Source organism: Thunnus albacares, chromosome 20 (genome assembly GCF_914725855.1).
Source record: "Thunnus albacares chromosome 20, fThuAlb1.1, whole genome shotgun sequence".
NCBI lineage: Eukaryota > Metazoa > Chordata > Actinopteri > Scombriformes > Scombridae > Thunnus > Thunnus albacares.
The window spans coordinates 17047841-17320840 of NC_058125.1; the positions used below are offsets into that span (position 1 = coordinate 17047841).

General features: G+C 38.7%; 16 protein-coding genes and 1 pseudogene across 23 annotated transcripts; 11 read left to right on the plus strand and 6 right to left on the minus strand.

Moving 5' to 3' along the window:
- The first annotated feature begins 1045 nt into the window (after positions 1-1045).
- Positions 1046-107102, plus strand: LOC122970702 (cadherin-related family member 1). 2 transcript variants are annotated; one of them, XM_044336862.1, is made up of 23 exons: positions 1046-1311; positions 1453-1497; positions 1584-1693; positions 11355-11487; positions 53625-53719; positions 92627-92890; positions 93130-93132; positions 93303-93398; positions 93791-93936; positions 94035-94085; positions 94451-94540; positions 94634-94720; positions 95940-96056; positions 97173-97316; positions 97408-97486; positions 97572-97672; positions 97776-97979; positions 98469-98621; positions 99510-99674; positions 100212-100279; positions 101800-102028; positions 103587-103841; positions 105276-107102. In XM_044336862.1, the coding sequence occupies exons 6-23, from the start codon at positions 92830-92832 to the stop codon at positions 105819-105821; spliced, it is 2595 nt and encodes an 864-aa protein (XP_044192797.1). In that variant the 5' UTR covers positions 1046-1311; positions 1453-1497; positions 1584-1693; positions 11355-11487; positions 53625-53719; positions 92627-92829; the 3' UTR covers positions 105822-107102. The 2 variants fall into 2 exon arrangements, with proteins under 2 accessions (XP_044192797.1, XP_044192798.1); XM_044336863.1 differs by lacking the exon at positions 93130-93132.
- On the minus strand, positions 73706-82299 carry LOC122970705 (carbohydrate sulfotransferase 3-like). Of its 3 annotated transcripts, none has more exons than XM_044336867.1 (3): positions 81419-82299; positions 76191-76406; positions 73706-75984 (listed from the first exon to the last, which is right to left on the minus strand). In XM_044336867.1, the coding sequence occupies exons 2-3, from the start codon at positions 76268-76270 to the stop codon at positions 74757-74759; spliced, it is 1308 nt and encodes a 435-aa protein (XP_044192802.1). In that variant the 5' UTR covers positions 76271-76406; positions 81419-82299; the 3' UTR covers positions 73706-74756. The 3 variants fall into 3 exon arrangements, with proteins under 3 accessions (XP_044192802.1, XP_044192803.1, XP_044192801.1); XM_044336868.1 differs by lacking the exon at positions 81419-82299 and adding an exon at positions 76617-80496; XM_044336866.1 differs by lacking the exon at positions 81419-82299 and having other exon boundaries at positions 76191-80496.
- Positions 82592-89281, plus strand: ghitm (growth hormone inducible transmembrane protein). Its single transcript, XM_044336869.1, has 9 exons — positions 82592-82700; positions 83069-83226; positions 84372-84474; positions 84729-84840; positions 86024-86165; positions 86360-86468; positions 86707-86895; positions 88277-88448; positions 88586-89281. Exons 2-9 carry the CDS (start codon positions 83095-83097, stop codon positions 88671-88673), a joined length of 1047 nt encoding a protein of 348 aa, XP_044192804.1. The 5' UTR covers positions 82592-82700; positions 83069-83094; the 3' UTR covers positions 88674-89281.
- Positions 107103-108937: 1835 nt separating the features above from the next.
- Positions 108938-111521, minus strand: LOC122970704 (leucine-rich repeat, immunoglobulin-like domain and transmembrane domain-containing protein 2). Its single transcript, XM_044336865.1, has 3 exons — positions 111397-111521; positions 110372-111153; positions 108938-110196 (listed from the first exon to the last, which is right to left on the minus strand). Exons 1-3 carry the CDS (start codon positions 111504-111506, stop codon positions 109409-109411), a joined length of 1680 nt encoding a protein of 559 aa, XP_044192800.1. The 5' UTR covers positions 111507-111521; the 3' UTR covers positions 108938-109408.
- Positions 111522-112738: 1217 nt separating this feature from the next.
- lrit1b (leucine-rich repeat, immunoglobulin-like and transmembrane domains 1b) lies at positions 112739-116443 on the minus strand. Its single transcript, XM_044336864.1, has 4 exons — positions 116024-116443; positions 115216-115673; positions 114575-114880; positions 112739-114433 (listed from the first exon to the last, which is right to left on the minus strand). The coding sequence occupies exons 1-4, from the start codon at positions 116143-116145 to the stop codon at positions 113370-113372; spliced, it is 1950 nt and encodes a 649-aa protein (XP_044192799.1). The 5' UTR covers positions 116146-116443; the 3' UTR covers positions 112739-113369.
- A 3940-nt stretch (positions 116444-120383) lies between these two features.
- Positions 120384-125239, plus strand: rgrb (retinal G protein coupled receptor b). Its single transcript, XM_044337696.1, has 7 exons — positions 120384-120836; positions 121518-121674; positions 122474-122595; positions 123112-123265; positions 123485-123602; positions 124453-124566; positions 124768-125239. Exons 1-7 carry the CDS (start codon positions 120761-120763, stop codon positions 124906-124908), a joined length of 882 nt encoding a protein of 293 aa, XP_044193631.1. The 5' UTR covers positions 120384-120760; the 3' UTR covers positions 124909-125239.
- Positions 125240-130739: 5500 nt separating this feature from the next.
- slc18a3b (solute carrier family 18 member 3b) lies at positions 130740-133726 on the plus strand. Its single transcript, XM_044336880.1, has one exon. It carries the CDS (start codon positions 131350-131352, stop codon positions 132916-132918), a length of 1569 nt encoding a protein of 522 aa, XP_044192815.1. The 5' UTR covers positions 130740-131349; the 3' UTR covers positions 132919-133726.
- A 606-nt stretch (positions 133727-134332) lies between these two features.
- Positions 134333-147389, plus strand: LOC122971302 (choline O-acetyltransferase-like). The gene is made up of 15 exons (XM_044337886.1): positions 134333-134487; positions 135086-135197; positions 136114-136305; positions 137129-137247; positions 138935-138988; positions 139187-139367; positions 140726-140903; positions 141008-141177; positions 141254-141354; positions 141465-141593; positions 141696-141818; positions 141929-142070; positions 142317-142379; positions 142941-143078; positions 145031-147389. Exons 2-15 carry the CDS (start codon positions 135153-135155, stop codon positions 145295-145297), a joined length of 1902 nt encoding a protein of 633 aa, XP_044193821.1. The 5' UTR covers positions 134333-134487; positions 135086-135152; the 3' UTR covers positions 145298-147389.
- A 15337-nt stretch (positions 147390-162726) lies between these two features.
- Positions 162727-187768, minus strand: LOC122971107 (poly(ADP-ribose) glycohydrolase). Of its 2 annotated transcripts, none has more exons than XM_044337601.1 (18): positions 187697-187768; positions 187133-187260; positions 186972-187060; positions 186132-186889; positions 185567-185689; positions 185115-185201; positions 184758-184832; positions 180115-180207; positions 178846-179000; positions 175734-175813; positions 175555-175615; positions 173437-173512; positions 171969-172116; positions 167868-167946; positions 167263-167371; positions 165207-165312; positions 163978-164106; positions 162727-163763 (listed from the first exon to the last, which is right to left on the minus strand). In XM_044337601.1, exons 2-18 carry the CDS (start codon positions 187246-187248, stop codon positions 163588-163590), a joined length of 2460 nt encoding a protein of 819 aa, XP_044193536.1. In that variant the 5' UTR covers positions 187249-187260; positions 187697-187768; the 3' UTR covers positions 162727-163587. The 2 variants fall into 2 exon arrangements, with proteins under 2 accessions (XP_044193536.1, XP_044193535.1); XM_044337600.1 differs by having other exon boundaries at positions 187354-187738.
- On the plus strand, positions 173519-175548 carry LOC122971108 (annotated as a pseudogene).
- Positions 187769-190424: 2656 nt separating the features above from the next.
- zgc:174164 (uncharacterized protein LOC570656 homolog) lies at positions 190425-200146 on the plus strand. Of its 2 annotated transcripts, none has more exons than XM_044337598.1 (22): positions 190425-190643; positions 190997-191103; positions 191192-191268; positions 191349-191418; positions 191502-191578; positions 191972-192164; positions 192284-192346; positions 192590-192661; positions 192764-192933; positions 193069-193159; positions 193800-193930; positions 194940-195111; positions 195758-195847; positions 195958-196153; positions 196436-196547; positions 197234-197414; positions 197582-197668; positions 198081-198186; positions 198924-199056; positions 199179-199278; positions 199498-199562; positions 199657-200146. In XM_044337598.1, exons 1-22 carry the CDS (start codon positions 190577-190579, stop codon positions 199778-199780), a joined length of 2484 nt encoding a protein of 827 aa, XP_044193533.1. In that variant the 5' UTR covers positions 190425-190576; the 3' UTR covers positions 199781-200146. The 2 variants fall into 2 exon arrangements, with proteins under 2 accessions (XP_044193533.1, XP_044193534.1); XM_044337599.1 differs by having other exon boundaries at positions 190428-190643; positions 199498-199535.
- An 832-nt stretch (positions 200147-200978) lies between these two features.
- On the plus strand, positions 200979-203980 carry LOC122970985 (L-seryl-tRNA(Sec) kinase). The gene is made up of 6 exons (XM_044337406.1): positions 200979-201284; positions 202088-202343; positions 202793-202994; positions 203093-203168; positions 203269-203362; positions 203457-203980. The coding sequence occupies exons 1-6, from the start codon at positions 201066-201068 to the stop codon at positions 203672-203674; spliced, it is 1065 nt and encodes a 354-aa protein (XP_044193341.1). The 5' UTR covers positions 200979-201065; the 3' UTR covers positions 203675-203980.
- A 1247-nt stretch (positions 203981-205227) lies between these two features.
- Positions 205228-208233, minus strand: LOC122970987 (zinc finger protein Pegasus-like). 2 transcript variants are annotated; one of them, XM_044337409.1, is made up of 4 exons: positions 208007-208233; positions 207617-207773; positions 207339-207527; positions 205228-206478 (listed from the first exon to the last, which is right to left on the minus strand). In XM_044337409.1, the coding sequence occupies exons 2-4, from the start codon at positions 207750-207752 to the stop codon at positions 205547-205549; spliced, it is 1257 nt and encodes a 418-aa protein (XP_044193344.1). In that variant the 5' UTR covers positions 207753-207773; positions 208007-208233; the 3' UTR covers positions 205228-205546. The 2 variants fall into 2 exon arrangements, with proteins under 2 accessions (XP_044193344.1, XP_044193343.1); XM_044337408.1 differs by having other exon boundaries at positions 208012-208229.
- Positions 208234-208375: 142 nt separating this feature from the next.
- Positions 208376-213157, plus strand: acadsb (acyl-CoA dehydrogenase short/branched chain). Its single transcript, XM_044337407.1, has 11 exons — positions 208376-208506; positions 208864-209026; positions 209119-209219; positions 209325-209531; positions 209761-209931; positions 210223-210348; positions 210436-210528; positions 211192-211281; positions 211403-211540; positions 211714-211813; positions 212321-213157. Exons 1-11 carry the CDS (start codon positions 208474-208476, stop codon positions 212395-212397), a joined length of 1299 nt encoding a protein of 432 aa, XP_044193342.1. The 5' UTR covers positions 208376-208473; the 3' UTR covers positions 212398-213157.
- A 2767-nt stretch (positions 213158-215924) lies between these two features.
- hmx3b (H6 family homeobox 3b) lies at positions 215925-218285 on the plus strand. Its single transcript, XM_044337999.1, has 2 exons — positions 215925-216557; positions 216895-218285. Exons 1-2 carry the CDS (start codon positions 216278-216280, stop codon positions 217485-217487), a joined length of 873 nt encoding a protein of 290 aa, XP_044193934.1. The 5' UTR covers positions 215925-216277; the 3' UTR covers positions 217488-218285.
- Positions 218286-219262: 977 nt separating this feature from the next.
- On the plus strand, positions 219263-226015 carry bub3 (BUB3 mitotic checkpoint protein). Of its 2 annotated transcripts, XM_044338290.1 has the most exons (8): positions 219264-219434; positions 220604-220798; positions 220894-220963; positions 221117-221268; positions 221926-222084; positions 222293-222470; positions 223219-223435; positions 225757-226015. In XM_044338290.1, exons 2-8 carry the CDS (start codon positions 220604-220606, stop codon positions 225764-225766), a joined length of 981 nt encoding a protein of 326 aa, XP_044194225.1. In that variant the 5' UTR covers positions 219264-219434; the 3' UTR covers positions 225767-226015. The 2 variants fall into 2 exon arrangements, with proteins under 2 accessions (XP_044194226.1, XP_044194225.1); XM_044338291.1 differs by having other exon boundaries at positions 219263-219434; positions 223219-226015.
- Positions 226016-236788: 10773 nt separating this feature from the next.
- On the minus strand, positions 236789-253748 carry si:zfos-911d5.4. The gene is made up of 7 exons (XM_044338401.1): positions 253523-253748; positions 252968-253095; positions 252232-252332; positions 251730-251878; positions 250521-250749; positions 249428-249648; positions 236789-238382 (listed from the first exon to the last, which is right to left on the minus strand). Exons 2-7 carry the CDS (start codon positions 253081-253083, stop codon positions 238215-238217), a joined length of 984 nt encoding a protein of 327 aa, XP_044194336.1. The 5' UTR covers positions 253084-253095; positions 253523-253748; the 3' UTR covers positions 236789-238214.
- Positions 253749-273000: the final 19252 nt, after the last annotated feature.

Below are 273000 nucleotides of genomic sequence, written 5' to 3' on the forward strand. Positions count from 1 at the left end.
TGAGTTTGTCCCCAAATGATGCATTGTCACAAAGAATAAGTCTAAAATGTTACTACACTCACTGGTGATCATGTCTTTGTGATGTGTGTACTATATATTGTGATATACATATGATGAAGATTATGTTAGATGAATATATGCAGGTCTGTTGTGGACAGAAGCCTAGCTCCACCACCTCTCCATTGAAGAACTAACACACTGAAAACTCAAAATTACAGTGGTTACAGAAACATGGGAACACAAAACATGATGCCAAATGCCATGGTTCTGACAATGACATGACAGTGTAGCACTTCATATGTTTCAGTATTTAATAGAGCCTACCATTTTTTAATGGCATTAAAAATATGGTTCACTTATGTAATGTTGCACATCCATTTACTATGTGAATAATTATATACTGAACAGTCATGTAAACAACCTGGAAGTGTGGGATCCCATACTTAGGTGGCTATCATTTATAAATCTTGGAAACATCTCAGTGTGCTAGCTTTTATTTTGAGCTGCATTGCAAACAGATTTGGGCCAAGCATGTATTTATTTATTTGTCTGTTACTTTTATCTGAAACTAAAAGTTAATAAAAGTTGGAGTTAGTGCAACCCCACAGTAGAAGTATGACTGGCCTAAGGCAGGTTTCAGCTGCAAAATGATCATGGAGGTCCTTATTCTTTTCCTGTCCTAACAGCATTTTAACTTGAGACATTACTTATTCACAAAATACAGATGTGTAAATATTGGAAGCTGTAGATCCATCTGAGAGATGAACTAAACACTCCTTATACATAATGTCTGAAATAGTCCATGTAAGCGCATCACAGTAGATTACTCTAACAAGCATCCAGAGAAGGAGAACCCACAAAGCTATTACCAGAACTGAACTAAATGACTGGACTAGAATAACAAATACATAAATACATAATATTAAAAGCAAATAGAAACAAACAAAATGTGTCAGAAAGTGTCTGTGTCACTAAAGTATAAACAGGACATGTGACTTAACACGTGGTACAACAGCAAAAAGATACATATAGGACACATGTTGGATTTTGTGTAAAAATATTCCCCTCCTATTCTCCTAAATTATCGCCATCAATAATGATTGTGAGGATGTGATTGGCTATGACAGACAGGTGTGGGATGCCAGATGTCCCGCCTACAAAGCACCTGATTGGCTAACGGTCTGTCTGTATTTTGATGGCAGTCACAAAACAGTAGCTCCAAAATGCTAGCTTAAGTTGGACGAAAACAGAACCGTTTACACAGAAAAGGCACAAAAAGCACCAACTTTATAACCACCACAAAAATATGGAGTGAGTATTTTTTTTTTTTTTTTTTTATAGCTAATGTTAACTAAGCTTACGTTACCCCCAAAACGTTAGCGTTAGCTATAATGTTAAGCCAACATAACTGCAAAACGTTAGCTCTAGCATTAACTTAATCTGTTTTTGCAGTCTCAGCAGGTGGATGAATGTGATGCTAACAGGATTAGGCAAGATGTGAGGACATTTACATTAATATATAATGATGTCAAACTTTGCAATTCAAAACTAGGTTGAGTAATCTAAAATGTCTATCTGTTTAGGTTATGGCAAGCGTCCCTTTTGACACCTGCAAAGACAAATCCATGCACACCGCAGGGACTGGTAGAAATGAATGACCTCTGTCTGGTCAGTGCAACCCCACAACAGAAATGTAAGTACAGGGAGGTTTAAGCTGCTCTGCAAAATGATCATGGAGGATCTTTCCCTGTCCTAACAACATTTTCCAAGCTTCACGTGTGTAGATGATTTATAGTGTTTGTGCATTCACTCTTTCATTTTTATTACAGTACACAAAAGGCAGCAACACATTAGAAACATGAAATTTTTCTCATATGACAACATTTTTGATGTTGATATGATGCAAAGATAATAATCACTCTCTCAATCTGAAGAACAATAGAAACCCTGTACAGTGTAATGTAATCTGGTACAGCAGCCCTGCTATAAAGCCTACCTTTGTGAAGCTTAAAATACTCAATTTTTGTGGAGACAGAGTTGCTGATTCAACTTTGTAGTCATTTTGAAGACCATCAGTCTATTAACCCTACACTCAGGTTCATGTTACCTGGTTTGTCAATATTTCCACTGCATGAGCCGAAACAATGTCACAAACGTCAATATAAACATGTCTCAACATTAATTTGAGACATTATTTATTCATCCTCAAAATGTAGATGTGTAAATATAGGAAGTTGTGGCTCCACCCGAGAGATGAACCAAACATTCCTTATAAATAATGTCTGAATGGCTAAGAAGCAATAAATGTATTGTATCCATTCATTAATCCAACACGTTGATTATTTTTCGTCTGCAGATTTTCCATGAAACCTTTCACCTTACACGTTATTAATTTTCCATCAAATTTGTAAAGTTTGGATGCATGTAATTAAAAAGTCAGGCAATGTAAATGAAACGTTTCAGTAAGTTTTCGTGACAGTGATATATACTACATAGATCATCTTCACTTATTTTGACTTGCTAATTAATCAACATTATTTATTCAGGGGAAAAAAGCAAACTTTGTAATTAGCAAATGGCTTTATCTATTGCAGCAGACTCAGCAAGAATTAGGAACTTTGAATTTGATCAGGAAGTCTAAAGAACTCATTAGCATTATGATTCAGTAAATGTTACATGAACTCAGGCAAAAACAGTGCTGATTGCTTGACATGTGGATGAGTAAATTAGTAAATTAACAGACAAATTAATCTCTGGGAAATAATTCTATAATATGGTGTGAATAAATGAGAGAAATGTTTACATTCTGTCATTTCTGATACACTAGTAGACTCACCGTATGCTGCTAGACAGAGTTGTGTGTTTTGTTGACATTCTATTTAATGATTAACGATTAAATTTTATTCACAGTCATTGGTTACTTTCTATTTCACAATTTTACCAACCACTGTTCATGTGGGCACAATAAATATTATTTAAGCCTTTTCCTAGCAAAAATACATTTCCTTTGTGGATGAGGCTTAAAAGATGGAAACATAGTCTTGTTTTCAAGCTGGAATGGAGCTTTGTAGCAGGCAGTGAGTGAGCACATTAATCTAATGCATCAGCAGGTCCACATTTGTTTTAATGCAAACTGAAGAGAAGAAACGCACTGCATCTCAAGGGAGAAGAAGCTTAAAATTTCAGTCTAATGATAATAGATGATAATGTTAATGAGTTGTCCAAACATAACAAATGGAATGAATTACTGCCTTAGAACCAAGTCTGTTTCATTAAAATACAATAAAAAGGAAAGATTAGTTTTATATGGGAAATAACTTGCCTCTTTTGCGTTATTGATGAGACTAAGGGGAACATATCAAGGTTGGCTTGAGCCTCTGGTCAGTATTGATAAAATATTTCTACTGTATGGTGTAGCCATTTTTCTTGGATGCACATGTGACATTAAGCTAAATCAAATTATTATCTTTACTCTACTTTAGACCCTTCAGTAGGCAACATGAGTCAACACTGGTCAAAGTATTAAGCTGAGTTTCAATGACAGTTGTCTCTTTTTGGGAGGAAAGATGATCTAAAGTGAAAACCAATGCCCATTTGAACGGATAAGGGGACTGAAATACTGTAGATCATTTCTTGGCCAAAACCATACACTTCAATCCGTCTTGATGATCTTATTCCCCAAGTAATGTTCTTCCACCTTAATCAATTTTGTGGCGGGCCTGTGTTCATAGTAGTCAGGAACACTGGGATTATGTGCTGAGCCTACTCTCTCTCTGAGACGACCTTGTCTGTGTAACAGTACTGTTAGCCCTCGGCCTCGGGCAGTCAAACACGCACTCAATCACCCCTGTAACCCTTGCAGTCAACAGCAGACTGTCGCAGCCCGTTGCTACAATCTCAATTTGTATTTCGTCTCAGACTGTGATGACTTGACAGAGAAAAATAAGAGGATTTGTCTTGATCTTCAACTCTCCCTTGAGGAAGTAAGTCTTCACCTTGAAGTTTAGCAACTGCATGGCAGGCCACTCGCAGCGACACACGTCCCCCAGTTTGTTTTATTTTACAGACATAATTCATTGATATCAGATGACTATAATTATTCACTATCATCTATGTCTCATGCATTCTGCTTTGTTTTTTAAAGGGTGAAACATTTGTACAACAGTATTTGCTGTATTTAACAGGGTAAACTGAAAGTGTTCATACTAATTTTAAAGTCGAGACGAAATGAAAAATGCTTTTTTAACCCTTTTAGATCACATCCCCAGTCATATTGTTGACCTATTTAACAATATATGCCAAAAAAAAATCAGTTTCTTTGTATTCTTATATCAAAATCCAATCAAGTTTTCTTCCTGTAAAACAAAATATGATGTGTGTTTACATATGCTTGAACCAACCAATGTCAACCAATAATATCATGACGTCCACCCATCAGTCAGTCTTCAACTTTTTGTGGCACAGAGCTAAGATTCATTATGACGCACCCAATTTTAAATGTTCAAATCAAAATCCTCCCAATGTTATGTCCCGCCTGTCTATCCTGTTTCACTTGGAAATACGTCACGATATGGAAGTTAGATACTCTCGAAATGCTGTTTCATCCGGACTTGTTATTAGGATTGTAACTTTCCTAAGTATTTTACCCTCCATGCAGTACACATTGCAGTACATCTGATTGTATACTCATTAATAGTGTCTGTGATGGTTGATGCATGTCCTCACGCAGTCTGGCATCTGTTCACCTGTTTAGGGTTTAGTGAAGGACATTGTTTTTTGTCTGGAGCTTAAAAATAGTATTCACATAATTGAAAATTCCTACTTATATAGCAAAACACAAATAAAAACTGTACAACATGAAATAGGCCTAAAACATTCAAATTAGGGCTGCAACTAACAATAATGTTTGTTATCAATTAATTTTCTTGATTAATCTTTCATCGGTCTATGAAATGGTCATTACAATTTCCCAGAGGCCAAGATGACATCTTCACTTAACTTGTTTAGTTGAGCCAATCCTCACCTTTAAGGAAGCTGGAACAAGGGAATGTTTGACATTTTTGCATGAAAAATGACCGAAACGCTTATTTGATTAACAAAATATTTGCCAAAGTATTTTCTGTCCATCCACTAATTAATTCACCTCTAATTTAAATATGTTAAAATAAACTGAATCTCTGTTTTGTTTTGTTTTTTAGTTTAGTCGAATTGGTGTTCACTTTACAAGTGGACTGCACTTAGTTTGGTTTACAGTGTACCAAAATCATAGCAGTAGAGCTAAATGGTCGAGCAGTTCCCTGCCAAGCTTGGATCAGTAAACACTGCAAGCCTCTAACGGTGATGCACTGTAATGGCTCAGTCTTGAGCCTGGCCAGAACATCGCATGAGGTGCTAAACAGCGACTGGCTGTAAATATAAGTGGTGAACACTGCCAGTTGCACTCTTGCGGCTGAAATGAGCCTGATGATGGGAGCTTGAGAAAGAAAGGGGATATCAGTGGTCACTAAATCATTCTGTAATCAGCTCTCTATGCAGGATCATCCATGCATGTTCAACGCCCCATTCTGGAAGGCTCCAGCAACAGAACGCTCCAGCTGACCCCATCTGTACCCCATCTCGTTTTGCATTATCCCTAACCCATAAAAGTCCCATGCAGCACAAAAGAGTTAATGATTCCCTTTGTTTTGTTGCGGGGAACAGAACCAAAGCAAATGACAACAACAAATCCATCAAACTTAGCAGCAGTGAGCACATCAGCAGTTTTTGCCAGCCCACCAGAGGCCTAAAATGCACATATTGCATGCTGGCCCCCCAAGCAGCAGGCGGCCCTGGGACTCGCCAGCCCCTCGGTGGCCAGAAAGGACTTGATAAATGACTGGAGCAAACTTCTCTGTCACCAGTGAGGGAGGAGTCCCCCACAGTAAGCTACATCATCCTAACAGCATTATTCTTTTCATGCCTGTTGTCGATACAGCGTCCTGTGATTGGCGTCACGCTTTGCACAGGTTAATTGGAATCCTGAACTGGAAAACAGCGGGGGAAAAGTGCAAATATTGTCGCCCGGAGAATTACCATAAGAAGACCATGAATATGTGTGTCGATTCCAATTGATGGCATAGACATGTAATGTTAACAATGTTGAAGTACAGTTTTTTCAAATGGTTAATAATGACTCCCAACAAACATTTTACCAAAACCAAGTGGCATTTTCTCATATTTTAATAACTGAACTAAAGAGCTCTTAGTTGACAAGAACTCTTATTGTGACAAGATAGAAGAATTACAAAAAACATCACTGAGCTCCTAGAGATGCTACATTCTGAGGTGTTTTTTATGGGTTTATAGAGATAAAAGGTCTTGTTTAATATGAAAGCAACATTTATTATAGTATAGTACTATAGGGGATGTTGTGGAGCTCACTTTCCATGATGCAGTGTACTATTCAGGTCCATTACTGGATTGGAAAAAGGTAACTTAATCACTGCATGTCTCTGGCCACATAAAAAGCATATACTCAGACCAGAGGGCACCCATATGTTCAGTGACCTACGGCATAAACACAAGAGCAACACCTTGATAAATTAGCTTAACCTGATGGCAAACCACTGTGAGATCACCTTATATGCGGCTTGTAACTTTAATCAGGATGTAAATGAGGGTAAAAGCTAATGCACTTTGAAAACGTAAAAGTGAAGCATGTTTTCAAGGTGATCTCTGTCTTCAGGACTTCAGCCACATGTCAACATGTGGGGCAAACGCAGAGCCATTACACTGGAATGGACAGCCTTCCTCATCAGGGCAAATAGAAGACAATGTCAAATGGCCTTATTGATAAGTTAATGAGGCACAAAACACTTCCTAGAAGACCCATCCACCACCCACCCCACAACCATCTCCTCAAATCATTGATTTACACATTATTCACATTGCAGTGTTTACATTGCAGAAATAGACTAGGTAATTAAACGTTGCGTCCTCGTGAACAAGCAACTTAACCATTTCCTTTACTCTTGATCCACAATTATCCAACGTTGGGCTTGCTGACATACAGTTATGTTTGCTGTATTTTGTCGTTTGATTTTGTCGACATACGAGCAGCAAGGAAATCCCTAATGAGACCCGAAATACTTGTTTCATGTTTGAGCAGTAATGGAAATTACTTTTCTTTTGGAACAGGCGCACAAGAATCACAGAGACAGCAGATCAAGAGTAAAATGAAGTATGCAAATGTAATCATATTTATCAGAGAATGCTTATGGCAGAAAGCTATTAATTTCTCCTCTGCTTCTTGACACTTTAACATATGCATCACCTGCTTCTCGCAAATGATTATTTTTGTGTTTTCCATCTCTGTTGACGGAGCATTATTTTCTTTTCCATTGCGTCTTGTTATTTTTCTAAACTTTCTCTGTCTGAAGAGTGTAATGGCCTCTGATTGAAATTTCATTCAGAAAAACTAAGTGAAATACATGTTGTGTATTTAATGGAAAAAATAATTGCACGTCAGATGAAACAAAGCATGACGCATAGTAACCAGGAAGAGTGACTGAAAACACAAGTCAGCAAAGAGGTCAGGCTGTTCACGCTCTCATTTGCTGCAATTACTCGCTACACCCATTCATTTACTGATTCCATCACTCTCTCACCTGACTGATCTATTGCTCACTTGCACACTCACTCTCTGATTTAGCTTTTCAAAAGACAATTTGACAATTATCGCCAAAAAACAGTTGAATGACATGTATGGTGATTCACATATTAACATATGGCTTTTCCAGTGTATCAAAGTAAATGGCAATAGTATGTCTATTAGCATTCATCTGATAATTTAGCTGCATTCTACCTACAGTATATAGTACTTATATATGTATATATAATATACCTATATATATTTATGTACTTATATATATGTATGTATGTATGTGTATATGTATATATATATGTATGTATATATATATACACATACATGATACAGTGACTTCACTTTAACTAACTAACCAATGGATGCAGACTTGTTTAGTTGTCATTTAGTTAAGTTGCTCGTAAACATCTCGCAACATGTGACTTGACCTTGTTTCCCAAACTTTGTTTGCACAAACTTCACTTTCTTTAAACTATTACAAAACACAATGATCTTGGCACAACAGTTATCTCAACCAAACAACAGTAACTATTAGTTGTTCAAAATGTCAATTACATAATATTTAAATGTATATAGCATAAAATATCTCAGAGCTGTTGCGTACATTATAAGCCTTGCCAGTTTGCCACTAAATATGTTTATGTTCCCGTATTTGTGACTAGTTATTAAAAAAAACTAACTAAATGTAGTGACCCGGGCTCCATGTTACTGTGCTTATTTCACCAAATAGTATTCTGTTATACATACAGTAAATGTACCCGATCCCTTACAAAACATAACCGTGGTAAAACTTTTAAAAATGTAATTTGGTCAAAGCTATGATGATACAGTTCCATGATACAGGATAAAACATCAAAAAAGTGTCTCTTTTGCTCTGTCACTCATCAGGACAGGTGCACAAAACACACAATCATTTATTTGTAGGAAGTTATTCTATTATTACATTTTTTAGAAGACTATCATGCCTGTACTTTCAAAAAACCCGACTAACAAGCGGGGTTATTTTTATTTATTGTCATGTAGGTGACCTCTGCAGAACTGTGAAACCCAAACACATATACACAGAGCTCTTTTGCTCTCTTGAGAAGCACAGTCGCTGCATTTGGATGAATAAAAAAGCAACATTTCCTGTAAAGACTGTCTGCGAGACTGCTGTACAGGAGTGCTATTTCAATTCATCCCTGGAGCAGCCCTCAGGAATTGAGCCCATATTGAGCTCACTCCTGGGCTATGAGAGTGGTCAGGAAGATTGATTCCAGGGCTAGATCACCGCTCACTGAAGACTGAAGTGCATTTTGGTTTGAGCTTGTGCATCACATGACCTTGTCGGTTTCATAAGTAAACAAAACTATAAATATTATACTAAAAAAAAAAAGAAAATATATGAAGAAGGATGAATTTCAGTTGTCATAATAGTCATAATAGAGCAGCAGGCCATCCTCTTATATCTTTACTATGTATAGTGTAATGACCTGTGGGTTATTGGGTGATCATTACATCTGCCAAAGAGCTGCTAACCTTTTGAGTATCACTTGTAATTAGCGGGGAGAAGACATGCAAAAAATACCAGATGGTAACATTATTTGATAGTCTCCCAAAATGACGTCCATGGTCTTTTAATTCTTGTGTGATAGTTTTAATTAAAATGGCTTGTCAAAACGACAATTTACACTAAATTGATGCTATGTATGATGCTATTAATACAATGTCACTGACATTCCTATTAATTACCCCAACTAGTTGATATCACACACATCTTCATTATCGACATAAAGATTAAGATTGCCTTAACTGCTAGAAGAACGGAGAGCCTAACTGATGTGTTCATCTAATATCCATTCAATATGAATATTAGCTCATTTTCAGGCTGACTCCAATCATAAATGATCTACCTTGACTGTCAAATCTGATGTTTGTTTTTTCTTGTTCTTTTTTTTTTTTTTTTTTTTTTTTGCTTCTCTTGCTCTCCGTGACCTGAAATGTGACACAAACAACGACAGGCTTGACAGGGAAAATTGTGGACAAAACAAGCCTCTATTTGGCTAACCAACCAGCAAATATGTCTGATGATGCAGTTTATTCACTTCACGCCAGGGCATGTTGTACAAAGATCCGGCTGAGAAAATTATTGGGATCTACTATTGGAAATTCCTCATATATTGTCAGCACTACAGTAGCAATATACAGAATAATTTACCATCATGCTAACTATACTGAGGGACAAATGCATGGAAAAAATACTATAGCAGTACCATTAAGCTGTAATTTTAGCTGTGATGCTCGAAGGACACTAAAACTAGGATTACTAATCCTGAATTGCCTTAAATATGACATAGAATCTGTGTAAAAAACATATTTTAAGGGTCTATAACACAATATCTATAACCTACAAAAGCCCAAAAACCCTGAATATATTTTTGACATACTTTGTAAGCAGAGATAAGTCATGGCTGAACATATTCAACTGGAAAGGCTGTTGATCAAAAACTATATTTTAAAAAATGTTTTGTTAGTTAGGTTGCAGTGTGTTGTGTGATGCCCAGGCTGCGGTAAGTGAACAGTTCAGTCAGGTCTGTCTGGTTCATCTGTTTTTCCCTGTGACAGGGTAGTCATCTTCATTCCCTTTGTCCTTACTTTGGAGCAAGAGGTAATATATAAAGGGCTCACATGAGGTGTCTCCCTCACCTCTCCACTTGTCCTCCTGGACTGAATAATGTCTGAAGCTTCAGTCTTGGCTTGATATGATGAGTTATATCCTGATTTCAGAGGAGTGGACATTTCATTTTTTTTGTAATGTAGACGTTTTATGATGCGGTCACGTATGATTCCATCCCATTGGCTTTGAGGTTTTTATCATTGCGTAATAACTGTGTCCTGCTCACATTGTTAGCTCCAAAAACCTCATAGGTGTATATACACTATATTCTGTCCCACTTTTGTTTTTTAATTTAGTGTTTGTTCGGTAGACAGCGCTAAAATGGCCGTGCATTGTGAAGTGTTGGGGCTTCTGAATAACTGATGGCTACTCTCACAAAATAAATAAAAGTAAGACAGTTGAAAATGATGGGTTATTCATAAATTGAGGAGTTCATGTTAAATTTTAGAATATTGTATATATATTTTAAATTTAAACAACACGTTCAAATATCAGTTGATGTATGAAAGCGTTTACCAGCAGTCGATTTGCTCAGTATCCATATTTCCTTAACATAATTAGGCAAACCACATGCTTTATTTGGTAGTGTATGTATATTAATTGTCCATAGTTTATGATTGTTTGTCCACATTGTTATCCTTTGTTTTATGGTACCCACCACAGAGAGCTCAAAGTCAAACTCAATATGATGAGGTATTAGCCTCCGCTACCATTTCACTCAGACATGTCAAGGTCAGGTCACTGTGGGATTGTCTCCAACCCCCAGCGGCCGCAGCCACACATCTTCCTTCTGTAGGGGACGCACATTATTTGTGTTCACCTCATCACTGCTCAGATGGGCTGTGCAGAGATAATAATAGCCCCTTTAACCTTCTAAACGATTACAATTGTAAGAAAACAACTGCTTTTGTTGCCAGTGTCACTGCTTGGATTTTGATATCTAGCTTAGATGTTCATTTTAGTCTGTCACAAGTTGCAGCAGTTTGTTGTACTGTTTACATCATAGATATGTGAACAACATGGGTATTAATACAAACATGGACCATGTTTTTATAGGGGCCCCAATGATGAACCTACCCACCTGCCTGATGAACTTGTACTTCAGAGCAATGAGACCTCCAGTTTTCTGCCATGGTGTTTACTCTGAGGCTGCCAAAGGAGGAAAGAGAGGGGATCCATTTGTCCCAAGGTGAGACACACTCTCCAACACCCCGATGTTAAATAAACACTCCCAGACCTCTGGCCAGCTCACTCCAGCTACTAGAATACCATTGGTGTGTCTAGATGATGGAGGGCTATTGTTATCTATCGCCTCTGCACTCTGCTGAGAGGCCAAGAAGAAGGTTGGCCACACCGGCGTGTTTCATATAGATTCGCCCACTCACATTAAGCTATATTTGTTGGCCCTAAATAAAAATAGAAAAGTAGATTTGCCAACACTTTCTTAGAATAACATCTGATTGAAGAGGGAAAGAGGGAGAGAGGGAAAAAAAATTAGAGCGCAGCTCAGCGTGTGTTTCATCACCTGCAAAGCCAATGAGGGGGAGCGTCTCCACGTCAACAACTGTAAAGCGTATCCCAGCTTCTGCTGCTGCTGCCATCTCCGCTGCACGCTACACTAACCAAGAATGTGTATTTCTGCAGATGATTAAATCAATACCATTTTGACAAGACTTGTTGGAACATGCCTCTTTATTTTACGCAATTCCTTCCCTTTCGTCAGGGAGCATTTATCAACCTGCCGGGGCGCTGTCACCTAATGGAGATTGTTCTTTAGTCTGCACTTGATAGAAGGGAACGATTATGATGCATGTCGATAGTTTACAGAGATATTGACACAGGAACAAAGAGCAGACCCTTTCGGCTGATAGCCTTTTCCCTCACACTGCCTCAAAGTGTGGTGATCCTGCTTCAAATGTGACTTTCTCCCTTGATGTACCTCTTCCATGATATTTCCTTTGTTTTAGTGGTCAATTAAGGTCTTGAGGCCCCATAATGCTGCAGCTGGTGACAGGAATTTAGTGTTCCCTTGTATTTACTTAACGACACAAGCCAGGCACTCCTCCCTCTGTTATTTCTTTTGGCCTCAGCTCTTCCCCCAAACCGAAGAGCCGTCACCTTAAAAACGCCTTCACACGTACAGTAGTCTTTGGTTTGGCACACAAGGAGTTAATGATAAAACCAGCCCAGGGTGTGACAACAGGCCCTGAATATAATAAGCTTGAAGGAGACAGGAATGAGAAAAGGTGGGATGCATATAAAAAGAGGGAGGAGAGTGGGAAAACAAATGATGAGCTCTACCTATAAATTCTTCATCTGCATTGGCTGATTGGAATGGCTTGGCTGTGCGCTCAGCTGTGACTTAACAACTAATCCGGTTTGTAAGTTATTATTTATCTTCAGGAAAGTTTGTCAAACTTGGGCTTTGATTTTCTACCCTGATTTCCCTCTTGTGGCTCGCTCTCACACATGCTCCCCACATAATTTATGACTGCCTCTGGTCTTGATGACAGATTATTAAAAGTAGAATTAGTTTTTTGCGCAGGATTTCTCCACTGGGAATTGGGAAGGCAGTGCTCTCCGCGGAAGGTCTCTTACGAGGTCTCCATTACTAATAGAAGTTTTTTTCTCTGATGGGGGGCAAGGAGACTAATGATTTGAATTTACTGTGGCAGCCGTCACGTGGTCTGGAAGGCATCAGTCGAACAGACAAGAGGTTAACTTCCTCCCTGTGGAGAGGTTTATTGGATTGTTTAGCAGCAGAAGGATAATGTTTTTGTCATAGACTGCTGCGGCAAAACAGCGGTGTGGCAGAGGGAAGGGGAGAAGAGAAATGAAGGGAGAAAGGACACAGACAGAAGGGGTCCAGGGATGGATAGAGGGGCAGAGAGGAGAAGGGGATGAAAGAGAGAAAACAGCATGATCGGAGCACAGTGAGGAAGGCGAGAGCAAGTTATTTCTAATATAGGTGGACAGATAAAGCAAGGCGATAGTGTACCATTCCTCTACAGCTCTTACATGTGCGCAAGAAGAAACACACTCCCATTCAGTGGTGTGCACAAAAACATAAGTACACACACATTCAGTCTCACTCACACACAGACAAAAAGAGAGATGTTAGTTCCTTTCACCTGATGGCCGTTTGGAGCTTGTACTCCCAGCATGCCTCGGCAGTATGGGTACCAGAGGGGAGTCACAGCGCAGCTGAGAGCCTCGGCTTAATCTTATGCATCATTAAGCACTCAGCGGCAAGCCAGCGCTGTTCATATACATCATCCACGCTTAATAAACATAATGATGACATAAGATGTAATTCTAGATGAATTTTCATTTTATAGGGAAATGGAGAATTCCTGTAGAAAGGAAAGAAAAAAAAGTAAATTATCTGGGAAGTACAAAATAAATTATGTTTTTTTTCCCACTTAGATGAATGTAGGTGTTTGGTGCATCTGAATTGGGGATAGTGTGTTAGGCTGCATGGGGATGTGGTGTTGATGGTGGCGATGAGGCTTTGGTTATGACAGTGGTGGTGATGGTGTGGCAGGTGTGGTTGGATGAGAGGCGGGGTTGTGGCGGAGTGCGGGGAGGGTGGCGGGGGGGTATGGAGAAAAATGGGGGTGGCTATTGTGAAACGTTTGCAATTTTTAATTCCTAATCGCAGGGCATGATGGACAGGCTGAGACACCCCAGAGTGGAGCTCATCCATCATGGGAGGAGGAAACCAGCGAGAGAGAGAGAGAGAGAGAGAGAGTGTGTGTGTGAGAGAGAGAGAGAGAGAGAGAGAGGGGAGATGGGAGATGTAAAATTTCAGATGGAGTTACCTTACAGGGGGGAAGAGGGAAAATAGATTCCCGATAAAAGCGAAGGATGTGGGAGTGAAAGGGCAGCGGGTACTGTGGGAGGGCATCACGGGCCTGACATTGCTTCATGTCTCCCTGCTGGGACTGTGGGATAGCTTGGCCTGGAAATGAGTTTCACTTTCAGGGACTGCACAGACATTGAATCATCCTGAGAGGTATCTTCGCTGCACTTGTCTTCAGCAGATATCAGACGTGAAGTGGTGGTGACCTGGCAGTGGTAAAGTGAATACCAATGGGATATAATCAACCAAGGATACTCAACAAGAGGGGATGTACACTGTAAATGCAAAAGTCTCCAGGATCCTCCACCATATATACTTTATTTAATCTCTGTTTGCTTTTGCTTTTTGAAGCTGGATGCCATCATTTGTAAATCAACAAAAAAAATAACAAAAGTAAATCCTTGAGCATAAGCTGAGATCGCTTTCACATTGTTTGACATGACAATTTTATCTACTAAATGAGTCTTGTCATTACCGTCTGATTGTTGTCTTTTTGTCAGAGCAGATTTTTGCACACTGTTTGTGTGTCCTGATAGCAGAGAGCACCCTGAGAGTATGTGAACTGTACATCAAACATGATAATGTCTTATTATGTCTGAGAATTAATTAGCTTCAGTGTTTTGAGGTCCTGGTTGCCTGCCTTTTTTTGAGGCGTAATGTGAGTTTCAGACCTCAGCAAGTTTGGAGCCAGTGGGCCATATGAGCCAGTATACCAGTGGGTGAGCCAAGTCTCTCAATGCAGGGATCATTACCACCTCTCTTTCTCTCTGTCTCTCTTATTCCCTCACTCTATTTGCTTTCTCCTCTGCTTTTTATGTTCTTTCTTTCCTTCTTAAATGTATATAAAGCCTATCTTTTTAAATTTTTTAATAGTTTTTTACTGACATTTTTAATCCAGTTTGCCCAAATATACCTCACAATGTGGAAATTAAATAAAATACACAGTTTATTGGACATATTATCTAGTAGCCACAAGTCACTAGTATGGTTGAGTCTACTGTGATGTTGGTAATTAGTTACCCATAATCCTCCTCACCCGCCTTTCTAAAAAAAAAAAAAAAGAAAAAAAGAACAGTAATAGGCAGAGAACAGTGACAGTATCAGAGAAATGGGCTTTTAACTAACATGCAAAGTGATGAATGGATTGACCACCATGTAGACTAATGGAGCCATGGAACTAATTAGGCCAAGCAGAGCAGAGCTGTGCTTAAATGTAAATGGATTGAGCTGGATGAAACGTAGGAACAGCTGAGAGAATGATGAGGTCCTTCACATGGGGTCAATCAATGGCTAAGCAAACACAATATATGGGCCTCTGTGAGGTCGTAGCCGAGGGGTATTTTATCTGTTTGCATTCAGGTGTTGTTGCATGTATGCTGTGCGGCTGTATTTACACTCGGTTGTCTCCAACATAGGTCCTGTGTGTCACTGATACATATGGCCGACTGCATGACTTTGCAGAAAAGCTGTAATAAATCTCTAATCATTCCTGTCCCTATTGCCCAGCTCTCAGACCCTGCAGCTTGGCACCTACCACATGTTTGCTGGCGTGCCCTCTGACTTTGCGGTCCGTGTAGACCACTTCTGTTGGCCGCGCCTCAAATCTGCTGCCTTCACCTCAAGAATAGCCGCAAAGATAATTAATGCGCTCTGCTACAACACCTAAGCCGGGGATCTGCTCCTCACATTGAGCTGTGTTTCCTGCACTCATTCATTCTTTATGGCCATGCTGTGACCTTGTAAACATCTGTGGAGAGAAGTAAGTGACAGCAGTGTACAGACTTGGCACATGTATCTCTCTCTGTGTTTGTCTTTGCCTGCTATGCTTCCTAGTGTGTCTTGTACAGCATTTAATTTGTGAAAAGAGCTTACTAGCTAGAAGACTACAGGGTGAGAGGAGCAATAATATACACTGTGAAGCCTACCGTTGCTGGGAAGCAGTTCCTGTCCTCTGTTTGGCTCTGTAGGCGCTGCACATCCCAGAATTAATGTGTGCAGAAATGCAAATAACCCACCCCAGTAAAAGTTGACATTGCCTCCTCTGATAAATTTTTCTGCTGAGGTAAGAGACAATTTAATGCAGAATTAGAAGTCACTCTCCGCCACCATTTACATCCTTAATTAGCTGTAATTTCTGTGCACCCATTAGAGAGAGAGAGGGAGAGAGAGAGAGAGAGAGAGAGGACACAATAGAGAAAGAGGTTAAGATGAAAGCAGTGTTGTTCTCCTCTGGTGTCAGGCTGGTGTGTGTCTGTTTCAGTGTGTGTGTGTGTGTTAGAGTTTGTGTATCGTCCTCCCAAGCTAGGTTGCCTTTGGTGATTGATACACGTCTTGCTCAGTCACCAGCCATTGGCACTGGGGTGGATGTAAACACTGATTAGAGGGAGGAAATGAGGCCCTCACTTTGTCCTCTGTGTCAGGGAGCACTGCGGTGGCTGTCTCTGTTTGTCTAGTTCTTTCCACCTGAGCACGTTTCAGAGGACACCGTTAGCTACGCTTTATAGCCATTATTTAGATAGCGACAAAACGGGATGCTCCTTTTGCTCTTTGACTGACATGCCCAACCATGTGCTCAGCAATTCAACTCCCTGCAACGGACAAAGTGCCTACAAGTTTGTGAGCGCACAAAAATGATGATGTGTCAGTTCTTATGAAGGAGAGGTTAATGTTGATTTGATAAGAATACACAAACAACAAGCAGTAATTTTACTTTCTGTCAGTTTAACGTAGAAGGCAAAGTTTCCTAAGTGTTTTACTGCTGTTACACCACTCTGTCTTTTGCTATGTGTGGTATTTGCAATTTATTAAATTCACAATTTACTTACTGTTGTTTATATCTGAGTAAAAACCAGACAGTATGTTGATTCTTGATATTGTTTTTCCAATATCATAAAATGCGTATAGTGTTCTGTGTGTTTGTGTCACTGGTTATATTTCGGGATATTTATCATACTGTTTACCTGTAATGTTAGAATACATACAAATCATGAAACCAGATACTTTCCCCTTATGAAATTACGACAAACCATTCAATTTGGACAACAAATCGGCTTCAGCTACTTTGGTGGCGCCTTATCAGGAAAAGAACAGCACAGAAAGAGTGCTGCACCGAAAACATTTTTCTTTCTTTGCCAAGAAAAATGAACTGTCAACATTTAATGATAGATATTTGCATTGTGATACAAATCGTGTCCTTGGTCTAAACATAAGATATAGATCCATTTATAATGAATTCAGATAAAGTGTCCTTTTTGCATTCTCGCTCTAATGGATTTGTAGAGCCAGCATCAGTGACCCTGGTGCAATCGACAAAAACCTGTGCCGGTGGATGATCAAGACAGACATCTATCATTTTCTCTCACACCTTCTAAGACGTGTGGCTGATACGTAGGTGCAACTATATTTTTTCCAACTAAATGTATGTATGTGTAACTTCTGTAAGCTGGCTGACTTTTTTTCATGGTGTTGTGAGAATGTGTGGAAGAAAGGGGGCAAAAAGACATTAGATTTTTTTTCCATCATTAAGCTGTGTCTGGGAGATGATGTGCTAGCCGTATGTGGTCCAGGGGAAGTATTTATAGCCCTGCTGGAATCTTGCTGTGCTGCGTTGATAGCAGAGATAATGGGAGAGAATGGGACGCAGCGAACTGTTCTAATGACACCAACAAGACAAGAGAACAGCGAGGATAAATAAATGTTAGCCATTTTCTCTCGCACATCATTTGCATTTTTTCTTGTTAAGGTCACTTATAGACTCAGACAATAACAATGAGGGGAAAAAAGCACTCGGCGAATATAAAATCAGAAATAACAAAAAAAGGACTATTTAGTATGCAAGTAATTGATTTTATTTTCTAATGTGTGGCATTCAGTTAAAGATAGTGCCGGTTTTTAATTTTTAGCCGCTTTAATTCCTGTGTAGCTGCTTGACTGGGTTTCCTTGTGAAATAGGGGGAATACAAACAAGATTTCACTTCATTACACAGGAACAAACTGTACAGAAATTGCACTTACTTATGGAAATGACTGTTAAACATGCACAGCATTACGTGCTCTGCCTGTGCTGAAATGCTGGAAACATTAAACAATGAGCATATGAGTACAGACAGTGAGCCAGTAAGGAGGACCAATTACCAAGGACTGAGTTTGAGGAGCACTGTTCCTAGGGATGATCAAAAGGGACAACTGATTAAAGAAATACATTGACCTTAAAATGGGCCTAATTTAATCAGCCACTTTTTCTGATGGCAGAAACACACCCTTAATGATAAACTGACTTTCCTTCTTTTCAAAGGCTCGTACCAACCAACTCAAACATTAGTCAAACTGCTGATGGATCTAGCTGAGTGGCTGGGCTTGTATAGAAAGGAACTTAATTGTTTAATATCATACTTCCATTTGACAACAGCAGAGTAGTTGCAGTAACTTTTGGAAAGAGTGGGTCATTAGTGTAACCTCTGGGTCCTGTTTTGCTGCCGGACGGTAATGAGAGACAAACAGCACGGTCAGCAGTAGGCATAAGTGCTAGGGTTTATGGGCAGTGTTGTGTCCCAGGTTAACACTGATGCCACCATTTAGAGCTCTGTGTTTTAGCACCCGCCTGCTAATTGAGATGACAAAGGCCATAACAATGACATTGTTGGCCAAACGGCCCTCTCTAGACCTGCGTCTGGCTCCAGTCAAGGACGTCCAGGAGGCTGTAAGTGCAACCTTGGAATTTAAGATGGTGCCTGAGACCTTATGTGTATCTCGAAAACAATTAGCAAGGCTCAGGTGGGCCAGCGCACATTCTCAGACCCTTTTAAGTGCCAGAACTGCGTCACTTATTTTGTTTGTTTTACTTAAAGTCACATAAACCACATCCTCCACTCACAACAATAGCACATAAATTGCTCTGGAAAAGCATCTGGAATGGATAATGTGTTGTTGTTTTCAAAAATCAAGTTAGATTACCTTATTTGTCATTTATTCTTCTCATTAAACACACAGAGGCATCCTTGTAAATAGACTGCTGCTGTAATATGAAACAACATCAATTGACACCCCATAAAACATATATAACGTGTTAACAAGAGATATAAACACAGCCAGCTGTTGAATTATCTTCGACTATCCTAAAACTGTGTTTGTGATCAATTAAGGCTCAGTCTCACAATTTCACATTAAAAACAGGATGTCTTCTGTTACCAATCTAATAATAGTAATGCATATGGCGAGTGTTTTGATTAACATAATGGAAAAATAGCCCACATAATTTATCTTCTAAGTCCGAGGGAGAGAGAGCCAGATTGGAGCCTGAGGACTCAATCCACCTCAACATATGCTGCCATTGTAAGTCTCTGAATGTGGAGTATCTCGAGCCTCGTTCCCATGATATTTATTGAAAAACATTTGACTTTATGAGCTGCATACTTAATGAATGCCTATCGATGCCGCGGCTCTGTAGATGAGGCTATAATTCTACATATAAGTATCACGACTGCACGTTGGACTGTAATGTTGTTTCTAATTGTGATCTATTTTAATTTCTCTTTGTCAAGCGTGGACTGAGGCTGAGTTAAAATGCTGGGCTGTAAGACTGTTAATTTGCAACCTGCTTTAGAAAGTTGTATTAGTGTAGATGTTAAAATTGACGTGTCATTTTTTTTTTGCTGCTTCATTTTAGCCAAGTCCTATCCAGATTTTATTTATGCGCAGTGAAAAAATATCCCACAAATCCTTATCTTTATGGTTGACAGCTGGTCATCTTTATAACATATTCTACTCCAAAACAAGCTATTTAGATTTAGCTTCTTAATATCAGTCAGCTTTGTCAATCCACCTGGCACCTGACATAAACAGAAACTGCCTCTGCTGGTTATGAATACATTTTTACATACAGCTCCAGCCCGATATGTGCTATGACCAAACAAAAACACAGATCAAATCCTTTGTTGCTACACCTTGCTGTAAGGGAGATGTTGATGTCATGTCCAGCTCCAGTTTTATACCCAGCAAAAGACAAACATAATTCAAATGCATTGTCTGGCTTATCGTATCTTGTAAGATGGAAAACAAAACCTTGGAACTAAATCTCATTCATATATTTTGCTGAAACCAGATCTGCAGTTGCTACTTAACGCTAGTCCATTGGTTTTGTCTGAGTGATTCACCTATCGGAGGAAAGTTAGATGTATTCCACTGATTGTCTAGCTGCAAGGAAAAATCCATCTCAGAGCATCCTGCGGCTGCTGGGCCTTTATTGACATATCAGATGGGACATTGGAGGAGAAATTGGCCTCATTTGTTTCTCATGTCACCTTAATGGCAGATCTCTTTCAAGGGGCAAAGAATTGACAGGCCCCTGGTCTCAGTGAGCAAACAGCCAAACCTAGTGTATTGGTTTCCTCTTGCAAACACTCTGCCTAATGTGGCTGGCTGGATCAGCCTCCAAAGTTGAAAAGATCCCCCAGAAAATATTAATCAAGTCCTCTGACTGATTGTCTTTGCGTGATAAATTATCTGGAAAGGGACAGTGTTGCTATAGCCCGGGGACATTTATCACACACATAGGCTGACTTGGGATTCCAGGAGAGAAACGACTGTGTTGACAGAGTGAAAGGGTCAATTAGACATTTTCAGTGGGGATGTACTGTACACAGCATCTCAAAAGCAGTGATAAGCCTTTTTAGATTATATTCTGTTGAAGCTAGCAATGAATTACTTGATGTTTTACCCTAAGGTTTCTTATGTGGCCCAGCCAGCTTCAGGTATGACAGCTATCGCTTCTACAGTTAGTTATCCACCACCCATCATTTCTGTCGATACTTTTACCAATCATTTCCCTTTTCAGCAGTGTTAGAGTCTTGTTTCCCGGCTTGATTGAAGTTTCTGTACATCACTTGGAAGTGAACAGGTGTCAACCTAGCACAGGCACCTCGCAGATGGCAGCATAATTAGCATTGATTCTGGCAGGCTTTCACAGGCCAGGGTCTAGATGGCCGTGACGACCAACTAACCTCCCCACCTCTTGATGGGCTACCTCTGGGACAGATCGAAGCTCATTTTACTCCTAGAGTGGTGCACACTAAAGGACTCCTTGGTAACACACACCATCTGAGGCACGCAAATCCTGCTGTATAGCTGCTGAGAGAAAACAACTGACAGTGTAAAAATGCTCTTTAGTCGACTAAAATAAACTACAATTTGTGCTTTAGCTTATCTGAAACAAAACAAAAATTTTTTGTTGTCTGCAATTCCACAATTTCTTAATTAGGGCTGCAACTAATCGTAAATTATCATATAATCTACAGATTATTTTCATAATAAATTGATTAATTGCATGGAAAATTGTGAAAAATGCTCATCACATTTTCCCAAAGCCCAAGTTGATATCTTCACAGTGCTTGTTTTGTCCAACCAACAGTTCAAAACCCAAAGATGTTTGATTTTTGATGGCATTTGTGCTTAAAAAATTGCTTATGCCATTAGTTAAGCTATTATATGGTTGCCAATCATTTTTTCTGACAATCAAATAATAAAATATCTATCTATCTATCTATCTATCTATCTATCTATCTATCTATCTATCTATCTATCTATCTATCTATCTATCTATCTATCTATCTATCTATCTATCTATCTATCTATCTATCTATCTATCTATCTATCTATCTATCATTTTGTTGAGGGACTCAGATGTAGTAAGAGTGAATGTCAGTGGCCTTCTTTAAAAAATTTAAGCAATGCGGTAACTAATTGCATAAATATTGTATTATACAATGCTTGTTTTCAATTGATACAATGATAGACATGAAAAATGCGGCAGTGTCCTTCAAAAGCAGACAGCAGGATAATTCTGTAAGTGTGTCACTGTTCATGCCTCAGTACGTCTCCTCTGCTTGGTATTTGTATATTGCAGATTGTATGCTGGAATAGGCCAGCCACTGCACTTCCTGCACTTTGAAATGGATCTCATCTAATCTTATTTCACCGTGTCAAATGGCAGCATGACATGCTGTTTTACTCCGTAACATTTGGTTGTAGTGAACCAGCTGACTGCATCTGATGCGAGGAGTCCCCTTGTTATTATCAACCACTTGTAACGGTGTGTCTGTGGGGTTGTTGTCAGAGTCGGTGGGTCATGCAGACATGTTGGTCACTAATACAATACAGAGAAAATTGCCTCTGCGGCAGACATTTGTCGTTTGTTTTCCTTCTTGTATTTCAGGGTGTTCAATCCATTACAGAAACATTTTCTGAATCGCTAGACAAATTTACACAAAGACCTTTTAATAACACCCATTGTAGCTTGAATATGGAATCATAGCAATCTAAATGTATTTACAACCGAATGACGAACGCACAACAGAAAAACACATCAGTGACTCATAATTGTCTGTAGAAATAATATAAGTGATGATCTGCAAAGCATGTTTCCCCTTTCACCTCAGTCTTTCTCCTCTTCCTGATAACCCTGAATACTGTCAGCAGTTAGACCCGTACAATGAGAACCACCTATGCTGTATACTGCACTGGTCAGGTGTCAGGATTCATTATATTTAGCTGAGATTTGCATAATGCAAGAGGCATCAAATTAAATTTGCATAATTCCTTTGATTACACTTGTTATTAAATGTGAGTGACATTGATTTACAGAATGGCCTGATATAAGGTTAATGGCTGATGTCACCTTCTTGCACCTCTGTCTTTTCTCAATTATCATGACGCTTTGTTCAGAGTGTCATTTATGTTTCTATATGCTTAAGTAACATGGCCTTATACTGTATGCATCTCTGCCTTAACCTCTATACATTACACCGCCTCTGTGCTTGAACTACCTTCTTATACCAGGTTTCTGTAATTATGTAAGGCAGAAAGTAATTTAAATAGGATGAACAGCCATAACATTGGTGTGCCCTGGCCCATTTAAGCACATTTACGTGGGCCATTATTGACAGACGGCTAAGTGTCATTTGTCAAGGAAGGAAGAATTGACAGGGCTAAGAAACCGAGTGAAATAACGGTCAATCAAACCTACTTTACAGTCATGAGGGGGGAAAAAAAAGCGGACATCTCCAGTGTTTCATTTTCTTTTAGGAGAAAGGCTAAGATCATAATACCTATTTTCATAATAATACAAACAGCCTGTAGGCTACAAAATAAGAAAAAGGCCATACTCTGTGTGTCTGTGCAATGCCTGTCAGAGACAGAAGGGTTTCAATCTCTTTTTCATTTCATCCTGATAGCTCTGCCTTTTATTACTGAGGGACAGGAACGTTTCCTGAGGTAAAAAGGAGTGCACATTCCCAAGATAAAGTTGGAGGTTTACAGCTATTTCCAGCTGTAATGTATTATTCCGTTAAAGCAATGATCAGGTAGTGTTGGATGAATGGGAGATGTTCAGCACCATTACTGCCTGGCACATCAGTGAGGCATTATTACATTATCGCTGCTCTTTAGTAGGAGATTGGGTGTGTGACCGGGTTCTGAATACACTCATCCCGCTCTCCACGACGTAAATTGCAGATTGGCTCATTGACTTCAATGATAAAATGTAAAAATTGCCAGTAAAGAGAACATAGACTCAGGTTACTCCTTAGCTGTTTGTCAACGGCAGATGTGACTCAGTTGGTGCAGAGCATGTTAAAGAGTTCCATCTCCCAGAAGTCAATGTCATTTATGCCTGAAACTGCTAAAGCAATAGCTCATCTTGTCTCTGGTGTGTCATACTACACTGCCTTTGTCTGAGATTAAAATTTGCTCCTATGGTGGGCTAAAATCCTAAAATGTCACATACAGCATTGAACAAAGATTTACTAAGAGACAATCAGAATATTTTGATAGATATACTATAGAGCTGCTTCTGTTAAGACATAAAAAAACAGCGGTGATCTCTTCACACAAATAATGAACAATTACAATATTTGTCACTAACATCTTTTGGATAATTTATGTTTGATAATTGACAGTTAATTAATTAATTAATGCATCAACCATCCGTCCTGCAGACCATGTGTTCAGTGTGAGCTTTAGTTCCACATCAAAGAAAAACCTGGAAGCGTTATTATTCTGCTTATTAGGTCTGGGCAGGTTATTCTGGAAATGGATACCGCTAATGTTATTTCGCACGACACTCCAGAAAAGCATTAATCCATGATAATTACCTTGGAAGGAAGCAAATAAAGACAAACTAATGGTGGGGTTGATCATCAATTTCAAACATTCGACTCAAATGCCCTACATTTTTATGCAGGAAGCGTCCAGTTGCCGTGCTTCTGCTTGGAATGCCTTTTTAAGTGTATATTATCCTGTCCTTGACTGGGGAAGTGCTAGGAGAAATCATTAAAGCAAATTAGACTATTAACATCCTAAAGAGCATTTATCTTGTGGATCAATAGGCTCTCATCTTCTTTAGAGGACCCTTTGGTGTCCTAAAGCCATTATGAGCCAGATTATGAGGATGCTCAATTCATTACATGCAGATAGGCCAATAATTATTGACACCATAGGTACCAATAATAATTTCAAGTGCATATCTTTTGGAACTTTTAAATTATTTTTAAACGCCAAAAGACAAGCACATTCACTTTTTTGAATAAATGAAAATGCCAATGTGTCTTCAGCTGAATTCATTAAAGTTTTTATACAATCTCAAGAGAATCCAGCCGTTCACTGAAGAAGATATTTAAAGCGTCCTCTCAGAAAAAAAAAGAAAAAAAGAGTCTCTTGGCATTGATGCACTTGTCGTAGATCAAGCAACACTTCACCATATGATTTTTCCTGCTTTGCTGACTGTGTGTGAAGATGCCATACACTGGGAATGGATTGGATCTGCAGTCTACCATCACAAGATCCGCGATGCTCCAATCAACACACAAGATGTTCAGACATTTATAATTGCATCATTCTGCAGCGCCCTGCATGTGACGTCACAGCCGCCTCGTTTGTGTTTGCACATGCTTGTGTCTCTTGGATTTGCCAACAAGATCAATTGACAAATACATGTGTTTTGTTAACTGGATTATCATTTTAGGTGTCAGTTTTATGTTAAATAAAAAAGCAGAAAGAAAGGAATAATCAGACATCATGTGGTCCAGGAGTCAACATACACAAATCAACAGAGCAGCCGTCTTTGACATGATGTTGATTTGATGAACATGATGTGGCACCATTATCTCTCCCCGAGCCTTCGTCAGTATTGTTGACCAAGAAGAGCATTGTTCAACCCCCATAAATCTCACCCCCTTATGTCGTGCCAATAATAGCCCTAAATGGGAATAAAATGACGTTCCCTTTTTCATCAGTTGTTATGCTAAAAACTGTAACCTTAAAGTGACCGCTGCTGCGCATAATATGCTACACCGTTTGTTGTGTGTTGAAAAGGCGAGCGGGAGATCCTTCTGTTCCCCATATGGCCCCATTGTCTTGGTAATGCCGTACAATGCGCCCCCCTCCAGAGCATGCTCCTGGCCCTGCTGGTAGAGAATAAACTGTTGGTTTCACAGAGGCGAGCAGGAGGCCCGTGGACACAGAAGTGTGTAAGATGTGGGGCTCCCATGCGCGTGGCCGGTCGATTTCACCCCACGGCCAGCAGCGAGCCAGCTGAAGAAATAAAAAGCATTCCCTGAGCAATGGAGGAGGACCTCTATCCACAGCAGGGTGCGTTTGAAAAGTTCGTCAGAGGTATTCTCTCAGCTTGTAATTAGAAACAGGGAAAGTGCACCAGAACTAAATGTGTTGACTTCCCAGTTAACAGCTTATTGTAAAGTTTATCACTGTATCCAGATTATATTGGTCATCTGTCATATCGTCACTTGTGTTTGAAGCATCATTTAATGACACACTCCCTGTCACAAAAATTACAGATCCAATTTTGAAATTCAATATGTCAATCAATTAAGGCCGTCATGAATTATGCACTGATAACGATGTAAAAATAAAATGCAGCAACATGTCATCGCTGCCTCTATTTAGATTAATTTAAAACATCATTTTTGATTTGCGCGTTTAGACACACTCCATCAACAAATAATTACAGCAACCTCCATCAACAAATAATTGTAAATATTTTAATTCACTGATTCATTAGCTATTGGCACAGCAGTAGAGCATTACTGGAGTTGTATCCTTTGTGTGGGCTGTGTGAATATTTCCTCCGCAGCGTCCATTGTCTGGCCCCTGGTAGCACTGAAGCTAAACTTATCAGTCAAGGAGTTGCTGAGTAGACAACAACTGCCACGTGCTAAAAACAAAAACAGACCATTACAACACTAACTGACCTAAACAGCGTACTGTCACATTTTAAGTGCTTTTTCAATATACACCTGTAAAGTGCATATTTGTGCATTTGCGGCATGCAGTACATGAATTTGTGAATGAAAGTGCATGATTTCATGTTTATTTATTTATTTATTTTTTTTACTACAAGTCTACTTCCTTTTTTATTTGGTCTATTTTTTCTTCCTGTCCTTCTTCCTTTGTGTCTTAATAAACAGTTGGCCAAGACATTAGTGACAGCACTTTGGAGACATGGACCAGGGAGTCTGTGTGGATGGAACTGGAGGCTTTGGGAATGTAAGGGTCACCTGGTCAATGAATATGAAGGCCCCTCTTATTATAACTTTGTCAATGACAAATAACAAACTGTTGGTATATAAAATGCTCCGTTGTATCATTTTGTGGAGGACAAGGGACATTTTCAGCTTGGCTGCCTGTACACTAGCCTTTGAGCTGGCCCTGGAAAAGCTGTTTGTTTGACCCTAAGGAGTGAGAATTGACAAAGCAAGCCGGGAGCATTTGTTTCATCTGCTAAGCCATAGATTGAAAATGATTTCCCAATGCCCCGTTTGAGATCCCTGTGAAAGGGGTCATCAATTATTTCCTGATACGTGACACAATATGGTACCTATTTTACTGACCACTGCTTTCTGGTTGGTCAGATAGCATCTCTTTTATCAGCCCATTATTGATGGTGAATGGAAGCACAGTAAACAGACCTGTGGGTTTATTTCTACTTTCTCTCTGCCAGAGTGCTGCAGTTCTACAGTGTAAGGAGGGAGGTCAGCAACACTCAGGATGAGCAAGACACCAAAAATCATAATGACAATATTATTATCATCTATATACATTTAACAATTTATTAAATGTGTTCTCTTGCACAAATACATTATCATAAAATATCTTTTATTTTTAAGAAAAATGCCACCAATTTAGCGATAACAAAATAATGCCTGTTTATTCAACCCATTTATACAAACATACATCACACAAAAGGAGAAAAAAAAAACAACTAGAACAATTGCAAGACATTCATATACAATAAAACTCTTTTAGGCAATGCTGTTTAATCTTCATTTCACTGGGAGAAGTGTGAGTCTGCTGAAAGCACACTGTTTTTGAGCAAATGGAGTTCTAAATTGCTTTTTTTAAGTACCATGCGCCAGGGTAATGTCTAGAGGTACCGACACAGCATTCCGGTGGCAATGATTTATGGTGTGGGGCAGCCACAAATTGACTTGTATGCAAGAAATGTAAATGGAAGTGGGACATTTGATGGAGAAGCTCATTTCCAGCCTTAAATGTTTTAAATTAACCACACAAACTCACAAGGCAAAATGTTAATGGGCATTTTTCACTTTTTTTCCCTTCATCTCCCCCCCCTCCCACCCCCCACATCCCCCTTAACTTAATCTACATTACAGGTCAATTTATTATACAAACAGTGATATTGCTCTAGATTTGCAAGGATCAATGGATTTGACAATGAGGATTCATTTCAGGAAATAAACCTTTGAAATTAGTCAGGGAATTAGGTAAATATTTGAAATGATGTATGCTTAGCACAGGACAGTGTAAATTACATAAAGGTGCAACCAGAACAAAGGAAGCCAGAGACAGACTAACAAAGACAGCAGCACAAATCCACTGTCATTCCTCAACTAGGTTGTTTAGCATATATTAGACTGCAGTGCTCCTCTTATACTTAAAATAGTGCTTAAAATGGCACTTATGTCACTGTTTTACTGTACTGTCAGTCATACTGGAGTTGGGGTTCCTGCAATACAAAGGAACCATTTTACTGATCCTGATTCATTGATTATTACTGGTTCAACCTGTGAAAAATGTGTATTTAATTTTTCATTAGAACTGAGAATCGGTTTTCAATCAAGGTTTTTTTTGCATCATTTATTTATCGTACAAGACAAGACTGTAGCTGGATAACAGGATGGAGGAGTGAAACGTGGAATCAGTGTGCCCTCAGGCTGAAGAAGAAGTGGCCTAGAGGGAGAAATTGTTTTCTAATAACAAGAGCTTCTGTTCCCCCGAGGGACAATTACAACGTTAGCTCCCTTGTCAGAGTAAAAGCCGCTTTCAAGCTGCTCCTTTCATAATGCTATCATGTTTGCCCCTGAGATATGCCCATGGTCTTCATGTCTCTCTCTTTATTTCTCTCTATCACTATTGATTGAGGGGCCATTTATATTCACAGTAGGGGGTCTTAATTATGAGTGTGAGTGAGGCCAGCCAAATAGGGCTAAGTGGTAACAGGGGGCCAATGCCTCTGCCACGGGGCTCTTTACCTATTTAACATTCAGTGCCTCACTCCATGATCATTGGCAGTACACTTATAAAATCAACATTGCACAGTGGAATAATAACAGTTTTGAAGTGGCGTCAGTAAAGCTTGTAAGCACAACAAAAATTATGATTGTACGACTGGACAGTATGTACATTTTAACAGCAATTGTTATTTACTCCCATGTGAGTCCAAGAGCAGACACTGATGCATTTACTGTTATTAAACTTTTCTGTTTGAAGACTTGTCCTATTCAAGAAAAAATTCTACAATAAGTTCCATGATTGTGTGGTCTTAATAATGTGCCTATGCTGGACTATCTACTGTTAAGTGAAAATAGGACAAAATTCAAATTCATTTGCTCTTTTTTCGATATGGCGGTCCCCATGAGAATATCAGCGTTGAGACTTTGCCTCCTCTTTAATTTAAAATCCCCTTATGCAGTTTGGCAAACTGAGACCATCCAGCCAGTAAATGTTCTGGGTGACTGTTGAGTCTCTACATTTCAGTCAGTCGTGGAAATGAGCTCAAGCACAGCTCCTAGTGTTGTGGTAGCTTCACTCTGCCCATCACACATACAAAATAAGCCCTTCATTTTACCTTTTCAGGCTTCTCGCAGTACAAATTCTTTCCCAAATGACAACTGGCAGGCAGAACCGCTGAATACTTATTATTACTCAGTGTTTGGATGACATTTACTTGGTCAGTTCATTCTCTGGACTCTTAAATATGTGGTAATAGCTTTGATTAAGAAACAGCTTTCACTTGCAGTGAAGTTGCAGTTTGAAATAACCAGACTCCTTCTTTTTGACATCTGACCTTATAGAAGACTGAGAGCGTTTAGGTTCAAGGCCTCTCGCTGTGTGGCAGTGCTCAGTGGTTTGGCCACCATGGTTGAGGCGGTGGTCGAAGGGTCACGTGGTGCCTGGCTCATGGGCCTCTGTATCTGCAGCCACTGACAGGAGGACATTGTGTTCCTCTTTTTTTTCGCTTTAACCAGTCAGCCATGGCTTACATGGTTTGTTGTGGCCCCAAGATCAGAAGGAGGAAGCTGAATAATGTCTTCCTATTCTTTAAGGGGAGGGCCACGGTTGGTTGATTATAGAATAGCTTTGACAGACCAGAGGGAACTATGGCTTTTGTCCAATTCCCCACACAAAGAAAGGTAAGTTCAGAAAGAGCTTGGGTTGGCTTTTTTAAGCAGATGCTGGCTGGCCTACTCCTCATCATGCCATCATAAACTTATAATGCCTTTAGGGACTCCCACCTACGCAGGCTGTCAAAGGACAAGCAGCAGCATTCACACTCTTAAAATGAGGCATGAGTAATTTTAATCCAAGGCCAGCATGAAGTGAATGAATGAATCTAAAGTTCACTTCTTTGTTTTGTGTGAGACAAAGAAATCTTAATTATTTCTTGCATTAAATGTTGCTACAGATATCACCTTAAGACAAAATTCTGTTTTAGATTTAAATAGCTTTTAATTGTAATTAATGACTTTTTTTCTCTTTTATTTGTGATAGATTGCGATTTTTATATAATTGAGCAATTTCTATTAATTCTACTCTTCTTATGCACATAGACAAACACGTGCAGACATGTGCAACGTGTGTGACCACACACACACACACACACAGGCACACAAAGACCCACATCCAGACAGTCTGTGAGAATTAGCATTTCATTCAATGTAACAAGGCCAATATGTTTCCAGAAGTGCTGCCATACTGAAACAAGTCCTTTACAAAACAGAGCCTGAGGGTTCGGGGCTGACTCCTGGGACCCCGGCAGCCTCCACGGCCTATTTGTTCAGCAGAATCTGTTATTCTGTCACAGCAGGCCTGTCACAAGTGAAATCATTTAAATGTCCAATCCTGTATTTAAGCAGACTGTCTCACCAGGAACAGATGAGCGGCACTCAGAATTTATAGCCAGACATATCAGAGGGTAAGCAGAGCAGTGTACGACCTGGTGGAGCAGTCGTCCTATGGGAGCTGATTTAGTTTCTCTTTCCCTAATGCAACAATAACAAACAGTCTTTCATAATGAATGTCCTGGGTATTCCTCATTGTAAATTCAAATTCAGCACTTATACTTTACAGTACATGTGATGAAGGGCTCTTAACACCACTCATTATTACTGAATAAGTAATTCAGAAAAGTTGCTTCTACCTTTATTCCATTGTGGTTATTATTATTTATAGCTGCCACCAACAGAAATTCAAACAACTGTGTTTGTTACAGACAAATTGTTCTCTGTAATATTTAAAGTTGCTTGTAATACCTCAAGTGAGACATAGTGGACAAAAGGGTTCAGACCACCAAAAGCAGTTTGATGTTGGAGTGTAATGGACCTGTCAACTCTGATGGATTTTCAACTCTGCCGTATTGTTTGTCCCACTACAGACAATAGAAAGCTAAAGAGAGAGCCACGCAGGTCTGTCTGTGTGTGCAGCACACCTTGATCAATAGTAAATTTTTATCCACAATTGGACCCGAATATATAATTGCATGAAGCAGATAGGGGAAATACGATGCAGACTGCTCTTAGGGTGATTTCTCATAAACATAAAAGCTGTTTGGAAGATTATAATCAATGATGCAACACGACCTACCACGCTGATGATAGACTATCATTACAGATTGTTCTCTGTGAGTAATGGGACTGAGGCAAAAACAGATAATGTGATTCAATAATATATTTACTGAATTTGTAAGGAGAAAAAAAGGGAAGATCTGGGAGTATCCTAGAGGCTAAGGCCTTAATTAGAACTTGCCAGAAAGGCTAGGGTGCTAGGGTGTCACAAGATCACAACAGAGACAGTAACTCAGAGCAGGTCTTTGTCTACTGTACGTCTAGTTTTGTCAGATCTGAAACAGAGGTGGCTCTCGGCCCCCCTGATGTTTGGTGTAGACTCACATTAAGATAGATGATTTGTTTATTAGATTTCCAATCAGAATATAATGGCCTTGAAGCATTAGCTGCTGTAGGGTAGATGTGGTCGAGCATGTCTGCTGAAGAGCCCCCCTCCCTCCTTATTTCTCAGCTCTTCTTCTGTAAACAGACCAGAAAGAGAATTAAAAGAGATCGTATCGTTGTGTGCCATGTGCAATTCCCGAGAGATAAACATTAAGCAAAAGGCAGAATGGCTGTTTTTTTTTTTCTTACAGTCATAAAAGACCCCACCCTCTGAGATTGTTATTAGCCAGGATCCCGTGGAATGTCATATTAACAATGAATGTCTGGTAGTGAGGGAGATTGTCCTAAGTATGAGCCCGGCAGGGAGCTCTCTTTAACTCTAATTCACATCGGAATCAGATCGCCCTGCTAAGATCTCATCAGCTTTATTACTCCTTTGCCCAGCCACCTCTTTCTCCACTGTCCATGTGTGTCCTACTGAGCAAGGCAGGCCTCCACCATCACATTCTGTCATTATCACTGCTCTTTTCATTTTGTATGACCCAAGCTAATGTTGATCAGTTTGGGGGTAGGGGGTGGCATAAAAGAACTCTTATCTGTTATTTTGTTACTCTACTATAGACCGATAAAACACAAAAGGTGATTAATTTCAAGGCATTCATTTTTTAAAAGTCTCATATTTGTTGTTGATAACAGCTGGTGTGCAGGTCCACCAAGGATGTGATGTGTTTTCTGTTTCCAGTGGTTTGTTTGGATTAAATAGCAGTGGGTAGTTAGCATGGGCAGTGATATCCACTGTGGCAAGAAAAGAAAAGAGCACACCAAGAGAGTGAATTGAACTTGAAACAACCACAGAAGAAGACATCAAAGTACTGGACAGCAATGACTGCAAAACTCAGCTAATGAGCACTGAGAAAGCACATATAGTTCATCCACTAAGGGTGCACAATGCTCTTAATTAGTTATTTAAATAACCAAAGATTTTTTTTTTATCTACAACTGTATCTAAATCTGCTCAAAATACAGATGGACAGTCATGCTGACAGTCTGATGGTGCACATGAATTTTGGGAATATTAGGGCTTCATACAAGAAATGATTGTGTAAAATCTCTAGAGTCACATTGCTCTAGCGCCAACTATAGGCACAATGGCATAAAGATTGACACAATTATTCAGACTTGAAAGTGGAGCTAATGACAGCTGCTTTCGATAAACAATTAATTGTCATTTTTCAAGCCAAAGAAATAAACAAAAACAAATATTTGCTAGTTTCAACTTCTCAAATATTAGGATTTGTTGCTTAATCGATAATGAAAATAATTGTTGGTTGCAACCCTAGAGCTAGTTAAAAGTAGCCAAAAGAAAGAAAGAATCTTGCAAAATATCACTTTAATACAACATATCTCTGTGGGGTTGCAGCTAATGCATCGTGGTATCGAAAATGTGGTGATGTGAGGATTGTGCGATGTAGCACATAACATTGAAATAAGTAGTTCATACACATTTGAAATGTAATGCCTGCTAAATGGAAGGAAAATCTTACTCCAACTTCCATCTTTAAATCAATTTACAGTTTACAGCAACTTTATGCAAAGCAGCTGTATCTTGTACCGGAAACCATATGGAGAGGCTTCTCTGTAGAAACCAGGAGGACTCTGGTTGAGCGTAATGTGTTTGGTATTGGCTGAGAGACTGCGGGGGTCGAAGATTTCACTTGTTTTACTCAGATGAATTGGACAGGCTACTAGAAGCGCCAAGGCTTCAGCATCTTGATAGCAAACTTGATAGAGCAGTGGGCCGTGGTGGCACTGAACATAGGCTTACATCGATAAAATGCTGCGTCCTGTGTATACAGTATATATCCAACGAGATGTGTATTCAGTTGAAACCATTAAAATGCTGAGAGAACCCTATAGCATAAATGAAATTGTTGTACATACTCACTGGGCCCTGACCGACAAAATGGAGTGCAAATGTTAAGTACTGCGAGATGTAAAGTACAAACACATTATGGGCAGGTATTAGCTTATAAAACACCACAAACCAGAGAATGTGAACAATCCTTGCATTGCTGTAGCTTATCCCATTAAAACAAAAAAAGGTCTATTATTGTTTCATATAAAAAAAAGTAGAAAATGTTGATATCATGTCATGACATTTAAGAGTGGGCTGAGAGTTATGCTTCATACATTTTATTTTTTGTTATTTATATTTGAACATTGTTGAATATTTTAAGCCCCTAAGGACGGAGTTCGTTCAAAATGATCAGCTTTCACGACTATATGGAAACATAATCTGCATATTAAGTAAGAAATGTGTAACATATGTAACTTACTGATAAACAGTTTATAATTGAAGATATTAACAACCATACTTTTCACAGTTGTTGCCAGTCAATTAGTAATTAGTCAGTGTCTGAAGAAATATAATCTAATTTTTCCTCATCCTTTGCATCCTATATAGTTTGTCATTCAAGCATGTATGATGACTGTAAACAACATTTGAGGTATGTTTTTGCTTTAACAAGTGGAATTACGGTCTGTTTGACAACCGTGTTTGACAACCTCGATGGCATTAAACCGAGCCCTATGATGGCATTTAAAAATGTACCTCGAACTTTGCCACACTTTTTAGTCTGTAGTCTTGAAGGGGAAATGCTCACTGATTTGTTACCACTCAGCAGTACTTTTCTTCTTAATGAATTTTTAATATCCTTAATGACAGCAGAAGAATGATGTCATTAGGAGTGGATGTTTGGAAAACGCTGACTTGAACTCTTTTGGACGACCATTTTTATAATGATTTAATATAGATTAACGCCCCATAGTAATGAGCAGTTTGGCTATGAGGGGGGCAACCATTTAAAGAAAGACCCCACTATTCATTTAGCTGTGCACTTCAGAGTTTTTATGATCAATAAGTCATTCACTCAAGTTTTTTGTTTAATGACAGTGAAACATCCTGTTGGTTAGACATCAATCTCGTCTGAGAGTAAACAAAAGACAAAAGATTATGATTTAACCATGTTGTCACTCAAATTGTGAAGCATACATTACATTTTGTGAAATAATTTCCCCTCTCAGAGATGTAGTCAGACACATTCTCAGAATATCCATGGCTAACGTCTTCCTACAACTATCTACATCCACTAATGTCGTGATCAGCTCCGGACAGAGCAGTAATGCCATGGAGGCAGAGAATTAAGATTGTGTCCTCCTGGTAATTTACCTACTGGACCTTGTGCGCTGGTGAAGTGTGAATCAATTTGTAAAGGATAGTTAAATTTCTATAACAACCTCCCCCTTCTTCACACTTGACTATCCCACATCAGCTATTAAAAATGAAAGGAAAAAAAAATCACGTGGCGTCTTGTGAAGATGATCAAGGGGAAGGCCACTCGCTGGGAATGATAAAACGACTGGCTGCACTTTCACCCCTTTTTTTGCTGAATGGACCGACCTCTCCCTCTGTGTACTGTATGTGTGTATGACAAGCACATGCATTAGGCCAAGAGATAAATAAACAAGCCTGAAATATAAAATGAATAAAACAAGAAGGAGGAAGCAGTGCTGGCTAGGACACTTTGCTCCCTTGGCAAAATGTTTTATCATATTCAGCAAAGGAAGAGCCTTTATTTTATTGATTTAAAAAAAAAATCCCAGAGGCACTAAAAGGAACAGGCAATGATTAATGTCCCTCTCAGAAAAAGAAATTATATGGAATAAATTAAACTACTGCGGCAGCAAATTGAAAAATAAGGATGTAAATGAGGTTTGAATACTTAATATCTTATAAAGAAAAATAGTCAATGAGGCCCAAAAATGATGAGGGATTGCCAAAGAAACATAATATTAACTCTAATGACTGAGGCTAGATTTTCTGTACTGTCAGAATTTACCTGTCACATATGATTTTCTGGCACAGACATGAAAAATGAGGGACAGAATTTGAAGCAATTGAAGGAAGTCACCCTGCTCTCAATGTGAGAAATAAGAAATAAGAGAAACAGATGAAAGTGGCATTAAGGATGTAAAATGTCTTTAGCTTTAGTACTTGCTTGCATTACATTATAGATAAAGCGGAAGCCTGAAATACTTTGAGCAGAGGCTGAATGCTACATCTGTTGTAATGCCAGCAAATGCTTCATTGTAATCACACATCAGCCTATTACTATAGCATGCAGGTTAGTATGTGCATCATTGGAGTGCATTATGTTCATATAAGGAGCTCATGTTTATCACAGACTTTATCTCCAGGCTCCATCAAACCTAAGCGCACGTCTTTATGTTAATGCAAATGATCTGCGCTTGATTTATCCAGCATTATGACGTTTATTTTTCTTTCACTATCATCGGAAAAGGTCAAGCTGCTGAAAGACAGCTCCTGCGATATTTGTCATTTGGACTTTTTACATCGTCCTCATCATATTCACATGCTCTCAATTAAGTCGCGGCACAATCTGGAATCAGTCATTCCTCCAGCTATCGTTCACATTGTAATACTGGCTGCAACAATGCCAGCTAAATGAGAAGAAAAGCCAAAAGCGAGAAAGAGATCTGCGGTGTGCTATCAGTCGAAGTCGTTGTAGAGTTGGCCCCCGGTCCTCCCCATCCATCAGAGGTGGGGTAAAGATGAGAGAGTGAAACGGGGCCTGGGGAGTGGCAGTCGGGTGCTTGCATTGCACCCCATTACTTCAGATGGATAGCAGAGGGGTGCTCCACATTAAACACTGTTCCCTCAGTCGGAACCTTTAATTATAACTCCTCAGTATCACTTACAGCAGCCCAGCGCAGATGTTAAAAACCTTTCGCGGCTTGGTTACCCCACCTTACTTAATCTCAAGGAGGGGTGAAGATACAGATGGCATATCAAGAGTCTGAGGATATGCTTGATCTCTGACAGCAGAAGTGGTTTTCCTGTTGGGGAGGGCGAAGGTCTGTGTTTGTGTGTGTGTGTGGGTTAAAAAAAAATTTGGCATATTTTGCAGTGAAATCGCATTGTGTCAGAAGTTGCAAAGTTGCCATAAAAACTGGTGAGGGGTAAAATGCATCGGAGCTCATACTGTCACTAAAGCGGCGCAACCAATTCAGCAGGGAGCAAGACTTGTGCTCCTAGGTAGGGAGGGAGCACTGTAAATCAGCGTGCCTATGAGCAGCTTTGTTTACATATTACACTCTTTACTCTAGTCTGAAGGGTTCAGCAGCCCTTACATCCCCCTGCCTCTGTATATGGCTCATAAAACTAAAGAAGGAATATAACGCTGGTGCAGTTTGCTGGTTCAACAGTGTGTTGTGACACCATTGTCAGTACACATGGCAACATCTTAGGACATGTTGAATTATATCTCAGTATAACATCCAAGCAAAGAAACAAAGTAAACGACCAAAAATTATAATTTTATAACAGATTGAGGAGAGTGTCCTGCTACAACAGATATGTAGTGTTCAATAGAAAGTTGTTGCTTCTCTTTAAGGAGAAATGTTACCCTGAGAGACCTGAAGAAAAAAGATCCACCACTTCACATTTTATTTAGAAAGGTTAATATACACTATTTCTTTTTATTGAACTTTGGTGTGTGCTGTTGTACACCAACACACTCATTAAAAAAGATCCTACAAGAATTACTTCTCACAGTCACCTGTATTAAACCAAGCAGGTAGAGAGCAGCAGTACATTCTACCTTTGCACTCAGATCACTGTGTTTGAATTACCTTATACCACAGAGCACTACTGTATCTCAATGGGTAACCATTAAAACGCTGTTACTGGTGTGCAATTTAAAGCAATGCCTTGGCAAATTACCACGCTCAGTTGTGAAATGGTGCTGCATAAAAATACAAATCAGGCTTTGTTTGTTGCTTACTACTTCATCCACTCATCAAGAGGTCGCTGTGCACCTGCTTCTCGCATTTACGATAGCCTCCGCATTTCCAAATGCAATAAATTACATCTGTTTAATCTTGTAAAATATTACTTATTGCTGTCACCTTCAAGTTTCCAATCACAAAAACTTTGCAGTGTTTCCCACTCCTTTAACAACAGCCAAAGCAAAACACTTTGAAGGTTTTACTTAATTGCACATTCCTACTTAATTGTATTTACACTACCAATGTGCAGTTATATTGGATCAGTATCAAGGTCATAAAACTTGGTTGTTAACTTAGATTTCCAGACATGTTGCTCACGGCTCTCTCATCCAGCTGATTTTATTACGCAGGATCTAATTAATTGACCTCTCTTATGCTCTTTTGTTGTCACGGGTCGTCTGTAAAACACTGTCTGTTGAGGTGATTTTATATGGGCCAGAGAGTATTTGTGTCAATGTCAAGTCAGGCCTGGATACAAGGTGCCACACACTAAAGTGTGATATCCTGACATGGAATCCATTTGCCTGAATCTATAAGCCTTGCCTGAGTGACTATGTATTGTGTGAACAGATAACTCCCTCTCTCCCACCCCCCTCTCTCTCCTCTCTACAAACATTCATTGCTGATGGTGCATGCATGGTACCTGAGCAAACACACCAACAATGTGTTACAACAACTACATTTCAGTTTTGCCACATTGCCGCTGTGATGCAGATGAACTGTCAAAACGTTTCACAATTTGTTCTTTTACATTAAAGAATTACGTTATCACTCATGTAAACCCATGCAAGCCTTTTGTGTTAAACTGCCGGTGATTTCTGGTCTGACTTTTTGCTTCAACACACAAAAATACCGTACCTATATAAAATGATAATAAAACCATGGTGAATCGTCTCTATCAAACAAGGCAGTTGAAGAAGGGTAACATTACGCTACCTCAATCAAGGACCAGTGCAATAAAAAAAAAGTTAGAGCCATATCTTGTAGGATTAGGGTCTGCATAACTCTAATCCTATTCTAAAGATAGGTACAATTCTAATAAAAAGGGGTTTTAAAGCAACTGAAAAGGTTATTTTTAAAAAAAATATGTAAGCAAGTTAAACTTGATTTACAATTTTTCTATCATTTTGTATTTCATATATTTGGCTTTGACATATTGTTATTTTGTTTAGTACAGTGGTGATATTGTTAATATATTATTTATACAGTGGTGGAGTGTATCTGTGGTGGAAGAAGTATTAATCTTTTACTGAAGTAAATGTAGCAATACAATGTAAAAATGTAAAATTACTCTACTTCAAGTTAAAGTCCTGCATTCAATTCTTTACTTAGTAAAAGTATCAAAAGTTAAAGTCCTCATTTGGCGGATTACATTTATCACATATATTGTATTTTTTTTTTTTACTGGTGCATTATTGTGTAAGCAACATTTTATGTTATATATTATATTATATGTAGTGTTGGGTAGTTAATCTATAGCAATGCATCATGTTTTATAAACTGTTAAAACCCATGTTTTACTGTCAAAATGTTAATTTGCAAGTTACTATAGCTGTCAAATAAATGTAATAGAGTGAAAAGTAGAATATTAGCATCTGTAATGTAGTGAAATAGAGGTATAAAGTAGCATAAAATTAATATACTCAAGTAATTCTAAATTTTACTCACAGTAAGTACAATACTTGAGTAAATGTACTCACAGTAGTTATTTTCCACCACTGCGTAGTATGTAGTGTAGTGTAGTGTGGTGTGTTTACTATACCACTTTTTTTTAATGGAATCGTTGTTGCCAAGATGGCAACTAATGGGAAACCAAATAAACAATATCAACAAACAATGTCAGTAAAAGATACCAAGAATCTATAAGTATATAGTATTCTATGACTGCAACTAACAATGATTTCCATTATTGATTCATTTGCTGAATACTTTGTCAATGAATATTTCATCATTTGCTCAGATGTCAGAAATGAGTGAAAAGTGCTCATCAAAAGTTCCCACAACTCAAGCTGTATTCTTCAAATGACTTGTGTCTGACCAACAGTCCGGTGATCTGGTTGGTTTACATTGGTCTACAATGATTTAAAAAAACAAAGAAAAGCAGAAAATCTAGAGGCTAGAAACAACAATTCTTTAGGCATTTTTATTTGAAAAGTTGCATCTCTATTATACTTAAAATTGTAGTCTGTAATCTAGGTCATGCTGTAATTTAATGGATTTCAAGTATTTTTTCTATTTTTTCTATTTTTTTCACAGACGATATGCATTGTTACACAAAAATACTAGAAAAGAAAGATAAAACACATTTTGAATAATTTTATTGTAACTCCAAATAACATAAAACAACTGCATCCTAATTATTATCATACTTCCTGTTAAAGGTGTATCTTGTGAATCCTCCATCAGCTCAGACATCCCAGTAATCTGTATTATTTGGTGGATATTTAAAACATAAAAAATACATAATTTACAAGAAAAAAAAAACACCCATGCAGATATTGACTGATGTATTCTTGTTGTGGCACTGGTAGTATTGTACACTATAGAGGTGACTCCACTGCACAGCCCTAGAATAGAAAACTTAACTTAACAGACCTATGCATTAAACATATTGTAGAATACAGTGTAACATTCATCACTGTCAAGGAGAGAGTTTGTATAAATTTAAATGCACTGAAGCGTTCAGAGCATTTTTTTTTCTCCTCTTCCTTTGTCTATGTGTGGGAGTGTATCACTATCAAGCTGCCTTATTTTTTTGTAACACCATTATATAAATATGAAGACTCCAATAACATGATCTTGTATTTAGCATGGGTCAAATTCAAATTATTTAAAATAAGCTTAACTATCAGGGCAGGAATACTTTGTTTCAGTGTGTTGTGAGGTCAATTCAATAAAAACCCAAGAAAAAAGAATTGCATTGAGATTTGTGGGAATAGCTTGTTCAAAGATGTAGCCTAGTTTAAAACCAATCATGGCCCCAAGTGCAGAATGTATTGGGAACCAAGACATGGCTGTGTAAGTGCCTGACAGTTTTAACATTAAAATAAATTGCCTAACCTTTCCAACATCCAGTGACAAAAACAGGAAAAATGAAAGATAATGGGTTATTATTCACTGAGGGATCCTATACATAATAATGATATCATCAATAATGGTACACATGGGCTCGTACACCGGGACTCCTGTGGCTTGAAAAAAAAAAACATTTAATGGAATTACTTATTTCAAATCATCAGTACTAGTCCGGTCTTTAGCTATTCGAATGAAAAAGGGAGAAAGAAGTGTATAAAAAGAGAGGGAAAATATTTGTTGGGATGAAAAAAAAGGATAAAGTGTGTGAAACAGAGACGGAGAGGGACAAAGAGGCAGGAGAATGTAACACGTTAAAATTCTTTGAGGTCTGTTTCCAACCTTCAGCCATGAGTCAATTTGCCAAATAACACAAGCAGAACCACACAAAAGAGGCACATCAGTACCGGCTTAAAGTACATGGCAGTAAGTGGGCAATAGACTTACAAAGTATTGCAGCGCTCGCCTGACAAATGCAATAAACAGCATTATCCTTCAGAGGCGATGCTGGTGGTGGCGGCTGTGCTCCACGGCCCTGTGCCCACCTCCTCCACACTGTGGAGGCCAGGGACAACACACAACACTTGGGAGAGTCAAGGAGCAGTGGGGGTAGTGGCGCGTGGGGTGGAAGTGAGGGGGGGTGGGGTGGAGGGGGGTGTCTTATGGGTGGGGGGAGAAATAGGAGTTACTGGTAGACCGAGACTGGCACCGACATGTGGGGAGGTGTGTGTGAGGCAATCTACAGAACAAATGAGGGCACTATCGCCTGTCATATTTCACATTTTCTTCGTTCTAAATAAGACAAAGACCATGTGAGTCGGGTGAGCAGAAAGCTCTTAGGAGGCATAAACAGCTGGAGAATGCTGCACCTCCACTGCACTGTGACCCACACTGCAATAAATCTGTATGAAAGTGATTATGATGAGGCAAAGTGATCAAGCAAATGAAATATCTGGGCTTTAGCATATAACTCAGTGAGGTGAGATGAGCTTTATAGCCCTTGCTCTAGGAGAGCCATACCTTGCATGTCCTGGGCAATTTGATTCTGCTATTGCATGTTCTGCCTTTACTCTGAGAGGGTTTAGCAGTATCAGCGTTGCATGTTTGATAGCTTGCTTATGTTGTAGTTTGAATACTTGAAGACACTAGAAATAAAGTCTGGATTAATGTGTGTATCAGTGCTGGTTACATTCCTTACTTCTCGGGTAAAATGTCTCATATTTTGTCTACATCCAACTGCATGATTTCAGAGTGACAAGTTAGTTACACAGCTCTAATTCACTGTTTCTTTTCCTGGATCTGGGCTGGCCCGAGTCATAAGCAGACTAAGCTGATAGGCCCTTTAGCCTATAAGCCCCCCGAAATTCAAAATGCAAACCCCCTGTGGGTTCCTCATTAAGTTTTTGGTTGTAATATAAGTACTTAAAGATATATTCTCTGATTTAGCTACATTGCAATTGAAAGCAGAATTGAGGATTAAGGGCAAATACAAAATTTTGGGGATGCTAAAATGAATTTAAGGATTATAGTTAAAGGATTGTAACAAATTTATGTCTTATAACAAATAGCATATATTGTAGGTGCTAAATCAGATTTCAGAGGGGGGTCTATAAAAATATTTGATTTTAGTTGCAAATTTTGGGAAGCTAAGATATATCAAATGTGTTGAATGCTAAATCAAATTTTGGAATTTGGGATATTTTCCCACTTAATTTAGTATTATAAGATACACCAAATTGTTGGGGTGCTATACCGAATTGCCATTTTTTTTCAGTCATGACAAATTGAATCAAATAGTAGTTTTCTGTTGCTGAGTACAGTTGCACATTAGAGGATGAGGATGGGGGCCCCTTAAAAGTCTGGGACCAGCCCTGGCCTGGATGCCGCTCTTGTTTGTCCAGAACGCAGCGCAGCATCTTGGCTTTTTCCTCCAGGCAGTCACTCAGTCAGTCAGTGTCCCAGCTCTCTGTGCTGAGTCTATATAGTGATGATCTAGCAATGATAACTGGATCAATACATCCAGCCATGTGGACAGCCGGCTGGGAGCTGCATCAGTACTCTCACACAGGCGACCAAGTTGCAAACACCTCAGCCCCACACCAACCTCACCCCCACCTCCTCCCGTCAAGCATGTGAGCTTCACAACTCCTCTGACACACTTCATCTTATAATTTGATCAAGAAAATTGTCACATTAAGCAGATCTTATGGTCATAAATGAGAAATATGTGGATTTTATGAACTGTAAATGAGTGCCCCTTCATGGATGGCTATTTTAGTGTCAAAATATATTAAATACATAGGAAGGAAAGGCTGTACCTGATCACTGACTCTATATAGTCAGCACTCTAGTTGGTTGTTTGTCTTGTTACAGTTTAATTTACTTTGAAAAATCATATCAGATCTATATCTTCTTGACATGATATTTTAGAGTGACCAGCCAAGGAATAAACAAACATACAGTACATGAAAATTATTTTTTAACAAAATTCATAAAAATATGATCCTATATGTGTGTGCTGGGAATAAGTGTGAGGCGACAGCATGGGTAAAACCAATGAGATGTTACTTGTAGAGGAATGAAATTGGTTAATACAAAGGCATGTCGGTAATAACAATGTCCTTTCTCCGGTGACAAAGACAAAGTGCCTGCTTTTGGAGCGTACAAGCGCAAGAGACAAGTGATGGCTGAAGGTAGACTTTGGGAGAGCATTTGAATTTCATGTCCAAGAAGAGGCAGCCCATCATTAAAAAACCCTAATTTCTGTGTCAGGTAGAGTTACAGGTAATCGATCATCTTGTCACACCGATTTATTTTTTTCTGCCCGTTCAAAGTGAATTCTACTTCTTTCCAATTAAACTTGTTGCTGAAAAAAGAAAATGTCTCTGGCTATTAAAGGCACATTTTGCCATGTTAGGTCTTTTTCCACCAAAGGTAATTTCTGAACATTTGGAAGAAAGGAGCCCATGGGAGACTGTGGCTTCCAGGCAATTCTTCATGTAGAGCTGATCTGAACAAAGCAAATCTCTTGAGGTTAGCGTTGGACATCTATTAATGTCTGTGCATAGTCTTAAATCATTTATTTAGATCTATTTAACTTGATCTTGAACAACATAAGAATACCACTATTGATTTATCATTTCATTTGCTAGTTGCACTGATGTCACTTGCATGTCACAGTCTAGGTGTTACGTTTGTAGTTATGTGCAGCACATAAGATGTTACAATGAATTCTCATGTTTAAATGTCTATACTGTATTTGAAAAGGTGAAAATAATAAACAAATACAGCATTTAATTGATTATGATTAATTATTAGTTATTAGCTCACAACAGTAGGAAACTAAGAAGACTTCTCCTTTGTTAAATGATGCAGCTGCTGCAAGGGCATAAATACATAAAGTGTTTAAATACATTTTATGCAATTCCAGTTTATTAGTCTACACAGGACAGGGCAGCAGCAGGTTTTCACCAACGGACTGATAGATGCTTTGGGTCTTAAGAGGGGCTTATTTTGGGGAGGGTTCCCCTACTCTGACAGCTTCACTCAACCTGACACTCCTGAATGGCAGCTGTGGGTCTGACGGTGTATGCCACAAAGGCATTGGGATATGTCTGCATAAAAGCCATTTATTGGTACATTTCTAAATGTTAACGGTTGTCAGCTTCAATTTCTTTAAAGACCCTCGGCTCACCTGGGGGATAAAATGCCTATGTAGTTCTAGGGGAATACTCCTCTGTCCCTGACAGACAATGACAAAAATGCCACCGCTTGTGGCCTCTGCCACTAGCAGTGAGGTTTCACATGGGAGCGAGTGCTCCTTTGTCCCTGGGTCTAATTTATTTATGTGGCTAATCTTCAAGGGGTGGAGCGGCCATGCTCAGAGGTGTGTCATTTTACAGGGGGGACCCACTGGAAGGATCAGTGACCTTGCCGAGACATTGCCATAAACGCGTGATTCATTTCAATTAGCACATATGTATGCAACAGCAATGTGAAAAAGTTCATGTTGCGCTATCAAACACTTAATTCAACTACTACCCATCATTTACAATTGTACTCAGGAGATTCTTAGCGGAGAAGTTAATCAAATGTCTTGAAATAGTTTATAAAAATACGAGGGGTCACTAAACAGATTTAAAGTTGAGTCTTTCTTTGAAAGTTGTAGTCTGGTTTAACATGGCATGAGAGCTGCATCGCAGGGTTCACATAAGATTCAGTGTCAGAGCCGAGACTGCATTCATCCTTACCCAACAGCATTTATTTGGACAGAGGTGCTATGGCAGCAGAAAAAGAGTGGAGGAGATGGAGCCTTGATTAGCAGCAGCCTTCCCAGCATGCTCTACTATGACAAATGACTGACTTCGAACAATATCTAAGGCGATCAGGATAAAGTACCAACCATTTCAAGGCTCAGCAAAATTCTAATTCTAATTAGACTTTGCACCACACACCAAATAAAAATTGTTCCCATGGCATTTTGGCCTATCAACTGTTTCTCCGATCGCTGAAACAAAACGAATAAAGAAATGATTAAAGTGATAACAAAGGCATAAAATTTAAATTATTGAGGCACCACATCTGGGATCTGTATGTCACTGCGCTGCCATTTTTACCCTCTCGTTCAGCACTCCATTCTTTCTGCATGAGAGAAACTGCAAAACAGAGGGAAGCAAGGAAAAGGAGAGAAAGAGCAGGAAGAAATTGTAACATTAAAAGGTAGAAAGCGAGAACGCAAATAGGCCTTCAGTTTTAGCGTTATTAATGACTCTTCAAAAATCTCCGACTTTTCCAATCTCTCAGAGAAGCGCATGAAGGAGTCTGCAGATGAAGCTGACCTTCAAAATGTTCTTTGGTCTTTAGTTAAGAAATTCACTCGCCATTATGGCATCATTAAGGAAACAAGGATAAAATTACTCCATGGTTAATGGCCTATAGGATCCCCCACCAAAATTTGTTTCAGATCTAATAAAACTGTGCTTAACACACTCGAATGAATTATGAGGACTGTTATGCAGGGTATTAAAATGTGGAAAATAGATTTTCGAGAGCTTGGAGGACTGGACCTTTGAAATCAGATAGTAGAATGGGATTTTCTGGGCAATAAATTCCACCATGTCTCAATTTAATTTCTTTCAGCTCTTAAGTCTGAAGGTATGATTTATTGCATGATTTTGATCATCTTTAAAATACACTGTTCTTCAGAGTAGCCAACTCTGCTTTCCCCCAAGATGAACAAACACAAGTCAGATACATGATGTACTCCACATACATGAACACATAAAATAGCTTGTTTTTACACATTGTTTTGCTTACAGAACTACATTAGGAAAAAGGGTGTGTAATTAACAAGATGTGCTATTTGAGGTAATAACTTAATATTAAGACCTTTATTAAATTGAGGTATGCATTTACATTTGCTTAACATGCTGTTTAGAGAAAGGATGCCGAGTTGGTTATTAGCATATCGCATCAGAGGGTAGAGAAAACAGGCAGAGAGCTGTTATGGAGAAAAATGAAGCTGCAGGCTATTGAGGCTCTTCATTGTCTCATATACAACGGCATCGCAAACCTGCAGAACTGTCTCATTTCCACCACTTATTACCTGCTATTGTAATCCAGACCTTGATGCCGTCCAGAAATACAGACTTATTATAAAGAGGGGGAAAAGTTAGCCCAAGATGGTGCCACAGAGAGGTGGTTTGTGTGGTAATGGCATTTGCTCTCTTTAAACTTTAATCTTTCCTATTAATTCCCTGCAACTGGAGAATGTACGAGAGTTAATGTTCCATGAACGTGTTTCTCACTCCGCAATCTCTTCAAGCTAATTACCTTCAGGTGCTAAATGGTGGGAAATTGCCATCCATTTGGATGAGAAAAATTTCACCTCCTGCTCCCTAGTGAAACATTTTTTTGCCGGGCACATTAAGGAAAAAAAGGGGAAAAGAGGCTGGCCTCCACCAAGGTAAACAGTGGTCATAAAAGTACCTCTTCCTGTTTTTTTTTCTGCCCTCCTACATGAAACAGGAAACCATACTCCCTCTCTCCCACCACATTGCTTACCGGCGGAGGTCAGGTAGAGGTCAACAGGTGCTCCTCTTGACAAGGGGAATGCAGAACAGATGTTTGATTGGCATGAATCATCTAAACTGCCCATTAGAAACTTATGATGTGAAAGGATAGGACTCTGGGTGCTAGGACACTTTTTAATTATACGTCCAAACAGAAAGGAGATCTTGAAGTTGCAGCATTTTCGATTAGACTCCAATGGTGGGATCCACTGCAGCCATTCAGGCAAGAATTGTACTACTTCACCTGTAAAATCTCTTAGGAGTTTTTTTTTGTTTTTATTTTACTTTAACATACATTTATAGGCAATTTCCTGGGCCTTAATTTACATAGTTTCGCTATCATTCCTATCTTTTATTACACCATTTTACTGTCCTGAACAGCTTAATTATTAAGGTGCAGGTATATGGTAACATGGACTTAACTCTGCAACTAAGTACAGAGGGCAGCCACACAAGCACTTAAACATGTTACTGATTGTAAAGCCACTAATTAGAAAGTGAAAACAAGGTGACTGTACCTGAAATGTGTGTTACACAGTAACTCTCCCTTGCATTTTAAACCTTTGTGCAACTATTGTACTAACTACCTTCTGTCAAAGTTGAACACAGAAGTATGTTAGCAATTAAACTGACATTAAAAACACATAGTTTGGACAATAATTTTAACATTGCAACTTGGTTTGCACTTGAAAACAAGTTTTTTATACAATATAATTAAATTTGGTGCCATATTGTGTGTGCATTTACCCTGTGTACACTGCTATAAAGATTAGTGTTTTGTAGTGTTTCCATCATACAAGAAAAAAGTTGGTTAGCACCAATACAAATAGTAGCTAAAACTATGACAGTAGTTTTTGGCTGTTAAAAAAATGTTAAAAGGTATTTTTAAAAAATAGACTTTTCCTTTTACTATAACCATATATTTAGATATATATTACAGTATAGTAGTAATAGTATATTACAAGTTCTAGTTAATTGTTTCCATGCTGCTAATGATGAATCTAACCACTTTGGGAGCCTTAAACAGTGAGTCCATCCAACTGTATTCAGCCCCCTGTGAACTCCATATGAAACCCTCACAGTGCAGTTCAGCGGGTTCTCAGAAAGAGTCAGGAAGATGCATCATATGAGGGGAGTAAAAAGGCCAGCTGGGATGGGTGGGCCACATTGTGATCACTCACCTTCATCCCTGATTTGTAGTCATTATCCCTACCAGCGTTTGAAGATCAAAAACAAGGACAGGGAGAGTGATGGGGGACAGAGAGAGGCAGCCGGAGAAAGAGAATGGGGGAAATGAGTGAAGGAGGGAGGGACAAAGAGACGGCTGGATGTGTGTGTGTGTGCGTCTGTCCCAGTGACTGCCATTTGCCCCTGTTTGGTGGATATTGCAGTGTAGATGGCAGCGATGTTGGGGTGAGTGGGTGGGGTTGGGAGGAGGGTGGATAAGGGTGATAGCACCTTAAAACCAACCAAGCTGCAAAAGCAATGAATATTAAATTCACGCCTAAATAGCTGGGTCTATGTGAAGCATTACTGTATTATAATTTTAGATTTGTCACCGATGGGATGCAGGTTTGACTTGGAACAACAAGGCACGTCAGAGCAATCTTTACTCCTCTGATAACAGCAGAGCTGCAAATTGATAATCTTATCATAAATTATTATGAATTTGGCTTTTGGTGGTTGTGCAATAAGACAAATGCAAATAAAAATGTGTTGTAGTTGTGCTGGGAAGTGTGATAAGGTAAGACAGTAAAAATAGGAACATATAACAATTAGAGGGACGTATAATATTCTCTTTACCCATCCATGTCTCAGGCAGTGCGTACATGTTGAAGGACTCCCATCAGGCCATTGTATAAATTAGCCAAACCCTTACTGTGCTGAAATCTATCCCCAACTGTTTGAGTGAGAAAGCAGAGATTTTTCCCTCCTTTTTTAGATTTAATTATCTTTTGTTGTTCTTTTTATCTACCTTCAAGGATTGTCCTCAGTGGGGGGTTAAAAGAATGGGAAGTGAAAAAGACGAGGGGGGTGTCTGATAGCGAGCGCTGGGTATGTAGGGCTAGTTTGTCCTCTGTTTGATCTGATTCCTTACAATGACACAGCAGGAAATTAAATATGAAACCGAATTTAAACCACTGCTTAATGAACAACAGGGAAACTAAGTTGGCTACATTCCCAATTAAGTGAAAGTCTTTAACTTCAACTCAGAGCGTTATCTCTTTAGTTCGGCTTAGTCTGATGTAATTTTTGCTCCATTTAGACACAACATTTAGGGAAGTGTTTGATGATTTGTAATAAAATCCTAATTTCAAACCATTTATCTTGCAAATATATCCTGAATCAGTGCACAGAACATAAAATCTACTTTGACTTTTGCAGGTTTGAAGTGTAAATTCCAGCAGTTTAATTACTCACTTCATTTTTTGTGTGATGTATTGGAGGTGAGTTATCCACAGTGGCAAGCCTTCCCACATATTGATTTAATAGACCTTCTGAAAGAGCTTAGCTTTTCTCCTCTGAGAGAAACAACACATGTAGAACATTAGCTGAATTGATGTTGTTAAATAATTTAGTATCAACCTATACTGTATGTGCAGTCATTCAAGTGAAGGCTGAGGTACAGTACAGAAATAAAGGATTGTTATTGGCTATTCGGTTTGTTTCTTTTCTCTGGTTTGTTGTTCTGTGCTTCTGCTATTTCAGCTATTTAGAAAATATTGCAACCACCCAAAATATTTAGCCATACTTGAGTATTTAATAGCTTTTTTACATCATTAACATTTACAAAAAATATATGTGAAAGACATTAGGAATGCACAGGGTTAAATGACATGAAGGGAAAAGCCAAATTATAACAAAAACTAATCATATGAACAGTCAAACACTGCAAAGTTGCATATATCATTTTTCTTCCCCTTTCTATCAGCAACAACGTCACTCTACCTGTAAACAAATCAGCAGATTGTTTTACTTCTGACAGGTGGAAATAAGGGGAATCATTTCAAACTGAAAGAATACTGAACGCAACAAAAACACTGTGGAATGATGCCTTTGGCAGGTGGAACTGCTCCCCTGCCAAACTGTCACCATTTAGGCCCCGATAACGCAGGTAATTGCATTTCCAGAAGAGCAGGAGCAGATGAAACATGCTGTGGACAGATACTGCTGGCACACTGGCCCCTTCTGTTGGAAAATTTCATTTTTCCACAAGGAAGCCATGAATGCTAAGGCTGAATCCAAATCCGTTTTTCCGCACTTTATCAGTGTGTGGCCCACCAAGTGGGGAGATGGAGGTAATTCATTCAGCTGAGACTCACCACCCTAATCCAATTTCCAGCCTCCCCCAGCAAGAGATAATTACAAGTATTAAAGCTGTTAGGACAGGGGGGAAAGGGCCCTCTCTCTGAAACTCTGCTGCAGGCCCTGGAAATATCGACTGAGCAGGGGGATTTCTGCTGGGAGAACTCAAGCTAAGGTATTGTTCAAAACTAAGAAAGTGTGTTAACTAATGAGGCAAAGGGAATCTCAAGGTATAAAAGGACACCCATAGCCACATGTCATAACAGACCCCAGGACTTTTTTTCCTCTTTTTCCTCATGCATCACTTAAGCCTGCACGAACAATTGGTCATTTCATGTGTAAAGACAAGTAGGGGTTCCTGCACAATCAGTATGCATATAATAGTCCTTGGAATGTCCCATCGCTTTTAACTCCATATGAACTTAAGGATCTGATGTACAGCACTTCAGTATCACTGTTCTTATGAAATACTCAAACATGTGACACTTAAGTAGTCATTTAAATCCCAACAATGCTTCTAAAACTACCAATATACTCTGCATACCCCGTAGTTTATCATAATATCCTCTTTGTTGGGGTGAAAAAATCTTACTTTTCACTGTTTATCCTTGTGTCACCCACTCCAACATTGCCGCCGCCTACACCTCAACTAGTGGTAAAGTATACCTTTTAATGTCTTTGAAGCCACAATAGAGGACTGACGTTGGAGCAGCACAGAGGGTTTCTTTTTTTCCACTGCTTAAACTCTAACTCCTCAAGGAGCGGAAGCTGCAAAAAGCTCTAATTAACGGAAGCAGAGACGCTCCTGCGATCTCCCATTCAGCGCTCCACAATAGACAAACCCGTGAAGCAGAACCAGGAATGGAATATTGAAGGAATGAATGGGAATGCACCCAAATAAGAGACCCAACATCACCCCTGTCCACTCTTAGTCCCTGCTCTTTATTGTGCATCTTTGTTGAAGAGGGTCTGCCACAGGAGTCCCATTCTCTATCAATTACTGAAGATCAAAGAGGCACAGAATAGAATAGAAATGCATTATTGAGTTTTTACATATAATCAGAGATTACTTCTCTATGAAAATATGTTTAGTCACAAACAAATAATACTACCTAGTTCCACCTAGAGCTTTTTTAAAAGTGATGGCTATTAAAGTGATTAATAAAACCCAATACTGTCAAAGAAATCACTCAATGGCCAAAGCTGCACAATCTTCAAAATGTGTTATTTTGCCATTAGAAGATGTTTAGAGATTTTTATTCTGCATCTTGATCCATATCTACATCAAAATACATAGTGATGAAAAACAATAGACTTCATCTGCAACATTTTATTCAATCAATTAGGTGCAGTAGAACATTAGAAAATAGCCAAAATGTTCAAAATGTTACATTTCATGGTCTTGAAAAATACTTTAATCACTGCCTAGATCTGCACTTTGTCTGTACTTTTGTCTTTTGTGAAGATGTGAAGGTGTATTATCTTATATTCCATATAACTGAAATGTTTTTACTTTACTTTAATGTACAACATTGTTCCATAATTTTAGGTGTGATAATGTAACTGATTCCAATTACATTTGGTAAAACAAATCAACTATTTAGTAACTCACATGTTTGAGACTTCCCACAGCACCATGCATATTCATACCAGCCATTTTAGAGAAGTGCTAATCCAATTAATGAGACTCAAACTGCTCCTTTGCTATTACTATTTAGGTGTGTTCAGGCTTCAAGATGAGTCCATTATCCCTGTTTGATTGTTGTGGTAATTCAAAGGAAAGAGATCAAAGTGTTTCTGCAACAGGTTCCATCAAAATATATGAAAGGAAATAAATGTTCCCTTCAAAATGGTTTAATTCTGCTCTGACCTGGTTTTAATCGAAGAAATAACCTTCCTCTGCATTCCAGAGTTTTAACTCATTTTCCCCCCCAAGAATAAACAATAAATGCTTCACAGTCATTGACAAATGTTGTTTCAAAAAGTTAATAACAAGTAAGTCAGGGAGCTGCAATAAACTGTATGTGAGATAAATGGTTGCATATTATGTTCAGGTGTAATTCAGTTGAAGGATGATCCTGCAGAAAACAGTGCTTGCCATTTGAATAAATTGCGTATTGCTAATTAGCCCTTTTATTTAAAGTAAACCTGAAGAGGGTCTAAATATGGTAAATGTATGTTGTCGCTTAAATAGCCACACTGCTCATTTCATTTGAAATACTGACATTCCTATTCTTTACCCAGAATGTTTACTGTACTATTGTTTGCAGGCTTTATTTCCTTGAAATATTACATATCCTTGGTGCAGGAGGGAAACTGCACAGAGTCTTGTGTGAAGTTTTTAATATGTCACAGGCATAGTGCTGTTTGGAAATGCAGTGTATTTTACTCAGCCCCCAATAATCTATTCTGTTCAGCCAGGCGCATACATTGACAAATGTTTCCAGCATTAGGTATTTACCTAGTGGAATGTAATGGATGTAAAGAGTTTGAAAATGCCTGGCGCACTAACAGCATGGGCAGTAGCAAGACTATCTAGACTGAGGAGAAAATACACTATTCAAAACAGAATCAATGGTTCTGAAGGATGGTACATTTGGAGTGTGTGTTTGTGTGTGTGGGTGTGGATGGTCATGAGCGTGCATGCATGTGTTTGTGTTTAGCTCTGTCTGTATGTATGTGTGTATATCTGTTTGTGCTCTAAAGCGCTGACTGCAAACTTACCATAAGTCACTCTAGACACAGTAATAGTTTCAGCAAAATCCATGCAATGGAAATGTAAATATTTCTCCTTATGCAAAGACAATATAGAGGCATTAAGTGTCACAAAGTGTTCTGTCTGAAAGAATGAATGTGTACCGCTACCCAAGAGTTTAGTGGTGAGAAGTTGAGGATAGAATAGTAGTCTGCAGGGCGACAGCCATGATTTTTTAAAGGTACTGAGGTTATACAAAAACCCACAATTTTAATAGTAATATTTAAACATACTGTTAAAACATATTTAAAATATATTTAAGAAGAAAAATACCATGTTTGATCTCCAGTAAAAGCCTGTGTCTCTAATTTAAATGATTTTCATGTTTTCAGATACATTGATGGATTATATGAACCTCTGTGGGTTGAGAAAAAAATTCCTACCTCCTAGCCTTTTAAAATCATTTTAAAATGCACCAGATTTCTCAGAAATGTATTGTCTTCAAGCTTTGTTTTATAATCTTCAAGGCTTTCATTCAAAGACATGCATCTTCAGATTGTCAAAATTGAGAGTAAAAATACTAAAGACTTAAATTTATTATACTAAGGACTGAATTTTTCAATACCAGAGCAAACAAATGAAACACTTCCGATACTAAAACGATATATTTTTAAAATAAAATTAGACCAATTATAACTGGGAAATATCAGATCAAAGAATATGTAAACAAGACTAAAGTCTGACAATATGATGTCAACTTTCGTTACATTGCGGTTTTCAATTCTCAGTGCTACATTTGGGTTGGTACTCAAAAAGCATTGATGTTCAGTCTTTATCCTGAAGTCGGAGAGGTGAGAGTTTCTGCTGGGACAGAAGTCTGTTTCGGGACAGTTTGAAGGGGCCGATCCCCAGTTCAGCTTGGATTCTCTTCTCCTCATCTGTTGGCTGATCTTTTTCTCCCTCTCTACTTTTCAGCCCTATAGAGGCCCAAACCAGCCATCTCATTCATTACATGCACCATGCATCCTGTCAGACGTACAGGCGGGCAGGACACTTTCACACAAAAAGGGGTAAGCTAATTTAAAGTACAAACATTTTCTATGTGTACTCGAAGTAATACTAACACTGTACTTACCTAAATAGAATTAATGTGCTTTGCTTTAAATGGAAAAACTTGGTATTACTGTACATATAAAGTACTTTTCAGTGACTTTAGACCAGTCTGTAAAGTTCACTTTTAAATTGTTTTGGGAATAATAGATTGTAAATTAAAAAAAAAAAAAAATCAAATGAAGAAACAACTCAACCCCATCAAATTTATGCTGGTGCTGGTAGCCTTGGAACTCTTAACTAGTTGAAGGAGGAGGACCGCTCAAGTCTGTGTGCGGTCTTTCAACTAATGAAAAAAAATCAAACATGTGGTTAGGTTGAAGAAAAGGCAGGTCTGACACATCAAAAGTCCCATATATCTTTTAGAAATGGGATTTATAATCCAGCCTACAACAGGAGGGCTTCTGTGATGTGCAGTCAATATATGGGTGGCACTCCCCATAAAGGCCTTGGCCTTCTTTCTGTGTTTGATTTATTGTCACAGCAGCTCAGCAGACGGCCTCATGAAACCTTTGTCAGTCCACTAATGACACTGTTTTTGTTATTTGAATCATCAATTTTTTTCTTTTTTGCTTATATACCGTTCTTCAACTCTTTTGCTCTATATTACTTCACCAAAGAAGTCATTATTTCTACTTCAAGAAACAGCAATATAATATTTTTTAAACTGGAGATAGTAGATTACAAGGCACAGCCATTTATTCAGTGTGCAAATAGTATCTTTTATTCCATATTTTATGATTATATAAATCACAAATTGAGTTGTTCTGTTGTGGGAGGTCTTGGCTCTCTGAATAGAAAGGAATTACTAAGGAATTAATTAGTGGTTTTTGAAGACATTAAGCAATCACCTCTTTGAAACTGTAAATTAAGTTCAATGTACAAGATGAAATTGTCGGTTTGACATGCTGCCGGATATAATTTATCCCAGAATCTTGAGGAAATAGACAGCAATATTTCCATTTAACAATTATACAACTATTCTATTGTAGGTAGTGCAGGTCTAAGGTTGTGGTTTACTTTATGTACATTTTTATTTTACAGAGACAAATCCTACACATCCTTTGTGCTGTCTTAAACATCTGCTCTTTGTACTTTTTGTTTCATTACAGTACAATAAGCCCGTGTTTGTCTGTTCAGAATAATGGGTTGAAGTTTGTTTTGCATATGTCAATTGAATTACATTACATTTTCAGTATTTATTTACTTACTTTTTACTATTTGTGTATTTCTTTATTTTTAGGGGCATAATTGGCTGTTATATGAAACTGAGCTTTTCCAAAATCCCCTTGTAATTTGAGCTCAGTGTTGCTCCAGACGAATTAAGTGCAAGTTAATGATTAAGCTATGAATCTATCAGACTCGCGGTATGGGAAAGTTTTAGGGAGGAACAGCTTGTCCCGGCTCAACAGTCATTAAAACGTGCTGACAGCGATGGGAGAACAAGTTCCCGCTTTGATCCGATGACAGACCTGAGCTCAGCCTAACGTCATCCTCCCGCTCTGCCTCTGCTCTCTCACCTTTATTAACTCTGAGGTTGAGCCAACAACACCCTCCACTCAAAATCTGGCAAAAACACACTTATGATACTCATAATCCACCAAGAGTGCACTTAAGAGCTGTGTTTCTTTGTTTTTCCTTCCTATACAATTTAGTTTGGGTCACAGATTAGCAAAATAGAAAGTAAAAATTTATAGATTCGATTTTCTCTCTACATATGTCTTAATTTTAATAGTATCCATTAAGATGTTTTTATTTAGTGTTTGACATCCAACAATAATGCTCATGAATGTCTTTCTGTGCTGATATTCTTGGTAATCTCACAGTGATCTCTTCTTATATTCTTATTATCTAATATAGCATGTTTTAACATTTGCATTAATATTCAAACTGCAGTTGATTCATTAATCTTATTTTGATTATAAATCAAATATCTACATGAAACAGGCTTTTACCAGTATTTAAATCTACGTTTGTAGCTATCAAGTCTGACAAAGACAGAGGCAGAAAAAGAAAGAAAGAAGTTTTTACGTAAATGTTTGTTTGTTTTCTTTGTAAGAGCAAACTTTATTTATTTCTTTTGGAAGGATTTATCAGCAGCCTGAGTCCTGTCCTGACTTGAGCCTCAGCTGTAGTTGTCAGTGGTCTAAGTTAGCCATAAGCAGCTGCACTGGACTAGAAATGAAGGTCTTCTGCTGCCCCCCAGGGGTTTATGGAGGAGATCACAGACAGCTCTCTGCTTCATACAAGATTCATTTGAGGTGATACAGCTTAAATACTGTATATGTACAGTATACAGTCATGCTTGGGGAACAGATCTCACGACAGTTTGGTGTAAATTGTGAGCTTTTATATGAACATCATGCTCAAAACAAGGTAAAAGTAATTGCAAGTACTGTACTTCATTTTTTTCTTGCATTATCTGTGAAAATACACATTACATTTAATTCCACTGTAGTTATCATGGCTGCACAGTTAGTATGCTATGTTTACACTTTTACATCTATATTTTTTATTCCTACTGATTGTTACAATGTAAATAATGCACATAATGCAGTGGTATCTTGGTGTTTTCTTGAGGCTGCTATGAAGGAGAGGTATTTAAATCACAATTAGAACCTCTGTGTAATACCATAAAAACGATCATGGCCTCTATTAGTGTATAAATATTTACCGCGGCAGCAGAAAATGAGGCCTTAACAACAAACCATTTGTAACGACGTCTTATTGAATCACAGTATGGAGCTTCAATTCAGTGTAAAAAGACGAAACGCTGAAGTGCATTAGGACACACAAATGCTCACAACATCTGTTTCCTTTGTGTTACAGAGGATATCGCTTTGTAGCAAGCAATATGTGCCATCAGTGACTGGTGGAATAATATTTGTGTTCACCCCTCAAACAGACACACTGTCACAGAAGCACTTGTCTACATTTTGTAGTTGCTCGAGGAAAATAATTGCCTTATCTGCAACTGTCAAAATGATGAATGCCCTGGAGAGCACCGAGAATTGACTGATGGAATTGGGGGAAAATCTAATCCCTGATCTGAACACTTTGTATAATACATTAACCCCTCTGGTACAATAGGCTGCACAGAAACAGATTTGTATAGACTTGTAGAAATAAATTCAACAGAGGCTGAAGGATCGATAAACATCAGGAGTTATGGCCTCGTCTGTACTGAGTCAAACAGAGAGGCATGAAAACATTTATTGAGATGTATGCAGGAGTCGCCAGGAGTTAAGTGAAAGAACAGCTGCAAAAAATATGATATAATGCAAAAATACTGTATATGCATTATCTGCCATATATGCATCTATAATTGATATAAATAAAAAATAGAGCATTTTTTTAATCCCTAAGGGAAATTGTGATGTCACATAAATTACGAAAACAAATGAGGTAAACAGGCAAAATACAACTGGAAAGCCAGATAATAAAAAACAATGACTAAAACAGAATAAAATGGAATGAATAAAGAAAGTTGAGAAAACTGAGGCGCATACATTGACAAAATGTTTCCAGCATCAGGTATTTATCTAGTGTGGAAGGTAATGGATGTAAAGAAAATGCCTGGTGCAATAACAGCATGGACAGCAGCAAGACTATCTAGACGACTAGAGGAGAAAATACACTGTTCAAAACCATTTTAAGCAGCTAGGTCACATAAATTATGAAAACAAATGAGCTATACAGGTGAAATACAACTGAAAAGCCAAATAATATACAATAACTAAAATAGAATAAAACAGAATGAATAAAAAAAGTTGAGAAAACTGAGAAATAAATGAATTTTCTCACAATTCTTTGCTATCAGCAGCAAAGATACACGCTTAAGTAATACATGTAGGGCTGATCAATATGGTTATATCATATATATGCATAATCTGCTGTGGCAATTATATGCAAAATTGTATATAAAATCTATTTAATGTGCTCCACTATGATCTACTACATCGGACAAAATTATTATTATTATTATTGTTATTGTTATTATTATTATTTCATTAATATGAAACAAAGCTTCAATAATTCAGTTTTTTTTTTTAAATTTTTAAGTACATTTTGCTTGGAATTAATAGAACTCTTTCAAACAGTATGCTCAAATCCTCCTGCTACCCTGCTCCTGCTGATTCCCATCAAAGTTGGGAACCGTCAAAACAATAATCACCCCGGCATGAATATGTGTATTGTAGAAATGAGGCAACTGTTACTAATAAGCAACAAAAAGTTTATATTTTACCCCACATTGAAGAACTACAGATCTTCATTCTTTCTTACCAATGTGCTTAAATGCAGTCTTATCTTTAGGAGAATATTTGAGTGACAATGGTTAGGGTGAGAATTCAGAGCTATAAATGAACAAACTGTAATATGCACAGGAGGATGGGAAATGATCTTATACTCTTCCTCAATCGGTCTACAAGCAGCAGAGTGGAAATCTCCCCCAGATATGAAGGGATATCTCTACTAATTACAAACGACATTAACTTTTCATAACCTAATATTCTAAAATGAAGTTTTCTAAAATGAATCGCCGGCACCTACCTGTGAATGAGTTCTCCCTCTTTTTTGTCACACTTGGGTGGAATACATTATCCCCAATATTAGGAGAGAACATACCTGTAACAGGTTAATGACCTCACACTTTCCACACCATTTCACTTAGCGGGCCATAGCCAGGAAGAGCTAAATGCTTCACTCCCAGTTCACTAAATTATGAATTAGCCAAAAGGTGAGGCGATTAAAGATTCAACAATTTTTGGTTCAACCAATAGACGGTCTCGTTGCTGAGCTCAGGTTGGATATGTTCGGCCATTAGCTTAAAACTGTCTTGATGTCCATTACGGAGAGCATAAATATTGGAAGAGGAGAACAAATAATCCAGAAATTACCAATCAAAGTGTTTGCAACCTCAGAGAGGAACTACTATCTGTAGTATAAATAAAATCAATTACACCATCTTCATCTGTATACATTAATGAATAAATAACATATTGGAAAACATTGAATCATGGGGATGTTAAATTATTTGTCATGACATTGTGATTTCTATCACATTACCCGAGACTGACTTTAACGTTACTTTCAAACCACAAACATAAATGGCGCTAAAGGAATGTTCTTCAAACACTGTCTGAACACATTTTATTTTAAATATGCACAAAACTAGTTTTAAACACTTGCGTTCTCAAACTGTCCAAACGCCAGCAGTGGCCTTGGCGTGTCAGACCTCTTTAGCCTTATCCGTTCTGTAACAAGCGCTGACAGGTCACATGGCACAAACTGTGATGTCTGAATAATTTGAACAAATGCTAAATCATTGCAAAGCAGCCAGAGAGATCAGCGACGTGAAAGTGAAGTGTTTGCGCTTCCCCAAGGCTCAGTGGCATCTGTTCTACATGTGTGCAGCAACAACATCCATGTTTCATTATATTAATCCCAATTAATTGTGCTTGTATTAGAGTAAATATTTGACTTTGAAGCGCCAAACACTAATTGGGACCCTCTCTGTAAATCTATACGCGCAAAATTTCCCACAGAAAATTATTTAACAGGAAATCCTTTTAATGATCTATGCACAATTTCTACTAACTATCAGTGATTTTGAATGTGTTGCCACAGCCTACATTTCAGATCATACACTATAACAATTTTCCTTTTTGTCCACCCCAGCCTTGGAGTATTTTTAGAGAGTGTTTGTCTTGAGCACAAATCAGCAGAATAAGACAGGCTGATGTCTCTCCTTAATTCTGTAAATTGGAGGGTTGTGAGTCAAATTACGGTCTGCTGGTTCAGCCTGAGGCCACCAGGGAGAGCTGTGCCTGTTTTTCTCAGAGTCACTGGGACAAACCACTCCAGCAGCCTCAGTCTTGCCGTAAGGAAAGCTATCACTAATTACTATTTTATTGGCTTTGTTGACATAAAGACACAGTAAAGGAGGTCTATTTTAACAATTATCCTGTCTGAGTAAGATGCTGTTTTCAAGATATCCTTTTTTTTTCAAGCAAGGTTCAAGCAAGGCACATTTGACCCTGAACTTTATATAATTTAATCGCAAGGGGAGGATAAAGATCCTGGTCCTTATGTATTTTTCTTCCTGTAATCATGGTTGCTTGTGTATTTTCACAAATTGGGACTTTTTAACCTGGCAAAGGAATTATGTACACGAAACCTCTGCAGGATGTGAGGTTGTTGGGGTCTGTTGCTTCTACTGGCCATTAACTAGGGATTAGTGCTGGTGGGGCACACATCCCTTTGAAGAGGTAATTCCTCACACTTCCTTGCTATAGAAAATCAGGAAGCAATCATAGAAGAAACCATGCAGATGGTCCAGACAGGGAAGCCCGTGACCATTTTTTCTTCGCTCACAATTAAGACCTGGAGTAGCCGCTGCCATTGTGCAAACTTAGCACATCAGAAAATTTAAGGGGACATAAGAATTAGCAGGAAATGCTCCGGGCCTGTCATGCAATCATGCTGAAAACTTAAGGGTAACAGTATGATCAAATGTCTCTTCCAAACAAACAAACAAAAAAAAATAAGGGTAACAGTGTTTACAAGCTTGTGGAGTCACTGTAACTCAGCACAGTCACTTCACAGCTTCCCATATATCTGTCAGCACAGCATATCTGAGCATGTGGAAGGCTGTAAATTATACTATAAAAGTTGTTGGAGGGGAGATCATCATGATGTCACAGTGCTTTTTAACACTGCATGGAGATGCTCAGAGAATTTAAGAATATATGTTAGTGAGATTGATGACTTGGCATGAATCATAGTGCTGCTGCTGCTGCTGCTGGAAAAAAAGGAGAGAGCTATTAGTGCTCTATGTTAGAGCACACTGACCTCTACAGGGACAGAAGGTTAATGGACAGCTTTCTCCTAGTCGAGTCCGGGATCCTGATCTGTATAGTATATTTCAACATCCACTTTTTCAAACACCTTTCAAATAATATGTGTGTAGTTTACATTTTGCGTTTTTATTTTTAACAAGAGAAACAGTGGAGCAATGTAAAGTTTTGACATGTTTCTCTTTGGTTTCCTCTGGTGGTCTCTCTGGTAAGTTGTTAGCATGTCGTCTAAGTCGACCATACAGTGTTGTATATAGCACTGAGGGTTTGTTCACTCTTTCAGAGCTGTATCTGTATTTTTGTTCTTAAATCACTGACTTTGTAAAACCAGGGGCCACTTGGTTTTTACTCACAAAGCTAAATTGAAGGTTGGATATAACACTTGTATTTAAAGTTTGCACATAAACTGAGAGTTTTGAGGCCGTTTTAAGGGCTGCAGATGTGCTGTTGGGCTCACAGTGGGTGTTTACTCGTTTTAGTTTGACGTGCAAGTCAAAACACAAACGTAGGAATTATCTCTTTAGTGAGGTGCAATTCTGCCTTTACAGAGTTGCAGCTTTGGTTCCTCCCTGCAAGAAGTCTATAAAGACTGTCACTCGCCCCATATTATTTGTTTCATCTTTGTTCTGTTAATGCCATTAAAAAGAAATCAAATTAAGTCAAATAACCTGTAAACAGTCTCATCAGTTTTCTGTTTCTCAGCACTGTGATACCTCAAAACTAAATGCTGACACCTAACTTTAAAACAGATGTATCCAAGACAACAAAATAACAAAACGTACATGAGAGAAAATGTAAAAATGTTTATGAATCAGACAAACTCACAGGTTTATTAATAGTTTATTTGGAACCCTTTTTGCCTGCAGAAACCAGCACAAATGTTATTTTGCACAGTCCATATACATATATCATAAATATATATTATAGTAAATTATTTTATATACAATCTGAAGGCAAGTAAATCAGATTGAAAGTGAAATTAAAATAAAGTAATAATTTAGGTAATAACACACAATAGATATTTTTACAGGTCTGTAGACTCATGCAACAACCAAAAAATGCAACATTTTGGTTCTCCTCTTTGATTTGGCAGCAGAAACAGTCTTATATTACAAGTTCTGATTATATTGTAGTTATGTGATTATATTGTATAAACCTCACCTTGTTGAATATAATTTTTTGATGTCGCTATAATTCTCAGATGGGCATCACCGTTTCATCTCATTTCATACTACTAACTTTGTTCATGGTGCTTGTAATTAACATGTCCGCCTCTTTCACATGAATGTGCTCGTAGCTGGATAGGAAATGAACTGATCTAGTTGATAAGACTATACCGGTCATCCAGGATCACCAGTGTTAGGCTCAGTGAAGCCAGGTAACCCAAACAGAGCCAGACTTGAGTTGAACTTACCTCCTGGTATCAGCCCCTGTTCTCCATACACACCTAGTTATACCAATTTTGTATGTGTGAACAATTGTAAAAATTCAAAACTTGATCACCACATTAATTAGAGTGCATAAAACATTTGTGGCTTTGCATATGGGTAACCACAACAACAGTTTGGGGTCGGTAAATAATTGACCAAGTGTTTGCATGGAAATCAAACGAACATTGCTTTAATCACTTCAGTCACATGTTACTTTATGTTGTCTTTCCCTTAGCACTCACTGCTCCCTCTGCTTCAGGCTGCTACCATCGGATTATTGGCCGCAGAGGTTACACGTCACTCTGCCAGAAATTTGATTAGCGGTATCTGTGAAAGAAAAGGCTGAGCATGGGAACTGACTTATCTGCCTGTGAACAACTGGTCATTTACAAGCTATGTGAGAGGCCCATGTGGCTTTTGGATACTGACACTGACACTTTGTTTGAATTCTGCACTGTGTCATTCAACCACAATTTTCCCAGTTTATTGTATGAATTACATGTACTAATGTCTCAGCAAATTTAATTTAAATTTTAAAAGAGTAGAATATTGTTTGATGAAAATGGACTTGAAAAATCTGACATGTTGTGATGCTACAGTGTATTTCAAATTAATCTTGATTGTAAAACCTAAAGCCTAAACCTAAACCTAAAGGTGACATTAAATAAATGTTTTTACCTTCACAGATCAACACATTCCCAAATACTTAATACAAGAAACTAGGTGTTTCTGCCATCTTCAAAGTTCAGCTCCTGCCCATGGAAAAGTAAAGAGAGGTGTGTCTACTCCCCCAGAGGGGCCTCTTTCCTGTGCACACTAACAAAGTACCAAGGTGGTTGAAAGAGGGTAAAGAGGGGGAGGGGAAGGGGCTTTCAAACTTGCTCTGGCCAAGGACCAAAGATAAGAACATAGGGACAACTGTAGCTCAGGTGTTAGAGTGATTCATTAATCGCGTTTGATCCCTGCTCATCAGTCCATATGTTGAACCTCAAATTACTCCTGATTAGTGTGTGGGGATGCTTACAAGGAGATGTAATCAAAAATCATTTCTATTATTCTCATTTTTGAGAAAATGAACCTGGAAACTCATGAATTCAAAGTGTATATTTCGTTAACTGTAGCACAAAACCAAACACTGCCAGTAAAGATAAGAGAAGCGCTTTCAATCCAATCAGCTGGTGCTCATCTGTCATCAAGCATTAATGAAGGGTCCCGGCCTCGCCACCTGTTCTGTACATTCTAATGCCACACAGATGTTCGTGTAGCTGGAGGGGACGTCGCTCTGCAGCCAGCGGTGGTTGTCCTGTACGGTATGTGCAGCATCCGTCCAGTTTGCCCTGTCTCAATATAAGTCTTCTCTGTTCTTTGTTTGAAAGTATGCACACCTGAATCTGTCTTCACCAGGGTACATGCAGGTGCTTGATGACAAAAAACAGCTTTTTACTGTAGCAGATTTATAACAGCAGTTGTTGCTTTGCAATGTGAGGAATGCTCAAAAGGCATCTTTGTCTCTTATTTTCATATTTTTGTCTCTAATTGTATCAGAAGTTCTAAACATATTATTACTGTGAACCAGCTTTATTTACACATAGTGAAAGACAGGACTGGTTCTTGGGATAGGAACAATCTTGGTACATATTAAAGGTGCCCTTTTCAGTGAGGACCTCATTTTTCTGATAGGAATCTTGCAATAAGAGAAGGTAAATGTTAGCTTGTTAGCTTGTTTGAGGCTTTGGACTCTTTCTATACCATGTTTTCCTCCAGGGGGAATTTTAGCCATACTTTATCTGCACCCACCAACCATATAAGGCCTCAACCTTGTGCACTAGAAATAGAGCAGCTTTGTGCAAGTGAAATGGCCAGGGTAAAGGTATGAAAATGGTCCTTTCCTGCTGCCCCAATCATGAAATGAGTGGCCACTGCGGAAAGGGCTGGCTTGTTTCCTGTCGTGTTAACTCCTCTCACAGTCGTATACAGTGTGTATTCAGAGAGAAATAGTGCAGGAAGAAAGGACAAGAGGGGAGGAAAAGGTTTTATTGTCTGTCTATTGTAATGTATTTGACTTTTTATAGATTCTTTGTTAGGATTGAATTTGATTAGATGCTGTGGAAATACTTGCTCAGACTTTCTTTTCATCTTCACTCTCTACAACCTTGTGAATAGCATTTCAAGTGCTTGTTAGTGACATGTTCTTATTCAAAAAAATAAATGTTAGTAACATTACTCTTTACAAATGACCATATGATCCTCTTTCTGTTCTTTTAGGACATAGGAGTTACATGCTGGCCTGCTGTGGTGCGGGACACAGAACAGGGGTGCGTTCAGTTATTTTAGCACTGTGGGTTGTGGACATAAGCATATCATTAATACAAAACATAGCTCTATTTTTGCTACAGGTCCATATTAAAATGATCACAGTATAATAAATATAAAAATGATCTATTTAATGTTTGCTATGACAACTCCAAATTCTGAATCCCACAACAGGGCACCACAGTCTGTAATTATTGTTCGACTTATACTCAAAATAAACTGCCTCCATTCCTCGGTCATGCAGGTTAGACTATGAGTAACACAAATGCTTGTTACTGTAGCGTCTCCTTTAAGAAGAGAAGCCAAACATCAATGCGAGGAGAAAGGTGGGAATGAAAGCCCACAATTTAGATTTTTTGGAAGGGTTGTGGTTCAGTTCCTCCACCACCATTTCCGCCATGTAAATATGGACACTCGCTGTCTGCTTCTGTTGGTCATTTTGGTCGACTGTAGAAATATTTTTCAGCATCTTTATTTAATCTTTTTATCTGTGGTAACCATGCAGTGGCATCACATGGTTGGTGCTCACATGGCTTCTGTTCTCTCTAAAAAGGAAAAGGCCTGTCATTTCCCTCTGTTGAGGCTGGAGATTAATCTATAATTGGCAAATACATCAGCACCACATCTTATGGGAAATGATGAGAGTCCCTGTTGATGCTTAATGTTTCTCATCAGCCACCCCTGCTCCTCTTGCTCCTTTAAGTCCTAAACTGTAATGGCTGTTTTATTGTGAGTAGTAGTGGCAGTAGAGAGGCACTTGCTCTGTATTTGGAGCAAAGCCAGCAGAGTGGGACAAATGGAGCGATCCATTCAGTAGTTCTAAATTTTTTTTAAAGACCTCCTCACTCTAGCTTGGTGCTGACACAAAAGGAGGTATTGATGTAAGGAAAGACTGAAGCTTTGTGTTATACCCACCAGAACTGGCTGAGGAAACGGTCCTTTCACAATCCTTAATTCAAATTGCAAATGGTGGCACATCTTGTACTCAAGAAATCTACAGTAGGCCTTTTTATTTAAACTATGCAATACTTCACTACCACAACACAGAAATTTAAGATTTTATGCTGTATGTGATACCAATTGAGGCTAACTTTGAAGTACAGAAATATGAATTTTGCATCTTTTTCTTCTTTTTCTCAGTTTTTTTTTTATTCTGGTTATTTCAGCATTTATAATTGTTTTTGTATATACAGTATGCTGTAATTTAAATGTTTCTACGCACTGCCTAAACAAACAGGAGGAGTACATTGTTCAGAGCCCTGATCTAATTTTGACTAGTGACAGAGGTCTAAACATAGAAACAAAAATACAAGAACAAAAAAAGATACCAAAAACATATAAATCGTAAACTTCCTGTGTTTCTCTGGCATAGCAGAAATTAATTTTGTGGCTTTAAATTCTGTCACAAAGGAATGTGAGTGTGGGTTTGACATACAGGCATGATGACTATTTCCACAGAGAAGAAAACAGAATAGTAAATATGAGGATGACACCTTTTCACTGAGAATCAGAGCAGCGCTTTGTCATCTTGTTTTCTTTGTACCACCTGCTGACCTAACCCCAAGTATTTACTTAAAATCTCCCCTCATTGACAAAACCATTGCTTATTTTAGAGGGGGCTGACCCAGACTAAATGCCATGCTAGTTTGCTAAACCCAGGAAGTTTCCGTGTTATTTCAAACTAGAATAGATATCTAAATTTAGAGTAATGCTTCATGTTTTCTTTTGAGACTGGGTAGAGGGCTTGGCGGTACTGTGCTTAGACAATGAGCTCATAATCAAAATGATAGAGGGTGTTCCAGTTAAGCATGCCAACTAAAAGAAAACCAAGTAGGGCAGTGAAAGATTTTGCTGTATTTTTTAGATAGTCCCTGCTATTCATCATGTTTCATGACCTCTAGCACTAATACGCCTTTTTTGGGATGAGGGGTCATTCAACGCATGGGAATCTCTTACAAAATTCAAACACGAAATACTCAAAACATAACTGCTTCTCACAAGTTGATATTTTTTTAAGAATTACGGTTTCAGATTATTTTTAATAGTACATTTTGAGTACAACACCTCACAGAGTTTGTTTGCCCAGACTTTATTGTGAAGATGAAAACTGGTTACTGCTTCTTTTGTTTTAAATGACCACAGTCATCACAGTTATTGTTTTTTGGGTTTTTTATACATTTTGGTGGCTGTAATGGTGAGACAGTTTGAGCCTCTAGCCCACATCCTAGAGGCACATTTCACATGTTCACAGAAAGTCCAGAGAAAATGGGCATCCATTTCCGTTCTGTCAATGGCTTTTCTGTTGTGGTCAGCCACAATGCAATGCTCAAAGAAATGTTGAGTTATGTGTCATATCACAATGTAATTTGAAAATGTTACTCAATATATCAAGTAATTATAATATTAATGTATTGACTCAGCGCAGAGTTGCCCAATTGTGAAAAGTCTACTATGCCACAGCATGACACAGTGGCTGACTTCTTCTTTGTGGGAGAAAAACTGATGTTCCTGCTGATTTCTACACTACTTTGAGAAACTGTGTTGATAGCAGACACGTTGGTGCAGCTGTGGCATGGAAACCAAACATCGTCAGATCTTTGATGTCTGTCTATGGTTTTATTTGAAGAAAAAAAAAATAACAGGGCTCATAAATCGCCAGGTTACTATTTCCTGTTTAAGCGCAAAATTAGAAAAATGTCTGGCTTTAATAACAACGAGACAGTTCATGTGACATCTGATCCAGTGTCAATAAATGCCAATGAAAAACAGGTTTTATTGCCAGCATTTTATTTGAAACAGCATGATGTAGGCCAAGAAATGCTTCCTATGCAAAGTTTGCTACTGAGCTTAATGCAACTTTAAAAATCATGTCTGCTGATACACTGGAAAACTGCCCATATGGATTTTATGTACAGCGTGGTTATGAAAATGAGTGAAAACTCAATAAGACCGACATTTCTAATATGTCAATTTTATTGGACAGATGAAAACTGCTGCATTTTTCTCCTCATCATTCATTTGCACACAGCAATTTTTGTGCATTGAGATTCTGTTCACTTCCTCACACATAGTCATTATCACATGCAACAACCTGAGTTTTATGAATTGCATTCCTCAGTATGAGATAATTTACTGTGTATTTAGATTTATGTCTCCTCCTCAACCATCATTATCACCTGCAACAGCACAAGTTTTATGTTTAGCTCAAAGACACGTATGAATTATCTCAATTTCGTGTCTGTTTATCACAGATCTTACAGCACAGTATCATTCTGATCTGCTGCTCAGGCTGTTTTGCATATTTCTAACCCCACATGGTTGATGTGGCAGGGCACCATATAACAGAGCAGGAGGGTGGGGTTACCTAAATACCCTCATTTTACTGCAGAGGGGGGGTGAGAAGGCTTTAATTCAGTGGAAAGTGGTTATTCTATATTTGCTCCAACCATACAGTGACTCCACCCTCCACACGACCCACATAAAGCCACTCTAATATAAGAGTTTATGAATGCCGAACTCTCCTCATTAGGTTTAGACTCAGACTCTACAGACCTGGCAACACTTTTTACTAAAATAGAACAACCAGCCCAAACTAACCAGATAATGATCTCTTGGTATAAGTGAAGATACTTGAAGTGCACTGGGGTGGCTTGGCCTAGCAGTGTGAGAGCATGGATGAGTGAAAGAATAAAAGTTAAAACAAAAAAGTCACTTCTAATGTAAAAGAGAATAACTATGGCAGAAAGAAAGAGACAGTGCAAACAACAGCTTCCCTGAATTGCTGTAAGCGGGTGGGGTCAGGTGGCCGAAAATGACTTGAACCACATTATATGTAAAGTTTGGTAATTACTAGGTTTTGAGACTTAAATAGCCGGTCCCACAGTGGTAAACATACTGGAAGTCAAGGCAGCTGCCTCCACAGTATCCTGCTTCTTGCCTCCTCAGAGACAAACCAGTCAGTATGCAAAGACAACAAGAAAACATTTGGTCTGTATAGGACAAAAAAGGTCAGAGACACTTCTATTAACCACACAAAGGGTAAAGAGGCTTTGAAATCAATAATGAATGACGAAACGAAATGAACTGCAAATGTTTTTATGTATAGATGTCTTCTTTTTCTTTCTTTTTTCTGCTTTTTAGCCATGTGCTAGCAGCGTAGGGTTAGTAATGTCGGTCTGGCGGTCTGTCCACTACTTTGGTCTGCGCATGTGTTGGCGCTGTGTTTTTTCATCAGAAGCTCTGTCAAAAATTGACATTTTTATCACATTTGTATGCTACACTTTTAGATCCTGGTTGTTTTATCTGTATGTTTTGACAGTAAAAGATTTTAGTTATCAGACATTTGGATCTGAAGTTTTAAGTCTCCCAGTAAGGATAGCCTGCCACAACAAACCAGATAACCCAGCTTGTTCTTAGCATGGCAGCAGATAATATCACCGCTGTTTTACACTATCACCACCAACACCACAAACCAGGAGGAAATCACAGCTATTTAAAGGTATAGTGAGCAAATCTAATCCAATTTAATTTTTGTCAAATTCAGTGAATATCTCCTCATGGTCCTCCAGCTGTCCCTTCTTTGTGTGCGCTGAAAAAAAATATGGCGTTCATACATAGCACTGGCTCTGTAAATGGGCATGTAAACACAGTGGCTCGGAGCGAGCCACAAAACACTACTCCGGTCAGTCAGCAGCAGGGGGCGTTCGTGCTCGTGCACAGGACAGGGGAAAGTCATCAGAGCAGCTGTCTGTGTGAGGGCATGACAGTCTCCGGCACCTGTTGAATGGTGGGGGAGGGCTGGCGAACTGGAGAGAGAGGCCATGGCCAATTCCCATAGACAGTGTTTTCTCACAGAACAGATACACTTCCATTTAATTAGATGTACCAATCCACACTAAATCCGAGACAGTATCACCGAGACCCCCGGCGTTATTTTACACTCCGAGTCTGTTTTTGTCGCATCTAGCAAAGCGTAATCTGAGCAGGCAGCATGCAAACTATTTTGGTTCAGTAAGTTTCTGCTGTCAGTCAGCCTGGTGAAGGCAGTTTGGCCGGCCGCTGTCCTCTCAGCTCCCCAGGAGCTGCAGCTGACAGACGGCTGCTTCTGGACAGAGACGCTGAACGCAGGTCGAGTGAGAAGTGGGGAGGCCGCAGAGGGGCGAAGAGCGTGGATGGACTGTTGTGCTCGCGAGATTTTTTTTTTTTCCGCTTGTCATAAATTGTGAGAGGAACAGAAGTGACTCAACAGTTAACGCATCGCTTTGAATTCCACCATATTTCTCTTTTGGTCGTTGCCTTGGAAATGCAAGTGTGTGCGGTGTTTTTGGCTCGGTGTTAAGTTCAAATATCAACAATCTTTCTGGATATTGCAGAACAACTCCCCAAGCTCCTTGATAAATATCCATATGTCTGCAACATAACAATTCACATCGGCACAAACAATACAGCACCACAACAGTCGGAACAGCTTAAACATGATGTAGCTGACCTTCCTAATTTTCTTCAAGACAGTGGCAAAAATGTATATATCTCTGGCCCAATCCAAAGTCTAGGACGAGCAGTTGAGCAGCTCAGTAGGATCCTCAGCCTCCAAACGTGGCTACAGTTTGCATGCCAGACACGTAACATTGTTTTGATCGACAATTTTAATCTGTTCTGGCAGCGTGCGTCCTTCTTTGGAAAAGATGGTATTCATCCAAATGCCGTGGGAGACTGTGTTTTAGCCTCAATTATTTCATACTCACTACATACAGCCCCTCATAAATGACAGCTGAAATCCACCACATACTTCATGACCACAGGCCAAAAACAACTGTTGTGTTGACACTCATGCCAAATGCATTACCTCTCCCTCTAGCAAGCTCTACCTGTATAGTCTCGCTTACCAGCGTTCTGAGCTGCATTCCTACCACCTGAATCATGCGCCCATTCTGCTTGCTTCAAAACCTCTACTGAATACAGTTTCTGCTATCCCTGTGATATGGGGACACAGACTTAATAACTCAAGGGTCAAGAAGAATGTAAATAGCTTGTTTAACATAAGTATTGTTGCTAGCCATTCCATCAATCCCCATAGTACCTCAGTAAAACTAGGTCTTTTCAATGCAAGATCAGTTTCAAACAAGACTTCAATTGATTTCATTACTTCAAATAACATCGATTTTATGTTTTTAACATAAACATGGCAGCAACTTAGTGATTGATGCCAGATACAGGAGTTATGCCCTCCCTCTTGTTTTTTAAATGTGAAACCCCTACTCTCTGTGTGGTCATCTATCATCCTCCTAGACTTAACCCACAATTTTTATCTAAATTCTGTGAGTTTATATCTTCCATTATGCTTAGTTGTGACAGAATCATTGTAGCTGGTGATTTTAATATTCATATAGACAATCCATCAGATCCTTTTGCCACTGAATTTACAAATATAACAAGTCCTTTTAATGTAATAATGATCTTCAATCTTACATCTTACAAGCCCTACGCATTATCGTGGCCATATTTTGGATCTGGTTTGTACTCAGGGTAGTAGTATTGGTACATTTAATTTTATTGACCTTTATGTATCTGACCACTTATGTATTGATAGTGTCCTCCAAAGTAAGTCAGTAAATCAACTATGGATGGTGAATTCTCACATTTTTAAAGAAGACACACCGTCTACGTATTATATTATTATGTAATATTATAACCAATGCATTAGATGATCAAGTAAAAAATACAAGAGCCATGTATTTTTCTGTTTTAATACAGTCAAATAAGCACAGACTCAGAGTTCTTTTTAATACTACTGATCATCTTATAAACCCTGTCAGTTTTAATCAGTGTGGACCCTCTCCTGATAGTCCTGCTGAAAGTTCCCGCTTCTTTAATTGATGCCCCTTGTCCCAATCATACCCCTCTATATCATTTTACACCATCTCCCAAAACAAACTTATAGACATTATGTCTCACCAACACACCACCAACACCACAGATGCTCATCCAGTCCAGTGGATATTATGTCCCCTAAATTCATCCACAGTGTATTAGATGCCATCGCCCCATGGTTGCTCACTATAATTAATCTGTCACTATCCTCTGGTTGTTTCCCTGACTATTTGAAAACTGACAGTGACTCTACAACTCATGGAGGCTCTGAAAGATAACGACATATGGGAAAAATTTCAGTCAGGTTTCAAAAAATGCCATAGCACTGAGACTGTGCTTGTTAGAGTAGCAAAGGACTGCTGATTCAGGTGATTGTTCAGTTCTCATTTTACTAGCCTTGTCCACAGACTTTGATACAATTGATCACAACATTCTCATCAGTAGACTGCAAAACTGGGTTCGTTTATCTGGGACAGTCTTAGAGTGGTTCACCTCCTATTTGTCAAACCTCAAATGTGTCGTTTCTATTGGCGACCATGTTTCACCCCCTTCCCATACATTTTGGGGTGCCCCAGGGCTCCATTTTGAGACTAATTTTTTTTTCATTATGTATGCTCCGCTAGGTGATATAATTCAGGCATGGCATTGACTACCACTTTTATGCAGATGATATGCAGCTATATATCCCAGTGAAGCCTGAAAACTCCACCAGCTTATCCACCATAAAAGAGTGTCTAATTAACATTAAAAACTGGATGTCTGCTAACTATCTTAACTTAAATCCAGATAAAAATAAGATCTTTATCATTGGCCCTGATTATATGCATATAGATTTAAAATCCTCACTTGGCCCCTTTTCCAACAACACTAAGTCTTCTGTCAGAAATCTAGGTGTCTTATTTGATTCCAACCTGAATTTTGAAATTCATGTCGGTAAGATTGTCCAATCCTGCTTTTATCATCTAAGACACATTGCTAAAATCCTTTCATGTCTGAGCTTCAGAAACAGAAACCATCATACATGCTACATTGGTTACCAGTTAATTACAGAATCGATTTTAAGATTCTACTTATGACTTTTACAGCACTTCATGGACTTGCTCCAGACTATATTTCTGAACTACTTGCCCCTTATCAACCTGCACATAGTCTGAGGTCCTCAGACAGGAATCTGTTGGCAGTTCCCATGTCAAGATGTAAGACTAAAGAGGACAGAGCTTTTGCTGTTAGGGCAGCACCACTATTAACAACCTGCCCGATGAACTCAGACTTGCAGTGTCTTCTTTTAAATCGCTTCTTAAAACACATTTCTTTCAAAAGGCTTTTAAATTATATTTTTTACATTTCCTATTCTTATTTTTATTGTTTTGCTTCTGAAGATGTATTTTCTTTACCCTATTCCCTTAATTTTGTGGAATTTGCCTGCATATGTTTGATTTTTGGTTTGTCATTTTTGTCCTTGTGAGGCACTTTGTAATTTCTGGTTTTGATAAATGCTTGATAAATAAACTTTATCATTATTATTATTATTGATCGAGACTGAAATATCTAAACAAATATTGGATGGATTGCAAAGAAAGTCTGTGCAGATATTTGTGGTCCCCAGAGAACTAAGGATTTTAGTAGAATATTTAAACAACTATTGGATAGTTTGCTATGAAATTTGGTACAGACATTCATGTCCCCCTCTGGATTTAACTTTCCAGTTAGTGCCATTATCAGGTCAAAATTGAAATTTTTGCAATACTTTGTTTTATGACCAAATACCTACTCACTAATTACATTCCCATCAGCCACAGCTGTACTGTCTAGTATTAATTGCTGGCATGCTAACGTGCTAAACTAAGATGGTCCACATGATAAACATTATACCACTAACCATGTTGTGTGGTTGTAGACATCTTGTTTGAAACTGTGTCTAGAGAGGCACTGATTCAACTTTGGTAATTTTTGAGGCTGTACTTTGTGAAGGGTCTTTCAGTGTTGACGAGTATACTAGTATACTTGTGCCCACTGTTCCTCTTTGCTAATGTAGTGTCTATGTGTTTAGGGTAACTGCATTGGCAAAGACAGGCTTTAGTCATTAGGAGACCCTCACTTACACTGAGTGAAGTGGGATATTCCTCTAGAAGCTTTACAGAGGTACTATTTATTGCGGGGTAGCTTTTTACTGTGCATTTGTGCATTATATTTAAAGATGCTTCTGTTTTTTGTGTTTCTGGTTTGTGTGTGTGTGTGTGTATGTATCTTTTTCATTGCATTTACTTCCTTTCACGTTATCTTTGCTAAAAGGCTGTATGACCGTTAAAAAGATAACTGACAAAGATGACAAAATGGAGAAGTTGTGCTCATGTCATTTAAATGTGAAAGTCTTTCACACAAGTTAGGACAATGACAGCTATAACAGTGTGTAACAGCTTGCTACAGTTGCAAAATTGTCAAAATTGTGTCCTCACTAAAATGAGACGTTTTACAGTCAATGTAAAAGCAGGTTTATTGTAACAAGCAAATTGCAAAAGAAACAGCCTGGATCATCAGCACCTAGCCTGTCAGACCAGAGTATCAGGGCCTCTTTTTATCACTAGCCAAGAGACTTGTGTCAACAGACAGAGACTTGCTGACAAACCTCGCACAATCCTGCAAACCAGCTGCAGTTGGAATGTTTGCATACAGTAGCAGTGTAAACATCTGTTTTTACAAAATAGGTCCTTACAGTCCTGAGGACAACTTCAAACAACTTTTGGCCAATTACAAACATGCATGTACAGCAACCTACAGTGTACAGTACGTGTGCAAGGAAGGTACCCCTGCAGGGAAGAAAAAAACCTGTGGAGTACATTCAGAGCTGGAGTTAAAGGACCTTTTAGCAAAGTATAAATAAATTAGCATGGAACATTACTTCTTAATCTCTTACGTAGAAATTACCTGGCAAAACATTGGTATTTCCTCTTCCTACCATGAGCATTTATATACAAAGCAGTTCATTCTTTTGGACATTACATTTCAAGTTTCTTTGGTCTAAAAGCAGCTTATGTTGCTAACTTAGGAGTGGCTGAATGAAAATAACTAATGGAGGTTCTTGAAAGTATTTGAAACAGCTCATTATTGTTCACAAACCCATAGCTATCTCCCCCAGGACTTTCCTATATTTGCTAAGAAATTAAATTTGAGACAGACTTGCAGGACAAGCAAACAATATAATTTGGGGTGGACAGAGAAAATAGTTAAGAGTGCAAAAACAAAGATAGCTTCCTATTTTCCCCATGTTATACCCATATGTAAGGTTTCAACATTATTTCAAACATCCTTGCTTCAATAGTTAAAAGCTTTTATGTATTTTGTGCTCAACAATACATTTTCTTCATCAAACTATTTTAAATAGTAAAAAAACTTTAAATAGTACGCTATCAGAAAATATATAGTTCTCTGTATCAGGATAAAAGACCCTAATAAATATCAGTCATTCCAGAGTTTTCCGAAGGATGGTTTTTCATGCATCAGGGTTCAGAGTTCATGTTGGTCAAAGTCTATAAAAAGTTGAACACTTTATCCTCAATCAAACTAACTGATTTATCTGTTAGCATTTCTTCACTGCTCACAAATTTGTATCCAAAAAGCTTAAGCGTCGGCCCGCACACTTTTTGTACAACCTGGGCTATTTTGAATGGTATATTGAACCTCCATTTCTCTACTTGTTCTGAGGAGTTTTTCTGTGTAGAGTAAACACCACTTGTCTCTTTGGAGGCCTGCGTATTCTTCAGGATCCAGGATTTCACTTGTGGAGTGAATGGGATTCCAGTAAACTTGTACATCTCGGTTGCCTTCTTCATTGGGAACCTGGCAATGTCCTCGTACCGCACCAGCATGTATCGCCTGCGCAGCCATGGTGGCTGTCTGAGGCCAACCTCTGCAGACATCCTGATGTTGTCGCAGTTCCCCTTCAGCTTTCTCACCTCGTCATCATCAATAGGCACATCTCCATCCATGGCCCACTGTTTCCAGTTCTTGTACTTGGCAGCAAAGGCCACCATGCGTGAGGCTAGTACAGCCCGAGGATCCCGAACAAGCTGAATGAATTTCACGTCTAGACGTGGGTCCTCAACCAAAGGACGGAGGGTCTCCAACTGGCGCACCCTCACCGACTTGATGGCCCTGTGCTCCTTCTGGAGGCAGGACTCAGACGCCAAAGTCAGATTCAGGGGCCCACAGCGCCTGGTCTTGCAGCGATACCGCTCAAAGACCCCTTTGATGACCGGGCTGCAGACTGACTCTTCACACAGGGAGCTGCTTGACTCCCTGCGGAAGAGGGCGGTGGTGATGTGATCCACAGGGAGGGGGTCGAGGAAGCTCTCCAGCAGGGAGAAGTCACACAGAAAGAGCTGCTGGAGCACGTCACGGTATGCCTTGGCTGCTGCTGTAGCATTGGTGCCGCCAGTCTCCAACGTTAACATCTTCTCCACGTGCCACAATGGCTCAAACAGGTAAAACATGTTGTCGCCCTGTTGGTTGAAGAACTCGCCCACAAACGAGGAACCTGTCCTGGTGGTGGCTAAGAGGAGGATATGTTTCCTTCCCTTTGTCATCACCTCCTGGTGCTCGCTGTAGTTCTCCAGGCGCCGCTTCATCAGTGTGAAGGCAGAGTTCATCTTGCTGAATGAGGTGAAGGAAGCATTGTGTTTCTGCAGTAAGTGGGAAAAACCACTAGGCTGTAGAGGGGTCTGGGGGGTCTGCTTTAAGGTAAGCTTATCTGACACCCTGAAAGTGTGAGAGGAATCACAGTTATGTTATTTTCAAAGTTAAGAGAAAGAAGTCATAACCTCAATATCAAACTTGACATTTGCAGCAATTTTGTGTTGCTGAAGGAGGTTTTGGTAAAATATGTTTCAAGCTTGGAGGAGATAAACTTACATAAACCTGCTGGAAATCACAAAGCGCTCCATTGATCACTGAAATGGACTTACCTTGAGATAATGTTGTTTTCCTTCTCAATGATAACGAGTGCCACAAAAAAGACGATGGATATTGTGTATTTGATCCTCATTCTTAGATGTAGCTGTGCCTGGATGTGCTTTTACAGACTGCTTCTTAATAGGTTCTGCCAATCTCACAAGTCTCCAGTCGCCTTCTTAAAGAGCCTTCCAGTTATTTGTATTCCCTGTTGTAGTCGATGTTTCATCCTGTAAATGAAATGAACATCAACCTGTCATTTACACATTTTGCACAGTTGAGCGTGCCTGAGAGCAGCTACTTGGGTCTCAATTCTTTCTGTCGGAACACTGAAAGATATTTGTTTTAAGTAGTCATCATATGGGGAAGTTGACAGTCTATTGTTGCATATGTAAAACTGCACTGTGATGCCTAGTCAGAGTAGTGGTTAGACAAAGTACCTTTCCTTCCCGTGTGTCTTATCTTCCTCTATTTGTAGGCATCCACATCATCACTGTACTGTATTCTAAAATGGAGTGAATTTACTCAGAGACAAAAATATAACATAACAAGGTAAGAATAGAAAATAGCTGAGTGTGTATTTCTGCAATCTAATCCAGTCATTCCCACGAGGAAGTCCTTGTTATCTTTAAGTGCACCAGTGCATTTCAGGAACATGCCCACCCACCAAGCAAGACTGAAGGTTGGTGCACACAGAGAAACTATTTATGAGTCTGTCTGAGTATAAGTTATTTAAAAATGAGCTGAAAAACAACTGTGAAGGCACAAATGAAAAACAAGTGACAGACCACAATCAAGCAAAGTTTTGTAATTAACTGTAATTCCAAAAATGCAAAGCAGTTTGCTCAAAAACTCAGAGCTGTCTGGTTTAGAATGATAATCCTTCTTCCCAATGGTGAAGGTTTAGAGCAGCCTGTGGTCCAAACTGCCAGCTGCTCTTCCATGTCAACACTGGGAGGAGATCTTTTCAACACTAACATGGGCTATTGGTAAGGTAGACCATCTGGTGATGGGCCAATGGCTCACAGTTTCCTCATAATATGCCTTTGTTCCTCTGAAATACTGACAGACACTGAGGAGGACACATGTCCAAATGCTAAGAGGTATAACTGTACAGTACAGAAATGAAGGGGAAAAGCTTGTCTGTCATGGAGTCATACACTGAAGTGCTCTGAGCCTGCAGGCCTTTTAGTTCTTCTGTAAGTCTGTAGAGGGAAGACAGCAGGTAGTCAAATGAAGATAAGGGTGGATTTAATGATGCATATTTGGGAATATCTTGCACATTCCTGAAAGATTAGTAAGATTAGTTCACTTTTGAGATAATGGTAGCTTGGCTCAGATCCCTTACTAATCTTCAGATTTTACCATAATCCTCCCTACCTCATGTGCCAGTGAAAGAGGTCAATAACACAACAAGAGTAAATGAGACAGTCTCCACCCTTAGGGAAATTGGCAAAGTGTGATTTTGATGTGTGCCCACAAAAATGCTTGAGTTAGAAATTTTAAAGAGATGCTTGTGAAGAGCTGAAAAAGTACACAAGTAAGCAAACAAATGTCTACAGTAGGTCTTTTTAAAATCCTGAATCAGACGTCTGGGTTTGTGAAAACATTTGTTTATTGGATCTGTCAGGTGCCACAAACTGAATCCTGAGTGTGTCTGCGATTTCTTATGGATCATTGTTAAATGTTTGAAGGTCTAGCCTCAAGGGCAACACATTAGTGAAACTGCTGCTATTAATCAGCAGAGCCACTACCAACAGACCAACCTTTTCACTCACTTCAGCAAGGTAGTCATGTGTTTGACACAAAACAAGTAGCACTGTGTAGGAAATGAAAGCTTGCCAGTGCTTGCAAATACATGGCCATCATTTTCTGAATTCTGATGAGCCTGAATCTCTTTGAGTTTCTGTGTAATGCATCTGGAGATCCAGTTCTCACATCCTGTCGCAACATCTGTCCCAAGCCAGTTTTGAGCATAGAAGCCAGTCCAAATGACTGCAGTCTAAACACAGGGCATGGTTGGACAGTGCCTGTGAAATTCTCTAAGAGGGAATGGGAAGATTACAGCTCAAATAGAGCACTGTTGACGTGGACCAGTGTGTAATGAAAAGGTGAACAGCCTGTGTACTGAGACACGTTTTCACCAGGAGGAAAAATCAGCTCCGTCTTGCACCACCCTGCCGCATGCCACAACCACAAAGGTCTCTTTACACAGGAGTGACTCTAAACCCCCCTTGGGCTGAGATCGCGGAACATAAACTCCCAGGTCATTCACACGTCACAGGGTCAGTGACTAAGCCCCTGGATATTACAAGTCATGTAGAACTGGTCAGATAGTTGGCTGCACCAGGGGAAATTACTGAGTCTTTAAGCCCTCGGTGATAATTTATCATTGTACAAATATAGCCACGGTTTGTCTAAAACCAACAGATTACAATTATAGTACAGCATATTTATTCTGCAGTTTATTTTCTAGTGCAACTGTACCTGAACAAATTAAGACGAGCTCAAAAAATGATTTGGCCTGATGAATAAGACATGAGTGAAAGATTACTGTTCTCTCAGTGAAAAAGTTTATTTGACATAAATTTACAGTACTTTTTCTATATCAGAGTGGTTGTGTGGGACGTAGTATGTATTTAAGCAGTTTTAGTTCTCTCCATATACTGTATGATTAAAAAAAATCTACATCAAGAATTTATCAAGAAAATAAGTGGTCTGAGGTTTTGTCATTTATATGGTAAATTAGATCTACACCAATTATCTCAGCTTATTGCATCTGCTGTGTAAAGTAATAAAAAAACACACACACGAGCTGACATTTTTGAATATTCATAAACCGCTGAGGCATATGACACGTTTGATCATCTGCTCATAACAAAACCGCCACTACACCATTTATCATTTTGTTACAAATGCTTTTAATAGCTGCTTCTTATTTAATGTAAATCTTATGTGAAGACAAATTAAACACCAGTCAGCCACTATAGTATTACAGATGTACACTAAATACCAATGAATATTCCATTCAAATCATATTGTTGTTAGAAAGCAATGTTGTCAGATGTCAGAAGTGCTGTCTGAAACACAGTGTTCAGGCTAAGTTACCATTACAGGACGAGGTGTGTCAATACAGGAAAAATACTATAGTGCTGTTAGGCGATATGATGATATATACCGTGAGATGAAAGAAAGTTTGTCAACCATCAGAGGTTTTTCTGTATGATTTTTTATGACCTATATTTTTGGTTGTTGAAGATTATTTTGGACATGTTGTACCTTGATTTTTCAAGTAAGCTATTTAATTAACTGGATTAGCCAAAAACAAACATTCTCACCTGGTAATTTTATGTAAACTCAGCAGTGGAAGAAGTACTGAGATATTTTACTGAAGTAAAAGTAGCAATTCTACAATGACAAAAAAAATACTTCATTACAAGTAAAAGTCCTGTATTCAAAATCCTACTTAAGTAAAAGTACATTTATTACAAGTATTGATGGCAAAATCTACTTAAAGTATTAAAAAGTACATTTAAAGTGTTATATTTACACATATATATATACATATTATTGGGGTATCAATACTGATTCTTTGAGAGATACTCATAAGCACAATTTTAATGTTGTCAAGGTAGAAATAATTTACTGTTGGGTAGTGCAATCTATGACTGTTCATATTTTATAAATGATCATTTTACATATATATACACAAAGTACAAGTACCTCAAAACTGTACTTAAGTACAGTACTTGAGTAAATGCACTTTATTATATTCCACCACTATCTAAACTGTTTCTCAATTGACTTTCCAGAAAATATAAACAATAATTTGCCATTTAAACTCTATCATTATATACAGTAGGCCCATATCACAATACAAAATTATAATACTGTGACAGAGTGCATTAGTTTCTATATCAGGACACCTACAGTATATTAGGAGTAGGCCTATATTATCTCATGCACTACATGTTATGGCCACTTACCAAAGGTAAGCAAAGTGGGCTGTATTCAAATCTCTTCAAAGTTTATTTGTTGTCAGTAAAACTAATACTTAGGCCTATTTCAGTGAGTGTTACAAGCTATCTGGTAATTGTTGCTATTAGGGTTGGGCAATATATTGATATTATATCGATATCATGATAGGAGGTGAGATATCATCCTAGAGTTTGGATATTGTAATATCGTGATATGGCATAAGTGTTATCTTTTCCTGGTTTTAAAGTCTGCATTACAGTAAGGTAATGAACTTACCAGACTGTTCTGTTTTATTATTTGTCTTTACCCACTTAGTTATTATATCCACATTACTGGTGATTATTCATCAAAAATCTCATTGTGTAAATATTTTGTGAAAGCACCAATTGTCATCCCTACAATATTGTCACAACATCGATATTGAGGTATTTGGACAAAAATATCACAATATTTGATCTTGTCCATATCACCCAGCCCTAGTTGCTATGGTTACTGGCAGTGTAATATCCCTTGTGCACACACAGTATCAGTTAACCTGTAACAAACTGGTCCAAAATACTTCTAAGTAAGAATCTCATCTTTAATTCTATAAATCAATGTGACTGTATCAACATGGTATATGATTACAATTAACTATTTCATTAATGCAGTGTTGGGGATTATTTCTTGGCAGCTTATGTCTTTTTTTATCAAAAGAAGCACTTCAGCTAAATCAGTAAGGGTGGGGATGCGGGGGAGTATGGCATGCAGGCAACAGGTTTAATCAAGATTGTAGTGTAGGAGAGATTCATGCTCTTGTTGATAAAATATCTCTTGGACAATGTGGTGATTTTGCACTTGAATTTGTAGATGTGATGGTCATGCAGAACACTTGTAAGTCAAAAAACATGCATGGATGTTACTTTAAAAGTAAATTTGCTGTCAGTTTCTAAACAGACAGATTTAACAGAAAGTTAAATGGGGGAAAAGTCAGACTTTTCTTTTACAACTGTGGTTTGGGTCTCTGGAGAACATGCGTTGCATTTAAAGGTCAAAAGGACAAGTCAGCCAAACTGAAGTCATGCCTTGTTAATAAAAAGACTATTAATGAAAGGTCACCCTCCCTCAAGTGACTTCTATAAGGAACTGTGGAGTGACTTTATAGTGTATTTTTTTCTGTAAAGCTTAATAATCCACCCATGTGATATTATTAATTTATGTTGTTTAAGTTTCAAAAAGGGTATATAATAATATGAGGAACAGCGTGTCCGCTTCCCATACCCACCATTGTGATGAGCTGCGGTGTCTGAATGCGTCCCGCTTCGTTTAATCCCTGAAGTTGATCAGCCTTTCCTCAAAGAGCGACTTCGGGTAGAAATTAATCCCATTACTTCCCAAGACTAGTTCACTCGTGTGACGAAAAACAGTCCAATCCAAGACAAGCAGCAGGACTACTTTTAGTGCGTAAAACCTGTGGATCAGATGGAAACATGATGAAGGAGGCTGCGGGTCAGGCTGCCCGGTGAACTGAATGACAAGTCAATCCAACAGTTGCGAACCAGTGGATCACATGGCAAAGTTTGGACCAAAGGAGCGGAGCTTCAGGCACGAGGCGCACTGCCAGGACCCTTCACAGACCCTCTGCTTCTAATAACAGATAACAAAATTAACTTTACACCTATAAACCACATGATAAACAATGTTAGGGTTGACAATGAGATGTTGGCCTAATATTGTGGTAATTTTGTCTTTATGTGTTACTGTTATTTAGGCCTATTTTATATTAGATATTGATGTAGCCACAACAAAAGACGAAGCACTCCATCTAGTGGAGAAAACCACAAACTGCATCTCAACTTTTACAGAAACCTGTACATACAGATAGGCCTGTCTATTATATTATATTATATTATATTATATTATATTATATTATATTATATTATATTATATTATCTGCAGTGGAAAGTAACTTACTAAACTGCTGAACTATACAAAAAGTGTTACTTTGCAGATTAAAATTTAACATGAAGTCAGTTTATGAAATATGATTTATATATTTATTTCATAGATTTAAACTCCCAACATTGTGTAAAATGGTTAAAATGTCTCTAACTTTTCCAGTTGTTACAACATTAACACATTATCATTATTATTATTATTATTATTATTATTATACATTTAATTTGTACCGCACTTTTCATTCACAGTGAAACTCAAAGTGCTACAGTATTAATAACAGACCACACAACAAAAAGAAAATAATTTATTAGAGTTAAGATGAAAAAGACTTCCTGAATAGAAAGAGTTTTTTTTTCTTATTACGCAAACAGCAATAATAATATATAGTAATACATCACTCAGGGGTAAGTAAAGTATCTGAACCACTGATTATGCTACAGTATTATAGGATTACGAAGGGCTGACTGATTTAGAACTACAACTCCCATGAAACCTGTCGCTTAATGATGACGCACATATTGAGAATCTTCAGGAAGGTTGCAAAACAATTGCGTCAGGAACTTGCGCACTTGTATCTAGAAAGGTGAACGACAAAGTCTGCTCTCTCGGTATGTAACCTTAACTTTAAGCTAAGTATCTTAAAAAACAACAAGATTACAGCAGGAAACTCATTTTTAAGTGAACAGTTAATGCATTTAGTTAGACTTAAACACAGCAATACTGGTATTTAAAATGCTTGTAGTTACTGGAGTCTACGCAGTTATGTTATTCAAGCTAACGTTAGCTAGCTTACTTAACGCACGTTCAGTGTGATGATACAGAGGTTTATCTTCCTCACTAACTGGTTTGTGTCATTGCTAGAACACTTAAACCTTGTTGCCTAACTGGTTTGGGACACAAACATGAACAAATAGAAATGTATCACGCCTGTCTGTCTTGTCTCATTTAGCTGACGCTCTGTTTATCTTTCTGACAGATAGAGGATAATAAATCGTCGTAACTATGCTGGTGGCGAGGCTGACGTGCCTGAGGAGCCTCCCGCTCGCCGGGCTCCGTCCTGTGCTGACCCAGGGCTCCCCAGCCCTGAGAGTACCCACCCTGAAGGCCTGTCCACCCCTGCTCAGGCCCCAGCAGGTAGAGTTAATTCTCAGGATGGCATACATGGCTCCCTAACATGGTGTTTGAGTGGTGCATGCACTGTAACATTATTATTGTGTCAGCTCACACATGCTACTACAATATTCTACTCTCACTAAGATCTTTCTTTTTATGTGTCTTGGTTCACAACAATAGACATGATTGCATCAAATAGTGGATGTAATGTACTGAAACAAACCCCTAAAATATTGCATGTAATACAACAACCTTCAAATCAGAGATTTCTTGACTTGTCCTATTAGCAGTTTCTCTCATTCTTGGCAGATAAGGTCTAGAAACTAAGTCTACACAGACTAGAATTAGATAAAATGCCAGAGAATGTGGCCTCTAAATTTTGTCATGTAAACTGGATATTGTTTGAAACACATTTGATGTCTAAGATTTGACCATTTCCCTTGCTCTGGGTTCTGATCAAAGTAATTAGTAGAAAGCTGGCGCTGAGGGTAGACAACTGCAGCATGATATTCAGACTGAATGGCAGCATCATTACAAAATTAAATATGTTGGCAGCGATTCAGCGGTATGAGGGCTAAGAAGAAAATCTAATTGGCAAATTTGAGCCAGTCTTGTCCCATCAGTTCTCATGGAAAGGTCCTCTTAAATGAGAGCTCTACTGATTTAGCATTGCACTCCTATTACATTTCATTATGGACAGTGAAATTAAAAGGATCAAATATCAATACGGCATTTCCCCTTGAGCCGCTAGCCTCAAGTATAGATGAGCTGCAGGCTACAAGAGGTCTAGTAACCTCACTTCTTTCTAACTCTACACACCTTTTTTTTCCATTTTCAGACTTGTAGTCTTCAGCCCCAACCAATGCTGCCTCGAGTGACATCAACTAATCAGATTTTGTGCAGCTCCCTCTGGAGGCACAAAAGGCTTTGTGGACCTTTTTTCATGTATGCAGTTGTAAATAGATTTAATGCGTAAAATCAGTTGTTCCCCCTTAACAAGATTGCCAACTAAATATTTTAAATGCGAAATGTTAGAAGCTCAATCCTAACTAATATTGGCCAGATGCATGTTGACCACTCCCAGATGGTTTTCAGGCTAAGCGTGAAATCCTAGCCATTAAATCAACATTTGCAGTTTTGTGTAATACTTGTTGTTCTTTCACCAGGGATTTTCCTCCAAAGCCAGATTTGGTTTCCGCCGTGCAAGGACAAGTAGAGACCAGCTCAAGGAAGCAGCTTTTGAGCCAGCAACAGATACCGCAATTAAAAGTAAATACTATTAGTTCTATATTACACAGGTCAGAAACCATAGTTGTGCCAGTACTTATTAAGGTCATAGTTTCAAGCTTTCTTTAATGGAAAATTAAATAACTATGATGCCACAATTTCTTACAATGCAAAAATTGCAAACCTTTTACCTCTTACAGGCACAGTGGTTGTCTGAAACACTTTTTAAGTGATATGATTTATTTCATAGCGCACATTTTAAAACGCGACTAAAATAATTGTTGTTGTGTTCCTAGTTGACAGCATGGGAAGAATGATTCTGGCTGGAGGTGCAGCAGTTGGCCTTGGAGCTCTGTGTTACTATGGACTCGGCATGTCCAATGAAATCGGCGCCATTGAGAAAGCAGTGTGAGTAACAGCAGCTCTTAAGTTTTATCTTCAAGCCAGACCTGCCAACCTGTATGCATTGTGCGTAGCAAGTTCACATTTTTACATCGGAGTGTGCTGGTACAATTTGTCACTCTAAACTACACAAAAAGCCGTTGACGTCTGTGAGTTCAACTGTGCAGTATTCAAGTCTAATAGCAAGAGGCAGCAGCCTGCCAAAAAGCAAAAGGAGAGTTCAACTAATCATGGTGCTAGATTCATTCCTCCTGATCATGATTGATAAATGCGTAATGTCATTTCAAGAGACTGCAAATCAACAGAAACACGACACAGATTTTATCCCTCTCGTTCCCCTCTCACTACGGCTGGCTGGTTCCTCAAGTGAGGACAGTTCTTTTGACTCCTTTGTGATGGCAAACAGTCTGGGATGGATGTGGACAGGTTGAAATTGTGAATTGAGTTAATATAAGTTAACGCAGACCCTTGGGAAAATGTTTTAATGTTAATAATGTTAGCCTAACGTTATGTAACTTGCAAGCTAGTTTGCTTGTTCACAAGGCATTTAAGTTGGCAAAGCAACATTAAGTTATATTGTCCATGTGTTGTAGATTGTTAAATGTGACTTTTCAGTGTGTGTTCATAATTATTATTGCAGCCAAACCCATAACCGTAATGAGAGGAGCAGATCACAGCACGATTTAAAAAAAAAAAAAAAAAAAAGCAAGTGCATGTGCTGCTGAAATAACATTACCAGGAGGGGTGTGTGTAAAAGGCAGAATGGGCTTGTGGCCTGCAAGGTGTGTGTGTGTGTGTGTGTGTGTTGGGGGGGGGGGGGGGGGGGCACTGCAGTCTATAACTTTGCTTTCTTCAGGAAAATTTCAAGAAAAGGAAACACCCCCAAATTAAGTACAATATGTAAGGAGGGATGTGATTGCTTCTATAGATCGAGCAGCCATGTTCATATTCAGCCTGTATTTTTATAATGACAGCAGTTGTATTAACCAGCTCTAAAATATTTATTTGACCATAGCCATAAGACTGTTTAGGCTGGTTGGGGTTTTACAGCCACATTGTCGTCATAAATTAGCTGAAAATCATATTTTTCCAGGGTTGGCCAGTCTGTCCAGCTTGGATCAGTAGAAAGTGTTTGTGTTGTACCTTTTTAAAAGCTCCACCTTCATGTGGCTCTTTCCTCTCTGTGCAGGATCTGGCCTCAGTATGTGAAAGACAGGATCCACTCCACCTACATGTACTTTGCAGGTAGTGTTGGACTGACAGCTCTGTCAGCTGTAGCAGTGAGCAGGACCCCGGCACTTATGGGACTAATGATGAGAGGATCCTGGCTGGTAAGCGTCATAACTCAAAGCGGACCCACCATGGACAGACGACTGAATTGCAACATTTATTTTCAAATTAAAATTGAATGCTAATACACTATGGAGCTGGTTTAGTAATATCTGTATATTTCAATAGTAGCTCAGAGGTAAATGGAGAATTTGTAGATTGTTAATATGAACACTGACTGTTTATTCCAACCCAGGCTATTGGAGCAACGTTTGCAGCCATGATTGGTGCTGGCATGCTGGTCAGGTCCATTTCATATGAGCACAGCCCAATGCCCAAACACCTCGCTTGGATGCTCCATGCAGGTTTGTAAGATCATGTCTAGTGAAAAGTTATTATTCTGTTGTGTTGTCTCACTCAAACCTGGCGTTTTTCGTTGTAGTTTCCTCAATTAAACACTAGAGGGCAGTGATGTAAAGCCCCAGAGAGAAATAGCTGCTATCATATTAAAAACCTCTACATTGCATGTGAACATGTGACACAGACCTGTGTTGTTGTTGTTTTTAAATATAGTATTGTCTTTTTGTTTTATTTATTGATAAGGTGTGATGGGTGCTGTCATCGCGCCCCTTACTCTCCTGGGGGGCCCTCTGATGATGAGGGCCGCCTGGTACACAGCAGGCATTGTGGGAGGTCTGTCTACTGTGGCCATGTGTGCCCCAAGTGAGAAGTTCCTCAACATGGGTGGTCCATTGGCTGTCGGGTTTGGGGTCGTCTTCGCCTCCTCTATTGGTTAGTACAATACAGTTTCAGCCCACAAACCCCTTTCAGTTGCACTACAGACAGTAGTGAACGCTACAAGTTATTGAGCGTTCAGACTGAAAATGGCACTGTGTTAAAGAAATGCTGCATTAGCAAGTTGCTTCAAATTTTACACCTCTGGTAAGTTACCACGGTTACAATCATTTTATCCCCCATCTCGAGGGTTGCAAGGTAAACAGTATAAACGCTCTACATAATTTAGTAGGATTGAGCTTTTGTATCTATTACATTTTTTAAGAAGGCTGCATTTTTTTCATGCATTGCTGTTGTCAGTCTGAACTTGACTTCATGTCTACACCATATACAGTATATATGTATATATAGCCATATCTCTAGTGTACAGTATCTAAAATGAAGTGTTACATTTGCATTAATGTAGTTCTGTGTCTTTACACAAATTGAAGTGTGAACATCTTCACCACCAAACTGTCACTAAGTCAAATGACATGATACATGAATGATGTACTCGCTGAATAGAGATTATTCCATCAAGGGCTAAATTAAATACTACAGCTAAGTATTAAATGCCAAATATTCAGTGTTTTTGTCATGATTATGTCCCTGCAGTGCCATGTGAGAAACTTCACTTCTTCATAAGTTCAAAATCTATAACCAACAAATCTCGATGAATAAATCACACCCTACGTGTAATTTTTCACACAAACAGGCCACTTGATTTATGCAAATTCATTTGCTTGATGTCACACAATAGGAAAATATCTGGGTTCAGTATGAATTACTTAGCATGCACTACAGCAATCAACTCGTTTAAAGGGAGATGTCATGGCAAATGCATGGCACATCAGTTAGGCATTCCCATTTTCAGGTGGTGTAATGGCACTTTCTCTACACAGCTTAATTTACTTTGGCATTATATAATGGTCTCATGATAAAATCTTAGCAAAGAAGCCTTTAGTCCTCACATCCAACCTTAGTTGGATCCAGGTGCAGAACAAAAACAAACAGCTTGCTAAATAAAAACTTATCTTATCACGTTCAGTCAGTGTATAAGAAGTCACATTTGGTGGCAGTTATGGACAGAAGTCCAGTGGTCTCTTCTATGACCAGTTCTTACTTGAAAACATAAGGAGTATCAAAGTTTGCATATCTACCAATTATGATGCTTTTCAGACAAATTAGAACAATATGTAACTGTTCAGATTTAACACATTTACACATACGTTTGATATCAATTCAGTCGCCAAAACATACATAATAAGAATAATAAATAATAACTTATGGTAGATTATTGTAATTAGATAATCACCTAATTAATCAGTTAGGTTTGTATGCTGTCAACCTGACTGTATAGACTCTGTATTTGCCTTAACACGAGTGTTTCTGTGTCCAGGATCAATGTTCCTGCCGCCTACCTCGCCGTTTGGAGCGGGCCTGTACTCTGTGGCCATCTATGGAGGCCTGGTCCTGTTCAGCATGTTCCTCCTCTATGATACACAGAAGGTCATCAAGAAGGCAGAGACATACCCACTCTATGGTGTACAGAAATATGACCCCATTAATGCGTAAGTCACTCCAGAAAATTTCTTTAAAATCAGCTGGAAAATGGAATAAAAATATGTTTATGCCGTTATGAGTACTGTTAGTCATGCACTTGCATTTGCACCGAGATATGGATCTGGTATTCTTGTTAATCTTACAGGTGTATGGGGATTTACATGGACACACTGAACATCTTCATGAGGATGGTGATGATTCTGGCTGGCGGCGGCGGTGGAAAAAGGAAGTAAACGGCAGGATTCTGACTTCAGCTTGAGTTTCATCTTCCACAGAGCTGAACAAAGTCACATTACCTTACTAGCAGCATACACAAGGTGTTATCTTTTAGTGACAAGTCTTATCTTACTTGTAAATAACATGAAAAACATGAATGCTTTGCGAATCTGCAAGGACTGCACTCTGCCGCACGTTGGCAGTCCAAGTAAAGAAGACAAATTGTTCTACCTTGATAACACACTGAGACAGAGCTCTTTGGTTGTGGAAGTATGTGGTTTATCCTGGAAGTACAGATGGGTTAAATAGGCCTACCAGCATCATTTTGCCTGTCTCAAAGATCATTTGTATTGTTCATTATGTTTTCTATTTATTTCCACTTTGGTGTCTGTTCTGTCTCTGATAAGGATGCAAGTACAAGAGGAACCTGATAACAGAAATGCTACATGTTAACCATAGACCGGTCTAGACTCCCAATACAATACACAATACAATAAATTAACTGTTTCATGCTGCAGTATACGCTGATTTGCACTTCTGTGATTGGTTAGTTCATATATTTCTGAGAAAAATATACAATAATTTCAACAGTTGAATCTCTCAATAAACATGTTTTCAGTTTGAAGTCTCAGTTTCTGAATAATTTGTAGACATGATCCTTGTGGAGAGCTTTTTCACAGAAGACATTTTAACATTGCATTAGGAGAAGCACAGGTATGAATATTAAGTTATTAAATATTAAGATTAATTATGGCTGAAATCCATTTAGCCACTTCAGCTTCAGGGCCCTGATATTATTATATATAATACCAAAGTTACCAAAGAAATACCAAAGTTTGAACACACTTCCTCATTCCAGTGAATGGGGAGGTGAGTCAAACCTTTGACTGGTACCGTACATTGATAAATTATATTACGGCCCTGTGGTTTAATAAATTCAAATCCATAATAGAGGAATTTTGGTTCTTATGATAGGCAATTAATTATCTTCTTGGAAAGAAACATGATAAACATTTAGAATATCACTTAATATTCATAAATTTGCATTGATCCTGGTTGAACACAAAATATAAAATTATCGTCTACCTGCTTGCTGTCAATTGTAACATGATGTTTGGAATGAGAGGACTTTTCCAACAAGGGAATAATCCTTTGAATCTGTTTGAAACATTTTAACAATAAATAATTCATTAAAATAAATAAATAATAATTAAACAATTAAAAAATAATTGAGTTCAGGTATTTACATTATTATAAGAAATGTATTGGCTTGACCTTGTATGAACATTACAAACAAGCTCTGTGACCTACAAAACTAACCACCAACACTCAAACAGCTCGAGGAGCTGCTGATTAACTGTCAGCAGTGTGATCAGTGTGAGGAAATGTTCTTAACCTGTCATTGCTGCTACTAAATCATCTAAAACTTGCATTAGTTTGCATTTTTTTTCATTAGTCATCCACATGCTCAGTGGTTCTGACTAGACTATGAGGGACCAGTGGGGGTCCACCTTGTATTTCCCTATAAACAGTCAGTGTGTAGAAGCAGATGACAAAGGCTTAGCGTCGTAATCCTCTTGTCCACCATCTGGCTGCTCCTCTAAAATTAAACCTCCAAACCAGGGCCCTTGCAACAGATGCTAACATCTGTAAATATGCAGGTGCTTCATTAAAGCATGTACACGTGGAACACACAGCTGCCAGACAGTGTTTCAATCTCAGATCATACTCACGTTTAGGATGCATATGATTCATATACTGTATACTGTGAATTGAAAAATCCTGCAGATGGAAGGGATAAAAAGGGCAATAATGGATGAGATTGGGGAAAGCTTCAGCATGTGGAGATCTGCCATTACTGGGGATAAAAATTGCCCTCTGTCAGTCATTTTCAGATTGATGACCAATATAGGGCTGTAGTCCAAGGTTTTTACTGCTTATGGGTTTGACATTCTGTGTGCGGGAAAGAGAGAGAGAGAGACTTTAAATAAGTTCAGAGGACAATGAGTCATAGTTACGGTTGTGGTTATATTATACCCCCAACACTTTAACCTACAGTACCTTACTGTAAGGACTCTGACCTCACAAACACTTTCTCTTGCATAATAATAATGTTTTTATATTAGCCTACACCTCTTAATGTAAAATTCAATTCATTTCTGTTTTGCGCTTCCTCAGCAAGTCGGCAACTAATATTTAGATTTTTATTGACATCTTATTTATTGAAATTATCTGTGATGTACAGTAATTTCTACATAAGCTCACTTCATGAATGTAAGTACAATTTACGTACTTGCTACTCTATACTTACTAATAAGTATACTAGTTTACAAATTATGCAACTTAACACATTTCATTAAGAAATTATACTTTTTATTCCACTACATTTATATGACTTTTAGTTAATATTTGCAGATTCTTATTTTCTGTAGAAGCCTTATGACCAGTTTATAAAATGTGATGCATTGTTATAAACTGATATAAAAATTGATAAAAATTAGCTCCACTTCAACCAGCTACAACATTAAAATGTTTCTCACATGTTAACAAATCAGTTATAATAATCCAATAATAAAATATATATTACAATAAAACACATTTAATATGTAAAATGTATGTTTACTTTTAATGCATACATTTGCTGATAATACTTCTATACTTTTACTTAAGTAATAATATGAATGCAGGATGTTTACTTGTAATGGAGTATCTTTATACTCCAGTATTCCTACTTTTACTAAAGTAAAAAAATCTTTCAGCATTATTTTCTACCTTACAAGGAAAAATTGTTACGTGACGTGTTCATGAAGCAGTTTAAAAACAGTCTAATTCTTGTGTTTTCACTGTCACCTTCCACTATAAACACTTGGCAGCCCATGGATTCTGCATTTATTTTAGTGAACAGAGCAGATTTATCATTGGCTGGCCACCAGAAAGATGCACACGTGTGTCATCGAACGTCAGACGCTATTTTTATACCTGTGAATACGGGAAGTGCACAAGTCCGCACCTCTAATTGAGTAAGTCAATACAGTTAACACACCCTGCTGTTGAAACTGCAGGCTAACGTGCACTCACATGACACCTACTTATAAGTCATGGTGATGTTTTTTTGGTTTTTTTTAAAGGGGGCAAAACTCTCTCAAGGTCGCAGTGGAAATTGTGTTCAAAAATAAAATGTATGACTGTAATCAGATATGATGAAGGTTGCTCAATTTTTCCACTTTGACAGCCAGAGAGTGTCACATGTTTTTCCTTTTTTTTTCAATCAGATCAGCTGTTTATTTTTGGGTTGCACCCTTCCCAATTTGAGAGCAGTGTTTTGGTTTTTACCTGCTTAAAGTGCAAGTGATTCATAGCGGGACAATTTCTTACAATTTTAGACATTTTTTGTAGCATGACATGCTTCTATTAAGGCAAATTAAAAATGTAAATTGGGTATGATGCTCAAAACTATAAAATCAAACATTGTTGACTGACTATGCTGACTATTTTTAAAAGCCACGTTTTGTTTCTTGAGGCAAGTGATTAACAGGTCACTGGGTTTCCCGGGGAAAGTAGACTGCAAAATCCAAAGAAAGCCTCTCAGTTGTAAGTGCATCAGAGATCCACAAGTGCAGTAGAGGCATGTTTTTGTCAGAGAGCTGCGACGGAAAGCTTAGACCACTGGGGCTCACAATGAGTTTTTTTAAACTCTTTAAAACACCAGCAAGAGGAGCCAAATGTGCCATGTGTCCCTACAAATAAACAGATAACATGCAGAGACAAGGACGTTTGTTTGAGGTTCCCATTGTGTAAGCTTGAGTAAATTTATTATATCAACTGAGAGCATCACTGTTTTCAAACATGTTATTGTAAGATAGAAGTCATATAATATGTCAGTGACTCGTGTACATTGTCACATGTGTGCAGAGGTGTGATGATCACACCGCACTGTGTGAAACCTGAACTCTCCTCCCTCCATGTGTAGTTTTAAGGAGAAATGGAAGTGAGAGCAGTGTGGTAGAAGATGTCTGCGGAGGGAAGGGATGCGTCACTGGATTAGTGCCTGAGAATCTGTCCTAGCCTCTTCCTCCTGAGCTGCTGAGACGCCTCCAGAAGGGCACGACGCCGCTCGCTTTCCCTCCACCAAGCCTTCCACATGAGCCAGCCAAGCCTTACCTCCCCACCAGGATGAAGAAAGAAAAGAAAATGCATGCTTTAATATTTCTCCTCCTGCTTCACATCACCTTGGGTAGGGTCTGCTTCTTTTTTTTTTGTCTTTGTGCGTGGTTAAGACTTCTTGCCGTCCTCTTATCTGGTTAATCCTCTAACACACAGAGGGCATGTACATCTTAGCGTAGACTGCTCATGCTGCTTGTACTCCGTATTCAAATGTGTGTTTGTGTTGTGATAGTGGAAACTTAAATCCAAATATATTTATAATTAATATCCATCCTCCTTCACCCTGCTTTCGGTTCCTGCCCTTTTTAGCAAGTGAGTGCAACAGTTGATTACATTTTCCATTAGAAACAGATAAATCTGTAAGATTTCTATGACATTTTCCTGGTTCATAGAGTAAACGGAGTACCTTCCTAATGTCATCATTGTATTATTTCTGCTCTGCTCCAATAACTTGGAGCATGTTTATCTGTTTTCTCATAAAGGGCAATCAGACTATGCTCCGTATTTTTATGATAATGGACCCAGCAGTACAAATGGGAATATGGCCTTGTTCAGCATTTCTGAGGATACGCCAGTTGGTAAGTCTCACATGCAGTGTGATGATTATTTTAACTGTTGCAGATCTGGTTAATTTCAGTGTGTAATTGAAGTGTAGTGTAGGTGTTTGTTTTAGGTGCGTGGTCTAACGATGAAATGATCACGCTGGTATTGAGACTCCAGCTAATCACTGTAATAGCTTTTGGATTGTGACGTACATCAAGACTTACGAGAACAAAACAATATGGGTGGTGGCTCATCTGACCTGCATACGAAACGTGCTGTTTACACTGTACACTAAGCACAGAGATACAAATATAGGGCATTTGCACCTTCTCTGCTTTACCACAACCAACTCTAAAATGAAATGTTTTCCCTTTCTGTTACAATTTGACTTTTTTTTTCCTCTTTTGTTTTCACTTTTTCCATGTAGGAACACAGATATACATCCTTAATGGAACAGATCCAGAGTTGGATCCGGTACGATATGGTCTGACTTTTGAAAAGGGCTCAAAAGAATATTTTAGGGTGGACCCCAAGTCAGGAAATGTGACTCTCATTCTGGAGCTTGACAGAGAGGTGAGCCTGTTCATGAGACTCCTGTTTTGAAGAGACTGCTGCTGTAAATGTGTCACTGCTGTGGCTCAAAGTGACAATTTAAATCTTTCTTTTTGTAGAAACAAGCTGAGATCTCAGTACTCGTGAGCATAACAGATGGTCGCAATAAAGTAAGTTTTTACTGTTCATGTAATATTTTTTTTTGTTTATGCTTTATTGCCATCATTTTACTGCGTTAATCAAACCACTGCTAGTTTAATAACTTCTAATCCATTATGTTTTTACAGTTGTGGCAAGAGTACAATCTCTAATCATTGTTTTAATAAAATGAGTTAAAAATAATACGAAGGGAAAAAAAAATAGAAAAAAATAATGTTTACATATTTAGATATTTAGAATGATCTTTTTCTGATCAAGTAAGTACATAAATTAAGTAAATAATTTCTTTCTCATTAGAAAGGATGTAGCCTTGAAATAATTTCTTTGTGTAGTTGTTTTTAGTTGTGGTTTAGATTTTCTTGTTTCTTGCTCTCAGGTAGTTGAGACAGTAAGAGTGTTTGTCACTGACGCCAACGATGAGCCTCCTGAATTTCAAAACCTGCCTTTCATCATTGATATCCCAGAGGTACAGATTAAATAAATACCAATAAATTCACTTCAGTTCAAGACTTTCAGTATTGAAAAATCCCTCTGACAGTCATCTTTGTCTCTTCTCCAGGACACTGCTCCAGGGAGCAGCATCTACAGAGTCCAAGCAGTGGATAAAGATATGGGCTCAGGAGGCAGCGTCTCATATTTCCTACAGGTGACCCTACAGCTTCATTGTTATGCAGATGATGCATAGTTGTAACCCTGCCATGTAAAATCTTTTTGCCACAGATTTTTAAGCACAAAATCTTATTTATTGTGACTCTAAATTAGTTTTTGAAGCTCAAGTGAGAGAGATGTGTGTGCTTCAATTTTGAAATATATCCAGAATCAACTATTTTGTATCCTTAGCGGGTCTAGAAAACGTGTTGCCTCACTCAGCTTTTCCTCATCTTTACTTAGGCATTAGGCGGGAAAATCTCTCCAATATGCAGCAGCAAAGCTTTAATCGTAACACATGCCCGGAAAAGAGATCTAAAGTAACCTCGGCTAAAAAAGTTAAAGCTATTTTAACCTCCTTGCGGATGGCCTCCATTTGAATTTGGACATGACTGTAAGATTTTACTAATCACACATAGAGCTGTAAATAGCTTGGCTCCAGCTTACATCTCTGGACCTCTTAACACCCTGGCATACACCCTGAAATCTGCCAACAAGTTTATCCTCTCAGCTCCCAAAACCTGCCTTATTTGAAATCCAAGCAAGCATTTACAGTAAACGTTAGTCAGCAAATTTTTTCCTTGTAAAAGTAGTCATTGATATCTCTTTATTTCACTCAGTCTTACCACAATTTATCACTATTTTTACCTTTCTCTTGGTTCTCCTCTGTTGTTTGGCTTCATCTGCACTTTGTAAACCATTGTAGAAAAGCATTATTGGGCTTATTACAACTGCACCGTCATCATCCAGCACAGTAGCACTGTTAACTGGCTTTGTTTTGGCCGTTAACGCTGGGGGTAAGACCAGAGGTCGAGCTGACATCATGAGAGCTCTGCTGCCATGTGGAGGGAGGAAAAGGGCATTCGAGTGATGGAACAGTGCGTGGAGGGAAAGATTAATCTCATACCAGAGAGCAGTCTGGAAATGGTGTTACTTGAGTGGATTAAATTTCAATTACATTTGAGCAAGGCATTGACAGCTTAATAGGGGCTTAGGTATTTGTCCGGGCCAACAGCTGACAACACAGTAGTTACTGTTCATGTGTCAACTGTGAGACAAAACTATCCTGATGGAGAAGAATCTAAGTGAGGCAGGTTGAGAGTAAAATATTGATTGCACTTTTAGCTTCACACTTGATTGCTGAATTTAACTAGAAATTAAACTGTGTTCACTGTTTTCTTAAATGTTGCTGACCGTGTGACCCTTCACATTATCAGACCTCACCGTTTGCCAAGTTCACCATTGATGGGCATAGCGGGATCCTCAGGGTCAAACCTGGTGAGACTTTGGACTATGAGACCACGCCCACGCACTTTGTGACAGTGGTTGCAAAGGTGAGAGGTTGCTGTTATCCTTTACATTTGGATTTGTCCCTTGGTTTATCTTCTCAAGCCCTCTAAACATACATAGGACCGTCCTGACTAAGTGTTACAGGTTTCCAATCCATCCATGTTGTGGTCTTGTAGCTTTCTACATTCAAGTCGAGTCATTCAAGACCTAAATTAGAAGCATTAATCAATTCTCAGAAGAGAATATTTAAACAGTCTTGACAATGGATGCATCTTTCTCCAAGCATTGCTTCTGAGATTTTTATTCTGATGGTCTTCCAAATAAAATCTGTCAGGAAATGGGAAGTTTTTAATGGGCTGGGATCAGAAACAAAAGTGGATTGGCAGAAAAACAAGGAAGTACAGGAACCTTTCTGTTGGCAGCCAAAGGCCATGAAAAGTTTAGTCATGACTTTCTGAACGCAACATTTTGAGTTTCCACAGTCTCTGTCTGTGAATTAAATGGAAGTGTGGTGAAATATTGAAAATGTTGCTCCCAGTGTGAGTAACCTGAAGTGTAATCCTTCAATTGTGAGCAGTATTATGCTGGAGAAGGCTAATTTCTTTTTCCAGTCTCAGCTCTGTGTGTCTGTGGAATAACATACAGTATAATACATATGGCCCCTGTTTTAATTAATAACAAATAAAATACAGAGAAGTTGAATTCCAACCATGTAATCAATTAGTTTAACTCACTAATGGCCAAACTGAGGGAAAGCTTCACCTGCTCTAAGCATGTGCAACTTTGCCTGAAGCATTTTATTATATTATTTGATTTTTTTTTATTTCAAAATATTATTTAGCTAGTTAACAGCAACCAAACTCATCAAGCCATTTGAAGCTTGACATCTGGTTGCTGTTAGCCAGTGAAAGCTTTTAATCTTAGCAGTAAGTACTCTCTAATAACATTTAGTTAAACTTTTGCTCAGGGAATTAAAAGTGCCTTCTAGCAGCAGATATTGAGTGATGAAGGGAAGCAGCCTACATGACTATCACATGGTTGTTCACTTCTAAATGTAAAATCAAAATGTAAACTATCAACCAAAGTCTAGATGAAAATGAATGACTATAAAGATTATAAAATGTACTAACTCTCCCTTCCCTTACCATTTGTTTTCTCAGGATGGAGGAGGAAAGTACAAGGGTAAACACCAGGTGTTGACCTCAACAGCCACCATAACGATCAATGTCATTGATGCCCAAGACATGCCTCCAACCTTCGTAGGAACCCCTTACTTTGGCTACATCTACGAAGTCTCAGTCCCTGTAAGTCCTTCTCCTCTTCTCCACACATCAGCTGCTTTTGAGAACATACAGCACTGCAAATATGTAAATATTTAAATATTCTTACTTCCAGGGCTCTGAAATATTCAGCGTGTATGCTAAAGATGGAGATCAAGGCAATCCTAACCCTATACATTACTCCATTATTAATGGTAAGAACACTAAGTCAAGAAATGAGAGATAAGATGATAATCCGTCTCCAAACACATTGCCAACATTTCTGTCATCACCTTTCAGGTAGTGACGGTGTCTTTGACATAAATAGCACCAGTGGATGCATCACCCTGACAACTTATCCATCCATGCTGAAAAATGAGTTATATGAAATTAAAGTCAAGGTAAAACTTTTTTGGAATTGCACCTCCATGTCTTATAAATTAATCTATAGATCGATTACTATGTGTACGGTATGTGTTGACCGGTGTGATTTTTTTAACGCAGGCATCTGAGGTGGGATTAAACAATCAGCTGCTGGACTATGACATTACCATGGTGACTGTTCGGGTGGTGGATCTCAACAACCATCCTCCGACCTTTTACGGAGAGAACGGACCACAGAGCAAGTTTGAGGTCACCATGTATGAGCATCCTCCTGCAGGGGAGATCCTGCGGGGCTTTAAGATCACCGTCAATGACTCTGATCAGGTAGATTCTCATCTCACTGACCTCTGCGCATCCTTTTGTCAGTATGTTCCAGCTGTATGTCAACTAACATTTATTCAGAAAAACATTCACTTTAGACATAATATGTTTTTATTTTCAATAATTCTCACAGAACCTGGTGCTCTAATATAAAAAAATGTGAGCATTTTCAAAATGGATGTTGTCTCTTCATGTTGAGTTTGTTGAGTCTGGGTGTTGTGTTGCATAAATATCTGCCAACCAGCCTCAAAGTACATCCAGTTATGTAACACCATTTAAAAATATTCATAAAATCTGTTCATTAATTCAAGTTAAAATGTTACTCATTATGCCATCTTGTCTATTCTCTCCAACTTGCCTCAGTGACTCATCTGTAACATTATCTGCCAGATTTTCCCTTTTTTTTTAAATTAATTATTGTTTTTTTGGCAGCTACACTCTCATTTACTTTATTTGTGTTTTCTACATTTTGCTGTTCATTTTTCTTTGCAGGGAGCAAATGCTAAATTCAAACTGAGACTAGTGGGGCCGAGCCGAGTGCTGCGAGTGGTTCCCCAGACGGTCCTCAATGAAGCGCAGGTGACCATCATCGTGGAAGACACATCTGGCATCGACTATGAAAAGGGATCAACTCTTTCTTTCAAGGTTAGAATTTATATATCACTAAATTATTAATGAGCAATATTGAATCGACATCCTTATTTAGTCTTGTCTTGTAATCAATTATTATTTGAAGTTCTTCACCTCTTAGTTATATGTGTTTTTTCCTTTGATCAACTGAGAGAGTTTTATAAGTAGCAAATCTTCACATGAGATGCTGACCCAGAACATTTGGCACATTTCCTTAATAAATTAGAAGCAATTTATAAATTATCAAAAGTGTTGCCTCTAAATTAAGACTAAAATATCTCAATAACTTTTGAATGGATTGCCTTGAAACATTCATGGTCTCCAGAGGATGAATGCTACTGACTTCAGTGATCCCCTGATGTTTTCTGTAGCGCCACCAGCGGGTCGACATTTGTGATTCAGAGTGAAATGTCTCAACAACTGTTGGAAGGATTAATGTAAAATATGGTGATGTTCATGGTCTTTGTTAACCCTTAACTGCCTTGTTGACAAATGTTAACATGCTAAACTAAAATTTTTAATTAAATGATAAATAATCTGTGATCAATACTATTGATAGCGAAGAACCGTATTTTGAGGTAATGAAAAAGGTATATTTTTGAAGACTTATTAATCACATGACCTGAACAATTTCTATTGGCAGCAAATCCTCTGCCATTATTTGCGAATAATTTTTTAATAATTATTCTGACACCTCCCTCTGGCCAATTCTTGTATTTGTTTCACAAGAGGTACTAAATATATATTTAATAAACCTAATCTTTTATCTAACAGTTCAGTTTTCTTTACATCACAGCCTCACAGAGCTGCTAGTGTGGTTCTTAGTCTTGTCAATAAACAAATCGATAAATGGACTCATTTTCAGCACCAATTTAATCACACTCTGCATGTGTCTTTCTGCAGCTGCTGGCAGTGGAGATCGACACTCCCGAGAGGTTCAGTGCAACAGCTGACATAGTGATTAACCTCCTGGACACAAATGACAACATCCCCAAATTCACGTCTGAGTATTACATCGCCAGGGTCCCTGAGAACTCTCCTGGAGGCTCCAGCGTTGTGTCTGTAACAGTGAGTCAATCACGATTAAACTCCGCTTTAACCCGACCAAAGTGATTATATAATCCATCAATCCTCCAATGAATGCATATTACTCGGTGCAGTTCATTAGATGAAAGCAGGTTGTTGCCAGACAAAAAAAAAATCTCAGCGTTCCCAGCCTTTGTTTTTGTTGTTCCTAGTCATGAAACTCTTGTCTCCATGTGACATTCTGGCATATGTTCTGTGTTACAGCTCAATAATTAATATAAATATTGGCACATTTGTCTCGTCCATTCCTTTATACTGGCCAGGCAATTTGACTAAGCTAGGCTGTGTGGAGTAAAAAGCTTAATTTCGCTTCAAGGTTAATCATATTGACCTATGCCTTCATCCCCACCCAAAGTACATGAGCTTAAGACCCTAGCAGGCTATCCTCAACGAGCTCCAGTAAACAAATCTATGTGGACCACCTTCAGTCACCTTGGTTTAGTTTTTAGCCCCCTCACCCCCCTATTGAACTATAATTCCATTTAAATTCTAATCTTTGTCCTGCTTTTTTTCCTCTAGGCAAATGATCCAGATTCAGGGCCTTGGGGTGAAGTCAAATACATGATTTATGGATCAGGATCAGATTTGTAAGTAAAATCCCTTCACTCCTGCCAATATAGGTTCAGTCTAATCAGTCTTGCACTCCCACAAAACACATTTCATGGACTAGAAAACTTATTTTCACATGGATATCATCCAATACTGCTCAGAGGCTCAGGGTGTTTTTGGTAAACTCAGTCAACAGGACACCAGTCTTGATTCATCTTTGTCTCTTTGATGGGAGAGGTAAGCAGGAAACCAGTTTGATTGGCCCCTCTGCTGCACTAACAACTCACTCTAAAATGGCTGCAAGATGCTGGCTAATCTCCTAATTGGATTGGAGGTTTAAAAATAGACAGCCTGGCCCGTCTCACATAGGGAGAGCCAATTAACATGCAATGTGACAGCTGGAGCCACAGAGACGGCAGCTTTGAAAAGCAAGGCAGTATGCAGCGAAGGAAAAGTGTGAATTTATGCTCAGGCAGTAACCTGAGTTAATTGTGCGAAAGTTATCAGTTTCATGACAACTTGTGAATTTTCACAGTGGAAAACAAGACAGAAAAGAATAAAATGCAGAAAGCTTGATGTTTGACTAGAGAGCACTCAGAAAACACAAAACTCCACTAATGTAGTATAATCATTTACATTCATCACTCTAAAGTAATGTGTAAAATACACATAAATATAAAGATCTTGGTGAAAATTTGTGTAGTGTATCACATGGCAGGGGGTGTGTCTATATGCATTGCTGTCTATTATTAGCCACTTAAAAGTCATAAAATATTTAATTCTACACATATGATCTAAAATAAAGGAAAATTATATAATATATTTAATAAAAAGCTTTTTCAAGCTGGACCAAATCTGGTGAAAACTTCCAAAGTTGTCATAAAACCTGTTGAGGTAGAAATAAGCATGGCTTGTGCAGGATCATTTGTCTTGAAGAAAGGAATTCAACACGATTTTTGCCTCTACACCCAACAATACTATACAATACAATAATACTCCAAGAGTGTAATTACCCAGAAAAATCAATAATCAAACTGATTAGTCAAATAAACAAATAAATATTCAAATAAATATTGATCTCCAGGGAGAAATTCACATGTTATAGCAGCAGCACAAGAAACAGGCTACGGCGTTAGGACACATAAAAAAAAAAAAAAAAACTAATTTAAATGAAATAAATAAAATTAAGGGATGAAATTAAAGCAGCTATATAGATTACATACATTATAATAGCTTAGAATAACTAGAAGACATACTCATTTGTGTTAACATGAACTAAAAACTTTCTTCTTCCATACTTTTAAATCATCAGGTTAACTGGATTCATTGTCAGTTCATTTTTACAACATGTTGCTTGTAAAAAAGAAAAAAAAGGATGGAAATCTGTTTTTTAGAGTGAACTACAGTATGTGAGTCATCACAAGATCTGACGTTAATGTCATTTGTGCTGTAAACTGGGGAGCTTATATTAGAAACACCTCATTCGTTGGAACAGGGTGTTTGTAATAGACAACTGTGGTTATGACTCATACACTGTCTGAACTGTTGTGAACTGCAGGTTTGCCATCCACCCAACATCAGGCCTCATCTCCACGCAGCCTTGGACCAGCCTGGATGCAGAGGTCAGGTCTAAATACAACTTCTACGTCAAGGCTGAGGATTCGGAGGGAAAGTACGGCTTGGCTGAAGTCTTTGTCACCGTCCTCGACATGAATGACCATTCTCCAGAATTTGATGAAGAACTCCTGGAGAAGACCATGATTATTGGCATACCTGTCAGAGTAGAGGTACATTACGTCACATAATTTTCCACTTGTACAGAAAATCTATTTTTAAATCACTAGACAGTAACAATAGCTCTTTGCAATGACATTGATATCTGGAGAATATTGTATGGAAGTTCAGGACTGCCAGTATTAAAATGAAATCATCCAAATAATTAAAATTTCATTTGTGTGCACATCATATATGATAAATATTTTAATTTTTATGTTTTGTAACTAGTAATTACTGCCAAAACCAAAGGATTAGGGTTGTGATATTTTATATTTTTATTATATTATTATCTTATAATTCTGTGTGATAGAGCTCAACTGTTCTTCAAAAACTATTGAAAACAAATCAGTGCGCCATGTCGTCGCACTGGATGACATGTTCCTTCATTACAATGACTACTGGCACTGTGGTTTATTTTGATTCAATCCGCCCTAAGTACTCACTAGGGCACCAAATGTGTATCAAATCCGCAGCTGAAAATAGTCCCAAGCCAATGCGCTATTTACTCCAGGTTGAGTAACATTTGCTAAAAACTACAGTGCCCTGCTGTTGTAGGATTTTTTTTTTTTTAATTTTTCTTCTTAATGAAGCTTTATGAACTCTTCTTAAAGATTTACATCTTCCTTAGGAACAAATGTTCTCTGGGCTTAGTGCCATAGACAGGCTTTCAGGTCCTGTTTTATTGTGTAAGTAATGACACCTATTTTATGCTATTTTGGCCAGATCTGTCTTGTAAAAGAAATGTTTCAAGAAACATCCTGGTTAAATAAAGGTTAAACAAAAGAAATAGTGTGACAGACAAGAAGAAGATGCCTCAAAGTCCTGAGATGAACTAACTCAATGCTGGTTTTTGTCTTTTCATGGGATACGTTGACATTAATAAAAATGTACTATAAGGCCAGGTCAATCCCTTAAAGTGTTAGGTGAAATATAGACAATGCAGGCAATACACTACCTGAAATTCATTTGAATTGGAATGAAGTCATAATCTTAGCAAATATCAAATGAAAAAAAATTAATCAAATGGCAGTTTATCTTTTCATTTTAATTATGTCAGCCTTCCACCAGGTTTATTTTCTGAAATCTGTCATTCAAAATGAGTCATTCACGAAAACTAGTGGGTTGAATATAACAACTAGTTGGTTGAAATGCACCAATCAGTGGACACCATTCTACTGCTTGCCAGTGTTTTTGGCCAAGGTTGCTATGAACAGTATGCTTAGCATAAGTGAATTTGGGGGTTGTTGTACTATAGACTCTCTTAAGGTACTGTAGTGTGGTTGCAGGTTTGGCTTCCTGTTGACCTGTTTGTACTTTCTTTGGGGTTTTTTTTGCCTGAAAACTGGTTAACACAGCGAAACATCACAGATAAAATATACATCATCAGTCATCCCCTTTTACTATCTAATTTACCATACATAATCTCACGGCCACATGTTTCTGGGTTTGTTTTGTTATTTACAAATACAACAAATATTATGCTTCTGATTGAATAAATTGATATTTTCCGAAGTCATTGAAATGATCAAAATATGCAATCGTTCTGTGTTATTCTACCACTTGTTACAGGCCGTGGATGATGATGCGGAGTCTCCAAACAATGTCATTGAGTACTCCATCATGACTGCCGATCCTGACAATGCATTTGACATAAACGCTGCTACGGGGGAGATCAAGCTGAAGCCGTACATCAAGTCCATGGAGATTGTGCAGAACATCACCAAGCTGAAGGACTGCAAGTGGTCTCTGGTGGTCCAGGCCAGGGACAGGGGCTCCCCGTCCTTCAGCACAACAGCCGTGGTCAATATTGATATCACAGAGGCGGTAAGACCTGATTTGACTCGCATGTGCTCGCAGCGCTTTCTATTCCAAGCCTTAGCTGTAGACAGCACAAGCTGTAGATTGAAGCATTTTAATATTTGAGAGGCACTGTTTTCATGCTATGCAGCTGCTAATTCAGCATCTGTGTCTCAGCAGTCACATTTCATTGACCTCATCATCTTTAAAGGATAACACTGGTCATTTTTTATGATTTATAAGACCAAAACTAACAATTAATGAATTTATTCTACTAACAAGTGATGTCTGTTTTTCGGGGCTACTTGTTAAAAATTCATACTAGTTTTGGTCTGTTCAAGAGATTTGTAGTATGAATATAAATTATAAAATAACAACACTGTTATCCTTTAACGTTTTCAGTCATTTACATTAATCCATATTTTTTTAATACTATATGTTTTCACCGTGTATTCATTCCTTCACTCTGCATGATGAAATGACTCTGTGTTTTTGGTTTTGTTTCTGTGTTGTGTATCGTGCTTTTCAGATCAAAGGTCGAATTATTACATACTTCAAGGGACTCAGCAAGCGTCCGCTGACTGTTTTCGGAATTTGTTTCAGCATTGTCGTCTCCCTCATTTTACTAACAATCTGCATATCCACAATCCTGTACTGTAACTCAGTGAAAAAGTCCAGAATCAACCCCGAGAGTAACTATATTAAAGTGATCCGCAGAGTCAAATGAGACATATTTGACACCTTTACTTCATCATGCATTCATTACGTTTAAAAAGATGTTTATTTTTCTACTCTTTGGCTATTGTCTGTAAAAGAGTACCGGAGCACATTTGAAGAAATTATATGTATAACAAATGACATGGTTTTTTGTATTTTCATTTTTTTTTTTTATTGTTTTAGTTTTTGATTGGAAAATATTCTAAATGAAATATTTTTCTAATAATGTAGTTTCCATATACCCAGTTTTTACACTACCAAAACACCATATTTTTTCTAGAGCATGACTCAGACTATTTGGCTGTCAAATTGACTAAGATAGAGCCTATTACTTGGGATTTAAACCTGGATTTGCTCACTTAATATCCATTTTTCTCACATAAACATATACTTCACTCTGTTTTGGTCTCATGAGCTGTCACCATTTTTGTTCAGCCCTCATCAGTTACATGCCAAAGAGAAATCCTAATGCACCGCACTGCCAGACGCATTCCCAACAACTAGTGTTGTGCATAGTTCTTAGCTTTGCATGAGCAGTCCCATGATGTAGGACAGAGGATGACAGGTGACTGAGTGTGAGTGTGGAAGCAATACAATGTTGGTAGACATGTTGTTTGGGCCTCCTCTGTCAGTGCTTTGCTCATACATCTCTCATGCTTGCATGCTTTGAACAAATGCTGCGTTAACGCTTGGATTCAGTCCCTTGGACTTGATTTAAACTTTTTTATTTGTGCTCTTTTACAGACTCCTCTCAAGGGGCCTATGGCGGCCTTTTTAATGAAAAGTAGGGACAATCCTATGAGAGCTCTAGGCATGGTCACTGTTATCATAAGTTTGTTGGTAGGAGTGACTGTCTTGATCTCTACCGCTATGTACATGCGCAACTCAAAGTCAAACAGGATCATGCCAGCACGTCGCATCATTAAGAGGCGACCGAGGGACGAGCAGCCCTGGAATTTCAAGATGCCCATTTTCAAAAATCCAAACGACCCAGCAGATAAGTTCCTTATCGGCGACCCTGAAAGCAACACCCAGCGGAACACCAGTAGCCCTCGACCAAAACCTCCTCCACCCAGTGCGCCATGCCTGCCTCCTCCACCTCCGTCCAACACACGGCTCAGTGAGAGGCCCCGAGCAGTCCCAACAATCTCTGGTGCATTGGCCTACAAAGGCTCAAAGAAAGCTAAATCTAGCCGCCGCAAAGAGGGAAATCACAGCTCTGCTTTAGTGTCAGAGCTTAAAATGAAGCTGGAGCAGAAAATCATTGAGAACAACCAAGGTTATTATTAACTCTGTCAAACAAATGTCTTGTTTAAGGTTTCCTTGTCTATTCTTTGACGACTCACTCTACTGCTCCTAGCTCATGTGTTGTTGGAGAGTTCTCAGCTGAACCTCACATGATGATAAGGTAGGGTTGGCCTACCTTTAAATTATTCAGGATTTAAGGCTATAAGGGGTATCACAGGAAGCTTTACAGATATTGATGTCTTAAGATGGGATATTAAACAAGTGGGCTGCGGTGCATTCTCCGTTGACCCTGCTTAAGTAAAGAGAGGAGAGAGCTCGAGTATGTCGGTGATGCAGTTGAAGATTATTCACCACACTGCCATCTTGAGGAAGATTATATCATCTTAACAACAGTATGAAGCACTACTGTAAATTGCCCGTGGAGAGGATTAGTAAGACTTACAGTGTATACATAAGTTGAATAACTTCCTGAAAAGTGTTGTATTCAAGACCCTGTAATGTTTTCAACACAGAACTACTGTAGGAATTCAACCAGTACATCCTAAAAATAAAATAATTTCTCCTTGCTCATGTGGAGCATGCAGCTGAATGACACGGTCATGAAAAACAACAACGCTTATTATGAAGTGCTAAAGGACCTATGTGTTGATATTTTTACTGTGTTACATCAGCCGCTCGAAAGCTGAAAAGTTGCTCTTTTGTATGATTACAATGTGCCACTGTAGGTTTTCACAGTAACACAAGCTAACAGAGTTGCTTTTATTTATTTTAGTGTGTGCAATTCTAGAAAAATGCTTTTATATCAATTTACATGGGTCCATTTTAAATGTACATAATTGTATTGTTTTCATTATATGAGGATACATGTGACCAGATATGAACATTTCACAGCTGTATCTTGTAGCAGTAAATTACACAAAGTACACATGAAACCATCTAACTCCACTACATTGGACATTGTTGGTATAAAGTAGATGTATGCTTGAAAGTTTCGAGCTCAGATTGCTTTGTATATAACTGCTTGGACATTTCCTTTATAGATATAGATATTGAAATATAGTCTGTGTCAAACATTTAGGGTTCACGCACAATTACTTTCCATATTACTCTTCAATGCCTTCAAATCTAGGCAAATAAGATTAGAGTAATTTCAGCGCTGTTATACATATCTTGTATCTAACCATATCTTAACTTATAACTATCTTATATAAGTTGAGGTAAACTATATATCTGAACTATAAATTACACTTGCCTGGTCCTTTGAAGTATCATATTTGTACCGTCTTTGTACTGTCTTGATTTTGAATAAATATGTGAAAATAAGTTGGGTTTTGCTCAATTTTGTGCAGACGCTAGATATCAGATAATATCAGAGAATTTAATCAATGTAAAGTTTCAGTGAAGAGAAAAATAACCTATTTCAAAGACATTAACACATTAAATGTATCAGAGATTTTTTTGTAACACGTTTTTTTTTTTTTTTTTTTACAGGTCCCTTCATTTTATACTAATTTCCTGAACATTTTTCCATTTGCAGGTATTAAGAGATATTACAGAAAGGGTGGTGAAATTTGGTACAAGTCATAAGAAAAAACTGAAAAAATGTCAAGTAGCTGCTGTGCAACTGTTCATTCTAAGGACATTTCTTTGAAAGGGTTAGCTAGTATAAAAATAATTAGTAGATAAAATAATCTGATATGCTATATCACACAAAACTACACAGGGAACACTAAGTAGTTTATTTCAGTCCAAATGAATTTTGGCACATGAACAACTACATATGAACCCAAATATAATGAGTGGGCACTAACCAACCAAACCAATTTAAAACTTGTTTTTGTACCAAATTGCACCACCCTTCCTGTATAGTTAAATACCTACAAATTACATAAGAAATTTCCAGGAAATTGGTATAAAATTAAAGGACCTGTACTATTTTTTTCATTGATGTAAAATGGTAAATCCATGGCAGCAAACATGAATTATTATAGTATTAGTGTGTAATATTAAAATGACAATGTGCTACACTAATGCAGTGCAAATATCTAGAATAACTGTAAGATTGAGAATCTACATCCAGCTAGTAGCTCTGTGAGACTATACTAAGGCACAGTGGTGATGCTAACACCAGCATGCTCATTGTGACCATGTGTTAACATTTTAACATTTGTTAATTAGCATAAAACAGCTGAGGCTGATGGGAATGTCTTTTGTTTTGCAGGTATTTGGTCATCAACTAAAGTACTAGACAAATTAAAACTGACTTGATTATAGTGCTAGAGGAACGTTCACGGGATTGCTGAAGTTATTACAATTCATCTTGAAGGGAACATGAATGTCTGTACCTAATGTCATGGCAAGATTTCACTCAAAACCACTAAAGGAAAGATCATCTGAGAATCATGAATATCCGTACCAAATTTTGTGCCAATTTATCCAGTAGATGTTTCTATATATTTTACCAAATTAGCCAAAATTGTGACCTGCTGGTGGCACTAGAGGAACATTCAGAGGACTGCCAAAGTCAAAGGGATTCATTGTGCGGGAACTATGAATATCTCTACAAAATTTCATGGCAATCCATCCTATAATTGCTAGGATAGTTTAGACAAAAGAAGTGGGCCCACCAATCAACAGGCTGACATTGCCATCCCTGGAGGCACACCACTAGCAGGGCAAGAATCATTTAATACATTTTTACTACATTTTTGTTTGGCCATTTGAAAAATTAAATGAACTGTAAAATTGAATATATGATGCAAGGTGGGTGTGCCATCATTGAATATGTGATCATAATTTATATAGGCTAACAAAAATTATATTCAATAATAATTATTTGCACTATATTCTAATATATCTACTAGTTTTACTAAGCTCCAAGTAATGAATGCTTCTAATAATGGATGCAAAAGAACCAACATTGAAGTAACTAATTGCAAATGTCACGTTTTTCATGTATTTGCCTTCACAATTGACGTAAAGACTCAGTGAGCTCGGAGCTGTCATTAAATGGAAATATCATGTCCTGCTGACTAGGATTCAGATAGAAAATCACTTTAATCTGCTTACCAGTGTATGTATAAATGCACGGGGAAAACACTGCTTATGCAACAAATCCTCTGAGTGATTGTGCTAAAAAATCAGAGTATGTCTCAGCATTTGTCTTTGACTTCCCTTTAATCCACATCATACATCATTTCATTCCATTACAAGACAACAAATCTGGAATCTGTAAAAAGAAAGAACATTAAAAAAGCATATTTTATAGCTTCAGTCTCCTGACCAATGAACCACAGAATACACTCCATTTTAATTTACTTTGGTGAAATGAACAATAAAGGGATATACAATGGTATGTAAACTTAAATGTTTACATATTTTAAATTTAGGAGTGCATGACTTTGCATTCAGTATCAAAACATTAAGAAAAAGTGACAAGAAATATCAAATGCATTTTACAACAAACTTCCTTCTGTACATGTATAATAACAAACTCTCCTCATAATAAGGAATAAAGGCATCTCCATTTTGAGCTGATAGCTTGAAATGTATATTTACATGTATATTTACTATACTTGACATTACTGACATTATTTACATATACACATGTGCAATTCTTGAATTTAATGCTAGTAAAGATGAGCTGCGCTTCCTCCTTTGCCCTTTTCCTCAGGCTTCTGCCTCTTTTTGGGCTTTTCCTCCGAGTCCCTGCACAGGCCTTCATCACTGGTCGCTTGCAGGCTGTCAAAAGTGCCCTGTCTCTCCGTCCCCTGCAGATTCTCTCCTCGCAGACTGCGCTTCTTCCACAGATTCACACAGTGCTCCACGCAGCTGAATTTGGCCTCCGTAGTGCAGGCGTACATGCCGGCTGGCACGGAAAGCACCATGGCACACACAATGACTATAATGTGGATGAGCCTCTCCCTCTGCTCCAGCTCGCTGATGTCACTTCCCGTCACAAACACGATGCACTGGCCTTCCCTCGGTGGCTGATTCTTCAAGGTCACACACACCTCATACTTTGTAACAGGAAGCAAGTCAGTGACTGAGTAGCTGTTGATGCCAGGGCCGATGTATATCATCTCCTTTTTGGGGGAATCATATTTGCCGAAGTGTATGGTAAACCAGGTTTCTCCCGGGTTATCTGTAGCTGCGTACCACTCGAGGGTGATACCGTAAACTGTCTGCTTGGCAATACGGATATCAATGTAGGCATTCTCATCGGATGACAACATAGGGATAGGTGGAGGGAGAGGAGCGGAGATATTGGAGGAGCTGATGTTCACCGTGATGCTGACAGAGGAGTTGCCGATGAAGTTGTTGGCCATGCAAGTGTAGAGTCCTCGGTCTGCCAGGGCAAGAGAGGGGATCACCAGCTTGGAGGTGATGGTCTCCTCGTCTATGCGAGTCTCAGTTGCTGCATGGAGAAAACAGAGCGTTCCGCATTTAAATGACACTTGTTTACCTCTGCCTAAACAGCCTTTTGTTAGTACATAAAGCAGATGCAGCCTGAACAACATATACCTCACTAAGTGCTCCCACAGGAGGTTCACAACAGTTTAATGGATGATAGTAATAAAAAAAAATCTTACCAGCAAATCCTCTTATAATCTTCAGACTGTACATCCACTGGATGGTCGGGCCTGGCCTGGCCTTGACTAAGCATGTGAGTGTTGCATTTGCTCCGAGAGGTAAAGTGATGTTAGTCGCTGGGGCAGAGGCCACTGGCTTCATGCATGTTTTTAACTGGATCTCATGGAAAAACTTGTTGGCTTTGGAGGCGGGGCCTGAGCACATCAAATAAGAGTTCATCAGAATGATGGGAGGGCTGACTGCCCTGATGAATTCAACAAAGCCTTTGAGGCGGCAATCACACAACCAAGGGTTGTCGTGAAGCGCCAAAACCACATTGGAAACCACCCCTTCTTTCCCCCACGCTTTCTCCGCTGTTTGGTAAAGAGGCCAATTAATGAAGACATCTTTTGATATGACACTAAGCTGATTGAAGGATAAATCTAAGTAGGTCAGTGTAGGTAAGTGTCTCAGAGCATGTTCTGGCAGGACATCCAACCGATTGTGCTTCAGGTCCAGAATCTTGAGTTTCGGTGTGTCTTGAAATGCAGTCCACGGTACTGAAGTCAGCTTGTTCCCTTGTAGCCTCAGCTCTGTCAGGTTTGCCAGCCCCTCCAAGCTTTTGATGTTCATCAGGGTGATCTCATTGAAATTCAGCCAGAGAAACTCCAAGGCACTAACTTTGGAGAAAGATCCTCGAGGTAACTCAGTCAGGTGGCAGTTTTCAATACGGATTTTTGTGAAATCGTGTGGGATATCCTCTGGGATTTGTCCCATGGAGGTTTCCATACATAGTAAAGACCTAGAATGGTAAGACGAGATATGTTTAGACAAGAGAAGCAAATGACAAGTGCACATTTTGTCTTTATACCTTCTCAATGTACGTGCAGAGTTGTACAAATGTAAAATGTATGCATAGTGTTTGTAGATTTTAGAACAATTTGATCAGTAAGTTACATTTAAGACATCCTTTATTTTTTAAAAGGGGGTTATGGCTATACGTAACCTACATTTAGGAGTCTATATAAGCGCAGTGGTCACTCACCTTCCCAAGTTATCATCTGTGCAGGAGCAACCGATCAGACAAGTTGATGATCCAGGAGTGATGAGATAAAATACAAGAACAATACGTGATATGACATACACGGCGTCCATATTCCTGGAGGAGCATGTGAAATAGGCCTGTGAGGGGCAGGACATGCCATGGGCTGCATGGAAGAAAGCCTATTACCTTAATGCCTTGACGTAACACTTAAGACACCAAATGACATGTGAGACAAACAGGAAAGGTGTATTATTAGCAATGGTCCACTTTGTCTTGAGAATATTGTTGGATCTGCTCTCTCTCCCCAAATCAAGATTCAATGAGTTATGTTTGATTTTGTTCTATTTTCAGGTATGACCCTCAAACCGCTTTGGATCAGTCTAATTTAATTTATTTGTCCCCTACCAAAGCACAGGCATTGGCATGACAGGAGGCCCATCTGTATTAAGTGGGCTGGAGCCCGTCAGGCTTAGCGGCACACAGAGGGAGGGTTGCATAGAGACGGAGAGACAGATGTCTGGAGAGGACTGTAATCTGACCTCAATAATCTGAACACTGGTCGTCTCTCAGGTTGTTATAGGCCGAATAAGCACGTAAAGCAAGTGTGAAAACAGATGACATCAACAGCATTGTAGTTGCAATCTTGAACAGACATTTTTCCTTTTATATGTAAGCTTTTTTAGAGGTGTACATCTTAGTTTGACAGAGAAAGAGATTTATTTAATGCAATGTAATAAAGGCAATGTCCCAGATATTGAATTGTTGATTCCTTAATTATAGTCGCTTGCGTAGCAATACATATAAACTGGAGATATTTGCCAAATCTATATGTTTTTAAGTATTTTTTGTTATTTTAGTTTAGTCTACCTGTAGATACCAAACGCATACTGTAGCTTTCCTTAAAAGACAAAACAACTGTGTCTGTATGAGAATTATTATTTATAGAAATCTGTTCACACACCTGTTTGTCTTCTAGGTTCTCAGAACTGTCATTGAATCTTAAATCTTTATCAGATCACGCTGGTGTTATTGGTGCTTCAATTTGTGTTAAAAATGATATTGTGAAAAAAAAAAAAAAACTGACATCATGTGATTTCTCTCTTCTGATCCAGCTCAGCCATCCACTACTTGAATCAGGTTTAAAATCATTAATAATTAGTTGTTAATTCTACATATACAGGCTGAGTTCAGCTGTATGTTTCACTATCGCAGATGTCATTTTTCAGCAAATTAGCAGTCAAAATCTTTTGCTTACATTTGTGAAAAGCTACTTTTTAATGAACGTAACTAATTCCTGCTAAATCAATATTCTGAGCAGTAAGAAACAAACTTGTAAGCTGTATCAATATAAAAAATATTTATTTTTATACATACATACATACACAGATATTTCAGGTCACAAATATTTACACATTATAAAATATACTGTATCTTAGGTTTTTGACCCAACAGTAAACCTGGCACGTTAACATCATACTGACATACAAAATAGACTAATAATTGCTGGTTTACCATTTCTATAAATACATTATGTTTTAGGTAAATATCTTAATACAATGCAGAGGTTACATCTTGGAAAAAAGAAAAATAAATCGATTGGGTTTTAGAGTTTAGGGCAACATTTCAAAACATTTTCCTCTGCAAAACATCACCTTTCAAAGTGCATAATGAATTTCAAAAAATACATTTTTACAACATTTACAACACATGTAAATATTGAAACTGTGTCATTGTGTGTATTTTCCCTTTTTTGCTGTTCACCAAATCTATGGTGGTTATTATTCCCACAAGGCTGTAAAATAATGTCATACTTCCAATGCTGACAGAGCTATCAGTGTCCCCTGAAGACCCTTTTAAGAGGTTTGAGTCTTTTTCACTACACCAGTCTCTGAGCACTGAAACTAATAAGTTCACATCGTCAGGCCGTTAAAAAACAAAGTGCATCCTCTGGAGGTTGAGGCATATGTTTGGTTTTAGCAGAAGTACTCATTAGGTGGCCCCTCAGTCCTGGCTGTGGCCTCTGAGTCAACGCTGGACCTCGCTGAGAGCAGCCTGTTGGATTCGTCAGGATTTAGCCTGGTCAGATACTCGCCTTCCATCCCTTTAGCTTTGGCCCCAGGGCCGAGGGTCTCAAACGTAACGTACGAGTCCTGTATTTCTTTCGACTGCCTACCCAAGAGTTTCTGGCAGCGCTTCTTCAGGGCCCCGCAGCACACAATCAGTGTCAGAGGGACAGCAATCACACATGCCACTGTTATCACCACCACATTAATGAGTTTCTGAGTGCCACTGGCACTGGCCGCCTCGTCTGTTGAGAAGATTACACACTGCTCCTTTTTCGGAATCAGGCCTTTGACGCAAACGCAAGCAATATACTTGGTCTTTGGCACAAGGCCGTCAATTGTGATCCTGTTCTTTCCAGCGCCTACATTGATCCGACGCATGTCCCTCTCACCAAATATAGCATAAAGGACACTGAATTCTGTGGTGTTTGTGGCTGTAGGGGCTCGCCAGTTCAGAGAGACAGTATGGTCGGTGTCTCCAATCACCTTCACCGAACGCACTATCCTTTTCTCCGGAGCTTGCTGTAAGGATGAGGCATTGGCCGCCAAGTTACTCAGAGCATCCACCTCTACCGACTTCTGAGGGTCTGACGCTTGGCCTCGTCCCTGAGAAGTATCATCCGAGATGCTGTAGCTCTCGATCTCATACTTCCCAGTGACGGCTTTGCCATTGAGAGGCTCGATGATGGGCTGAGCAGCCGTGGTGGTTGGTGGAGGAACATATCTGGCAATAAGTTTCTCCTGGTATGCTGCCCTGCCAATGCCGCCAGGTTTCTTCCCTCTGTTTCTTTTAGAAACACCACCTCCTGCTTCTTCTGACCGAATGGAATCTGTGATCACCAAAGAGATGATGGCATCTGCAGTGCCCACAAAGTTGGTTGCTTTGCACACATACTTTCCAGAATCACGGTAGGAGACTGCTGGCACGCTCAGAATCGACCAAATGATGCCCTCCTTTGAAATCTCTTCCTGAACTGAGAAATAAAAAGGCACAATTCCACAGAGTTAATTAGATTGGCACAAAAGGAAAACTGTAATCTCATTGACACTGACTTACACAGAAATAGATGCCATTCTAATCTTGGCACATTTGGAACTGGTTCAGCAGAACTCACCAGTGCCGTTCATTTTCTTGCCATCAGCGCGGCTCCAGGACAGCTCGGGGATAGGGACTCCAACAGTGCCACAGCGCAACAGAACATTGTTGCCCAGTGAGCTCCGAACACGAGCCACGGCTGTGTGCACTCGAGGGCCCTGGCACCTCTGCAGCTCCGCTTCGGTGAAAAGCACCCCAGACAGGCTCTCCGGATCAGCGCATCTCAGCCTGGTGTCTATCAGAGCCACGGATGATGATGGGGACTTCTGAAACTGGACCAGGTCATGAAGCCGGCAGTCGCACAGCCATGGGTTGTCATGGAGACCTACAAAACAAACCAAGTGTGATAAAGTGCTGTCAGTGAAAAGAAAAACAGATTTTTGTCATTTCAGTATCCTCATATGAATCACTGTTACTACATCTATCCTTTACACATTCACCACAATTGAAAACCAACAGTAATGAGCCATTTTAAGACCAAGAACATCTAAGTTAAAATAAACAGAATTAGCCTTGACAACTTGACACACTGTACACAATAACTATAATTAGACTCAGCTTAAATGCTGCTGGTGTCAGAGACACAGAAGTGGTTGTCATGTAAGGCAGCTTAAAAAGAAAACGTTCCAGTATCCTTATATGTCACAGCTTGATCCTCACCAAGAATTAGTTTGGAATCTGTGTCCTGGGATGGCTTCACACTCAGCCACATTGAGAGAACATCAGCAGGAACAGTTGTCAGACTGTTGCTGGATAAATCCAGATAGGTGATATTCTTTATGTACATAGTTGATTCAGCAGGGATGGAGGAGATCTTGTTGTTGTGTAAGTCGAGGAGCCTCAGGTTTGGCATATCGGTCAGAGCCTCCCAGGGGAAGGAGGTGAGGGTGTTTCCGTCCAACCTGAGCTCATCCAGGTTGTAGAGACCCCGGAAACTGTCAACATTCAGTGAATTTAGTGAATTGAAAGACATCCACAGAAACTCCAGGCTGTTGAGGTAGTGGAAGTTGTCACTAGAAATCCTTGAGATTGCTGTCTTCTCAATGCGCAGCTTGGATGTGTCGGTGGGGAAATTTGGAGGGACCACAGTAATCTCTGGATCATTGCAAAGTACACTCCTGCAGGAAAGAAATGACAAAAATATTATTAATATTATTGCATGATATTTAAGAGGAACAATGTCAAAGCAATATTTAAAATCTATGAGCATGTAGAAGCAGATTTAACAATTAACAAAGATTTTTTGCCTCCATTTAACATAAAAAGAATATAGTTCAGCATATTAGAGAAAAACGTAGTAGTCCATTGTTCAGTAACAAGCAAAGGAGATTAAAGAGCAACTCCAAGTTAATCCTCCACTATACATAGTGACTGAACTGAAGAAAGCTGCAGGGAAAATCAATTTTGCACGCATGAAAAAGCAAAAGACTTGTACTACAGAATAAAAAACAATAATTATCATATTTACCTTGCTTTTGATCCATCGCTTAATTTGTGGAAAAAGCAGCTACATTGTCCAGGACATGAACTGCTCATCAAAGGAAGAAAAACTAAAGCCAAACAAAAAGCAGAAGCAAAATGTCGACTCATTTTTTCCTCCTGTAAGATACTAAGTGCTAGGCAACTAAACTACTAATTAAATAAATACACACTACAGCTCAGTTTAACAGGACATCGGATGCATCGTGGTGTTGTGCAGGCTCACAGCTCCATACTGCTCCGACTGGTCTGAATCCAGAGATAAAAAGGATAGGCAGGGATTAGTGAGGGACTTGGGTTATTTTCATTCACACGATTAGGCTATTGCTTCCTGGAAGCTGATAGGCTGCATAGTTTTCACTTTCATTCTCAGGCAAATACTTTTCAATAGTTGATTGGTTGGTTAATTATGGACACAACAAACTGTACAGCAACTAAATGAAGAGGAGGCTGCAGGGAGACACAACAGACGCCAAAATATATATACATGTACTCATAAATGTTTGAAACAGATTGTATTTGTAGGAAGATTTTAAAATGATGCTTTTGAAAAATGTTTTGTTTTGAATGCTTTTATGTGCCTTAACATTTTTCCAGCATTTTCTTTTAACTCATATCCTGCTAAATTATGAAGTAGACCAATGCTAACCACTGTGTTGTTACTATATTACATGTACAAGTCACCAAATTCAACAAATTACAGCTGATGTGAAAAAATAAAGTTGTCCTACAGTTTCAGATGGTTTTCATTAAGTTCTGCTCTTGTTGCAACCTTTGCCTGTCTTCGAATTATGGTCATTTTTTGACATAGTCTATGTTGAATAAATAGACAAACTGTAGTCAGTGTTTCATTGTTATGCATTGTTTGCTTCAACTTTGTACCAAAGTGACCACTAGATGGGAGCAGAGAGTTACAAAGGGTATAGTGTTACTTTTTGTTTTGAGACTCAAACTACAGACCACGGAAATGATTCCCATCCTGATCATTGGGTTTAAATACAAAATAAATCATCTCTCTGTTGCATTTTTCCCATCTTTTATGATTATGACTTTTGACTTTGACTGAAAAGTAGTTAAAGGAGTAAAGACATTAACCTCAGTTTGAACTTTTGCACATCATTTAAACACTGAGTCATTGCTTTCTCCTTCTCAAATGCAAAGCCCAAGAGTATTCTCCAATTTTAAGCTTACATTTATCCTATTACTATTATATTGTGTAGTAATGATTTACAGTAGTATCCTGCAGAACATGTTCATATTTTATTTGTAAGTGTGTGTCTGTGTGTGACACATTTTGTGAAGGACAGACATGCTGTCACAGTTTCTGAGGGTTTTTTCGCAGGTGCAGAGGTTTAAAAGCACGGCTGTCCGTTCGGCAGGATTTCAAATCCTTTAATCCTGTCATCTCCCTGTCTCTTATTAATACATCTTTGTTCTATTTCTCTCAGGAGGGATGTCCTCAAAACCTGAGAAAAAACCTCCAAACCCCCACGTCCACCACCTCCTTCTCCACGTCTGACCTCTAGTGGGGCACATCTTGATCTCAGGGAGGAGGGAGGACCTGCTGTTATGTCTGCACTCAAAGGTTTAGTTAAAGTAAAAGTAATTAACACAGTATTTTAGTGACAGTAAAAACTATAAAAGTAGAAGCTTAGTCCTCTTCACAGTGTTTAATTATTGAAAATCCCCAAAATTGGAGAATATGAGATAATGAACCTCCTAATGTCTTTATCTCCAGAGTCTCTTAATTATGTCAACAATGTTAAGTGAGGTTTTTTTTAAGGAATTCCTGATTTACCACATTGTTTTACTTGCCATGAGGCATTTTATCTCATATTGAATGTAAAATATGAATCTGCAAATTCAGCCATCTGATAAAGTGAAGACAATGTTTTCCTCTAAAATATATATGAGGAAAGAATGGAAAGTCTCCCAAAGTACTCGAGGAAACTAGAAGTACCTCCAAATTGTATTTACGTGTGGTACATGATGACTGCTCACTTCTGATTTCACCACTTGAGACTTTCACAGAAATATTGTAGTTTCCGTTGTTTGTTTGTTTTTTTTTTTGTTGCTCCTGTTCCTCAGAATCTGTCTGTTGCTAGAAATGCAGTTTCAACAGTGAAGCCTTTGTGTCATTGCAAAACCAGCAGATTATGATGCTGTAATTGACTGTTTGCCAAAGTGTTAATATGCAACCACTACAAAGGTGCAAGCACTTTGGAAAAGATTTTGCAGACAGTATATTCAGGACAATTACAGCTGTGGGTTTCATTCCCAAATTTGTAGCTTAAGAAGATAAAGAGCCTCCCACTGAGATGATATCAATCAATCCTGATTTCTTTTAACTCAACGCTGTATTGTACTGACTTTTCCAAAAGGTAAACTTTATGTATAGCTTTTTGAAGCTAAAAGTTCTTCAAATTAAAGACAATCTTTAAGTCTTTTTGTTACTATTTCAGCACTCATTGCACTATTTCACATTTTATTAAAATTGCAACTTTGGCATATTGATAAAGCAGATTGTGAGTTCATAAAAACAGAAAACAAACATATTCAGTGTGTGTGAGTTCAGTTTATAATTTACATCCGTTGATCAATCCACTGCATTCATGTTTTTTGTTGTGTTGGTTAAGTCTGGTTCTTATTTCAACACACTCAGCTGTGGTAGATTATCAGATTGTTTAATTGAAACTTTCTGCATTGTGAAAGTAACAATCTGCTGCTTTACGTTCTTGCGTGGCCTCACACTGCTCACTCAGCCTCTTGTTGGGATTTGGGGCAGCAGACAAACATGCTGACATACAAATCAGACGCTCTAAATTTATTTGTAAGACGTCGATATCAGCACTGCCACACATTTGAGTCAGGAACTGAGTCACATGTGTCGGAGCGGCAGAGCAGCAGCAGCAGCAGCAGCAGCGAGAGGCATCAACACTGCAGCTCTCTTTATGCTGAGTGTGAGAAAGTCTGTAACATGATTGGATGCTGAGCTTTCAGTCGGGACAATATGGGCAGTTTGAGAAAAGGGTATTATAAGTCCATTGGGACAAATCGTTACTTCATAGTTAATGAGTTTGTGGTAATCTGCGGACAGATTAGTGGTGCAATCAGACTCTGCCCAAATGTTACATTTTAAAAGGTTCAGACTGCTGCAAGAGCCAAAGGTCACTATTGTAATGTCCTCATTTTTGGGGGGTTATATAGTTATTTTTGTGTAAAACAGCTATATGAATAAATAAGTAAGATCCTGATCCTTTCACTGACTTTTAAATTGATCTTCTACACTCAATGTGATTGGATATCATTTCACATTTTGAGAAAATGCACTTCGTTTTACCCTTGAATGTGCAACTTTAACTCACAAGTTTCTATGAATAAATAAAAAAATTCACCAAAATTTTCTTCATTAAAATCATCTTTTGTCTTCATCTAAAGATGTTACTTTTGCACAGATGTTACAATGTTATAATTACTTTCTTTACCCCAGCTGAGCTCATTTAACCCACAAACTTCAGATTGAGAAAAAATGGAAATTTGTCTTTGGCATGTGTCACAAGTAGAGCAGGTGTTAGAATGCAAAGTCCTCATCTGCTTCTTCATCATGTTGATGGTAGTTTGAATAAGTTAGAAATCTGATTCAAACTACCATTTTACTTGCATGGTTGATGATCTGAGAAAGTTTTGGATTGTTTTTAAACAGAGACGTAATGTTGCAATGCCAACTCTGTAGACAGACAAAATGTTTTAATGCTGTCCTTTCAGTCCTGATCTTTAACCCTATCATGTTTACTGCACATCAAACATACAACTGAATTTTTATTTTGTACTGTATATATACAGTATCTACACATTACACAGTGTATGTGTGCAATCTAATGATAACAATGCTGGCTGCACAATTTCCCAAATTGCAAATGTTAATTGCACTAAATATTGTGGAAGCATTCAGGAAAAAAACATTCAGAGTCACATTTGCAGCTTCTCTGTATATTTTAATGGACAAAGTCCATAAAAGCCAGTCCAATATGTTGTGGTGGAAGGATTACGTGAATTTGAGCAGCCTTAAAAATAAAGAAGCCACACAGTCAGTCCATGATTTGAGTACATGTTTAAAGGACATCCTGTCTGTGAAAATTAGATATTAAATAAAAATGAAATGACCTAAAGCTAAATAACTACAGAACAGAGTGATGATACCTTGTTTGTATATTTAAAGGATTACATTGTAATCTGCTTTGATCAAAGTAAGAGTTCACTACTCCAAATGATCACATCTAAAATTCAGCCTATCCAGTAACTTTGCCTGTAGACAACATTTCCCATGATCCCATTCTCTTTCCTTATCTCACACAATAGCTGGATTAAGTGAATTTGTGGAGGGAGAAGTTGGACTCTCCACAAGAGGTTTCTTGCAGTAAAGTTTCTCCAAACGACAAAAATCACAGCTGATTGCTGAATCCGCAAATTCTCCCTGCTTTTAGATCAAAGAATTGCGCAGCAAATGCGCAAACTTTCTGCAACCACAAACTTGCAGAAAGTTTGAAGGAGGTCTGCTCGTTAAGGCATTCTTCGGGGGATTGCAAAAGGGGTTTACTAAGATTAGTCTCTTCATGCTTTTTCACGTGAAAGAGCCTTTATAAAGCGTCATTTTGTTGGAGACGGTGGTGCGCTAAACAACGAGAAAAGGACTTTTTTGCAGATAGTTGAATTTGTGTATTTCAACATGGCAGCGTATACATTACCGGAGGGATTCGCAGAGTTTGATATGTTTACTTTTGGCACAGCGCTTCTCGTTGGGGGTAAGTGGACTGAGACACAGGAAGACATTATTTATACAAGACTTAAAGGGACAATTCACTCTGTAAAGATTTGTTCAGATGACAAAAGCGGCTCAAGTTCTAAGATCCCAATCATACGCTAATGTATTTAGTTTTCTCACCATGAAGTTTGAAATTCAGCAGTTCTTTTGCGAAATTATTTTGACAACCTGTGTGGACAACTTTACAGGCCCCAGGCCAAACCACTCAAAGTAAGACCCAACACTGGTTAAGCCTAGTCTAACTTCCACCTGCTGACTGTTCATAGCCTCAAGTAACGTTTTCACATTACCAACAGTCTAAAACCCAAAACACCCAGTTTTCTATCATATATGGCAAAGAAAAGAATGAAATCTGTTTTCTTGAAAAACTGGGATCAGAGAATATTTGGCAAATTTGTTGGAAAAATAAGTCAAATGACTAATTGATCATGAAAATAGCTACTAACAGTTAATTTTCTTTTGATTGACTAATCACGTAATTGTCTAATAACTTCTACTCTTACAGCTACATTTTAAAAAAATCAATTTTAAATCTATTTCGGGGCCTTGATGTTTACTTTGAGGTGTCAAGTTTTAGCGTGATAAGACTGTGTTACAGTAGTGGTAAAAGTGGTTAAATATCATATCAGAGATCAAAATCTAACTTTCTTTACGTTTTCAGGAATGCTTGGATTCTTCCTCAATGCCATCAGCATCGTGTCTTTCCTCAGGGTGAAGGAGATGCGGACTCCCAGTAACTTCTTTGTCTTCAATCTTGCTCTGGCTGACATCAGTTTGAATATTAATGGACTCACAGCTGCTTACGCCAGCTATCTCAGGTATTAGATACAGATACAGACATGCTGACTTTTTGAAAGTTATCTTCCTTCCACAATAACTATTTAACACGGTGTGTGTACAAATTTTGAAGCTTTAGTCAATAAAAAAGGCTTAGCATTTGGAATTAACCACTGGGTGACCTTTGGGTGTCATAATGCAATCCACTTTATTCAGGGTGTTAATTTCACATTTTGCAACACAACTGGTAGGACATTACTGAAGAGAAAACGCAAAGTGAAGAAAAATAAAGCAATATTTAAAATAAGTTTTTGTTTCTTGTTTCAATTTCCTTTTTACTGTAGTTTATTCAGTAGTTCTCAACCTGAGCGTCAGCAGCAAAATGTTTTTTTGTGTATGTTTCATCATGTATGCAGTAAGCACTAATTAATTTAGTAAAGTGCACCATGTAGGCACAATATAAACTAAGTAAACGCTTGATTTTAACTGACGGGCCTCAACAAAAATGGCTCCTCAACATCAGGTAGCTACATGTAAATGTTGCCTCAGGGATCCTTTTATTTCACTTCATAATGTGCTTTAGTGGTGAATACAGAATTAACAAACACATCTGCAGTTCACTCAGTAATGACAAGCTAGTTGCCTCATTGTGAAACTGGAAGTGGACTCAAACAATCTGAGAAGGGAAAAGAAATGAGAGTTACTCTGAATCAACTGTGTAAAATTCATACTGTTATTTTGGGACCACCATGTTTTAAAAAATGAAATCAATCTGCAGCCTGACATAGTCTTATAATAACACAGTTTATGTTATATAGAGTATTTCTTTGTCGTCTCCAGATATTGGCCATTTGGTCAAGAAGGATGTGCCTATCATGGCTTCCAAGGGATGATAGCGGTCCTGGCGTCCATCAGTTTCATGGCTGCCATTGCTTGGGACAGATATCACCAGTACTGCACCAGTGAGTACAGTGAGGTCCAACCCACTGACCAGAAGTGTGGAAATACACCAAAATATATTTTGTTTGAAGTCTCCCAAAAAAAATCTACCAAAAAAAAAAAGAGATAATTTGTAAACGTGGTAATAAAATCTGCACTTATACCATAAATTTTATGTTATAGATGCTTATTTGAAATTCGTTAATTGAAAATTTATGGTCAAACCACAGTGAACCCATATATTACTCAAAAATTTAAAACCAAAAGATAGATACTGTAATGAATGTATGAGAGCAATTTGGAAAAAGTGTCAGAAAATGTTGAGTTTTTATAAATAAAGCAGCAGAGATTCTGTCACACCTGCTCTTATTTCTGGTGAAAAGCATAAAAGTTCAGCAGAAATATCAATATGTCAACATGTGTCATTACCTACATCTAAACCAACAAATTAAACATTTCTTCTCTTCAGAAACAACTTTAAATCATAATCAAATGTCTGCTTACATCCAAATGACATGACGCATGTTTTTAATCTGTAGGACAGAAGCTCTTCTGGAGCACGACCCTGACAATGTGCAGCATCATCTGGATTCTTTCCATCTTCTGGGCTGCTGTTCCTCTCATGGGATGGGGCGTCTATGACTTTGAGCCAATGAGGACTTGCTGCACACTGGACTACACCAGAGGAGACAGGTAGAGAATACAACCAAAACTGGAATGTTGGCACAGACGAAATGGCCAGTTTTCTTTTGTTTTCATCGCAATCAATTCATACTACAATGTCTATAGTTAGCAAAAATGATTATTTGTGACAAAACTCATCCACAACATTTTTAGTAAGTTTAACAAATGGTATCAGTGGCTACATTTATTTACCTATTACATATTTTTCTTTTTGTCTCTTTTCAACAGGGACTATATAACCTACATGTTAACTCTGGTGCTGCTTTACCTGATGTTCCCAGCTTTCACCATGTGGTCGTGTTATGATGCCACCAACAAACACTTCAAGAAGATCCATCACCACAGGGTAAATGTGCTGCAGTGATCTCAAAATTCATGTAAAGGAATTTTGTCATGTTTTGTGTTATGGATGTTAAAACTAGATTTGGTTGAGAAAATGCACTTTTATGAATGAACTTTGTTTTCTAGCACAACTGTGGCTGCTATTGTCACATGCTAATGTTTCTGTGGGGATTGACTCATACCTTGCCTGACAAATGTGCAAACTTAGCCAGAAAGCAACTTAAATATTAAGAAAATCCTAAATTGGCATAAAATCAACACAGGAATCATGTTTCTGTCCATTTGATGAATGTAAATTCCAATATTCACTCTGTCTTAGCTCTGTTTTTTAGCCTCTACCAACTCCTGAGGAGCTGCTAAATGCTCCACTATGTTCCCCAGCTTATTTGCTACTGTGTCTGTTTGCTGTCGGGTGCTGGTGTCGGGAGCAGGAAGTGTAAAGTGGCTTTTTAGACCTTTGTCTCCAAAAACAGCTGCCTGCTGTGGCCAAAAATGACACTATGAGAGCGCTGAGAGTGAACCAAAACAATAAAGTTGCAGTCAGAGAACTAAACAATGAGCTGAAACCTGCTATAAAACTCCATAAAGCTGCAGAGTCAGGTGATAATCCGCTGTAGGTTCATCACTACAAGTGACACCTCACCAATGTTATTATAAAAAATATTGATTATAGCTGCTGTAAAAGGCAGATTTTTTAAAACCACACCCACAGATAATATATGATATTAGATTCTAATCCTAACTTTGTTTCCTTATTTGCAGTTATATATTGTTGACACTCTGTCATCAAACCTGTAAATCTACTTCATGCTAGGTGTAATATCAACAGTAACATAATTAACTTTGTTTTCCAGTTTAACACCAGTGTGCCGTTGAGGGTAATGCTGATGTGTTGGGGTCCCTACGTCCTCATGTGTATCTACGCCTGCTTCGAGAACGTGAAGGTTGTATCTCCAAAGCTAAGAATGGTGAGCACTTACTTTGTTTTAATTGAATTGAAACAGTTTGTGGGGAAAATACAAGGGATAAAGGATTTTTTTTAGTTTCTACAATGTTATGATAAAAATAATTTAATTATTATAGCCAAACTGCAAAAATAAGACCCGAGTTGTAATAAACCGGAATTATCCTTTCAATCAGGCTCTTAAAAAACATGTTTCTGCTTGCAGTTGCTTCCAGTCATTGCAAAGACAAACCCCATCTTCAATGCCCTGCTCTACACTTTTGGAAATGAGTTCTACCGAGGCGGCGTGTGGCACTTCCTCACCGGACAGAAGATTGTTGATCCGGTTATTAAGAAGTCAAAATAAAAGGAGACTATGTTCTGGCAAAGCAATCCCAAAACATCATTTGTTCTTACGATAGGTTCCTCATACTTTTGATGAGATGTCACCATTTAGTTCTGTGTAGATATATTTTCATAACATTTGGACAGTAGATCAAACTCAGGAGGAGCTCTATGTTTGGAGTCGCCACCGTAGCCTCTTGCTGGACCTGTGTAAATCTACAAAATGTGTTGCAGGTAATTTATTAATTTTCAAATGTTGCATTCTCTCCCCAGGAATTTGTCTTTAACCTGCACTGCTCCTCCACCCGTGTTATACTGCTTACAATAAATGCATTGTGTTGCTATTCTTCTTATATGCTCCAACTACTTTAAAATGGGGTTTTAACCTGAATAACTGAGCTGCTGTGTTAAGAAACCTAAATTCTACAGTTGACCAGCATCGAGAGACGTCCGTTCATGGCACAGCAGTCTCAAGCATTTACTAAGGAGATTAATTGATTGGGTTTTTGTAAGGAAGACAGTTCAATGTGATGTAACTTCTATATATAGTAAAAGCATTCACTGTGTTAAGACAGTGTTACGCAATTATAGTCAACACCTGATCCAAAGTGAACGTAATCACATTTTAGGTAGTTGCTTATTGATCTGCAACAGATAATTAATTAGGTAAACAGTTTGGAAGATATTTTCAAAAATCTCATATCATCATATGTTGGAGCTACTTATAACTTCAAATTCTTCTAATGGAACTTAATTAGCAGGGTTTACACACTACACATTGTTCCGAGATAAAAGAACGAATGCACATGATTATAGGGATCAAATATCAAACGTGGAAGGTTTCAATTAAGATCAATCTTTGAAAAGTAGGTAGATAGGTTGAACAATAGATTAAGTGTTTGAGGAAGTTTGAGGAATTTGAATAATTCAATCCCTACTGGCACAGACCAGTCATTGCGGCCACTTTAATTGTAATAATAATACCTCATGAAGCTTGTCATACTTGTTTTCCTGGATTATATGCATGCTTTTCTATCTATACTAAATGTGAGCCCCCATTTACAACAAGCGTTACAGTCGCATGTCAGTGATGGCACTGAGCAGAAAAGACTACAGCACTCTGATCTTTGAGCTGCTAAATACATGCACTCCAGAAATAAGCCACAGTGAGACAAAGTCTCTGTCACACTAACCTCAGAGGCGACTGACGTTCTCACCAGGCAGTCGTCAGCAGGTGAAATCCTCTCACTGTCAGTGGTGCTGGAGGAGGAGTCGGCCCTAATGAGCAGCAGTTATGGAGGTTCAGAGGGTCCTGAAATAGTGCTGTTGTCGGCTTGGAATAGAATAATAGCACTTTGTGGTTAACTCTGGGATTGTGGTGTCCAAATATCAGCATGTAACAGCCATGATACATCCTCTAATGATGGTATCACTTAACACGATCAGTGCACTATTTTATCAGAGGATTACACGAAGAAGGGAGTTGAAAGGAAAGTAGGTGTGTGTATGAAATGGAGGGTTTTTTGTGTTTTTTTGGCATTAACTAAGATGGAGACTGAAATCCTCAATTCAGAACCAGTACTTCAACATAAACACAATTTAGATAATTAATGGCTTTGGAAAATATATAAACACTGACAAAACTGTTAGATCAATTGAGTAATTCACTTTAAATCAAAGTAACAGTGACACGTTATTAACTAACCCTTCTCTTAATGCAGAAAAGAGTTCTACTTTACAAAGGAGCCCTGTACATTTAGTAGAAATCTTGGGATTTTATAGACTATTTTTACATGTTTTATTTAGTCTTTTTAAAAATGTGTGTCAAAAAGCAGCTCAAAATGAGAATGTGTGAGAGTGAGTGTTGAAAGACCTCTCTTGCCAGACTTTGGCTTCTGAAAACAATACTGTTGTGCAAGCGACAGATGTCAGAACACACAGACAGGTTTTGCTCATTAGCAGGTATTGAATATTGGACATAATCATGTACTTCCTCATAAACTCTGCTGCTCCTCACTCACCTGGATTGACTAAGACTTTTTCTCAGGAAAGGCTGAGGAATCCAAAAGATTAGCATCAGTTTCTTGGAAACAGTTGTGACAGAGGATGAGACTGTGTGTGTGAACTAGTGATCTAATTCGGTCAGAGCTGTAGATAGAACAAGCAGTAATAGCAACAAGCTGACAGGAAGAAAGCTGAACAACTTGTCAGAGACAGATATAGCCTCAATGAGCTCTTCTCCCACCACACTGTACAAATAACTAAATCTAAATCTGACTATAACCCTTTTTATTCAGAGGGATCAGGACTCAGATCACCATCCACCCACACAGTGAGGTGAAGATGTTCTTGGCATGTCCGTATAGTAAAGATACGTGTGTCAAATCTGTCAGAGTTGCACACAGATGGTGTAAAAAAAAAAAAAACATCTGTCATGAAAAACCTGACGCAGCACAAACAGCAGCACACATGCGTGCACACATGTGACATATTCTGACAGATTTAGTTAATCAGTCTGATTTTGAACAAAGGACAACAGCCAGGATTTTAGATATACTGAGGTCATGAGCGCACACCGACCCCAAACAACCAAACTCAGTATAATTTTATGATCATTTTACTTTTTTCATTTCTGCAAATTTTATCCAGCCTACATGATGGTCCAATTACTGGTAGAGATATTAAAATAAAAATGATTTTAATAAAATGAATAAATCCCTCAATTTACTTTATTTTTTTACCTAATAATACTCACATTTAAAGACATCAAAATGAGCCTCAAAAACCCCATCATGTGTAATTTGAGTATTTATCAAGAGGCATGACCTCCTCAATGGTAGCTACAGCTCTGACAAACATATTATGATTTAAACTTGTCCAAAACAAGTACAGAATAACAGAAAAACTCAGCTGCTACATCTTATGTATTCTGACATCTTATCATTCTGACATTGTAGATTTTTATAGTACATGTACATTATAAATCCTATTTTTTGCAGCTGGATTAGACTTCTACAAAAATCAAAATGCATGCACTTTTAAAATGAGGATTACGGTTGAAAAGCACTTTATATTTCACCAGCTGATGGTCTGTTTAAATGGACGAGATGAGCTGCTGAGTTACAGTTAGGGAAAGTTAAAAAAAAACAACAAACTGCACATGATACACTTTACTGAACAAAACCTTTTTTTTTTTTTTTTTTTTTTAAAGTTGGAGCACAGAGGTCAACTTATAGAAACATTGTTTGCATAAACTCCCACGTTAATGATCAACCTCGTATTGGCCCAGTAAGCACTATGGTTGATATTTAAATTCAGCAGTAACGATGAGCGTGTCTTCTGAACCTAATGTAAAGTAAAAGCCAGGTCAAAGGTGAGAGCTACTTATCAGAAAAGAACAAAGGTCAGTAAATCCTACATAGAACGTCACATATTACTCCACAGGTCAGACCAGCTGACATAGTGGAAGGAGACATGTCACATGACAGAAACGAAGACCTTATGTAATACCGTTAATGTCTGTTCATAAGCCTTCATGATTTCTTGTACACAAATGTTACTCATATTTTGAACTATATCATGAATGTGACATACTCTATCCCCGCTCTATCGTTTTTAAATTATTAGTGTGTAATCTGGATTAGATGTAATTTGCGTCACTAGTCTTTAGGCAGCATTTCTTCTGGTGTCATTCTCTCATATCGTCTTCACATCACAGGCAAAGTCACCATCAAATATCTCATCCCAGACGACAAAGTTGACACTCTGGATTACATCTCTGCGTCCTGCAGACACTGGCAAATTACTGGAGTGAGTTAGCAGAGATTATCCATGTAGTCACATTTCTGCCTGTATTGGAAAAAAAGACTGTAGCATGACTGTGGTATAATATGAAAAATGTTCATGTGCCAATCCTTTCTCATTAGTGAAATTGGGCAGTTATTTCCTGTGGTGTGTTAATCCTCCTGTTGGTGATTAATGTTGTTTATTTGAATTGCCTTTTCTGCATCAAATCATCCACTGAACACACTGGAAAACACACATCCACTGCACTGAGACAATTATCCGATATTCTGTTTTATAACAGTAATCATCATAAATGTTGATATCAACAACAAGAAAACAAAACATGCTCTCTTGGCTGCAGTTACCACACACGCCAACACCTGTTATAGCTGAACTGCAACACAAATCATTTTTGGTGGGAAACATATACAGTATAAGACATTTTGTTACATGCACTAAGGCCACATTCAGTATGAAAATTGTGCACATAGCAAGTGGGACATAATGTGCCTGTTTTTATCTTGAATACTGTAGTAGTGTAGTTGTAGCAGGTATTACTGGACCTATTTGAACAGAAACCTAAAGGCCAAAACAGCTTTTTTATTTAATTTATTCATTCATTTATTTTGTTTGTTTGTTGTTAAATAATGCTATAATATATTCTGCATATATATTATAGTATATTCTCTAAATGATCACAAAATCAATTGATTCAAACAAACATTTTAACAACATTTGATTTACACGTTGTCTAGTGTGCATTAAAAGACAACGTCAATGTATCCAGGAAAAATCAGAGGGTCCAGCAATGAGGAAACTTTTTGGTTTACATCTAGTTTACATGCATTGTGCCTTAGGAACATTTTGCAAGTCTTTGCTGCCCTCTACTGGCAAATAATAATATATTTAGTTGAGAAATTAAAACCTAGAAACACGCCTTTACTCATCACATCACACTGGAAATAAATTTTAAAAAAGTGTCGTTTTTACACAATAAAGAAATAGGATTGTAACTGTAGCAGATAGAAAAAGAAAAAAACATATTAAAATTTTAAAAAATTAAAAAAACAAAGCAAATATAAAGAGAATAGGGGGCAACCAATCCGATTACACTGATTGTTATGGCAAATTATGAACTTATTTTACAACCTCATTGGCCATATAAGCAGCGAAGTTCATAGAGCGGTTTTAATGCATATTGTGTGTATTTGTGGATTTTTACCACAAGGTGTCGCCGGTGACTTGTGCTAAATTTTAAAAAAGGCTCTCTACATTAACTACACTGTGTTCAGCACGATTCTATCTCAGGATGATTTTAGAGCCTGCAATAGTCTTTGTTGTTTTATTGATGTTGTTATTGTTATAATCATATGTTGGCTCCTCGGTTACATTGAAAGTGTCTGTGAAGCTGCTGTCCCTGTCTGTCTCTGGTGACGGGAGCTGTCCACAGCAACTTGGTGCTGAAACCTCATCAGCTGCAGCAGTGGATCATTTCTGAGATCAGGCTGGCACACGGCTTTTTTTGCAAATTCAAATTTTGAAAAGCTTCATTCGTAAACTACAACATTTTCCTTAAGCCCTCATTTAATTGATTCACATGAATATTTTATTTCGTTACAACGCCATGGCACTGATATTTTAGTTCCCCCCCCAAAAAAATCTATATTTCCAGAGATTGAATGGCAAGTAGTGAGTTTATAGTTATACTACTGAAGTTTGTGGAGTTTTTAGTCTGTAGATTTGTAGTCCTACAGGAGACTTGCACCCACTGTGTGTGTGTGTGTTTGGTGTAAATGTGTATGGATTTGGTATTTGTATCTTATCTTGAGATTAATATCAGATTGATTTTCTTTAGGAAAAAATATCACGGCAGCTGTTTCAATTCTGCATGCGCGTATATGCTTGCACATGAGTGTGATAGGTTATATTTTTCCACCTAACATCAAAGTCCAGAGTCTCACACTAGACATTAGGAACAAGAAAGCTTTTTTTTTCTTCCTCGCTCTTGTGGACGGGTCGTGATGTGGTGCTCACTGGCTGACTGGTTCTTATTGGTTGAAGTGTTTGCTGCCATGGTTGGAAATTAACATAAAGGAGGCAAGTGGCGAAGGGATCCACTCGGGGGCAAGCTGGTGATGCGTCACAGCTCTCGGTGAAAAGGGGAGACAAAAAAAGGGACTAAAATAGCGCCGAACCTGAGGGTTAATGTGCACCAATGGCCACGAAGTCACTTGTGGTCTCAGAGCGGAGCGCAAAAGTGCCACAGGTGACGAGGAGTATGAGCACAGAGATGGGAGCCTCTGAGTGCCCTAGGTGTTGCAAATAAGTAACAAAAATCGCTCAAAACAAACTTTGCCATGTAAGATTAGCGGTCGAAACCTCTGCACGGTGCAGAAATTCTACGATTTCACCACGTCACGTCTTGGGAGATCATGAAACAACATCGGATGTGGCTGAGGCGAGGACAAGTTGACGAAGCTGAGGAAAGCCATCTTCACCGATGAAGCAGCCAAGTTCCTCTGCGCCTCTCCCTTTACGCACAGGCGAGGTGAGGACGGAGAGCATCACTTCAAGGTAGAGAAAACACCAATGAGTCATCCGAGGTGCTGAAAGCTCGGGAGAAGACGGAAGAAGCACAACTTCTATTTCGAATCGGAAATCATTAAAAAAGCACATCATGAATGCCGAAGGGGGATCATCCGGGCTGGCCAAATCAGCCGCTGTAAAACTGTCCGAGATGGGCGAAAGAACCAAGAAGTTAGGCACCGCGATGAAAGATCCTCACCAGCAAAGAAGGATCATATTAGTGATTGTTTGCGTTGCTCTCCTGCTGGACAATATGCTCTACATGGTAATCGTGCCAATTATTCCAGACTATCTTGCTGAGCTGGAGAATGAGCAGTCAGAGCACGTCCACGAAGTGATGCATCCCAACAGTTCAACCAACAGCACAAGCCAAGACAAAAGCAACAAGGACAATTTAGATGTCCAGATAGGAGTACTTTTTGCGTCTAAAGCCATCCTGCAGCTGTTAGTAAACCCGCTGTCGGGAACTTTCATAGATCGGGTTGGATATGACATACCACTTTTAATTGGACTGACTGTCATGTTCGTTTCCACTTGCATATTTGCTTTTGGGGAGAACTATGCGACGCTCTTTGCTGCCAGAAGTTTGCAGGGTCTGGGGTCTGCTTTCGCTGACACCTCTGGAATTGCCATGATAGCCGACAAATACACCGAGGAGGCAGAGAGAAGCAAGGCGCTTGGCATCGCTCTGGCGTTTATCTCTTTCGGGAGTCTGGTGGCGCCTCCCTTCGGGGGTGTCCTGTACGAGTTTGTGGGCAAGAGAGTGCCCTTCATCGTGCTCGCCTGCATTTGCCTGGCTGACGGCTTTCTGTTGCTCACCGTGATCAAGCCGTTCTCCAACAGGACTAGAGAGAACATGCCAGTCGGCACCCCTATATACAGACTCATGATTGATCCGTACATAGCTGTGGTAGCCGGGGCGCTGACAGTGTGCAACATCCCCTTGGCTTTTCTTGAGCCCACCATAGCCAACTGGATGGAGACCACCATGCACTCCTCACAGTGGGAAATGGGACTCACGTGGCTCCCTGCCTTCTTTCCTCACGTCCTCGGTGTGTACATAACAGTTAAATTGGCAGCACAGCATCCACATTTGCAGTGGTTCTACGGAGCTTTGGGTATGGTTATCATAGGGGCAAGCTCCTGCACAGTTCCGGCATGCAAAACTTTTGGGCAGCTCATCGCGCCGTTGTGCGGCATTTGTTTTGGCATCGCACTTGTAGACACTGCCCTGTTGCCGACACTCGCTTTTCTGGTTGACGTGCGTCATGTTTCAGTGTATGGTAGTGTTTATGCTATAGCGGATATTTCCTATTCTGTCGCATATGCCATGGGTCCTATAGTAGCCGGCCAGATAGTGCACAATCTCGGGTTTGTACAACTTAATCTGGGTATGGGTCTCGTCAATGTGCTTTACGCACCAGCCCTGCTGCTGCTGCGCAACGTGTGCCAAATGAAACCGTCCTACTCAGAGAGAGATAACCTGTTAGAAGAAGCTCCGCAGGGGCTGTACGATACTATCAAAATGGAGGAGAGGAGAGGTAAAAAGAAGAGTTACAGTTCGGCAGGGAATTGCCTTCCAGTAGATGAAAATGGGTTTGACCCCTTTAGAGCACAACGGTCCGTGTCAGAGGAGTCGTCCGGTCCCGAGTATACTTAAACCGGCCACACTCTGACCGCCTCCTTCCCCCTTAAACATTCCCCTGGAGAGATTTGGATATGAGTTAGGCAGGTTATAGGCTAGTGATTAAGTACCAATGTGCAATATAAACACCCAATCACCAAATCATGATTGCGTGACCCGTTTATCCAAAGTCTTTTTTTTTCTGTTGACTGTGATTTCATTGTGTCGAACAAGTCTATGTAGCGTTTGTTATGGACGTATAACTGGAGTTTTGTGAGAGATCTATCAGCTAATGTTGACTTTGTGTGTATAACTGAGTATTGTAAAAAGGTATAAATAGATAACTGTGCGTACATGATTATATGGGACCAACTATAAGCAGCACATCCCCCCCCCCCCTTCCACAAACATACACACAAAAATAGCCTATATTTTTAGTCTCTGAAGAAACTTTTTTTACTTGCACATCAAAGGCCTGATTTTCTTTTTTTGCTCTTCGAAATTTCGTGATTTTTAATTTTGTAACACGTGGGCCTGTTTGGTATCATTTTATTTTAGATGTTTTTGTTGTTTGAAATTAAATGTATCATAATAAATGGATTTTGTACATATGTGGATATAAAGTATGCACAATGTAAATTGTTCAAACATACGTGGACCTCTGCAAAGTGTGTGTGTGTGTGTGTGTGTGTGTGTGTGTATGCGTGTTTTTGTGTGTGCGCGCGAGCGTGTATGTGTGAAACATTTTGTCAAGACGTAGCTAATGAAGTCAGTCTCCTTAAGATGAACAAATATGTATTCATTTATCAATTGTCGTTTTAATAAATCTCTGTTTGGATCAGTGTGACGGTGGTGATTTCCTTTTTATTTCGAGGTTGAAAAGAATAAAGAAGTGCGAGTGGATGAATGTAACGAATTTAGATTATAAAAGTTATTCAAAATGCCACATTGCTCTTCAAGAGGCATTCAAATACCATGGTTGGAAACAATATAATCTTAGTTCCATTATATTATATATGAAAAATAATTAAACTTCCTCTGATCAATGAAAAATAATGAGTCTCCAGAAGTCTTGTTTCAACAAGCTACACAGTCACAGAGCGAACACACACAGGGAGGGGAGATGGAGCGCACATTAGCAACACAATGGAAACCAAAAAATATATTGATGACCGGATCCAAGAGCGCAACAGTTTGGGGAATCAGGCACCAGCTCCGCAATTGTGACACATCTCAGGCTGGCAGAAACTGCAGAAAGCGCGCAGGACTTAGGGGGTGGTTGGGTAGGGAGGTGGTGGGTGGATGTGGGGGGGAAGGGTGGGGTGGGGTGGGGTGGGGGGCTGTGAGATAATATGTTCCGCGAATAGATTTCGATGGGAGGAGTTTTTTGCCTCAAGGGGGAAGGTAGACGCAAACACCTTCAGCATCTTTTTCCAAGGCGCGCTTTAATGTGGAGTCACAGCCGTATGGCGAGACGCGGGGACGGGGGACCAGTCCAGCGCCCGAACGGAGCTTTACTCTAATATGGGATATCACATCGTGGACGTGGGAGGCAATGTGATCTTCCACACACTTCTCTGACCACTTGAGTGCTACACTGATCAGGTAAGGTAACTTTTTTCTCTCTTTCAATTAACGAAAAAGGAGATTTTGTGTTTATTAAAAACTTATCATCCTACTGGATGAGCCTCTTTGGCACACAGCGAGGAAGAATATACATCCATAAAAGCTCATTTAGTCTACTTAAAAGTCCGCTTTGTTCTGAAAACACACTGAAAAGTTTGCAAGTCCTTAATCATTTCACTTGTTTTAAAGTTTAATACATTTCAGTGATTTGTAATTTTTAGTTAATCGTTTGTTTCAAGATATTGGATTTTTTTATTGAAATGTTTTACAAATTATTTTACTTTATTGGCATCATTTTTCTTTCGCATGAGGAAAACTAACCTTTTAAGACTGAAATAGAGATAAAAATGAGCTTTTAAGATGCAGATCTCTTTGCAGTGGTGAGCAATGCAGCGCAGCAGGAATTCAAGGACATGCAGCAAATTACATTAGGCTGCGAAATGATGAAGAATGGAAGCCTGCTGGTTCACTTTCAGACAGCACTAACTGCAAAGCTCAGTGGGCCCTAATTTTATTTACTGTATTTTTTTTTACTTTGCTGTTTTCTCTCTTAAATGTCTTAACGTGCTTCGTGCAGGGAAGGCTGAACTCAAGCCATCTCTAGAGGGTTTCCACATTTCCCTTGACTGGACTGGAATGCAAAGATGCCTATTTTGGAGCAACAGACAGCCAGAGACCGAGACGGCCAAGTATGATCACATGTCATTGTTTTCTTAGTGAAAGTGTTTATCTTTATATTAGCACAAATACTAAACACCTTCACTTTTTTTTCAATAATTTTTTAATAATGAGCGCTTCTGCTGTCCATGGTGCTGAAGTTGGCAAAAGTTCAGCACCACGGACAGCTCCTGGTCCACTAACATTAACTGACCGCTAGGGGCGAACATTTGATGGAAGGCCTTTCATCCCTCTGGAGCAAAACCACCCATATTTTAACTATTTTATTTCAAAAAATAGACATACTTCACCTCTGTATTTCTCTAGTCATCTAATGAAATTTGAGCTATAGATAGATTATATTTTATGGGAATTTAACCAGTTGTTTACTGCAGTTTGGTTGGCTAAAGATAGATTATATTGTAAGGGAATTGTTTACTGTGGTATAGTTGCCACTTGGTCTTCCTGTCTTCAATTTTTGTTTGTTTGTTTTCCAGAGCAACATTTTATACATCTTTGCGCAAAAAATTAAAATACATTAAAAAAAAAAATACTTCTCCCATTTTCAAGAATCCACAGCAAGAAATTATTTCACCATTCCAACACACAGGTCAACATCAACAGCTGCGGTTACTAACAGTAACAGTATGCAAATGACCGAACATCAGACACAAAAGATAATCAATTTGTATCTCCCTTCCTTAAAAAAAAAAACAACAGTATTTCCAAGTCCCACAAGACTATGGGATTTATTTGCAAATAGGCCTTGAAGCATTAAAGATGAATTATTAACTCTGGTTCTAATAATAAAAGCATAAAAAAAAGATCTTACCCCTTTGGCCCTCTCACTAATTAACAATAACTGAAACATTAAAATGCTGAACAGCTGCTGTCCTTTCATTACTTATTATCACTATTTATACCAATCTGTTGTTTTTGTGACATCAGGTGCTGCCAAAGGTCCCTGTGCCCCCACTGAAGCAAACCCTCGACACGTACCTGAAGTGTGTCCAGCACCTAGTGAAGGAGGAGCAGTTTAAAAAAACAAAGGCCATCGTGGAGAAGTTTGGGGCTCCTGGAGGTGCTGGAGAGGTTCTCCAGAAGAAGCTTCTAGAGAGGAGGGACAAGACAACCAACTGGGTAAACTTTCACATCATGCAAGATAAAAAACACTGCTGCCTCATTTTATCAAGGTGCATAAACTGGGAAAAAGACAGAAAAAAGAAAAAACACATCCAACTATGCAACATTTTTCTATCCCCTGTATCAATAAAGACATTTTGGTTTATTGTAATTTAAGAGTAACTGGGTATGTTTCTCCTCTCCGCCTTTTTTCTAATTAATTGAATATTCATTTGGAAAACTCATTAAAGTCATTACCTAATGTTCATCATTCAATATCTTTAGTATTATAAAATGTCTGTTTTTCTTCATTTAATACAAAGTATGTACATTTATTATAGAGGATCTGATATAATGAATTTGAGGTTTATTAATGCAGTATTTTTAATCAGCATCATCTTTTTTGTGCTTTTTTTGTAATAATCATGTTTGAACCTTTGCATCTGTGCTATTTTAAAAAGAAAATGCCCTCTGATTTTGTCTCCAAGATGGCGAAGTTCCTGAAATAATATAATATATAACCCATTCATAAGAGTTGAAAACAGTGAAACACCCGGCGATGAAGATTTATCGGAGTCTCTGTTTGTCCTTTGTTGCTTCAGTCTCTCTCTCTCGGAGTCTGGGTGATCGGTCAGTCCACAACTCATCCAGCTCTGTGAAATCTATCACGCTCCCACTCTCACATTGGCTCTCACCCACTCTCCTTTTCATCTGGCAGTGATACACTGTAATAGGTTTTTTACTCCATTGCTCACAGGTCTCAACTCTGAAGATAATAACTTGAGTCCAAATCGCTTAACGAAGCAACATTTCTCAAAAAGCGTCTATGTGTGTTTCTCAGGTCTATGACTACTGGCTGGAAGACATGTACTTGAACAACAGGTTGGCCCTACCGGTCAACTCCAGTCCTGTCATGGTGTTTCCTAAGCAGACGTTCAGAGATCATAAGGATGCTCTCAGGTATGTGCTGGGAGTTTTTTTGGCTCTGCTTTTGTTCAGACTATATAATGTTTACATGTGCTGAGTTTTAAAAATGTATCCACCCTCTCTGTGATGTACCAGAGACAGTGATAAAAGTTACACAAACATGACTCTACTGCGCAACAACAGAATCATGTGAGGGTCAGTGAGAGGAGCAGTTAAAAAGAAAATCTTATCCTAAATCACTTTACACTGGGAAGAAACATTACTGTGAATATATATATACAATATATATAATACTTTCTTACAGTAAATAATGCAACAGAACATCAAGATTTTCATCAACTGAGTTTGAAAGCTGAAAATATTTCAGCCATGTAAACGTCTGGTAAAAGTCAGATTTCAGATTGAGTCACTTGATTGAGGTGAAATGTCTTTTTTGTAAACTGAATGGTGATAAAAAGAAAGGAAAACATTTTAGCAGCCTCAATACAACAGAATTACAAAGAATACGATTATTTTCAGTTGCTTCTTTTGTCCAACCAACGGTCCAACTCCCACAGATACTGAGTTTACTTTCACTTACAGGATAGACAAGAAAAAGAGGCAATTGAGGAAAACTGGAACATTATTCATTTTTGCTTAAAATTTTACCAAAAAGATGAATCCTTTATCAAAATGGTTGCAGATTAATTTTATGTCAATTGATTATTAGATTAATCGTTTCAACTCTTATGGAAACCCTCTGTCTTCCCTGTCTCTGTGCAAACCTGCATTTAATACCCTCAAGTTGAACACGTACACCACATTCTCTCACAAAATTCAAGTCATTGAGAAAAAGGTAGTAAATCAATGTCACCTAATAACTCCCAGAATGTACTGAACAACACAGATTGTAACTTGCAGAATGCTTGAAGACCAATTTAATGTGTCCAGAGGTTTAGATGTCAATTAAGTGAGAACAGCAACGGTTGGATATTGCTCATTTTACTTTTCTGTAAAGAAAAGTAACAATATTAACAATACAAAACATACTGTACATTATATCATTCAGTTCTGTGGCTGCTGAGAGGTTTATGTTCTTCTCAGCAGACATGGACACAGATTAAGATCAGAGCAGACATGGAAAGAATCACTGGCATCATCTCTTGGACAAATCTCTGCCCATTATTAAATGAGCTGTGGTCCACCAGACATTACACCAGTCCGCCCGGACCTGTAACTCACCATTAGCTTTTGTCAGCTTGCGCCGCACTAACTGAATATTTCCAGAGCACCCCAAGCAGCTGGTAATCTACTGACACGACCACTTATTAGATTGGGAGTGACAGGGCCAAACTCTCCACAGAGACTGCTAGTCAGGCCTCATTTAGGGGTGTGGTGCACTGTGGCCGCCTTCTTTGTATTGATCTGGCTTTGAACGTAATAACACCAAAGACAAATGACATACAACATAAGACTTGACAGGGCTCTGTGTTTTCCCTATTTGCCCCCACCGCCTACTCACACATACAGGCTGGCTCTCTCTCTCACACACAGACACAGATAAACACACATGCTCACCCACTGTATCCTAGTAATTTACCATAATGTGATTACTGTTAGTCCTTTGAGAGATGGGAGTACATCTAATTATAATCACTTGCCAGTCCACTGTATGTGTGTGTTTGGTGTTTATACAGCAAACCCTGCGCCTTTTTAATTTCATCCTTTTCACTCTTTTAAGATTTGCTGCTCGTCTCATCAGAGGAGTGTTGGAGTATAAGGCTCTCGTTGATGAGTAAGTTTAACTTGTAATGGATTACCTGCCACCTTGCACCCTAAGCTTCCACCTGCATGTCTCTGCACGCACCACACCTCATCTATGTTACCCCCACAGCCCCAGTGTGCAGTCAGTCAATTTAAAACCAAACTATACTAATAAGTCACCAAGTAAGAGAGTCAGAGGTAATATGATGTGTGTAATAATGTCTCTCAGGCGAGCGCTCCCTGTGGAGTTTGCCCGAGGCCAGCTGGCTGGGACCCCTCTGTGCATGGAGCAGTACTACCGCCTCTTCAGCTCCTACCGCTACCCGGGGCTAAAGACAGACACGCTGAAGGTCCAGATGAACGCGGCCTCCTCAGCGCCGGAGCACATCATCGTGGCGTGCAAGAACCAGGTCAGGACACTGGCCTCTGAGGAGACTTTTCATACTCCATCAGACATCTAAGTGAAGACACTGTCCAGTCCATGTGAGAGAAAATATAAGTGAATGTAAGGATGTTTTAACATTATATTAAGTTTATCTGCAGATGCAGCTGAATATTTTTTTCACCAAAGTGCTCCAGAGATGTGAAGAATTTACCACTGCATGCAGCAATACTGGCCTCTAGTGCAGATAAACTCTTCCTTCATCAGAATTCAAAGTATAGGACTTTCCTGGACATCTAATTTGGCTGTGGAAGATATTTTGTTATCTATTCTGTTGGTGCCACCTTTGAATGTAATGTATTACAGATATCACAGGGGCATCTAACTGAAAAAGCCAAGATCCTCTCCACTCTGTTGAACCTCAGTACTTAATACAAGTGGTTTTCTTTTCCAAGTAACATGTACTTGGAATAGTCATCATCTGTATATACATCATTCTGCACAGTGAAGCTCAAACATCCAACTGAAAGACAAAAACAGATATTTGACTGGAGTGGGGACTTTAAATTCAGGCATTAGACTAAATATCCTATTTTAGTGAAAAATACTAGTACCTATCAGTCAGTTTTCATCATATATGTACTGTATTTAAAATGTATCCCCTTCTTTTTTATAGAGCTGCATTTTGTAAGTTTCCCAACTGATCATAATTCAAAAGTGAAGTCTTTTTTTCTGGTGTTTACAAGCACAACTGATGTAAACAACTTCGATTTAATGGTGGTCTAGTTAACTTTTGTGAGTTTGTTCCACAATCTGTAGTCTGTGCCAGTTACCATCTCATTCCCTCATATTGTTTTTGAGTCCTGACTGATAGTCCTTTATAGAGATTCCCATCGATGCATAAAACCTGTGCCGCCATCATCTGCAGGTCCAAGGCTACTACCATTTTGATTTCATTTAGCTTTGCCTTTAAATTAACATGGAGAAAAAGGCTGAGAGACAGCACAAGAGGAGCTCTCACCTGGAAATGGTTCTGGGAACTATCAATCTATGGCACATAAGGGCCTGTCCCTATGGAGATACAGGCAGTTAACTAAATTACAGTTGATTAAATCTGTCTGAGAGCTTCCTTGAGTCGCATTTTTAACTGATCACAGCGGAGGAGCCATGTTTTATGTTGCAGTTGGCCATTTTTAGTCCCTGTCATTATTACTAGTGCCCTTGTTATCTCAGCGGTTCAAATACTGTACCACAGTAACAATAAAGCTCTGACATAAAGGAGACATCTCAGCATAAATATTCCCTACTAAAGTTGCATCCTGTGATACAGTACATGATGGAATAGTTAAGAACTGTATGGTTTCTGTAATCTATTTTTCTCACTAGTTTTTCGTGTTGGATGTAGTCGCAAACAGCAAGCAGCTCAACGAGACAGAAATCTTATCCCAACTGGAGAAAATCATGAAAATGGCAGGAAACGCAGAAGAGAGACTCCCTCCTTTTGGCATCCTGACATCTGATGGAAGGACAGAATGGGCACAAGCGAGAGATGCACTAACGAAAGGTCTCAGCTCTTATGTCTTCACTTTCAGAAGTTTTAACCAACTGTAAACAGTTTTCAGAGAAATAAACCAAGACATATCTGATCTCCCAACCTCTTCTATCCAGATCAAACCAACAGGGACTCTTTGGCCCTGATAGAAAGCTGTCTCTGTGTGGTGTGTCTGGATGAGCCCAATGGCTTGGACCCCAATGATACGAACAGGGCCCTGCTGATGCTGCATGGTGGCGGCCGTGAGAGGAATGGGGCAAACCGCTGGTATGACAAGTCAATGCAGGTAAGACCATGCTGATGGCACTTTAATCCTGCATGGACGGAGACTTTGGCCTGTTAGTTAATCTGTCTTCTCTCAGTTTGTTATAGGAATGGATGGCGTATGTGGAGTGGTGTGCGAGCACTCACCTTTTGAGGGTATAGTTCTGGTGCAGTGCTCGGAATACCTGATGAAATATATGTAAGTCAGCCCACTGCAGCAGGATATAACTGTACATCAGATATTGTTTTCTCAATGAATGCTGCTGAGGTCAACAGTGAAGGAGATCTAAATGTTGTTGTTCTCAACAGAACTGGGACCCCATCAAAGATAGTGACATCTTCCAGCATCAGAGAGCTTCCCCCTCCAAGGAAACTTCTCTGGAAATGTAACCCACACATCCAAGGACTCTTAGCGGCATCTGGAGACCGACTCCAGAGGCAAGACACACACAAACAAAAAAACACATAATCATATCTACAAACAATTCCAAGTATTTCCAAAGACACTAGGTCTCATATTGTCTTTGCTTTCTCCTCCAGGCTGGTGAATAATCTCGACATGGATGTTTTCAAGTTTAAAGTTTATGGAAAAGAATTCATCAAAAAGCAGAAGATGAGTCCAGACGCATTCATACAAGTTGCCTTACAACTCGCATTTTACAAGTAAAGCACATCCCAGATCTAGAGCTTCAAATCTTAATTTACAAAAAATTACTTACTATTCCCTTTCAAATATGTTGATGTTTCAATGATTGCTTTTGTCGTGATCTCAGATGCAATGGAAGGCTCGTTTCCACCTATGAGAGTGCGTCGATCCGGCGTTTCCAAGAGGGTCGGGTAGATAATATTCGCTCAGCCACTGCTGAGGCCCTGGCCTTTGTGAAGTCCATGACAGATGAGAGGGGCACTTTCACCGTGAGTCATTTTTCTCACTTTGACAGACTAACTCCCATATTACTTCTCATCAAGCCCGCTCAGACGAAACAGGTGCGACCAGCTACCTCAGCATGCCAAACCCAGTCTCCCTATTGAAGCAGATGATCTCCCCGCAGATTTAACAGCTCTATGAAAAATGGATTTACTAGCAGTATTGTATTACTTTTGTGAAAACTGCCCCATGTTTCCATTTTTTCACTAAATTATTTTTCACTTTTCTTGCAGGATTCAGAAAAAATTAAACGATTGAGGGATGCAATTAATGCCCAGACAAATTATACAATTGCAGTAAGTATTTCATACCAGCTTTTGATCAGTGTCATAGACAAAGTTTAAATGTGTAAGCATTAAAACATTATGTTGAACTGATTCTAAACCCAAAATGTATCTTTTGAGTGTCAAAAACTCACCACCTATAGACTTCAAAAGTGAAATTTTGTTTGATCATTCTTCACAGAGGGCAGCAGCTGCGGTAAGCTTGAAAAACATATTGGTTACAATGGATAACAATAGTTTTAATGCCAGGAAAAAAGAAATCAATTAATACATTTTGGTTGGAGTATCACAATAAGGAGCTGGTGGATACACAGTGGGGCTATTGTTCAAAATCTTTAAAGGCACAGGTCACAACTGGTGTGCAGTACCCTTTCAATCCAAAACATATCTACATGGTTTGTGGTCCAACTGCAGCCCAGGAAGTTCAGCAAACATCTGAATTCTGTTGTGACAGTCAAGGTGGAGGGTATATTTTACACAAAGCAGGACTGGGCCTGTAAATCCCATCTCTGTTCATACTGAGACTCTTGCTGAAAAGGCTGCATTAGCACTGAGGGAAAACATGTTTTTCAGGCTATTACAGGAATGGCAATAGACAATCATCTCCTTGGACTTCTGAGGATCGCAAAGGAGCTCAACATGGAGAAGCCAGAGATCTTCTGCGATGAGACATATCTGGCCAGTAACCAATTCATCCTTTCTACCAGTCAGGTAACATGTGATCTGAAACTATTCTAACATTTTCTCTCTTCAAATTATTACTTTAAGGTCTCTCTGGCTAAGGAACCCAAACGCAGTTTTATAAGAATTTGACTTAATCAGTGATGCTTAAAATTTCCGCTCATGATTGATAAAGGACAGGTAGTACCATATATACATATACTTCCCTAGAACCCTGACTCATCAAGTTCAACATGTGTCTTTATACACACAGAGATAAAAACAGAAATAAGAATTGGCTTTAGAGTTCTCATTTCACAAAGAATACAGAGGAGCTGCTGTTGAGGGAATATTGGTGAATCTTCTGCTGCTTTGCTTATAATCTGTCTGAACTTCCTCCTCTTGTGAACAGAGGTACAGTTATGGAAAACACTTCCAGTCACTGTGAAAGAAATGTTTTTGCTTTGGCTTTTTTCAAATGTGAAAAGAGATACAGTTCTTGGACCCTATGAATATCAAGTTCCTCTGTGTCTTCACTACCATGACCATGAATTACAAGAAGACGGAGATCAGCCAACACCACCTAGAGCAGCAACAGCACCAGGAATTTTGAGCAAGAGGAGCATTTGATTTATTTTTATGCCCTGCACCCTGATAAGCAGACAGTTCTGTCTGTGGTGTGTTAAAGAACTTTGAAAACATGACTGCATTTAGCACTAAGCTGTATAGACAATAAAGAGAACCAATTACAAAAGGCTGAAGAAATCTCTAAAAAAAGATTACTAAGACTGCAAAAAAGAAATGCACTTACAACACAACAAAACTTTACAAAACGCATAAGACTAATTAGAAAGTTTTGAAAACAGCCAGGTGGCTGCTGGTGTTTGGGAGCATCACTGAGGGCTCTGTGCTTGCTCCTAAAGTCTTTTTAATTGGAGACCCTGTCAGATTCATCTGCTATCCTCTGCACTGAGTTTTTTTCCTCCAGATGATCTCTGTATTTAGCTTTAGCACTTGAATCCCACACTTGAAAATGTTTTTTTTCTACTAACACAAGTTGTTAAGACAGCCATACACATAAACTATATATACAAAGACTCACTACACAACAGCACACATTCACAAGAGCTGACAGTTGCATTGTTATTTGACCGACTGAGGGGTGGTTAATGCTACAACAGCATGTAATGATTATGGGATGACTCTTTAGCTTTGATACACTTTTCCATTTCTGACAGCAAAGCAAAGAGCATCTGCAGTTTACATTGAGCAGTGACTAAACAAAGTCACATTTATAATGTGCAGTCACTGGTAGTCATCCATGACATTTCCAACAAAATTCATGGGCGTTTTGCTCCTCACTTTTGCTTATTAATAAAGTAAAATGATTCAACCCACATCCTGTTCTCCATAACTTTGCTATTTTAACATCCTGTGTCAGTGAGCTCTTTCCTGATGCATTTTGCATTAGTGAAAGATGCAGTGCCTATAGAAACATTGACTTCATCTATGGAAAATATGAGAAAATATGATATTACACAGTTCTTCCAGTGGTGCATCAACGCATCAAATATGTCTGGGGAAAAACTCCCAGAGTGTTAACACCACTTAGACCAGGTGAAAGCTTTTATCCTGCATATAAAGTTGATGAAAAGAAAGTGAATTGACAACTATTTTGATATTCTGTTAATCATTGAGGTAATTTATCATGCAAAAATACCAAGCAATTGTTAGTTTCAGATTGTCAAATGTTAAATGTAAGGATTTTCTGCTTTTCTCTGTTTTAGGAGTGTAAACTGAATATTTAGACTGTTGGTTGGACAAAACAAGAAATCTAAGGATGTCGTCCTGGGCATTTTTCTCTATTTTCCAATAATGAAAATAAGTTGTATTTGCAGCCCTGATCTGATTCATCATCTCTCACAAATGCAAAACTAACAGCTCTTTGTCACGACTAGCTACAGTAAAGTGGTCTAACCTAGGTTGTGTCCTCCTGTCTCCAGGTCCCTACCACAGTGGAGATGTTCTGTTGCTACGGCCCAGTGGTGCCAAATGGCTATGGTGCCTGTTACAACCCACAATCAGACCACATCATCTTCTGTGTGTCCAGTTTTTGGGAGAGCACGCAGACGAGCTCGGCTGTTTTCGTCAAAGCCCTGAACGAGGGCCTGCTGGAAATCAGGGACCTGTGCAATAGTAGCGGCACTGCAGCTACCAAACCGGCTGATAGCAGCCAGGGAGCTGGTCAGCCTCGCAAATCAGGGAAGTAAGCCATACTGAAAGAGCACTCCCACTCAGCTGCTCCTCTCAACACTTTTAGACTTAGACTTTAGCTTTAGTCTCACTAGTGTCTTTGTTGTCTGTGCAATAGTGCTCCTTTCACCACAAAATGAAAAGCCTTAAAATCCTCATGTAACTGTAAGTAGTATATAAATATCAAAAAATGTGAATGGAAAACTTTTTCTTTTTTTTTTGGATGTGTAGACATCAGAATGATTTTGGGTCCATCATTGACACCCACTTGATTCAGTAGACTTAGATTAACTGGTCTGCTGCCTTTAGGAAACTGAAGCCATGTCCGCTTTGAAGCACTGATGTGAGGGGCAACTCCTCAATCAGAGAGTGATTTTACTGAATGATCTCAATGTATATCTTACACACACATATAGAGTAGTTAACGTAATATACTGTACATGGCAGGAATCTGTAAAAATTAAAAAAAATACATACAGTATACTTAAGTGACTTATAACAATCATGACGTCCTGTAAATGTGATTCTGCCAACCTGTTTGTGTGTGCCATTATGTAAAAAAAAACAAACAAACTGGATTAATAATATAAATATAATATTTTAATGAGATAAAGTTATTTTTACTGTTGTCATGTTTGAGTAGTTATGTACATGTTTTTGATGCCATTAATACTAAAGTTGCCAAAGAGATCATATGTAAGTGAAATCAGTTTGATGAGGCACATTATAAAAAATATATGAATGAATAACTGTAAAAATAGAGGACAGGTTAAAGACAATAGAGATGTGTGAAGGGAAAAACTGGTTTCAGTGGTACATTTGAAGTCATCTGTGAACTTGTGCCGTGTGTATGTGTTCCACATTATAGCAATAGTTAATAGTGTAAAGTTAAATGAGCAGTACCTTAAAAGCAAGATCTAGTCCAGTGGTGACTGAGGCAAACCACTGTGTTTATGTGTACAGTAAAAAAAAAAAAAAGTGCTTTTATTTGCACTTAGAGGTAGAATGAGGGTAGTCATGTGTTGTTATATTGTAGGTACATTGTGCAATAACAAAATAGCAAGTGCAGTGAGGGTATATGTGCAATTTACCAAATCAATTCATTAGATGCATGGAGCTTATGTAATATTAAATAAACTATGGTTGCTATTTTTGATATTAAGAGATACTGGACTGACATTAGAATGAATTTTGGCAATGTACACGGTGCATGATGTTTTGGTCAAAAATGTCCATTGAAGGTGTAATGTGACGTAGGATTCCTCTACAAATGTACTGTATATTGTGGGTCTTGTTTCAATCTGTGGTGGTTCGTGTCATAGCAAATCAAATCAGTGGTCTTTAGCAGTGAAAATGTGAGGATATTTGTTGTCCTGTGTCCAGATGACACTTACTGTATGTTTGTCATCTGTGTATCATCAGCCAAAGTGAATGTGAACCATGAAGATCGTTTTTTTTTTTAAAAAGTCCATATCAAGAAAAGGCTACACACATGCATGTTTATTCTTACATACTAACTGTATTTTTATATGTTCAAAACTTATATGATGAAAATTATTCTTAGAGTACATAGAAATAATAAAACTGCCTTAAAATAAAGTGATGCAAACTATTTTCCACAGTTCCTCCCAGATATTATATTCTATAAGTGTTAAATGTTGTTTCACCTCTGATAATTAATTTGTGTTTCTACCTGTGCTGTTGTTTCCTGTCTGTTACTGAGTGACAAATGCAAAAGAATGTATTGTTTGTCATGTATTATTCAGTGAGGTTTTCCCTTTTCCCTGTGGTTAAATTATGTTATTATATTAATTGTCCTACGGCAAAGCATTAATGTAGTAATTTTTGCACTCATCCATGATGCTTTTTGTCAATGGTCATTTGTAACATGTCACTGACAGGGAGAATATATTTATCAGGTCATTAATGAATGTTCAGTGAAAAGTCATATGTTTCTCATTGTAAAAAAGAAAACAAAAATCTCATTTATTTTTTTGGCTATGACACTATCTTGTTGATTGAAAACATCAAATTAAGCTGTATTAAAACTGTTGTGCAGTGAAAAACTATATACTCAATTCCAGAAATAAAATGAACTTCAAACTATTGCATGTCAGTGTTTTCTGATATTAATTTGATGTTCTGACTAAATATTTTCTCTTTAAATATGATTCTCAAATTAGCTTGGTGGCACAAAATGAGGTCACCAAAGTGAAAATTAAATACTTGTGTTATTGTCTGGGTGTTTATTCATTTGTGCACTTTAGTAGGTCACAACACATAGAGCCTTGAGTAAAACAGAGCAAAGTTGAAATGCTCTACTTATGCTGGAAATATATCCAAAGACCAGTCTTAATGCAGTATGGCCTGACAGACATTCAGTATTAATTGAACTCCACATCATTCAGGATTACCACTTTGAACAGACTGAATTAATTTAGCCCAGTTTACCATTTCATTGCAACTGCACTTCAAACCACTTTATCACAATTTGGGTACCAAAAGTACAATTCTTTCGCCATTAACTCCTTAACTTGACTCAAACATCTCAATTAAAAATATATATGAATATGAACAGTCAAATTTATACAAGATACACAAGATGTGACAATTTCACTCTGTTTAATTAGTGATCCAAATGCCTGGTGTTTCTCTAAAATTGGTTTATCAATCTTAAATAAATATAAGGACCAACACTGAACAATAACTACTGCTAGAAGATTACTGATGTTTTCTGATGCTGTGAAAGGTTTGTTTACATCAGTAATGGTTGTTAACACTGGAGTAAAACAGTGTTTAATTGTAACAATGTGGCATCTTCAATTAAAATATCATGCACACAAGCACAAATATATGTTTATTTATCCCTTCCAAAAATAATGCTGAGCTAACATAACTGAAAAGTAAACTCTAACCAGTTCAAAAGCAGAAGGGTGCTGATCAGTCTCAAGTGCAACTGTAATTGGAGGAACAACTGGACTCATTTGCATGGGGTTGTCTGTTTACAGCTTGGCTACTTTACTGACACAGTCCCAACAGATGGCCTTGTTTCACTGGAATCTGATAAGGTCTTCAGGGAGAGACCCAAATTTAATTCACCATTGGCTAAACCACTGAACCAGGTCGACCAAGTACCCAAAAACATTAGTCAAGCCTCCATGAACTGGTCACGCAAACTCTTGTGCTTTAAACAAACAGTTCAGTGTGTTAATGGTAACAAGCACAAAACTATCTAGTTCTATAATATTGCATATCATCATCTCTGCATTTGGTGGTTGTATGTCATATATAATATCATTGCTCAGCTAAAAGAGGTTAGTTGAACTTCATTTGTATAAACCTGATTTGCATAAAAGCAGGCGATTAGACAATACACTACCACCATTCACCAAATAGATTTGCAAGCTAATATTAAAAAGACAATGCCAGTATGAACATATTCAACATATTCAGTGCCTGGTTGCAGGGCAGCAGGTTAAGAAAAGTAGACCAGATGTAGACTCACATCCTCCAGCTCCTACTGGGGGATCCAAGAAGGCCTTCTTAGACTGAGTGGGTTATGTAATCAGTCTTAATCAAGGTAGTCTCGTACAATCCCTGCACCTATGGTGATGGTACACTGAGCTGTCTGTTGATCTCACATCTTATCCTCACTTATGAAAAAGACCCTGAGATACTTGAAGTCCTTCAGTGGGGCAGTGACTTGCTCCAAACTCAAAGAATTTTCCATATTCCACATATTTCAGCCACGTACTATGGCCTATGATTTGGAGGTGCTGACTCATTTCAATGATCAAACGAAGCCAACAGAACTATATAATTAGTAAAAAGCATAGAAGTAACCCTGAGGTCACCAAACAGATTACCCTAGACTCTAGAGACTGTCTATGAAAATCCCAAACACATAAGCCTTACACTTAATAATTAGAGCACACGGCCAGGTCCCCTTTTTTAAAAATGGGAACCACCATCACTGTGCTTGAGTGACAATGAAGCAAGGCTTCTCCTGAGTCTTTCCTCCAAAGAGGGAATTTCAGTTGGGTTCAGAAGTTCCTTAAAATGGCACTACCAGACAATGGCCCCAGTTGTGTTCAGCGATTCTCCTCCCCTTCCAAGATCAGCATGGGAAAGGCCCAGGTTCCCCTGACAGTTTGCATTTTTGAGGTCAACCAAAAGTCCCTATCCATGGTCTTCTCAACAGGCTGAATTTAGGTATTGAACCTACAACCAATTTTTTCACTTCCGCAGAAGTTGCAGTCCTTCTGTTTTCCCAAGACCTGTCTGTTGAATCCAGAGTCCCATGGGCCAATCCAGCCAATGGCTTCCTTCTCCAACTTGATGGCTTTCTTCAATTCCGCATAAATTTAGAAACATATTAAACAGTTCTTATCCACTGTTGATCAAGAGCTGTAGACCTCCAATATAGCTACTAAACAGTGTATTACATAACGCAGGCTTTGGAGTTAAAATCTTCTTTTATCTTTTAATGTACAGCAAAAAGAAGCTGTTCATTACCTTTTTTTTTTTTAGAGAATAAGCACTGATTTTATACAGTCCAAGATTTTTGTGTAACTATATCTAAATATGTATTGACTTTAATGTAGCCTCAGATACAAGGATTTGTAGTATCACTTTGTAGGTATCAGCTGCTTCTCTTCTTGGGAGAATACAACATCAGGACACTTATCTTGATAAGGCACACCATCGCCCTTATTTTATATAATCTTACATAGGTACTGCTCATACAGAATGCTATATAAAGTAATTGTGTTAGAATCACAAATGTTTAACCCATTTCACTGTGTAACAAGAGTCCAACTAACTAAAAGGCAATACAGATGTAAATTCTCCAACTGAGTGATGTCATCTGAATTCATTGCCATACAAATAGGATTAAAGGAGATTCATATCTCACATTTCAGAAATCTACAGTAGGTGCTTCATCCTGTTTGTTCAGGCTGAATTTAGGTATTGAAGAACACTGTGGGGAAAACCTCTCACACTGCTGTGCAAGTAACCTAACCATTCTAATGCCAGCTGTTCAGCCACAAGTTTATTGACAGAACATTGAGCTGGGTCATCTAAAGCAAGTGCTGGCAGCGACCAGTGCTTTCACTGCGTGCAGAGCAGCTAGTGACAAGCCTTGGCGTTGAGATCAATGGTGGAAGCCCACCTGGAGATGGATGATGGGAGAACATTACCACTAATAAGTGTCTGCCACGGTGCAGACGGAGACGGAGCCTTACCTGCTGGCTGCTATCGACTGGAGAGGGGAGCAGAGGAGAGCAGAGCTGTCCATCCAGTTTCCCTCCTCCCTGCTTTGGGGCCTGCCAGAGTCCAAGAGAAATGAGGGCCACTGAGGATGGGTTTCAACTCCAGCTTGACAAAACAAAGTAGGGGTTGTGCGTATGCAAGTTAAGACCTTCATACATGAAAACTTTCCCTTGAATAGGCAGGATATGTATGGTGAGTTACCAATAGATCCACCATTGTACAAATGTGACACTGAAGAAGATCTCAGCAGGAATGGGTAGGAAATTAATAGTTGCAAGGCCATAATTTGAGTTTGCATATACTCATTCAGAGGTTAAATTTAGTTCTAAAAATCTTGAAATACGGAAATAGCAAACATTTCAAAACAGTGACAGTAGCTCTTAAAAGAGTGCACAGGGCATCTATAAATAAAAAGCTTCCAGTCCTTACAGCAGACCAGCAGGGGATGAGGGGGAAGCCACCCCCCTTTTTAGCAAAATGACCAAAATAAATCCCCCTTGTTAACCTGCCATCCCCCTTCTCCATCCGCTAGTAGCAGAGAGACTGCAGGAGCAGAGGGGCTGTTTAGTTGAATATGTTGGTCAAGTCTGCTTGACTCATTGATCCTTTATCTGACTGAGGTTTGTGCAAGTTAGAATCTATTACTCCAACCATGGCTCTGAAATATCAGTAGCTTAACTGTGCTGTGTATTGATAAATCCATGACACTGTCCATGGTGCTGAAGTAGCAGATGGATTTGTAATTGTGCCTTTTTCTCTCAGTCCCACCCTTCGGTCAGTTTCGTCTTGGATCTATAATATTCCCTAAACTATATACTATAAATATTCAATTCTATACCATATTGTAGCCTATATACTTTATAGAGTAGTGTCATCTTCATGATCAAAGTGACAAGTAGCAATGTGTAGATGTGGAAGAGCGAGAGGATCATGGAGACACACTGCTGCCTGTAGTATTCCTATAATATTTCTATGATCATTCAGTAGCGTCTGTGCTGCTGAAAATACATCCCCAAATCCAAGCCACCTCTGTAACAAAATATTTTAGGGGACACATGATTACAGATATCATTTTTACTATACAGAAGTTTGGTGTAACCTGGGAGTGGAGCAGGTAATGTGACCGAGGAAATTAATCTGCACTGACCACACTGTGCTCAGCTGCTGCAGTTACATTATTCTAGGTAAAGTTTAACCATCAAAACTACAATGTGTTTGGAAAAATAAGCATGATTAAAATGCTTAATGTCCACATCCAGTAAAAGAATAGGCCTACACAAAATATATATTTGGCCTAATAGCAGTTCTATTAAATCGAAATTACAATTGCAATTATAATATCAAGAATTAGGCTAGGCCTGTATGATAATCCTGCAGGCCCTAAACGTCCCATTGGGCCATTCCCCCATTACAAATTAACAAATCACCTATAGCATGTCAGTACCCACAAATCTTGTCATGTGCTGCAATCACTAATCACCTTGTAGTCATAATGAGCCTCTATAAATGAACGTGTGCACATGAATCAAAACTAACTACAATAGCTACAAACATTACAATCTGACTCCATTCAACACCCAATTAGTTATACTGAACCTGTCATCCAACTGTGCTCCCCACACTACTAATATATTGGGTAATAAAAAGGCCATGAGCAATGATGTAGCCATCTTTGAAAATGAAACTGAGCTTGACTTGACATTTTCCCTCCAAAATGGAACAGGAAAAATGTCCCATTGTCTTGTGTTTCAGATACTGACATTTAAGAAGAAGTTCAAAGACAGCACCACTGCCATTCTTACAATCTTTCAATTAAGACTGACTCTATATTATAGCTGTCTGTTTTCACTCACAAAGGAATTCTGATAATGGCCATTCTGGCATTTATGAGGAAACTGCTCCCAGGGCAGAAGCTACATTTACACACCATCTTGAAGCCTAATTGGGCAAGAAGTGAAGCCCCATTAAATAATACGCCACAATATAGTACATGCCAAGAGCTGAAATGAGGTACTTCCATGGAACCAGCTCCATTTAAGTTGGATATAGATAAAAGCACTGATTTGGCTGTGACAGAATCCCTCACGGTAAAATCCAAATATTTCAGCTTCATGTAGTGACTGAGGGGCTTCTATTGTGGCTTTTTAAAGAAGGAATGAGTAAGAATTAAGAGCTATGTGAAGAGTTTGATTCCATCACTTTTAAAGAGGAATTACAAAAATACAGCATGCACTGTTTATACTTTCAAAAAGACTGGAGGATAATAATGTCATAGACACTGCAATTATTCTCTGAATATCTTTGAATGAAAATATTTAAATGACTGCAGTCTTAATCATATATTGTTGCATATCAGCACAAAAGAATGGCTAACTTCAAGCTCTTCACTTCAACAACTGTCAACAGTTTCTTCAGCTGTTTTGATATGTTATAATGAGGCTCTGCTGGATGACAACATAACACCTATTCATCTCAAGGTAGACTGCTTCTAATTTCTTTTCCTATTTACTCCCTTGTTCAGCCCAGGTACTTGTTTTTTCATGGTCTCTAAACAATGATCCATCCCTTGGCTGCATATCAGCTGTAACACAAGCCACGCTACTGTAAACGTAGTACCTAAACAGTGTTGGCAACATATGATTCATTTTGTGATTGGAGGATCAATAACCAATTTGAAGATTACCTGGTGGAGAGGATCCAGATTGTGGGGCTGTGCTTCGATGTGCAGCGTAAATCTCGGGTGGTGGATGTGCGTCTAGGCCTGCCACAGTTCCTGCTCTAGGGAATGATTTATGCCTTGGTCCTGCGACATGTCCTGTAGCGGTTGGGCTCTCATCGAACGGCTGCGGCTAATTTGAGTGGCCTCAGTGAAAGAGGTTGCTGAGTGAATAGTGGGGATGGTAAGCGAAAGGGTCAGGGTGTTACAGTTAGAGAAAGTGGAGAAAGTCGTGATTGGTGTGGAATAAAAAAAACCCTCAACAATCATTAATCATTAGCTTTATCATCATAATCATTATCATAAGCGTATCGTACAGCTCTCAGCAGTATAAATGCTTCTACTTCTCTCAAGCACTCACATTCACTTGCAAGAGCTGAGCAGAGATCAACAGACAAATAGGGAGAGTGAGAGTTCATGACAAGATGCGAGTTAAGATCCTGGAAAGTAAATCGTTGTGCCAGGCCATCATCCTAAGACCAGAGTCAATCATCCACAAAAGCACTACAAAGAGACAATCGCATAAATGTTCTCCTAACATCAGAATAACAACCGTTAGCTCGCCTGCATGGCCTCCCAGTTCAGCATGAGAGCAGCTCTGAAAGTCGGTTGCATAAGTGCCAAATATGAATGGATCCAAAGCGACAGGAGAGAGAAAAGTTAGATGGAAGGAACTCATTAGGAGCGCTGCACTCTCCTCACAAACCCCATCTCAGTAATGCAGAGAAATTTGTGAGCTGGCCATGAGTTCTGAAGGATATCTCATAACGTTTGACAAGTGAAAACCACCACCAGGCAGCTAATAGCTATACTGTCATGGGGGGCAAATAAAAAGGCATGAGTTTGCATGCATGTAGGCTTTGTGGCTCTGGTCATGTGAGACACACAAAGCAAAAGGCAATTCCCTCACTCCCTAAGTTCCCCAGCAGATCTATTCTGCTGCCAGGCCAGATGTGAGATGGACGGATTGTTGGTGGAATAGGGGTTGACTGAGGAAAAGCGGAGTAAAAAAAGGTGTGCTTCATTAAGTGCTCATCTCCCAGGTGGCCATTTGTCCCAGTAGCATCGTCCCTGAGGAGCAGAGCCGTGTGGGGTGGAGAGGAGATGAACAGAGGCCCGCAGTGAGCAGCAGCATCCTCCAGCCCACAGCTGCCAATGGCTCAATCACTCTCAGAACTCCAGTAACTAAACCACACACCATGGAGCAGTGCCTGCTTCCTGACTCCTCCAATTACAGTGACCCATTAAGAAGAGGGAACGCAGCTCCAACAGATGGGAGAACGGAGACGTGCTCATTCACTGGTTTGGTGAAAGAAGAGACAAAGCTTAGTTTGGTGCTGATGTGCTTCCTGCTTTTTGTCTAAAGAGACCAAAACAGAGTTTCCCTAATGGATCGTTCTATTTTTATGAGACATCTATATGGTTATTTCGCCATAGTGTGGTTTAAGGATCACGTAATACTCTGACATAGTAGACATAATTAGACTATTGCCACAGAGCATGTATTGTTTAATAAAAGAAACATAAAAGATGACATTATGTTTACACATTGGTTTTTGTATTACTTATGCTGTTATATTGCAACCTACAGTGTGTACAGGAAAGTGTGTTACACATTCTACCCAGTGTGCTGCAAAGCCTTCAACAGCACTGTCCAAAAGTTTTAGGCACTTTAGATGTTTAGATTCTTACTCATTACACAATATTATCAGTGAGGCGTCTGATCAGCCAGGGTCATAAAGAATCTTCAGCGACGAGGAGAACAAGGAGTCCCACAACAGATGGTACAGTCTCCACAGAGCCCTGATCTCAACATCATCAAGTCAGTCTGGGATTACATGAAGAGACAGACGCAATTGAGACACCTAAATCCACAGAACAACTGTGGCAACTTCTCCAAGATCCTTGGAACAACCTACCAGCAAAATACCTTGAAAAACTGTGTGCAAGTGTACCGAGAATTGATGTGGTTTTAAAAGGCAATGCATGGTCACACCAAATATTGATTTCACAGTTTACTGAAAAATAAGTTAATTGATAAATAAAAACTATTTATGGCATTATTTTTGAAAGCATCCTCACTTTTCCTAAAACTACACAGTACTGTATCTTCACTAAAACAACCTAAACTAGCAGAAATAAACAAAGTAGTTGTCATGTGATTGTCCTACCTCTACTAGTAAAGTAAATAACACAGTTGAAATTCAAACACCACGGGGAAATGCACACACCATGATCAGTAAACACATTATGCTGCATAGTTCACAGGGGAGTTTTCTCTGAAATAAAGTTAATATTCCTACTAAGAGATGTTATGAGAAATATGATACGAGGCATTGAGAACTTAATGGGCCACACAGCTGTGAAGTTATACTGTATGGACACCTTTCACAGGTTTGCCTCATGTGCTTTCTGTACACTCTTGAGTTCATTTGTGTTTATTAACTTCCAGGGGGCTATGAAGGTAGATGAAAGAAGAGCAGAGAGAAGCGAGCCGGAGCTGTAAAGTAATGGTTCTATCTTTAATGAGCGGCCAGGGACCGCAATATCTGGTGACAGAGAGGGTCCCTCGGCTGAGTCTCTGTCACAGTGGAAGGGCTCATCCTAAATCTCGCTCTTATTGCAACGAGCGCAGCACGACAATATCTCACTCTGGAGACACAACTTCAGGTTTTTATGGGTGCTTGGGTAATTGAACAGCTGGAAGTAAAAAGGTCTAATCCACTTATCCGTAAAGGAAATGTATCCAAACTAAACAACTGGTGAATTGATATTGGTATTCTCTATTTAACCCCTCTCTGTTGCCTTCCACTGGTAGTAGTTTGTCACTGAGATACTGTATGTTGGTGAAGAAGCGTTGTTTGGTGCTGGAGCGATGGCATTATCTAGGCTACATGTGTCCTGGTGTAAACAAGCCTGTCAGATTAGACATTAGTTCATATGTAATAGAGGACAAGATTGAGGAATAGCTGTAGTGTCGTTTTATGGCCTCTCAAACCACACTTGTCAGGGAAACTGGCCCTCAAGACAGCTCAGATAGGCACAACAAATAGGTTTTGCCTCTGTAGTTTACAATTACCCAACAGAGAGACAGACTATATAGCATTTGGCTATATAGTACAGCACGGGATCACTGTTGCTTTTTCCAGTGCAAAGGCAAACATTACTGCAAACTGCAAAGTCAGACTTCTACCTTCCACAGTCTAACAAATTTTGTTTAAAGCAACAAAAATAAATTCAAAGTGTGACATAGATCCCAATCTGCTCTTCTCAGACAGTGCCTTCAGTGCTGTTGCTCTTATGCTCTTGAAGCTTTTTGTTATCATAGTTTTATCACAGAACAATGTGATACTACTGCATATCTTGCTCAGCACTCACTAGTGCAATTACACAGCAGAATATTATAACAGAATTTTCATTTGACTACAGAAAATATCTAAATGCTTCCACAAGGAGGTGCAAAAATCAGTTATACTGTAAATGCGAATATTTTCAATTTGGAATTATCAATGTGCATGTTCACACAGCCCCTGGCACCACTCTTTTTTAGTAATAAGATGTTAAGCAGAGAGCAAAGATAAAAGAATCTATCTATACACATCTCATCTCAGTAAGAAGTCATAAATCCCCCAGAGTTACGATCATTTTAGCATGTTTTCATTTATGTTTTGATTAAAATGGATGTCTTTGTAAGAACTGGAGGGCTTTCTAAGATGAAATCCAATTAACATTCAGTAAAAAGGCCCAGCAGGGAATCACTTTCTAACCAGGAAATCCTCAACCCCCCGTGCAGCCTTGCTGGTGAATTAACGGCCTGCTTTCAAAACATTGTGATTACAGCTTTGTCATGGAAAAACAAAAAAAATACTAATAGTTTGTCTCCTTATTTCATCTGTGAATAACAGTCAAGGAAGTGCACACAGAGGTCTGAACAGAACTCATTTGTTTGCGCCCTTTGCCTTTCTTTTATACTCCAAATACATCCTGTCCAACATCCAGCAAAGGGGCCATTGCATTGTGTGCTGCCACCCTAACAGTGACAGCTCCATAACAAGCTCAGTGCACGGCAGAGCCTAGGGGTCCACTCTGCCAACGCTACTCTAAAAAAGCACTGAAGGCAAACACAGACAGCTCCCTCCTCTCTACGGACAAACACTCACATGCACACATTAAGTCAACCTGCGACACGTGACAGGGCCTTGCCACAGACACTCATGCTCTGCTATTCCCTACAGCTCGCTGTCATGGACTCCTCACATTCGTGCAGTGAACAACACATCTAGTACTTAAAGACAGTAGGAAAAGTTGCAGTTGAGGTTTGCATTCTCAAAGTAATAACCACAAAATCTAAATGTCCAAATAATTTTTAAAAAATCCCAGAGCTTAAGGTGACATTTTCAGATTGTTTCCTTGTCCAACCGACAGTGCAAAACCCATAGGGTATATAATTAAAGCAGATATTAAACACCAGCAAATTCTCACATTTGAGAAGCTGGAACCTGCGACTGTTTCTGCCTCATAAATGACTTAAGCGACTCATCAATCATCAAAATAGTCCAATTAATCAACTAATTCTTCCAGCACTACACCAAAGAAAGTAAAAATACACTCAAACTTATTCACCTCACTTTGTTTTTCCCCCAATTAACGACTGTTGCCATGTGTTGGAGTCTCATCACATCCTAAAAATGATCAAGGCCAAAAGCCAGATAAATGTCTCCTTTGAAATGCGTGGGAAACATCTGTCTCTGGCAGCCTTGAATCCCAGAAAGAGACATCTGTCTAGTGTGGTAACATGTCAAAAATCCCCCAAGATCAACATGTATGCCTTCATCTATACATCTCATTTTTACTTGCAAGTAATGTTATAATTTAAAATGTTTTTAAAATGAAAATAAAATGCGAATGTCATATTCCCTAATAAGCTTCCTGTAGCACTTTGAAATCTTTGCCAGGGAACAGAATATATTTTTCTCTTTTTGAAATTATGATTGGTCTTGTGCGGACAAGGAACAGATGGTGTTATCTACCTCATGGGTGGAAGGAGCAACAAGTGTGCAATTAAGGGTCTGAGAAGATGCCGTCAGTTCAAAACAGATAAACTCTGAAGAGTAAACCAATTCAGGCATATACTGCAAAAATGAATAGTTCATACCTTGTGCATATGGCGGGCAAAATTTTACATCTTGAACCCTAATATATGGTAAAATGAAATCAGCAAGCATGCATGAAAGCTAATGATCAGTTCATGCAATTTTAAGTGGTCAGCAATATGTGGACTGTCCCTGTATTAACAGCCTTTTAATATACTGTTAGTGGTAATCATCTCCCAACAACTGCCTATCCAGCAGTTTTTTTTTTCACGCTGAGGTTGAAGAATAACGTCGTCACTGGATTTCAAATGAGTTTAAGTGACAAATGACACAACACAAGAAGTTAGTGGTTAGCTAGTAAATTTTTTCCATTGCACATCCTTATAAGGGCTCCTTTTACACCTGAAGTAGAGTTGTGTTGCCGTGGCGATCAGGCTACACCTTACTATTGTGTGCGAGCACCAACGGCCTTGCTCCATCTTTCATTCAAGCTGAGTCGGTATCAATCACATGACACACCAGTGATAGATAGGCAATCTAATAACACTAGGAGCAAAAATAACTTCACTCCCTCAATCCTTGACCTTATGGAGCGAGCAGTCAGTTTGGTTAAAAGCTACGGCTATCACATAAAAATGGATTTTTCTTTTGGATCAATTGCAGTGGAAACATTTGAACTAAAATGGCCATAGAAAGCTGTCACTAATAAATAATTGCTGTTATCATGGATTTATACCCTCTCCGCCTCCTCTACAGCAGCCATTATTGAAGAGTGTTTTTGAAAGCAGACTATTTACGCCAAATAAAAGACAATGCAAGCAAGTTTTTGTCGCCAGCGAAGGAACTGCCTATGGACAAGGAACCATCTCAGCATGTGCAGAGCCAGAGGAGAGACACAATTACCATCAAACGTTAGTGGCTGTGCCACTGCTGCGGCGCCACACAGGACACAGAGGAAGTGGTGAAACATTTAGGTCATGCCGAGTTCAAACATGCTCTCAGCTACAGCAGTGTGAGTTGAGGACATCACAGATGATGCAGAATTTCTTAATTGTGAGGGCACAAAACTGATTTAACAATTTGAATTTAAAGAATGACAAGGCAAACATCCTGTCTGCAATATAATATTACTGGTTCATTGTCTGTTTATTAAATTTGCCGATGGTTTAAGATATGGAATTGGGAAGTGATTGGTAGAAAACATTGATGGGTGTGCGACAGAATCTTGCATTTTCTCTCAGCAGCTGTTGTGTGCTTAACTTTGGCTTTATTACAAGATAACAAGATCAAACTTATTGCAGTTTGGACGCTGCCTAGCATCTGGTTTTTGTCACCACACCTTTACAACCACATTTTGGTTTTATGTCTCTTGTGGGTAACTGCAAATTAAAGTTTCAGAACCACTGTTTAGCTCGGTTATAACAAGAAGTACTTATGCTGAGGGTCTTTCCAAAAAAGAACGTTTTGATAAATCCCTGAGAAAAGTCTAGTGCACTGATTATTAAAGTAGGTGAGTACTATAACCACCTTAGAGTGAGATATTTGATGTCTAAAATAAAATTTTAAACTCTGAACAGATGACTTCTGTAATAGTGTGGTCATACTGCAAAGGAAATAAAATAAACATTGAAGCTAGCCCAAAATACACATATGGAAGGAAAGTAAGCAGGAAAAATGCTAACAGGGGACATACTGATCGTCCACTTTCGAGAAAAAGTTGATGTGATGTTTACTTGAAGAAACCAATCTTTTGCCATCTTTTTTTTTTTTTTTTGTCTCTTTTGGTGTTAGTAGTAATGACTTTAACATATAAACCATATCTGCAACTAATAGAGTGTAAAATTGTAAAAAACAGAATTTGTGACTAGATGTTCCTAGATTAGGAGCAATTGCAAATTAGCTGCATCCCACAAGAACTCTGATGCCCCAGGTGTATGTGTAGCATCCATCTTTTTTTCATAAAATAAGAATTTTATCATGGAAAGGGCAAAATATGAATAATAAGTGAACGAGAGCTCATGACAACGAATCCTATTTTTGTCTTGCGTCTTCAGTCCAAACAAACATAAGCCGCAGCTCCCAGGGTTTCATCCAACATATCAATATTCAGCTGATAATGCCTTTAATCTGTGGCCAAGAGAGCCTTGCATAACTCCTCCAAACACTACAGGGAATATCCACTAATGATCAAAAATGATCTGGAAATAAGAAGTAAATAGCTTATAATGAATTCAAATAGGCCTCCCCATTTATAATACAGAACCCTGCATTATCAGAGCTGACCTTTTTGGATGGCAACAATGCAAAAGTGGAAAAATTATATGGCAATGCTGCTCTGGCTTCAAAAAGAAACTACTGATGAGCTGTTTGATGCATTTTATTTTCCTCTGGGGTTCATTGATAATTCATACAACACACTAAAGAAATGCTTGCATTACTGTAGTGCTGTATGATTACTCTATTTAAATGTATGAGCGCACTGTACCTTGCTTGATCCCCTGATTCTCCACATCAAACCCCAACTCAAACTCATATTTGTCACTTCTGCAGCCGACATTCAAGCTTTAAATAAAAAAAAAATCACGAATTCAATCTGTGGATGGAGAAACAGTATTTGACAACTGAATTAACTCAGTTGTCAAATACTGTTTCTCCATCCAAGGAGATTGAATTCCTGAATTATTAAAGCTTGAATGATGAAGTGAATGATGAAGTCTTTGTGCAATAGAGAGAAATCATGTTTTGGAGAATAATTTACCAATCGAGTTAAGCTTCTTTACACCTCACCAATGGCTTCTGTTGTTAGTAAAGGAGTAAAATCACAGTTTCATGGGTACTGTGAAAGGATGCCCTGCCTCTTCCTCCCTATTTGACATTTTCAACTAAACCATTTATATATTATTTATCATGGAAAGGACAAAATATGAATAATTAGTAAACGAAAGCTCATGACAACAAATCACAAAGTTTCACTCTGCACAGGGATAATATCCAAGGATGTCCTGTCTCTCCCTATTTGAAATTTTTGATCAAAGAAACGTCAAATAAATCATCTAAGAAACAGTATTAAAGCTTTATGTGCATGTATTTAATTGGCGGCAAGTTACTCTGGAAAAACAACAGGAATTTAGTTTATGAATTAATGATTGGCAGGATTGAGCTTTCTGTATAAAAACAGAATACATACAGAAGGAGATTCTCAAAAGTAAAAAGTGGTTTGATTTGTAAATCAAAACAATAGAAAATAAAGAAGCATTGTTGTGATTATTATTGCAACCACTCCTCTGTGCTGAGCTTATAAAGTTTGAAGCCTTACCTTTAAATTTGACGAACTTTTCTGTCAACAAACTGCAGTGCAGTTGTGTCAAAGTGTGATCACGTTTAAAAGACTGTTCGTGTTCATGACTTCATGACAGATGGTAGACAAAAGGTCAAAGACACACATGAGGCTTACTGCAGAGGGATCAGTCCGGTAGGATACCCCCTGTGTGTCTGTGGTGGATCCCCTTGGGAGAGACGCCACCAAAGGCTTTTTTTTGAACTCGGCAAGCTACAAAGAGAGACCCCCTACTTCAGGTCCTAATTCCATGAAGGCAAACAGCACACCAAGCTTAGAGACGCCTACACCTCATTCATTCACCTACAGGCTCCCGGGAGTCCATTCAGCACTGTGCACTCTGGGGATAAAGCTAATTTAACCTTCAACAAAAAAATATTTAGTCAATAAGCTCCTGCTGATTGGGTAATCTGTAAATTGACAGATAACAGCTCATTTGGCATGTAACTAGATAATCACAACATGAATCTGTGAAATACTAAGTAATATGTCAATAATCAGCTATGATTATACTATATTACACTATATGTGGCTAAAAAAATGTAATCAATGTCAAACAGTGTTAAAATTTTTACTCCCCTTTCATTAAATACATATCTTAAATGTGCTTTCCTTTGTTATATGTTTTTCTGAACTAAGTACATACATTATATGTCAAATTGTGTGAGGTGTCATTTTACATGTTTACAAATACCACAAAATATCTGTCAATTAACCTGAATGTGTCAAAGGTCTAACCTCGCTCTAACGTGCGCCATGCAGCTTCTTCTCGATGCAAATGAAGCTGTGTTTTGTCCGACAGACAGAGAGAAATCACACAGGAGCCCCTCTGCCTGACTCTCGTCTCTGACTGGATGTACTATGATCTACTCTTTACTTAATGAGGTGTCATGTACAGTTTATATAAAAGGTATGACCTTATTAAACTGTGAGAGAAAGGGTGAAGCAATAGCTGGGCAAAGATAAATGGCAAGGCTGTATAGAAACTCATTTTGCCTGTAACATCAATGGGACAAGAAGCCTTCATAGTGGTTGTTCAGAGATGTATTCCTTACATTTGTGGCTCCATTCAAACGACACTTCAGGATGAAATATAAGCAATACTGAAACTCTGAATATTACATTTACATAAAACTGTTTTTTTTTTTATTGATTTTATTATTTTATTCAGGCTGTTTGAAAAACAAAATCTGTCAGAAGATTCCTTCATTTTCATTCATGTGTAGCTATACAACAGTAAGGCTGTAACTGTAAAATACAGAAACAAACAAATCAAATCAATATTTTAAGTGGAACTGGATTCATTGGAATACCCACCACATACAGCAAGAACCCCCAAAAAAATGTATTCATGGACTCAAGATTATTTCCTAAAGATCCAGGCTGCTCTTTAAATCAAACCCTTTTCCTGAGAGCGCTCCAAGCTTTCTAAACCCTGTTCTTGTTATTCTTTTCCTTTAACTTGATTTCTGGCAGCCAATTCAATTAAGCTGGATATGTGTGGGTGTAAAAAAAGGCAACAATGACAAACCCAGAAGATGGATGGCAACCTTTGCTTCACCATTAAAATCACAATTGCATCGTATTGAAGCTCAGTCCATCGGCATATTACCAGCAGCGGCAAAATGAACACAGTTTGGACTGCAGCGCCAGACAAGGTCATAACTAATCACCCCCTGCAGTTCAGTTGCTTTCGAAAGGATCTGCATGCCAGATTGTCATTTTTGGCTGCCAGACGTTATTTGTTAGATCCACCACTATTAATTAAAAGTCTGTCCAAAAAAAAAAGATAAAAATAAAGCTATAAAGGCAGACTGAGAATGTTTTAATTCGGTAAGTGTTTCGCTTTCCGAAGGCGAGGCACAGTGACTCATCGGCCACCTGACCTTAATGGCAGTCTGTGGGGACGGTCTGTCCGGCTGAGCCCCCGTCGGAGTCATTGGGCGATAGGGAGGAGCTGACCTGTTGGTAGATGAAGGAGTATAGGCTGACGTCAGGGCGCCGACTGAGGCAGCTCTTGCATACTGAGCTATAGTACTGCCCCAGGAGATCATACACCTCCCCTGTGACAGAGACAATAAGATTGTGCATGTTGGCTAGTGTGGAAAATGTGAAGTTTTCAGAAACAATAATTATACAAAAAATCCTGAGATATTATTCTAAAACATTATTAATCATATCATTATTCAATGGGATCACATCCTTAGCAGTGCAATCCCGAGACAGAAAATAAAAAGGCAGAAGCGCAGTCGCTCATAAACAAGGAGCTTGCCTCACCAACACTGATGTTCCTCTGAGTGAGGAAAGAGTGCATGTTGTGGACATCTGTCATGAGCTGGCTGTCACCAAAGGTGAAATAGGCCACGTCTCGGCCCGCCTCGGCAGCTGCCAGCATCTGGAGCAGAGCTGGAGGGAAAGAAGCCTGTGTTAAATCTCAACAGTGAGAGTGACATAAAATTTGTTTCAATGTAGTATATAGATTGGCAATTTAAGGCTTTTTATGAAAGGAAGTTAAAGAGTGAAAAAAACTACATAATGTGTGAACAATTTGAATGTCTCTTGTTCTCACTTGTAAAAAAGGTTAAATATACAGATGTCTGACTAATCATATAGCAGCTGATGTTACCATTAAAAGTGAGCGGCACCAGCCGCTGCCTCTCTCTGCTTGTACAGTAAAAGGTAAGTAATCGGGGGAATAGGTCTCCCCCCCACTGAGAACTGTGGATTAGTTGCAAAGAGAGGCCAGGTCTGACCCCAGAGAGCTGTGAATATTTTAAGAGACTGGAAATATGTCTGCTGATTAATGAAGGTTGGGACAGTGGCAAGTTAACGAGCAAAACTGAATCAACATTTTCAGAGGAAGGCTAAGCTGAAAATTCAGCAGTTTCTCTCCCCTCCTGTTTCAACTGCTTTCTTCAAAAATTATCTGACAATTAAAAACAGGTGGATATAAGAGGCCACAGAAGGTAAACCCGGGAGGAGAACAGTGTTGGAACTACAAAGCTCTTTCCAGGAGGCATGTCATTAAGCAGACAGTAGGTGATTGTGCCTATGGAGGGCATTGCTACAGCTAATTAACAAATATGCATGTATGTGTGTGTATAGTTTTCAGGCACAGGGTAGAAACTGAGAAGCAGAAGCAACTACTGCAATCTGTTAGCATAAACTCTCTTGAAGCTCCCTGCTCAGTGACAGTGATACAAGGCTCAGGCAGAGTGCTCTAACAGATTGATGGACTAAAGCAGGCGATCAATTTCACTATTAATGAAACATATTAACTTTGTCATTTAATCGATAGGGGGAAGGCGACGAATAGGCTTTAAGTAAATGAACGTATATTCCCAGAAGACAAATGGATGCCCACACTGATCTGCTGGAGCCTTTCAATCTGAAATTTATTCTGTTACATCAGGAGGAGAGTCCGCTTAGACTGCCAAGTGTGCGGCAATGATCTGAGTTAATTTTTCCACAAGCCCTACTGACGGTAGTGTTACGTCAGCACTTACCTTTCAGACGTGTGTCACCCCCAAAAACCCCACAGCCCCAGTTCCCTGTCGCCACCGCCGCAAGGTTTTGGCTTTGTTCATCAGGGCGAGCAAAACCACAGTAGGCCTAAATAAAGATGAAGAGCAGAGAGTTTAATGTCAACAGGAAGCAAAACACAATTTGATAAGATAAGTATTCTGTTCAAACAATACTCATAATACCAAGGAGATACATAAGTACTCTACTAGTAAGAGATAAGTCTGAAATCATTCAGTATTCCCTACATAGTAAATATATAATAGTTTACTCTATAATGAGTACATAGAGAGAGAAGCAGTACATTGACATTTTGGCCACTTATGAAGTGTTGCATTACTGTAATTCAAAGAAAAAAACAAAGCAATATGGGATTTTTAGCAGTATTGAACTATTTTTTATTCATTTGTGGTAATTTTTGAGAGAATAAGCTTGACATTTAGAATTTGGACACAGGTGGAAAATAAATAAAATGCACCAGTTAGCATATAGGAGTGATTTCAGACACCGCTATCTCCTCACAATAAGAAAAATCCTTTTGTCATCAAAAACGTGTATGAATCTGGTTTTCCTGGGGTTGACTTTACATCAAGTTGTCAGCAAAATGAGGCCAAGCCATTCACCAGTAAATGGGGAATGATATGTCAGTTGGTACATAAAGCTGGAATCAGCTCTGATGAGCCTCAGGTCTTGGGATCACCTTACTGTTCCAGATCACTGGTATGCTTCATGAGAACCAGACCTGCGTCTCCATACTATCAAATGTAAATTGAATATAGAAAGCGACAAAGTAATTCCATTCACCTGCAGGCCTGTGCTTGACACATTGTTTCAATGCATGAACACATACATGTTAGTAAGATGTGGTTGGCCTGGCTGAAAATACATTTTTAACTTTGTGTCATCTGGCAACTTCGTACCCTTTCCCTCAGTTTCATTGCTCGACATGACAACGTGTCAGGTGGGTTGTATGTCACATGAGAAATGATTTCTAAAAGCAGGAGATGTTAAATGAAACATCTGAAGGGGCTCTGCACATTCATTTTCACACTGAGAAATTAAGTGAATACTGAAAATAAATTGTAAGTGCCCATCCTCCCCCTGACCAGTCATAAATTCTTCCTGTGAAAGGGCAGATGTGACAGTTAGCTGAACAATATTCGAAACAGGATTGATCTTCATGTTGATGCATTCTTCACATCCTTGTAAGAGCTGTCAAACTCCTCCAAGCTTTCTGACGGCGGACTTGACAACATCAACATCTTGATTTTCTATTACAAATGGATAGCTCTGCCTGGGAGGAGAATTGTATTTACCGAAGGATTCACATTAAAAAAAAACAACTGTGATGTAGAATTAATAATTGAGATTAATCGCCCTGAGGTCAGTAATGTTCATTAAAATTCATTCTGGGCCTAACGGACAGTGTAATGAATGAAATTAAGCTTATTCTCTACAAACATGACAATCCATCAGTCTCCATTACAGGCAAATGATACTTGTCTATAACTCAAATATTTCATCTGAAAAGAATAAACTTGAGTCAATGTCATCTTAGCTGACATTTGTGATGAGATTGTTTTTCAATCATCAACCAAATGGATTGACGGTGAAGCCATTAAATATCTGCAAACCAAACATGAGGTGAAATGATAAATAAAGTTAAAACATAACATTATTGCAGCCATATACTCTTAAATAGACATGATTATATGTGAGATCAAAGCGTAACATCAAAGAGCAGTGGTAGATTGCCCCCACACTTCCACTGCCATAAATTATACAAACTTCATTTGTCTACAAAACACTTTTAAAAATTTCCCTTAAAGCAGCATTCGCTTAACAGTTTCTAAACCCTGCTTTGCAATGAGCTGACATTGTTTTTATTCACAAGTGGTTTCTTCTAAACTGATGACAGATCCACACCAATGCCGAGCACAAGAACTAAAAGGCACAACCCAGCACTCATGTTTTAGGATGTGCAGAGTGAAGAAACCAGACAGACAGACAAGAGAAAGAAGAAAAAACATTCAAGGTAACCTTGTTGAGTTCCCGGTTGATTCTCTCTGGACGAAACTGTTCAAGAAAGTTCCTGAACTGCAGGGCGTCGATGGCCACGATCTCTGTGCATCTCCTCTGCCAGTCATCTCTGGAACAAATAAAAGAGATGCTTTTGCACAATTTCTCTTGACTACATCCGTGTTAGTGCACAAAATAAAGTCGATAAAACCTGACACAAAGCTTTGTGATACTCAATTTTGCTAATTAGCGCTAAACACAAAGTATAGCCGAAGCTGTTCGGGATGTCAGTTTTGCAGGTATGTGGTCATAAATCAAAGTAAATCAATAGTTGTTGACACATTTCACTCAAAGCCACAAATGTCAACCTCATTGTGGCACTAGAGGAAAAGTCACAAGATCACCAAAGTCATTATTAGGATTAACCCTCTGGGGACCATGAATCTCATGACAGATGTCCATCCTACAGTTGTTGATACTTTAGTCTGGATTTAAGATCATGGACCAACTGACTGAAATTGCCTTCCCTTGAGCCACATCACTAGCATGGCAAGAAGGGATTACTATGAAGGAGTTAAACATTTAGTTATTTTAATGTGTTTAAAGGATCTAGGTGCAGTAAATACCTTGGAGTTGTGTCCTGATGGCTGCCGTCCCATTGGTAGGTCTGTGCATAGCCCGTGTATTTACTGTACTGCTGTGTACCTGGTAATTACAAACAGCGACAGTCACACACCACTGTGAATATTAAACATAATAAACTTGACAGAGATTTTATAAACTGTGACGTGACTGCCATTAGGTTTTTATTAAGTGGTGGACAGATTGTGCTAAAATAATTGTGTGGCAAATACCATACTGTACAACTAATAACACACATCCACATTAAATGTACTTCTAAATATCTGAATATTTACACAAATAAACACATAAACAAAAAAACAGCAAAAAAAGAAAGAAAGAATTATCTGAAATGAAAATCTTGCATCGACTTCCAGCAATACAAATAGAAAGATTCACTGTAAAACAGAAGGTTTTCAGGGGGAGGTGGTAGTGATTCTGCCTTATGTTGTCAGATGAAACAGAAGCAGCTGTCTCTTGACAAGAGGAAGGTCAAGTTATTATCCCACCCTGACCACCACACCTGACCATCAACCCACAGGGGAACACTCAACACCTGTAAAAGGGGGAATGGAGGTTGGGGAAGCAACAGCACAGTCAAACAAATGAGGCCACAAATTAACTTCCCATTCATTAGTGCTCATTAGTACCTGGCTGTCGAGAGCACTCGCTGAGATGCTTCAAGCTGCAAAGTGAATAAACCAAGTGATTAGTAGCAGGGGCTTGGTCAGCAGGTATTAAGAGGTGTGCACGGGGGGAGGGAATCTCTAGAGTGCACTCCACTTGACAGACATTTCACTAATAATCAGCCTGCCTTTTTTTTAAAGTGATGCAAAATCACTGCCTGAGTAAGACACTCAAGTACATAATCTAATTCACCAGTATGCCATTAACAAAAAGAGATAAGCAAAACATATCTTTAGTCGAGTATGGATGAATCAGAAATTTCTTCATTTTACTGCTGGAGAGCTACAGTCCCATTGAAGCTTCTGGATTTTGAGGTGTAGACATTCTCGTGGGTAAAAAAGCAATATAACTCTATGATTGGCCAAGTCACAGTCGATGCCCCAGCAGCATGGCAGAGAAAAACACCATGTGAGGTTAAATTAAATGCTTTTAATCACAGAACAGAACCTCCTTTTTGTTTGAGCTTTTCAATACCTCCATGGTATCTGTGGCAATCCTGATGTAAGTATATTATTAGTATTCTGCTGACACCTTTAATGTTTGACTAAGGCATTACAACAGCCAACAGGCAAACAATCTCTACCCCTTTTTGGAGAATGTCTGATAAGATGCACAGACTGAGTTGGCAGAATTAACACAAAACAGTTTCTAAAATATTAAACTGGTGCACTCAGAACAATACAATAAACACATTGAAGACAGAATGTATGTTGGCAACGTGTTAAATAATTACAAAGTTGATTAAAATCTTATCAATACAACAATGAATGATAAAGACATATGAGTTTAAAATATTCTAGTGATGTTGCAAATTAGATATAAAAATGTAAAGCATGTTAAGTTCAGTACAAGGTACCAAAGATAGCCTAGAAGGACTTGTTGAAACTATGCATACACCAGACCTTTACTGGTCCTCTAAAAATATCAAACTATGATCAACAATATTTGCATATGAAAGGAACAACCTTCAGGAACAATATGAATTATGCTTTAGATTTTTCATGCAACCCATTTGCCATTTTAAATTATTTGCAGTGGGAGGCAGATCAATCTTGGCCTGTGAAAGATGTGTCTGGATATCAGAAATTATTCCTAAATAACAAATCGGTTGCATAAAAATCCGCAGGTATAATTCACAATGTTCCTGAGGGTTATTCCTTTCATGTGTAAATACATCAAAACAAAGAGTCAAATATTTGTAGCGGCCCAGAGTCTTGAAAAGGTCAGAAGCGCATCTCATAAACTGGGTAGCTGAAGAAGCTTTACAATTGTATTATTGTCACAGTTTGCATCAGAACAAATGAGGCTAACAGTTCCTCACCTTTAAGAAATTAAAAATGCATAGTGTCTGCAACAGGAATAACATAAAAATACAATAAAATGTTGTTAAAAAGGTTTCAAATTATAAATATCACTGTGTAACGCCACCACTAGTTTCTCAACTATTATCCACACTGATATATAAATAGGACAAAACAAGATTTTGTGCAGAGTCAAAAAACATCTTCCTGTGTCACTACATCCCGTTTGCGTCAAGCTTGCACCGCATTTTCTGGTCAGTACTACCATCAATAAATCATATGACTTCCCCTTGATACTATTTATACTTTTGACCGCCCCGATGGCAGCCAGAGATCTAGCAATCATGGAAAATTCAATTAAGCCTGGGCACTTTTGCAAATTTCAGTGCAGAGGTAAGATCCATTAGCTTTCCTACTGTATGCCAAAATGCATCACAGGGTAATATGATTTACCACACGGCCTCAATGTAGCTAAGGCTTGGACTTTTTTAACAGGAGGGGGGGTGGGACACGAGATACGGGCAGGGTTTAATAAAGATGATGGAATGGAAGAGTCCATTAGCGGAGCAGGTCTTGGGCAGGTCTTCCAGCTATAATTAATTCTGGGCCCCTGTAATAACGTTAAGTGGTGTAAGTAGAGAGAGAGGAGAGAGCAAGATGGCTGGCCAGAAGTCTGAAGGTGACTTGGCCAAAGTGAGAAGCTCTGATGCAGCGGTATGATTGGTGATTGGGAGGGCGGAGCCTCTGGTGCCTCACTTCCTGTTCTAATCCAACCCACTTGTTATGCAATGTCAGGGACGATTGCATCGTAACCATGGTTCACGTCATGGACTTGTGTTTATTAGAATATAAAATACTGATATTATCTATAATAGGAGAATCAATATTTAAAACTAAACTGAACACTGGAAGTTGTACAACATTAATACAGCACTCTAACGTAACCATAGCATAATATAACATAGCATAACATAACCAAAGAAAACCTTTAGGGCCATCTGACCACATTGAGATGGTTATGTCAAGTCATGTGTTTTTATAAAGCGCCGCCTAAATGACAAGTTTGATGGTTTTACTACATGCAAAAAGGCAATGCAACATGGGGAAAGATGGAAAGAGCGGTCATTTTCTCTCGCACACATTAATGCGCCATAAATTGTTCAGACATGGCGTACTTATAAAGGGCTCACTAGATATATTCAATTACCAGATGTCAGGATTTTTAGTAACCGACCTGAAAATCCACACGTTAATGATTTGATATATTTATTGTTGCAGAATGACAACTGGGTTTGTGTCGCCTCCTTCCATTTTGACGGGCTGTTTGTTGTTCAAAGTTAACTTTTGAGGTCAAACATAATGCATGTTAAAGGGGTAGGCATTATAAGCTGCACCTTCAGCCTACATCTTTCTTCAGACTGCAGAAATCTTTAAGTTGGGTTATTGTGCTGTATTTAAGTATCTGTCTATTTTGTTTTTTTGTGCGTTTATGTGTGTATAAATATGAGACAGAAAATAAATTTAAAATAAAATAGCTATTACTATTTTACGTAACACTCGTTTTCTTAAGTCTTCATCAAATGCAATCAAGCAGCTACAACAGTCTAGACAAACAGGTGAAAAAAAAAGAAGAGAAAACAGACAGATGCCATCAGCCTCCTGCTGGGATTCTTGTTACTGGTGCTACTGGCCTGTCCCAACCTTGTTTGTTGCCACCACTCAATACTCAGGTACAGTCAGTGGGAATTACTCAACACAAAGACCCAACAGAGCAATCAGGACAGCCCAGCTCCCGACTGATGCGCCTCCCCTCTGCAGCCAATCAAAAGGAAACGTGCGACAAGGACAGATCCAAGAAAACAAGGCAATTGCCAGAAACATCCTTTGGCCTCTTGCTGAGCCAGGATGGGGTAAATTGAAGGTCTGCAATGTGTACTCCATGCTGTGTGTGACTAGTAATGCTCACTATGTTTCTTCTGTCAAGTTATAGGTCAAGCATGAGAAAAGTGAACCCAGGGCACCATTGATCCGATCTGCATCAACGGACTAAATCATGAATAATTGCGGATTAGGATTCCTTCAGTGTATATTATTGGAGGAAACTTTTGGATCACTGACCTGTGATGATCAGACATTCATTATGATCCAGGGCTTCAGTGAAGAGGCGAGAAACGATAAGCTCCGGGTTGATCAGAAAACGGATTTCCTCTTGAACCAGACCTGAACTGGTGACTCCTCCTCCCACAAACCGATTGGCAAAATCCACCTGCAAATCAAAACAGAAAAAAATCACCATGAAACCTTTAACATGCACACCCTTGCAGACAGTATCTTTCATTTTGAACTGCACATACGTCGATAATAAGCATTAACTAAATTTTTCACATGCACATATTCTTATAAAACAAAACAGCTAGATGAAAGTAAATGGACATTTTCTTAAGTTGTGTAAATTTATAGTTCCCAAACTTGGAAAACAGGATGAAAACACCTCATGAAAAGGTCTGAGCCCTTTTTCTTTTATTTGTGACAGATTCCCTGACAAGCTGATTGGGAAGGTGGCCTGAGGTGATCGCATTACTCTGACATCTGTCCCCCATGCCAAAATGAGCTCTCCCCAGGAGCAACACTTGAGTGCGCTGCTGCTAGTAGCAAATATCACAACAAGACAGCAGTCCTATGGTCCAAAGTAAACATCTCCCTCCAGCCATAACATGCTGGTAAAATTGACTGCTGACTGATGCCTGTGATATCTTTTGCTACTTGTATTCTTTTAAGTCTGTGAGTAGATCTATGAGTCACACTGATTTACTTGTTTATTTGCTGTTTAAAATTCAAAAGAAAATTTGCATCTCATTGTTTCAGCTCAGACACAGACTTATTGTTTTAGTCAGAAAGCAACCATGTGGAACGTATAATCCTCCAATTTCAGGATTGACAGTTGTTGCTCATTGGCCTGTCGACAGCCCAGACCAACCCCATCACAACCCCGGGAAGATGCTGCAAAAGGGGTGAGCAGCAGTCTGAGAGCAGATCTCCCCAAACTGGTCACTCAACTCTGGGACAGCAAGCCAGCCTCCAAAGTCTACTTTGACAGGCTGTCAGCACCCACCCCCCTCCACCCCTGCAGAGCATCCATCAATCCGGGCCACAGCGTGCCCCGGAGCTGGTCATGTGTGCACATCAACTGTCAGCTTGTGGCAACTGGAGGCAAACAAAAGGTGAAAGGCAGAGCGGGCCATTCTGACAGTGTACAGGAAGCATGGCCTACACAGAGAGCAGAGGAGGCTCAGAGGCCTCGACCCCAGTCCCAGCACACACTCCCTCCGACATGTCACAGACTCCCTCAAAGGCCTTTTCAGCAGCAGTAAGCATTCTGGGTGAAAGACTCCAGAATGTGGTGGCTCAGTGACTGACTACAACAGAGGGAAAAGAGGACGGGACAAGGCAGAATATCTCTTAAAGCAAGAGCCCCTTCAAGCAAAAGAATAGGATTCTGAAAGGTTAAGTCCCTCTAAACCACACTATCATGTCGTCTTTCTGCAAATGAACACTACTGGTGCACTTCCCCACCTCCGTGTCTTACCTGAAGCATTCCATGTCCATCATCTTCAATGGTCCCTTCGCATGTAATGTGGAGTTTTGTGAGCAGAGTCTCTGAGCTGAAACAAAGAGCAAATTGTTCTTATGTTATCAAGAGACAATGGATCAAATCCAAACCATGGCTCTCCTCCCTGCCAGAGGGTGATGATAGCCCTGGCGAAGAAGAACCTGCAGGGCTACAACCAAAAAACAGATCTCTTTTGAGAATATGGAGCACAAATCCCAGGAAGTGATAGATATGAATCCCATGGGACAATATTGTGAATGAATCCTCTGCAGCCTGTTTTTACCTAGAGAGTCAATTTAAGTTCCAAGGGAACAAACTGCTCCCAGACAGCTTAGCAGAACGCGCCCTGATGCACCAACACATGTTTGAGGGTCTCACATTCTATGAGACATTCATTGCGGTCACCAACTATAACTTGTCCCTGAAGGAGAGAAGCATGACTCAGCTCTGAAGAGAAACTCTGGCTACTTAACTCAAACTTTGGGAGGGTTACCTGCAGAAGCTGGGCTCGGGCTCTCATCTGGAAGGACCCCCCTTCTCACTGGCAGATGTGACAGTTCTTCCAACTGTTGCTACTCTTGTTACCCTAAACTGGCTGAGTATTACTCTCTGTTGAAGGCCCAGCATCAAAGCCAGCTGGCCTCCTCACTGGCTGGAAAACCCACAGGGACAAGACACACTCAAAGAGATCTGAGATGCACACGCACTCTACAGTCACATCTAAAAAGTGTTTGTTACTGTTTAATATAGCGCTTCAGTATGTTCTCAATATATTGATGTTACAATGGCATTTATGTTTTATTTCTTGTGAAACTAAGTTTTTTTTTTATTTAATTTAGAGATATCTTTTTGTCAATTCATTGAAACAGACAGGTCATTTAAGGCAACAGGCATATATAGCGGACAAAATGTCACATGTGGCTTTGTTTGTATAGCAGCTTTTTGTTGCCCAAATACATGGTGTAGTTTTCAGTGCATTCTTACCTCGTTAAGTCTATCAATAAAGTCAGTTATTTCACTTATATAGGTTTCAAGTTAAATAGGTTTCAGTGTCTTTATTTGATACAAAGCCCCTCTATTACAGAGAACATGATATGTAGGCTCCGAACACGTTTCACTGTACAACTCTACAGTGTATTGGTTCTGCGCTTTTAGCCTCGGCCTTATAAAACCAAGATGTCACTGCCTGAATTAAAGTTTAGACGTTATTATTGCTATTGTTGAGCTCATGTTATTAGACGGCCATATAAAAAGGTGAACACAATATTGCATAAACCCTATATTCATTTCAAGTGAACCGTAGATTTTCAATCTCACATCTAGAAAATGTAGGTGGTGTCTTTGAGGACATGACCTGATAGTTTTATTGTCTGAATGGCTGCATCTGAACAGATTTGCTCTGCAGAAAGGTAACTGTGATATCATGATTTTACATAAATGAGCTCTATATTGCGTCGCACACATGATTTTGCATTTATGTAGAATGCACAGCTTCTCTGAGACATTCATAGCAGCTGTTCTGTATATTGGTCTATATCACAAAAATAAAAAAAATAGTTGTGCATATCAGCTGTGTAGAAGAACTTAATATGCCTATGAGCTTCAATTCAGATCTTTCACACTCTACCAAAGGTACAGAAGCTTCCAAGTCTTATGTTGTAGATGCTCGTCTGGGTCCATGCTTAGTTCTGGCACTGTGGACTTTTGGCTGCCCCTCTTTTCCCCCCATCAGCTGAATGTTTAGACTCAAACACATCAATAAACCAGTATATGCTGGAAAGGTTTTGCAGAGGCAAATCCAGACAGTGGGGAAGCAGATCAAGATATGACTTTACTTTGGAAACACCAGACCTGAACAAAAGGCCTCATGTGTATTTAGGGTTTGAAACATATCAACATGTACTGTACATGTATCAGAGAACATCATCCTTGCTTCAGAGCCTTTACAATAAAAAGAAAAAACTACAAAAAAAGACAATGGATTTTTGCTTGCCTCCAAACTACCTACTGGATTTAGCACACTGCAGGGATTTTTGGAAGATCATTTAACATAGTACTACTAATAGCAATAATATTGTTTTCAATATACGTCACCTTTTCCAATTTAGAGGTTTATCCAAGCTTTTTCTTGTGAATGTTACAAGACCAGTAGGCTCTGAAAAGCAAAAGAAGAAAAGAGGAAATGTCAATACTGTGTATTACTTCACACCAATAAGACTATACTGCTACAAAAAATTTGAAGTTACTCAAGAAATTAAAATATAAACACCTACTTTGCTCAGTGATACTTTTAAAATAGCACATAAGAGTTTTCAGCTTCTCAATCTTCTTTGAGGAGGACCCCTCGAACAGCCTGTAGGCAAAGAGAGATTATTATTTTAATTCAATTCTTGTTGATATCAGACGACATATTATGTTCATCTTATAAAAATTAAAGACATACTTTTTAAACATGGCATCACAGCCAACTACCAACTCTTTTCCATGAAAATGCTAAAGCCAAGACCAGGAAAAATGACACTCAATATAACCAGTGCCGTAGAGACACAAGACCTCCACTTTGGCCATGTGAGTTCAGTCATGCTTTAAGTTTTGATATGAATTAGTTCATCTCTCACTCAGCTTCCCTTTCAGCCACTAGCCGATTATGTAGGAGCTCCTTCGCTGTTACGACAATGGAGTTGCCTCGGGCTTGCCATCACAGAGTCACACTCATGTGCCACTTCACAGCACTCACACAAAAAAAAGCAATAGAGAGGGAACCAGCGCCCCCTCCTTGGGGATACATTAAGAAGTCCTGTGTCCCTTTTAAACAACAGTGTCCTCAGGAAGCAAAAGGTCAATTCCCCCTGAAAAATAATACACACACACACACACAAAGCTGCTAGTAGTGAGGTGCAGTGGGCGGGTTTGAATGCACAGCATTAAGCCCACCATCTCCCTCTCCAGCAAACTCTATAAAGAACTCCACTACCCACCCCACATGCCATCATGAAGAGAAAGAAATTTCATGTGAGGGAAATGAAATAATGACAAAAGCTTGATGCACTGAAAGCCCTTCAGGGGCAGAGAAACTCATTCATCAAAGTCAACTCTTGCCTTCATTTCTCTTTTTTTTCCAGTGTGGCCAGTAGAAACAATTGTGCGTCATGTAGTCTTCAGGGCAAACTGTCTTTAACTTAGGCTAGACACTGGTGAGAGCAGGCTTTTAGTAACAGACCGCAATGTGGCCTTTGGGGAAGGAAGAATTAATACACAATTATATAATATCAATACACCCCCCATAGATGTGCAAAAAGCTATGATGTAACTCAGGAAAAGGGTATAAGTGACTACAGTATGTATGATAGCAGAGTTTCTGCATCATCAGCACAAGAAAACATTTTTTAAAAAACTGGAAAATTCAGCTTGCAAATGGTTTCTGTTAAATGCACTTCATGGTAAATGAATAAGTTGCTGTAGAATACTTCAAATGATAGAGGCGACTATCAAACAAGCCAAAAAAAAGACGAAAACAGTCTGTTTCATCTCAATGCAAATAATTATTCTGCAGAGATAAAAGAATGTCTACAGCTTTGTTTTATTTCCTTTACTTATCCTGTGAAATAATGCGGGGAGGAAAAAAATGGATTTCACATATATTTAAAACAAATATAAAAAATAAGGACAACATTTAATGAAAAAGAGAAAAGACAGCAGCAGTTTTCCTTTCAAATCACAGCAAAACCTTTATGTGAATGAAATACTGATGCAATTGAACGCTGTTACAACCATCTGCAAAAAGCCAATGGCCTTCTCCATTGTCAAAGCAGTCATCTGAGTCAATGTTAATCTAATTCCCTCCTCCATTTAGGTAATTACACTGTGATGCCAACAGAGATGGGGGACATGACTGAGCAGTGATCTGCAGACTGATTTTGCATTACACCACCCAAACAATCTCCACAGTGAAAGCTTGCAGAGACTACAAAAAAAATAGATCCTCCTATTTGTCATATTTGATGTTTTGGAAGTTAAAGGTTTGGAAGAAAGGATATTTATTGATCTGGTAAAACTGACAAGTCCCATAGACCAACTAACTGTTGAGTTGTTGTTGGGCTGCTTGATTATGGCAAAAATCATAATCACAATTATTTTGGTCAATATTGAGATCATGATTATTTAACACGATTACTCATTGATTCACGGAACAGAAACATTTCCATTGTATTAAATTTATTAATCCACACTGACTCCGAGGGTCTCATGGAGATCCCCTGCATTTTTTTTTTTTGTTTTTTTTTTTACCCTCCCTGTTTGTTTCTGTCTGTATATGCGTTTTGAACTTATTAACTGCATCTACATTGATTGATCAAGGCTCCCAGTCTGTCTGTGAGCTTGATTCCCCTCCCTCGCTACGTTGGGCGAGGAAATAATATCAATGAATCAATAGATACAAACACTGTCCATTTCTTCCCATGAAGCCAACATGAAAATTATTCTGGTTCAGTACATTTCTACTGTCAGTCAGCCTGTGAAGGCAAGTTGTTCAGGCTTTTAGAGAGGGGCAAAAGTGCACTGCTGTAAAGGAAAGGGGTGCTCTGGATTTATAACACAAGACAAAACAAGAGCATCATTGCCGAACAGAATGCAGCACAATAATTGTTTTATCTCGATTATCTAGTTTTCATAATCGTTGGAAGTCAAGATCGTAATTGAAAATTCGATTGATTGCCCAGCCCTAAACCAGAGGTCAATGAATCAATGTAAATATATATCCAGAAGTATGAAATGTGAACAGATAGGACTGTATAACAGATCTTTGTTAAAGCCTGTATATTACAAAGAAAATCTATTAAGTTTTGATAAAAGGTACCCTTACTGACATTCAGACTTAATCAGTGAAAAGTTGAAATCGCAGCACCCTGTCATAAAATAATGGAATGTATCTAAGCATTTCCTCAATAAGTACAAACAAGTACCTGCCTTATGAGACAGGATGCACAAGACTGATTAACAACTTATTTTGTAAACAATAGTGTGGGGGCCCTACAGATAAAATTGAAACAGGTGGTTCTGGAGGGCAGAGCAGGCTAAATGAAAGATCTGCTCTGCACTAAGTGTAATGAGCAGTAAAATCAGTTTTCAAATGACTCAGACTGATTCCTCTCATCAATATACTCTTGTTATAAGGTAATGTTTGCTCATGTGTAATGAGTCAACCGTTTAAATGTTGATTGCTCTAATATGCAGCCAGAAGATAAAATTATTAGTGACGAAAGCATATACAGTAGTGCCCCCTCATGGAATTGAAGCTAGTTGTCACGACACCGTCCTCTCACCATTAACAACCGGATTATGTAACTTAAGATATCACGTGTGAAACTACCCACGTTCCTACATTACCTGAAGAAGTTGATGTCTGGGTAGTTGCAGTACTCAGTCTTTCTGGAGTTGCGTCGGGGGAAGGTGCAAAAGAAGGCGTTGGCGAGCAGACATGCCACCTGCTCCTGAGACATGGTGATGGAGTGGTTCATGCCTTCCTTGAGGAGGGGTATCGGCTAGAGGAGGAACAGAGGTACAATTGAGGAAGGTCAAAATCATTTGTTTTGTCAATTTGCCAAATGAGACGTTGAAGTATGTTGCATAAATGTACTTATTTGGCACCACTCTGCCCTTCTTGAATCAGCCATCATAATTACAATCAAGGTCCATCCATGTTCTTAAGTGATCCATACTCCCAATAAAGGCTATGGATTTATAAATAAACAACACATGTGTATAAGTAATTCTGTACTGACCATGGGGAGAGCATGTTGAATGAAGACAACAGACAACAGGAAAATTCCTTATTTGTTTGGATACAAGTTGCATGGCCAAAATGTTCAAATGTATGAACAACACAGCAATAATGATGTGTTATTCTTACTTAAAGTTCTCCAATACTATTCAACAAACTGTATTCAATTACCAAGCTGTTGAACATGTTTTATGTTGTAGTAAATCAGCAATGAGAGAACCCATTCGGTTTCCAACACAATCAATAGAAGTTGATTTCAGGCCAGCTACTCAATTTTCTATCCATTAAATAATAGATGCTATTCTATTAGCCAATCAACTACATCAATGATTATATTAATTTTCTAGTGGTACCAAATTAATTGTGACAAGAGGGAAAAAAAAACTATTCTTACACTTCAACATACATCATTTTCTATCCCACTCATGTGTATAGTCATATTTAATGTTGATGGCCTATGACACTGAGTTTCATGCATCCATGCATAGTTTAAGCAAAAATCTGCTTGCTTTGGTAATTTTTTAACTTGTGCGATCCACTTTGAGTGTTGAAATAACCAAGGTAGGAATACATTTATGTAAAATTAATTAAAAGTTTACCGACTGCTCAGCAAAATTAATACACAAAAACCTTCTTAATGAGACCGCTAACACACAATGCTCTTCATCATCCACACGCCAAAGAACCAAATGACCAAAAAGCCTATAAAACATCCAACAAATGACCATCAATAGCTACGTGCCTTGACCTCACCATTTTACTACCATTTCACAAGATTATTTGTCATGTTGTGACCTTTGGGATCAACCTGCTGCGGTGATCTACTGTGTCACAGACCAGTGAGTCAGTGTCCATTGGTTAGTGATGGCTGTTACCTTGGTACAGAGCTCAGATGCTCTCAGTGCTAATTGCACCATGTCTGGCAGCAGGGAGCTAAACAGATGTTCAGCAGCATCAGGCTCCAGGACCTTGGAGAGAGGAAGAAGATCTGTTTATGTTTGTTGTTTTTGCCACAAAACTCAGCTGTGACATTATTAGCTGTTTGGACTGATTAGTTTGAGACAGAGAGATAAAAATGAACAGTGCTGATAAATATCAAAATGTTAGAATATATATACAATTTTCGGGACAAGGCAGCATTCACTATACTCTGAATAACTAAAATTACACTGCTAAAGCTAAAATACCATGCATGAAAGATTTAAATGAATGTGACAGATACTGTATGGCTTCATATTACATAATACATCTACCTTTAGTTGGATAATTCATTTATAATATCACCAGAACCAAATATTAAAATAACACACCAACCATCAATTAATCCACACCAGTGCCTAAGTGGACTAACATAAAATATATACTACCCATATTTACACCCAGATTGGCTACCAAATGTCAGAATGATCAATCACAGAACAATTTCATCAAGGTTATACGGCCATGCCAGCTGATTAAACAGTCTTCCTGGAAGAAATGCAAATGACCAAGCATTTGAAACAGAAGGGACAGTGTGTTCCCAGGACAAGGAGCCTTGACTGGTGATTTAGCCTAGGACATTTATATTATGGCAAAGGAAGCCTGACTAAACACTGTCATAAGTAATGACCTGGTTGACATCATAAACTGCTCCTATGGGCGTAATAAATGAAGGCACTTGACAGGGCGAGGCGGTGGATATAGCTGAGGTAGTATAAGCCAAGCTCTTTAAATCAGCACAAGCAGTGCATCAAATCAACCGGACTAACTCTCTGTATGACTTGATACAGGTCTGTACATCACAACAAACTGACAAAGTAATCAAGCAAGACGCGGGGGTGTGGGCAGTGAGAAACAAGAGCTCCCGTACAGATTTAACACAACACCTCACGCTCCTGTTCCTATTCCCCACAGGTCCGAGCAATAAAGCAATCTGCTTGACTGCATCTGTAGACGTGTGACCATGTAAAAATAAAACACTTGGCGTGCTCGTAACCATAAATACGGCACTGGTTGGACTGGTGAAAGAAAACTGAACAAAACTGATGCTGTCCATCAACAGCTTTTCTGTTATTCATAAGGTGTGCGTGCTGAGATGAATATTCAATGAAGGTGCCTGGCCCGTCACTCTATGCCATTCATACTCTACTTTTCTCTGACACTCAAAATCCTCCTATTACATTGTCTCCAATCTGGCATCTTCATGGGAAAAGTAACAAAATTAAAAATGTACATTACATTGCATTGTTTACCCATTCCCATTTTACTTGTGTAGCATTAGATCCTCTGTGATTGGTGCTTAAAAATTTAATGTGTTAACAAACACCAACACAATATTCTGTGGGTTATACGAGCAGCTTTCCATCAATGTATTGCAGATAAATACAGCCCAATTGCAACTGCATTTATACAGCATACCAGACTATTAAAATACAGATTCATTACTTAGTCAAGCTCTGAATAAATCTAGAAGGGGTACAAGCATAAAACAGTCTTCGTTATGAGGAATGGTGTGTGTCAACTCTGTAATAACAGAGTATAAATGAAGCAAGTGCATTTTGTGTGAGATACAATCACATGTATTAAACTTGTTAAAAGTTACCTGCAACTGCCCAACATGAAAACTAATTTGCATATTTTCTTTTTTACTACTTCATGGTCAAAAAGGCACCCATACATTCACAAGTTTTACAGTTTCATGTGAAATCATTAATGATACTGACTTATCTTCACTTCAATCAACAAAACAGTTGGTGATCAAATATCATATGATGTAATCAGCTATAAATCATGTGGCACACAAATAAAATAAAATCTAACTCAATTTTAGTACATGGATGTTTTGCAGTCTGACATAAATTAATGTTTCCATTTTAGTAGACTTGACAACAATAAAATTTGGCCTATGGCTAAAGCCTCTCAACATGTTCAGATTTTATCTAATAAATTTCCCATTCTAACATGATTTATGACATACATACGGCACACAATTGATTCAACAGTATAAGGGTGGAGTAAAGCATTCTCTAATGTCAGCCATTTTCATTTCTGACAAGTTACTAAATGTGACCTTTTGGCAAAAGATTAAATTATTTTTCTAGACTCCCACTTTGCCTCTGAAGGGCTGCAACATTCTCCCGTGTGAAATCCAATTTCTGTTTTTGTTCAAAATGACAGAAACACATTTGACATACTGGCATCCATGGGAAAAAAAAAAGGTTCCATGTATTTTTTTTTTTCCTGAGATGTGGGATATCATAAAAACGTGTAGCTGATGTATTCTAGATGATGCCATGCAGCACAGAGCGGGTGAGGGGTCCCTTACCATAAGGAAAATAAAGCCTATTATTTGTCTCTTCTTACAAGCTCAGGAAAGATTTTTTATATCAACATTCATGTCACAGCACAGCCCATTCTCTCCAAATGGAATATTCCCAGCGCTTCATGAGACAGACAGTGCAGCCCTCCCTGATTCTCTACACAGGATGACGCAGAGTGCATCAAGACCACAGATGATGGATGGCCTTTAAACAGGGCTGGAGAAGACACTGACAACTCTGAGCAACGACCAATGAACCAACCGTGTTCTGGCCATCATGATGTAACTCAGGCCTATTTTCCCCTTGATCTGTAAAGAAAATGACTTAGCTGAGGACAGTAAAAAAAAAAAAAAAAAAAAAAAAAAAAAAAAAATCACATAAACACATTTAAAATACAAACTTAATCTGAACGCCAGATGGCCAGATGTCCGGTCTACACAAGAAGATAAAATATATACAAATTTATTGCATTCAGTCAACTGTGAGCAAGATTTATGACATAAATTATAATAATACAGAACACACTGGCCTCAGTACTGTGCTGCTCTAACTAATGGTTCAGATGACTTGGGTGTCTACTGTCAGGCAGGAGATGAGAGGACATCAGAGGGAGAACCAAACAGACTATCATGTCTACAATGATCATATAACAACTGAAGAAGAGCCACAGCCCCTCAACAAGGGTATTTTTAACTCCAACAGTTGTTTCAGTGTGTTTTAAGATTTCTTTCTTTATTTTAATTTCTCAGCAGCCACATACATTGAAACAAAATTTGTCCTCTGCATTTAACCCAGCTTATACACCAGGACAATGGGCAGCTACAGTGCAGCGCTCAGAAACCAACTACAGCTCTATTTGCCAGTGCCAGTGGTCAGGGGCACTGACAGGAGTATTAACCCTAACATACATGTCTTTGATGGTGGGAGGAAACTGGAGCATCTGGCGCGAACCCACGCAAACACGAGAAGAACTTGCAAACTCCACAAAGACCTGGGACGGCCGGGGTTCAAACCCGGGTCTTTCTTGCTGTGAGGCACTGTGCCGCCCGGTTTAAACATAGCTTCTCATTCATGTAAAGCCCATGCTTTAAGGGGGAATTTAAGGTCAACTCTGTCTTTTTCAAAAGGGAAGATTTTCTTAGCTTTAGGGTGAAAATCAATAATAAAAATATTATATTAATAAATCATAAAGAATAGTGCTAAAGTGCACATGTTCATATACTGTGATGTACTACAAAGTAAGAAAATGGAAATAAAACAGGAAATGTAAATAAGATATAGGTAGCACACTCATTATATGGAGAAAAACAATTGCATATATACTTGCTAATTTCATTTAAGATGTCACAAGGTTTGAGTTATTATTTTTTACCTCTAGTCCTATTTGTCACATAAATCATGTCTTCCATCCCACATTTTTTTCATTTTGTTAAATCATTAACAAACAGTTAACATTTATATCACATTTAGTATTTTGTTTAATTCCATAAAAATCTAAATGGCCGGAGCTAAAACAGGAGTTTAGAGCTATGTGAATTTGTCTTTGACTCAAGACACACTACAAGACAGGCTTATTATACTGTATATGTAAAGGAAATTCATTGCTATATTTAGTTGCAGTAGCAAAATGAAAATACTAGAAAATTTAAGCCACGATGAAAGTGAAACATAGAGTACATGCTACCAGAGTCTAATCAAAAATCTAAGGACAATCCTTGTCTTGCAGAAATATTACACCACTAATTATCAAACATGTTGCAGTTGTCACTCATGGTGCCTGAAAGTATGAAGATATTAGACCTACAATCCATCTATACTGATTTCCAATACCACTAAAATACTGTACATGCCAAGTCACATATAATCTGGTGTCAAATGAGACATCTGCTTAACTGTGTCTTCCATTCTACTAATGAGCCTCATGCACTTTCTTTGACCTCTGAGCTCTGTGAGCGGCAGCAACATTGATTTACGATGCCTTCTGTTGGGCAATCAAGTGTCATGATTGGACAGTTAATGTTTCATTAGCCAACAGCTAATCCTTTAACATCTTCAACTTGAGTGTCCATCTGTGTTTACATGTCCACATGGCACTATTAATTCAATGACTCCTCTATAGAAGTACTTTTTGGGAACAAAAGAAACTCAATTCACTACTTCTGGATTTATTCATATTCATAAAAGAAACAGTAATCATAATAGACATGTGTGTTGTTTACCTTAGTGCAGTACAAATGTAATGCTGTGAAGTCCCATTTCTTGGCATGTGAAGCACAATATTTCAATACTGCATTCTGTAAAAAAACAAAATCAATAATCATGTTACTTAAGTGACAATCAAAATCAATCAGAATTTTAAGTCATAAATTATATATATGTGTATTAAAACAACAAGCAAATTGTCAAAAGATCAAAATTGTGACTAAAGCAGAGAGACTGTGTCCCTCTCAGTTCCTAGGCTCATGACGCCATCTTATGGCAAAGTATGGAAACAGCAATTACACTGCACTGTGCCCCTTGTTCTATGAGGTGAAATACATTGTCTTGTCAATGAAGAACAGAGATTTGAAACTTGCCTTCAACTCATGTGGACTCATAAATTTCTTGGACAAAGTTTCAGTGATCAGCTCCCACCGACTCTTATTCTGCAGCTCTCTTGTTTCCTGTGGAAGCAAAAATTTAGTCAGCTCTCTGCAGGGTGAATTCTGTTCAGCTTGTTGTATGCAAAGAATAATAATGCTGTGTTGGTGTTCCTCTTTTCGTGCAGTGATTTCATGCAATAATTTAATATGTGCCTCTTCTCTGATGCCAATCATTTTCATACTGTGGCATTTCATTTGTACACACACAGATTTGAGGCATGAAAAGTGGATGTAGACAGCTTCTGTGATTGCACTGTTTAGATGACCAATATTAAATCACTGAGCCGCCTGGTGTGCAATCTGTGCAATGAAAAACAGTCATCATGTATTTTAATAATCATGACTACAATTGTTACTGATAGGTCTGTAAACACATGGATCATTACCTCATCTTGTACAGGAAACAGGTTACTATTAGAACAGGGCAATTTGACATGGACATCATCCCAAGTATCCATAAACTTAGCAGGATATGGAACAGGAACTTTAACACGCTGAAGAAGGTCTGTCTGTCAATAGAAGTGAATGAAAACAGATGGTATTAGTTAATGCAATACCAGTGTGCGAACCAAATGGTCTTATTGACAATAAAACATAGATCTGTCAGAAACTCAAGAATAATCATCACATTAAAGACCTGTTGCCGTACCATGGCATGCTTACAAATCATCCGTAAAGTCATAAAAATATCCTCCCATTGTACAAACTACTGACCTAAACTACAAAAAAAATTTTATGATATAAGTGTAGTTGTTTAATCTATATAACATTCAGAATTGTTGACTGGAAACGTAATTTGCCACTTTCACCATGAAGATGACAAAAATCTCTTCCTAGTCTTTGCAGAAACCTTCAAAGACATCAGGTTGGCCTATGATATTACTGTACATTTCAATGGCTTAATCACTTGAAGTACTGTTAATAGTACAGAAAAGAAAGATTTTTTCAAACCCTTATCATCACAGTATGCAGGCCAGGGACATCCTTCAGTGGAGGAAATGGTCTGCCACATTCAGGCATTCTTTTCAGCTCACTGATTGGCGTCCCTAACCAGGTGACTTCAGGCTCGTCATCAGCGGAGGTAGTTTCCTTCTTTGCATCTCCTTTCTCTGGAGACTTATTTGGCCTGCCCTGTCTCAAAGGTAAGCGTAGTGATGAGGTCCCTGAGAAGAAGTCTGTTATTTTGGTATTTTGTTTGACAGAGCCCTCTGAACTTGCTGAGCACGACTCCATTTCTTGTTCTTCTAAACCACCATCACGGCAGGTCAGTGTCTGCGTAAGCCCACTTTCTGCAGAATCCTTCAAAGCTGGTGACACAAAATTGTCTTCCTCCAGGTCTTGTGGTGTTAAGGGTTGGGTTTCTTCATCTGAGTCAGAGACTGCAGGTTTTTCAGCATTTTGGTAGTCCAGAGATTGAGATGAGGAGCTTTGAAAGCCACCACCATCAATCATTTCTACATCCTCTTCAGTTTGGAAGACTTCAGCTGTACTTGGGGTATTTTTGGGCTTCACCAACCATTTTTCCAGAGTATTTCTAAACTTCTGTTGCTGTCTGGGGCCGATTTTGTGATGGGAACCTTTTGTCTTTACACCTCGCAAACCAGCTGCTCCAGTCTTTGGCCGTATATCCATTTTTGTCTCTGAGTTGTTTTGTCTCCTTTCTTGATCTACTGTCTCATTATCTCTGTTCTGAATGCATATAGATGGGCCTGAAGAACAAGAAAAAACATTTGTTTTACATGCAAGGAGGTTACTGAAAAGAAGCCAATAGTTTGTATATATCCAAATTACCTTGGAGAGAAGATGAAGTGGACGTTGGGGCACTGGTTTCAACCCTGAGTCTCTTTGCTAAAGGTTCAAAGTCTGTCAGTGCAGTCATTCTACAAAAGAAGGCAACACATGAGACATGCCCTTTTGAGACAGTTTAAACATGACAAACCGTGTATACTCACAATACAACCTGCGCTGACACCACAAGGGAGGTGTTATTTCGTCTTGTCCCGATTTGTTTCTGGGGCAGTCCTTTCTTCAACAGGTGAGCAAATCTCAATATATGGTATACAGCCATACATAACACAATCTATTGCAAGAAAGCACACACCGGTGCTTTAGTTAGGAACATAACTACCCGTGTTGCTATGTGACTAAATTAAGTAATTATTTAACTAAATACCTAATGATGTATGAGAATGTTTTGTATTTTATTATTCAGACTTTTGACTTATGTCGTAATGTACGCTAGTTGTTGTCCAACAGTAGGTTGACAGACCCTCTAGAAAATACTGTCAGCCAAACGTAGCTAACCTAGTTAGCTTATATGCTAACCAGCTTTGGGCATCACCGTGCTGTGAAACCGACCAAAAAAGAACCTGGTTTGTCAAACAACTATTGTATGTCACAGTTGTCTAATAGAAAGAGCTTCAAATTACAATTTGAGAACATCAGTTGTACTTTTATGAAGCTTAATACGCAAAGTGCAACTTTAAACGAGCTACTTCTGGCTAAAATGTAAATACCGCTGTTTGGTTCAACGTCAAATCACTTCCTCGCGGGAGTCACGTAACGACGACAAGATAACGCGATATTTCCACGTCTCGAGCACCTTTGATCCTGAAAAGCAACAAAGACCCAAACAATTTTTGTATGGATTGAGATTTGTTCCACAATTATTTGTGTGAACAGATCGACAATCTATGTATAAATGTGTAATCTTTAATACAAACACCTTCCACAAAAAAAGATTTGTAAACGCACAAAAATATTTTGCGAATATAAAACGGATCTGCAAATACACAAACAAATTCCACAAATAATATATATATATATATGAATACATTAAATTAATCTACAAATAAAATGAAAAGCATTTGTGAATATCTTCCTAACATTTACAACTTTCCAACAGGCATTTGTGAACTCAGTTTTTATTTGTGAATCGAAAAAACATTTGTGGATCTCAGTTCTACGCGTGTGGATTTGCTTTTTACACACAAGGAGTTTTGAAACAAACTTTCCACCAGTCCGATATGGATGTATCATAAACTCTTATCATACATCCATGCAGTCCGAGTATCACTCTAGGTCATTTTCGGATAGCAAGTGATGGCCTGCTGATGGTGTCATTTCCGCTTTCAAAGTAAGAGCACGCAGTCTTTCTATGAGCTGTTTTTTTGTTTGTTTTTTGTTTTGTTTTTTAAATAATCAGCGATAAGTAACGTGTATTCGTTGTTTTGTGTTAATGTCATACAGTGAGATAGTGTGTGTTTATTTGTTCTATGTATATTATGTAGCTCACACTTTCGTATTCTGTTTGAGTATGAAAGGCACGATGATGCTTGTGGGCGACGTTCAGTTCTCTAAAGCGGTGGCTTGTATTTTCACTTACTCTTTATTTATTGTTCATTGTTAATATGTAGATCACGCTAAGCTAACGTTAGCTACCGAACCAGCATTGACATGGCAACAGCAAACATTCATGCTGTGGGCTCATGGGTCGATGTGTGGGTTGGGGAAACGAAAGTTCCATGTTTAAACTGAACTCAAAACCACATCCTCATACTACTTATGCTGTCAGAGACTACAAGCCCTGACTACACGAAAAACTGACTGACCAACGTACTTTCTTTGAGGTGAAGGCGCAGCTGGGAACTCCCTACATCAGACTTTCACACCAAAATCAGACTTTGAAAATAGCATGTGTGTAAGGGGAAAAGGTCACATTGTGTTGGTCATGACACAATTTCATATCTCCCAATTCCTCGAACTGCAGATATACGAAATTTCTTTTAAAAAAGACATGTTACAAAAAACAGGCAAGGAGAGGGAGAGAAGGAAGATGGAGGAGACCGACAGGGCTGATGGAGGTTGTTTAAGCTTGCAGTTAAAATTATCAGTCATCTAAATGATTTTATGGCATTTTTAGTTTTAGGGGTTCACACATCAAACATCAGTCTGTGTATGAATAATATACTTAGGATCTGCAACTTATCTAAGAGAGAGGAGATAGTATTCCTTGTTTTCAATACCTTGGCTTTATCTTGCTTTCCCTTTTGTAAGTGGATAGCATTTAAGTCATATTAGACTCATGCCTGATACAAACTATGAAGAGATAGATCTACTTTGCCAACTTGACCAAATAGACATATTTTTGATTGATTTTACACCTATTGCTACTAGGGGTGTGCCTGAATACAAATATGTTATTTGGCAAAGCACAAATAATGGATTTTTTAAGAATATTTGTTTCATACAAATATTTTTAAAATTTTTGGGAAGAAAAAAAAACATGTCAAATACCAGCACTCAGGTCAATTACATCGCTATCTCCTCTGCTCAGCTGTTACGTCTATCAGCAGGTCTCAACAAGGGGAGTCACATCCACCTGCTGCATGACACACATTTCCTAATGTGGACATCACTCCTGGAGTTGGGGCTGTTCCTTAGAGATAAAACTTAGCTACTGACACATGCAAAGTGCTTCCAAGGGACTGTCCTTAACCTGTTGTTCACCTTCTCCTTTCCAGAAAGTTAAGTTGTAAAAAAATAGGCAATAAACGAAAAGTGCAAAGCAATAATCGCACACTGTGCTGTCTCTGTGTTATTGGTGTATAAATAGGTAGAGGTCTGTCTGCAATGAGGCAAAGAGTGAAGTTTTAGTTCAGTAGTCAGCGCAGTCATCTGTGATCTGGGAGACTCCAGTTCGAGACCCGGTGTGGGGACCTCCTTCGTAAGATAGTTTATTCATGAACACTAATTGTAACACTTTAATTTTCTAAAATGAAGTGTGATAAAAACACTTTTATTTGAATACAAATACAAATAAATTTGCTGCCTCAACAAATGCAGATACGAATACAAATACTGGCCCCTCTGCACATCCCTAATTGCACAATTCATTACAAACACACATTTTGGGGCCATTTAAAAAGTAAAGGCTTAGCCCCCCTATCCATAAATCTCTAGTGACGCCCCTGTCAATAAAGCAAAAAGCCAAAACTTCTTAATTCACAAAAAAATATAATTTTTTGCTGTTGTTTCACAGAATATTTTATTTAGGCACCAAAACCAAATCATTTTGTTGTAGACTTTTGTGTTTCTTTACAATTATAATGCCAATGAACTGAAGAATATCATGATACAGAAACTCAGTTGAGACAGAAAGTGAAGCTCGCACCGTTACATGAGTTAAGGATCTGGGGATATCCACTCACTTTAGTTTTGTTAGTGTACCGTTGCATTTTGTTTGTGTTGCGAAGCCACATAGCTCACCTGTCGTTAGCCACACCCCTGACGCACATGACTAGCAGAGAGAAGGAAGGAAAGAAGCCCTGAAATAATTCATCACTGACCTACCGAAGGCTCAATGGGGACATAAGCAAGACACCTTAACTAGCATCATGGTCAGAAAATACATCTTTTTCGCGTGTTTCTTGCTCTATTACGTCTCTGGGATTGACAACAAAGGTGAGGAACATTGTTTTCGGTTACTTCTTCGATGAAGAAGAGCTCGTTTTTCTTTCAATATACACGCCGACAACTGTGGACATTTAGACAGGATTTATGCATCATTGCTTGTGGCTTACAATAGTTTCGTTTTGTTTTTGTTATCTAAACAGCTGCAGCTAAACCCAAAAAATATTATTACCCCCGAAGAAAGAGACCTAAATGTCACTTTTCTTTTTTATTATGTGTGTGTCTGTGTGTGTGTGTGTGTGTGTGTGTGGATGGATGATTTGTGGGTGCTTGTGTCTTGAGAGGAAACCACAGAATAACTTCACATTATTTAAAGTTTCTCTTCGTGTTCACTTTTCTTCCAGACATTTTCAATGAGCTTACATTAAAACTTTCCAAGTACTCCATTGTAAAACCTCAGGTGATTCATAGATGGGCACGGAGCATCAACAAACAACCACAGTCAAAAGAAGTAGGTAACAACTCTGTTTAAATGATCTTTTTAACTGACATTTTAATATGACAACATTAAGAATGATTTCTTGTTTTAACTATTTCAGATATATGATGAGGAGAAGATCTCATATGCTCTCACCATAAAAAACAGAAAACACCTCCTTCATCTAAAGAAGAACAGGTATGCTACCCTTACTGACCATATAAATGTCCAAATAAATTTTTCAGATGAAATAACATCTAATTTTCTCTTCTTCTCAGAGATTTTTTACACCCGAACTTTGTTCAGTATTCACACGGTAATCACAAGCCAACATATCCGAAACAACATGTAAGTCAACTCTTCCTCGTTCTGGTTTAATAGGCTGTTTTTGAACATCAACCCTTGAACCTTATTTTCTTTTCTTTTTCCAGGTGCATTGCTATTACCACGGTGAAGTCGAAGGTTATGAGGACTCACTGGTAGCGCTCAGCACATGCTCTGGCCTAAGGTTTGAATATGAATATATTCCTCCTTTGAAGGGAGATATAGAGCTAGAGCTGGGCTCGGAGTCAGTATTTACATTAATCGACTGTCAGTGGAGCGATAAAATGATGAGATGATTATATTCTTTTATAAAAAGTAATTTTTGTTTAACAGCTGTGAAGAGATGTGTCTGATGTATATTATATGATAGTGCTATAGATATCAGGAGTGTATTTTTGTTAACATCATTATAATGATTTGTATATTAAAGTAAGTAGAGTATCAGTTTCATTATTTCAAAGGTTCTTATCAGGAAAACTCTCTGTTGTTCAGGAAGTATGTTTTATTGCCAAGTGGCATTGCAACACAACCTACCTTTGGAATGATGATGTAAATGTTATGCCCTAATTCTCTGTAGGGGTGTGATCCTCGTTGGAAACGAGACTTATGCACTTGAGCCTGTACCACAGTCTACCACCAACGAGCACCTTTTGTATCTACTGAAGGACATTGAGTCAGAGCCCGTCACCTGTGGGGTTGTCAATGAGGCTGCACCAACGCCAAGTCATGAGCCCTTTGAGCCAGGCCAATCACTGACGTCACTCCTGCGAGTAAGGAGTACTCACTGTGTTAATCTGAACTCATATTTACAGTGTGAACAGGTTTTAAATCAGGAAGTGGGAGAGGTTTTAAATGACTAATTTTCCTCCTTTCCTGTTCGTTATTACAGAGGAAGCGTAATTTACCTCAAACCAGTTATGTGGAGTTGGTGTTTGTTGTTGATAATCTCAGGGTGAGTGTGTGTATCTTTTTATGAATTCACATGTGTTGTATATGAGTATGAATTGGCCGCAGAAGGTTTATTTAAATAAATGTAAGTAGATGAGCAATATTGTCCTTCTCATGTCTTTCTGCCTACAAATACTTTGTTTTTCCTCTGCTATTTAATATGGTACTAAAAGTCATGCCACTTTTTCATAAATGTAAGGTCGTCAATATGGGTTTCTCGTATTATTATGTGTAATTTCATTCACAGTACAAATTTAAGAAACAAAATGAGACAGCAGTACGAGAGGAGATGGTGCAAATGGCCAATCTGCTGGATGGGGTGAGATTTTAAGTTGTTGAAAAAGAAAGAATGCTATTATCACAGTTCTGTATATGCTATAATTAAATTTAATTACTAAATTTAATTTCTTTTCTATTCTAGTATTACAAGCAGTTGAATATCCGCATTGTGCTTGTGGGCCTGGAGATTTTTAAGGATAGTAATCCCTTTAGCGTGGACGGTTCTGCGGGACAGGTGTTGGGGAGATTTGTCAAATGGAGGAAGTCTACTCTGCTACCAAAGATCAAGCATGACATCGGTCAACTCATTGTGTAAGTAACAGCTTTTTTCTCTTATAAGAAGATGCCACTAGTTTTAATGCATGCCACATGGTCTGAACTCTTTCTGAAAAGTAAAGTAAGGATTATGATGGTTTACTTGTCCTTCCTTGTTATTGTGTTTCTCAGTGGTCAGCCCAGGGCATACCCTGGAGGTGTGTTGGGTATGGCCTTCGTGGGCACGGTCTGTTCCGTGGCGAGCTCCGGAGGAATCAACGTGGTTAGTTTAACTCCCTTTTAACTTCTAACACCAGCTGACAGCATGATCTTTTGTGTAGAAACTGATACACACTGCATTATTCATGGAAAGCTAAGTCTCACAGGCTCTGAATAGCACAGGAGTCAAACAGGTTAGACTTGAATACAATCTCATTATGCCTCTTGACGAGGCAGCTTTATGTGAGTCATTGGGATCTTTAGATACTTTTGTATTGTGACATTGTTTGCAGTACAAACATTTGCATTACAGTGTCTTACTAGCTTTTAAGGTCACATTGGATGAACAATTTTAAAGAATTTAATTGAACCATACATTAGTTTGAGAATTAATGTAAAGAATGACATTAATTTTCTGACATTTATTATTGCTACTACCATCAAATGTTTCATCTCCAAACTCCAATATCCTGATTCAACAGGAGAAAATTAAATATATCAAGTGAAGTTCTCTCAAAATGAAATTTCACTATGACTTAAATATATTCGTGTTTAATGGAAGTTTCATATATAGCCAAAGTTATTTTTAGTTGTTTGATAATATTGATTAATAACTTAAATTCTAATTCAGGATAATATATTTAGCTATAGTATATAAATGATTGATAATGTTTGCACTGAATGTACTGAATTTGTATTCACAGTTCCAAGACAATGGTCTGGCTTATGTCTCCACTGTGGTGGCCCATGAGATGGGCCATAACCTGGGCATGAATCATGACAGTGGCCGCTGCACCTGTAATGGAAGAAGTTGCATCATGGCAGCCACTGCTGGGTAAAATATCTTTCACAAAATATTTTCTTAATCCTTTGACATGAAATTTAAAAGCTGTAGTTAAAGTCCTACAGTGTGTATATACATGTTTTTATTCTCCCTGAAGTTAAAAATGGTCTTTGCCATGAGAAAAGCAGCTGATAGCAGTTTTATTATTTTTACGTTTTCATTTAAGTTGAGTGTCCATGGTTGATATACTTATTGTACTACTGAATATCGCCCTTGCTGGGATGAGAAAATTCTCTAACCCCCTTCTTGGGTTTATGAAACTCCTACAGAACAAATAATTTAAAAAAAGCATTAAGGTTTTTTCCTTGTTCATTAAAATTTGGTGTTTTTAGATACAAGGATTTAAGCTGTCGAGCACAAGATGCTTCTATATAATGTAGCATATTTTGAAGTCAGTTCATATTATACTGAAAACTACAGTTGTATATATACAGTATTTAATCCACTTATTAAGGGATTATAATACACAGATTAATGCAATCCAGTACAACAGCTCTGCCATCAATTCTACTTTTATAAAGCTTATGTATTTTTAGTTTTTATTCACATTGTCAGAAAGGTGATAATTCTACTTTATAATTCTGTTTATTATTGAGGTCGTAGAGGGTGTTGTAGTGGTGTGTTATATTGAAAAGTGTTCCTAATATTATGCCCCCCCAATGTATGTTCATGGGCTGGACAGAATATTATATTGTTAAACAGCATTCAGATTCTGAGCTGATATTGTTTGATAAGAATCTCCAAATGTCCTAAAAGTTTTTTGTTCGTTGTTTGGTTTTTTTTTTACATCTTGTGCACACAAGATAAAAAAAAAATGTTTAAATTATCTTTCGGGACTTTGGTGGCTCCCTAGTTTGTTAATGTAATTGTGTAGTTGTCAATATTTTTGTATAGGTTCCCAAAATGCTACGTGTCACATAAAAAACTACTAATTATCGTTAATTAACTAAAGTATCCACTGTTCATGTATTTAACAATGGTTTATTCTGTTACCCTGTAGTGGTTCCACCACTTTCAGCACTTGCAGTGCAAGCGACTTTGAGACGCTGATCGTCCGTGGAGGAGGCGTGTGTCTGAGAAACCAGCCCTCCCTGTCAGATGTTGTTGGTGTTGCTAAATGTGGCAACGGCTTGCTGGAAGGAGACGAGCAGTGTGACTGTGGCACACCGGAGGTAGAGTGCTGTCTGTTAGACACATGCAGAGGAAGTTTACACCACTGAACAATTAGTGTAGCTATGTAGTTTATAAGTCTAGTCAATATGTTTGAAGTCTTTTTCTTGTAAAGTAACTAATGTGTTATTTTCAATAGGAATTTAAAAGACTTTTAAGGCGTGTTACACTTTTATGCAAGTATTTCAGGTCTGACGGCCATTAAACAGTAATGTCTATCAGATACTTACACAGATGCATAATAAATTCAGTAGAAGTGTAGATGTTGAGTTGTAGACAATATATTTTAATTTTCTTTTTGGTTTAGAAATGTGTAGGCCATGAAGCTGAAAAGCAAAATGTTGGTGATGCAATGCAAATCTGTATTTTGAAAATGCAGACATTTGCAAATTAATGATGCTTAAAGTTACACATTAATATTTTTTTGTGAAGAAGAACATTTTGCTGTAACACACATGCACAAATATTTCACAGAGTTAGACACATTTTGCTTTCAGCTTTATAGACTACAGCACACACACATCATGTGACAACCTGGTTGATTTTACAATTAAAATCCAACTTAATCTGACAATATTCAATTCCTGTACTTTTTCTTGCTTTTTAGTGTGGTATTAAGCCCCTTTTCTCTCTTTCCATTTCATACAGGAATGCACCAATGAATGCTGTGATGCTGCTACTTGCAAACTGACACGTGGATCTGCCTGTGCCCAGGGGAGCTGCTGCGACAACTGTCAGGTCAGCATTATGTTAGACTTAAGCCTTGAGTTATGTAGCTTATGACTGCGCTGAAAAGAGGCAATAATAATAGTGCGTAATCATGATATGTTGTGTTTTTTGTGCTTTAGATCAGAGTTGCTGGGACACCATGCAGAGAGTCTGTCAACACCTGTGATCTTCCTGAATACTGTGATGGAACGAGTGGGTTCTGTCCCCGTGACTTCTATGTCATGGATGGCTTGCCCTGCCAAAATAATGCTGCGTACTGCTACGAGGGCCGTTGCCAGACATATGATTTCCAGTGCAAACATCTCTTTGCGCCAGGTACATTTAATAATGGTTGATATTTGAAGATTTCTGCAGCTAATTAAACTCCAGAAACTGCTAGGATTGTGTACTTTTAGTATACACCATTTCTAGGTGCGAGTGACACCCTGTCAAACAAACAAGACATTTAATTTGTGTCTCTTTGTGTAACATCCCAGCTATAGATGATCCAAGAAGTCAAGAATGCATCAGACCACTGTCTACCAGGAGGCAGTGGATATTAACTCACTTCTCTTGTCATTAATATTTTATCTTGGATATTATTTCTCTCTTGGGCAGATCCAGCAACAAAGGCAGCAGACACTTGTTTTGTGCATGCAAATACTAAAGGAAACTTGTTTGGAAACTGTGGAATCACCAGCAGAGGAGACTATATCAAATGCAAAGTAGCGTAAGTACAGGTTTTTAATCACTGAATCATGCATTGCAACCCACTTGTTGAAATTCTTTGGGGCAAATTTAAGGGTTTCAAGATAGTTTTTCTTATGATCAGCTGACGAAAAAATCCAATCATCTATCCTCTCAGTAGAATTGGCTTTAGCGTAACCATGCTGAGATTTTTCTTAAGATACATAGATCCTTTGTTTGTTTAGGTGAGAATGTTTGTTTAATCACACTTGTAGAAAGACATTCAATTTAATATACTCAGGATGGTAATTTTGAACAAGATGATATGATGCAACTTTAATGTGTCAGTTAAAGGATAGATGACCTGTTTACTTCCAGCATTGACACTGAGTCTAGTTTACATTATGAGTCTAGTTTACATTATTAATTTCCAATTGACATTGTGGGTGTATGTGATGTGCTGTTGTGTGTAGCTTTGTTTTTTGTATTTTGTATGGTTTGTTCTGTGTGTTTTTTATTTTGTTTTGTTTTTTGGGGGCGTTTTTTGTTGGGGTTTTTTTTTGCTTTGTACTGTTTGTTGTTGTGCTGTTGTATGTTTTGATTGTGGGGGACTACGGATGCAAATTAGCTTCTAGCTAACTCCAGTGCAGTGCATCTTTAATGTTTAAAACTGCACACTGTCCCAATCAATAAATCAAATCAAAATGTTCTCTTGAATCTGCACTACAGAGACGCTATGTGTGGAAAGGTGCAATGTACTAATGTGGACGTCAACAACCCCCCTAATGGTGCTCAAGTCAGTATCCAAATAATTGATGGGGCAACTTGTGTTAATGCAGACTTCAACCTTGGCACAGATGTGCTAGATCCTGCTTACGTTAACCCTGGCAGCCCTTGTGGTAAAGGAAAGGTAAGCAGACCATGAAGTCTGTAAACTATTTTAAGAAGTGACACACTAAAGAGAAGGAACCAGGAACTAATTTGATTTTGATTGCTCCAAGACAGCACTATCATTGTGACAGTGGAAGAGATGACTCATTTTGATTGCATCAATCAGTAATAAGTCTTCTCTTTCAGACCTGCCTGGACTTTAAGTGTGTGAATGCCTCTGCTCTGCTGCCCAACTTGGACTGTCATGCTGAGACCACATGCAACAGCCGGGGGGTAAAACGACATTTTCTTTAGAGCTGCAACAATTAATCAGTGGACAAAAAAATAATCTGCAACTATTTTGATAACTGATTAATCATTTTGGTAATTTTTCAAGCAAAAATACAAAACATTCCCTCGTTACAGCTTCTCAAATGTGAGGGTTTGCAACTTTCCTTTGTCATATGTGATAGTACATCTTGAAGGTGTCAACTTTGCCTTTAGAAAATTGTACAGGTATTTCTTACTATGTTATTACATTTTATTGATAAAATAATTCATCAGTGTATCTAGAAAATAATCATCAGATTAATCAGTCATGAAAATAAATAATTGTCAGTTGCAGCCCTAATTTTCTTTACTTTCTTTACTCATTAACCAGCCAATAGTAACCAGTGTGACATTGCTGTTGTAATGTTTCCTTCAGACATGTAATGACCAAGGACACTGCCATTGTGAAAACGGGTGGGCACCACCCAACTGTGACAGATCTGGATTTGGTGGCAGCATAGACAGTGGTCCTGCTCAGATAGGTGAGTTTGGATTGTTAAAGGCACTCTGCTACATACAGAACGCTTATCTCTGTGGCACTTAATGCCACATTCATGAGCTCTAATCGGAGAAACATGAAAATGAGCAGTGAAGCTCTCCAAATGCATCACTAGATACACCGTCATCTATGACTAAGACTGTGTAGCCTATTGTAGTCCTTTATCAGGGCTTCATGTTACTCATATATAAATCATTCTGTCCTCTGCTGGCATGCGTATGGTAGCATTAGTACCAACAACTGGTCAAGTAATCAATTAGTTGATCGACAGAAATTTGATCAGCAACTACTTTGATAATCAAATTGTTGTTTTGTTTTTGGAAAATTTATAATTTATAATTTTCACCATTTTATGAACAATCTGATTAATTGATGTATCAAGAAAATAATCAGCAGTTTAATCAATAATGAAAATAATCGTTAGCCTCAGCACTAGTTGAGTGTCCAGATGCATATGTGTTCTAGTCTTAGATCATTTTAATATTGTTCAAAATATATCATTTCAATTTTCCCATTTCCTCAGTTGTATGTCTTCTGGATCAGAAATGGAAAAAAAATGTTAACCACAAAAAAAAAACTACATAGAAAGTCTACAAATCACTGATATAATTGTAGGTAATCTGCTAGAAATACATGCCGGTTGTTATGTGACTTTGCAGCTCCGTATACTGTAATGTTCTTGTAATGTTTGTTATTCACATTCTACCTTTTGTACCTCAGACTACTCCCTGAGGAATGGCCTGCTGATCTTCTTCCTGCTTGTGCTTCCTCTTCTGGTTGCTCTCGTTCTGGTGCTGCTCTACGTCTTCAGGAGAGACACCCTGGACCCCTGTCTTAAACGACGCCGTGTCAGGTAAACATCAACTCACATTAAAAATATACTTATAGATATTTTAAAGGTTGCAGTTGCAGTGATTTTTTTTAAAATAGCATTGATGAAAGGATTATGTCCTTGTTGCATTTTTGCGTTTACAGGTCACGTAATGCTCAATATGGAAATACAAACAGACAGTTAAACACCAATGGTCAGACAAGTGCCACAACTCAGCCCCCGGCACAGGTTCCACCTGAAAGGGTAAATATTTTTGTTTGTTTTGTTTGTCACTGCAGGGAATGTAGCCAAATGTTTAGTTTGCAGTAGGTAAAACAGGTTTTCATTACCTGAAATGCAGTCACACAAAAGGGAACAGGTAGTTTAATCAGTAAAAGCACATGCATGTTTTTTTCAGTATATGTTTAAAAACCGACTATATGTTGACCTCAAATTGTTTTTTTAAATTTCTTCTCATTTCAGCCTGGACATCCACCAGCCACCTCAGTTCCAATTTCTGGGTATCAACTCGTTAAACATTGTTATTCGTACGATCCATACTGTTTACACACTTTTTTTTAAAACTTTCAGTACACAAGTTAACATAGCAGGATCTAACTGAATTTTCATACAACCTATCAGTTTCAGGTATGGAGAACTGGATTATTGGAATACAGAAACGAGCACCGCCCCTGCACGACCACCACCTCCCATGCAGGGACCCGGAGTACCCAAACCAATCCCACCCCGGGAGCCGCCATCATGATTCTCTTTTTATACTAAATATTGTCAGTTGTATTGTGAATGTATGGAGTTAACTAATTGAAGAGATGATTTTAAAATACTGTGATAGACTCACTGTAAATTGTCGCCAGACCTATATGTGGTCAACTGCATTAACCAGGTGGTTGACGAGGCTGGTACACGTGTAAATATTTATTGGAATGTATGTTTTTATAAATGAAATTCCTGTTTGTAACTCATTGGAAATACATGCACATCAAATGTAAAAAAATATCACCAAATCTTTTGTATTTTATGTTGTTTAGGGTTTTTTGTTTTCAAAATATTTTAATGATTTTGTGAATATTTCATGAATGTTAATTGTAATAAAAAACTATCAGACAATTACTTTCAAGTTTTTTTTATATAAAAGTTTCATTTGGAACTGTAGTAATAATTGTACATGAGACTCACACACTAGAATTATGTAGGTGTCAGAAATTAACATGAAGCGAGGAGTTGTTCAAAGAATTATGGACATGACCCTGAAGTGAAATACTCTTGCCTTGCTTCTGCTCCTTTTTCCTTATATTTTGGAAGTTTAGACACTTGAATGGTTTATTACTGCCCTCCACATAATAAAAATTAAATTATCATTCATACTTTCAGACATAACCATGTATCGTGGGGAATGAGTAATTGCCTTTTCAGTCAGATGATAGTTTTCATATGGTATAGTAGGAAAACAAAAAACCCTGAGAGCCAGTGGTTCCCAACCTTTTTGGCCTGTCTGTGTCTACTTTTAACCCCTAATCACAGATCTAGTGCAGCCATGAGTTGTGACCATTTCAGCCAAAGAGTGATTTTCCTTCCTGGATTTTTTAAATGAAAATAGATGAGAAACATACATCAATAATAATTGTATAATAAGAGCACCAGGTGAACAATTATTTTTCTATTCTGTTATTGGACTACATAGGCGCCATTTTCGGTCCTTTATCCAGCTCTTCTAATACATCCATGTCCAAACCTAAATTAGATTAACTCCATCACTACATGGCCTGAGTTTCAATAGAGAAGAAATTTCTCTTCTGGCCTGCTATTTGCATTTCTCCTGTCACTACATTTGTAGGTGTGAGGAGGAGGTTCGCCTAAAACCTCCTGAGTTTTATTGTTTCTGCACTTTGCTCGCCATGATTCACCGGGTGGTCTTTTACTTAGAAAGGATTTGGCCGGAAGTAGCTTTTTTTCCCGTTGTGACGCGGAAGTCAGCTGTAAGCTACAACAACATGTGAAAAGCAGATCGGGGCTGTCTGGTTGTAACCTACATGGCAGCGGAGCGGGCTGGGAGTGTCGGCCGGGCTCCGGCCTGTCTGTGTGTCCTCTGCGGGCTGCCTGCAGCTGGGAAGTCCACGCTGTCCCGCACGGTCTGCAGCACCGCTGCTCAGCAAGGGTGGAGGTCCACTGTGGTGTCCTATGATGACCTGATCCCCGAGCATGCGTTTCATGCCACAGTGTCAGGGGAAGATGCCAAACTGCAAGAAATGGTAAAGACGGATGGGTTGACTTACTAGATATACAGTACTATCGACAAAAGCGCAGTCTTGTACCAGAGCAAATTAGCATAATAGCACAATAAAATGTATAATATTGTGTGGACTGAGCACTTCTCTGACCAGTAATAGAGTTGTAGTGTATGTCCAATGATTGTAATATAGATAACACTAATTTCTTTCGTGTATAGACCAGAATGTTCCAATTTAATTTAACCAGTCTATTTCATTTAACTATTAAAGACTAATATTAATAAGTTATGTAATTAAGTAATGTATATATGGAGCTGTATGTTATTGAAGACTAATACTGTATTTTTATTTCATCTGTTTTCTTTAGAACCACACACACACCCACACCCATATACACACCCAAACACTTGTGCTCATCCATGACCTGTAAGGAGTGATCGTTTATTTGGACTGAATCTCTTTGCCCTACTCTCTAATCAGAGTCCCTGCCCTTAAAGTAGCTATCAATACTATCTTTATCACATGGACAGTAATATTAAACAATAATTGTGAGAATAACATATAGATTTTGCAGCGAAACATTTCGTAGTATAAGAGGAATACTTTAGAGGCACCATTTGAAATGTTGAAGAGGAAATGTACATTAGAGGCACAAATATTCACTAGAGACATTATAAGCCCTTTTGCCTATTTTAGTTTCTATGTTATGGGCTCATATTAAATATACCATGACAATTTAAATTCAGTTTCATATTTTCAGCATGTGTTAAAAAAAGTCTCCTCAAACATTAATTGTTTTTTTGTTTTTGTTTTTACCTTTCTAGCACACAGAATGGAAGTTGCACAGACAGGCAGTGTTGCAGTGTATTGAGCAGTTCTTGAAGAAGCCTGAAGTGTTGGCGATGCTACCTAGCAGTTGTCAGATCAACAGTGCTGCATGGGAAAGATGCATCCAAGCTCTGCTGGAGCCAGAAACTTCAGAACGCTCTCAGGCTGACAGGGCACCACTCGTGTTTCTACTAGATGACAACTTCTACTATCCAAGCATGAGATATGAAGTTTTCCAACTTGCAAGAAAGTGTAAGTTTTCTGTGTAGATCATAGGCCCCTTATCTGAATGTTCATAAAGGAGCATAGTGGTGGTCTTGCATGTTTCTGCCCATTAAGTACAAATCTTGTATACTTTAGAGAACTGCTTACAATTATGTAAGCATTCTGTCAACTTTTATATTGATTTAACACTGCAAACCTTCCTGTAAGAACACATACTTTGACAAAATTAAAGGTGACTGAACTGCTGTGAAGAATTACATATATCAAACAAGTTTAATGTCTCTGCAAGTAAATGTTTTTAGACCACTTACATAAACTGAAACCATGGCAGTCTGGGTGACAAGCAATCAGTTTAAACATTTTTGGTCCTTTTTTGAAAATCAGTCATTTCTTATGGGCTATTATATGTAAAACCATCATTATGCCCTTTAAATGTTGGTCCTTTGGTTGAATGAAATGGTCAATTGTTGTTGCAGATTCGCTGGGCTTTTGCCAGGTGTATCTGCAGTGCAATTTGGAGTCATGCATCAGCAGAAACCAGAGCAGGTCTGAGCCCATTCCCACTGAGGTGATATTGGAGATGACAAAGCGTTTAGAGTCTCCAAATCCACAGAAAAACTCATGGGAGACAAACAGCATTTTACTCAACACTTCAGACAGTGTTTCCAAAAATGACATGTAAGGCAGCACAATAAGCAAGTCTTTCTAGTGAATTACTTCAAGTGCATAAACTGGTATTAATTTGTTGCCTCTCTTCCTGTGTGGCTTGTCCTCAGTCAGAGGGTGATGGAGTTGATCTCCTCTGCACTGAGCAACCCGCTGAGCCCGGTTGACGACAACATGGAACAAAAGGTGTGTCGATGTAGCTCCCCTCAAGCATGATAGTCCAATTTAAATTTACAGCTACATAAATGGAGAATTATTTGCTTTTTTTTTATCTCATTCTGTGCAGGAAGCTGACCGCCAGAAATGTGCCGCTAGTGTGGTTCACCAGGCAGACCAGACCTGTCGACGCCTGATCTCTGAAGCGATGAAGACTGCCAGAGGTCAGTAGTGTGCAACATTAATATTACACACTTAATATTTTGCATTTGTCATTTAAAGCCCTGTGTAACAATCATTTTGTTATCTAAACTTCAGAAAGTCAAGTTCGCCCTGATCATATGAGGTCCTTGGCCACTCAGCTGAACGAATCCAAAGCGAGATTTCTTCACAACCTGCGGAAACAGTTCCTACAGGAAGTGCCTTTCAATCAAGAAGAGGACATCGATGTGGAACGTGTGGTGAAAAGAGCAGTGGATGTTTTTGACAGTGAAAAAAAGGAACTCTTGTTGAGAATCATAAATGACAATTCTTGAGTTTTGACAATGGTAAATTTAATCACATAAAAGGTCACAAGTGAAACTGTGATAAAGTAAATTGTATTTGATTTATTTTTCTATTTTTGCTGCTGATCATATGTTCTTCAGTTAGTGGGACCTTTGTGGGGCTACATGAAACAAACACTTGAATGTAATATATATATCATTTTATCATTTCACTTTGTAATTAAAACTTTAAATATTTTTTGAAAACCAAAGTTTCCTCACAACTAATTTCTCAAACTCAAGATAAGGTGATACTCTAGAAGTCATCTACATGGTTTCACCAAATGTGGTGTAAAATGTCAATCAGGCAACATTTTAATGTTTTTGCCAGAATACATAATATACAGAAGACTTCACTCAAGGCAATAAGTCTTTACTTTAGACCAAGACTTAAAAAAAATAAAAAACTAGTTCCATTTTATTTTCCTTTACTGCTCATCCTCTAGAGGATCACAGTGGAGCTGAAGCCACTCAGCTGGCAATAGGTGAGAGGTGGGGTACACCCTGGACAGGTCGCCAGTCAATTACACAACCATTCACACTAACATTAACACCTATGGGCAATTTAGAGTCACCAATTAACCTAACCTGCATGTTTTAGGTCTGTGGGAGGAAGCCGAAGGAACTCATGCAGGCACAGGGAGAACATGCAAATTCCACACAGGTGTGTTGGATCCCAGAGTCCTCTCGCTGTGAGGCAACCGTGCTAATCACTACACCACCGTGCTGCATCCAAAAAAAAAGTAACATTATACCTAACAATCTGAGGGTCACCTTGCACCTTTACAGTGTCTCAACATCAGCTACAATACAAAGAAGTTGCTACAGTGAAAATTGGTTTACACAGTACCACAAAAACTACTCAAGACAATGTATAAATATTTGTAGAAAAAAGTTTCAATGGTATAAATTAGTACCAAAAAAAGAGAGCTATTGAAATCCTTCTGAAATATTACTAACTGATTTGGACAACACCTTCTGCAGTCTATGATGGGAGGTATAAATAAATATCAGGACAGAGAGCAGGATTGTGGGTCAGGCTGGACACAAACTAAATGTTTTGAACAGAAAATGAGCCAGTTTGGCTGTCAGTCCCCAAACATTGGCTTCAAAACATACCAAGCTGGTGAGCTCATGATGTTCAGTGTTAAATACTGTTAAGTGGTATTTTATTTAAAGTGTTTTATATCTAGATGTCTATGTAATAGTGATTTACTTCAAGAGCTGAGTGAAATGCTGGTGGAAAGCAAAAACCATGATTACATATGCCAAACACATGTAGCTGAATTCACAAAGGACAGTGGTCAGTGGTTCTCAAACTGTTTCACGTCAAGGACCCCTAAACTGACACAAATTAGACCACAGACCCCCGTTCGATAAGATTTTGTCCCAGGGTCCCCCATCTGATAAGATTTTTGCTTTTAGATGTTTTATTACAGAGAGTGTATGACACCCATGACCAAAATAGTCATACATTCTTTCATTGTGTTAGTTATGGATGGAAATATAGTGAAAATAAATGATTCCCCTTTTTGCTGGGGACCCACTAGAACCCCCTCAAGGACACCTGGGAGTCCCCGGACCCCACTTTGAGAGCCACTGATCTAACCAACACTGACTATGAAATGCTGCAAACTACACTCTGTGTTTTTCTACTGCAGAGATGCTGTATTACAAGATGTTTCTGTGCTTAAGGAACTCTTAAGTCATGAGCCATGTAGAACTGCAATAAGGCAACGATAGTGCAGTTATTAAGTGTAAAATGAAAAAGTAACAGCATGTAAATCACTGTCACCTCTATATGCTGTACATAAACCGATACAGAAGGATCAAAGACTGCATATGCATCTTTGTAACAAGGAATCACTTTTTATGTTGCCCTCGAGCAAAATGACATGCAAAGTCATATTTGTCTGTGCACATGTGACCGCAGATGTTGCATCGGAATGGATGTTCGTAGCCATGGCAACCCATGTGAATGGTGTAGAGGATATTGTCAGAAAAGTGAATTTCACAGTGCTGGCATTTTTGCAAAAGGTGTTGGTCTGGTGTGGTCAGGACAGGGGTGGGTGTGCTCGGCTGGCTGTTGCTAACACTCGCAGTAAGTGTGTTCATGCTGTTCTCACAGCCGAGGCCAGGCTCAGGACTGCAGCTCCGGTGGTCTGAGGTGGGAGATTCTTTTTTAGGTGGGGATGTCTGCACTCCATTTGAACACACCACAACTGGTGTACCAGAGACCTGCTGAATAAGGATGGGCTTCTCGTCTTTTAAGGACTCCCTGTCTGGGGATGCAGGAGTCTGAGACTCAGGGTGAAGGTCAGCCAACTGGCCAGCAAGTGTAGACAGCTGGTCCAGTGGGTTATTAAACGTCAAACCATTAGCACCTCTGTTGCAATTATCAGTCTCATCCACCCTGGGAAGATTCTTGTACTCACTGCTGTTCAAATGATGGTGGAGCTTGTGAGACAAGTCATTCAGATAATCCGACTTTGGCATCACCACAGAGGGAGGGCTGAAATTGATGAGTAGTCGCCTGCTGAAGCCCAGTGAGCCCGTCCTCTTCTGCAGGGCGGTCAACATTCTCTTGTTGGAGAAGGGAGAGCGTACTACCCTTGCAGGCAGAAGCTTGTGGCGGCGGCGACGGTGGTGCGACAGATTGCTGCGGTCGCTACAGCGGAAGGCGCAGAGGTCACACTTGTATGGCTTCTCTCCTGTATGCGAGCGCATGTGGGCTTCCAAGTGGCGCTCATACGCTGAAGCAAACGGGCACAGTTGGCAGCGGTGAGGCTTTTCTCCTGGTTGACAATCAGGAGGGGAAATTTACAGGAAAATAGTCAGTGCAAAATGTAGTTATAATATAATAATAATACCAAGCATACTTTACTGTGATACAGTTAACAGTGATGCAGTAAATACAATGTAGTAGGTGTAGAGGGGTTGTACAAAGTAGGACTGGAAGATAAAGAAAAGATCATGCTGGCAACAAAACTTTCCAGTTTATATGCTTTGTAATGTAAGAGAATCGCCCTTCAATTTGTCTGGTTGTTGTAGGTCACATCATGACTGTAAATCAAACTAATTTTCAGCAGGCATTCTCAATGCATATCAAGTATTTCAGAAATTAATGTGACATACAGTAAATGTGATTTTGTAAAGGTTTTGTGTTGTTAATTTAGACAAAATTGCTTCACAAGATTAATAATATAAAATCCTGGGACACAATTTATGACAAATGACAACCATTAGTAAGAGATATAAGAAATAGCATACCAGTTTAGGAATTTTATCACCACATATCTGTGTTCAGTGCTTTTCAAACTATGTGTAACTTATGACATATACCCAAGCATTGTCATGTACTCTTAAGTAGTCATAGATTTGGGCAGAATTTTGTATATAATAAGACTCTGCCCCAGGTATCTGGTTATAGGACGACACAATGGTAGCACTACACCTTATGTGAGAACATAGTAATTCATTGGGAACAATCCCAGTGAAAAATGTTACTTGTTTCATAATTTGTTATAATTGTGTTGGGAATCACTGAACTTCCTCACATGCCCCGACTTGAGAGCCACTAGTATATAACAGTTCCTACAAGTGTGTCTAGATTACTTGCATTGTTTTATAAACATGATGTTGCCTGAACACTGACCTGTGTGGATCCTGATGTGCTCTATTAAACGAGCCATGCCCTTGTTGGCATAGCTGCAGTAGCTGCATTTGTACTTTCCATCGCAGGTCCTCTCCAGGCCGTCCATTTGTACATCTGAACCATCCTCCACTGACAGGCTCACTTCCACAGACGGAGGGTCCAGACCATTCTGCTCACTCCTCGGGGCAACTAAAACACAAACACAAAGAGACTTTAACATCTTACTCTTCACTCATCAAAGAGATATTGCGGTGTCATTTGTTGTGCTCCCTTCCCACCGGCTGGAAACGCCTCTGCTGACTCTTTTTCTCCACAAACAGAGCCTGAGATCATGTTGACATGCTGGGTTTGCTGTGTCAGGTATTCTTGGAATTCCTTCACAAAATCCACAGGCTCGGTCTTAATCTCTTCCATTTTTCTTCTTTAGAGTTGTACCTGAAAAAATCCAGAAAACGCGAGCCTGTAGTCGGACATTGTGACAAATCTCTGCTTTCACATTTGACAACTGATAACCCACGGTAGCTAACAAAACTGCCTATAAACCATGACAATGGTTAGCTCATAGCTATTATCAACAAGGCTAACGTTACCTAGCTAGCGCGGCCCTTACGCCAGTTTTTATTATTATTATACCGACTATCTAACACAAGTCTAAGCGCGGTTCATACCTTACCTTTCAGCGTCTGAGCAACATTATCGCTAAGCCAAGAGAGGGGTGAAAAGGGGGCCCTGGGGGTAAATTTTCCGGCTACAACCGTAACCAGGTAAACGGTAAACGCTTGACAGCTTCCGTTTCTTTTACTGTTACGTCAGTGTTCCGTGTCCCCACAAACGCAGCTGTTGCATTCGCGAACTACCGGAAAAACCCGTGGTGACTAAATTATTATTAGAAACTAGTCTCAACAACGCTTCCCAATCAACAGATATTTTTTCTGCGGTGTCCAGAGTTCGTACCTTTCATGTAATCATCATATGGTAACTGTCTATTATTAAGTATAAAAAAGTCAAATATTCATAATAAACATGCCTTTGCATTCCATACACAGCAATGGAATATCTAACGCGTTCACGGGGTACCTGAAGGCAACGTCACCCCTCAGCTGAATGCACGCATGTAAACATTTTGTAACAAATCATGGCTTCTCCGTTGTTTAGGACTTTCTCAAAGGTGAGACCGACTATTATGACCATTGATATTTACATGTACAGGTTTTCTGCATTCATTTTTTCTATTTTCATTATTTTCCCCTGTATTAATCGTTCACTCTTGAATTACGTAACATGGCTGGGTTTTGTAACGTAACGTTACCAGCTAACTGACGGCTAACGCTAGCTTTAGAGCACAAACGAACTTATTTCATTACAGACTAGCCAGTAGCAACTCAGTCTTAAAAGAAACGTCTAAATGATCATAACATTAGTGGTGAAAAGTGGCTAACATGAGTGACCTGCGCTGTTATTCAGTTGTGCATTTACCCAAACAGGCATATTGATATATAACTACTTTTGCCTATTGTGTTTTCAGTCTTGCAGACAGATCTCTCGACAATGGGGTGCATGCCAGGCTGGATGGAGGAGCAGGTCCACCAAATCTGCCCCACATGTGTCCTCAGAGCAGGCGGCTGGGGTGGTCGCCTTCCCTCCCCTGCAGACATATTCAGAGGAGGAGAGCATGATGAGGGAAGCAGGTGAGCAGGGAAAACCAGGTCCATGTTGCTTCTGAAAACTGGAGATTAAAAAAAGCTTTAAAACATTAATCATATGTCTTGCTTTTCGACAGTTAAAAAGTATGCACAAGAGCGCATTGCCCCATTTGTGTCAAAGATGGATGAAAATTCTGTCATGGACGAGGAAGTGATAAAATCTCTCTTTGAACAGGGTGTAAGGGACATTTTTTTGCTACACATCTAATAGTAAATGAACAGATGTTAAAAATCTGTCAGTGACTTCTTTCTATCCAGTGACTCTGATCTTGAAATTTTACAGCTCATGGGAATTGAGATTGACCCAGAATACGGTGGCACTGGCTCTACATTCTTCTCCTCCATTCTGGTCATTGAGGAACTGGCGAAGGTGGACCCCTCTGTGGCTGTGCTCTGCGACATCCAGAACACACTGATCAACACACTGGTTTCCAATCTTGGTACGCCAGATCAGAAAGAGCAATACCTCAGCCGACTGTCAACTGACATGGTGAGAAATTTTACATTCTGCCTCTCAGTGAGCACTCCAGGGTGTGGTATGAAAACACTAAATTCTCATTGGTGGGTCAATTCTAAAATTCTCTCATTGTACTTGTAGATTGAGGCCTAAAAGATGTTTTCAGATTGTCAAACTACATGTACATCAAGCATATTCTGCACTGCATTTTCTGGAATGTTTTCTTGCTCATTCTTATATGTTTGTGTCATGTCACACATAGATTGGTAGCTTTTGCCTTTCTGAGGCAGCGTCAGGAAGTGACGCCTTTGCTCTGAAGACACGTGCTGAAAAACACAAGGACTATTACGTCATCAATGGAGCCAAGTTGTGGATCAGTAATGCAGAGCATGCAGGTGTATTCCTGGTGATGGCCAATGTAGACCCCTCCGCTGTGAGTAACTGCTCATGTTTCTACACTTCCTGTTGTCCACCAAAAAGTAATGCACAATTTAATAATAATCTCATTTAACATCCTGTCATCCAGTTTAGAGCTTGTAGTATCTCACTCAAATGAAATTTAGCTGTTAAACAAAAGAATAAATGCAAGATTAAAGTCATATATTTGAATCAAAATTTTTCTAATTCAGTCCTAACTAAATCTATAGACACCGATGCTTTTGGTACTTTAGTGTGTTCTCCTTCAATGTACAAATATTACATCAAACTCGTGTGTGATCGTCAGGGATACAGAGGCATCACCTGCTTCATTGTAGACCGGGACACGGAGGGACTTGAGATTTGCAAGAAGGAGAACAAGCTCGGCCTGCGCGCTTCCTCCACCTGCCCGCTCAACTTTGACAATGTCAAGGTACTAACAAACACTTTGATTTGTTCCAGACTTCTGTGAAAGACATACATCATGTGGCTTTTACTAACTTTCTGCCCTCCATCGTAGGTACCAGAGCAGAACATTTTGGGACACATCGGTCATGGGTATAAGTATGCCATCGGAATGTTGAACGAAGGCAGGATTGGAATCGCTGCTCAGGTATTTTTAAAACTTCTCTTTTAGATAAAAAGTGTTCTTAAAGGCATGTTATGCAGGATTGGTCAGCATTCAAATTTGGCCCCTCCTTCCTGGCGCAATGACACCAGAGTGAGAGCAGTGATAGTCAAGCGAACTAGAGAGTGAATGAAAAGAGCAAGCGGTATTAGCAAGAACAAAGCCGTGAATCAAATAAATAAAACATTATTTTCTGATTGTTTCACGGTGATCGTGTTCTAAAGCACAAATAAACAAGCCAACACCTTCGCACAACCCTGCGGGAAGGTACTCAAACAGACACAGAAAGCAGCGATGTAACTTGGTCATTACATTAAGAGTCCCAACTTAAAACCATGCACGCTGTCATTAGCTGGGGGCTACACACCCATTACCCAAAGGTTGATGCCCAGAAACATCCCAAATACAGCAAAATAATAAGAAAATACAGGCAAAGGGCAGGGTCTCCGTAGATATATCCACCGCCACACACTTCTAGTCGGTCATAAGGGATGATTGAGAGGGATTGTTTTTGTATGGGTCTATACATTGTTTTTTCATAAAATCCTGTCATCATATGCCTTTAAAGCATACTAAAGGTGCTCTATTTAAGATTAAAAACTGTAAAATTAATATTTTAAGCATTCTTGCTGTGTCTCTGTGTTTCAGATGGTGGGGCTGGCACAGGGTTGCTTTGACCAGACTATTCCTTACACAAAACAGAGGGTGCAATTTGGAAAACGTATCTTTGACTTCCAGGTAAAGACCTAAAAAGATTTCTTTTACTTTAGATAACATGTTTGTAGTTGATGACATTACTCTGGAGGCCAACATATTGTTCAATGAGTTTTTATGTTGTTATGGTACTTATGTGTTCTAGGGCATGCAGCACCAAATAGCCCACGTAGCAACACAGATTGAAGCTGCTCGGCTGCTGACGTACAACGCTGCTCGTCTGAAGGAAGCTGGCAGACCTTTCATTAAGGAGGCCTGCATGGCTAAATACTTCGCTGCAGAGGTGAGATTCCTGATTCACTGAATTGAGTTAAATACAAAGATGTTTTGCTGATTGTAACGGTTCTGCTGTATTTTTGCCCACGACACTCCTGTGAAAAAGAGATTTTCAATATAAGTTAAGCATTTTTCTGGTTAAATAAAAGTTGTATATCTGTTTTGTTTTATTTTCCTCAGGTTGCAACCTTAACCACATCTAAATGCATCGAATGGATGGGTGGAGTGGGCTTCACCAAAGACTACCCCATAGAGAAATACTACAGAGACTGTAAAATTGGTGAGCATGACCACAGAAATATACTTGGACTCAGCGCCACTAGAAAATATGTTTGTTAGATTGTTGTCAGGATTAGAGGTGGTTTTGGTAACTGTGACTACAATGTGGAGAGGACACAGCTCATGAGAGCCGCAGGAAGGCCGGGTGTAGTTGTTTGTGATTGGACCAGAGTGGGGCGGAGAGAAGGGCTGATAGCAGCGGCTGTAATCGGACTCTGCAGGAATTCCCCTGTCTGACCCCTCCCTCCGGAGTGTCATTATACCAACACACAGCTAAGGAAGCTGCCAGGGCAAAATGTCACTTTTCCTTTCATCACCTCCATTTCGGCTCCCCAGTTCCTCAGCTGGAGCACCAGCACAACTGAGCTACATAATAAGCCAGTTGTTCCCTTGTCTCCTGATAGTGAAAGCCGTAGATTCATGTTCTGTGCAGTGGAATTTAACAAAATTGACCTTGTTTTTTACAACGGGAATTCATTCTAATGCTGTGTTTTGTCTCCTTGCACAGGCACCATTTATGAGGGCACGACAAATATCCAGCTCACTACTATGGCCAAGTTCATTGATAAGGAATATGACAGCTGAAAGCCATGTGACTGGAGCCTGATAGATTGCACAACGCTATATTACACTCCGTATTTTCTTTTTTGTCAAATGACTTTGGTTGGATTAATGTAGCAGCAATGCATTACTGTAGACCTGCTGTTATGTTTTTAGAGGTTTGTTGCAGATGTTTGCCCTGAATATTACCAACTTGTACTCTTGTAAACTACAGTGCTTCATTATGTTGCTCCTTCTCATTTCTGATGTTACTGATGTTGTGGTTATACTTGTTCAGCTTCAGGGTTAAAGTTGATCTGGTTTAACGATGCTTTTTACTTTCCATTTGCTTTCTAAGAGACTTTTCCAAAAATCCAGGAATCAGACGGTCAAATGTAGATTTACACTACTTCCTTCATGTTCATATATGTCTTGTCCGCCTGCTTATCAATCATGTACAAATAACATATCTTAGCATTTGTGCTTTGATACATCATTTCAATATTAAAGTGTTACTTTCAGTATGAGAATGCATTTTTGAAAGATGTTGATTGGGAATTTTCTTTGAATGTTTCAGTGCCTTCAAAAGGTTTGTAATGACTGAGATCAATAACTTAATAATATTTTTTTGTGTACAATACCTCAAAACAGGCAGATTGTAATGGTTCACTCATTAATATGGTTTATAAATACTGTACAGTTCCTTCTTGGGAAAATATGGGAAAAAATAATTCACTTCACAATAAAATATCTGTAAAATCTGTCAATAACTTCAACAATATCAATAAATGTGAAGTATACTGTAGTAACTGACTGGTCATCTTACTTTGGTGTGATTGACTGTATGCAGGTTATTATCAGGTTCTGTCACTAGATGGCAGCATTCTCCTGAGATACAACAGCACCTGGAGTCATTGCAACTATTCAAGTGAGAGCAGCAGTCAATTACCATATCTCATAACAGCCTGTCACCTCTAATGATATTTTATATCAATTTAATTATGCGGGTGCTTCAGATGAAAAGAGACTTGCATAATTGACTCACTGATAATTTTTCAGGTGAGATTGATTAAATTTCCGTGGCCTGTAAAACACGAGCAGTATAAAATGAGGTCTATTGTTTTATACAGACAAGCTGTGTCCAAGTATACAGACCACTAATATAAGCATTATCCATGATGACCTCTTATAAAAATGAGCATGAGTCATGTTTAACGAAAGTGCAGTCACGGATCAATGACAATATTTGACAATATTTATTAACAAGGATGGAAAAGTAGGATTCAGAAGTGCTGGAGTGGTAGATATTGGTAGTATTGAAGCCATATATGGTGCAGTAAAACACAGCATTACAATACATTTAGATTCCCATGAAGTTAATGAATAACAAAGTAGTCATATACTTGAACAAGATTATGTCTTTTTTTAATTAAACTGATTTATTTTAACAGGGGAAACAAAGCTTTCCCTCTGTTTCTGTTTCTTGTACACTGGTCTATAAAAAACCTGACAAGAATATAAAGAAAATACATTTTTTGGACTAAACATTAACTAAAAATGTCCATTTTACATTTTATTGATCATTCTATGTTTTGATCATAAAATGTAATGTTTTATTTAGAATAAATATGCAGTGTCACCTGTTGGCACCAGATAAAACACAGCATTTATTGAGTGTATTAACATCTCCTATGAAATTAGATTCAGCTGAAATATGTCTTTTCCTCATGAAAATCTTTAGTCATCATTGTATGTTTGTGAGATTTTTGTCAGACAAAGAATAACTAACATGCCTTCTCATCACAAATGTATCCTGTAAAAGCAGCCTATTTGTATTTTAGTGGTAGAAGATACGTGAGTATCAATTATGTGTACATATAACCTTTATATTTTAAACCTTGCCCTGGGTCTGATCTGAGTTGTACAGATAATGTTGGTGCTTGCTTAGGAGCGATAGGGTGAAAATTAAGCGTAAGAGAACAGAGAGAGAGAACAAAATAATATTAATAAGATCAGCTCCACATTTGCCCAGACATTTCCAAATCACTTAAACGACAAAACTGAAAAGGGGAAACTGGGGCATGCGTTTGCATCATTGATTGAGTGCACTTTGTTTTCCCCTCTGATCCACTCTGACTTGTTCTAGCCCCTGTTTAATCAACATAATCTGATGAAAACACAGCTATCTGCTTTACACTTTGCATTGGCAAATGCAGCTCCACTGGCCTCTTTCTCCGCCCCCATCTTAAACACAGCTATGAGACCTCTAATTATGCAGCGATTCAAGTAGCTTTTCACAAAACACAGTGTTGTCCTTTAGAGCTGGAGGGTGCTCCATGAGCTAAAAGGACAGGCTGCATATTTGTAGGTTGAGCAAATTCAATTTATTTGATTAGTTCTCTGCATAACCTTCAAATCTGGTTTAAATGATGAATCTTAAATTTTGACCATGTTGTGTTTTATGTGCATTTGCTACATTTCTTCTGATCACTGATAAGTCTGAGCCATGTTTCCCCCCACAGGTCGCATTTGCCCAAAGTGACAGACATATTTTTTGTGTTTGCTTTAGGGCTTTAAAAGTGACAGATTTATCATGTCTTGATACAAAGCACATTGCAGAGGCCAGCTGTTTAACTCAAGTAGCATAACATCATTCATCATACCTCCCCATAATGCAGCGTCACTTATTCATTCTTCCTTCAGCCTTACCCAAAAAAGCACTGTGACGGCTTATAAATGTGAAGGCTATCTCCCTTCTGCCCATTACCTCCTATTTATCATCTAATCTGATCGCACTTGATCATATAAATGTCTCATTACACATAAAAATATAATCTGTTGCATCCAAGCACCAGTATTATTATACAAGACTCATGTCATCCTCATGCATTAGATCACCTGCTGTCGGTGTGGGTTTACATGCTTTTGAACAAAGCCGATGTGAAAAGCCTTTATCACAATGGTAAGCATTCAATTTCTGCCTGCAGCACGTCCTGACTAATAAAATTACACCGAGGTCAATGAGCTCTGGCCCCGGTGAAATTTACAGTGCTTTCCTGTTGCACTCAGGTGGAACAGAGGATATTTGAAATAAAAGATGAATGACAGGTTGATCCTCAGCAGGTTGCAGTGTTCAACACAAGCAACGTCAAAAAAAGAGTGAATCAAGAAAGTGTATATTATCTACTGTATTCTTGTGCTATAAGAAATTAATATGATACTGTTTTATGTGTCAGTTTCTCCTATTTCTTCTATTAATTCAGGCTACAATAGGTTACTGTATACGGATTTTTCTTGTTCTCTTTATTTGTCAAAAACAACAAAGTGGCCTCTTTCTGTGTTTTATATGTTTTCAGTGGCTTCAAGTGCGTGCGTAAAATCTATGCGCAATTTGCGCAATATTTGTGCCAAAGCCCACCAGTTTAGCTCCACACTGAGGTGTGATAATCTCTGGACCATTTATTCAATTTACTGACAGGTGATTGCGGCTCGTGCACGCCCCAAAAACCTTGAAACAATTTTCTCTTTAATCTAATTGGATGATAAGTGGGTGCGTACTGCTGAACCCGAAGCCAAAACGCTTGCGCGGCCTTTTCTTTGGAGTCTGTTCTCGTCACAGCCCCTCGCGGTTTCATCTCAAATCTCATTTGCTATTGTACCTGCCCAATCGCAGAGACCGAGCGCGTTTTAACTCGGATGGCATTTTTTATTTCATCATTACATCAAGCTGGCGTAAGTTTGGCGCAGTGATCTCTCTGCTTTCACTCCGGTCATCATCAAGAGCTGGACGCAGCTTCGGGCGACTTTCAGGGTCTTTTTTTCTCTTTCTCTTGTATGATTTCATCACAGCCTGTGAGCGTTTTTTCAGGAGTTTTTTTTTCTTTATAAATTTTTGATGGTGATTCTCATCGGACAGTAAGCGGTGATGGCAGACTCTGATGCGCAAGAGACTCGCCAACCTGCAAAAGACTCACCGTTCTCCATAAAGAACCTACTGAACATCGAAGACAAACCCACGAAGCCGAAAACTGTCCTCGCCTCATCTAAAGGAGTGTTTGAAGGCAGCCTCTTCTCTCGGCTCGGTGACTTATCTTTCCCTCGGTTTGAGTTGCCCACACAGAGAATTGGACTATCAGCGCAGTATTTGGAAAGAGCGTCTACCTGGTGGTACCCATACACACTCGGGACTCATCTGAGGACTGGAGGTAAATATTATTGACTCATCTAATTCTGCAAATAAAAATATTGTTGTGTTTTGCTTTCAAAAAATCAAAATAATGTTAAAGAGAGGGGCCTATAAGCATACAATTTCGTATCTTGAGGGGGAAAATTTAAAGGATTTTAAAAATAGCTTATATCATGAATTAATGTCAGTAAACACTATATGACGTATACATTAATGAAAAAGGAATAGCATAAAAATGTATATTTTACTAATAAAATATATATATCTAGATTTTTCCCCTAAAATACAGGTTATTGTCATTGCAGATCACTTTGTCTTAGTGAATCAAATTTGAAAACTGTATTTTTTTCGTGCAGGGTCTGAGAAGGCCAACCTGAGGGAACCCCTGCCGGTACATGACAGGCGCTCCCCTGATCTCCAAAAAAGTGACCAAGATGCCAAAGAGGAAAGCGCAGACGACGATATCGCGCTAGATGAAAGTGACGCAGAAGAACCAAAGAAAGACACAGACCAGGAGGACGACTGGAGGAGAAAAACGGACGATCTGGACTCCGACAAGAAGCCTTGCAGGAAGAAGAAGACGCGCACGGTGTTTTCCAGGAGTCAGGTCTTCCAGCTGGAGTCCACCTTCGACATCAAGCGCTACCTAAGCAGCTCGGAGAGAGCAGGCCTCGCCGCGTCACTGCACCTGACGGAGACACAGGTCAAAATCTGGTTTCAGAACCGGAGGAATAAGTGGAAAAGGCAGCTGGCCGCGGAGCTGGAGGCGGCCAACCTGAGCCATGCGGCGGCGCAGAGGATTGTGCGGGTTCCCATACTTTACCACGAGAACGGAGCCCCAGAATCGACCGGGGGTCCCGCTGGAAACTCACAGGGCAGCCAGTCCCTGCTGGCTTTTCCCCACCACATGTACTATTCCCACCCTGTCCCGTTGCTGAGGCCTGTTTAGCACCAACTGTCTTAATGTGTTGTACATATGTTTTTAAATGAGAGTGACCTTCATTGAAAAAATTACAATTTTGTATATTTTGTAGATTCAACGGACACAATGTTAGGTCATATTATTATTATTATTATTATTATTATTATTATTATTATTTGGTCATCCTTTATCCTGCTGAAGTGTCCTTGAGCAAGACACTTAGTCCCTTTACAGCTCCCATGTGTGTTGCAGGAGGGACAATTAAAAATTATTATTATTATTGTTATTATTATTATTATTATTATTATTATTATTATTATTATTATTATTATTATTATTATTATTGATGGAATCGTTAAATGCTCAAAAGTGGGTGAATATATTTCAATGTATTCACTTCAAAAAAGAACATGTTTTGAACAGGGTTGACTGTCCATATGTATTTTAAAGGGACTTGTGTTAGTGTTTGTAGCTAAAACTGTGGATTTTAATATTTTGATATTTTCAAATATCGTGCAATACTGTTGGCTTCACGCTAGGCTACCAGCCTGTGGCATCTATATTTCACTTTTACAGAAAAAAAAACCCATGTCCTAATCCTTTTCTCTTTGTAATAGTGAGGACAATCATGTGATCCTTGAAATAAATACCCCGAAAACTCTGCAGGTGACAGGCACTTGTTTCTAAGATGCAATGTTTTGCCAGTAATTTTGAAGCCATGAAAGAGCCAAAAATAGCCTCTGTTCTTGTGTTATGATTTTCCTCTGATATTATTGAATACTGTATGAATTCTGATGTTATATGATCTTACACTCAGTAAAGATTTTGTTCCAAAAAGAGATGTATCTATCCTCATGATCATGATGTACATTGAAAAAAAAATCATTCATTTGAGTCAAACCGTAAGATCTTGGTTTTTTTGTGAGGATGGTGAGATCTTTAAATATTTAAAACGAGGCAGTAAGGCACAGTGAGGGTCTGAAGAGATGTGGGTGCTCTCTAAAATAAGATATTAAAATTAGATCATTTCAATTTAGTTTATTAATGATGGTCATCTTTTTAAATATGATGACTTGAGAAATAGTGGGCTATAGCCTAATTGTAACCATCATTTGAGAAAACATTAGGTTATATTGGATTTTTGTTACGTTTTTAGGCCAATAGAAAATGTTTAGGCACAGCCTGTCTCTTGCTATAGGCCTATATTGTTTTGCCACATTATTTGTGCCTTCTTGAATAAGTGAGCATTAGGTACATGACAATAGGCATAACAATACTTAAAAACAATAGGCTATCCCCACAAAATTTCTCGATTAATCTGGCCACAATTAATTATTATTCATCCATTTAGCGACATTGATAGCTGCATGGGTTAATTTCCTTTTTGTAGGCGTCGAGAAGATGACCTATGGCCTATAAGAAACTGTTATGTTAGTAGACTATTTGGGCAAAGTTCTTCTCAGACCACAAAGGTGAATAAGGACGGTTATATACAGATAAAATATACATCATAATAGTCTACAACAGTCTAATTAGCCATCGTGGATCTTTGCGGATATAGAATAATTAACTCAGCTAATATTCCTATTACAAGATTCACCTACTAGGTTGCTTTATTGTCCTGTCTTAAATAAAAGGTACACTCAGACGCAGAAAATACATCCTGTGTGTGTGAGAGAGAGAGAGAGAGAGAGAGAGAGAGAGAGAGAGAGAAAACTGTCCTGGGTCACGTGATCTGCGCTGCGCCAACGGAAGATATACGTCAGCCAATCACATTCCAGGCGGGAATTTGAACGTTCGTTTTATCCAATCAGCATCTTCTGGTCTAGAGCAACGACAGGCAGCGTTTGCAAGCGAGTTAGCTTCACGCGCCTCATTTGCTTTCTAGCATTTTCCACGTTGCTTTGTTTTGTGTTTTACCGTAAACAAAAGCATAATAACTAGTCTTGAAAGAGAAGAATCCCAACCGAAGCGGTAAGTGAAGTGGAACGGCCAATACCAGCGGCTCGTAGCTTACGTTATATTTACCGTTACAAGCTAGCGTTAGCAGACACCGGTGACAGCAGAAGTGGGCTTGGTGTAATTGCTGGATGTAAGTTAACGGAACAAATCGGATAGTCTGTGGGAATAGAGATCAAATGCAATCGTTAAACTACGAAGTAAAATCACTTTATCGCAACAGAAAACCGTATTATTTAGTTTAAGTGTTAGAAAGCTAAGTGCTCGGTGGGGCTAGTTAGCTAAATCCACAACCACTGTAACTGAGCTAGGCTAACAACAAGCAGGAACGCTGTAGATACACCAGTATGCAGACTTCCAATTTCTTCAATAGATGTTTTTAGATAACGTTTGACATAATTGTATACAATACATGTTTTATAGCAGCTTTGTGCTCAGCGATTGATATCAGTTTATTTCCAGCAAGCCCAGCTGTATTAGTAACTCTAAATCTTAGTTATCTAACCAGCATTAAGTAGCAAATCGGAAAGGACTGACCTTAATTAGTTCAATTAAATGATCAAATTTTGTAAGTTAATAAAAAGTCAAGAAAGCCTTTTTTCTTCTCAGAACCACCAAGAGAAATCTCCAGTTGTTCAAAACATGATGCAAATGGCATTCACTGTGCTTTAGCTAAAAGCAAACCCTTCAAATCACAAATGAGTATATGATGTTTTTAACCTAATTTTGTGAATGGAAAAGTGATGTATTGATCGGTCATATTTAGCAGTCAACAATCCTGTAGTTTATGGAAACCAATTTGTGGTAGCTGTGGTTGAATTTCAGCTGGCTGAGATGAAATTATATCACAAGTGAACATAATAACACTACTTGCAGGATCTTAACAGAATCCCATATAATGTCTCTAACATTTGCTATGTTTCTGAAGTTTAATCTAAATACATTTGTTTTGCCTGTGTCAGAATGGTGTTAATTAATCCTTTTTCTGAGGTCTAGTTTGTTCTTAAACTGGATTGCATAATACTGGAAGGTATTTATGTTGTTGCAGCCACCTATGTATATTGTTATATTGAAGTGTCATACATTGTGTCCAGTAAATATGCATGAATTAGGTGTTATTAAAGTAACCTTGGAGGGCCATATAGTCTCAATTCTTTACTTTATGATGTGTTACTTGTCTGCAGATGACAGGCTCAAATGAGTACAAGTTGAACCAGGGACCAGAGGACAGCATCTCTGCTGTCAAGTTCAGCCCCAGCACAGCTCAGTTCCTGCTGGTTTCCTCCTGGGACTGCACTGTCCGTCTCTATGATGTTGGAGGAAACACCATGAGGATGAAGTACCAGCACACAGCTCCAGTTCTTGACTGTGCTTTTTATGTACGTCATAGATTTTTATATTTGTCTAGGCTCCTTATTGTCATGTTATACCCTAGAAGTCTGATACATGCATTAATGTCACCTTTTACTTGCAGGACCCAACACATTCTTGGAGTGGAGGTTTAGATGCACAGTTAAAAACTCATGATTTGAACACAGACCAAGGTATGTCATGACACTGTGTCCCAACATCACCAAAAACCTATTAAGTTTCAGACAATAACCTCACTTGTACCTGTCAAATTTGGTCATAACTGTGAATTGAATGTGCTGCATGTGTTTATTCAAACGCTATTTTTTACACTCCCCTTTAAACAGATACAATAGTCGGGACACATGATGCCCCCATTCGTTGTGTGGAATACTGCCCAGAGGTTAATGTCATGGTAACGGGCAGCTGGGACAGATCAGTTCGGCTGTGGGATCCAAGGACGCCTTGCAACGCAGGCACCTTTACTCAGCCTGAGAAGGTAGAGTAATAGACACATCCATGCTTAAGAGACTGTTGTTTGTAAAGAAAAAAAAAAGGTATTTAAGAAATGATTATAACTTGTCAGAATCATCTTTAATCACAAATAATTTTGTAAACATGCTAGATTTTATCACATGACTTTCATGCAGCAAAGCATAAATAGCGTACAGGGTTTCTCAGTATTTTATTTGTCCCAGTTTATTTCTAAACTTAAATGAGATGGTATTAAAATTGCCATGGTATGACATTTTTAGAGCTTCCTGCTTTATTAAATTGGTGTGTGTGTGTGTGTGTGTGTGTGTGTGTGTGTGTGTGTGTGTGTGTGTGTGTGTGGAGAGAGAAACAATGTTTAGATGGGACCTAACATGTTCAACATTATTTCTCAAGAACACTGGCACTGGTTCACAATGAGGTAGTCATTAAAGGTGCACTGTTTTCCAAAAAGCACCTACATTTAAGATTTAAGATTTCAGATACTTGTGTTACAAAATAATAATATAGACACTTTATATATTGTTGCATTTATTGTGAAAATGTTGTACACTGAACTATGGCAGAGACGCATGACTCCATGACATGTTTGTATCAAGTGAAGTTCATGGCATTACTAATGTTGCGTCTCCCTCTTGTCTCATTCTTGCTGTCTTTGTAACAGGTGTACACGCTGTCTGTGGCTGGAGATAGACTGATCGTTGGCACAGCTGGAAGACGAGTCCTGGTGTGGGATTTGAGAAACATGGGCTACGTACAGCAAAGAAGAGAGTCCAGTCTCAAGTATCAGACTCGCTGCATAAGAGCCTTCCCCAACAAACAGGTACTCTTTGAATTAGAGTTGACTTTTATTAGTTTAATCCGCAGTGTGAGCATGCACGACATGTACACAATTCTGATGAATGATACAGCCAGCCGTTAAAACTTGAAATATAATTTGCTCCTGATCGAGTATTGTGTTACTGACACAAATTCCTGCGTTAATGTGAAGACGTTGGTTTGTAACCTCATATTTTCTGTCTTGGCTGCAGGGCTACGTCTTGAGTTCAATTGAGGGACGTGTAGCTGTGGAGTACCTGGACCCAAGCCAGGAGGTTCAGAAGAAGAAGTACGCCTTCAAGTGCCACAGGCTGAAGGAAGAGGGAATCGAGCATGTTTACCCTGTCAATGCCATCTCATTTCACAGTGTTCATAACACCTTTGCCACAGGTACGAATGGCTGCTTAATACTTAACAAATATAGGTTTCTGAAAAGTTTATTTACAAAATCAAGAATTTATTAATTTATTTTGTTGTATATTTTTATTTGTTTCTGTAATTAGGCATTTCTGCTATATGGCCAAAAATGTTATCATGATAAGAAATTTTCTGTAGTTACAAATTACAGATGTCCCCTAAAGGCCTCACATGCAGACTAGTGGTAGACACTGTAATTCACTGATGTTCTATAAACGCCTCATATGCAGGCTACTGCTACTGGTAGCATTTTTGCTGTTCTCAAGCCAGTTAATTTACTATATTCTTAATTACAGCGGCTAATTATCCGCTGTACATTTAAACTTACATTTGCGCTGCTCAAGCACTGATAGCTCTCCCATTCTTTTAACGACTTTCTCGCTAATCCCACAGTTGTTAACACGCTGTTCAGATCTCCTAGTCACTTAGCAATGAGCAATAGCTTAGCAGTTAGTGATGGCTTCTCTCTCTCCCTCAGTTTAATTATATTGAACATTTGTAATATTTCTATCAAGGAAAATTATATCCAGGTAATTATTGCTATCGTTTATCGCCTAGCCCTATCAGTAATTGTTTGTTTTTATAAAGCTCATAGATTTTTCTGTGACCTTTAGGTGCTGCCAAGGTTGCATATGGAACTGCTAGTTATTATAGATCTGTATCTCAGCAGTAACACAGCCTAAATCTTTTGAGTTTGACCTTGAGCCTCTCCTTCTACCAGGTGGCTCGGACGGCTTTGTGAACATCTGGGATCCTTTCAACAAGAAACGCCTTTGTCAGTTCCATCGGTACCCAACCAGCATCGCCTCACTGGCTTTCAATAACGATGGCACCATGCTTGCCATCGCCTCCTCCTACATGCACGAGAAGGGAGACATCAGCCACCCAGAGGACGCCATCTTCATCCGCCAAGTCACAGATGCCGAGACCAAGCCCAAGTGAGTCTCCCTCAGCCCTGTGGTCCTCAGTATGACGGTTTGCTACACTCGGAATCTGTGAGCAGCTGTATTTACAAGGAGCACGTCCAGCTGCAGCATATGCTGATCTGTATCTCTGTCCTCCCACTTTTCAATATCCGACAGTTGAAAGATAGACAGATGAGAACTTGAAAATCTTCCCACCCATCTATGCCATTGTGAATATACACTCGCTACAATGGCCTTATAATAAATACTGCCTTTGTGAAACTTGAAATGTTAAATCTTTGTTGACACCGAGTCTGTCAGGTGTTAAATTTTGAGGTTGTTTTGTGGTATTGTTGTATTGGCTTGTGTTATATTGAACCATGTTTTTGATTATTTTGTTTCTCCTTTATGTATGAGGGTGGACAAAATATTAAAAACACTGTTTAATAAACAATTTTAGGTCTGCAATTTTAAAAGATAGGTTCAAATGTTTTAATTTGGTCTTAAACACATTCACAAGGCCATATGTACTAGGGCTGCTCGATTATGGCAAAATTCATAATCACGATTATTTTGGTCAATATTGAGATCACGATTATTTAACACAATTACTCATTGACTCAAAGAACAGAAACACTTCCATTTTATTAAATGTATCAATCCACATTGACTCTGAGTCTCATGGAGACCCCCTGTGTTTGTTTGTTTGTTTTTTTTTTTTTTTTTACACTGAGTCTGTTTCTTTCCAGTTTCATAAAGTGTAATTTGCACAGGCAGCTGTTTAAATCACACAAATATCCTGCTGTATATGTGTTTTGAACTTATTAACAGCATCTACATTGATTGATCAAGGCTCCCAGTCTGTCTGTGAGCTCACCTGTATCACTACAGGTAGATTCCCCTCACTCGCTACAGTGTTTCGGCAGGAAAATATAATCAATGGATCAATAAATATAAACACCGTCAATTTCTTTCTGTGGAGCCAACATGAAACTATTTTGGTTCAGTAAATTTCTGCTGTCAGTCAGCCTGGTGGAGGCAGGTTGGCTGGCCGGGAAGAGCAAAAGCGCATCGCTGTAAAGGAAAGGGCTGCGCTGGATTTATAACACAAGACAAAACGAGAGCATCATCGTGAAACAGAATGCGGCACAATAATCGTTTATCTCGATGATTTTGTTTTTATAATCGTTGAAGCCAAAATGGTAATCGAAAATAAAATTTGATTAATCGCCCAGCCCTAATATGTACAGTACATTGACTTTGGCTTTGCTTGCTATAATCATTCCTCATTATGACATCTCTTCCTAATGTGCATCCAATATAAGTGATTGGGGGCAAAATTCACTTTTTGTTCTGTGCAAAACTGTACTCAAAAGTCTAACTAAAGCAAATATGACAATTTAACCATCTGAGTTAAGTTTAATCAAGTGTATATCTTCCAACGAAAGTTAGTCTTTTTAGAACAAAACTTCCTGTTTGTGTTTCCCTGGACTCTTATTTCCATGCTGAGGGAGAAGAAGGATTTAAAGTAATATCAATTGTTTTGCTTTTATTAAGAGATTTTGATATGTTTTTGATTTGATGAATTGCTGTCGAGTGAAGAGTCCAGGTGGAAACTGAACAAGGACAGAACTAGCAAAAATGTTTTCTCTGAACCTGTAACATCATCAAAAAGTGAGTATATGTATACAGTATGTGTTAAGAAATATTTGACTCAACACATGGAAATGGACGTCTTGGCCTGGATATGTAGGTGCAACAACACTAGAAAATCCAGTTTGTTGGTCAAACTGTTCTTTCTCAGAAGGACTTGTGGGCAATTGACTGATGCGTTTCCAATGTTATTTTGTTGAAAACACAAGGGTTGTTTTTTTTATTTGTTATTGTAATGTCAACATGAAATTGCTCCCACCTATGTCACAAAAAGCGACTTTGATGTAAATGCCATCTCTCTGTTGTTGATACAAGTATAAAAAACATTTTTTAGTAGATTTCTTTGTGTCAAAAATATAAATATTTGCTAGGGTATTTCTGGGAGTTCACAAAATATGGAAAACAAGTTTGCACTTGCATAAGTGACATCAAGTAGCAACAAAAAAAATGGCCATCATTCATAGTGAAACCTAGAAACCAGTGTTTTCTGGAGTCTTTCACTTCATCAAAAGTAATTTACTCCACCTCAGTTTGACCCCACTTTATTGGCACAACAGTGGATAAATTGGCTTAGATTTCTTTTTCTGAAGAACAGTATGAAATAGACTAGTAGTCCATGAATGGGATATCGCTTGCCTCCATGCATTAATTCAGTGATTGCTCCTGAGTTGATTGATTCTCTCCTATTTTTTGGTTTACAGGTCAACCTAAATCCACCTTTGTATGGTTCCCTCTGCGTATGAAGCCTTAATCACATTTGGGTTATCTGCTGGCATCCAGTGTACCATTACTAAATTGCTACCTGTCATTTTCTCCCATTTCAATAGTTTGTTTTCTTTCTTGTAAGTAATGTCTGTTCATTTTCTCTCTCTCTCTTCTGGTTCTTGTTAAATATTTCATTGTTTCATGTATGTTTGGACAAGCAACTTTGTTTTTCATGAATAAAACTGTTTATACACATCTTTTTTGCTTCATCATTTTGGAGTCACCAAACATTGTCGCTGTCCTTGTTTCAGTCTTAATATTGATAAGTTTGACAACTGCAGCATAATAAAATCTCTAATTCTGACCTACAGAATAACTTCAGCTCACACATCAACAATTTTCATATGTACTACCTGCAAAAGAAAACCTGAGAAATGTTAGGAATGTGTTGGGGCAAAAGAGGTTGTTCTCTTGATGATGTGTTGAGGGAAAGCGATGAGCCACTCGTCTTGCCGAGGGCTCCACTTGCCCTCAGACGGTGACCTGTGCTGATAGACATCAGAGGTCTGCGGCCTAAACCAGATCTTGCTTTATTACTGGTGAAAATTGGCGGAAAACCACTAAAAACTGGATGACTCGCTTGCATCTGGCAGTCCGGGAAAGCTAAAAGGTTCACACTGAAATAAAATGATCATGAAGCTCATTTCTAGATTTCCCTTATGTTTAATGGTGCATTATCAGTTGAGTAGCCTGGGTGGTAAAATCTGGTTTGTCAGGACTGGAGTACACTGTAGACCTGAGTGCTAGCCATCTGCATGGTTTTACTGTGCTGTGGGTTTGTTTTTTTTAACTAATTTGTAAATATATATATATATATGACAAAGAAAAAATCTAAGTATGAAAGTTTAATACAGAAAAACTAATTTTATAGATGAAGGATGACAGCAGAGATGTTTGAGTTGGATATACAGTACTTTTTTCATCCTTATCAATGAATTTATCTGCTGCTGTTCTGCAAGTTGTTACACTGGTGAGAGTCAGATGCAACGCAGACCTTTTTAATGCAGTATTCAGCGTTACATGAATGGGAACAGTAAGCACAGCAGTGCCCTGCAAAAGTCTAAGTGGTGTCTCTTTTCCCCCCAGTTCAGATTTTCAGTTGCATCTAATGCAATTTCTGAAGCCCTTCAGCCAAAGCAGCAGAGAAGATATAGATGTCAATTATTCTATTTAAGAGCTCCATTTTTTTCTAATGGCTCTATCTGCTTCTGCAGTATCCTGGAAATGATTAGTCCAGTTTGGTTAAATGATGTAACTAATTCCCATGATTGTCGATAATGAGTCCGTCTTTGACATTGGATTATGATTGCAGCTTAATATGAAATGGCATTCATTTTCAGACGTAATTACTGCCCATGAAGCAGACAGAGAATGGCCGGGGGTTTGTTGTTTGGGCTGCAGCGAATTACCTTGTTTCCTGTCATCTTTGGCTTCCGCTAAATTGGAAAATCGAGTTCTTTGAGTGTGCATTAGAGCTGTTAAGGTTTTCTTGTCTGTATTGAATATCTGTTTTACAGGGAAAAGTAATTTAGCAGCTAATCTGGCAGGTGCATTAAAGCATTTAGCATTTTTGTGACCTCAACGGTTTGCAGTAGATTTAAAAATTTTTGAGTTACAAATGTAGCTCTCTCTTATTCAGTAGATTTATCAAGATCTGTAATTCACCAAATTGCAGCAGATAAATCTGTTGCATTATCTATCAGGATCTTCCTCCAAGCCTGTTTCCACAGGGCTCTCTCCAGGGTTTTTTTTTTTTGTTCCTTCAGCAAAGGCCCAGTTAACCACATCTGTGGTTGTGTGGCCAGGCTCTGGTTTCCAACCACTGAAGTGTTGCAGACAGTTTGGCTCTACATGAAACCATTACATGACAATTAAAATGGGTGATTGTGCTGCAACAGCCTGTCAGGTGCATTTAACCCAACCACAAAAGGCTCTTATGTTCACTCAAGAGGGCACAGATGACCTTCAAGCAGACACCTTATCTCTCAAGACCGGTTTCTAATATTATATCAAGCTGATGATACCAGCCTTCGTGAGCTGTGTAGAAATGGGGAAATCACATGACGCATCAGGAAAATATTGACAGCATTCTGTATTATGGTCTGTCTCCTGTTTCATTGCCACATACTGCAGACCAGAGATCAAGACACAGTGACACCAATGCTGTTTCTTCTTCCTTTAACAAAGTCAATTCATGATGTCTCGTAATATAACTGAAGAAATTCAGTATTTTTTAATAAGCATACAACATCATTATTTAATCTTACTTTCCATAATTACACACCAAAACTGAATTGTTTCATTACAAGGCCTTTCAGCCATGTTGGGGCACGCATCCATTGGTGACAGCACTTCAGCAGCTCTTTGTGATAATGATCATGATGGAAGTGTTTTAAGATTTTTGGGTACTTTTCGAGTAAGGCATACTTTATAAAGGGTTTTTAACTTAGAACTATTGGCTTTATCCGTTGTTGGAGCTTTGTTGGTCAGTAATAAGCCATTAATCTGGACATGTTTTGGGTTGCCAGGTTGCAGTTTATAGCAGTGAACACACATGTGGCTGGTACAAATCCTCTTCCAGCATACGTTGCTATTTTTAACTCCTCACAAAGACCCTTCCAGTGGACCAATAAACCACTTCTGGAAAATAGCTGCAGATCACCTTGACCAAAATCCAATAATAATAACTTACATCTACTACTGCCGACTGGATGGATTATTGTAGAGGACCCTTTCGTTAATATTGGGTTGTACAGGGTTTTCTGCACAACTCAATAATACCTTACCTCTGCTATTCTAAAGAAATGTATATATTTTTATGGAACATCACTAACATACTTTACATTTGAGGAAAAAAAAGAGAGGTCCTACTTCATAGACCAAAAGCCATTTATTTAATGAGCGTGTCTGTTTAGGCCATCCCCTGATGTGTCACCTACAAACTAAACTGAACACAAGGCGAGATGCATCAGGATTACCACCTCTGCTAAACTATTTCCTTATTATAACCTGTTGAAGGTTTCTTACTCTTTGTCAAGTCTGCACTTATAAAATTGGATAACTTGTGAAAAAATATATTTTGGTCCTGGTGCTCTGGAAGGAAGGTAAGTGGTCGAAGGCTCCATTGGTAAATTAAAGAACAGGCTGGAACCCAAAAGTTGCCTTTATTAATACTTTAATTGCTGATCTGTCAAGCATTGCATTAGTGCCATTAATACACAATATGTTAAAATGAATGTATTATTAGTGTACGCAGGTACATAATTTAAAACAGCATCCTGTTGTTCTTTCACGAGATGAAAACCTACAGTTGAACACAGCCACCAGATTGGGCGACAGTGAAGATCCAGGTCCTGTCCTGTATGGAGTCCTGTTGCCAGTCCATCCCAGCTGTGAAAAGAAACCTGAGCCTTTTACTTGGACGTGGCTGTGGCCTGCCACAGCAACTCACTCCAAGCTGCTTCTGCCCCAGGGAGGCTTTTAAAGAGCTTTGGTGAGCAAGACAACATCTCCTCAAGAGCATTGTAGTTACATTAGAGCCTAATTAGACGGTAAAGCTCAAGGCCATGTATCCCACTGCTAGGTTTCACACTCGTGGCCATCCATCTCTTTACAGGACAGGCAGGCAGGCAGCATGGGGTCGACTATAGTGAAGGGGAAGCTCACCTGGGAGTTGGGCTGTAGTAAATCAAAAATCTCTGGGCATGACAAGAGGGTCACAGATTTTGGGCTTGAGGTTCCATGTTGGTTTCTAGGCTTTGTGCTGCAGATTAATCATATGATAATGAAATGTGCGACATTGGTGTTTTAACCAATGTTACTTGAGAGTGTGAATGAAAGAATGTGTGGTATTATGCTGAATTTGGATAACAGATTTTGACCATAAAGAACCACAAAATATCTATTTTTCATCTAGAAATAGCAATGTCAGTTGGTTGATTGACAACTTTGGTCCAGACTGAAATATCTCAATAACTATGTTATGACATTTTGTAGACATTCATGTTTGCGAAGATGATGAGTCCCCATGGTTTTGGTCCCTGACTTTTCCTCTAGCGCCATCATCAGGACAAAGTTTCAATTTGTCCAACACTTTGGTTTATCACTAAATAGCTGCAGAGCTACTGACATTCTTATCAGCCTCAGCTGCACTTTGTGTTTAGTACAAATTAGCAAATGTCAGCATGCTAAAATGCCAAACAAAGATGGTGAACATGGTAAACATTATACCTGCTAAACATCAGCTTGTTAGCATTGTTATTGTGAGCATGGTTTTCATGGTGATGTTAGCATTTCTCTCAACGCACAGCTGTACCTAAGCCTTGATTCTATATATTCAACTTTAAGGTAAACCATTAAAGTTTCATCTATACTTGTCTTCCTTGAAAGTCTTTCACCAAGATATCACAATATACCTTTCACTTCAAAAGGTAAGTTGTAGAAAAGGGTGCTTAAGTGGAAAAAAAAAGTGCAGCTTTCAAATCAGCTTTCAAGTCACCTGTCAAACTGATGAATGTATGTATAGAGAATATGGGCCAGTCAGTGCATCGGGGTCATGTTTGAAAATTTAGGGCCAGGGGGCACGAGAGCTGTTGAGATGAAAGGTGAAAATACACAGAAAAGTGAACTCTTCCATGACTTTTGCTCACCCAGGGAAGAAACAAGTGGTTTTTTTTAGATATCAATTGATTTATTCCAAATTTGCTCATATTGAGTGTTTATAGTGTTCCCCATAAAACTCAGCGACAATACTTTGTCATTCGTACCCATGATGAGGGACACCTTTCCCATGCATAGGGTGTCATATGCACTGTGTTGTTAATTTCCTTCAGGGGTGAAACCACAGGTACTTAATACAACTGATCCGGTCCCTGTCAGGTCCTGTGTGAACTAAGGGCATGGCCTCAAGATCACGGAACATATCACATGTGAAAACATAGAACCTGTTGCATTGTATGGATGATTTGCAGTCCACTTTGGAGTGACAGGCAGTTTTCTTTTTTACTGTCAAAAAAAAAAGGTGGGGGCAGATCCCAGTGGGCCTTTGGAAAACAGTAACTTGTTATCCCCATCAGATTGCAGGCCTTTTCAGGACAGCCTCTTTGTACGCTCTCCATGTCTATGAAACTCTCTGTGCTGTTTAATGGGTTCATGGCCACAGGGCAAGGGTTACAGTTTGTCCTTCCTGCAATTAGCATTCACGGTTAGCTTAGCAGAACTAATGCACCACATCTTTGAGGCTCAAGTTCCCTGTGTGCCTCTGAGTGACTGCAGGCAAGATTTAACTGACTCGTTGTATCCATTTCCACCTGCTTTATTAGATGTTGTTTGCAAAATCCCCTGAAGAATACCATTTCAAGCCAACTATTATCGGCCAATTAAGCGTCTGTGTCACACTGTTGCTCTCAGGAACAAATGAGATGGATAAACTGTATGCATACTGTGTTGATATACAGGATAGCTCCAGGTTATACAGTTACAAGCATATTAGCACAAGGGTCTGAACTATCACTAGCAGGCAGAGCTTCGTCCCCTGTGGCCCTCATTTTCACATCACAGATCAATGTGGGCTATTTCCGCTCCATTGTTTATCTACATTTGTTTCTCATATTTTTCTCACCTTTCTGTATCACAACAAAAACAAATGCGGTCTCTGTTTTGTCATTATTTTCGTGTTCTGTTTGCCCTGTGACATTTAGGTCAAGACACTGAGATCTCACGGCGGTTCTCAGCGTGCAGGAACATTTACACCAAAGCTATTGTGGCAGCAGTTGTGGGCCGTGGGGATCTCATGGGTCTTAAGTGACACCAACGCTAAAATGAAGCAGCTTGGAGTTGTTTTCTGCTATTATCTTTCCCTGTGTTGTGTAATATTACAGTTTATGTATGAACCCCCAGACATTTATGTAGGTTGACTAGTATTGTTTGAGAACTATAGCAAATATTTAGGCTGCAATGTGGACTGAGGGACTTTCAGAGAGCAAGTGAATGCATCTTTTTAAATCATGGACATAAAGTGACAACAGAGATAAAAGTGCAAACGCTGCACTCAGGGGCTAAAGGTGAATTAAACAAAAAACTGTCAAATATTCAACAGTAAAAGCTCTCACATAATAAAGGAGGGAAAAGTACCAAAGGCCTCTTAAGTTAATATTAACTTTATTAACTAAATTAAATTGAATAAAATAATAAATTTATTTAGCATTTTTCAAATAAAGAGAAGATAGATAGATGAAAATGCATAGATCAGAGTGAACTAATAAAATAAGCTAAAATAAAGTTTAATAAAGTATTAAAGCACACAGAGAGACACAGACTCACAACTTCAGGCTCGATTCTCAGACTGAAATATCTGAACAATTTTTGGATGGATTGCTATAAAATATACACAGACATTTGTGTTCTCCAGAGGGTTAGAGACTCTCTACGAGTTTGGTGATTGCCTGACTACTGGCACCAAAAGGTCAAAGTTTTCCCTTCTTTTGTGAAATATCTCAACATCCACCAGATGGATTGGCACAAACTTTTGCACAGACAGAAGATATAAAATGTCTCGACAACAATGTGGCGGTTTGCCATGAAATCTTGTACAGACATTCATGTTCCTGTCAGGATGAAGTGCCGCCAGGAGCTAAAAAAAATCAACTTGTCCAATACTTAATGATCAAATGCCTGCAAAATTAAACTCAACTGTTCTGTGTTTTTGTATATTAATTAGCAAATGTTAGTATGCTGACACACTACCCGCCTACCTCCCTGATATATGTAGCCTACTGTATTCAACATCTCAGTAACGATTAAAATCAGGTGTTTGTAATCTAAATTGAATGAGAGGGTTGAAAGGGAATGTTCAGTTTTACTATTATTTTCAGGATAAAACAGCAGCAACTCATTTCGAACATGATGTTTCCTCGTTCAGTGCTACTTAAACCCAGAGTTAATGTCTATACTTATTTTAGATGTGGAAATATAATTTTCTTGCATTTGTTTTTAAACTCCAACCTGTAGCTAAGCAGGAAAAATCTATGTTATTGAATATAAAACACATTTGTCATTCCCTAAGTGCATTCTGTCTGAGTGATCAGTGACTGCAGTGCATTACAGAGTCAAATCAATGACACAAAGAGAGGTGCTTTCATAAACAGCTTTTGATTATTGGACATTATTAACTTTTCTGAATTCAGTGAAGTGAAACAATGTGTTGTCCCATCGACACAAATGCAGATTAAGCAAACTAATGTGAATTCAGAGATCAATGCATTCATTCATGTAATGATGTTTCTGTATTTGGAGCCGCATTGCATCGAGAAGTCTGGCTCTAATTCATCATCGTCCGCACATTATATTATTATTGATGGCTCTTGCCTTGGGCTAGTCCATTTGTTTTTTTCAGATTTGTGACAGGCGGCAGAATGCTGGATGGAGGTTTATTCTGCAGTCGTGCCAGCAGCGCCACACATAGCTCTCTTATTTATCTATTGATCATCATACCTCCCAATAATCTGGCGCCTGACACATTTGACAGCATTATGTGGAACAGGTCAGAGGACAGAGCTAATGAAACTGAATGATGGATGTTGTTATCCACAGCATTAACCTTGCTAATAGTTGTCACAGGCAGCACATTTACTAACACATGCCCTGCAAAGCCTGCTGGGATTGCCATTGAATTAAAGACCTGAGCATTCATTGAGGTGGTCCAGAGGCGTGTCTGTATGTAACAAAAAATACATCAAAACATCACATCAGTGTTGCAGCCCTGCAAATATTTACAGGTCAAAAGATGTCTAAGTTAAATGGGTTATAACAACTGTGGTTCAGTCACTGAAATACAGTTGAAACAACAGTTATATGTCACTTAATGACTAAAAATGTCTTTTCAGTCAAATATAGGGAGGGTTTAACCCCCTCCAGAGGTGTTTTGACCTGCAAATCAACAAAACTATGCTTACTAGGAGGATGCTTCTGGAAAAATATTAAAATTGGCCAGGAAAAAGAGAAACACATTGTTTTTAGAGCATGGCTACTTGAAATAAGAACAGTCTCAATGAGAAATTAAACCACACATACATTTCATCACTATTTTATCCAAAGAATATTTTAAAAAAGCAAGCAAGCAGATATTTTCCATGTCTGGATTTTAGCCCAAGTCTTGGATAGGAGGTAGAAAATGACATTGTAGAGAAAAAAAATAAATCATTTTCTGTGCGAGCACTGTGAGTGAAGTCATACTGTAAGAGAGGTCTGCAACACCAGGCGTGAAGTGAGCTGTATCACTGCGAACGCGCCGCTCTGCTCCTCTCCACTCCATCCATCCATCCATCCATCCATCCATCCCGCCTGGCTAATGTATCCCTCTCAATAGCCGGGGACAAGGGGAGAAAAGACTGCTTGTGTGAAGCACAAAAAGCCCCACCGCAGCCACGTTTGCAACAGTAATTGGCAAGGAGGCTTCGTTCCATTCACTCTTGCATGTCTTTTGTTGTCCTGTAGGTTTTTTACAAGTGTAGTGCTTTTGAGAGTTGTTTAAAAACTGGCTAATTTCTGCAGCCCTCCGCCTGTTGTTGCCCATATGCCCATTTATTTATTTATTTATTTTGTGAATACACAATTGAAAGATTCTTTATCTTGATGGACACTGACGCGTATTAATAACTTCTCATTTAATAGCATCTTCATGATACTTTTGAGTACCCTTCTACATTTTTGAACGTACGCAAAAGGTGGAAAAACATTAATCTCTTATGAATCCTGCAGCTTTCACACTCTGAAAGCTTTGTTGCTGCTCAGTAAAGTAGTGGTCACAGAATAGAGGTTGGTGGGCATTAGAGGGACGGCCTTTCTCCTTTCATCATCACATTGTAGTACTTGTATAAAAGCCTGCAAAATGTAGCTTGTGGTTATATTTGCACCACAATTACACTTTATCCTGTTGTAAAATGCGTTAAAAGATTTTCACTATATTACATTGGTGCATTTTTTTCTCTCATGCACACTCTTAACCCTGATACATGAGTTTTATATAAATGCGGCTGCTACCGTAAGAAGGGGCTTGAGGGAAGAATTGCTACTGCTACTGTATGTATTTTTCAGCATTACATTGCATGTTCTTTTTCATGGATACTATATTTACATGTTGACAGCAATCTATATGGCTGGTTTGCTGCCTATTTTGCTCATGACCTGACACAAAACCACGCAACACCTTATCACAGGTTGATTTGTGAGAAGTTCAATCAACGAGTAATTTCCCCCTCTGACACTGCTTCATTTGGAGGTCTGAATAGCTCAGACTGTACAGTATTTCCCAAGAAAAAAAAGCAATGTTCGAGAAAAGCTGGGAAATTTGAGAAGCAGAATTTTGTCTTTTCTTGTTCCTTAATCATCTCACAAACCCTTGAGGTGTCCTAAAGGTTCAGGAGAATGTCAATAGTTGTCATAGGGAATATTTCTATATTTTATTAAAGTAGTTTGAGTTAAAAGTGTTGACAGCAGGGTTTTTGAATTATGCAGAGTAGTCAGGGCATTGTTTCCGGAAAGACACATTGTTGTTGAGATTATATAAATGTATTTTGTCAATGAGCAGCACAGCAAAAATGATATTCACCGTCACTGGATTGGGGGCTGGATTACAGGACGATAAGAGATGGAAAGTGATTTTCAGAACACTGTCAACAACTGAATATTAATGCAGGGACACTTTCAGTGCATGTCGGTGTTCATATTGTGTTTATGTAAGGGCACAATCAGAGCCAAGAGTTATTCCTCACTGTTTCCCCACTTAAACACATTTCCCACGGGGTTAGACTCTTAGTACGACACGGTCTCATCTCTAGGGCCCTTTACAGATGACACAGGCTTGCATCTCAGAAAATATTGCAGTTAAAAGGAGGATGTTGACCCGCTGCCTGAGCAGAACCTTTGAGCGAGTCAAGCTGAAGCAGCAAAATCACGAAGACGGGGGTTCACGTAATGGGGTCAAACTGTTTGTTGAGTTTGTTCGACGCTGAAATGCGGCTGTCAAACTGCGTTTGTGTTCAAGCAGGTTCAAGGGAGTGCTGGAAACATTTTGGAGAGGAGAAACAGTTATATTCTCGAGTACGGGCCTGTATGAATACAGCACTGTGGTGCAAGATTTCCTACTGAATGGCTGTGGCTGAGGCAGTGGCTTGTTCCTTCGCATGTCACTCGAGAGGGATCTGTCCTTCATGTCCGGGCTACTCTACAGTTCCATGTGTTTTGTCCAAAGGAAAGGTCAAACCATTCACCTGACCTAGCAGCCCAGGGGACTGCGTAAAACGGCCAGAGGTCAGAGTTGGACACCTGGTCTTACAGCAGGGTCAAGACCTTTGGTACTTCACTTACTGGATGTACCGGCTCACTACGTCTCTCTGCATGTCAAAACACCTAACTTAGAGAGTCAAAACTATAAGATTAGTGATGTACATTTTTACTGCAAAGGAAAACTGCACATTTATAGCTGATTACATTGTACTATAGATTCACCCAAATGCGATATCCAGGATCCAGGATTTCCATTTTAACAGAACCCTCATTGATTCAGTTTCCAGAGGAATTGCAGGCTGGATCAGTTTACCTTGTTACCTTGTCACACTATGTTCTGGTCTGATCACCATGTCCATTTCCGCTCAGCTTCCCCTCCCAGTTGCCGCCACCCTGCCCAACAAGAGTTCCCTTTGTCCCTGTGACCAGTCATCCATTCCTAATCTCTAGTCCTTTACTGCACTGGAGACGTGCTGCATGCTTTCAGAGAGCAGAGTGAGATGTTGATGGATGCCTTCCATCTCCCCAGTAAGGCTTTGAAGAAACCTTGTGGCCCAGTAGTGACAAATGACTTTGAATATGGGGTTCATCTTTAAAATCCTTCACACCATGCAGATCTACTCACATGTGAAGAGTACACAAAGTACCCTGAACTATGGTACGATGAAAGTGAAAGAAAAAAACTATGAGAAGCATTAAATCTTTTTATTATGACGCCAGAAGGTAAAATACATGTAAACATAAAAACACATGACTAAATAACACACCTATGAATAAAACAACCATGCTTAAAACAATGTCAATGAAGAGTGTGTATATCAATCATGCTTCTTAAGTTGGCTTGATGCTGAAAGTGCTTGAAGTTTAGAGAATATTCAATGAAATATTCATACTGACATGTAATTAAGACACAGTAAAACCTGCACACACGCATAACTGATCAGAATTACATTTAGTAATTGCCTAAAAGCTCTTCTGAGCACAGACCATCTGATATTGTCAGTATTGTTTGTCAAGTGCTGTGGAGAAAGTTCCTGAGGACACTCTTAAATAAATATGCAGAGATAAATTCATCGAAAACACTTTCAAGCAATGATGACCAAGATCTTGAAACAACCAGAGTCTAAAAAATGTGTGCCTACAAATGTAAACAACACAGTGCTGTTTGTACAACTGCCACTGATCTGTCCCTCAGGTAAAATTGTAAAAAGACATTTTAAAAAGTGAGGAGCTTGAGTACAGTGTAATGATGTTTCAGGTAGAGAGATGCCATGCAAAGAGATACCATCAACACAGAGAGCTTCTTCTATTGCATTAGCTAAAGGCACTGATATCTTGATGGAAATAACTTCATTTTAGCCACTACCAGGCACAGTAAATACAATTGCTAGCTGTTAGCGCAGCTGTGTAAGCCTGGTAACTGATGGAAAGTGACTCAGACACAGTTATGAATGGTGCTGGTGGCTGCGCCTGTGCGCTCTTGAATACGTTATCGTCTCCTCTGTGCGGTGGAGCATATTAATAAAGCACCTTGCAGTTACACCATCTAAACAGAGCGTAAATCACTTCCCATTAAACCAATAGAGGCAGTAACATGCCCTGCCCTCATCGCACTGGAGGCCACCAGTTTTTAACCGCCACAATTAACACATTAAACACTTCAATCCTGAACTGATGTGACACAATCAGCTAACATAATGATTAATTAATGGCTAGTGTAAAGTGTGGGCCAGCCCTAGAAATTCAAAACAAGAGAAAGTTAATCAGGCTAATTGTCTGAAACCATCTTCATTAACATAATATTGCCACTGAGGATGAGAGAATCAGGAAAATTGGCAAATGTGGCTTTTTTCTTTCTATTTTTTTTTTTTTTTTTACAATAAACATTCACACAAAGACATTCAGAATCTGTTTTGTTAGCACAATATAAAAAAATACAAACACCATATAGTAAAAGGCACTCAGTAAAAATGTAATTTGGTTTGAGCTACATTGAGAGTTTGATTTGTAGGCTGTTTTGCAGTTGCACATGCAACATAATTAATAATGCTTCCTCTCCCTCCTCTCCAATGTTTTGATGGCTATCCTCTTTATTGACTGATACATGCCGTCATATGCTGAGTGTGATGCTGTGAATGGTGTTTGCTGGGATTTTGGCATCTTCTTCCTCCCCGCTGATCCTGAAGATCACACACGTGTTGGAGGGGATGGTGGCAGTGGCGCTCAGGGACTTACCCAGCCAGCTGTGAGATCCACGCTTGTACATTTTAACTGTTACCTGCAGAGTGGGGAAGAGAAATGGGGAATACAGTTAATTAAGGTTATAAAAATGGATCTTCAAATGGCTAAAACACAAGGTTGTTGTATGTGGATGTTCATGGCTTTTCTTTGGGATCATGACCCTGACTGAGACCTCCTGACATCTGGCTAGAGCTAAACAGACACTCATAACTTTCACCTTTGACCTCTATATGTACAAGCTGTTGCTTAGTCTGTGGGATTGTAGACTGCAAAGCCACTTATTGATACTGGCTTATTGGATGAGGGACTGCATTTAATGATAAGTAAAGTAAAAATTCAAACCTGAGGTCCAGTATGACACAGAAAGCATAGATTTGGTGATATTTATGGCAAAACAGGGCTAAACAGGATTGTTATGTAAACATTTTTAGACATCTAGATTATATATAACAGCTGTTTCACCAGTTATATTTAGTTTATAGCAGGCAATTTCACATGGAAATGTGGTGTTCGAACTTAAGATGAAACAACAGTTATATATGACGTCTTAAAAAACAAAAAACAAAAAAAATACTTTTCACTTTTGAAACCAATGTAGCCACGTTTGAACCTAGATGCTTAAACAACAATACATGCTTTTTGGGGAAATGTCAGTTCAGCGAGAAGACCCTAATTTTAGGAATCAATTAGTCACCCAATGAAATGGCCTTAAAAATACGTAAATAAAAACTGTAAAAGAACATTCCCGCTAAAATATTGTGCCACTCTGTTGGAACAGTGAACCAAACGGCAGTCCGAAACAGAATAAATATTAAATTAACCTTGTTCTCGCTACAAGCTTTTTTAATTCCCCTCCAGATCTTGAATAGAGTCATACCTCTATTGATTTTATGTAGGTTGTAGGGCATAATATGCTTTAACACTACATCAAAACAGCCTGTTACATTTGAGCCTGACAATGGAAGCCTTAACTAGATTTAGACATGCAGGTAATTGAACCACATCCATTTCAAAAAGAATGCCTCACTGTATCTCTTGTTTGGCTGCATTTACAGGGGATAACAGAATATTACAGTGCCTTTTCACAGTTCCATTTTCTTTCACTTTAGTATTAGGCAATTTTTCAATTATTATTTTTTTTCCATGTTCTTTCATCCCCAGCTCTCCATAATGTCTGGGCCTTTTAGTTAATGGTAGCGACAGTCAGAGCCCAGTATATCGGCCCTTGTCCATTTTGCAGGTCATTGTGGAAGCCCAATAGGCCTTTTATTACGCCGACATCAAAAGGCAGATAAGCATTAGAGGTGGGGAAAATACCCTGCACTAGATATGTTCCCTCTTTCCTTTGTCTGCTATTGAAAGTGATCATTTTAATAGTGAAGAGGTTGGTGAGCTTTGGGGCTGATGGGAAGTGCGACACCCCTGACAGCCTACGAATATGAGCAAGTCGATAACACACCACGAGCGCGCAGCACACCCTCAACACCTGCACACTCTTGCTGCTAACCTAATTATCTGCAACAAAGGCCACCGCGATTTCAGACACACATCTTTCCACCATTTACTTACTTATTACTGTGCATTAAAACAGGCAGAGACAGAGAGAAAAAGGCTAAACAATTGTGTCTTATAATGCAGCCTTGGCCGAATGCCACATGGCTTGTATTACAATAGCATCAGACACTTCAGAATGAGTGAGTGTCTATTAATTTGGGATGCATGAAAAAATAGATCCATGACAGCTGGTGGCAGAGAGGCTCATAAACCGACACAAAGACACATGAGAGAGATTATTCTAGCAAATCATAGTCAAACGTAAGAGTTGGTAATCAGCAATTAAATAATTTAAGGGAACTAAAGTTGAGTTCTTTCACCTTTGCAGCTCCGCAGAGATGCAGACACAATACTGGAGATACCATATTCAAAACAGAAGTAGAACAATTCTTCACTTCACTTCAGCAAGAGCTGCACCGTAGGCTACGAAACACACATACTGCCTTCATACAGTACCTCCATCAAGGCCACACAATCCTCTATATTTGTTATTATAATCATATGAAATGTTTAGAAAATTCCAACTGGACATAGTAATAGATAATCATGCTTTGATTAATGCAAATTAATTAAAGATTAATTGTACTTTATTTTTCATTTTCAGCCATTTAAATTGATCATGTTTCTGTAGCATCATCAAATGAGCAAAACACAATCAAATTTTTCAGGTTGATATATGCATGTGTTATCTAATTTAGGGCTACAACTAATAAATATTTTCATTATTTGTAAATCTGTTAATTATTTTCTCAATTAATCGCTTAGTTGATTGGTCTATAAAATGTCCCAAAATGGTGAAAAATGTCGTTTTGTTTTGGCCCGATCAACAGTCCACAACCCAAAGATATTCCGTTTACTATCACAAGAAGACTTAAGAAATCAGAAAATATTCACATTTGAGCTGGAAACAGGAGATTTGGACATTTTTTCATCAAAAGTGGCTCAAAACAATTAATTGATTATCAAATCAATTATTCATGAGTTGCAGTTTGCAAGAATATGTAAACTTGTATTCATAACTTCCAACAAAAAATTCCACTTTAAGGAAAATGATTTGGAATATCAGAAGACAAAATATTTTAATGCCAAAAATGATTGGGTATGTAACAAGATATGAGTCAATGTTTATCAAGTAGAAAATCTACAGAGACATACTGTATGATTTGAAATGTTATGCCGTACAGGAAGGAAGAATGCTGCCATCTTTGGCATCAACTCAAAGAGGGGAGTTGTGTGGTCTAGACTACCTGCCCGCCAGGTGTTGTTCTGAATCTGTAGGGATGGTGTGTCAGATACAGGAACTGTCACTGCAGGTGAACCTCTCAGCCACTTGAGACAAGTGTCTGAGGGTAAAGACGATACTGTTGCTAATTTACAGTAGAGGAGGAAAGTGTAGAGGAGTCTCTGACATTAAAAAAAAAAGTAATTCAAAGTGCAATCTGCATCCTACACTTAACATGAAATGCAGCATGTCACGCTTGCACAAAAAGCAAAGATGAACATATCAGTACATAGTTACTAAGATTTACTGTGACTGTGAATTGTCCACAAGTTTACAAGAATCATTACTATTTCAAGCACAGACAGGCCTGAGTGTGTGTGTGTGTACGTGTGTGTGTGTATAACACTTCACAGTGAGGATAGGACCCTCGGGGCTAAGGTTGGGTGTCACACAAAGGGCTGAGAGCTCACCTAACGGTGTCTACCCCTGTACTGCCTCTCACTTTCGGTGTCAGGGGAGTCGTGTGAATGACATCACTCCTCACATTTCAACCAGACAAACTCCTTCTTCTTATTTACCGTCTGCTAATAGTCATAAATCCTGCCTCTGGTTCACTGCTCACCTTTTACCCTCCTAAACTCAAGACGACAGCTCATTCTTCGTCCAAAAAAAGAAACATCTCTTTACAAATAGCTGATAGCAATCTCCACTGCAGAGCAGGACTGGCTTCCTTATCTTCTACCTGTAGGGATGTTTATGGCATAGATTCTCAGCCACAATGGTATACTGACACCCAAAGAGGTTCTTCTAATTAAAAAATAAAATGAATAAAACAGACCACATCTTAATTGTTTAAGAATAATTATTTGTGGCTAAAGGTCTGACAGGTCTGACAAACATGAGTAATGTAAGGAACTGTGTAATTGGTTAGGGACGTGTCACCACCTGCGTGTATTTCCATTCACAAAGTTCAGATTCTTGCCCTGATAGAGTCAAAGAATCCCAGTGGGGTATCAGTCAGCGGGGGCTGTTACCTGGAGCCATGGGTGCAGTGTTTCAGGTGAACTCTGAGTGAGCGTAACGCCACACCAGCTTCAGACGACGGGCTCTTTGTTCCACGCCGTGTCTCACCAGACACAGATGGGGAAGAACACCAAGTAACACACCTCTGGCGCATCAAACATCTTTGTCGACAAGCCAAATGCGATGGAATCAGACCAAAAGTGGTTTGCTGTCATCTCAGCTGGATGTAACAAGGCAATTAGGTAAACACTGTGTGGTTTGGCTCAGTGGATGAATGTATTAACAACCTGCTCTAGAGGTGTGAACTGCTGGATTATCAGCGGTTTGATTCAGATTCTTCAAGTTGACAATTCGATTCAAGAGAGATGATTGTTTTTCTTGCCCAATTTGATATAAATAGATTTATAATGATTCTGTAACAATTAGCCAAAAGTGTATATTTATTAAATATATATACAATAATATTAAACTAAACTTTATTCTCCTGCGAGGAGAAAAATAAACAGCAGAATTATGTTCTTCTTATTATCCTAAAATAAGAGACAAACAGTGAGATTTCTATTATTTCACTAATTTTTTAGGATAAGATACCAAAGTGAACATATTTACTTTTTCAATTAACTGTTCCACCTGTGAGAAGCACTATGTAGAACTTAATTGGACGGCTTTTACAAATACTTTTTGGTTATTGTGGTAAAAAAAAAAAAAAGGCCTTGTAAAAATAATCCAGTCACAATACACAGCAGATTATATAAATTAAACCTTTAAAACTGGTGTCTCTGCCTTCAAAGCAATCTGGCAGTCCAATGGTATAAGTCCTTGAAATCCTGATTCATTATAAGGGTCTAAAGATCATAAACAGACAGTTTGGGGGTGAATTTCAAAGTATTAAACAAGTTAAACAGTTTCTCAAGTTAAACACACATTTTCCCTCATTAGTGGTAATTATAGTTGTGAAAGTGGCAGCAGTAGTCGTAGTTGCATTGATTCAGTACAACTATAATGACTTGAAGTGTTTTATTGAGATCGTTGCTGAAATAAGAGCGACTTGGTTCGATTATTTCTTTTAGCAGATTGATGCATTGCATTTGCATAATTCATAATTGATGTATCGATGTAAAGAATGAATCTTTGCACTCATACCTGCTGCAATGAGGACTGTAGGGCTACAAAAATGATTTTAACATTGATGAATATGTGGTATTATTTTTTAATTTAATCAATTAATCATGTATAAAACGTCAAAAAAAGCTTGGTTTGTCCAATTAACAAACTCAAAGAGAAGTTAAGAGGTTTTTCAATCATAGAGAAAAGCAGGAAATCCTCATATTTGAGAAGCTGCAACCACTGAATGTTTATTTTTCCTTGATAACAGACTTCATTGATTATCAGCAATCAAAATTCTTGTCAAATGATTTTCTGTTGACCAACTAATCAATAAATCAACATTTAGCCTTATAGGCGAATAAATTCACCCTCAGTTCAGTTTTATAACTGCTTGTTTGAAAAACACAGGGCACTACAATGCATTCTGCTAGAAATACTCAAACACTGTAATTGAACTGGCCCGCTGAATTATCTGGTCCACATTTGCACCATCGATTAAGATGCCTAAACTTTTGTTTGGTGACGTTACAGTCTACTTCAATATCCAATAACTACATTTGCCAACAGTCATGACCGCAAAAGATGGCTGGTTAAGTTCTGAATAGCTACGTCTCTGCTTTCCAACCAACCTGCCTCAGATAACAGGAAGCCATTAGACTTTCTGCAATAACCATTTACATCCATTCACCCAGCTCTGACTTTATTTCCATCCACATAAGTGCATTTTCTGCAAGAGGTTAAAATATGAATCCCCCTCCTTTTTCTCCTCAATGGGTCTGGTTGTCTGGCTGACTTGAGAGGGCACAATCTATGACTGATTTAATTTGCTCTTTACGAACATCTCTAACAGCATTACCCCCAGAGCATACACTGACTGCCCCCATCTGACTCCATTAACTCCCAAATCAGGTTTAAAGACCATATTGATGCCGTCCGTTATTAAGGGTGATTATCAAAACAACAGACAATGGGCCAAAGTGTCTGTTAACTAGTTTATCCATAATTTCACATAACTGTAACAGATGGCAGGGCTGTCAATTATCTACTGTATCTGCTGCACACAGTGGCCACACACTGTCTGGATATGCGGCATATTAGCCTTTACATTAAAAGAACGATACTGTGATCACAGGTGGTCACAGGAAATGGCCAGAGCACGCAAAATAAACTATGATATTAAATGTCAAACACAGAAATTATTCGTGATAAATGTCTAACTTGAGAGGATAATAACTTGCCAATGCAGCCTATGTTTTTTAGCTGTCAGTTAGGGTCTTGTTGTATGATAAAAAAAACCCCCAAAAAAGTCACTGATAAAAAATTCTAATGTTGCCATTCAGTCCACTTCACCACCTTTATTCTCCTCAATTAATGAGAATGGCTTTTGAAACTGTAATTAAGTGTTTCTGCTCCACACGGCCTCTTCATTATTCACGAATCCCTATTGATCCGATCTTACAGCCTATACTGCGGGGATCACTGTAATATCCTGAATCCCCAAAACAAATAGCTGCTGTTTGACAGAGCAAACTTTGTCAAGATAAAATCATCACTATGACCAGTGACCGAAGAAAAAATTCAGTTAGATACTAAATCTTGCACTCGATGCCAAAACGGATGATGTCAGAGAATCATTAATAGCAAAAACCTTGTATGAAGCCTAAATGGTCCTGTTAGGTTGATAATTTAATATCATTATTGACTTGACTGCAGCCGTATTATGACAATGTGATCACATCATTATGGCTGCAACTAATGATTATTTTCATGACTATCAGAAAATACATCTTAAAAATGTCAGAAAACAGTGAAAAATCCCCTTTTACATTTTCCCAGAGTCAAAGGTGAGGTTGTCAAATTTCTTGTTTGATCCGACCGACAGTACAAAACTCAAAAATATTCAGTTCACTGATTGCACATGACAAAGAAAAGCATCTAATCCTCATGTTTGACATGCTGGAACCAGATAATATTTGGTATTTTGCATATTATATATATATAAATATGTTGTCAAAATCAATTATTCCAAACAAAAAGCAATAAACCTAACACAATTACTTTTTGTTTTACACATTTGATCGTTTTTTTCATTGCATTAAACATCAATCTGATTATTTTACATGTGATTTTTCATACAGTTGCAATATAATATCCATAAAGTATATTGATACCGTCTAAATATTCATAATAATATTGATTTTAAATATAAATGCATATGCAGAAGCTAGGCCTTTTCCTTTTGTGATTTTTTTCTGGTTGTTGATACATGCATTAAATATACAATAGAACAGTGTATGCATACAATATTTATCACAGATAGTATTACCTACTGTGTGTCTGGCACAACCACAGCTCATTCCACATTCAAGAGAATTATTTTGTAATGAATATTAATGGCTTGGAGCATTTTTTTAAACATGTATTCAAATTTACTGAAACTCAATCCCTACCTGTGTTAAGTAGGAATGTGTAAAACATGAACTCTACCGGTTGATGTTTAACTAAATTAACAAAAGAGTGCTTGAAGAGCCCTCTAAAATGACTGGTAAAGCATGCTGGGTGATGAATTTTGAGGAAACACGTTGAGTCATCTTCAAATTGACAGATGCAGAATCTCTCCATGGGACTCTTCACTGTGGCTTAGTGCTCCAGTGAAAAAATAGATTTTACCAAGTTTAATCACATGCTATTACAAGGCAGCTTTTATCATTGCCTTCCACTGTATAAGTGCTGGTGTCTTCACTAGTTCATTACAGACACTTGTGATTCTGCAGCACTCTTCTCATGTGTAATTGCATGGTTAGCTTTCCTCTGCAGCTTCCTACACACACTCTGGTGCAAATTATTTCCAATTTCAGTTTCCTTTCGAGAGCGATGCTGCAATTACAGAAATCTGAACATCCTGGTAATTTCCCCACAATTTTCATTTCTGTTGAAAAATGCTGTGCGACTAATAGATCTTTCTTTCATGGGCATTTCTTCAGAAAACTTTTCTTTGAAACTTTTCTTTAGTACAGAAATCATCTCTCTATCAGGTTTAGTCGGGTAGATAATGAAGCCGATGAACAGTGAACTCGGTGGGACTCACAATCTGATAAATTGCTCTCTTACTGAAACAACTTTTAAGTATGCTTTTCTTGGTCTGTGTCTGGTGACTGAACTATAATACCTGTGTTGCTGTGGTTTGAAAAACATCTATTCACAGGTACACAGGCTTTTAGCGAAATTACAAGCGCAACCATGTTCATATAGATTTTTTTTTACTTTAAGTACCACACATAAGATGCTACCACTTTGAGAATTCTTATTATAAATCATATATGTGTTATATATGTGTGTGCTTTGTTCATTGTATACATGAATAAAGGGTACTACATACATTTTCATTAAATGGCTAAATACTTTTTTTTCCTCTGGAGACCAAAAAGCCACAGTGGCTGCCAATATTCTCTATTTAGGCAGCAGAATTTGTAGGCTTTGTTAATGGCCAGCTCCTGGCCTTTTGTGTGCCTCCATTCATTAGCACCACAAAGCGGTTGATGTCTCCATCTTTGCCTTTTCTGTGCTAAGCACCGAGTGCACCAGCCTGTCCATTACAGGCCTGTGACGCGTGCAGCCTGGGAGATGGTCAAACAGAGAGGAATGTCACCGTAGAGTTAAATTAACAAGCTACATCTGTGAGGAATCTGTAGACAGTCAGAGACGAGATGTATCTCCGGCAACAGAGGTCTGATTATTTTGTGCTGCTCTGCGTTGGCCGAGATGTTGTCGATGAATTTGCAGCTTTTCGCCTGGTGGCTCGTTTCTATTAATCAGCTGACAGGGTGGTGTAGTCAAGTTACGGTCTAAGGAACTCAATTGTTGTTTCTCGGCTATGCAATTAGTAGACACTCTATATGCTGACTGCGAGTTAGGAGAGTTGTTTTTTTTTAACACAGGGGCTCCATTTCTGCTCCTCCTGAATAAACTGAGATTATACTATAAACTGGTACAACAGCTTCATGAAACAGTCAAATATCAGAGTAGGAGATGACATAAGGATGAACAACGTAAGTAATCTGCACTTTAGTTTATGACATGAATAGATCTTTAGCTCATTCTTCCTCTCCCTAACACACACACACACACTCGCACACACACACACAGTAATTACCCCTCAATCCATACAAATTGAATGAAGCCAGAACCGTGGTCTAAGAATATAGACCATAATTAATAAATTACAGCCACTCTACTCAATCATTCTCCACTTTGGGGACATGTAGACATCCCATTCTCCACAGAGTAATTGACTGCGCCCACAGAAAACACACCTAGTGCCTCCGCGGTGGCTTTGTGGATACATCTGGTGCCATTTCTTACAACCAAACAGATGCCTGAGTGAAACTGTAGGTCATATCACAGATCTTCTAGCCTGTGTGTTTACAAGTAACAAATCAAAAGCATGCATTATTTCTGGGCTCTGAAAATACGCCTGGGGGAGCTATCAGGTTTCTTTGCCGCCCCCCAAGCTTCTCTTGGCAGCTGCTGCACACGAGCAGAGATCTTTTTTTTTTTTTTTTTTTTTACTAAAAACAGAGTGCTGAAGTCCAAAGGAGCAAAATCTTAAAATACGTTACTTGATTTTATTGTACAAATCCGAAGGCACAATCATTTTTTCTTGCTGATCGTCCAAGCTGAATACAAAGACATGAAATCTCATAATGAGAAACAAACCATTGGTAGTTTAAAAAAGATATCTTAATGATTGTTGGGTCATATTTATCATATTTTCTCCGAGTCACATTTCTCTGTGAAATATGGGGAAGAGGTACGCCTCACGCTGCCTCCATTTACAAATACTTCTTTGAAAGTAATATATTTTGTTGTCGCCGTGTGTGTCCCCTTCGGCAAGAAAAGGGCCCGCTGGAGACTGTCTAATGATTGTTGGGTCATGTATCAAATACACAGCAGCTGGAGGGGAGAGGGGAGAGTACAGTCTGGATGTTGGGGGGTGGGTGAACTGAAGCCTGTGTAGAGTTTGTAAGGAAAGCCCAGGCTGAGTGTTTGGGTGCTGAGGGTGGGTGTGAATCTGTAATGGAGGCTATGCAGGAGGTTGTACTCACTGGACCTTAAGAGCTGTGACCTTTGTCTGTCTAACATTTACCTCATTCAGCAACATTTATTTAACAAGCTCGAGTGATGCACTTTTGTGCAAGCAAAAATAATTAAGTGTTAATGTCAGTGCATTTGGATAAAAATGTCACCAAAATAATTTTGTGTAAATATCATAATCACTCGGATTCAACTAGTTAATCATCAACATTTACATTCATTGCTGTAGTGACATTTGACATTTCCTTTCATGCCACCTGGAGAGACACCGTTTAACTAATTAGCCAAATTAATTCATTGCCTTGCAATAAAACAAACAATAATAATCCCAAACATCAAGCGATATGAGAATCTGAATAGGCTCAAATGATGCCTTTTAGACTGTGCAATTGCCTTGCCTTTTGATTCAATCAAGTGAATGTAGCTAATGAGCACCATGCAGGCCGACAGAACTACTTATGTCAATAAGAAAGTGAAGGCCTGCAGAATTGAGGAAGTAATTAACACTAAGAGTGTTTACAGAAATGATCTGAGAGGGTACACTCAGTTGAAAGCAGCCAAACGGGTTAAAAAAAGCCTCACTCGGCTTCTCTAGATCATGAATATTTTTCAGAAAAAGGACCACTATAACTGTAATTGCTTTACTTCTAAATAAATCAGACCTGTAATTAGTTGGAATTAGCCTGATAATTTTAAATAATTTATTTCTTCAGGTTTGAATTAATTAAATAATTGATTGGCTCTTGGCCAAAATTGTGTTGTAATCACTTCATCTGATGTTTATACGGTAATATCCTGACATTTGTTAATTAAAAATTACTCTAATTGTTTTTAAATATCTGTCATGTTTAGCAGTCTTTAACCTATGTCAAACCTGTTTTTTTCCAGTTCCCAGAACAAGAGGGGAATTTCTGACAATTAACTGAGACAGTCATAAAGTACTACTGCCACCTGCTGGTCTTATAGTTCATGTTGGGCATTTTGCTTTAGTTATTTGGAGCCACGGACACAGTATTCAGCCCACATTTACAGACGGTACCTCTGGTCCTGGTAGCTCATCAGAGCCAGTGGGGTGGACTGACCTGAGGCGTGTGTCCCAGCAGGGCCCACAGCGAATCAGTCGACAGAGTCTTGAGTCTGGAAAACTCGAGTGTGTCCATCTCCTGCCGGTTGAGAGCGATGTACTGGCAGCCTTGGTAGTCTCCTCTCAGCTGCTCGCCACAGTGCAGCCGCATCAGATCCCAGGTTCCCACCCTCCTCAGGACCTCCCGCACTGACTCCATCTGCTTGTACGACAGATGACCTGCAGGACAAAAAACATTAAAAAAAAACACTAGGTGAGATAGTGGCATTCCTGTCAGGGGCCTGCTTAATAAAATTATAGTCTATAGTTGAAGTTAATACGCAGATTTTTCCCCAGGCAGTCCGAGTATGGAAAGAGGATAATTGGACCTCTACACAACTGCACGGACTCTTTTTAATGACAATATTTGCACAAATATATACACTTCGATCTGTGTCCCATTTTAAAAAACTTCACCTCAAGCCTTACTACCTCAAGTTGATACTTGAAGTTTCTTTTCTTGTTGTTGTGTGTGTGTCCTTTTATTCATTTCTAATTTTATGAGTTGAGTCTTTTTTGATATTATTATCCTGTATAGTGGGCCAAACTCCAATAGAGAGCATTTCACTGCCATTATTTATGAAATGTATGCTGCGTATGTGACAAATAAATTCCTTTGAACCCTGAACCAAATCATGTCTTTATTCACGTGTCCTCTAAAAGTCTTATTTTCTTTACAAGTGAAAAAAATGGACAGGGAAGTAACATTAATCCAACATGTTTCAAAAACCAATCAGGTATTTTAAAAAATCTTAAAATGAGTGTCATTACCTTGAAACAAGACAGAATAAGGCAGACATTGCACTTCATTCTAGACAGTTATCTAGCCAAGTTTATTAGTATTGGAAACAGATCATTGTTCGTGAACCTAGAGCAGTTGTCTGCCGTGTTCTGTCTTGTTTCAGTATAATGACATTGATTTCTTGAGATTTTAAGAAAATGAGGTTTAGGACAAAAAAAATTTATGTTAAGATTGATACTTTTATTGCACTATACTGGAACTTCAATTCAGCCTCTAAAGTAATACTGTAAACCTTTTAGGACGCACTCACCAGACAGCCAGGAGGGAGTCAGTGCATCTGATATCCAGGCCATGTAGCCCTCCCTGAAAGATCTGAGGAAGTTGTCTATTTGGCTGTGGGAGACCAGCTCCCTCCTCTTCTTCAGCTCCTCATCCAGCTCGCACTCTGGGGAGAGGAAGATGACCCTAGGGAAGAAGAGGCTTTGGGGAACAGACACTCCACTGCTCGTCAAATGTCCACATAAGTCCACTGTCTTGGTCTGGAAGAGAAGATGGTGAAATGTAGAGATGCAATGAATGGTCATGCTTTGCTCAGAGAGTTTCAAATTTAAATAATAATTTTGCACATTTTAGATGGTTTAGATGGTTTAGTTTAATTCTTTGTTAAATTAAAAAGCAGCCTTGTTAAAAAAAAAAACATGTTTGTATTCTTTAAAGTAAGGGTTAAAAGTATTGGTACAGGATGTTTTAAATAACTTGTTTTGTCAAACCAACAGTCCAAAATCCAGAGATTACTGATGATACAATTAAGAAAAAAATAGCAAATGATTAATCAATTATCAGTTGTCGATAAAACTTCTATTGATTCTAATTAATCGACAAATCGCGTCAAATCAAGCCTGAGAGTTAACAGATCCAGAGAAGAGAAATTTGTCAGCATGTGCTGTATTTATAACAGTCCTGTCGAATAATGGCCTTACTGACACACAAATTCAGACTTTTTATTCTCTAATAGCTCCCATTTTAATATATTACACAACCTGAAGTTGGCACAGATGGTTCAGCTGAATCTGCTTTGTGTAGATTAATGAAGTTAATACCTCCAATTCAAGCACAACTATTTAAATCATGTTGTGTGTGTGTTTGCCATCAGACTCTTCTGTCAAGCTTCCAGTCCAAATTGAGCATCTATAGAGATGGAAATGAATGACTCCTAACTGACCCATGCACATAAGGTCACAGCTGTGTTTAGGCACCTGCCTGCTTTCAACACCCTCTGTGAACATAATTATGGCCTTTCAAATGAAGTGCCGCCACTTGGGAAGTTTAGGAAGCCCCGCTGTAGTGTTTGAAATTTACATATAAATTGTTAGTGTGACTCAGAATCTCTTAACCTGGCTGGAGTTTGGATGAAAACAATTTACTGGACAATTGATTGGACCTTGGACACAAGTGTGCCAGTTTGACATTTAGGTTTTCACGATGGTATTTAAAACTTTCAATTAAGTGTGTCGTTTACCGTGATAGCTTCGAGGGGATCTTCAATCTGCTCAATGCAGGTATTAGTAAAGTTTTGGTCCTCTTCTTTCACTTGCACATGCCAGTTTTCGTTGTGAGCGGACACTGTGCCTCTCCAGGGTTTTACATCTATGCAGAAGATCCCCTGGCCTTTGAAAAAGGAAAATAAAGCATTAAAAGTCCAAATTTACAGACTTGGAACACTAGTGTAAAGTAACACTGTCATGTCTTACTGGGACACACAGAACAGAGTTGTTGTTATTGTTGTTAGTAACACCTGTGTTTTCCTAGTACGAGTCAAAATGTCTGCTGTGAAAAAGGCCTATTGGGACAATTCACAGCTCACTTAAGTGTAGACAACACTGAAATATATATATCTTGATTTTACAATGACCAAATCCCACACAACATTAAATCTTACAGCATATATCACGATATCAATATTACATATATGTTTTTTTTTCAGTTCTTTCATGACATGCCATTTCATTCTTGATATCAACCTGTGAGAATAATAATGTTGATGTCATCTTTAACTGTCTGACACTGGTCGGGGATCCGCAGATTGCAGTAAACATCTTCTTTTCTCAGCCCGGTGAGTTTCCTACAGTGGAATTACATGGAAGACAAAAATAGAAATAACAATATTAAGTTAGATTTCGTGCAAAAGTACATGAGTAAAACAAAACTTAAACCTGCATTAACTAATTATTTAGCTACTTGGGGGCAACTGAATAACCTGTTAACAGTAAACAAAACACTGACATAGTGTATAATCACCTTATAAAGGTATTGTTTTACCAAACAGCTGCCTATTTACACATCCAGCAGACACAGAGCAACATTAGACTTTATTTGGAGTTGTGTTTCTGTCCATCCAGTGAATGTAAGTACAAGATTAATTTTTCTTTTGGGAATCTGGCTCTGAAGTTTCTAAATGCTCCATTTTCTTCACCAGCTAGTCGCTAACTTTGTCTGTCTGCCATTTGGTGCTGGTCAGGCAGTGTACAGTGGGTTTATCAGAGCTTTTTCTATGACAACAGTAGCCTGCTCTGGAAACAATGTTAATGATGATGTGAAAACAGTAAAGTTGCAGGTAAAAGCAAAACAATGAGTTTAAAGATGCTAAAACGCTCTGTAGAGCTGAATGGGACGCAAAGTTGGGTAATGCTTCTCTGTGTGTAACTTGATATACTGTTATTATGAGAATACTGATTAGTATAGCTTTACAATACTTACCTGACATGTTTTAAAAAATCAGGTAGTGTTTGTATCTGTGGGCTCTGGCCTTGGGCACTTTCTGGAGCTCTCAGGCTGAGATGAAACTGGGTGAACAAGCCTCCAAGCTGAAGCATTCTAGTTTTTATCTAGAAAAAAAAGATAAATTTAGGTGATTAGAGTTGGAGATAACATGTAAAAACAATGTTGCTTAAAAGAAATATACACAATGTAGAATATACACACACATATGTTTGGCTGTAATTACAATACCAAACATGTTTTGTTTTTCTTAGCTATGTCCAACATGTTTATGTTTATGTTGAGCAAAATCCAACATGGCTGTTAGCTACATATAAAATCTCAGCAAAATAAACATTATGGAAAACACCATTTCCATTTCTTCTGCATTGTTTCTTTGACTTAAATCCTCCTGAAAACATGCTAACTGCTACATGCAAGCTTAACAGCTTTGTTGACGACACTTGAACTTGAAGTCCCTGCGAGGAGAACAAAGAGGAAAGAACAAGACTGCATGCTGAACTGGCACAAGCTGTGAAACAAAACAATACATACTGTTGAAGTCTCGCGCTGTTTAAAAGAGCTTTAAAAGAACAAACAGCGAATTCAGGTCGACATTTTCCTGGCGTGAATGTCGGTATACGGGTGTTTTTTTTTCCAAATGCTGAGCAATGTAACTCTATCCAGGAAAGCTGTTTCACAATTTTTACCGCCCCCCCTCCTCTCCGGCAGCACTCCAGCGTTCCTGGAAGAAGTAAACAACAGACCACGTGCACCACCTGCAGCATCATATTTCGCCCACAGAGACGTGACGTCGCAGCACGTCACTCAACCCTATAGTGTGTGCAAGATGCATTTAGTAAGTAGGCCTAATTAAATGAGTCAGAGAGTAAGTAGGCCTAAGCAACTTTATTTATATTGCACCTTTCGAGGGCAGAGGCGTCACAAAGTACTTCAGAGAAGAAATAAAGCATAAATCCAACACAACAAAAACAGAATTATATCGAAAATAGGCAAGTCTAAACAAATGGGAGGTGCTTTTTAAAGGTGTCCTCAGAGGCCACAGATCTTAAAGGACCAGTGTGTGGGATTTAGTGGCATATTGCAACCTAGTCTCCTTCCAAGCATGTAGGAGAACATACGGTGACCTTGAAACTCATGAGAAATGTGAAGGGCCCTTTCTAAAGCCAGTTTGATTTGTCCGTTCTGGGCTACTGTAGAAACATGGTGGTGCAACATGGTGGGCTCATGGATGTATAATAAGAGCTGGATAGGGCGCTCAGCCTTGCAGCCAATTTTTCCCAAGGACCGCTCGTTGTATTGCAGTGAAAAATCCCCCTGCAGCCCAAAAAGGATTTTCCCCATAGACCACCATTGTAAAACAGACGTCTGTAAAACTGTTGACAGGACACCTCGAACTGCAAACAACGTCAATTATGACTCTTTCTATTATGAACTTTTGATTCATGGAGGTTTTATAATTGTAAAACTTTCCTCAAGCCGAGAAAAGCGATTTAAAAATCTGTGACGTCATCACAATGTAAAGTCTATGTGCCGAGCGTGGGGGAAACACTACTGCGCATATTCAGTGGGCCGCACAATGCAGAAGCAAATGTGGAGGCTAGAAATTTTTTTTGGTGTATGCACCAGACGAGCAATTCCTATAGGACTGAATGGGCGCCATTTTTAGTCCGGTATCCAGCTCTTATAATACATCCATGGGTGGGCTTCATGGATGGATCAAGCCCCCAGGAATGGCACTGGGCTGTGAAGCCAATTTGACATAGTGGCCAAACCGTGTAATTACAACGTCACGTGACACTACTGGGCCGAAAAAGACTTTTTCCCATAGACTTACATTGTGAAAGACATGACTGTAAATCAATGGATAATTTTTTTTGAGCATCAAGTCTAAAAGATTTGCACGATTGAATTGTTTTATCCCCATTCAAGTTAACCGGTGGGCTAAACCGCAAGTAGTTGGCTCGGCTAGCGAAGTCACTGGTGCGCTTGCTCTATGGGCCCAATGATCCTGGAAGATCCAGGTAATTTCATACCTGGAAGTCGAACTTTTTTGGCTTCATGTGCCACTGAGCATAGGAATGAATGGAGCCCAGCCTCCAACGCTGTATCCAGTTCTCTTTATACATCCATGGGATGGATCCATCATGGATGTATTATAAGAGCTGGATAGGGCTTTGCTGCTCAGCCTTGAGGCCAATTTTTCCCAGTGGCCACTTGTGGTATTGCAGTAAAAAATCCCCCTGCAGCCCAAAAAGCTTTTTTCCCATAGATTACTATTGTAAAAGAGACATCTGTAAAACTGTTGACAGGACACCTCAAACTGCAAACAAGGTCAATTATGACTTTTTCTATTATGAACTGTTGATCCATGGAGGTTTTATATTTGTTCAATTTTCCTCAAGCTAAGTCTGTGACGCCATCACAATGTAAGGTCTAACACCAAAATAATCCATTACGAGTAACAGTCACATGCTAAAATTTGTATTAGAGTAAATGTAAACAAGTATTTGCTGTAAAATGTACTCGAGTATCAAAAGTACTCACTGTGTTGAAGATCAGAGTTTTGTCTTTCTGTCAAATGAAAACCTTGTATCTCCAGCTGAGAAAACAATCTCACCACAAGGTCATTTTAGTAGCTGCTCTGTTCTGGAGCTTTTGATCATTTCACTTGATCTTCATCAGCAGATGAAGGAGGGCTTTCCTCAGGTGTCATTGAATGTTCAAATTTCTGTGCACTATTCTACATTTCCATGACAACTGTGCTAACTTGGATGATGAAGATAATGTGATAAGAGGAAAAGCTACTAAATAGGCCTTGTGGCGAGATTTTCTCAACCACTCAGCTTGTGTCTCCAGTTTGGGGGATTTTCATGCTTTCACATTAGTTGAGTGCATGCATCCACACAGAGAAAGGAGTCTCAAATGTTTTTGTCAGGGTTCAAAAAAAGTTGACAATTGGCAAAACAACAACAACAGCCATTTTTGTTTGTTTATTGCATGTTAGATGTTCAATCTCAGGCTGAAAAGTAGTAAGTGTCAGAGTAATTGAGTAAAACTACATTATGAGGAAAAACACAGAAAGCCCAAAGTGGAATTCATACTACACTGAACCAGTGCCTCAAAAGTGTATCTACTTACACTTGAGTAAATGTAAGCTACTTAGTTACTTCCCACTTGTGCTAACTTTTAATGGTGGTCCAAGAAAAATATCAGGAAAAAAATCACCCTGTTCAGAGTTATATGAAAATATAAAAATGTATTATATAAAAATGTAGAGAAGTCTACCCTACAGCTGAAAATAATACGATTTTACATTTCACATAGCATATGGGAACACACTGATGAAATATATATTGTGTTTTTTTTTCTGAACTCGATAGTCTACATAAGGATTTGTCAGCACATCTAACAGGATTCTCACATCCTGCATGAGCCTACAGAGAGGATATTACAAAAGTGATGAAGAATATTTAATTCAACAGTAAATACACAGAGAATGTCTCAATGCGGTGATAAACAATATCCGTATAGCACAAAATACTATGAAAGAGCTTAATATCAAGAGCAGATAGCCAAATCAGCTCATATGTGCTCAATGGAAGCCAATAAACAGAGGCACTCTGCCTCTCCTGACCTTCACTTCTGGTTTAGATCGGGGCGATAAAGCAGGCGCAACCTCAATAAAACCCAAACAATGGAGTAAAATAAATAGATATTAAATTAAAGCAGAGGCAATACTGGCTGAACTGCTGCAGGAATTCAAGAACAAAAGCTCCTTTGTGCAGTTTAATATTGTCTACAATCACCACCTCATGATACATTTCCAATCATTTCCATCTCTTGCCTTGACGTATCAACACATATAATCATCTTGTGTTGGAACTTGCAAATGAGTATATAAACACGGCTGCTCAAACACATTTGAGCAGCCGTGTTTATATATTAAATGCGCTTCATGCTCCCAGTTTGGCCTTTTTGTATTGGAGTTAATATCAAATTTGTAATCTGTCTCATCTCTGGATGTCCAACGAGGAAGATTTTATAGTGTCAAACATTGTCATGCGTGCATGTTTGTGTTGCAGAAACTTTACAGTCTCTGCATTTTATGTTCTTTTAGGCATTAGGGCTCACCGACTACTAAAAATAAGTATTTTGCAGAGGAATTAGCAATTGTTCTTTTGGTAACATTACATACTGCTGCTGCAAGACCTATATTGCTGTCTTCAGCCTTTTGTCATGGCTGAAATACGACCCTCTTCAGGTCCACTGCATGCTTCAAGTGGTTCCTGAAGCTTTGCGTCTACCATTGTGAGTGATAATGTCATTTTCACCTAATGCACCTGAAGAGCTCCACTGTGTGTGTGAGGAGCTGCTGAGGGTTTTCAGGTCCCCTCTAAAGTGTAATTAGAATTCATACCTAGGGAGTATTGTATAGAGGGCTTAGTGACCATAGTATAAAGAAATTAGTATGATCTGGAGAATGATAGTGGTATGAATTTCAGGGAAATTTGTTAGAACAGTCACACACAAGCAGATGATTTTCAGTTTCTAGTTATGTAAAAAAAAAAAAAAAAAAAATCATAATTTTTCACACTGACGATATTTCCATTTTCAATCTTTCAAATCAACTACCTCATTTGCAGAAGTAATGGCTACACGGCATCGCTGATGCTCTGCTCACTAATTTTTGCTCATTTCCTTTGAATTATTAATACGAGAGATTCTCCATATGCTCTGCGAGGATTCTTGTTCATTCGTTTCGGAGAGAATTAGCATTTTACAGTGAAGAGTATAAAGAGCTTAACTGCCCCAATCAAATGTGGGTGATTTAAATCTTGTCTAATCAAGATGTTTAATAGGGGTTGCAGCTGGATGACCTGAAGTAAATGGTCTGAAAATGTTCCTGGGTCTCAATCACCTGTATAATTAGGGGCCATTTCACCTGAAAAAGCCTGGGTGCTGCTAAAAAAATGTTTTCAAAAATAAGACTGTATAAATGAGGTGAAATGACCCTTTTGAGGTTGTTTTTTGCTAAAGTGCTGCATGCTAAATTACTGACAAAACAGACAACTACATAATAATCCCCCTGATATTATAAACCTGGGCTCAAAAATGGAACCAAGAAAGCATGAAAAACAGTTTTGGTATCGACCTCGGAGAGCTGTCTTTGTGACTGGCCAGCATCAGTAATTAGCTATGCAATATGAAGAGGTAATTTGTATGCTAAAGTTTAATTGTTCAATTATCACTGGATGTGAGAGGAGGCCTTGATGCCATTTCATCGTGTTTGAAAATAGTGTTGAACCCCTCGTGCCACATATTGTAATAGTTGGCAATTACAGAGAGAGCCCTCTAACTAAGTTGATTGATGCAGGCTGGCCCTGCTGAAAAGCCTCTGCTACCTGCTCGGTGCAGTCATTGGCAGTGAAGAGTTGTGCCATTCAGCCTACAGAGCTGAACCAGCCGGGCTCTCACTATGGAAAAGGACCTCAACTAGCTGCTGATAGACAGCATAAACACCAACTATGAGTACTGAGGACAACATGTTAAATCAACATTATTACAAAGTAAACAAGAGAAGATTAGTCGAGCATGCATTGTTATCAGGAAGCGACTATAAAGAAGCTGCTTTTGCTTCTTGTTCATTAAACAGAAGAAGAAATGAGTTCACATGAACAATAAACATCAGTTTATCATTTTTCATGCTGTCCTGGATACAGTTCCAAAAAATATTTTTATTGGCGCGTCCTCAACTTTGCATTTCACTCTGGGATGATTTGCATTTGCTTCCATTTCGCTGATGCTTGTATTGAGGCCAAAGCGACTGTCGAGTGCAACTAACCAAACCATTGAGGATTATATACTTTCTCAGTGATAAATTCTTGTATAGTGACATGTCAAGGATTGCCAACAACAGATACTGTAAGAACAGTTTGTGCCAGTTTTAAAATTATTCTTTTGAAAAAACTTGACTGTCAGTATAAATTTTTTTTTTTTTTTTTTTTTTTTTTTTTTTTACAACAGCTAAATAATGAACTAAGAAGCCTAGTGTTGCTATCTACAGGCTGCAATTAAACAGGACAATAAAAGGCACCTACCATTGAGATGATTACAAAGCCTGCACACCGTAAGAGGTCCACTTTTGCTCTGAAAGCAAAAGACAACGTGGGAATTGTATTTGATCACTATGTTGCAATTTTAGGCTGCAAAGGATATAAAAAAGAGTAAATAAATAAGAAATAAAAGTGTGTCCGTCTGTGATCCTCGTCTTCTGGGAGTTCTGGAGTCAGTATACTGACATTTATCATATAATTACAGCTTCACAATCAGTTTCTGATGACCTGGGATGATGACCAATGATTATGGTCCATTTCATGCTATTCAGGGGCCCAGATGGGAATCCAGGAGACAAAAGGGGCCCCTTCACTCTCACCCGGCAGCTTTTCAAGATTCTCATTAGCGCTCTAAATTGAACCATATGTGTCCGATTTGTAATTAGCTCCTGTAGTACAAGGGGTGACAATGTCTGCGACAAAGTGGAGGTCCACTCTGTTCTCAACAACACAGGTGACAACACGGTGAGATCATTTAGGCTTTGGATTTACATTTTTCAGCAGAGGGAACAAATATGGACAGAACTGTGAAATCTTTTTATTTACATTTTGCATAAACAATTTTTATTTCTCTATTTCTACATAGAGGAGAAAGAAATGTTGTCTCTGTGTTATACTGGATATTTTGAAGCTAAATTACACAACATTATTGCAAGGCAAAGCCAAAATTTAAGACACAGAAGAGAAGAAGCATTCAACAAATGTTCAGACGTCTCAGTACCTTAAGACTCTACAACAAAAACTACAAGGACCACTTGAACTGTGCAAATGCTGCCTGCTTCAGTTTGTACAAATCTAGCCACCCTCCACTCAAAAATGTGTTTCTCCTATTACTTCAGTTGGATGTTTGAGCTTCACTGTGCAGAATGATGTATGTGCAGAATTTGACACTAGAAGACTGTTTTCACATTCATCTGCTGACGGGGGAAAGTTTAACATGTGTATGTATCAGAATTTGAGATTTCTTTGACATCAAGTTTGGAAACCAATCGTGGTCGAGTATGCAACTTATATAAGTGTGATGTGAAATTTGAAGCTCTTGTGTCTGGTGCTGGTTCAATTCTTGACTTAAATGAGGTAAAAACAGGAGAAAATACATTTTCCTTGCAGATATTTTTGTATTTTTAAACAGTTTGTCTGCAGTAATCTTTAAGCACACAAGTTGGTAAACATGGCTTTTCCTGTTCTGAACTTCAAATTAAGATGTTTTATGATCCAAGGTTAATTTGAAGTAATAATGTTTACCTGGTTACCTTGCCAAGAAGGTTATGTTTATTTGTTTGTTTGTTTGTCCATTGTTAGCACAATACCTTGTGGTCACATTTTTTCTATATTTATTGGAAATTTAGGCCAGGGCCCAAGGAGGGTTACTTTTCAGTGTGAATTTCAACATTATTAAGGGCTGTTTCGTACTTTTTCACTATTTTCTCAGGCTAACATGAATGAAAAACAAATGGCACAATGTAACCCATGATTGTCTATCACTATATGTGTATTTTTTTTATACAGATCCACATTCAGTAAAACTACAACACTACACAATTCCTACTGTTTCTTTTGTTATTGAGCAGACTGTGCAGCCTTGTTGGAGATATTTATTTTCTTTGGGGGTTATATAATGCTAGATCATTTTCATTTTGCTGATGAAATACTATGAACGTTCTTCTGCACTTGAACATGTGGCAGTGACAGAGACAGCCCCTTTGATGAGTGATTTGTAAAACCAGAGGTATAACAACAGGTATTTTCAACTCTCCCCAAACACAAAATCCCCCTTTCATGTTCCTCCAACTTGGTACTCACAGTCTGAAACAAGGGTACAATTGTGGTTGTCACCAAACAATGACATTTTTTCTTTCTTTCACTCTCTAAATTCCCCATATCATCTCTACACAGATGAGCAATTTGTCTGTCATGAGGTCTGGGGCATCGGTCCATTCTGGGCCTATTTCACTGACAACACTGTTATTAGCGGTAAGCTGAGCCAGTAGCAAATGAATCTGCCTACTGTTCATGAGACCAGGGCTCTTTTCAGTGATTAATTTGATAAATATATTAATTATGAATCTGGATGACAGTACAATCAGATTGTCAGGCTTCCAGACTTGGCCTTTGTGATAAGTCGGCTTTGAGATTGGGGTTCCTCGGGTTTCAGGAGCTGTCATCCCCGGGGCTCAGCCTCTTATCAGCGCCTGACCCATTCACTCGGTAATTTCCTGTGTGTTGTAATTAAATGGAGGCTTTCTGATTGCAAGTGACTCTCTTTAAGAGGTGCCTCTTGGGTTTCAGGTGAAAGGGATGTTGAATGGACTGGCTGTCTCCCCTGCCCTCTGCAGGACTCAACAGGCACTGAATGGCCTATTTACACAGCAGTCTGTGGACCTTTTGTACATCTGATGAAGGTAAAAGCCTTATTATTATGCCCTAGATATTTATAATGCAAAAGACACCCTCAAATCCTGAAAAGCATTTACATAGTTTGTTTATCAGGCTATATTCAAATGCACAGATGAGTAATATTCCAGCTGGTTCATCTAATCTCCAAACGACACAAATCTCTAATCAGTATGATGTCAATGGAAAAGTGCAATATAAAATCATAATATATATATATATATATATATATATATATATATATATATATATATATATATATATATATATATATATATATATAATTACTGCAGGATAACTTACACCACTAATGTCATTTGAAGAGCAGTAATAAAAAGTTATAAAAACTTTGTCTTTGCGCTTTGAAACTAAACTTAATGATGTTCTGTTACTATTGGTATCTATCTGTATTATTGGTATGCTGGCATCTTTTGGCTTCTACTTGGAAGTTTAGGAAATCCTTTGCTGGCTGCTGACAGTACATCATGGACATCTACTGTAGGTGCTGACGCAAGTCGTTCATCTCCACTCGGATACTGTTACAGAACTGGCAGACGTACATCCTGAGCCTGCAGCAGTCTACTGTCAGTCCGGTCTGATAAATGACTACAAGGCAGTAGAAGTGTTAAAAAGGTATAAAAAAAAAAAAAAAATGTGACGAAGCTCAGTTTATGGAAATTTCTGTACTTCTTAAATGATACACTCACAACTGCTGTATCGTCTCTCTACTTGAAAGAAAAAAAACATGCTCATAATAATAAAAATGAATACTTATAGAGGCTACAAGTCCTAACATGCAGGGAACAACAACATTAATCATGTCAAAAAAGTGTCAAAAATGACAAGATGTTTTCTGATTTAAGAGGTTTAACTCTATTTCACCTGTATATAGAAATAATTTCAATAGAATACCATTATATTCTTCTAAACTTACATTTTTTGAGAACTTAAGTTTGATGAGAATCTTATTTTAGGTAAAAAGTAATCTTTCAGCTGAAATTTCTCTGTGAATTGAAATTTACACATTAATTGTGTTTGATCATTTCCTATTTTAATTCACTTGTTATTAAGCCCACAGGGTTTTATAACAACTGAATTAAAGTGGGATCCAAATGAAGGCTTGAATTAGCTCAGCCACGCTGCCTCTGGAGGCACAAAAGGTCCCCCTGCTGCCCTCTTTCACTTTTCCTCTCTGGTATCACCAAGACCTATAATTAAAATCACATTCTTTCGTATGGCCGGTGAGCGCCATTAATTCAGAGAGTGGAGCCATTATGGTGGCTGTGGCTCCCAGGGTAGCACTGGGGAAAAGGCTGGGCAGTGGCTTTTCAACATTATTGGACCCTGTGTGTGCCTGCTATTAATCTCAACAAGGAGTGAAGTGGCTCCATCCCAGCTGCGAGAGCAGGACAATGGCTCCCAAAATGCAGCAGAGATTGAATAGAGTTTTGTCTTGGGCCCTTTACTTTGACCATTCTGACATTTTAATAGATTCCAACATTGTGCTTACCTTTACCTGCAATTTGTCGCTAAAATTAGGAATATGGTTCTTAAAAAAACACACAAAAAAACCCCATCATCTTTTTAGCACAAGCAGATCTTTAATTCAGGAGTCAGTATTTTTGTGCAAATTGCAAATGTTTGGAGAGAAACTGATGCTGCACCTTATTATGTCCCTTAGAATAAAAATAATAGGAATACAAAATTAGATAAATTAGAATTAATAAATATTCTTATTTATAATTAATAAATAAGAATAAGTAAAAAGAATTTAAAAACTTAATTTTTCACTTTGTCAAACAGTCTCTTGGCTGAACTCCTAAACTGTGGGTCAATTCTTGTTTATTTTCAAAGATGTCAAATAATTCATATGACTATGAAAAGCAGAACAAGCAATACACGAATGCCATTCAACAGATGCGGACTGTAATTGCAGAAAAATGACAAGGTAGATAAAAACAGCACTGATCTACCTTTGCCACAAGGAGGTACCACTGATTTAATTTTGCTGCAGTTGTGGCTCACAGCTCCTATGTGGAAGATGCTTGGAGTCTGTTTGTAATACTGCAGAGTTTCACTAGATGGCAGGAGTGCATGATTTAATGACTGAGCTTGTATCATCATGACAATGAACTCTGAAGATAATGTCTTTTATAAGCTAACCACCTGAACAAACAAGAGAGTCACATTGTGCGTTTCAATCCGGCCAACAGTGATTGCAAAGCTGCAAACCAGTTGTATCGTTTGGTGGTAAAACCCCAGTATGTATGTTTAAGTTTCCATCTGGAGAGTGTTGTGTGTCACTAAGAATATAAGAAACAGTTGATTATTTAACTGTTACATCACTATGTGAGAGCTGCCTGCTGGGGGGGGGGGGGGGGGGCCATCAGAGGTTAATTGCAGTCTCCAGCAAGCTAGATAGGCCGCCTTCATGCAAACAGGAGAAAAAAAAAACAAATTACACTCATATTCATGTAACCATGCTGATATGAAATTAATTTTATGAAGCCAAAATCTGCTGTCATCCCCTTGTTGCATTCTATTCATGCTGGCTACGTTAAGCTGGAAATAAAAGAATAATTACGCATTAGCGTTTCTTGTTGAGGTCTCTCTCGAAGGTGAATTGAACACTGATGAGATTTTTTGGGGGGGATTTATTAAATTACTGTAAAATCAAATTAAGGGAACAAATTAATCCTCGCAGTGAATTAGATCAGTGAATGAGAAAATTGAGTTTTAAACACATAGCAGGGGATGAGAAGGTGGGAATAAAACACAGAAACACAGCAGATTGTTGTGCACAGATGATTATCGAGGATGGGTGGCTGTTCAACTGAAGGTGTCCACATGGGCCATTTTTACATGCAGGTGGGGGCGGAGCATCCAGAAATAATATAGAACAAGAAACTCCATCTCATCATATTTTCATCTCAGAGAGGCAAGAAGAGGCCTTTGGCTTCTCAGTGCAGATGGCTTTTATTCCTGCTGCTGCACTTTGATGAATCCTCTCGGTGACATATTGTACAACGATACACTCGCCTCCTATCACTGTATTTTCCAGGCATTCTTATGTGCACTTAGAAAAACTGTCTCTGTTTCTGCAGTGATGTGCACCAAAGCTTGGCAATACATGACTGTTAAAATAAAGCTGTCGCTACTTGGGAATTATGTCAAATGTCTGTCGCTTGAGCGAGCAGTGGTTCTCAACCTTTTTGGCTTGTGACCCCTTAAAATGAAGCAATGCAACTTGTGACCCCTTATTAGAGTCCTGAAGCAGTAAAATTAGCCAGTAAAGTACAAGAAAATAAAAAGATGTTGTAAAGTATGTTTTATCTGCTTCCCTCTAATTAATCTAATGCTAATTATCTTGTGACAATTCAGATTTGACCCCTTGAGAGGGTCCAGAAATGTGGGTTGGAAACCATCATACTGGGGTACTTAAAAAAATAGTTTGACATTTTGGGAAATACACTTAATCACCTTCTTTAAGAGAGTTAGATGAGACAATTGATACCACTCTTATATCAGAAACACAGAGCAAGAACCAAGCAGCAATTAGCTTATTTTAGCATAAAGACTAGAAGCAGGGGTGAAACAGCTAGCCTGAAAGTTCAAAAACACACCTGCCAATATATTTAAAACTATTTAAAACACTATATCCTGTTTATTTAATCCATACACAATAGAAAAACATACTGTAGCTAACTATTTATTTACTAATAACAGTCTGGCACAGTGGCTTCTCAGACTTATCGACACAGTAATACCAGACAAGCAGAGACGCACAAAAGTACAAGGAGGTTGATGGTGTTCCTCATGAAATAGTTGAACATATTTCCCTCTAAAAGTGTTTGTAGGCTGACTTTTGATCTTTCGACAGGCAAGCTGTCTTTATGCTAAGCTAAGCTAATTGCCTCCTGGCTCCAGCTCCATATTTAGCACACAGATGAGAGTAATTGATCTTCTCATCTAACTATCAGCAAGAAAGTGAATAAGTGTATTTCCCCCTATGTTGAATGATCTCTCTAAGTCTGCATTAGTGAACCATCACTACTGACTTCTGTAGCAAAAGGAGAGACTTAGCATAATCAATCTTTGTATATTTCGCATTCAACTGATTAAGACTAAAATAAATAACATGATTTTTGGTGGAGCAATACACAATTTATTCTCTATGAAGCAGGTTTCAGTTATACTTCAGTGGTTTTTAGTTCAGTTAATATTGACAAATACTGATTGTATTTACGGGGCCACCCAAATAATTTGGCCTTCAAGGGGGAATTCCAACCCTCAGATATTTTCACTGATCACACTAGGTCAATCAGTAATAGACACAACAGATCTATTAGAAAACAAGATTGCTTTCCCCCTCAAATTACTGAAAGCTGATGTATCTGAGTGACAAACTGATTTAACAGTCAAGAAGAAAAATTCAAACAATCTGAGGGCCCTGTCTTTCTCCTCTAGTGTGAAGGAGGAAGTTCAAGTGAAATGAATTAGAAATGATTTTTTTTTTTTTGCATGTCAATATAATAAAAAGCTTGTGCCATGGAAGACAAAATATAATCCTCAGCTGTACGTTTATCTAGACGTTACTCAATACCAAAGCTCTGCAGCCTCACAGCGAATGTGACATTTGGTACTTTGCTGGAGAATTGCTAATAAGAAGATCAATACGTTGCAAATTGCGTTTGCTTTTGCTGTTTGATGTAGCAAAGGCTTCAAAGACCAGCTGATAATGACACTGTGAACTCATCTGTGAAATAAAGAGATGAAAGAAAGATAGCCTCATATTTAGGTTGCCATATGACCTGGATTGACGCCTTCAAGGGTGAAAGTAAAAACAACGTCTTCTATTTTGTGATGTGGCGACAAATCACAATAGGATAAAGCTCTGTTGCATTTTTTTTTCTTCTGTTATTAGCCTAAAAATACATCTCATTTCTGTAAGGTTCAATAGTTTTACATAATTGTGCTATAAATCTGACACAGTCCTACAGAATCTGGACAGCAAATATCTGCAGAAAAACTGTCCAGCTTGAAGATAATAATCACAGCCCAGTGCTTTATGATCCAAATATTAACAAGGAAGCTAAAAGCAATTTGTCAGCACCTACTGTAAAACACTAACACCATGTCACACTAAAATCCTTTGATTTTATATCTGTAAAACAGTTTCCTATTTGCAGCCTTGAGCATGTTGTCATGCTGCCAAAACCCTCCTGGATCCATAATGAAAATAAGGTTGTACTCCATAGTCCAGTGCCTGTATTAACAGGACGCTGATTATAAATTGCTGATGGCAAGCTCAGGCTCAGTGCTGGGTTTCCTCGACATCACCACGGCTAATGTGAAAAGACAGGGGCCTCAGATTGTTCAGGAGGGTTTGGGTGATGCACCGCTCAGCCAGGCATACACATGGAGGACACAGACAAAAGCCTCTTATCAGGGAGGCTTTTCTAACATTCATTAGTGCAATGTCATTATATTATTGGATCCTTATTACCGATGGATTAACATAAGAATTTATAATGTTGTAAGCTGGTTGAGCTGTAGCTCATTTTATGTATATCCAGAAGTTAACTATAACAATGCATCATAATTTATTAATGAACATATGTTTTGTGTGGTTAGTCTAATCTGCAATGTAACTAGTAAGCTGTAAGATAAATACAGTGGATTTAAAAGTAATCCAATGTGTAGTCAGGTACAAGTGTAAAGTGATATAAAATGAAAATAGTTAAATAACTACCCCAAAATTGTACATAAGTGAATTAATGTTACTTTCCACCACATTTAGCTAATATTTAAAGTCTCCCTCACTTCCAAAATGTGTTTTTCTTCTTGTTCCTTCACTTTGAGCTTCACTGTGCAGGATGATGTATGTGCAGAGTTTGACACTAGAGGACTGTTTTCACATTCATCTGTTGAAAGGGGAAAGTTTCTCTGTGCTCACTTTAAATCTGAGCTTAAGGAGCTTACCTACGAGCGTGATCTAGTTTGGAGCCAATTGAGGTCCAATATTCAAGTAATTCGAGTGTGATGTGGACTTAACAGAGAAGTAGGAGACATTTTGTCTCCAGCTGTTAAACTCTTGAAAGGAAATATATTTGCATATTCATAAATTCTGAATTTTTCAATGGAGAGGTCATTTTGAGGATTTTAGTGAGGTAATTGAACTTTTTTTTTTGTGGAAAAACCATATTAGACACAAATTATTATTCAAAGCAGAGTATTTTTATATATCTTTATACATGTGCGGAGGGGATTTTTAGTTTTTGTTTACTTATGCAGCAAAATTGCTCCTGTCAGTGTTATTTTATGATTTATTATATTATTGGATTGTTATTTTTGATGCATTAACATGTACACAGCAATAGCTTGTTGAGAGGAAGCACATTTTGAAAAGGAGTGGAGAAGTATAAAGTAGCATGAAATTAAATCCTCAAGTAATGTGCAGTGGCTGCAATAGTAAAGACAGTATTTGTGTGTATGAAATATCATAAAGCCAAATTATGTCAGCATTTATAGGTTTGATCTTCAAAGCAGACACACCTTTCTATCCAAAGCAGATTATTTATTAAATGATGTAATCACTGACAAAGAGTGATCTGAACAAGGTGATATTTTTTAGCCTTTTATTTTCATTCGGTTTCCAGCAGCCTCATAAAGCCAGTAGCGGTCGTGATCTCTCATTGACTGAACCTTTTACTACTGGTAATTATAGACCTGTCTGATGAGAACAGGTAGCCGGAGATGTACAATGTGACAAAAGCGCTGTTCAAGTTCATCACAAAAGCACCTCTGTGCATCGATGCATGTCATCATCATTAATGGACACGTTTGAATTAAGCTGAGTCTGAGTTGAACAGCGCTGAACTGAACTGGGGAGTTTCCTGAGGGGAGGGACAGGATATGGCCAGCCGTTTCATCACCGCAGCAGTTAACTCGAGGTGACAGCTGAAGAAACAGCTCCAGAATTTAAAATACTGCTTTAAAAATCTGTATAATGGGCCTGTGTTGCCATTAATAATGTATTCATTGCTGTGTTCTTCAGCGTTTCCTTATTTGACCTCTCTAAAATTAGAATCCAAATGAACTCCCAGTTCAAAATGTATCCGAAAAAGACTTTGATTTGAGCTTGTTGTGTCTTTTGTTGTTAATACATTTCTTCTTCTTCTTCTTTATGTTTCATAATTTTCTGACCTCATTTGGTACCAAGAAGTGTGAAAAAGGTTTCCGCTCCATTTTGATCTTAACCAACACCTGACAAAAATATCAGGGTCTTTATGCTAAATGCTCCACTATGTTCACCAGCTAGTCAATAACTTTGTCTGTTTGCTGTTTGGTGCTGCGCAGGTAGTGCACTTTGGGGTTTTAGAGCTTTTCTGTTAAAAACAGCTGCCTGCTGCAGAAAACGAAGCTGATGACAGTAGTGAGAGTGAAGCAAAACAGATAAGATGCGCCGGAAAAACAAAACAATCAGCTGAAGGATGCTATAGTGCTGCCTAAAGCTGACAGAAACTGCAAGGACAGATGATAATTATGTGTTTTTTTGTTTGTTTTTTTTGTCACTATTAGCACCCCATTTTACATTACACATAGACATTTGTTCCGTTGTTAATACAAAAATATTAGAGCGGCTTCAAATTTAACTTCAAGCTTTAACTTCACCTTTTGCTGGCTTGTGAGCATTTCATGATCCTATATCAGATTATATCAGTTCTGATTGGACAGTTCCCAGAAGCTGCCCCTCCACAAACTTCCGGTGTTTCCGGAGGCTACATAAACAAACAATGGTCAGAATTTACATTCTTTACTTGAAAGATAAACTTCTCAAATACATTCAAACCCAGATCTGTTCCAAAATATGCGTGTAACAACCTTACCAGCAAAGGCTACAGAATGGACGGCCATCTGTGGGCATGCGTGAACGGTCTGATGTCATTTCGATTGGGAAGTAGAAGTAACTTTTCAAGCAAAGCGTTCAGAGCAGGCTAAAGCTTGGGCTTTTGAGTTGAAGGCAGAATTTTTACAAAGGTTCATCTCAAGTTTTGGATCTTTTACCATGTTTAACATAGACATTCAAAATCATAACAGAAAAACACAAAAAACGTGTTATGTCCCCTTTAATATCAGCTTTCCAAAATGATCCAGCAGCTTTGGACAACTACTGTGTCCGTATATGGTTTTTAACATATGTGCAAGCTGTCATACACGTTGTACCAAACGCTGTTCAACATCAAACTGGTTGCACTCGCGATGACTACTTAGAAGTTAGGGATAACAGAGAGCTGGCTTCTCAGCATTATCGTTAGCAGTGTCAACACAAGCCTTCGCTTACTAGTTTGGCATTTCACTCTGTTTGTATAAAGCCTCTTGTCTAAGTGAGCGTCCCTCCTGTCTTCACCTATGAAACCTTTTCCAGTCATAAGGCTGCTGTGCCAATCAGCTTGCACAGTGTGTACGCAATGAGTTACACAACACATAGTCTAAAGTCTGAGTTGCACAAGTTTTCCATTTGTCATATTTGCAACAAATTCCCCTAACTTTTATTTCCCAAAGTAAGGTCCTCTGAACATATAAGTCACAAGTTGAGATATGTTGAAAATATAGTGACAAGTCTATATTCAAAAGGTGAGTCAGGAAAACGTAGAAGCTGAAGCATACATCTAGGTCGAAAATATATGCTGGCCTGCCAATCTGAGGCAAGTGAAGTGTGGAATTGGAACTGGCAGCAAATTCAAATCCACACTGTCACAGCAAAAAAAGGAGGAGTGCTGCAGGCTCTCTCTCATCCTACCGTCTCTCACAGTCAAGTCCTGCACTTGTTAAATCTTCTGACAAGAGGTATTATCTTCAAAGTGCAGATCTGCAGACTCGAGATCTTGTCTCAAACTCAGTAAACATGAAGGATCCCCTCCCCCAAAAATCTGATTTTAGGTGATAAAAAAACCCATCTTGTGCATAGTTAAAAAGATGATCAATAATGACAACGTTAAGACTATTCCACTTGGATTAAAATGTAGCTAGGGGCTGGTCCCCTGCACATCCTGTTAGAACAGCATGCAGGGAAAATGTGATTACTTGGGTATGGAACAAACTTCAGAGGATTCATTTAGAAATAGATCATCAACCAAACTGGAAAAGAAATAAACAAGTCATCTAGAGCTGAAATGATTGGTCAATTAGTCAACAATTTGATTGTTTACTTATCCTTTATCAAGCTAAAATCCAAAACATTCACTGATTCCAGCTGTTAAAATGCAAGGATTTGCTGCTTTTCTCTGTTTTATATCTTTGTAAATTGAATATATTTGGGTTTCGGGCAGTTTATCGTCCAAAACAAGCACTTTGAAGATGGACCCTGGAGAACTGTGATGGTGTTTTTATTTTTACATTTTATAGATTAGACCAGGGGTCAGCGATTAGGTTCAACCATGGGCCCTTTTTTTCAGGATTTTTCATTGCAGGGCCATTATAGCCAGTGCAGTGGAAAGGCAGGCCTGTATGTTTTGTTTGTCTTTTAATTCATTTAGGAACAAAATAGATTTATAAAACCATTAAGAGCTGTATCTTAGGGCGGGGTAATGGCATCAACACACTGTTTCTGTTCAATTGCAAACCATTTGTGTTTGTGAAGAACAAATCGTTTATGGTTACACAGACTAATTGTATAAGTGACTAATTGTGGAATCCACACATTAAACTTTAATTCCTGGTAGGTTTATTAGACTTAATTTCAACACAATTCACTGTTCAAATAGCATTGTGTGACCATGGTTTTAACGCTTCTCTTCATGTGGGGGCGGTATGAGATGTAACAAGGTTATATTATAATAATTGGGATTTACAGAAGCCTTGTTATCTACAGTAGACTTGTGAAAAAGTATGTAAAAGTTTTGATGTAAACTAATGAACTAAACTAATGTAAATTAAAGTCAAAGCTTTCATCAGGGGACCAAATATTTTTGCTGCGGAGCCAGATTTGGATCATGGGCTGCTATTTGCCAAACACTGGACTAAACCATTAATCAATTAGTCAAAAAATAATAGAAGGTTAATTAGTGATGAAAATACTTGTTAATTGCAGCCCTAAGGTCAACAATATTGCTTGTGAATAAACAATCTGAAACTTGCTACAATACTTACATGCACATAGTTGCAACAAACTCGCACAATCTACATCATCTCAAATCTTAACCAAAAAAATTTGATTTGTGTTGTGATGGATGTACAATGAAATCAGTAAGAGATGATGGCTTTTACCTGGAATGACCTCATCACTGTTTACTTCATGAAAAATATGCGAGTGTGTGTTTATTGTGTCTATATCTGGTGTGATTAATCTGTGAGACGCACTTTACCAGCATCAGACAAAGGGGCTGCTGTATTCATTCAAGGTGATATTACCTGGGGCCAGGAGGCGTCAAAGCCTATGTGTCTACTTCGAATCAGGCCTCATTTACATGGATCTGCATAGACATAATACCCTCCGCAAATAATGGCTCTTTCAGGTGGAATGAAAGGACATTCTGTATTTTTGCAAAACCGCATTCATATTTATCAACAGCTATTTCCATGCACGTCTGTCTAATGTGGCATGATGCTTAATGGGGATGTTTGTGTGGCTTTGTTCTGACTGATACATCTTTAGTAAAAATATTAATCTCAGTCATTTTTTTTTAAAGAAAATTTGGCCAGCAACAACAAAATCTCCTCATCCATCCACATCCATCCATATCACTCAATCCTCTCAAAGTGGTATTTTTAGATACATTATTGTCTGGTGAGCTGTCATTTAATTTAAAAAATAATTAGAGCGATGCCTACAAAAAACCGCACCTGTAACAGATCAACTGGTGGTTCTTTGCTGATAAGGCCTCTGAACTGACAGGAGAGAACTGCACAAGTACTTGCGTGACAGCTCTCGAGTGTGCCTTTCTCCAGAGGCTGATCGCCCCATCACATGTGAAAGTATAATGTTGGAAATGCATCCATCATAGCCAAATCCTTACTCGGGGCCAAGATGGAGCTGCATTTCAGCTTAATAACACCCAGCAGCTGGCAGGGTTGTCTGTCCTTACCCTGCAGCTGCCTTCTCTTTGCATCAAGAGCAAACATCAGCCCATATACTCCACAGCCACCATAACAGCATTTTAATGAGCCTCACTTTCTGAAAAGATCTCACTTTTCCCCCCTTGTTCCTGTTCACCTTTCGCCACCCAGGAGAGAGTGAACAGAACACAGCGGCCTGCACAGAATCACATCTCCACAGTCAAATACAACAGCCCTGCACGTGCATGTGTGTTGCAGTAACAATAACTCTTTCCGCCCACACACACACACACACACACACACACACACACACACACTCAAACCCCCCTCCCCCCTTGTAGCAACCACAACCACCACCTCACCCTGCTCCAGCGCCTTCAGTGGCTCACGTGCCGCAGCACACTCCGATGAGTCCCACGCTTCAGAGGAAAAATTCTCCACACT

Excerpts from the sequence above, each read along its gene's own strand:
- LOC122970705 (XM_044336867.1), bottom strand. The coding sequence starts at position 76,270 with ATGAGGATCAAATACACAATATCCATCGTCTTTTTTGTGGCACTCGTT. Across the intron at positions 75,985-76,190 it reads GAAAACAACATTATCTCAAG|GGTGTCAGATAAGCTTACCT; the intron begins GTAAGTCCATTT and ends TCACACTTTCAG.
- ghitm (XM_044336869.1), top strand. The coding sequence starts at position 83,095 with ATGCTGGTGGCGAGGCTGACGTGCCTGAGGAGCCTCCCGCTCGCCGGG. Across the intron at positions 83,227-84,371 it reads CCCTGCTCAGGCCCCAGCAG|GGATTTTCCTCCAAAGCCAG; the intron begins GTAGAGTTAATT and ends TTCTTTCACCAG. Across the intron at positions 86,469-86,706 it reads CGCTTGGATGCTCCATGCAG|GTGTGATGGGTGCTGTCATC; the intron begins GTTTGTAAGATC and ends TTTATTGATAAG.
- LOC122970702 (XM_044336862.1), top strand. The coding sequence starts at position 92,830 with ATGAAGAAAGAAAAGAAAATGCATGCTTTAATATTTCTCCTCCTGCTT. Across the intron at positions 93,399-93,790 it reads TTCTGAGGATACGCCAGTTG|GAACACAGATATACATCCTT; the intron begins GTAAGTCTCACA and ends TTTTCCATGTAG. Across the intron at positions 100,280-101,799 it reads TATGGATCAGGATCAGATTT|GTTTGCCATCCACCCAACAT; the intron begins GTAAGTAAAATC and ends TGTGAACTGCAG.
- LOC122970704 (XM_044336865.1), bottom strand. The coding sequence starts at position 111,506 with ATGGACGCCGTGTATGTCATATCACGTATTGTTCTTGTATTTTATCTC. Across the intron at positions 111,154-111,396 it reads ACAGATGATAACTTGGGAAG|GTCTTTACTATGTATGGAAA; the intron begins GTGAGTGACCAC and ends TTACCATTCTAG. Across the intron at positions 110,197-110,371 it reads GATTATAAGAGGATTTGCTG|CAACTGAGACTCGCATAGAC; the intron begins GTAAGATTTTTT and ends TTCTCCATGCAG.
- lrit1b (XM_044336864.1), bottom strand. The coding sequence starts at position 116,145 with ATGAGTCGACATTTTGCTTCTGCTTTTTGTTTGGCTTTAGTTTTTCTT. Across the intron at positions 114,881-115,215 it reads AGATTCCAAACTAATTCTTG|GTCTCCATGACAACCCATGG; the intron begins GTGAGGATCAAG and ends TTTGTTTTGTAG. Across the intron at positions 114,434-114,574 it reads CAAGAAAATGAACGGCACTG|TTCAGGAAGAGATTTCAAAG; the intron begins GTGAGTTCTGCT and ends TTTATTTCTCAG.
- rgrb (XM_044337696.1), top strand. The coding sequence starts at position 120,761 with ATGGCAGCGTATACATTACCGGAGGGATTCGCAGAGTTTGATATGTTT. Across the intron at positions 123,266-123,484 it reads GACTACACCAGAGGAGACAG|GGACTATATAACCTACATGT; the intron begins GTAGAGAATACA and ends TCTTTTCAACAG. Across the intron at positions 123,603-124,452 it reads AGAAGATCCATCACCACAGG|TTTAACACCAGTGTGCCGTT; the intron begins GTAAATGTGCTG and ends TTTGTTTTCCAG.
- slc18a3b (XM_044336880.1), top strand. The coding sequence starts at position 131,350 with ATGAATGCCGAAGGGGGATCATCCGGGCTGGCCAAATCAGCCGCTGTA.
- LOC122971302 (XM_044337886.1), top strand. The coding sequence starts at position 135,153 with ATGCCTATTTTGGAGCAACAGACAGCCAGAGACCGAGACGGCCAA. Across the intron at positions 137,248-138,934 it reads GATCATAAGGATGCTCTCAG|ATTTGCTGCTCGTCTCATCA; the intron begins GTATGTGCTGGG and ends CACTCTTTTAAG. Across the intron at positions 142,380-142,940 it reads AGACAAATTATACAATTGCA|GCTATTACAGGAATGGCAAT; the intron begins GTAAGTATTTCA and ends CATGTTTTTCAG.
- LOC122971107 (XM_044337601.1), bottom strand. The coding sequence starts at position 187,248 with ATGGCTGTATACCATATATTGAGATTTGCTCACCTGTTGAAGAAAGGA. Across the intron at positions 185,202-185,566 it reads TGTTTCCTGTACAAGATGAG|GAAACAAGAGAGCTGCAGAA; the intron begins GTAATGATCCAT and ends TTGCTTCCACAG. Across the intron at positions 163,764-163,977 it reads TCAGAGGAACATCAGTGTTG|GGGAGGTGTATGATCTCCTG; the intron begins GTGAGGCAAGCT and ends TCTCTGTCACAG.
- zgc:174164 (XM_044337598.1), top strand. The coding sequence starts at position 190,577 with ATGGTCAGAAAATACATCTTTTTCGCGTGTTTCTTGCTCTATTACGTC. Across the intron at positions 190,644-190,996 it reads CTCTGGGATTGACAACAAAG|ACATTTTCAATGAGCTTACA; the intron begins GTGAGGAACATT and ends CTTTTCTTCCAG. Across the intron at positions 196,548-197,233 it reads TATATCAAATGCAAAGTAGC|AGACGCTATGTGTGGAAAGG; the intron begins GTAAGTACAGGT and ends TCTGCACTACAG.
- LOC122970985 (XM_044337406.1), top strand. The coding sequence starts at position 201,066 with ATGGCAGCGGAGCGGGCTGGGAGTGTCGGCCGGGCTCCGGCCTGTCTG. Across the intron at positions 203,169-203,268 it reads ACGACAACATGGAACAAAAG|GAAGCTGACCGCCAGAAATG; the intron begins GTGTGTCGATGT and ends CATTCTGTGCAG. Across the intron at positions 203,363-203,456 it reads AGCGATGAAGACTGCCAGAG|AAAGTCAAGTTCGCCCTGAT; the intron begins GTCAGTAGTGTG and ends TCTAAACTTCAG.
- LOC122970987 (XM_044337409.1), bottom strand. The coding sequence starts at position 207,752 with ATGGAAGAGATTAAGACCGAGCCTGTGGATTTTGTGAAGGAATTCCAA. Across the intron at positions 207,528-207,616 it reads AGCAGAGGCGTTTCCAGCCG|TTGCCCCGAGGAGTGAGCAG; the intron begins GTGGGAAGGGAG and ends TTTGTGTTTTAG. Across the intron at positions 206,479-207,338 it reads GCACATCAGGATCCACACAG|GAGAAAAGCCTCACCGCTGC; the intron begins GTCAGTGTTCAG and ends ATTGTCAACCAG.
- acadsb (XM_044337407.1), top strand. The coding sequence starts at position 208,474 with ATGGCTTCTCCGTTGTTTAGGACTTTCTCAAAG. Across the intron at positions 211,282-211,402 it reads AACGTATCTTTGACTTCCAG|GGCATGCAGCACCAAATAGC; the intron begins GTAAAGACCTAA and ends TATGTGTTCTAG. Across the intron at positions 211,541-211,713 it reads CTAAATACTTCGCTGCAGAG|GTTGCAACCTTAACCACATC; the intron begins GTGAGATTCCTG and ends TATTTTCCTCAG.
- hmx3b (XM_044337999.1), top strand. The coding sequence starts at position 216,278 with ATGGCAGACTCTGATGCGCAAGAGACTCGCCAACCTGCAAAAGACTCA. Across the intron at positions 216,558-216,894 it reads GACTCATCTGAGGACTGGAG|GGTCTGAGAAGGCCAACCTG; the intron begins GTAAATATTATT and ends TTTTTCGTGCAG.
- bub3 (XM_044338290.1), top strand. The coding sequence starts at position 220,604 with ATGACAGGCTCAAATGAGTACAAGTTGAACCAGGGACCAGAGGACAGC. Across the intron at positions 220,799-220,893 it reads TTCTTGACTGTGCTTTTTAT|GACCCAACACATTCTTGGAG; the intron begins GTACGTCATAGA and ends TTTTACTTGCAG. Across the intron at positions 222,471-223,218 it reads TCATAACACCTTTGCCACAG|GTGGCTCGGACGGCTTTGTG; the intron begins GTACGAATGGCT and ends TCCTTCTACCAG.
- si:zfos-911d5.4 (XM_044338401.1), bottom strand. The coding sequence starts at position 253,083 with ATGCTTCAGCTTGGAGGCTTGTTCACCCAGTTTCATCTCAGCCTGAGA. Across the intron at positions 250,750-251,729 it reads ATCCCCTCGAAGCTATCACG|ACCAAGACAGTGGACTTATG; the intron begins GTAAACGACACA and ends CTTCTCTTCCAG. Across the intron at positions 238,383-249,427 it reads TGCTGGGACACACGCCTCAG|GTAACAGTTAAAATGTACAA; the intron begins GTCAGTCCACCC and ends CCCACTCTGCAG.